Source organism: Gymnodraco acuticeps, unplaced genomic scaffold (genome assembly GCF_902827175.1).
Source record: "Gymnodraco acuticeps unplaced genomic scaffold, fGymAcu1.1, whole genome shotgun sequence".
Lineage (NCBI taxonomy): Eukaryota > Metazoa > Chordata > Actinopteri > Perciformes > Bathydraconidae > Gymnodraco > Gymnodraco acuticeps.
Window position 1 is genome coordinate 3,717,418 of NW_022990966.1, and position 288,358 is coordinate 4,005,775.

At 40.2% G+C, this 288,358-nt stretch overlaps 6 protein-coding genes and 1 non-coding gene across 19 annotated transcripts; 5 read left to right on the plus strand and 2 right to left on the minus strand.

Annotated features, from left to right (window-relative positions):
- Positions 1–21,460: 21,460 nt before the first annotated feature.
- Positions 21,461–40,861, minus strand: bag5 (BCL2 associated athanogene 5). Of its 3 annotated transcripts, none has more exons than XM_034235279.1 (3): positions 40,801–40,861; positions 28,695–29,591; positions 21,461–27,549 (listed from the first exon to the last, which is right to left on the minus strand). In XM_034235279.1, the coding sequence occupies exons 2-3, from the start codon at positions 29,555–29,557 to the stop codon at positions 27,012–27,014; spliced, it is 1,401 nt and encodes a 466-aa protein (XP_034091170.1). In that variant the 5' UTR covers positions 29,558–29,591; positions 40,801–40,861; the 3' UTR covers positions 21,461–27,011. The 3 variants fall into 3 exon arrangements, with proteins under 3 accessions (XP_034091170.1, XP_034091169.1, XP_034091168.1); XM_034235278.1 differs by lacking the exon at positions 40,801–40,861 and adding an exon at positions 36,217–36,500; XM_034235277.1 differs by lacking the exon at positions 40,801–40,861 and adding an exon at positions 35,753–36,111.
- LOC117558845 (cytochrome c oxidase assembly factor 8) lies at positions 38,922–47,258 on the plus strand. Its single transcript, XM_034235280.1, has 5 exons — positions 38,922–39,219; positions 44,783–44,980; positions 45,664–45,727; positions 46,537–46,627; positions 47,110–47,258. The coding sequence occupies exons 1-5, from the start codon at positions 39,085–39,087 to the stop codon at positions 47,225–47,227; spliced, it is 606 nt and encodes a 201-aa protein (XP_034091171.1). The 5' UTR covers positions 38,922–39,084; the 3' UTR covers positions 47,228–47,258.
- Positions 45,825–45,965, plus strand: LOC117558949. The gene has a single exon (XR_004570896.1). It is a non-coding gene; the product is annotated as a small nucleolar RNA SNORA79 (small nucleolar RNA).
- Positions 47,259–48,585: 1,327 nt separating the features above from the next.
- On the plus strand, positions 48,586–97,463 carry klc1a (kinesin light chain 1a). 8 transcript variants are annotated; one of them, XM_034235493.1, is made up of 16 exons: positions 48,586–49,044; positions 55,823–56,090; positions 58,026–58,256; positions 58,758–58,836; positions 67,272–67,500; positions 68,591–68,678; positions 71,303–71,404; positions 75,268–75,441; positions 76,269–76,368; positions 76,668–76,720; positions 77,377–77,444; positions 79,209–79,317; positions 81,476–81,637; positions 89,679–89,812; positions 92,359–92,425; positions 93,520–97,463. In XM_034235493.1, exons 2-16 carry the CDS (start codon positions 55,824–55,826, stop codon positions 93,583–93,585), a joined length of 1,929 nt encoding a protein of 642 aa, XP_034091384.1. In that variant the 5' UTR covers positions 48,586–49,044; position 55,823; the 3' UTR covers positions 93,586–97,463. The 8 variants fall into 8 exon arrangements, 5 of the variants coding, with proteins under 5 accessions (XP_034091384.1, XP_034091385.1, XP_034091386.1 ...); XM_034235494.1 differs by having other exon boundaries at positions 81,476–81,610; XM_034235495.1 differs by lacking the exon at positions 92,359–92,425 and having other exon boundaries at positions 48,587–49,044.
- A 390-nt stretch (positions 97,464–97,853) lies between these two features.
- zfyve21 (zinc finger, FYVE domain containing 21) lies at positions 97,854–115,945 on the plus strand. Of its 4 annotated transcripts, XM_034235322.1 has the most exons (12): positions 97,854–98,056; positions 100,285–100,335; positions 101,487–101,655; positions 103,014–103,089; positions 103,239–103,330; positions 103,654–103,707; positions 105,324–105,454; positions 106,438–111,022; positions 111,097–111,213; positions 111,864–112,013; positions 114,012–114,083; positions 115,148–115,945. In XM_034235322.1, the coding sequence occupies exons 1-8, from the start codon at positions 97,931–97,933 to the stop codon at positions 106,471–106,473; spliced, it is 735 nt and encodes a 244-aa protein (XP_034091213.1). In that variant the 5' UTR covers positions 97,854–97,930; the 3' UTR covers positions 106,474–111,022; positions 111,097–111,213; positions 111,864–112,013; positions 114,012–114,083; positions 115,148–115,945. The 4 variants fall into 4 exon arrangements, with proteins under 4 accessions (XP_034091213.1, XP_034091212.1, XP_034091211.1 ...); XM_034235321.1 differs by having other exon boundaries at positions 106,438–111,213; XM_034235320.1 differs by lacking the exon at positions 111,097–111,213.
- A 731-nt stretch (positions 115,946–116,676) lies between these two features.
- On the plus strand, positions 116,677–230,368 carry brf1a (BRF1 RNA polymerase III transcription initiation factor subunit a). Its single transcript, XM_034235292.1, has 19 exons — positions 116,677–116,938; positions 118,549–118,755; positions 123,368–123,451; positions 132,826–132,999; positions 137,235–137,266; positions 142,921–142,993; positions 151,265–151,414; positions 153,636–153,729; positions 154,025–154,151; positions 155,431–155,470; positions 156,002–156,094; positions 157,057–157,365; positions 179,636–179,697; positions 180,550–180,631; positions 180,799–180,854; positions 182,824–183,089; positions 215,208–215,259; positions 226,975–227,155; positions 228,962–230,368. Exons 2-19 carry the CDS (start codon positions 118,572–118,574, stop codon positions 228,991–228,993), a joined length of 2,091 nt encoding a protein of 696 aa, XP_034091183.1. The 5' UTR covers positions 116,677–116,938; positions 118,549–118,571; the 3' UTR covers positions 228,994–230,368.
- LOC117558852 (BTB/POZ domain-containing protein 6-B-like) lies at positions 143,635–148,037 on the minus strand. Its single transcript, XM_034235293.1, has 4 exons — positions 147,634–148,037; positions 146,712–146,802; positions 146,455–146,573; positions 143,635–145,946 (listed from the first exon to the last, which is right to left on the minus strand). The coding sequence occupies exons 1-4, from the start codon at positions 148,035–148,037 to the stop codon at positions 144,914–144,916; spliced, it is 1,647 nt and encodes a 548-aa protein (XP_034091184.1). The 3' UTR covers positions 143,635–144,913.
- Positions 230,369–288,358: the final 57,990 nt, after the last annotated feature.

Here is a 288,358-nt window from a genome sequence, read left to right on the forward strand (position 1 = left end):
AAAAGATTCACTCTCTTTTTGTCCTGATCCATTTATATAAAAACCTGTCTGAAAATGAGCTGATCAGAATTTGGCCACTTTATGATGTCATAAAGATTGTTTTGGTTTGTGTAACCATTAGCCAATCACCAACCAAGGTAACCCCCCCCCCCCCCCTTATCACCTGAATCTCCTCCTAGAGCACCATTGAGTTCTTTGTAACCAAATATCTCTCAGAGGGGCGTGGGGAGGGGCTCCTTATTTTCATCTGAAGTTACAGACAGAGAATCAGCACTTTTGAAACAGGGCTGAAACAGAGGGGATTATGGGTAATGCTGCAATGATCTGTTTGGTGTTTGGAGCCAAACACTTCAGAGACATGTTTTGTATATATCTGAGACCTATAATATATTGATGAAAAATAGTATAATAGGAGACCTTTAAGTTAAAAGAATCCTCCCGGGGATAAATCTTAATTATTTTTACAAGATTTGTACACCTCACACAGACTCAAACCTGACTGCTACCAACACAATAGTACTTCCCTTCGATCGTTACTGCTTTACATAATGTTTTACTCAAGACAATATATAAAAAGGTGTAATAAATAGCTGTTTACAGTCTGTGAGAAAAGGGAAAATGCAAAAACTGATTTTCTCTGCAGCTCAGCCTTTGAGGATCCACCAGTATAAAATAATAAAATGTGACCCAGTTTCAGTGAGGGACAAGCGTTTCCACATTGAAAGCCAGAGGCCTCCTCTGTGGTCTAATTACTTTATGAAATATTGATGAGCAGCTTGTTTGAATCTGTTCCAGTCCTCTCACAAATGACTATCGATCAGTTTTGGGATGGAAAACAGATGCTGGTTCATGTTTTATAATCATGTTAGTAATTGCAGTTTTTTATTTGGATATTTAAGCGTCCTACTTTTGTATGTAAATTAATAATTTACTTGCTTCCATCTTTCCATATTTTCAGTCTTTCTATAGCAATGAATTATTGATTAATTCATAAATGTACAATGACATTTGCCCTAGAACATGCCCTAGAACATAATGTGACATTAACAAATGGTTTAATTTGTCCAACAGTTCAAAACCCACATATTTATTCAGTTCACAGTGATATAAAACTAATCTTTACATCCAATAAGCAAATATTTCAGATTTGTAGCTAATTAGCAAATGTTAGCATGCTAGCTTAATACCTGCTAAACAGAGGCATGTTGGTATTCTTATTGATGCTCATGTTAGCTCTAAGAATAGCTTCACAGAGCTGTAGACTCTTTATACCGTCTAAAATGGCATTAGGAAGTGGTGACTACTGTCAAAGAGTGGCCGACTGGATGGAACGTTTTTGTACTAGTGCTGCTTTCCCGTTTGTCCGGGTTATGCTCGAAATATCAATGATCCCTAGCTCTTACACAACAGTATCAAGCAAAGGCTTTTGTCCAAGCTGGTGGAGAATACATTTTATAAAATAAAGAGAGAGTTGACAGAGTTCTGGGTTTTCCCAGTAAAAATGTAGCTGTACCTATTTCTGTGGACTTTTCAGAGGTGAAGCAAGTGTGCTTGGTGTGTTCACATCACCATTAACTGGTGTGTTTAGGAAATGTATATTTAGCACCACCATCAGACTAAACTGAGCCGGAACCCACCCGTCATTCAAAGCTACCACGCCCCTCATAATGCATACCTTTAATCTCTAATGTTGTTCAAATGTTTATATAATCATTCCTGTCCGCTACATTTGTTATAAATGGAGAAATCAGATACAGGGAGCACATTATTTGTACCTGGCTGTAAACATGTTTTTTATGGAGATCGACTCCCTTTTGGAGCCGGCCTCATTTAAAGGACTTCTCTTTTTGGCCCTTCTGCATTGGCTTCAGTTACACCTCATTATTATTCAAAGGTTTGGTCCATTTGAAATCAAGTCTGGCTGTGTGTGTCCCAAGAACTAAAGCGAATTGTTGAAAACTAGACTGATGGTTTAGAATTGCTATTAAAGGAGTTTCGATTTTTTTTTTTTTCCTGTACTGATTTTTAGGAGGCAGTCATTATTACCCTGGGAACCAGCCTCATTAAATCACACCACCAGCCTCCCCTCCACCGGCTCAGATTGGACACCAGCCAATCGCCTTCATCCCTGAGGTGTAGGGTCGCCTACTGAGCGGAACAACAATGGAGGGTCAATCAGTGTTCCTCTGCTCGTCTCCACCTAATGGACCAACCGGTTGGCAGGAGTCCACCACTGAAAAATGGGCTCTGAGCAGCGGGTACACTGGGGACCATTATGGGTTCTGGGAAAAGAGAGTTAGTGTGTTTGGGAGTTTGTTCAAGAGGAACACACAAAAGACACAGTGGGACATTTAAAAACAGACTCTCGGAGCTCAAAACACATAGAAACATTAAGACTTTAAGTGGTACATTTTTTAAATCAAATTAATAACAAAATATCCAACATTTGTGAAAATGTTAAAGGGGCCCTATTATGCTTTTTGAGGTTTTCCCTTCCTGTAGAGTGTTGTATAGGTTTGTGTGCATGTAAATGGTCTGCATTGAACTCCTTTGTTTACTTCCAGAACATAATAGCATCATGCTCGTGCTTCTATTGGCTAGCGCTCCGATACATTGTATGTGATGGGTTAAAGGGCGGGACATCTCTAAGCTGTTGACCAATAACAACAGAGCCATCCAGCTAACCAATCAGAGCAGACTGGGCTCTGGTTTCAGACAGAGGGTGAAAAGAGGTGCTGCAGCATGGATTAAGCATGGAGATATGTAACAGTAGAGACACTAAATACAAATATGTTATATTATATATACAGTGGGGCAAAAAAGTATTTAGTCAGCCACCAATTGTACAAGTTCTCCCGCTTAAAAAGATGAGAGGCCTGTAATTTTCATCGTAGGTATACCTCAACTATGAGAGACAGAATGGGGGGGAAAGAATCCAGGAAATCACATTGTAGCAAGGCAAGGCAAGTTTATTTATATAGCACCTTTCAACACAAGGCAATTCAAAGTGCTTTACAAAAAACGAAAGACATTAAGAAAATGGCATTTAAAATCAGTCATTAAAAAGAAAAGATAATAAAATAAACATTAAAAGAAAAAATACATGGATAAAAGTTACAGTGCAGTTTAAGATGTGAATAGTTCAATTAAAAGCAGCGGCAAAAAGAAAAGTCTTCAGCCTGGATTTAAAAGTAGTAAGAGTTGCAGCGGACCTGCAGGTTTCTGGGAGTTTGTTCCAGATATTTGGAGCATAATAACTGAACGCTGCTTCTCCATGTTTAGTTCTGACTCTGGGGACAGAAAGCTGACCAGTCCCTGAAGACCTGAGAGATCTGGATGGTTCATAATTTAGCAGGAGGTCAGAAATGTATTTTGGGCCTAAACCATTCAGTGCTTTATAAACCAGCAGCAGTATTTTGAAATCTATTCTTTGACACACAGGAAGCCAGTGTAAAGACTTCAGAACAGGAGTGATGTGATCCACTTTCTTAGTGTTAGTGAGGACTCGAGCAGCAGCGTTCTGAATCAGCTGCAGCTTCCTAATAGATTTTTTAGTGAGACCTGTGAAGACACCATTGCAGTAGTCGAGTCTACTGAAGATAAAAGCATGGACAAGTCTTTCCAAATCCTGCTGTGACATTAGTCTTTTAATCCTAGATATATTCTTTAGATGATAGTAGGCTGATTTAGTAACTGTTTTAATGTGACTGTTGAAACTCAGGTCAGAGTCCATGACTACATCTGGCTTTATCTGTTGTTTTGAACATTGCAGACTGAAGCTCAGCGCTAACTTTTATACGTTCTGACTTGGCTCCAAAAACCATTACCTCAGAGAAAGTTCTGACACATCCAGTCATTGATTTGTTCAATGCACTTACTCAGTGTTTGAATTGGAGCATAGTCTCCTGGTGAAATTGTTACGTAAATGTGTGTGTCATCTGCATAGCTATGGTAACTTATTTTGTTGTTTTTCATTATCTGAGCCAGTGGTAGCATGTAGATGTTAAAGAGAAGAGGCCCCAAGATGGAGCCTTGAGGTACCCTACATGTCATATTTGTCAACTCAGATTTGTATTTACCTATAGAAACAAAGTTGTTTCTGTCCTTAAAGTAGGATTCAAACCAATTTAGAACTGTTTCCAAAAGTCCCACCCAGTTCTCCAGTCGGTCTAGTAATATGCTGTGGTCAACAGTGTCAAACGCAGCACTGAGATCTAATAATACTAACACTGAAGTTCTGCCACTGTCTGTGTTTAAGTGGATGTCATTGAAGACCTTTACAAGAGCAGTCTCAGTGCTGTGGTTTGGACGAAAGCCTGACTGGAACACATCGAAACAGTTATTTAAATGCAAGAAATTACTCAACTGTTGAAAAACAACTTTTTCAATGATTTTACCTAGAAATGGGAGGTTTGATATGGGCCTGTAATTGTTCATTACTGAAGCATCTAGATTATTCTTTTTTAAGAGCGGTTTAATAACTGCAGTTTTCAGGGCCTGTGGAAAAATACCTGAGTGAAGAGATTTGTTTACTATATGAAGTAGATCTGAGGCCATGCAACGAAAAACATCTTTGAAAAATCCTGTTGGAATAATATCAAGGCAGCAGGAGGAGGATTTCAGAAGTTGAATAATGTCCTCTAGGTTTTTATCATTAATCTGATGGAACTGTGTCATGGTGTTTGAATTGATGTTAAGTGGACACAGAGACAACACATTTGCTGTTCCTGATGCAGAGGCACTGACTGCTTGTCTGATTTGTGTCAGTGAAAAAGGAGGCAAAGTCATTGCACGCCCTGCCCTGGTGGATAGAAATTCAGAGGCTACTGACACTGGGGGGTTTATTAGTCTGTCGACGGTAGCAAACAAGGCACGTGCATTGTTTTTGTTTTTGGTAATGATGTCAGAGAAGAAAGACTGTCGTGCGTTTTTCAATTCCAAATTATAAAGGCCAAGTGTTTTTCGCCACCTACGTTCAGCTTTTCAACACTCTCTTTTTTCTGCTCTCACGGTCATGGCCTTTCTCCATGGAGATATTTTCTTGCCAGACACTTCCTTTACCTTAGTTGGAGCAATGGCATCTATAACATTTTTAATTTTTGAATTAAAATGATCTACTAGCTCATTTACTGAGATGTTAGCAGGGGCAAGTGTGGAAGAAAAATTCTGAGTAAACATTTCCCTAGTATTTTCAGTTAAATATCACTTTGTGGTTACCTCTTTTTGAACATTTTTGTGAACAGAAATAGAGCTCTCAAAGAACACACAGGAATGATCAGAGAGTGCAACATCAGTCATCACAACCTTAGAGATATTCACACCCTTTGAGATAATTAAGTCCAGAGTGTGCCCCTTATTGTGCGTGGGCTCCGTCACATGCTGAGTCAGTCCATAGCTATCAAGAACACAAAACAGTTCTTTAGCCCCTCTGTCCTGGGGGTTGTCAACATGGATGTTAAAATCACCAACAATGACTAGACGATCAAAGTCAATACACACTATAGACAGCAGTTCAGTAAAGTCATCAAAAAAGCTTGCACAGTATTTGGGTGGTCTATAGATATTTAGGAACAGAGCTCGAGAGGAGCATTTCAGCTGATGGGCCACATATTCAAAAGAAGCAAAGTTCCCATAAGATGTTTTCCTGCATTGAATGGAATCATTGAACAGAATAGCAACTCCATCTCCTTTCTTATGCATTCTTTCCTGACTCATAAAACTAAAGTTGGGAGGGGTTGATTCGATAAGAACAGCTGCACTGTTATTTTGTTCAATCCAAGTTTCCGTTAAAAACATAAAATCGAGATTGTGCTCAGTGATAAAATCATTGATTAAAAATGTTTTTCCTGCCAAAGACCTGACATTTAATAAAGCTAGTTTAAGTTTGTTAGATACACTATCAGTAAGATGTTTTGTGACAAGCTGTGGCTGACATGGAATCACTGCTAAATTTGATAAAATCACACGAACGTTTGAGCACTTCTTGTTTCTAAGCTGATTCACCGCTCTTAATCTATTACCTATCAACACAGATATCGGCAAAGCTACTGGCAGGCAGGGCCCCGGCATGTCCTGGAAAGAGTTGAGAGTGCCATACGCCCTTGAGCATGGACCCAGCACATATCAGTAAGAGTTTGTTGCGTTTTGTACACACACATCCTTATCAGGCTTCGGAGACTGCAGATGCTTTCTTGAAGGGAGGGGAGGTGGTTGACGTAGGCACGGTGATGGAGACGGGGGAGATGGTGTGGGGGTAGAGGACATGCTGTAGGATTTTTAATTAATTGGTAAATTCCTCGGTAAAATAAGCATTTGGTCACCTACAAACAAACAAGATTTCTGGCTCTCACAGACCTGTAACTTCTTTAAGAGCCTCCTCTGTCCTCCACTCGTTAACTGTATTAATGGCACTTGTTTGAACTCGTTATCAGTATAAAAGACACCTGTCCACAACCTCAAACAGTCACACTCCAAACTCCACTATGGCCAAGACCAAAGAGCTGTCAAAGGACACCAGAAACACAATTGTAGACCTGCACCAGGCTGGGAAGACTGCATCTGCAATAGGTAAGCAGCTTGGTGTGAAGAAATCAACTGTGGGAGCAATTATTAGAAAATGGAAGACATACAAGACCACTGATAATCTCCCTCGATCTGGGGCTCCACGCAAGATCTCACCCCGTGGGGTCAAAATGATCACAAGAACGGTGAGCAAAAATCCCAGAACCACACGGGGGGACCTAGTCAATGACCTGCAGAGAGCTGGGACCAAAGTAACAAAGGCTACCATCAGTAACACACTACGCCGCCAGGGACTCAAATCCTGCAGTGCCAGACGTGTCCCCCTGCTTAAGCCAGTACATGTCCAGGCCCGTCTGAAGTTTGCTAGAGAGCATTTAGATGATCCAGAAGAGGATTGGGAGAATGTCATATGGTCAGATGAAACCAAAATAGAACTTTTTGGTAAAAACTCAACTAGACGTGTTTGGAGGAGAAAGAATGCTGAGTTGCATCCAAAGAACACCATACCTACTGTGAAACATGGGGGTGGAAACATCGTGCTTTGGGGCTGTTTTTCTGCAAAGGGACCAGGACGACTGATCCGTGTAAAGGAAAGAATGAATGGGGCCATGTATCGTGAGATTTTGAGTGACAACCTCCTTCCATCAGCAAGGGCATTGAAGATGAAACGTGGCTGGGTCTTTCAGCATGACAATGATCCCAAACACACCGCCCGGGCAACGAAGGAGTGACTTCGTAAGAAACATTTCAAGGTCCTGGAGTGGCCTAGCCAGTCTCCAGATCTCAACCCCATAGAAAATCTTTGGAGGGAGTTGAAAGTCTGTGTTGCCCAGCGACAGCCCCAAAACATCACTGCTCTAGAGGAGATCTGCATGGAGGAATGGGCCAAAATACCAGCAACAGTGTGTGAAAACCTTGTGAAGACTTACAGAAAACGTTTGACCTCTGTCATTGCCAACAAAGGGTATATAACAAAGTATTGAGATGAACTTTTGTTATTGACCAAATACTTATTTTCCACCATAATTTGCAAATAAATTCTTTAAAAATCAGACAATGTGATTTTCTGGATTTTTTTTTTTCTTCTCATTTTGTCTCTCATAGTTGAGGTATACCTACGATGAAAATTACAGGCCTCTCATCTTTTTAAGTGGAAGAACTTGCACAATTGGTGGCTGACTAAATACTTTTTTGCCCCACTGTATATAAATATATTAAATTATATTATTTTGAAATGGGACATTCTGCATATTTCTTATGTTTTTTATTCTAATTATTGCATCCCATCACATTTTATTAACATAACTGACGACAATCAGCAGCTATTTAAATCCTGAAATGTAAATCTGCAGACAGGAAGTGTTCACACCCACAGACCAGTGTGCAGCGAGAGTGTGTGAGTCTTTGTGCCTCTGGCTGCTGCTGGGTGTGTGTTATCTGTGTGATTTCTCCGAGGCGTTTGTCTCTGACGTCAGAGACCCGTCAGCTGAGTCTTTGTCACAATTTCTGCAGCTCTGAAAAATGGATCCAGTGTTCTGCAAAAACCACAGACAGATTATAAGAAGGGCATGAGATTAAATGTTTCTGATACATTTTTTGTAACATGTTTTATAAACTCTTCTCACATAAATCATGCATATCTTTTTCCACTGTAGACATTTAATGTAATCCTGTTTTTCTGAGAAATTCAGTGCTCACTTGGCATTTTGAAATTCATCCAGGCCTGTGGGAAGACATTGTAGGGGTTTATCTGACAGACATACCGTTTTAACTTGTACTACATGTACATGAAAAATAGTCATTTAAATGCTGCTAAAGCCAAACTTAACCTGGTTTTTTCAACTTCCTCATTGGCAAGATATTTGCAACATTACACTTTACAACAGTAATAAAACCATTAGAGTTTGTAAAATGTTCAATTGTTCTAATAGTCCTGTTATACCGTTATTTGCTTCTCCATACAAATGATGCCATTTTTCAACAAACAAGATAAACACCTTTTAAAGTATTATCAATTAAATGACTCCAAGTCAGAGTAAAACATCACAAATATAACATACAATGGTTATTTTAGATATGGTATAACTATATGATAATCTTTCAAGTTTACAATACGATGCACATATTTGACCAAAAATTGTGATGGTAACCAAACTTTTTATTAACATTCAAAGATAGTTGCTAAATGTCAGCTTTGAAATGTCTCATCTCCCAATCCCATGACCCAAATAAACCTGCAAATTAAAACGTACTGAATCTCTCCTTATGTAATACTAATGTTAAATTCCAGTTATGCAATCACTGCTACACTATCAATCTAGATTCTAGACCACCACGACAGACAAATTCCCAGATACCGAGTCTTTCTATCTCCTCTGCTCCATCACAAACAAGAACGATAGAAAGAGTTTATTTTAACCACAAAACCATCAGTGCAGATTATGTGTGATCTCACTGAACATTTAGGAGCTGAAGGAGAAGTAGTGCAGCCGCCTGTATCTAATCTGAACACAGAGTAAATGTGAAGCTGCAGAGAGATATGCTGCATGAACGCAGGCTCTAATCTTTAATCACACTCCTGCAGAGGCGACTGTGTGAAGGTGATTACAAAACCATTGATTTAAAGAAACAACAGTAAAACACTCGAGTTAATCTGACATTAGTTCAATGTCCAAATGTTTATTAAAAGTTTTCCTGTCTTCTGTAAAATGTGAGAAATTAACCATCTCTACGAAACGATTCCATTAAAAACCTGTGTGATGTTTTACAATGAAGGTGTGTTTCATCCCAGGTGTAAACACTTCCTCGAATGGAAATTTTTTCTGCCCATTTTTATCAGCATAAAGTATCTATTTAAAGCATAGACACATGGTGGGAATGATAATGACCTCTATATGCTCAGCACCTTTTACCACATGTGCCATTTAACTAATGTCAGTTTTATCAGGAAGATATAAAAACCTGTAAGAGGCTTCAGGCTTTCTGATTGGCTGCAGGTGATGTCGCATGTTTGTCATTGAGGGAGTTAGACGTCATAAAAGTGCGATATGAGGCGAGGACCCGGTGACCTCAGATAATCGCTGCCTGCAGAGCTTTACATACTGACAGTAACCTTGTGATAACAAAACAGTGCAACACTGTTTATAAAGGGCAACAGACTCAAGTATAAGAACTGCAACTGTAGCTTTATTAATGGGTACTAAAGTAAATCCTCGCACACTGACCTTAAACACTTCCAACACTTTTATGGATAAAACAATATCTGACTAGTGTAGCTTGAAAGCTGCTCAGGAAGTAGTTAAAGAGGACATAGTATGCTCATTTTCAGGTTCATATTGGATTTTTGGGCCTCTACTGTGACATGTCCCTGTGCTTTAATGTTGCTGCAGCACCTCTTTTCACCCTCTGTCTGAAACCAGAGCCCAGTCTGCTCTGATGTGATTGGTCAACTGCTTAGCCTTAGATATGTCCCGCCCCTTACACTGTCACGTACAATGTGTTTGAGCGCTAGCCAATATAAGTGCAGGTATTACATAGTGATGTCACTATGTTACAAAGGAAACCAATGGGTTTCAGGCTATTTTATCTAAAAATGTTTCCTGTATCTCGTATTGTCTTTAAATCAGTCATTCTTAATATTTTTTCAAGCCAAAGACCCCTTTAGTTCAAAGATAGATGGATTAGGGACTCACTGTTTGTTGTTCATAGTAATAGCGTGCTTACCTAGCTACAAGAACCTAAAAAGATTCGAAAATTTGAATTGTAAGTGTAAAAAGGTCATCGGAATGTATAGTGTTTGCAGTGCACAAAACACACAAGAAAGCTCATATCTGAGTGAGGAACAAGCAAGGAAACCAGATCTATATTTTCCTGTGAGTACGTGCAGCCTGTATGACTCAGTCTGTCATGGGATGCATTGAGAACATAGACTGATTGAGAAGCATCCAGGGTATTGAGCTTTTCTCGGAAAATGGGAAACATGGGGACGAGTTCGCTCTGACTGATGAGCTGCAGGCAGAGACAGCTGACACCTGGCTAACAATAGAAACACCAGAAGAAGAACAATTATATTCACCAGCTGGAAAATACTGACACCTACGCTTTACAGAAATAGCAGATTGTACAGTTTTACATTGGTGCTTTATGAAATATTAAAGGCAGCATAATGCATACTCTGTCAGTTTTACAGAACAAGAACTCCACACAATGGTTCTTCTACATTTAATGTTTTAATATCGGTAATGTTTTTGTAAATACCAATCTTCTTAAACTCATAGAAGCTTGACAATTTAGTTTTGACACCCAAGTTTTATACCGATTTTTTAAGATTTTTCAAACTTTTTCTTTAGGTTTAGTTGGCCCAAAATGCATTATTCTGAACTGGTATTTAATGAGGTTTAATAAGGCCCTATTTTGTTCAATATTCCCAGCAGTGGCGAACCGTGGCTATCACAACTGGACCTTCTGTAGACACACACACACACCCCCCGCCGCCCCCCCCCCCCCCCCCCCCCCCCCCGCCCTCCGCGGCATTATAATGTCCTTCTTTTCACTGAATTGTCGTCTTGAAAAGGGTACTCACAACAATTCCGCAACAACTTCCTCTTCACCTGTTGCACTTGTCATTTCAACGTTAAAAACAATAACACGGCATGAATTGCTTCGTCGCATTCATCTAGATCCTCTGTCTCGAGCCAGTTAACTAGCGGGCCTTCTAGAATACCCTGGAACCGAGGGGAACTCTGAAAGAACACGCCCATTGGCTACAAATCAATATATGATTGGTTGATCAAACTGTCAGTCCAAACGTACGCTCTCATTCAGTGCAACGACCAGGGCATTCGATCAAGGATGTAGAATACCTTGGTTGAAGGATATTCTACCCAGAGACCCAGAACAAGATCTGATTGGTTGCATTCTTTTCTAACACAAAACCACTGAAATGCGTAGTGCATGGTCCGAGAAGGACAAACAAATCAACGTAACACTGTAATATTACAGATCAACAACACAGATACCATTCTCATTTATTCATTTTATATACATTTTATTTATATAATTAAATCGATTTTTTGTTTGTTTTATCTGAGTGTTCCAGGGTATTCTCTGAATACCTTGAAGGTACCTTGATGGTTCGCCACTGATTCCCAGTATACGTCAAATATATTCCTTATAAATCCTATGAGGTTATAAGGACTTTCATCATTCAACCCTTTACTTTTCTTTATAGGTTTCTAATCCAGAAATAGTTTATCTTGCTGGCCTAATCCAAATAAAAAAGTGATTTAAAAGAAAACAACCGAGTAAAAATAGATTAAAACAGGACTTTGAGCTGACAGTCATGCTGTATGAGTTATGAGTTTGTATGAGTCTGCAGGGGTGCAGTCTGTGTTTCTCTATGTATGATGAGCACAGAGTAGAGGGTGTGTCTGATTCCTGCTGCAGAGTGTGTGTCCTCTGTGGGAACGTGCAGGAGGACAGACGTGAAGTCGCAGATTGGACTCTGGCCAAACAGGCAACACTGCAGCAGCTCTGCAGCAACAGCCATGATGCAGCACACTCCGTCAGCAACACACAGCCTGATCATGAATAAATACTGACCAAGGTAATGGCTGGAGCTTTTTGTGAGTCGTGCAAAACAAAAAGGAAAGTTGGTTAACAAGTTTGAGGTCTGCTTAAACAGCAAATATCTTCATTTAATGTTGGTATACTTTAGCCAAGAGACACTTAATCTGAACATGGTTAAATCCTCCAGTCAGGTAAAAAAAGTACAACCTATATGTTTTATTTAAAAGCCAGTAATCCTAGCATCACATGAAGTAACCATTTTATATCGTTTTGAATACCTTAAGTGTCCCCCACAATAATTATGAGCTATATGAGAGTTTGCTCCTTGCCACAAATGGCCTTGGATGATGAACTCAATGACCTCAAGGGAAGTTATATAAAGCCGACAAATAAAGGACATTTTACTTGTCGTTTAACGCCCCCTGTTTTTGGTCTCCACCTCCTGAAGGAGGAGTCTATTTATTTGTTAAATTCTCCAATATTTTCACCAACTAGTCTCCAACTGTTTTGGTCTGCTACTTTCTGCTGAACAGTACAGTATGTCTGCCGTAAGAACACATTAAAAGAGCTAACTGAACTGCCTTCCCCATCCCTAATGTAAGTCTTTCATTATCATACTGTCTGATACATTATTTAATTCGACTGGCTCTACCAGTGAAGCTTTTACATCCCCTTACTCTCTGCCTCATACCCTAAAATGCAACACAAATCTGGGATAAAATAGAACCTAATGTATCCAGGTGAAATTTGTTGTGCAGCAGTTTTACACATTAGGTAGGAGTCCAATTAATACAATATGTAACCATCAAAGATCAATAAGGTGCAAAAAACAATTATACACAATGCAGGAAATGTGAACCAGTTAAAGGTAAGGAGTAAATCAGTCATATGCTTTGAGTCATAAGACCTTCACCTGATATCAGAAACATATAAATGTTTGATTCAAGGTGCAGTAGGAGATTGTCTAATTTCTCTATGGGGCTGTAAAGCTGAATTGTATTGGGGGGTTTTTCAGGGCAGTTGTTAGAGCCAAAAAGAGGATGTCTTGCTTCACTTCCTTGTTCATTTTTACATACATCCTAAACATGACTTATAACCTTTTTACCCTTTTAGGATTCCCAATCTTCTCGTTCATACTCATTTGTATGTAAGTATTGTACAAATTAAAGTAGAAAAAGGTCATTTTCCATTTTCCCCCTTGTGTTTCTCTTTTGCTCCAGTAAAGCATTTGTGTCACAGGTTGGGAACAAACTGCACATATTCCCACAGGGGGAGGAGGGAACAACAGATTGTGTTGTCCTAAGTGTCCTAAAATCCCAAACACGGCCCACGTTTTGTTCAAGGTGAGAAAAACCTTGACGTGGCACGATGATCGGCTGCCCCCTGCAGCTCAGGCAGTGGTGCACCAGCCTCGTGACATTCAGTGCTTTGTGTCCTAAAAAAGGGATTTCTGCTCTCAATAAATGAAAGAATTTCCCATCTTTCATTTGCAGAAAATAGCACTCTATGTTACGCTTCATAGATCTGAATTAAACATGACATTCAAGCTCTCACTCATTCATGCACCAATGCTATTCCTGTGTATCTCCACATGCCAAATGCATAGAAAATGCCCTATTTTTCTGCACATATGAAGTCATTTTCTCTAGCAAACAATGCTCTGCGTGTGAAAAATTACTTATTTTTTTGTTAGGTTGAAGGACAAATAGGCACATCTGTTTTTATTCCAGGATAATCCGACTTTAATACCCCACAGCGGCTTCTTTAAAACCGACCTTTTGTGACACTAATGCACAAAGCACAATCACGTTAGGTAACTTCCTTGCTATCTCTGCACTTTGCCTCTCTGGGCTCGGAGAGTGAATTGCAGATGTGATACGTGGGAGTGGAGAGACACATAATAATATCCACCGGCCAAACACAGGGCAGCTGCCTTGGAGGGGTGAGTAATTCCTGCTGTTACCGTGGCAACCGGCCAAATATGGCACAATCCCCATCACTTTCAGGTACCGACCAGTGTTGCAGAGACTAAACCAGTCATCCATTACTGATCGATGGTAACCTGCATGCAATACTGATTGTGTTTGTGTTTAAATCAAGTGTTTTTGGACTGAATCTGATGTTTTGAGGTCAGTTCTTTAGCCACTAAAACCTAAAAAAATGTAAATAAGAAAAGTCTAAAATAAACTTAGATGAAACTCAGGGAGGAATTTCTCCATTTAAATTGAGAATTGTTAGATTAAAAAAAGGATTTTTGCCAACAAAACCAAGAAACATACAGACACTAGATCCCTGAATGTCTATCTATTATTGGTTTCATTGTTTGAATCCAGTGTTTTTTGACTGAATCTGATATTTTAAGCCAATGTTTAATGTCAATAGTGAATAGTAAATTGTATATTTCCATATTCTAGATATGTTTAAAGCTTCATGGGCCACTAAAAAACTCAATTTAAATCAATGTTAATGGAACTCAGGGATAAATATCAAATTAAATTGAGAATATATTGATAGAAAATGTTATATTAATCCCACAAACTGATAAAAGATAGGATAGATAATCAGAGAAGTCAAAACAATACAACTACATGTCTTTAGATAACATTATTAAACTGGAAAAGGTCACTTAGCTCACTGAGTTGTCCCTTTGTGGATCCAAAATAGTGGCGAAGATAACAAAAAAATTAATTTATTCATCTCATATTGACCATGAATTTAGTGATTTAAAGATGAGCCTGCAGCTGTCATCCTGAGCTGGAGCTGAATTGTTATCTGTCAAGGTTTAAAGCAAAATTAGTCACGGTGAACTCACTTACTGCAGACAGATGGACCTCGGACCAGAGCCAGGGTTTTCAGTTCAGTCCACTCGGATACTTCACTTATCCCCAGACCTGCCCGACCCCATCTGTGAAGTACGCAGGAGTTAAAAACCCTCAACAAAAAGGTTTCCCACCTGATGTTTTACTTTTGGTGAGTGAAATTACAGTGGGGATTTCTCAATATTTGTTCCAAAAGAAATCTGAAACGTTAACATTGTTGATTTGTTTATCTGGACAATGTACACTTATGGGTCTTAATAATGAAGGAGGAAGATCATTAAATATTAAGAACAAGGTGAATATTGAGTCTAAATTGAGGAATCTTATTCATTAAAAGATTAATTTTACATTTAAGAAGAGAAAGATCCAGATTGAATTAGGAATAATTTATGATTGAGAAATATGTTTGTACATTTCTTTGGTATGGACATTTTGTACAGCTGTGTTTATTCTACCATGCCAAGAGGGTTACACAGACAAGACAGTTACATTAAACATTTAACATACAACATTTAACCGCATCTTACTGTGGTAGAGAGTTGAGAAAAGGTCAGAGGACAGATTTAACTGGGTTGTATGCTATTGGATTATTATAATTGTATATTTTACAACCTGTTTTCTCTATTTTAGAGCAGGAAATCCACTCGAGAACACAAACATTTTCTTGTCTGTATTTTGTACACGGATGACCAATTGGTTGGCTTTGCTGCTTAACTCCGAAAGGTTTAGAACAATAACACAGAACATGGGAAGCCACGTTGTCACCTCATCTGCAGAAATGTAGTTCACTGAGTGCCAATCGCTACTGAATAATCAATTAGTCAATGATGTGAAAACAGGCTTGTGTTTCATATAGACAGACACAACTAAAACATCTCAAATTAATGTCAATCCCACTGAATCACTGCTGCTGCTCCTAGTATCTGCCACAAGGGTCAAACACATTATACACCATTTCACTTCAACCCCTCAGTCCTGCTGTCATGGCGGCTTACGCTAATCGATGCAGGCTCTTTCTCACCCGGTAAAGAAGCTCTGGGAATATTACATAACACGCCTCCTCATCTGTTTCTGCACCACTGCACAGCTGACCGTGTCGGGGACTATGCTGCATACTGCGTGACATAACCATCCACACACTGTCCTCCCTTCATCTGTTTTACCCCCCCAGCACTCTCTGCATCTATGACTATTTTTACACGCAAAGAACAGACATGCACTCAGATTATTTATAGTATTCATCTTCAGGCTCTGTACCACATTCCTGCGTTGCTCAGAGATTCATGCATCTTGTGTTTCATCAAATGTTTTCTCGGTCCATTCTTGATGTTATGTTCCTCTTGACATAACACTCAACGCTCAGTAAACACACATTTCTCTCTCTATCTCTGCATGTTTATCCCCCTGTTTCCTCCTCTCTTTAGCCCAGCTGCCTGCTCATGAAGAGGTTTTGTTTGGACATATGGCGGATGTAAATATAAATAAAATGTTGTGTTTGATTTTGCTGTGTTTTGATTTGATTTCTGCCTTATTGGATCAAAGATGAAGCAAATGGAATAAAAACATCTCTTCTTTTAGGCCCAACGGCCATTAAAAAATAATTATTAACGAAGATATAATTAACACTAATTGGTGTACACTGTAAGCTAATGATGGCTACAAAAATGTTTTGGTATTTTATATAATTTACGCCAAACACAGAATTTACAGGAGGTCATTTGTCGAAGAAGGCCTTAAGCTTACAGAAAGCTATCTTTGGCAATAAAGCTATAGCTAAAGAATTAAGCTAAAGCTAAAGCATAAAGCTAAGCTAACTGGTGGCTCATGTTAGCTAACACACTCTTTCACACACAGTGACGTCACGAGCTACCCACAATGCAACGCGCGCCATATATATATATATAAATACGCCATTTTCCTGGAGGTGCAAATATCCTGGAGGTGCAAATATAAACGGCTAGCTAACGTAGCCAGGCAGAGCGCACTAGGTTTTTTTTCTGAATTAACGACCGAAGAAATCGCTGCATGACTTCGGATTACATCTCTGGACTTGAGGGGTGTGCTCTAGGTCGTTACCAGCGTAAACTAGAGCTGTGTGGGTTGTCCGATTGCCCTTACAGACTGCCTGCAGATGTATGGAAAAACGACCCTCGATAGTGGCCTTCGTCGATTTTGGCTGCATCTACGTCTAATTTCTGAAAACACCAGGTTAATACCCCACTTGTCACAATAATATTATCATTCCAATGCATATATGTGGTATTTTAGAGTTGACTAGATATTGATTAAGGCAATAGACTATGATATTCTGCTTGCACCTCGTGTGAAATGGTGGATACCGGAAGTACGGTTTCGCCCTCGGCCCAATACAGTATGTGTGTGTGAAAGAATCTGTAGCCGATGTTGAGGCTTGAAGCTAACAACTATAGCAAAAGATTGAAAAGCTTATTGTGGGCTATTGTTAGATAAAGCTAGCTACCATCTTTTTTTTTAGGTTGTTTTATGTCTAACACCTAATGCCTAATGTATTTTCAGGATTGCATCTGTAATCATTTACGGCCCAGAGATAATCAAAATACCACTATCAGGGAAACAAAAACATGCTAAACTAGGCAAAGCTATATTAGCTTAAAAATGAAGCTAAAGCTAACTTTTGCCTCTTGTGAGCTACCTTTAGATATTGCTATCTACCTGAAGTTTCTCAACATATATAGAATCTATGGTCAAAATGTAAGAGTTAAAAGAAAAAGAAAAGAAAAATGTATTGTTGGAAATAACCAATTTTGCAGGCTAATTTTCGTCATATGTTTTTATTTCTGCAGTTTCTTGTGCATGATCTTGGGAACTACAATGAATAGCCTACAAACTACATTTCCCTTGTGTCACTGTGACAGAGCACAGGACAGGTATGTGATCGGGTCAGACATTTGTCCGGATGAGGATTTAGCATGGGATTTAGAGGCCGTTTCTCAATCTCGAGGATACTGGCTTCCAAGCCAATATTTCAAGGATACTACGTCATCGATTGCCGCAAGGACTGTTCCAATCTCCAGCATACTTGGGAGGCCGCGTCCTTGGTTGCAAATGAAGCCTCCAATAATGTTATTACTTTAAGATGTTTTAATTAATACTCACATTCTACAACAGTGTTTATAAAATGTACATTTACCAGTACAGTATCTTCGACATTCCCCCACTGTAGAGGTTTTAGTAATGCCCTTCCTGCTGCCTGTAGGTCATCACATCCTAAATGGTGTTGCCGGTGACGCAGAGAAATGTTCACAGCGTTGATCACTTCCATCATGTTACTGATTATATAACCACTCCAGCCTCACAGACACGCACGCCACTGTCTGCTGTCATCTCTCTCTCTCTCTCTCTCTCTCTCTCTCTCTCTCTCTCTCTCTCTCTCTCTCTCTCTCTCTCTCTCTCTCTCTCTCTCTCTCTCTCTCTCTCTCTCTCTCTCTCTCTCTCTCTCTCTCTCTCTCTCTCTCTCTCTCTCTCTGTGCGTGTGTGCGCGCGCGACTGGAGCCTCGCCATGGATGTAAAATAAGAACCTCGCCCATATCATCTCACTCCTCACTTACGCCCCCTGCTGTTGCCTGCAGATCTGAGCATGTGGCGCCCCCTGGTGGCTGCATGTGAAACAGAGATGTCCCATGTCATGCTGATCCAGAATAATGTCTACTGTAGGTTTTGCCTACATTTAGTTAATAGTGCTGTAGTGTATATAATACACCATGCCCAAGCAATAATCACACTCTGCTTTTAGAGTAAATACAATTAAATAATTACAATGCAATGCCTTTATTGTAATTGAATAGTCATGTTAGACCAAATATAATTGCAAAGTGATGAAAAAGTCATAAGCATATATCTTCAATAGAAAATTACAACGAATATATGAAAAATATGTAATAAAAAGAGTACATATGTAAGTTTCGTGCAGGTGGCAAACATATATAGATAGGACATTTGCAAACTTCACTGTAATGAAAGTATTTCTGATTATTTTTTCTTTCTGCAGCTATTTCAGAGGTCTCTTCAACAACACTCACAAGCTGGCAGAGATTCAGTAGGTGTGTCTTCTTTACTTTTTGTTATCAGTTTTTTGCGTCTTTGAAAAACACATCAGAATACTTTATTTATCCCGGGGGGAAATGGGTTTTGTGTGACAGTGGCTCATTTAATAATGAAACATAAATCAAACAAATATTTATATAAACATAAGAAATAAAAGCTTTTTATTTTATTATTTAAACATGTGCAGTTTAAAAAATAAAATAAAAATCTAGAAAAATCATTTTTCTGTAACAGTCATATCTGATAAGAAGCCAATGCTGTCCGGATTATACTTACTGTTTAGTAAAGGGTCTAAATCCCTCCTCCACCACCATGCACATGTACGTCAGAGAGATGGAGGACGTGAGCTGCAGCTGAGAGAGACTCCATGCTGGTGAAAGGTCGTCTAATCCCACACATGGAGAGCCTCTCTGTGGAGGCGGCCGGCGGTCAGAGACCTCGTCCCAGTGGTGTTTTTCTCCCTGGTGTTATCATCACTGGGAAAACCCCACAACCCACATGTGGTGGAGGAATATTTCACATCCTTTACTGAAGTATAAGTACTGTACATTTATATAATTTCAGTTTCATATTTAATATTCCATCTGTCACATACTTATATATAATACCTTGCTTTATTGTTCATTTGTACATTTCTACTTTCTTGTTTATTTCTTGACTTGTAATTTGTATTGTACAATGCCATGTCTTTTTATGCTGCTGCAACACAAAAAATGCCCAAACTGGGATCATTAAAGTACTATCTTATCTCTTATCTTAATACCACAGTAAAAGTCCTGCGGTCAAAACCTTACTTAAGAGTATGTATTTAGCTAAATTAAATAAATGTGTATAATGTGAAATGGTTTCCTATTACATATTTGATGTTTTTGATATATTATTGCTGCATTAATGTGTATGTCACATTTTACTGCTGTACATGTTTAAGGTTGTGCTGATTTGAAACCCTTCATATAGTTGCTGTTGTTTAATTAACAGCAATGCATCATGTTCTATAGGACCCTCAAATTATGTATGCCCTCTTTCAAGCAACCATATGCCATTGACTAAACAAGTAAATAGATAATATGTTGATTTTTGTATTGCTGCCTTGATCAGTTAAAGGTGGGGTAGGTCATTCACTTCAGAAACACTTTTTGCTATATTCCATGGAATGCTCTTAACATCCCGATAGCAATGAATACTTTAAATGCTTTGGCAATAAATACATTTAAAAAATGTCATCTGTGGAAGCCGTGGCGCTGTAAAAAGCACGACCAATCATTTGAGCCGGCTAAAGTAACTGGATGGCCTACCTGCCTGTCAGCCTTCCATCTGTGCACAAACTTATCTCGTGCCCTCATTGGTCATGTGCACGTTCGTGTGTGTTGGAGGAGGGGCTCTGTAAGGAAGTCTGAAGGAAGGGGCAGATTTTTTCCGGCTGCGTACTTTCACATTCTAGCGCACTCGAGCTGGTTTCTCCATTCTTACCTACCCTACCTTTAATTAATGTGTTTATGTTGTGCATCTAACCAAATCCTTTAGAACATGAAGTCCCCTATGATGAATTGGAAATGGGGGACCCTGATGTAAACAAGACGAAAGTCTTTCTCTGGTCTGCATCCCCTTAACAATTGTATGTTTTGAGCTGTACTGTACTGTACCCAATATACAAGCTGTTAATAAACTTTTCAATCAATCCATCAATCAATCCACAACAACTCAAACAAATGAACCAATCAAAGCAGCGATAGACCAACAAATCCTGTAGTGGATATAACAGCTTCAGATCTGTAAGTTAGGGGAAGTGGTGAACATTTTCTAAATATAGCATACTCTTAAACCAATATTGTTGTTTTTAAAATAATGTTGAAACTTCCACTGTCCACAGAAGTATCATCTTCACTTCTATCTTCTATCATCTGTCTCTTTTTTTTCTAAATTGGGAGTGCAGACCTCTACTAATACCCTGACCATGAATAAATACCTCATACAATTACATTTAAAAACGTCCAAAGTGTCCCTTTAACATTCTGCAATTTTCCTTTTACTGATTGTATTGATTAAAGCCTCTTAAATTAATCAAAGTAAAAAATGACTGGAAGCTTATTTTGCACTAATAAATGTTCATTTTCTCAATAGACTCTTACGAAACAAATGCTAATCTCTCTAAATCTTCATAAGCCCTTGCTTGAAGCGCATAACTAACATTCAGAGCACTTCGAGTAGATGCTTCATGGTTACACTGACTAAAATCACTGCGTCACAGATCAAATAAAGTGCCCTTTATCGAGAGACACTACCCCCCCCCCCCTTTTACTCTGAATGAGAGCATCAGCTAAAAGTTGAATGCCCAACCTCCAGCAGAGTGACTTTATGTTGCATGAAATGTCTTTTATCCTGCTGTATGCTTCCTTAAAATGACCATGAGTCTGCATTTTAATAAGTTTGTGATCTAAAGGAACGGCCAGGGAAAGAAACACATAATATAACACTGATCAAGACACGCCGTCTTTATTTTGCAGAGGGAATACAAATTCCAAACACAACCATCCAGGGAGCATTCACACAAAGTCTCAGTGTGCTTTTTGTACAAGCGCATATCTCGAAAGGGAGTAACAGCAAAAGCCTGTCACAATCAATGCAGTTAAAGGCGACTTAAGAGAACAGATTTTGGAAAAATAAATGAAATATAATACCCTTTTTTTCATCACAGAACACATTCCTGTCATTTTGCAGAAAGAAAGGCAGAGCAGTTATAACAGACAGTAACTAAGGAACATGAAAAATGTGCTTAAATAAAATAAATATTTTTTCTTAAGCTTAATAAGCAAGATGTTCTACCTCCTGGTGGATTTCTACCATCATACATCCTCATTTCCCCATCATATTGGTCACATATTTTCATATATTTCCATAACCAAGCAATTGACCTTTGACCTGTGTGGTACGATCGAGCGGGATGTTGCACCAGTAAGTGAAAAGTCTGATCTAAGAAGAATTATCGCTATAAATTGTTAGTAAAAACAGGTTTTCACAAATACGCTTAATATGAAATTATCATTACATGGGATGGATTAACATTTTTTTGGGGAACATTTTCTGTTTAATTTTCTTTGTTGAAAGTTACAAAGATATCACTTTCAAGTTAAATTAGCATCGAGCTAACTTAGCTTAGCACAAAGACTGGAAACGAGTGGAAACAGCTAGCCTATTTTGTCAATAACAAAAGGATGTGTGAGGAATCCTGACAAATATAAGAGAGGTTTTGAAAGAGAATACATACATGTTGCAGTAGTATTCATATTTGTTGCATAAGTATACAGCACTGGTGGAAGAAATATTCAAATCCTTTACTTGAGTAAAATATCACAGTGTAGAAATACTCTGTTACAGGTAAAGGTCTTGCATTCAGAATATCAATTAAAAGTACAGAAGTATTAGCAACTGCACTGCCAAGCTCCAGCACAATTAAAACCATGTAACATGTATACATTTGGTGCATAATTGGCTACTTTATATGCAAATGAGCCTCAGTGCTCCAATGAACAAACATCAGCTGATACAAATACAGTTACAGTGAAAGTATTAGTGTCATCAAAGAGCTGGCAGCACATTTAGAAATTGGTGTCTGCTCAAACTCAATTTGTCATGGGATGCAGTGACAGGATGAAATGACATTTGTGTTAAAAATAGGTTCTTTCTGGAAAAATACATGAAAAAAAAGGAATGAAAAAATAAAGTTATTATATGAAAGAATGAACAAATGATTACGTCGATCTCCTTTTGCAAAAAAAAGGGCTGATTGTACTCAGCTGCAAGACTTTATGGGTGTATTTGGGTTGTTAAATCTTTAGTGCATACATGTTTTATGAATCAGGGTCATATAGCAGCTGCAAATTCATGCGTGTCGACTAATATTATAATACTGGATCATTATTAACGCATTGATATGCAAACTGTACTTTAATGTTGCTGTTGGTGAAGGGGGAGTTCATTTGAACTATTTAGCATATGTTGGTCAGTTTAATCTGTTTGAATGGATCATATTTGACTTAGTTAGGTTAGCGCTCAAATACATTTAGTGGAGTACAAATCACAATATGCCTCTGTTATGTAGTGTAGTATATAGTAGCCTACCATAATATGGAATGGTTATGTTCAGTTACTTTCCTGCACTAAAGGACAGATTAAATTACTGCAAATGAACATTTTGTAGCATTTAGTGTTTACCTTAGACTCAAACTTACAATCAACTGGTGTAACTTGCTGCTGATCTTCAAAATGCAACTTAACAACAAGCTCAAAAGTGTTTTTTGCACTCAGCACTCACAGCACGCATCATTTTTGGGTGGTGTTAAGTTGCTCTTTAAACTCCAATTCTGTCAAAATGCTTTTCAGATACTACAACTCCCCAGCTTCTCCTTCATCACCATAATCCTCCATATTGTCCCGGGAACATTAAAAGGTTTCTGAAACAACTTTGGTACTTTGAAATCCAGAGAACAAAACATTCCTTAATGACTACATTCAATCCAGGATCAGGCAAATGAAATATTTAAATCTGTAAGTCACCCACTTTATTCTCTGTGCGTACATGCATCGTCCTGTAAAGGGATTGACGTCAGAAGCCACCTCGAAAAACCTCCAGGGATGAATCTCTGAAACTCTTTGACTAATGGACTCATGCCACCAAGTTTAGACAGTCTGCACGACCCCGAGCGGCTTTTAGTGGCCATCGTGTGTGTATGAGCATATACAAGATGTCTGGGTGGAGAAGGCTGTCAAGACCAAGTAACTTCTTTTGTGGGATATTTTTAAATGTAATAATAATCCCCAGTTTTATTGACCCTATTAATTGACATATTTTTTCCCTTTCCAAAAAATAAATAGGTAGTTAAACACTGTGTATTTTTTATATAAGCAGTTTTAGGACTATCTTTTTATAAGAGTTTTTATAAGGAGAAACCGGTAATATTTTACATTTTTCATCTTCAAACAAACGTCAAACAATCCCAAGAAAATCCCCAAACCGTCAATGGCTGTGTCTATTAATGATTTGTACAAAAGATGTTGCATTTTTGCGAATAAAACAGACCGTATTCATACTAAAGTGTTTACATAACCTACGCAATGGATAACACTTGACAATTGAAAGTCCTTTCTGCATACAGCCACACAAATGCATCATATTACTGTTATCAAATCCAATTTCTAACACTTTAGAAGTTCAATTGTTTAGTAAATCTTCAAACTACAGTCTGTATATTTACTGAAGAAAATAACAGGAGTAGTGGCGATATTTGGGATTTTCTCTGACGCCTTCTTGCTTCCTCACAAAACCTTTATAAAATGGTGCTTTACCTCACGGCCATCCTCCTTTCTACATTTGTACTTTTCAACCACTGAATATACATTGGTTTCCAGAACGCCCACTCATCACTAACACGGAGTAAAAAAGAAAAGAAAGAAGAGGCATCGAGACACTGACTAGACAAAAACAAAATATCTAGTTCCTTTATACAGTGTAAAACGTTTGATAAATCCTTCAAATGAATGCTTAAAAACAATTTACAGAAATGCAGTAACTAAATGTACATTATTTATATATATAATACTGCATACAAAAAAGAGCAGGTGAACTTAAGGTGTGTCCGGGTTGGTTTGGTCGGAGAAAGCATCTGTTGCAGCTGGCTGACGATGTTTAATGAACTTTGTTTAATTTAATTTCCTCCCGTATGAGTCAGCTCATTACCCAGGAGGCCGTGCGGCAGGCTTTGTGCCAGAAAATGCAGCTCAATGCACATAAAACTGGTCTGTGGGTCTTCACTGGGACATGTTTTTGTGGGGGTTTTTGTATAAAAAGTAGTAATACACAGATTGTCTTTCTAGGCAGCTGGGATTTCAATAAGCTTTGTTGCTTTAATCATATTTTACGAGTTATTGCAGGGATTTATTTGATGCTTTGTGTTCACACTGCTCGCAGCCATCAATCAGAAATGTCCATACGGAGGGGTTTTTCATTCATAAGCAAGTTGGCAAACTGAGAAGAAATCTGATTCGAGCCAATACAACTCAAGGTCTACTTTAAGTACTAAAAGTAAAAGTACCAATCATGCAGAATGGCCCACTTTAGATGTATACGTATTACATTAATGGAATATAATTATTAAGTCATTATTTTTTTTATATTAACTCATTATTTTGTGATACCAAGTCCTTTTCTTTAAGAGTTTCTCATTATAATGACTGAATCTTTTAATATTTCATCACATTGGCAGTAAAGGGCTTCCTAAATACTTTCTCAGAAACAACAACATGTTCAGAGGTCAGCAGGAAGCTGTAAAGAAATGAACTAATGATTTAGTTTTGTCCTCTTGTATTCAGGCTCATGTTGCCAAATAGCTTTCAGAGCCAGAGATCTGCCCGTGGCTGCTTGCAGTGTGAAATCACACCGTGACTCACGGGCTGCAGAAGAGGTGTTGTCATCCTGTGTTACAGAAGATTATTGACCAGAACAACTTCACCCTTTAGTCGTTTATCATCGGGGAACAAATGCTGAATCTAAAGGGCCACACTTTCTGACGAGTAGTGCACACTTCTTGTTGTGATGACAGCCAAGGTGCTCTCCACAAACACATTCGGTGCTTTAGCGTTAAATATCAAAATGAGCAAAGGCTGCTTTTTCTATACACAAACCTACCGGTACACAGGGAAGGGTGAAAATAAAGGCACGAAGATTTTTGGGACTTTCTCTCCCCCTCCCACCGTCTCGAGAAGTTTCTAGAAGGATGTGTCGACTGCGATCACCATCAACTCTCTCGTCCCGACCGCTGCGTGAGATTCAGCCTTGATGTGTCAGTCCAGAGTAGATCACCGCCTCACACTTTCTCCCTCCCTCTCCCTGGGGGACGTCTCACAGTCACTCAGGAGAAAGCAGTGGTGGGTAGAAACAAAAAGCAGCAGCAAAGAAAACAATTCTGCCTCTTCTGTCTCTGAATTTCTAAAAAACCTGATCCATTTATAGCCTCACACAAAGTCACAACAAACATTTCTAGACAGACGACACGAGCAGCGAGGGGAAACTTTTCCAACATCCTCTCACACAAGATGACTAGCTTTATCTGTGTCTCAGCGTGTCGTTTGACCGCTTGCCAACGACAGCTGGGGTGATAAATACGGAGAAGGTTAACCAACAGTAAACCACTCAGTGGGGAGCGACCGTAATGCAAACGATTTCCAACTGTTTGAACACAGATTACCTGGCTTCGATACCAGTGTGTGGAAACACCTCCGCTCCACATCTATGCCTTTTCATGCTGCTTCTCAAAAATACCCCAAATAAATCTCAGTTTCTTTGAAGTTTAAGTTTGCTCACGTCTTCTGCTTTTCTGAATAGACCAAACTTGATTTCAAAACAAAACTGCAGAAAGAAATTAACAACAAATTCTCCAAAATGTGACTATTTTCTATACTTTTGATGCCTAAAATTGGCATCCAACCATCAGGATACGAGCCACAATTAGGTCACTGTGTTTAACACATGCTCCATTAGCAACTTAAATTAAAACCAGACCAGACAGGGAAGCTACTGCGAAGCAATCCATCACACTTTATCAATATCAAGTGCAGTCTGGAGGACACAACCACTAGAACAGGCATTATTCAAGAGCTTTGGCAGCAGGCTTTAACACACACAAACACACCAAGTACGACGGACGGTAACTCGCACACACACCCTCACACACACACACACACACACACACACACACACACACACACACACACACACACGTGTACAGGGAGATTTTAAAAAGAAAACCTTCAGAGAGCACTGAAGTGTGTGTTTCATAAAATGTGTTCTTCTTGGATCGGCCACGACTACCACAAAGAGATGAAAGAAAAGCGCTGCTGCAATGCATTCTGGGGGTTGGAGTCAATATTTACAGCCCGTGGAATGATACATTTTTTTTTTTTTTAAATTTACACACAGATCCTTTCGTTCCTGCAGCGAAGTCCCATCCGGTGTTTCCGCCTTTATCAATACTCCCACCCGTCCGTCTTCATGTCCAGGTAGTTGAGAATGTTTTGGGCGAACTTCACCGCCTGTTTCCGCGCCATCTTGGTGGTCTCGTCGCCCTGCGGGTCCACGGCGTCCAGCGCCAGCAGCTGTTTGGTCAGCAGCTCCTCCAGCATCATGTAGCTCTTTTCGACGCGCTTGCCATCGAAGCCCAGTGCCTGAGCCTGGAGGTCCGAGAGGCTACCGAGCACCAGCCACACGGCCCGGTGCGCAGGGTGCTCGGTGCCCGGCTGGCGGCGCGCTAAAGCCTCGCGGAGGTCCAGGAAGGTGATGATGGCCTGGACCTCCACCACGGCGCGGCGGCGGGCCTCTCGGATGCACGGGTTCTTGGCCGTGTCCACCTGGTCCAGGTGAGTGAGGAGGCTCTGCAGCTCCGCTTTGGGCCTGAAGCTCAGATCTCCCATCATGCAGTGCCGCAGGACGCCCTCTCGCAGGTGGAACACGTGAGCACGCACTGCCTCGATCTCACGGATAGAGTTGTTCTGCCCCAGGTCGTATCTGAAAGAGGCAAACACTGAATCACTGCAATGAAAACTCCTGATCTTCAATGACTCACTGTAGTTTCTGATTCAATACGGTTTGAACACCTAAGTATTTTTAGGGGGTACTTAGGGTACATATTATATATTTAGGAATATTATAGAACATATGTCTTTTAAATACCTTAAGTGTTAAGGGTGCTTTTGAGGACATTCTGCAGCCAAAACTTATTTAAATGTATATTACCTCATTTATTTATTGTTTTGCTTTACTATGATTGAGTCCAAAAATGGAATGGAGTGGTTCTTGAATCAGTGCTGCAGTCTGTGTTTCTGCATTATAACGTAGTCAGTAGGCGTTTTATTACCATCAGCGCTTCTCTGGTGTTGTGAGTCTAATTTACACCTCTCAGTGTAGAGTAATTTAAATCAGTCCCTCCTCTAGTCCACCACCCAGGCTCCATGTGCGGAGACATCAGCCCATCATCACGGCACAATGTAAACTTTATGTATTTAAAGCTAGAAAATGTACAAGTTGTACTTTCTGCTGAGAAAGTTGTTGATGAACAGATGCACCAAAATGGTTCTCAAATGTTATTTTTAGTCTTGTATGACATTAATTTAAATATATTAGGGTTTTGGACAGTTTTTACAACCAAAACAAGGTACTTGAAGTAGAGCTGCATAATATTTTGATAATTGAATACACATTTTTTTATACAAAACTGACAAGAGACAGCATCTCAAATATATAGTTGTCCTGTGTTTCTCTGTTTTACATCAAATTAAACTTGTATTTGAAGACTTCATCTTGGACTAGCGGTCAAATAGTCAAAAATAGTTTGTCCAGTACTTTTTCCATCAGGTCAAGTAAGGATGTGAAGGAGAATTAGTACTTAAGAGAAAACAAACACGCAGCTAAGCAGATTGCACTATGCTAATGCAGCTAAGAAAGAAAGCATTGAAGCTCCTTTCCTTAGCATTACAATTATTTGAGCCAATGTTATCAGGGATACCACTGAGATGCTTCCGGGTCATTTTAGTCAGTTAGGAAACTGTTGGGAAGTCTATCTGACTGCAGGCAGAGAAATTGTATGTGGTTATTTTCTTATAAGTTAGTTAGTATTAGTTATTGCCCTGATCCGTCCTTTGAGTGGAGCCTACCTGCGGGTGTCCTCTCCCTCCCCCTCCAGGTCCAGATGTTTCAGCAGCCCGTTTATCTCCTCCACCACCTGCTTCCTGTAGTTTCTGATCGCCGCGTTCCCGGAAACATCCAGAGCATCCAGCTCCACCTGCATCTCCGTCAGGATGCGGGACAGGTGAGCGCAGCTGTCCCTGCCGCTCAGCCCCATCAGCAGAGCCACCAGCTGACTGCGCGCCACGCTCACCTTCACCATCACCTGGTTGATGAGGTTCACCGCCTCGTGGGTCTCCCCGGACAGCGGCAGGGAGAGGGTCTGCTGTTGGGTGCGCCCCTCCACCACATCCTGCACCGCGCACATTCGAGTCAGCGCCCGGTATCGCGCCTTTCGGAGCGGCACCCTCCCCTCCGTCTTCACCTGGGTGAGCCTCAGGATTATCTCCTGCAGGGCCTCCACCAGCTCGTCGTTTATTTCAGCCACGCCTCCCGAGCGCTGAGGCGCCACCACGCGGTCGTCCACCAGCTGCCGCGCCTCGTTGCTCAGATCTTCTATGGCGATGCGGGACGGGTGCGTGGCGTTCTCCTCCAGGTATCGCAGAAGGCCTTCCACTTCCTGTGCGGCTCTTTTCCGTGCCCCCTGCAGCTCTGGTTTGCCCTCCGTGTCGACCTTGTCCACCTCCAGCAGCAGGCGCGTCAGCTCGCGCTCGATTCGCTTGTAGTCGCGGTCGTGCTGCAGGCCGCTGAAGGTGCAGACCGCCGACCCCAGGGACTGAACCTCCTTCTGGACCTCGTACAGCCGCATCATGGCCGGGTGCTGCTGGTGGTACGACTGCTGCTGCTGCTCCATGGGGTGATGCTGCTGATGCTGCTGGGCGCCATGGTCCATCCTCTTCCCTCCATCAAAGGGCTTCCCAAACAGGCTGCAGAGGAGGGAAAGTCAGAACAATGAGAAACACTTCAGAGCAGAGCCTCAGCAGAGATGACATTGTTGCCCAGAATGGGCGGATTACTTCAAAACTTCCTTTTCAGATATTCACAGCCAACACTGGAACAACGAGACCTCCAACTATTGTCTGGATCCCTGCCACTGCAGCTGGCATGAAGACAGACTGTGCAACCTCAAGCAAACATTCAAATACCCACCAACTCCAGAGGAAATGACAACAATGTGGTCAATTGCAAATGCTATGAGCATTTATCGTGATCATCTTGCACATTTTACACATCCTTCGAAACTGCGACATTGCAGTAAATACTTGCAATATATACATTTTGTATTTGTGCCTTGCAAATGGTAAAGGCAAGTTTAATTTATATTGCAGTTCAACAAGTCAATTTAAAGTGCTTTACAAGAGACATAAAGAACATTAAGACAGTGATAAAGAACTATTCAATGATCATTTTGTTCACTACAAGAATGTGGGAATTCTTTAAAAATAATTATACAAGCAATTTGTTGTAGTTCAGCAGTAAAGTGAAAGCAGCAGAAAGGCAGAACCGAGTACAATTTAATATACATGGTTGAATTAACGCAAGTAATATTGATATTGTGCAGCCCTATTTTAGCCCTGTTCTTACATTCTACTAAATATTAGGGATGCACGATAATTATCGGCCCGATATTAGGAATTATGACGTCATCCCGATAAACCCGATAACAGTATTAATAGCCCCGATAATATACAATATATTTTTTGGGTAAAAAAAAAAGAAAAAAATACTGCGGTGTGGGTGGATTGGGATGAGGGGCGCTTGTTTTTCACTCGGCTCCTCCCGTTTTGCCAGTACTGTGGTATTAGTGGTTTAGGAAGAGGGGAGTTTTTCACAAATCCAGCGCTCCCTAACTCGTGAAGCCAGGACAGTAAACAAACATGTCGTCGGTGGTATGGGCGTTGGAGCTATGTGCAACTCAAGGCATATGCTCGAACCGGAGCTGCCTGGACGCTGCAATCATGTTGCGCACTATCCGTGCTGAGTGTGCTGACTTTTCGTACAATGTCCCACTGTCTGGCTTCCTGCATAAAGTCAAGTGCTCGGCGCAGTTGTGGCGAAATGTCGCTCCTCTGTTTTCATTTAAACAGCTCCGTATATCCGTTAGCGCAGCTAGCTAGCACCAGATGCTAACAACAACAATGCATGTAAGGTCTCTCTCTCGCTCGCTCGGGCCACACATACACACACCCTCCCGGTCCTCCAGATGGCCAGTCGGTGCCTGCCGGTGAGCGTGGAAGTGTGGTCTGCCACAAGCGGGCGACAGGAGCGGGGCTGTCAGCATCAGCTTGTAGATGGTATTTTAAACTCGATGCGCTCTGAAACTACGGGGCGGCCGAGGAAAAAAAATACACATGCGTTAATCGCATTAAAATAATTAGTGGCGTAAAAAACGTTTTGTTATCGGTATCGGTCTTGAGAAGCAGGAAGTTATCGGTATCGGTATCGGTTTCCAATATCGTGCATCCCTACTAAATATGTAAATAATGTTGCATTTCTGCATTGGAAACAAAGGTGAAAATATTTCTCTGCATCTCCAGTGGGAACAAAAGCATATCTGCATTACAGTTATAACCTTCTGATTTAAACACAATGGATGTTGTGTTGCACCAGAGAGCACCGCCCACTCTGGCACCAAATAAAATGTATATATCATAGGACGAAAAATAAACCACAGGTAAAGTGTTGTATCTCCACTCTGCAGGCAGTTCTGTCACCCCCAACATGTCAGAAATGCCTGGAGGCTGAGTCATTAAACATGAGAATAATCCATTTTATGTGAGAGAAGTCCCAATACTCCACCATTGAGCTGTCACTTTCCAACTTGCTGCCAGTTTCGTGATAAGTTAACCAGCCTTATCTATCTGAAAATGTCCCTTCACTAAACCTGAAATATTCAATTTATTGCAGCTTCATCTTCTGAAAAATGACATTTGCTCCTCGAACTGTAACTGATTTTTTTAAAGCTAGTTTTTGTGTATATTTCCGATACCAATATATCAGTAAAGATTAATCTTTTTACATATATATGACTAACCTGCATGTGATGCATTACAGTTAAAACATATACTTTAAATGCTCTCTGATTGATGGACTACAGGTAATGCCTTTTCAGAATTACTCCTAAAACTGTGCTGATACTGATATATCTGCCAAAGGCTAATATCCAAATAGATATCTGCCAAGAACAAACGTAGTCTAGCAACAACCACAGTTGCAAAATCAAAAAAGTTAGAGTAACAGCTAAAAAACCTCCAGCTATTTCACCCTGCTGCAGTGAGGTAGGAGTGTACACTGTGATAATAACTTTATTTAACCAGGAAATGTTTAAACGGATATTAAAAAAGGGATTTTTTTCCCGCTGGTTACTTATTTCAACAGACCTATTTACTTGAAAAGCTCAATATAATTGTGTGCTTCTAAACTTTGTGATGAGATTCTACTTAAATATGCATGAACGGGGTTTATTTGCCTCGTTAGGGCCAATAAATCTTTGAAACCAAGAAGACCCCAAAATAAACGGTGCTACAAACAGCCTTTAAAGGTCACCTATCATGCTATTTTTAGGCAATAGCATAGGTCTCAGATATATAAAAAACATGTCTATGAAGTGTTTTGCTCAAAATACCAAACAGATCACCCATTCTAGCCATGCCTCATCCCTCTATTTCACTTCCTGTTTCAAAAGTGCTGATTTTGGGTATAAAGCTTCTTTTTTTTTTTTTTTAAAGATAAAAAGAGGGGCGGAGCTTATGCCTGCTCATGCGGGAGATTCTACCGGCAGATACTGCCGTGATGAAACGCCATATCATGGATTATCAAGGATTATTTCTGAAACAGTATGGAGCTCAAAGGCTTTCTCTCTTGCCGGTTATACCACAAGGTGAGTTCCTTTTTATTTCCTGCTTCTTCACACACATGCTCTCCAGTACAGGTTAGCTCTGAGTGTTAGCGATGCTAATGTAAACACCGACCATATTACGCCCAAAACAGTCAGGCATTGTTTCTGATAGTGCTGTGGGTCTGCATTGCTGATATTACGTCATATCGGACGCAAATCTGGATCAGCTCCGTTGTACCCCCGTTTTTAGAGATTTGGGTACGGAGGAAAAGAGAGAGGGTTTTATTTTCTGACGCTGCGTGAGTTCTGACACATACATATTTATGTATAAAAGACATCAAAAAGTGAATTTTGCATGATAGGTCCCCTTTAACATAAACGTATCCCTCTACATCAGGGATGGGCAACTTTGATGGTGGTGGGGGCCACATAATTGATGTACTGGCCACCAGGGGGCCGCAGATTCACTTGGAACACACACACACACAAATTCCATGTGTTGTATGTAATTATTAACAAATATACTAAGTCTGACATCTTCATTGACATTTTACAATCAAAGGGAACATCCCCAAAAAATGGGAACATCCTCTAATAAGCTCACTAAACAAATATCAGTTCACAGAAATATTATTTCATTTTTACAAGTGGCATGTTTGTATTGAACAGGTTATTAAACAGTGGAATAAAACTATTTTAAACTATTGGAAAGCACGGAAAATGTGTGTGTATTGAGATTAACCATTAGATGACATAAACATGAAGTCATGAACACTAACCAGACATTAGTTGTCTAACTTGAACCTAAAACACTTGTAGCCAGTCTCTGCATTCCCCTTATTCCACAATAAGGGTCAACACAGACACCTGTCAGCCCGCACTCTGCTGTTCCTCAGCACCACTCCCCCTCCCTCCCGCTGAAATTATGAATGAAAAGCGTAGTAATCATAGATAACACGGCAGGGTCCGTGACAGTTTGTTTTCATCTGGTTTCAAATAAACAAAGTCTTGGTTTTAAGAATACTAAACTTGTTTCGCCAAATTCAGATGATAAAAACAACTTTGAAGCTTGTAAAGGCATAATTACAAGAGGCAACTTAACGTCACAGCAGGCATAACAACAGCCTGTGTTTCTTGTGAGGGTTTCCCCGGGAAACAAACACAATACACACAAATGCGTCACAGATTATTTTGCGGTATTTGAAATCATCTACGCAGCTCGCGACGTAACTAGGAGTCTAGTGGACGGTATCAGTACTACAAGTAAAACAAATGTAAAACAATTTTTTTTTTCTTTTTTATTAATTACGTTTGTTTATAAATTAATCTGAGGGCCGCAAAAAGAGGAGGTGGGGGCCGCATGCAGCCCGCGGGCCGCCATTTGCCCATCCCTGCTCTACATGAATGAGAAGTAGTCTAAGGACTTTTCCTGACCTCTTTCATTGCATTTCTCACTTAACTCACATGACATACCAGCTTCAGATTAAACAAGAACAAATGCTCATATAATACATTCATAAGAAATTCTTACCCCTTACAAATCATGCAGGAAAACGAATTAGGTTAACCTACATTTCGTCTCGACAAGAGGAACACCCACATGACAACCATTTATATTCATTTCTATCTGGCTGGTTGGCTGACATGATGGTGAAATATCTTTAATCCACATGAACAGAATCCATCCTGTCTATCAGGCTTTAAATACTGAGGAGGAAATAAACTGAATAACACCCAAAATATGAAAAACAGATTAGTTTCCACACTCGTGCAGGAAGTGTGCGAGGAAAAAGGAAATACCCAAATCCCAATTCAACAACATTTATAAAAACTAAATGTTAGTCTGATTTTTAACAGGTTTACTCGTTTAGGCTGTTAAACTATCTTTTGACACACAATAATGGGTTTATTTCTACATTTTTAAACAATTCAATATTTAGTTATAAGGATGTTTACATCCAGGTAAAGACTGTTATTCCTCTGGTGTCACACCAATTTCATTTTTCTTATTAAGCTTCAGTATATACAGATTATTCTCTGTGGTTTTGTGTCTGTTTGTATTGGTTGAGTTCATGTTGTTGTAGTCTTTTAATCATTTGTCTGTCAGCGTTTGTGCCTCATGTATTTTGTATGTCTTTGTAGTTATTTTGCATCTAATCTGTGTTGTTTTTGCAACCCAGTGTAGATCTGTCTCATTTCTCTCTGTTTTTTGTCTGATTTTTCTGGTTTAAATCCCTTTTCTAATGTTACTCTATTTTAAATAATTGTTTACTCTATCCTCGGTATGCTGTGCAGCTTTATTTGGTGGGCAGGATAGATTTTTAAATACTTTTATTTGGAGCAAAAACTGCAATCAAGTCATTCCTACTCTAAACTGTGACTTTAAAAACATCAATGTGAATAACAGTCAGCTCTCACACAGGCCCTGACCCTTGAACCCTGGATCAGTAATCCATCCATGTTAAATCTACTGAGATAAAGAACCAGCTCCAGCATAACAATAAATCCAGCTAAAGGCTTTAAAAACAGGCAAAGAAAAGGTCAAAGTGAAGGAAATGGTTCCCAATAATCCAGAAATGCCTATATCAAGTGCAGTTTCCATATCTGCAGGATCACGATAACATTTAGTCGTTTTTCGCAGCAGAACATGGCTCAGGGGAGGGAAGTCATTATCAGTCTGAAAGCATGATGTGCATGTTACATATCAACACAAAGCCCACACAATATGAAGGTTTGTTATTCACAGCATCAACAACACTTAGTGGAATAGACAGCATTGTGTTTGCAGCATTCCCTAAATTACTTTTATGTAATCTGGGCGATGGGCTGGTTCACAAATCTGAGTATTTATTAGGATAATCTCAGCGAAATCCACTGCACTCCTGGCAAACACCTCGTGCCTTAATTTGATCCAAGAGAGACAAGCAAAAAAGGGGAGGCTGATGTGATCAAGTAATACGTTTGCTAGTAGGAATCTTCCCACCCATGAGTCACACACATTATTAATTGAGCTGGAGGTAACATGCAATCAATCGAGACCACCACCCAACATGCTTTTTGCTATGAAACCTTCCAAAACACACCCTCCTGCATGCACCGGTCCTGCACGGCTTTGCGCATTATGTCGCCATATGAAATACCAATATTTGGCTGCGAAGGTATATGCAAAATACACACCGTGCACGAAAACACATCGAAGCATCTCCTGTCACAGGATTTTGCACATACACAGATCGATCTATTTCTCACCTTTTCAAAACGCCGAACATATTCGCGCACATTTCTACGGATGTCTGTTTCCATCAGCCACAGAAGGGCGGGGTGTGGAGCAAAGTGGCCCCCAGATTTACCCCCCGAAATACGGGAGAGAGAGTCCGTGATGCTCCGGTCAGCTTCAGCACCTAAAGACTGACTGCGGTCGGGCTGGTGTGTGTGTGTGTCGCCCCTCCCACAGACTACCAGAGGGTAATCCTACACCGACTATCGCTTTAAAACAACTTCATATACAAATATATATCTTACTGAAACATAAAGATGATTTTAAAAGCAGTTTTGAGTCAAATAAACCTTCTTGTTTTCACTGTCTGAACCCCATTGTCCTCGCTACCGTTGATCACCTGACTCAGCCCCACCTTTACCGAATAACTCCAGTTTTATTTGGTGGTGTTAACACATTAAACACCACCTCGTCACTTTAATAGGTTCACCCTTACCTGCATAGCCAGCGTACAGCCATCTGAAACGTTGTGGAAAAGTGCGCACCTCCCCGGCATGAAAGCTAAACATTAGCCTACCTAGCTACCTTCTAGTAGTTACTTTCCGGCTCACCAACTAGCGCGGAGTTTCTCTTTGCTTCATATACGGGGAATAAAACCATTAAACGGACGTTTAATTCACGTGATAACTCAAAAATGGAAATCAGTGTTTAGATAATGGTTAATAAATTCACATTAACGTAGAATAAATACAAAATAAGTCTTATTTTCCCGTATTTCTATTATAAGTTTTTGTAGCGCATGGTAAGTTTTGGTTGTCCAACATTAGGTGCGCTCCATTGGAATAAATGATCGTGCCGTTTGATGCGTGGCGGCAAGGGCGGGGATACTAAAGGAAGGGCCTTTTTTGAGATTTGTTGTTGTTTATTCTTTTACTCCACTAGAATTCCGAGGCATATATTGTCCTTTTTAAATCTATTACATTTATATCTACATGCATATCCATTCCTTATTTTACTGATACATACGATGGATTTGGTTTTATTGCCTGTTTTTATTTCATTTTAATTATAATAAAATAATAATACAAAAATGTGAAAATGGAGAGTGCTGCGATATATGTCGTTGTTCAAATGCTGTGTTGTAAACGTACAATCAAGCTGAACATTGAACCATGATATGACATCCAAAAGTGACAGATAATCCTAATACAATCCTTATTAGAGTCAAGAGTAAAGATTTCTGGGACTCCACTGAAGTAGAATTTCTAGTTTTAACAAATCCTTATGTGTTATTATAAAATAGATAAATATATAGATATATTTGTAATCTAAAATAAAATAAATATTATAGATATAAGTATTATAAAAGTTAAGGTACCTAGATGTATAGAAAATAAATGATACCATACCACCATCACATTTGCCAGCTGCAACTCTAAAGTGATGATTCAATAGGCCATTCTGCATATTCAGTACGTTTTGGCACAAGGTGAATACTTTGACAGGTGGTAACTTGTACTTACATTATATAACACAACCACTGGCCATCTGGCTGCATAGTGACTAAGTATATGTAGTCTAACTAAGTACATTTAGGCCTACTCATAATACTGTACTTGGAATACTATTTTGAAAAAAGGTGTAGGGGAGACCAGGGACAGTTGTAACACGGGTCGGTTGTAACGATGGTTGTAACACCTTCAATATCTCCAATCACAAACAAGCTAGAGTGATGAAACTCACTCTGCACATGCGCAGTTAGATGGTAAGATCGCTGAGAAAAAAAGGAGCCATGTTTGAATTTCTCGCGTAAGATATCAGTAAAAGTTTGTTTCTGAGGTAAAATATTAACACAAATTATATGATGTATTTTTTGGATATTGTCTTGAGTTCAAATGTCAAGGAATCCAAACTAGTATTATTATAATCACTGTTTTGTAAGCTACAAATATAACTAGCTAAATATGGGTCAAGCTAGCAACCAGGCAGGTTCACAGGGGGTGGAAGCAAGACTGGTGGTCCTGGGACGGTTGTAACATGGCACATTTACAATGATAGCTCATTTGCTTGAATGATCAATTGTTCATTCAAGCATACAGTTGTATTGTTGGTTGGTGTGCATTGTCCCTGTAAAAATAAACAGAATAAAATACTGTACATTAGGCCTAAAGTGTGTGCGTGTGTTTACAGTATGCCAAATGTCAGAAAGAGGAAGACAGACGGGAGTGCCACTTGCTCTGCTGCAGAGGGCCTCAAATGAAGTTGAGAAGGGCAAATCCTTCAGGGAAGTGGCAAAGTCCCTGGATATATGCCATGTCACCCTGTACCGGTTCCATAAAAAGAGGCTGAGGTTGGAGAGTCAGGGATCACAAACACCCCCAAGAGTATGGACACCAAAGAAAGAAGGTGTTCTCAACAGAGCAGGAGATGCTTTTGAGAGACTACCTGATGGAGGCAGCTGATTTATATTATGGTCTCAGCTCAAAGGAGGTAGGTCTACATAATTAAGGTAGAAGCACCTCTCAGAAAACAGTTTAATCCTTCACAGAGGATGATGCTGTGTGTTATCTGTTATCCTGTTCATTGTTCATTGTTTGTTGGAGGATGTGTGAAACCCCATTCAAATCTTGTTGCCTTAGAATTTGACAGCTTTCCCTATTTGTTGTCATGTAGTGTGAAAAAGGTAACCGTTATTAACATGTTACAACCGTGCCTGGCATGTGTTACAACTGTCCCTGTACACAAGGACAGTTGTAACAGTTGAGTTTAAAAAAAATATATATACATTTTCCAACCTGTAGGCCTACTTATTTCATAAAAACATCTTAAATACATTGTTTCAGTAGCTGACATATTGATAATGTATAATATAGCAAAATGGCTATCCTATTGTAAATGTTTTTTTACTTATTGGGGAAAAACCCCAAAAGTGTTGCAACTGTCCCTGGTCTCCCCTACTTGATTTGAGAAAGTGTCTTTGATGCCACATATAACTTCAATACGTGTCCATAATATAATACTGTTGAAAACTGTACTTCTACTTAAGTTACATTTCATTTCAGGACTATTACTTTAAATGGAGGATTTTAAGATTATATTGGTAGTTTTATATTTCTTCTACCACTGCGAAGCAACAAGAATGGTTTGGGAGAAACCCCGCCCGGGGCTGCGCCGGTGAATTTTTGAAGCCCCTCTTTTCTGTAGTGGTAGTCATGTGACCAGGCGGAGGGTTGTTCTCACAGAAGGACATCGATATGAACTCCCCTAACAAAACACTGTAGGTTTATATAAATATCCGGACACTCTGCCATGTAAGGGAAACAAATCCCTCTTAAGACAGCTGTTTAGTGTCGGTTAGTTAAAAATGGCGTCCAAAACAACAGCAGCAGCATGGAGGATTTTCAGCCCTTTTACACTCCACTCTCCTTGCAGTATATCAGCACTGAATATACGGCAATGTAGCTCCAAACTGGCAACCAAGCAGGACATAACACCAAAGGTTCGTACAGTAAATCATCATAATTTGTTAAATAAACAATCTCTAAGTACTGCCATGTTGAATATCTGACTTACATGAATTGTTGTATGTCCCCCACGGCTTGTTGTGCAGCATGTGTGTGTTGCCATGATACTGTTGCTGGTATGGGCCAATGTTAACATTCATTCAAACTATGGTTTCGTAATAGAGATATCATAATGTAAAAATACTCCATTACAAGTAAGAGGTAAATACATTTAAATGATGCAGTTGTGATAAGTACAATTAGTTGTACCACAGTTTATAAGTACAACAAAATGAAAGTTTTATATATAGGCCTACTTGTTGCTTAACAAAATATAAAACATTTTGTATTAAAATCTAAATCTACGGAGTAACTAAGTATTTCAATAAATGTAGTGAAGTAGATGTATAAAGTAGCATACAATTAAAATACTACTACAAATACCCAGGGGTGAAAGTGGTTTGAATTTCTTGCAGGTACTATAATGCTACCCCGACCTTCATTGGTTCATATTGTTCTCCTCCCGCCCCCAGCTTCATGCATCCCTGAACACAAACTTCACATTTTTAATGCCTTTATGGGGTAGAAATTAGAAACACTTGACAAGATGTGACCCGCTCTATCGAAATCAGTCGGAAGTCGCAACGGCTCATTTAAAAATAAACGTGGATTTACGTAAAAAACTATTTTTTCGGGGTTCGGGTGTTTTGTTTGATTTTAAACAAACAAAGTCTTGGCTTTCAGAATATGAAACTTTTATTTCCAAAATCACACGATAAATACATTTTTGAAGCTTGTAAAGGGACGAAGACAGGCACCTCTCCCTCGCAATCTGCTCTTCCGCAGCGCCGCCCCCCTCCCTCCGGCTGAAATTATGAAAGAGTATAGTAATCATAGATAACACCAGGGTCCGTTACAGTTTGTTTTCATCTGATTTCAATTAAACAAAGTCTTGGCTTTCAGAATATTAAACTTGTTTCGGTAAATTCAGGTGATAAATACAAATTTGAAGCTTGTAACGGCATAATTACAAGCGGATAACGGAGTAATTTAACGTCACTGCAGGCATAACAACAGCCGGTGTTTCTAGTGAGTGTTTTCCCCGGGAAACAAACACAATACGCACAAACGCAAAAAAAAAACACACACACACACACACACACACACACACACACACACACACACACACACACACACACACACACACACTCGCGAGCTTCCCCCATGACCAGTAATCCAAAACAAAATATCTTCCCTTAGTATACATTCCACGGGTGGAGCTGTCAATTCTTCCTGGTCCTCCGGACCGCCTGGAAATCTCTTACCGGTACTAAGGACCGGGTAGGACCGGCACACTTTCAACACTGCAAATACCTGAAATGTGTACTACTTGAGTATTATGTACTTAATAACATCTCAGTACTAGACTACTTCAGGATAGTATCAACATATTGAGCCTTTAAGAACTCCATGTTATGCTAAAACTTTAACAATATTGCAAATTGGTATGCAAGACATTTTAATAATTGCATTTACATGTAGGTTAAGATGTCTTTGTTACAGGAAGTTGTTTCTACCTGTTTTCAGTCTCTTGAGTGCATCAGGGTTTCTGCCTTGCTGCTCGTCGTCACCCTGCAGTCTGGTTTGAAATGATAAGCTTGTCTGTGTTGGTCTGCTATTTATTCAAACCATGTGACCACTTTGTATCTGCGTGCCAAACCTCTGTTGACTCAGTCAGTTCATTCAAATTAAATCACCTGCAGGGCGGCACCCTGATCTCACTCCTACCTGTTTTAACATGTGTAGTTCAAGAGTAATGGAAACATTTTGGTTTGCAATAGGATTCCTTAATAAGAATCCAAAAGGGATTTTATCCACCCAGATTATTTAAATAGTTTACGATGGTGACAAAAAATATATAGTAAATAATCTGAAAATAACTGGTCTAAAGCCAGGGGGGGATCTACCGGGGTGACATGGGGTGGCAACTGAAAATAGGCCTTGCCACCCCAGCTGCCACCCCAGTTGGCAGCTTTGTTTTGAAAGAAAAGTTGTGGCTCATCGGACATTTATGAGAGAAAATCTCTAATGTGCAAGTGAATGCAGCACAAGACGCAAGCCTTGTAACCCCTGCCCCGGCCCTGGCGCGAGCGTGGAAATAAGATTGGCGGCGATTTCATTTGAACGGGACGGCGCTAAACGAGAAGCTTTCGGACCCAAGTAGACGGAAGGAATTAGGTATTTGCGGTGTACAATGACAGAGAAGAGACTGTCAAGTTTGGCTGTACTCAGCATTGAATCAAAATGCACTAAAGCTTTGGACCTTAATAAGTTTGTGAGGCGTTTTGCTGAACAAGATGGTAATCGCCGCATTCAGCTGTTATAGGCATGCCAACTTGATGCTCTGCTCACGGATGATCATTAAAAAACTGTTAAGATGATGACCTTGTATGTGTTTATATATTTTTTTTCTTGGTGGGGGTCTGCCCCAAAAAAACAGTTTTAAGTCCTGAGAAAGTCAAATAAGACGGTGTGTAAAACTATACTTTGATTATAGGCCACTAGGTAAGGACTTTCCACTGGATAATAACTGCAGCGATGTATATGTTTTAGCTGAATACACGTTTTTGTACCCTAACTGATGCATTTAGTCACTTCTTTAATGTTCTTTCTGATGTAAAGTCGAGGTTGTAACTGTTTGCAGTAAAGTTGTGGGGCGCTGAACTGTTCTTTTGAATTTTGATATATGATCGTAATTACTTGTCTTTCAAATTTGAAGGAGGGTGAGCAAGCATCTTGAGGAACATTCATCATTAACTCCTCAAAAAATATAGTTTATTTAATAATAACACTGAATATGTGAATCATAAAAGTGATTGACAGCTGATAGGAATAATATGATTGTTAATATTATCATATTAATTCAGACAAACATCGATGAGACAGTTAATTCATGTACTTATTGCAGCAGTCTGCATATATTTGGTACCCCTGCTGGTCTAAGAGTGAAACAAACTCATTCAGTTATTGTTCATTTAAAATTCATTAAATAGAGTGCCACAGTGACGCGTCCTAAAACCCGGAAGTAAGTTAGCATTTTACCACTTCCTGTTCCTTCGACAAAAACCAATGCAATTTCTCCATAGGATTTTGGGAAATAGCTCGGAATAAGGTCTGTGGTTGACACAAATTGAAGAGACAGATCTAATATCTAATCGATTGATTGATTTATGATTAGAAAATTATAAAAGTAGGGTAGACATGTGGATATTATCCGGCTGAACAAAACGTGATCTGTCTCTTCAATTTCCTTATTTCGAGCTATTTTCCAAAATCCTATGGAGAAATTGCATTGGTTTTTGTCGAAGGATCCGGAAGGAGTTTACTTCCGGATTTTAGGACGCGTCACTGTAGCACTCTATTATGTCTGCCACCTTATATATTTATATTTAAGGATTTACTGTTGTGCCACAATAATGTCACCTAATGTTATTGAGTTAAAATATCAATATTGTGGCTTTCCAAGTTAACATTGATTGATATGACTGCGATTAAATCAGCATATACTTCTGCCAGGGGTTGCCACCCCTCAAAATCTCCTGCCACCCCATGAATATTTTTCTAGATCCGCCCCTGTCTAAAGCGTAGGCGATCTGGCCTTATATCACTGTAACAGTATGAAAATTCAATTTATAAATACTTTGAAATAGCCATACATCACATTTGATTATTTTCTTGAGGTAGAAAAAACCTGTACTGATGGACACTTTTGATGTTACGTATTGCGCCGAGGCTTCGGAGCGTGTGTCGAGTAATCCCCGAAGCTTTTTGTGAAGCATGTACCGAGGCTTGTATCGTTTTGGGCCAGTGACGTCATCGATGACAAACGAAGCCTCGCTGCCTGTCGATACCACGTGACTGCTTCACGAAGCGATTCAGATCGGTTGAACCGTTGAACCACAACGCTCATAATACCCATGGATGTATACTAATAATCATATTACCCCTCCTGTACCAGGGCCCGGTGACACGATGGAATCAAGAGAGCTCAGACCCTCACTTATATAGAGGTCGGAACATGTCATAAGTATAAATAGATACAAGCATAAATAAAAGTAGGAATAAAAACATGAATAAATAAATACAGCAATAAATATGTTGCAGTGTTTTCAGGGAGCTTTAGTGTGTGTGCTGTGGCTCAGCTGGAAAGCAGTTGACTCATGACCGCAGGGTCCCTGGTTCAACGACTGAACAATACGTATTTTTTGTTGTTTATAAAAGCTACAGCTAAATGAGATAATGTAGTTAATAAATGTATTCTTTGATATGGTTCAGGCTACAACATGGTTAAGTTTATGAATATTATTAAGGAATACAAATCCCTCTTTGCAATGTTTACCAGCCTCCTTAGGCTTTTCAATCACAATCAATAAACTGGAATAAAAACAATATTGTTAACATGAAAATATGATTTTATGCTCGTTGTTTAGAGTTATTCTAAGGCTTTACTCAAAGGGAACTCGGTATGAGATAGAGCACACTGTTGAGATGTCCAATCTGCCTGTTTCACACACTTGGACCAACAGAGGGGTTTGTGTTCAGATGAAGCCCATGAAGCCTCATGAGATGAACCCTTTTGCGAACCAATTGGCTGGAAAGCTTCATAAGGCTTCATCTCATCATTACTACTACTCTGACCAGAGACATGCTCAACTGCAGGATTATATACACCTGCAAGTCAGTCCATAGTTAATTGCAGGGGAGAGAAAAATGTCCACTCTTTAAAAGCTGTTGTTTGCATGGAGTGGCTCCTGAGAACACCCCTCTGGTTTTGGCAGGATGGTACAGTCCAATCAACCAGGCCCATCTCCTTAAGAAGGTTTTATTCAGTAGCTCAGTCGTTTCCAGGAGGAGGTAAGCTGCAGGACACTGACAGGAAAGTCGTAAGTGCTTCAAATGTAACAACTAACTTGCATGTCAGGATTGTGTGCACTAAATCTAGTAAAAAATGTAGGTTAGTTTAAAAAGTGTCTTTTTGTAACAGACTTAAAAAGTGTTTTGCCTTTCTGTTGCAAGGTGTGAGACCACTGTGGTTATTGCAAACACCTGAACAAGAAGGCAATTAACTGATTTGTGGCAAATGTGACAAATAGATGGCTCCTCCAGCATGTATACAAGGAAGGAAAAATATGGTTATTGTGAATGACAACAAGAAAAAAATGAACATTCAAGTAACAAGAGTCAAAAATAAATGGTCAGAGTATATATTTTTTCAGCAACAGTACCAGACTACATGTATCAAACCCACTACAAAAATGAACCAGGGACAATTTCTTTGACTCCTGGATAACATGTGCATTGTGTGTCAAACGTTTCTCACACTTGAATGTATGGGTTTAAAAAGGTTATGGGTATATAAAGTAATCTAAAGCTGAATACTTTACTTTAACCTACACTTAATTATGGTTCCTTCACCATCAAAGGGCTGTTTGGATTTCTATTGTGCTTTTCTTAATGTATACTAATTCTTAGATTTTATATTTCTTTCATACTATGTAGAGATCTCCCTTCAGACCGGCTGTCAGCTCCACTCACGATTGGATCGGTCCTCCGAACCCTCTCTCTAACCTCCGTCCGATCGTTTACCACATCCCTGAGAACGAGTCAGATCTGCAGAAACGTCTGAGACACCTGAGGCAGGAAACCGAGGACTGGAACCACGACTTCTGGACCAAACAGAACTTCAGCTTCACAAAGGTGGGAAATGTTTTTTATTTATTTTAAATCAAGACAGAGGTGATGCATTTAATGTTTAAGAAATAAAACTTCTGGTTATTGGGGATGTATACAACAAGATAACATGCAAGCCAGAGAAGTCACAGATCAGATTAGTTGAAAACGATTGCCTTGAAACTGCAACATTCTTTTGGCACCCTGGGATGCCTTTTTTAAAGGTGAAGTAATGTCAATATATATATATATATATATAGTTCTGCACCTAAAGAATAATCCTTTTTTTTTTTTTTTTATCAATGGATTCATTCATTTGAACTAATCTTCCATGACATAAGCTACTTGCCATGTTAGCTGTTTTACAGCTTTCGTACTGCCCTATTTTTCTAGAAGTGCAGTATTTGGGTTTCCAAGACCGATACTTTGAATTGGTATAATGTTATTTTGGCAATGTACTTGAAATGAAGCTCGGAGGACCGCAGTGCTTCCACATTAAACATTTATTTTTTGTCATTGACTACATTTGTAGTATTGGTGCACTGTCTACATGCAGAGCTCTTTTGTACAACATGAAACTATTGATTTTGACCAGCAGAGGGCGGCATCACACAACTAAACTGTGATGGTTTATTTTGTATTTAAAGGACACAAGCCAATTTAAACTTCTAAGTGAGGATTTATAGCTGTAATTGTTATGCTTTTTGCAGGAAAAAGAAGAATTTATCATTTCACAACTGAAGGCAGAAGGCTTGACTCCGCGTGATGAGGAAGGTAAGGATGCAGTTATCAACATGTAAATCTGAGTGTAAAAACATCCTGCATGCTTTTGCATAGAGATAACCCTCAGTCTGAAAGACTGTTGTTGAGGTGACGTCGGTACCTTCTCCTGTGAGCAGTGTTTCATGAGGATTTTACGATGTCGCAGAGAAATTCGGGTCTTTTTCACCCAGGAAGCTTCAGGCTTCAGCCGACAATCCAAAGCTTCCTGGTTTTGCAAGAGCCAACAAATAAAACTGATGCTGAAGTCTGCAATATTTGTTTTGGTCTCCTTTTCTCTATACAGCTCCCTTTTCATATCCATTCTTCTTCACTTGTGTCTGTCTTCTCTCCATACTACATCTCATTTACTACTCATGTCCCTCCTTGCTCCCTTTCCGTTATCCACTTCATCATTTTACTTTCCTCTCCTTCTAAATCTCCTTTCCTTACCCCTCATTTCCTTCCCTCTGTCCACCCTTTTCCTCTTGTTCCCTTTTCTATCTTTTTCCTGTCTCCTTTCCCCATCCCATTTTCTCCCTCTTTGCCTTCTCTTCATCAATCTTCTTTCCATAAATCTGTGTCTTCTTAATCTCCTTCCACCTGTCCTTACTTGCTTCCTCCCTTACTCCCTTCATTGCGTGCTCACCTTTATTACCTCCTCCTTGTCTCCTCCCTATTTCTCCCCCAACTCCCCTCTGTGTTTCTTGATAATTAAAAGCACATTGAACACTGAGTATGTATGTAACATCTGGTGCTTTCTTTTATAAATGCATTGCATCTTACAAAGAATATAACCTTCTCCTCGGTCTCCTTCCCCTCAGGTCGGCGGCGCTCCCTGGACAGTGAAGTGATGGCTGTGTTTTACAAAGGCTTCTTGGACACAAACAGAGTACGACATTGGAGTTATAACAAGTGAGTTGTTTTGCAGCTGGGTATCTCCCATGGTGCCGCTGGGTGGGCGGGTAAATCTCCCTGCAGAGGAGCTGTGGGCTTTAAAGACATTTATATACAGTTATATTCTGTACCGTGTGTGTAGCACAACAAACATCGCAGGCTTTTGAAGAGTGTGTGAATTAGCATTGCAAAGTGACTGCCTTGTTTAAAGTTTGTTGCATTCTCCATGAATATGTTTTCTGCCCACACATCACCTCTGCTGCTGCACTTATTTTTCTTCTGTGTTGGCTTATTTCTTTGATTTAAACCACCTGACACAAACATTTACATTTCTGCCCTCTGGTATTATTGCACCCTTGGCTCAGTCTATTGAAAAGCTTTATCCAAATGTAATTTTAGTAAAATAAACCTTTATTTTATTGTACAGACACTAGATAATTTAAAGTCTTACTCTATCACTGAATTTACATTGAAAGCTCCCCCCCCCTTGTTGTTTACAGTGAATGGTACCGACGTAACTTCACCATCACCATGCTCATGGCCCGCGTCGCTCTGAGGAACATCTGGAGGACTGTTACTAAAAGAAACAACAAGAATAACAGCACATCTACCACCTGATACACAAATAAAATATCTACCCACCCTCCTATCTTTGTTTTTACTGCATTTTTTTTTTTTTTTTTTTATGTACGGCGGCTTCATTTTTTGCTTCAAATTTCACGAGATATTCCTTTATTGGTTCCACAACAGGGAAATGTGCAGTGTTGCAGCACCAAATGGAAAGTGTAATGAGTACATGGTAAAGAATTGACTAAAAATGATTGCTCTTGATATCAAATAGATTTAGCTTGCATGATTAAGCTACCCCTCAATTACCATGGCTTAGTTCCATCTACTTTTCATTGTAATATTGTGAAACATCATTTTCAAATATCAAAACCTTTTTTCCAAAATGCCTTCAATTAATATTTTTATAATAACAAAGGAAAAAAGATTAAATAATACTATTGTGTAACATGTATTCTGAATGTATAACATGTTATACTAAATTGCTTTTCAGTGTGAGTCAGACATACAAATATTTCACATTCTGAAATGTTAACCATTGACACAAATATTATCAGTTTATTCAAATCCCACTAAAAAGAACAAGTTAAGAACCCCCTATTGAAAATGTAATAGTGCAGAGGAATGGTTGTGTAAAACTTTGAAGAGGAATACTAAACATTTTAACAGTTGTGGACAGACAGTCATAACATTTGATACACATTTATGATTTGTAGATTTATTCCATTAATACAAAATATAAATCGACATGAGTTGTTTAAATTAGCTCCGCCTTTACCAGTTGTAATATTAAAATGATGAACACTTTACTGCACCAATAATTATAATGCAATTACATAATACAAGTTATATTATTGGGAAATACGACTTTCTGCATTATGTGCGGAGGTCGAAGAAGTACTCAGATCTTGTACTTAAAAAAAGTAGAACTAACAGTGTAGGAATACTGTAACAAGTAAAAGTCCTGCATTCAAAATGTTACTCAAGAAAAAATACAAAATGTTAGCATCATTATACTATACTAATATCAAAAGTAAAATAACTAATGCAAATTGGCTAATATAATACATATTCTAATAATTTATTCATTGAGTAGCAATACTTGAATTACTCACGTAAAGTACAAATCACTCAAAGTTGTACTCTCAAGTTTGAGGGACTTGAACATTAGTTATTTTATGCCACTGATAATTAGTATTTTTAGAATAAATCAAAGCCTATAGTTTTGTTGGTAAGATTTTGACACTCGTATTTCTTCACTGTGGTACCGCTTCCTCTACCAGTATTTATTGGTTTACTAAAGTATATTGCATTTAATAAATCTGGCAGCTGAGTTTGCACCACAGCTTCCCCTTTAATCCTGGCAGCAGGGATGACATCATTAGTAACCGAGGAAAGTGAGGGGGGCGCCGGGTAACGCCATTTTCACGCACCGCGCAGTCAGTCAGTCATCCAGCCAGTGGACCAGCGAGCTGTCAGCTTCACCGGCGACTCGTCAACTTTTAATTCAACCCCATGAAGCCGCCATCAACTTAGTTTTACGGACTGCCATGGAACTTAAGGACAACATGGTTTTCTGTATTTATGGTTCCGACTAAAGCCAGTGTTTTGACAGTTAGCCGGTTAGCTATGTAGCTAGCTGGTCATTATTAACGGCGGTTGATGCAGTGAAACCCAGAGGAACATATCCCATTCAAAGACACTTTGGATATTGTGTTTTAAAAGTGACATACTCTATTTATCGGCTAGAGTTGTACCTTTAAAGCAACACCAGTTTCATTTAAAAAAGACGTGATTTGGACGTCAAAAAGGCGAGATAAATTGACGTTACATTGAAACTACTTTGGAAACGGATGTCCCAGAGAACGGTAAGAATGGCTCCGTGTATTTCTTGGAACGGTCATAAACTAATTAACCACTTTCACTGAAATGTTCATATCGTTTTGAGATGTCATCTTGTGAAACCACAATACTATGAATTATTATATATTTTAATAGGTTTTAGAGATGGTTTTTCCTTTCATTTGTGGTCAGTGTTTACGTTCATTGCAGGAATTAGACGCTATAAGCACATCAACTGTCACTGGGTGCTAACCCAGAGTTAGCCCTGCAGTGCTTGTGTGACAGGGAGGTATTTTTGCTAACTGGTTCTTCAGGTTAATCCATTTGCTAGTGAAATATCTGAGGACAAAAGCAGCAGGAACAACAGGGGCATTGACTGAAAACATGCCTGGGAAGGATGCACTGGTTGGGCCACTGCAGCAACCCAAATAGTCTTGATGTTTGTCATGTGATAGTTATGTTGGATGTCCCTTTCATTGATATTCAAAGCGGGGTTGATGGCACTGAAAGCTGCCTGTGTTGAGGAGAAGGCAGGGACACTGGATCTCAGTGTGGGAATCACAGCTGGGAAACACTGAAAGGTGTTTTATGAATATCTGAGATTTAAGTCACAATGTCTGAGTCTACACTGTATGACTGAAAACCGGGCTATATGAACTATTATTGGGCTACACAACCTTGGCAATTATTCATGTGTGCAATACTCTGCAATAACTATTCAATTGTGCAATATTCTACATCAATTATTAAACTGCAGTACTTTCATCACTGTTTTGCACTGTGAACAATAATCTGTTTAAGCAGTAACATTCTTTTATAATATTAATACACTACTGAATATGATTTAACATATTTTGTAGTACAGTGTGCAAATGTTTACTCTTACTTCTATGTTTGCACACATATCTTTTTGGTTTATTCAAGAGTATATGAAAATGGAGCAACTGTCACAAAATCCATTTTCACCTCAGATTTCTAAAGTATTCTGACGATAGAAATCTGAGGAGTACATATAAGGTTTTCCTTCTGAGCGTGTGTACCCTGCCCTGCAGTCATTACTATCTAATCCATCCACAAAGGAGTAACTCTTGACAACCTGCAGCAGGGCTCCTCCTGCAGGATCCCACCCCTCCACTCTCCTGGGACAGTTTGTTGTTTGGCTGAATCCCAGATTGTGTGTGTTGCTGGTTGAAAATGATAATCATGTGTGGTCGCTGCAGATTTTCTTGTAATGCTGCAGGTCGGCTTGAGAAGCAGAGAGCTCTTCTGCAGGTGCAGCATTTAAAGCAGCATCACATTTTAAGGTATTGCTAAAACATTGCAGATGCAGTACCTTTTTTATTTTACTGTTGTGTACTTTTACACATTGCACTTGCAGACTTAGTACTTGAGTTCAAGTCCAACCAGTACTGTTTTGTACATGAAAAAAACGTTATTGTAACAGATATTTTTTTATAAGGATTCCTTCACTTTGTGTCTGTAATGAGGAGACATGGTCTTAAGTACCAGGCTTCTATTGGCATTTCTGTACTCTTATTTCTTTTAACTTATTGGCCTGTACAGATATATAAATCTGCTGTAACCAAATGTCAGCCGATCTATACTAGACTAGTCTGGCTGATTTATGGCTTCAGATTCAATTAGATTTAACATAAAGGCACAGGGTTTTAAACCTACATCATGCAGACATTAAAAAGAAAATGCTTTGCCTCAAAATAGTTTTTTTCTTGTGTCTTTGCAGCAGAAATACTTATTAAGAAAATACACTTAGTTGCCAGTCTATTCGGAACAACTAGCTCAAACGTATGGTCTTTTAAACAACAGTCCGGCAGTAAATACTTTTTTAAAGGTTATAATGTTTGGTTTATTCAGTTTTTAATGAACTGTTTTGAAAATGTGTTGATCAAACTTTGCGGTCACTTTGAAGGCTGCCGTTTGCTTTTCAGTTGTTCTCAGACGCGGAGGGATACTGACTTGTTGTGAAAAGTAACTTACAATTCTCCCCGTGGTATACGCTCAGTATATCACGGCTAAGAACCAATCAGATTGCTTGATTTGACTTGTCCGTTTTATAATATGATATTTGATAAATTGTCTTAAATGTTCCAGTTTCAGATCCTCTCGTTAGATGACTGACTTATTTTAGAGTTTTAACACATCTCTATTGATCAATCAGCTCTTTCATAATGGCTCTGACGTAATCTGAATAATGAGAAATGAGGCTCTCAGCTTTGATGAATGTCTGGTGAAAGGTCACAGAAATGAATTACCTAATGAGAAAATAAGATAAGACTTTAATTGATTCTTCAAGGAGAAACTTAGGTCAGAAGAACTCACTCTTTTGGTAACACAGTCCTAAACACTGACATGTAATCTCTGCATAGGCATACCAGATATCAGAAATACATTCACTATATTATCTCTGTATATCTCAGGCTTGGTAGTGCTGCAGCGATGAGCCACTATGTCTCTGTACATCAGAGCATCTTCAACTACTTCACTGACAAATGATACATTAGTCTCTCACCCAAAACAAAGTCATCGGTGCTCTTCATCTCAAGTGAGGGGTTTACCAGACGTGAGCCTGCGACTCCTTTTTAAGAGATGACCCATAGTTCAAGTCAGCAGCAGATGATTTCATCAGGCAGAAGTTCCTGTGTTGGATACATTTGAATCAGATGTTTTCACAGTTTTAATTGTGTTGCCTGTAGGTCCTCCTGAGACACTGAACATCAGTTCATTATTGATATGAATGCTTGTACTTTGCTCTGTTTCAGCCCTGCAGTGTCTCCTCTCCACTGCCTGATTTGTTAACCCCTTACTGGGTGTCTGAAGCTAATGTGTCGTCACATGATACACTTGTAACGGCTTCATAGTTGAGTCAAACTGAGGGAGAAGTGACATTGAGAACGGCCTCATATGAAATCTGTAGTACAAAAGCAACAGCACAAGATGTATGTGAGCAACTTTGATCCATTTGAAGAGGCTTTAATCGTTTTGATATCCTCAAAGTATCACTTACTACTGCTTCTTGCATTTGCAGATTTTATTGTGTCTGTCAGTTTTTGTTTTGAAGGACACCATCATTACTGTTTGGTCTTCACTCTCACAGCTCTCATCAGGGCTGTTGTCAGCTGATGAACCCATGTAACACCACTGGTCTTAAACTAAACAGTAAACGGACACAGCTGGAAAGTAGCTAGTTAAGAAAGTGGATTAAATAGCAGTGAACTAGAAAACACACCCTTAAAGGAAAGTGAGTACTGGACTTTAATTAGTTAAGTGGATAAAAACACGTCTCTGAATGAATGCTGATGAGGCTCCAGGTCAATTGGGAACTGTTTATAAATGCAAACAATCACGATATCAAATCAAAAGATCATGAAGTGTCAGTGTGTGCAGTTTGATTGGGAACCTGAGCGGACAACACATGTCTTTAATCACGTTTAAAGTGTCAGTCATTGAGAACGTTGTCTTATAGTTTTGTAAATGTTCTATTAACACATTTGTCTTTACTTCTGTATGCTGCACTCTTTTTTGTTTTCAACTGTGGTAATCACAGCTAGGGTAGTTAACTACTCTGCCACGTTTTTAAAGCTATTTTTACCAAACTAAGACCGTAAAAAGCAAATGCAACAAATGTTGTCATTGGTACAGGTAGAACAACTGTTGCATTCTTGAATCATGGATAGAAAGCATGTAAACAAACGCCAATATATGTTATACTCCGAAAGATAGAGAACATTTGACTTTGAGAGGCTCTTTCAGACTCTTCTAGTTCTTTATCGACATCACAGTTCCTATCTGCCCACACATCGCTGACTAAGATTATTGCCACGCAGATCTGCTCTTCCTGCTGCTCCTCAGGCATAAAGCCTAGAGCAAGCACTCAATGCTCCTCTTCTTCCTTGGTCCCAAACACAACCCACCCCTCCTCATTCATACCCTACAATTCTCCCCATCGCCATGCGTTAACCTGCTTACTGTACACGAGGAGCTGCAGCGTCCCCGGGCTCTCGCCTTCAAGCCAGCTATCTACATTTCAAAAGTAGTTTCTGTGCCTTCCCCCTGTGGCGCTTTGTGCTCCGAGACTCATCTGATGCCAAAAATAAAAGACTGTTGGGTCGGAGCAGGAAAAAAGAAATAGCTTGTGCTGTCACTTTCACTTCTGTATTACACAGCCTGCAGTGCTGGTTATCTTTAATGGTTTTTGCAGTTAAGGATAGTTGACCTTCCTCTGTGTTTATAATGTATAACACAGTGATTTCCAATTCCTATAGTGCGTGTGCCTTTCAATAATCCAGTCCAATAGGTTTCAAAGTGTAAGAACAACTTTTATTTTGATAGCTACATCTGAAAGAATAGTCTTTCCCCCGTTGTGAGCCGTGCAACAATGTCTACTTACTTGTAGCTATATTAATTAGAATTGGCATGTTCTCAATGAACTAATAGAGTATTACTAGTGACCCAGCAGACCTTCTGTTCTCTGCAACATCATTGGAAACTTGTAATGAATGCTCATGACCGGCCTACATTGTAATGTTGTTGGGTGGTGAAAATTCAAATCTGACAGACATTGCTGTTGTTATTAGCAGATAATATTGCTCGTTGTATTTCACATAGATCCCCTGTTAGTTATTTCCTAAAGACTTATCAATAAAGATATCCTCCAAGCTAGTTCGTATGAGAATGTAAAAGGGGGTTTGTCACTGTTTTTGACATTTTATTAATCACATAATGACTGAATCAATAAAACAATCAACAGATTAATATATACTGAAAATAGTAGTTGCAGCATTTATTTGAAACTGATTCAGAGCGACAACAGGATAATCACTCTAATCTGTTTGCCTACGATATCAGTCAGGCCTCTGAAAATGCATCGGGGCTGATCAGCCGCAGTTTGCTATCTATCTTCCACTGAACGTCCCCTCACGCTGCTCACCTGGAGCTGCTGTTTCTCCATCTTCTCCTGCACACAGTTTCCTGCCCTCTGTCAGCTGATAGGCTGCAGGCGTGTTGCTGAGTCACGTGGAGCGATAGGAGCTAAGGCTCTTCCTAATTCTGCTCGCTCCTTACATATTGTTATTCACACTTGAACTGTAATGGTAACCTAAGGCAGTTCAGGACACGTCTATCACCGCAGCTTTTATACTCTGTGTGTGTGTGTGTGTGTGTGTGTGTGTGTGTGTGTGTGTGTGTGTGTGTGTGTGTGTGTGTGTGTGTGTGTGTGTGTGTGTGTGTGGTGTGTGTGTGTGTGTGTGTGTGTGTGTGTGTGTGTCCGCAGCTTTTATACTCAGGTTGGGCAAGCTCTTTTTAGTATTGCAAAATGAGTGTGTCTGCCACACCAAAGATTACTGTGTGTGTGTGTGTGTGTGTGTGTGTGTGTGTGTGTGTGTGTGTGTGTGTGTGTGTGTGTGTGTGTGTGTGTGTGTGTGTGTGTGTGTGTGTGTGTGTGTGTGTGTGTGTGTGTGTGTGTGTGTGTGGAGTCAATGTCTGAAAAAATATGTATTAACATGCAGTCTTTCAGTAACTGTAAAAGGATACCAGACGAAAACTGTATATTATGTGATATTTCGAACATTTAAGTAGTTTTTAGGCAATAAATGCAATGACTTCATAACAAAGATGAAGCAGTATAACATAACAAACCATAAAACACATTTAAAGACTGGTGGCATCATGTTTTTTAAGTTTTCTACTTTTTGTGAGCGTTTCCCTTTCTAAAAATCCTCACCTCATATCAGTCGTTATCTGCTCACCACACACATCCCACAGCCCTCAGATCCTGATTTGAGCTGTCAGCAGGCGGCAGGTTTATCGTCTGCGGTCATCATCACAGCTGCACCAAAGTCGCTCTTTTTCTTAAAGCATCTTCAGTGATGACGCCTCAGTTTTCAGAGCTCTTCCTACAGTATTTATCTGCGACCTCGTGTGTATCCTCTTGTTTATGCAGCTTTTTCAGTTGCTGCAACACCCTGCTGCTGTCAGTGCCTCACACACAGACACCTTGGGTGGAGTCTGAGTGAGAAACATTTCTTATTAAGGATCTCAACCTGAAGCAAGTAGTGACACACACAGTCTGACCTTTGGTCTAAGACAATGTTGTTTCTCACCCGGAGCCGAGTATTGATCGTAAGCGGAGATGCATCAGGGTGTGTTGCAGCAATGAGACAAGAAAAGGTCAGGAGGAGGCCACTTGGAATGAAACATCTGAAGGTTGTCCAATGTGTGGCTTTGTGAAGATTCCTATACCTCATGGTTCTGTTGTTTCTGAATGTCTTTCAGAAGTTAACGCTGATCAAACCTTTTAATGCGTTAAATTAAATGTTCTTTTTCTGTCAGGACTTAATCAATCAATGTTTATTTATATAGCCAATATCACAAATGTTACATTTGTCTCAGTGGTCTTCACAGTTTGTACAGAATATCAGTATGACAATACAACACCCTCTGTCCTTAGACCCTCACATCGTACAAGTATATAAATCATGAGACAAGTTGTTTCTAATGTGGAAGTCTTTAGATGACAACAAGCTGCTTTTAGTTTCCTTGTTTCTATCAGATTTAGAAAATGTGTTTCCCTCTGGCCTCAGAGCGTGATGTTTGAACTTCTAAATGAATGGGCATCCCTATCTGTTAAATAATAAACTGCACATTTATACGTGTTTCTTTTATCATTGATCTTGGTTTAATTTGTCTGATCTCCAGGAACGTTCTGGTAAAAACAACTTTATCCACTTTAAATTGGATTCATACATCATTTAGAAAATCTTTTTCCTTCCCCTGATGTTGAATCTGTAGAATGCGTGAGGACATGTCCACCATGGTGTGCGTGAAGGAGGAGGAGGACCCTGGGGAGAAGCTTTCCCAGGAAGAGATCATCTCCCGGACCAAGCAGGTGATCCAGGGGCTGGAGGCCCTGAAGCAGGAGCACCACTCCATCCTGGACGGCCTGCTGGGCACGCTGCGCTGCCTGAAGCAGGAGGAGGAGGGCGTCCTGGTGGAGGAGAAGTCCCACATGATCCACAAGTCCATGGAGATGCTGGAGCTGGGGCTGAGCGAGGCACAGGTGTGTAACCAATCATTATCATGAGTTATTATCGTTATGCTCTGTGCTCAATATCCAACAGGTCACAAGCCATGCTATTTCTGTGAATAATATGCAATTTATCTTTTCTTAAATAACTCTCACAAAAGAAGGTAAATATATTTTTCGAAAATAAATATTAATTAATAGTTAATAGACATATAGAAAAGAGAAATGAAATCATATCAACAACTTGTAACTAAGTGAAATGTACAGCTTAAAGGGACCATTAGCGCTCACAAAGGGGGACGTGCTGCTTTGAAGGCACACCACATTCATAATAATCAATAATTGATGTTGCAATCACTTGTCAACCAAATGATCTGAACATGAAATGCTGAATAGCTTTGTCGTCATCTGCCGTTAACATTTAATAGCTCCAATCTTTTTAAATTCTTAAAATATAAACAGTTATAGCATGTCGTGTTTTTCCTTGTGATACCATTTGAAAAAAATATTATGAGGGCAGGAAGAGTGCAGGACTTTTTTTTTTTCGTCATGGGTTGTGTACCAGCCGCCAGGTATCTTTTTATCTCTAGTCCCATGAAACTGCAGAATTGTCTCATGTTATAAACATACATTATTTTTGTTTCCACTAAGACTAATGAACCTGTAGACAGAATCACTTATTTAAAGTCTTTTTGAAGAAACTTTTTTAAATGCAGAAAACTTTGGTTATGCCTCTGCTCAGTTGGCCCATGAATCACTGATGAGTCACTGTTTGTGATTTAGCCTCTCTACGTCTCCCAGCACGCTTTGCCTATTAACAGTACATTACACTGCACCATGCAGAGTCTTATATCTACCTTCAGTCTTTTGGGTAGCTTGCAGTTATTGTAAAACGGAGTGTGATTCATATTTTCTGCATAATCTTTCTGCCTCTAACAACCCCAGATGCCACGATGCTTGAAACTCCTTGTCTAATTACACACCTCCCAGCCTTGCACTCACACCACATGCTATTAAGTGGATCCTTTTACCCAAAGTGGCTGACAATAACATTAGTATACACATATTTAGGTCTGGTGGGAAGTCTACTATTTTTCACTGGTTTTAGTACCCTAATATACAAAAGATGCTGCCACTGAAAGGGCTACTATTTTCTTAGAATTAAAATATGTAATGTTTTTTGTAATTAGTCCCTGGTAAGTTATAAGGTTTGGTATACGTTTGGCCTCTTTTGAAAGATTCTGGTGTAATGATATTTAAACATTTTAACATATTAAGATATTCTTGAATTTCATCGGATTTGCAGGGGTTTTTCAGATCAAAGAGGTTGTTCCACATGTGTCAAACTCAAGGCCCGGGGCCCAAATCAGGCCCTTGGTGGATTTAATTTCGGCCCGCAGGATAATTTTTAATTACTATTAGATCTAACCCGCACACCTTCACTCCATCCTGAGGATTTCCTCAGCTCAGAGCCCAAACATTGATGAACTTGCACCCAAGATGAGATGCCAAGTATCTGGCTTAGTGTGCATCACAGAGCAGCACACTGAGTTTCAATGGATGTTTCCTTCTGTACTTGTTTTCTTGAGACAACAGGGCATGTTTGGTGTTTTCTTTGAGGGAAATAGTTTTGTTGAAGCTCTTGTTGTCCTGTGGAAAAATGTAATCATAAGAAATGACGCTTTGTTAGTTCCAGGTTTAATATGTGCAAAAAGTTCATTTCAATAAGTTTTGCAATAAACATTGAACTAGTCCGGCCCTCGACTAGTACCGACTGTGTATCTGAGTTTGACACCCCTGCTCTAAGCCAACTCATACAAATGAGATCATGTTCAAGGACCGTAGCTCAGGGATACAGGGAATATATCACCCCCAAAGACTCCAAACATCCAAATGATGTGATGAGATTATTAGTGACCTTTGAAGCAGCTCTGGTGTGATAACAACCCTCCCTTTGCCTTGTTCCAGGTTATGATGGCGCTGTCGAGCCACCTGAGCTCAGTGGAGTCGGAGAAGCAGAAGCTGCGGGCTCAGGTGCGCCGGCTCTGCCAGGAGAACCAGTGGCTGAGGGACGAGCTGGCCGGGACGCAGCAGAAACTGCAGAAGAGCGAGCAGAGCGTCGCACAGCTGGAGGAGGAGAAGAAGCACCTGGAGTTCATGAACCAGCTGAAGAAGTACGACGAGGACTTGTCCCCATCTGTAAGTCTTCTTCAAAGTTAGCATGCTTAAGATGTTCTTAAGAAATATGGCAGAAAAGTTTAGTTCAATCCTGGATTTCAAGTCAATCCAAAAAGGAAACAAGGTATCAAGCTATCCTTAAGTGGTTCGGTAACACTTGATACAAGTTTCTGAAGAGGCTCCACACTTAATAGATGTTCTGCTTCTTTATTAGTAAAGTTTATATCTTCCTTTCAAAGTTTCCTATTCCCTTCTGTACCTTCTCTCCCAGTGAATACGTCCTGTTTTGGGGCTTTAAAGTCACCTTCTTGAACTCCTTTTCTGCAGCGGAGTCGATTAAATGTTATCAATATATACAATCTCAGATATCTTAACACTTTGAAATGTGCTTGCCTGGACCCAGACTACAGAACGACTGCATCAGCACATAAATAAGACGTTTGTGATGCTCTTCTATGAATTCAGAGTCAGTTTGTTAATTGACTTCCTCATCTTTCTCTCCCTCCACGACTCCCCTCTCAGGATGAGAAGGACTCTGACTCCAGTAAAGAGAATCTGGATGATCTCTTCCCAGATGACCACGACGACCAAGCTCCAGGCAGTAAGTGTTGCTCCCTCCTCTTTCTCCATCTACTCATGGCCAAGAAATGAAATTTAGTCCCTGGCCTTGGGAACGTAGATTGAATTGAAAGGGTTTCAAAGATAGTCAAGTGGAAAGATAGCTGTGATATAGAAAAGTTGAAAGACATAGTTAACTTCAGCTTGAACAAAGTGAAAAGGATAGTTCCAAGTGGGGTTTTATGAGGTTCTCTATACCAGGGGTGGCCAACCAGTCAGAGGTTAAGAGCCACATTTTTTCTATGTTACTGCAAAGAGCCACATCAAACACACAGTCACTGATACCGCTTGTTTCTGTTTTTTGTTTTCTGGAGACAAGATTTCAACCACGTCACTGATGCATTTTTGTGGCATTGGGATATATATTTTTTAAATCCTCTGGAGCAGAGAGAAGAGCTGTGGATTATTGTTATTGATTATTGCATAAGTGTTTCTTAGGGTCAAAAACACTAAACTCACAACTTCAAATGAAAGCGTTTAGTTTATTTAATAAAAGAGCACATGTTCAATGTGAAAAGTGACAGTAGTTATAGATTATTTGAAATTTGGTGCTATATATATATTTAAAAAAAAATTATATATATTTTTTAAACACCTTGAATTTCAGGGGGGGGCGCGGGGCTCCGTTGGCGGGGTGCAAGACAATGGTATGGGAAACACTGGATAGTAGTGTTTAATCAACGATAGGTTTTCCCCCCCTCAAAAGGTGATTGGTTCACTGCATCGCAGGTATTATTGTGATTGGCTCTTGGGCCACATCAAAATTAGACGCGCTGTCATCCTCTCATACTGACACCTGACACCACACATACACACGTAGGGAGAGCCCGGACGAAAGTAACACGGGACGAAAGTAACACGGAACGAAAGTAACGGAGCAATTTTATCCGAGCCCAAACAACTTTGACCGGCCAAATTACGTCAGAATGATCAGCATTCAATACTTAACAGACCTACTAAATATCAGGTTTAACTGTCAGGAGTAGCTGGTGTTGTCACGATACCAACATTTTGGTTTCGATACCAAGTCAAGAATTGCGATTCCGATTATTTTTCGATACTTTTCTTAAAAAAAGGGAAACAGTCTTAAATGTAATTATTGTGCTTTATTTCACACCAGAACCAGAACCATAACACAAACTTTTAAACAATGAGAACAATAAATAAAATAAATGACAAGAATTCGTATTAAATACAATTAATACATCTCTTACAGACAGGCCTCGTGGTGTCCGTAGGCTTGCCCTCACTGTCAGAGATATAGCTCAAATACATCAAAAATGTCGCTTCTGGCGTCTTTTTTGTCAACAAGCCGAGGCGCAGCGGCAGCTGCACTCCCACTTGCAGCCATGCTTCTAGTTTTCTCACATGCTCTGGCAGCTAGCGCGTGCACGAGAGCGGGGAGGCACTTGAGCGTGCTTGAGAGGGGCGGGACTGCAGGCACGGCTGCAGTGCAGGGAGTGGAAGCAGAGCGCTGAACACACACAGCTCTTATTTAAACGGCGCTTTCTCACCGTCATTCTTAAACGGAGGAATCGTAACTTTTTTAACGGCAGGGTATCGCGGTATACCTTTCAAGTATCGGTACACCTTGCACCACTAGTCAGGAGTCAGTGTCTCTCCCCCAAACTCACACATATAAAATTCAATATGAACTGAAGAGCCGCATGAAACTAGGCAAAGAGCCGCATGCGGCTCGAGAGCCGCAGGTTGGCCACCCCTGCTCTATACAGTCTATAGTCACTGTATTACCTACAGTAGATGGCTAGAGAATATGTACTGCTGTGGATGGGGTGACCAAGCAAAAAACACATACACGCCATCTTTGTTTTTCTGTGTTTTGCAAGGTACAATTACTGTTCTTGTCAAGGGGGTCTGGTGGCTTAAAAGAGAAAAAAGATAACATCTTTGGCTCCCCGTTAAAAAGGGCAGCAAGAAAAAGCAGTGACAAAGGTTCTTAATATGGTGATCACTATTAGGTGGCTAATTACGTTTTGCTTCCCTTTACAGTAGTACACCGCTATCAAAATCAGAAAAATTCCTTTAATACTTGGTAGTTTATCTATGTTGTGAATGTGCAGGTTTTTTTCTGAAAAGGATAATTTTTCTGAAGGTTGCAGTCATTTTGAAAATGTCACTGCTGTAAGATACATTAATTCTCTTTTGTACCGGCAACACTCATATAATACTAAAGTCCAGTCAGTGAATGCCACCAGTCAGAATATATATCACAGAATATATAGTAGCATGTTTCTCCTGCTTTTCTGAACTTTTCTGAAGCCTCATTAATCTTTGATTCTTCAACTCTGTCTACTTTATGGTTTTCTGCCCCGATCTGACTCTCTTTTCTCCCACTTCTCATGTCCACCCCTTCCCTCTGTGTTTGAAGGGCTGGTCTTTCAGAAGCTCAGTAGCCGAGACAGTAAAGCTGTGTTGACTGTAAAGGCCCATTAGTCAGGACCTGGTTTAACCTGGAGGAAGGCCAAATGGGGTGAAAAGCTCCCATACAGATTGCTGTAATATACTGTAGTTCCGGGTATATAAAGTGTCCTTTTTAGTGTGGCTGTATCTAGGGTAAATAATCTTAGGCAAAATACTCCAATAGTGAATAAAATGGCAATCATTTAAATATTTGCGACCATGTAAAGAATGTTCTTCTTTGTAAAACCCAATAAAAAAAAGCAGCATTTGACAGGTATTATAACTTCATGTTAAAGGGGAAAGGAAACACCATTACAGCTATAATATTCCGGTAGTTTATTCATTTTACAATGGATATTGATCGTAATATTTATTGTATATGATATTACTCGCCAAAAGAAAATTAATTATCCGCCGGCCGGGTGGGGAATTCCGGGACCAGGCCGCCGCCATTAGGGGAGTCCCAAATGGTGACGTCACTGTGTGGGTCCTCGTTCCGGGTATCCATACCGGAAGTCAACACAACGTGGCAGATATTGCAGCGATGGAGGAATTTTGCAATGAGATCGACGTTTTGAACGATGAATTTGACTATTCGTCGGGAGATGACATTGATGTGGAGGCTGCAAGGCTACATGTTTTGCTCATGTGTTTCATGTGTCTGTGTTGCATGCTCTCTAATCATAACATCATCATCCCTGTAGTGAGTAGCATTGGATGGAGTCCAAAGGCATTTCTACACTCTAGGAAGCAAATCATAGTGAACAAACTGAACTCAACTGACTTTATATTACACCATGCTCATGATAAATAGTTTTAGCATATAGGCCAAAAAGCAACATTACAATGAAAGAAACCAAATTCTAAAATAGGCCGGTTAGGCCTTTTGTTTATGTTTGTCATTTGAAAAACCCATAGGACATTTAGTCACAGTCATAGTTGACACTTAGTCGAATATATTGGACTTACCTTGAGGTAATCATTCTCAGATCTCAGTTCTTCTATTTCCCGTACAAACTCCTCATGCATGCCGTCCATAAACTCCTCTGTGAGGTCTGAGAAAGCCAGGGATGCGCTGGGGGGCACCCTGCTGTCAAACGAGGTGACCGAGCGCTCCTCGCCTGGGGATTCTTTCACACACAGTGATGTCACGAGCTACCCACAATGCAACGCGCGCCATATATATATATATATATATATATAAATACGCCATTTTCCTGGAGGTGCTAATATCGTGGAGGTGCTAATATAAACAGCTAGGTAACGTAGCCAGGCAGAGCGCACTCGTTTTTTTTTCTGAATTAACGACCTAAGAAATCGCTGCATGTCTTCGGATTATATCTCTGGACTTGAGGGGTGTGCTCTAGGTCGTTACCAGCGTAAACTAGAGCTGTGTGGGTTGTCCGATTGCCCTTACAGACTGCCTGCAGATGTATGGAAAAACTACTCTCGAAAGTGGCCTTCGGTCGATTTTGGCAGCATCTACGTCTATCTTCTGGAAACACCAGGTGAATAACCCACTTGTCACAATAATATTATCATGCCATTGCATATATGTGGTATTTTAGAGTTGACTAGATATTGATTAAGGCAATAGACTATGATATTCTGGTTGCACCTCGTGTGAAATGGCGGATACCGGAAGTACGGTGTCGCCCTCGGCCCAAAACCCGTATGTGTGTGTGAAAGAATATGCTCCCTTCCCCTGTCTCCACGGCCAGGGAGAGCCGGTCCTTGTAGTCCCTCTCCGAGGAGAAGCAAGTGGTCCTGGCGGTGGCATGTTGGCTAGCTCTTTCTGCCAACACGCCATCCCTGAGCGGCTTGTCTCCGTCTAGCCCCCCGCCTCGGCTGCTTCTCGACTCGGCGTCGCTACTCACAGCGTCCGCTGAGAGCTTGTTTTCCTCGGAGGCGCAGTCCGAGAGCTCGGAGCTACTGTCGGTCGGGGAGAGCTTCCCGGTGGCACAGCCGGAGTCCTTAGATAAATCGTCGGAGCCTGTGCTGGCGTCCGAAACCTTACGCCGACCTCCGGTGCTTTTCACTGCGTTGGCCGTTTTAGACGAGGCTGAGGATGATTTGCCCGCCGGTTTGCTTTTATCCGCTTTACCTTCCTTTCCAGCGAGACTTCCCACGGGGCTGCACCGGGAAATGCGGCTGCCCAGGTGAATGCCTCCCGGCTTGACCCTCAGAGTCGGGGTCCCAATCCCTCCGCGAATCTTGGTGAGCGACCAACCGGGTACATCCTTCGGTCTGGCCGGGGAGGGTACAATACGCTCCTGACGACGACCGTTTTCTTTTGTTGGAAACCACTGGTGCATTGCACGCCATGTTGTTTGCAGCTGTATTGAGCTTTGGCCCAGGAAGCCGTACCCACACAGTGACGTCACTGGGAAAGTCCCGGATCGATGGAAGCGCCCAAGGTCATTAGGCACGTATTTCAAAAAATAAATTTGCGTATCTCGATCGTTTACATTGGAAATAGACTAGATAAATACATTTCCTAATGGGAATATTGTCGCATGGAAAGCAGTTTGAAAAGTGTTTCAATTTCCCTTTAAACCAAAACCCCACCAGAAGAGCTATGGCACTCGTCTGGCTGAATTTAAAGAAGTAAATCGTTGTTTTTGAAGGTTGTTTGGGACAACTGACAGAGCCACCCACAAGCCTCTGGTCCCCACAAACAACTGCAAACACTTTGTTCCCAAACTTGGCACTCGAGTTTTAAACCCTTTGTTGCACCAAGTTGATTCCCATTTGGCTCCTGGCACCAGTTTGTCAGCCAGTTTCAATTGGTGACAAAATGGATAGCAGACTGCTTCACACTCTTTAACTTCTGCAGTTCAGTCTATGAGTCAGACTCCGGTTTGTTCACTTTACCCCTTTGTCAAACTGTTGAATACATTGCTCAAGTAGGAGGTTTGAATTAGAATGAGATTAAAGTATATCTAGCAGAACATTTTAAAAGAGAGTAATGCATGTTTTACCTTTTTTTTAAAATGTAATTCAGTCTTGATAACCATATCAAAGTTTCATATATTTTAGAAAGAAATGATGAGAAAGGGGAAGTTGGCTTTGACAATAACTCCAATATAGAATAACGCCAGCTGTGTCCTTTTGTGAGTCAGAAAGATCAAGAAACGAAAATGTCAGCCCCACATTTGCATCTGATGCTCTTCCTCAACTGAAGATATTAAGTTTCACTTCTTTTTTTACAATGAACAGCTTGTTCTCCAGCTTTTCCACCGTTGATGTGCCCGTCAGAATATGCTCAGTGGTAATTCCCTTCTCTTATGGTTATTCGTTGGTGTGATTTTAGGTTTTGACCCAGACTTCTTGATGTTATGGCTCACATTCTGACTGGAGTGCAGGTGTTAGAGCTGAGGAAGCAGGCTGATTTCAGTATATTGTGTCTAATTTGAAGACTACATGGAAAACTGGCTTCATTTTACCATTTTCAGAATTTTCTCTAGCAGTGTGAATAAATCCTTTGCTGTGTTGAGCAGCACGGACTGAATATGAGTTATGACTCAACAGGGGAGACAGAATGTAATAGTGTAGCTGTGAGTTACGTCGGGGACTATGGGGAACATAGGATTTACATTATACAGCATAAATCTCAATAGAAGGTGTGTCACTGACTGTAGAGGTCAATACTGCATATTGATTTAAAGTTTAACATATGGCGTTTCTCTCTGAGTTATTAAGATAGAGACATCAGCGTAAATGCTATAGATCAAAAAGCCATAGAAAAGGACGGGCAGGAGATTTGTTTAGAAATATTTGTTTTAATTTATTTGTTCCATGCTTTAATGATCAAAAATGTATTTTTCTCATACTGCCTGTGCTGCAGCACCTCTTTACCCTCTGTCTGAAACAGTCAAGTCTGCTCTGATTGGTTAGCTGGCCAGCTCTGCTGTGATTGGTCAACTGCTTAGAGATGTCCCGTCCGTCCCTTAGCCACGTACAATGTGTTTGAGTGTTACAAAGTGATGTCATTATGTTACGGAAGCAAACAAAGGAGTCCAATGGAGGCGTTTCGGGCAGGGGGGGGGTGGTGTGTGGGAGAGAAATCCCTCTGGAGAGAACACAGGGATTTGCAGACCAAGCCCCCAAAAGCATAAAAGGGCCTCTTTAAAATAGTTGTTGTGGAAATGTTATATATGTATATACTTTCCTGAATGTATCTGATCCCCGGTTTTTCCAGTAATGAAAGATGAATTTCAAACTAAGGAATTGTTTTCAGGCACTCAATAAACGGTTGGTAATTACAAGTGAGGTTTTAAAAAGTAGGACTGTTGTCATGCAATAATTATGCGCCCACACCCATTTACACATAAACATGTTTCATTGTTGCACACACCCGCATATTCCTGCTCACACCTACATCAGCGCTGACAGTAAATACTATGTAGACGCTACATTGTGGATGGAATATACAAGCAAAGGACTATAAATAACAAGCAGGTGGGAGGTAGCCTGGAGGGTAGGGAAGCAGTAGTGTATTGGTTTCAAACTTCAATTTTCCTCCTTTTTATGAGATTAAATCAAAGTAAAAAATCGAATTAGCATTTTAGCAGACTCGAGGAAATGTGTGTGTTCTTTTATTCAAATGAGGAAATTGAAGGGGGGGGGCTGGTAGGTGCATGTTGAAGAAATGCAGTATCGGATGGCATTAATCTTCTGTGTGAAAGAGAGCTGCCTGAGACTCAATGTGGGTGTGTGCGTATTGTGGATCAGGTTGGATGTCTTTCATCCGCAAGCTTATTCCTACGCTTTTGAGGTTTTGTTGAATTGCTGTCAGCAGGAAATAAGATGATTATGATGACAGCTCTGCCTCTATTTAAATTGTCCTCAGGCTTATGCACTGTTTTTGTGTCCAAATATTTACATTTCAGTCATTTAGCTTTCAGTCATTTAGCTTACTGTCAAACATACATAGTTACTGAATGAGCTTGTGGAGATTTGGTGTCTTGCTCCCATAGCAGCGTTTGTTAAACGGGCGATCCAAGGATTGAGTGTTGCACCTCCATCAAAATGTTTAAAAGAATTGTAGAAAGCAGAGCATGAGATCCAGCTTCTTAATTGAGATGATTTTGCTTTCTAACTTCTTAGCATAAAGACTTTCGCATTTAAAAACAATTTCACTAACCCCAGAATTGGAATCAGAATCAGGTTCATTACCAAGTAAGTTTTCACATACGCTACAATGAATTAGCCTGTGCATTTTGGTGCATAAAAATAACCACCGTAAAAGAAAACGCATCAAAGGTCAAGAATCGTAAATATAAAAAAATATATATAAACACATTTTTACTATAAAAATATGCAATACTTTATGTCTCAAACATTTAAAACTGTATAATTCAAATTTCTTAGAAAATAATTGGCAAATGAATCAATGCAAAGTGATTATCTGCACTTCACACACTTTGTATTTGCAGATTATAATAAGAACTGATGTAGACACTGAGTATCACATGATGTTGATTGTTGTTATTTCTGCCGTTGGCGTTCCCACTCCAATCGCCAGCAGCTCTCCTTGAGAGTAGATTTAGCGCTGCCTGCTATTTTTTCATTAGAAACCCAATGAGGGGGTTTCCTGACCTCTTGCACACACACTTGCTTACACACTCACTCACACACTCCTACAGAGACAGAAATACTGCATGTCATGAGAGAGATTCTTCATCACGTCCTCCTGACACTGCAGAATGTTCTGTGCATCGTAGCAGAATGAGGACATTGTTTATGTGTGAGTAATCTTATTTGTTGGACATATGTTTACAGCCAGCCTTATGTTTGTTTGTTGAGGTTTTAACTTTGACCCACAAAATAGAATCAAAATTATCTGTATTTTATACATAACTAGTCCTTTTATGGATTTTTATAAATGAGTCTAATATAATCCTTTGCTTTCTGGATTATTCCTCAAGTGCATGCAAATCCCTGAGGTGCGTGTCCTGACGTAATCTTTTTCTTCCTCCCTCCGTGTGTCCACAGTCCAGCCGTCTCATGGCAGTGCTGCAGCAGCGGCTGCTCAGCAGGGGGGCTACGAGATCCCGGCCCGCCTGAGGACCCTGCACAACCTGGTGATCCAGTACGCCTCGCAGGGCCGCTACGAGGTGGCCGTGCCGCTCTGCAAACAGGCCCTGGAAGACCTGGAGAAGACCTCTGGACACGACCACCCAGACGTGGCCACCATGCTCAACATCCTCGCCCTTGTTTACAGGTCGGTCTACCAAATCATTTATCTCGGGGCCCGGATTGCAGTTGTGGTTTTGGAAATGGGGTCCTGGACATACAGCAATGCAGGAGTTTATCTGCAAAATATAACTGAGAATGCATATAAAGCCAGAATGCTTCACCTTGGTTTTTGTTTCATTTTTGATTGTTTAATCAGTTTATTTTTAACACATGGCAAGTTTAAGATAATATATTTGTTCTCTGTCAAGTCCCTTTGATGATAAATCAAACGACTGCAGTCAGTGCTAGGACTAGTTTTTAATTGCTCCTCTGTTTCTTACATCACCTTGTTTGCACCATGAAAACAAGTCTTTACTAGCTTGTAAATCTTTAAAGTACCGGGCTACTCTGACTATTTTACAAGCAGCTCCAGGACTTCTTATTTGAGTAGAAGCCTGTTAGTGAAAATGGCGATAATGTTTTGGTAGTTTTCAATGAAAGGAGTGTTTTCAACCCTGCTGCTCTCCTAGCAACATTTGAAAACCCTTAAAATCCTCTAAAATGTGGCTTTTTACCACAGAGTAAGATGTGATAATGGTAACAGCATGTTGTCTGTTTGTCACCATCACAACACAGTGGCATGTCCCTTGAAACCTATTGCTAACAACCCCCAAAGCATTGTGGGACAGGCTTCTAATATAGGACCTCCCCAACGGTCGTTGGATGCCTTTCTACGTCAGAAGTGGAACAAAGCAAACATAGCAGACACAGCCAAAAGATTTACAGTACTGTAATAGAATCGGGGAAGTGTTGATTTCCCAGCTCAAGAAGAAAGGAAGAAAAGACTCAAGTGTTTTACAGGAGTTGGATCCCTTGGTTTCTTACTATCACAAATCTTATCCATTGAATAGTGAGTGCAGTGACTAGTCAGGAGAGAGAGAGGGTCGCCTTGTTGTCAGCTGTTTGTTGCATTGACTGTGGGAACTGCTGCAAAGCTATTTGGACCTTGTTGCCTGAAAATAATGGGCTGTTAGTGGAAGTTGTTAGCATAGTTTAAGTTTCTTTTCTTTGTGTGCTTGTCTGTCCATCTCTGTCTGTTTTTCCTGTCTCACTCTGTCTGCTTCTGTCTGTTTCAGGGATCAGAACAAATACAAGGAGGCAGCCAACCTGCTGAATGATGCTCTGGCCATCAGAGAGAAGACCCTCGGCCGGGACCATCCAGCTGTAAGTGCATCTGTCTCTACATAACACCCAGAGATGTATCTGAATTATAGTCATCTAGATTTGTTATCCTGTATTTTAAATTAACATTTTCCTTACATTAAGGTACAGAATAGTACATAAAATAGCAAATACTATTAAATAAATACTCATAGAAACTAACAAAAAAAGTAATACTTTAGCAACGTGACCCATGTGTACGACAATAAAGAAATAATTATTTCTGAACAGCATTTACATTTTTTTTTAGCTAGAGCCAGGCTAGCTATGTCCAGTTGTTTTTATGCTAAGCTAACTGGTCGCTGTGTTGCTGTTGCTTTATTATAACTGTACTAACAATAAATTGGTATTGATCTTCTCGTCTCACTCTCATAAAGAAAGCAAATAAGCCTATTCCCAAAATGTCAAACTATTCCTTGAAAATAAAGAGCTCTAAAAAGGTATTTCTTAACCCTTTAAACTGAGTTAGTACGTTAATGTAAAAGAAAACAAGACATCTTTATCTTGTTAGACACTGACACTGTTATTACCCCTACCCATTTTTATTCACCTATTTTTGTCTGCTGCAGTGTCTTGGTTCCCCCCCCCCCCGGAAATTAATACCATTAATTTAAAAACATTTCCCCTGTTCCCCCTCAGGTAACGCATATAACAACTCTGACAGCCAAAATAACAGTGCAGCCAAAATAGTGTTTGAATTAGTGTTTTGAGGCATTTATCATTATTAGAGAGCCCATGAAGCTAGAGTAAGTTTCAGAGTTGCTCGGTGGTGCTCAAGGATCCAATGTACTTGTTGGAAAATAAGTTTTTATAAAAGTGTATTTCTGAACATGGTAAGCATCTTATCTAAACAACAGCTTTAACTTGTTTACAGTCAGAATTTCCATTAATCGACCATTTGCATTTTACATAATTTTAATACCTTACCTAATACCTAAGATTTCTCCATTTTAGACTATCAATAACAACAATGTTGTTCTCCAGAAGTACACCTCGTACAGTTTTAATGTTTAATGCTCCTCAGACAATCTAAATGATGTATTTGTAATCACACTTTTCTCTTCCAAACACCATTTCATATATTTTTCCAGGGTTGTGACTGCAGTCCAGGACTGGACACGGCAGATCCCATACATATTTAACACACTGTTTTCCTCAGAGCCCATTACCTTTTGTTTGTCAGTGCAAAGTGTAAACATGCAGCAGGTCGACTAACTGTGTTAACCCCAGCAGGCCTGTGTCTCTGTCTGGACCTCCATCCCTCTCTACTTTGTGAAACTGAGGTTAGCCCTCCCCACCCCCGCTCTCCCACCTCCACCCTGCCATCCAGGCCTTGATCTTTTCTCTTCGAATTTGTTGTATTTTTTTAGTGATTTCATCATCAAGAAATCTTAGTTTTGGCAACAATATAGCCAGTTATTTGAAACAAATTCCTCACACCTTTCACATTTCTAATCTTCTTTATATCTCGTTTTTTCCCTTTGCGCTATTTTAAAAGTTAGATATTTAGAAGATCCCATCCAGGTGATCATTAACAAACCTAATGTTGCATTCCGCCTATTAATGCCTGAATCAGGTTCAAACCTCACAATCTTTCCACCAACACACATACCTTATGTTTACATAGGAACTAGTTGGGTGGTCTGTAGCTTTGCCAGTTGGGCGGCAGGTCGAGGTTCACTCTTGGCATGGTGAACACTGAATCCTAAGAATGTGCATTGTCACCTTCCTGGTGAGGGAGGTTTGAAAGGTGGAGGTTAGTGAACCGATATCCTCGGACAGACTGTAGTCTTTCCAGGGGAACGTATGGAAATAGTTAAGAGCCCCCAGCTGAGTGCTGCTGTGCCCCAAAGAGCAAGAAGGTCAGAGACAAGAAGCTTCTTATTGTTTCCTACGTGTTGAACAGCCCTTTCAAGCATCCGGCTCTTAAGTTTTCTGCATGGAAAAAAAAACGTTTCAGCCGCATTCAAGTCAAGAAAACTAGGGTTTTTTGTTGCTTTTTATTGTCTTCCAGGAAAAGGATAGATTGACTGATCTGCTACAGTATGTCATGGAACACTAGATCTTTATCTTCTCTTATATTGTTGTATTTGAGGAACAGTTTTCACCTTTTTTAGAGAGCATTCTTATAGATTGTGAAGAAAAATGAGAATCATCATAAATGATACTGAACAAAAATCTAATTTTAGGAATACATTTTCTTTAGGGAACCTTTTTATTCTCTTACGCTGCTCGTCTTGTTACTCTCCTTTCCCTCTATCACTGCTTCACTCCGTAATAAACTCCATCTCCCCCCTCCACCCTCACCCCTTCCTTCCTCCCACTCTGCCCACATGGCCCCCAGAGCCCGTCTGAATCAGAGATCAGAGGTGTCCTCCCGGCACCGCTGCAGTCTCCCTCCCGCTGACTGCTCCAAATTCGTCATACATCTGATTTGGATCAAATTACAGCCCACCATAATCACTTCCTGTTTCCGCACGTCTTCTTCCTCCTTGTTAATTACTCTCTCACCAGATCAATGGCCCTCTGCCGCTGTGGTGGAGTCTCGCGGTTGCACATGGGGGGATGATGATTAAGACCAGGATTGAAAAACAACATATAATAAATAATGTTTGTGTTCCTGTCAGGTCGCTGCCACACTTAATAACCTGGCTGTCCTGTATGGGAAGAGGGGGAAGTACAAGGAAGCAGAGCCCCTGTGCAAGAGGGCGCTGGAGATCAGAGAAAAGGTAGGTCAAAGGTCATCTAACACCATGAAAAAACTGATTCAGAAGCTGTTAAACACATGATAGGAAGCCATGACGAAGCAGATGTTTTATACTTGTTCTCCACAGCCAACACATGGTCAGTTTGTTCTTCACCAGGCGTTAAGCTTTCACTTTGAAACTAAAGTTTACTTTCGCTTCGCTTTCAGACAAACTGTGTGTCCTATTTAGGCAAACAGTAGTGAAACACTAAGCACTGGATATATCACTCAAGATGGTACCCTTGAGCTGTAAGGCTACAGAATGGAGGAATAACGCTTAATGTTTCTACTGATTTCACACAAAAGTATACAAAAGCATCTTCTCGTCTCTACCCAATGATGCATATTTTGCCTGAAATGACGTCGTTTGATTTGATCAGTTGTAGATGGCAAGCAAAATCAATTATATTTATATGGCCCAAAATTACATATCACAAATTACCTGCATGGACTTGGGGTTAGTTAGTTAAAAAAAACATCCGTCTTTTTTTACCCCAGTTCCATATAAGGAAACTTTTAATAGGGAGGAAAATGGAAGAAACCTTAGAAAGGGTAACTGCAATAGATGCGCTGTGTTCATACTCTGCAACCCAGCAAATCTAAGCTGGATGAAAACAGGCTCCATTCTCTCTGCTGTGTGATGAAAGTCACTAGTCCCATTAAGACCAAACATCTCTTACATGACATAATATAAGCACCCAATTAAATCCCTTGCTTTGACTTTGTTATTGGTAGAGACACCATAATCCAACTTCCAAATGTCACTTTTAAATACCCATGCAAACCACTTCCCTTCCCCTCTATACTCTCCTAATTGGTCTTGTGTCTTGACTAAATGCATAAGAAATGTAACTGCTTTGCTTCTTCACCCATGTTCTTAGTATTTCATTGTAATGTCCGCTTATTAGACTGTTGTTCTTTCTTGACTCAAGAAAGTGGATCATAGGCCAGCCTGTAAATAGATCAGTGGAGATACTCATCTTTATTGTGTCTGACCTCTAGTTTGGTGCTTACAGAGATGCTGCTCAGCAATCCTGAAAGTGCAGACAACATTTCTCACTCACTACTCTCTCCATCCTCGGCTCCTGCCTCTGACTGTTTCTCCTTCGCTCTCTTTTTCACTCCTCTGAGTATGAGACGTCAGCTTTGGTTAAGCTGAGCGGTTTCATTTTTTTTCTTTTGCTACTTAAACTCAAATGATAATGCTTTCGCTTAAGCTTAAGGATTTGCTGCTGAGTTTGCCCTGCACAGGCGAGGTGGCTGCTGCAGAGCTGCTGAATCAGAAAGCTTCTACTGACAGTTTGCCTTTTTTAAAGAAGCTCAGGTAAACTCGGCTTACCAGCGAGTTTGCTTGGCATCAGGGAGATGGGGATGAGCTATAAACTGAAAACATTTTGACTACTATAGTCAGACACTCAAACATTTTGTTGCTGAATCCAGGAGGATTCTGCGCTTTGTTTCACGTTAGGAATCCAGATCTGATACTGATCCAAGTGGTTGTGTGAAGTATTCATAATGAATATCCATATTTTCTATAGAAGTATGATTTTGTTCCAAATGCAATCTAATAAGTGTTTGGATAAGTTGTCACCTAATGACTGACTGAAGAATATACAAAACGTTCCAAACTATATTGCCACTAAACATTCTATTAAAGGAATAATATAGAATTTGTATTCGACTCAATCCCACTTAAAACACCAATTACCCACTAGGGTACCATATAGTGAAAATGGTCTCTAGGAAATGCAACAGTTTGTTTGATTTATTGTTACAGTGACCTGCTCTAATTGAGCCTTTATAAAAAATGAAAATATCGACTAGTTTTGAAAGATTTATGTTTTCAGAAGGAGTTAAACACAGGCAGGCTGTGGAACTTATATGAAGCCTGGTAGGAACAGTGTAACATATTGCCAGCCTTTTCCTTCTTGAATGGAAAAGAATAATTAAATTCTGTCCCAAAATGAGGACGGAATACGCATAAACTTCTCTCACAAAATTGTTTGAAGTTTAAAGCTAAAACTTTGGATCTCAAAGCCTGTAACAACGATTTAATCTGACTGTATTTTGACTAGAACAGCAGTATTCTTGTCTGCTCAAATGTCCTTGAGCTGGAAACTGAAGCCCTACCTGCTGCTAGCTGTCTCTTTATACTGACTTCTTTGTTGAAATATGTTAGTCTGTCACAGAGGGATAGAAACTAAATCCTGAATTTCTCAGAAATCCCCATATCCAGTAAATATTTGGATAAAACACAGATTCAGTCGATGCCCTGTAAGTAGAGGCTCTTCGGCTTGATTTAAGATGAAAGTAGTGTTTCCAAAAGCTTCTCAGAAACCACTTCACACTGCAGCACTTTTGGTATTTCAAGACATGACGGCCATCAATAAACACAATCAATTCCTCGGTGACCCAGACCTCACCGTCCAGCATGGCTTATGGCAATCCTTTTCTAGCTAACGATGTTTACAGGAGAGCTGTCAGATGTGTGATGCAAAGGAGGAGACTGAGTAAATACTGTAGGTAGATATCTGCACCATCCTGTGGATCAGAGATCTTCCAAACTGAGGGGGAGGATCCTGTAAGGGTTTGATTTCAGACCCTCCAGACATATTCTTTAATAATCTAAAGCCAAATCTCCCCAAAGGTCTTGACTTATGTCTCTGATACTCTTTCATTTTTCACATCAAGTGCTTTCTTTCTCAGATTTTCCTCGGCACTCCCTCCCATCGTGTTTTTTCTGAAGTGGTTTCTCAATGCTGCAGAGAGAACTCTTTCTCTGACCTAATGTCATTTTCTCTTTTGCATTCTCTACTCGTTCATCCTCTTTCAAAAGGGAGGAAATGAGATTTGAGGTCTAAGCCTGTCTCCTCTTCTTTCCCTCTCTATTCTGCATGTCATTGATAAAGCGCTATAATAAATGTAAGGAATTATTATTAATTATTAATTATTATTATTATGTTCATTTCCCTCTTACTCTCCCTGGTCTCCTTTTCTTTGATGGTCAGTCAGTCTCAGTGAAAACCCTGTCTACAGTTTTCTAGGTCTGGCCACCTATTCCCTGGAGATAATTCTGCATCTCTTTCAAGTTTACTGCACTTGCCACTAATGGCTACTCAGTCAGCACATATTGACAAAATCACATCCACTTAAAAAAAAAAAATCCTGGTGCTTCTTTTGGCTGTGTGTGAGATGGGGGGGAATATCGTTATTCAAAAAAAGAATGCTGTTTGTTCTTCCATTGATGCGTTTGTCCACTGGACTCCGCTTTTATTTATTCAAGCGCGTCAATAGTCCACAGGTCGAAATCCATCAGAAGACACCTCTGTATGTTAGATAGAATTGTGAACAACAGTTACAAGATTAAATTCCCAATTTTGCAACCAGGTTTTATGGGGCTAAAATAGCAAGTATTAAGGAGGTTATGTGTTCACTGTTTGTTATTGGGAGATTTTCTCATGTCTTATATTAGATTCAACCTGAACTGCAGGAACATCACAAACAAACCGTAAAAAGCCGAGCAAAAGTCAATGCAACCTGGCAAGAGATGTAACAAATATTCCCAATAGTCAACATATCGGCAAGCCACTTTGTATTCCAAGAACATTTGGACCTAAACGTGGACCCAGAGGGATTTTCAGAAATGAAAGAACTGAATGATTTCCAAAGTTTTCTAGCCAATTTTACACACCACAGGTCTAGGCATCAGGTGGTTTCAGGCTGTTGGTATTCCCACCCCCTGTTGACCAAATGGCCCAATGTCAGACACAAGTTGTCGTCTAAAGCTTGTTATGTTTTAAGTACTGAGTGTTGTTTTAACCGCCTCTCGTCTTGCTTCCGTCCCAGGTGCTGGGGAAGGACCACCCGGATGTGGCCAAGCAGCTGAACAACCTGGCCCTGCTGTGTCAGAACCAGGGCAAGTACGAGGAGGTAGAGTACTACTACATGAGAGCGCTGGAGATCTACCAGACCAAGCTGGGCCATGACGACCCCAACGTGGCCAAGACCAAGAACAACCTGGTGAGGGGTGGAGTCTAGGATGAGGAAAAACGGTTTAATAGTAGATATTTTATATATTAATAACAATAAGTAAAGGGGTTTAAATGGATTTTAAGGATTCTGTTAGATGCTAAATGAATGCTAAAGTGTTTCCCAGTTAAACTTGTGTTTCATTCTAAGTTTTGTGTATAGATTTCAAATGAGAATTTATTAACTACCTAAAATCAACATTGCAGTACTGAAGCCCAGTAACACCTGACAAAAGGCATGTCAAATGTGTTTATGTGCCTCTAGAAGATTGGTAATATTAGCCATCCTCGTGCTTTGTAGGTGGCAAGAAGAGCTACACATGGGCCAAAATCTGAATCGGCAAGAGCCTCTATAATTTTCTGTCCAAGAGCAACCTGAGCCTAAACCTCAACACCTGTCTTGGGCCATAGCTAGAATAAAAACCAAGATTTCTACTGCTAAAAAAATAGAAATGAGTTTATGAGAGCTACATTTTTACTTTAGGTATTTTAATTGTGATAACAAACATTTTGAGACACATTTTACAACATGCTACTTCTCTTACTGAACATTCAAAACATCCCAAACACTTTTATTGAGCTGAAATGCTACTCTTTATAATTTAACCCCATGATTTAATCACAATTATTATGTCCAAGTAAAAATTATACAACACGTTTAACAACTTAGATGCCACAATTGTCACTTAATAGTACTTGCAAAAAAGAAACGTAAAATACTTGATAAATATTTTAAATATTGATCTCCTCAGGGCAACTGCCTTTGTCTCATGTACAGTGTCCTGCTGACTCTTAATGTCTAGTTTCTTTGTTCCTCAGGCGTCATGTTACCTGAAGCAGGGCAAGTTCAAGCAAGCTGAGACTCTGTACAAAGAAATCCTGACCCGCGCTCACGAGAGGGAGTTCGGCTCTGTTGATGGTACGACATGTGACTGGATTATACACACAAGTACACACACATTTCAGCCAGTATCATCTCACCCAGACTGACTTCAAATACCACAAACAAACCGATCTGATATATCTGACAACCCCTGCTGTTTTATTCTTCTAATATAAAGATTAATAAATTCAGGCTGCTGTTCTTTTTTTGTAGCTGTAAACAAAAATGACCTTTCAGCTGAAAAAAGGTTTACTAGTTCAGAATCAGTGACTGCTGTTTATCTGAGTGGATGTTTGTCAGTACTGATGAACTTCTTCCCATGTGTTTCTCTGCAGATGAGAACAAACCAATATGGATGCATGCTGAGGAGAGAGAGGAACAAAGCAAGGTGAGCAATATCTGTTCATACCTCGCAGATTGTCAAACAGACTTCAATGGAATTGGAAATGTAATGTGAACCGATATATTCTCAATTTGATGTTTTAATGTGGGCCCACAAGATTGTATAATACTTTCAAAAGACATATTCTGACACATTTACCACTGTAGTTAAACACATTTTAATTTCAATGAACGGCAATCCAGAAGGAACATACGACCAGATAAGAAAATGCTAAGTAACACTGAGAGCAGCATTTAAACTGCTCCGCCAGATTCATGATCGTATTAAAGATGAAATAGGAAGGATTGACTTTACAAAGAGTTGGATTAGCAGATTAAGTCTTGGTAATAACCATCCATGCGTGAGGATTTGACATTTCCCAACCAGGAGTTCATTTTAGTCGAGGTTTTAGGGGAGGAATCCTGACTCCAGTATAATCCCATCATTTAACATCACTTCATGATACCTTTGATGGTATTAATACAAAAAAGCGTCTATTTCTGAAATGGGTTAATTTTCATCCTTTAAATGTTCAATCCCCTTCATGTTTTAGTTCACAAGGCTGTGGTTCTTTTCCTGATGTTAAATGTTCGGGTTAGTAGATGTCGATTCCCTTAAAACAGTTTTGTAGAAAGCTTATGAACATGGTTTTTCTGTCTTAGGGCAAGCAGAAGGACGGCTCACCTTTTGGGGAGTACGGAGGCTGGTACAAAGCCTGCAAAGTGGACAGGTCAGTGTTTCTGATTAATTCAGTGTCTGAGTGAAGATGGGTGGGAAACAAAACAAAATGTTTTCTAATGTTGCCTTAGAAAAAGATAGAAATAAAGGATTAAAGCTTTAATTCTCATACTGTAATGGCCACAAAATGAATTTACATGTCATGAGAAATGCTTGTTCAGCCGGTTTATATAAAATGAAACCGGTTTCAGCTCATTCACCAGACAGGACCAGCAAAACCAGAAAATCCTCCCAACTGTAATAAAATCATCCAGGAATTAGATATAGAAATAGCAAAGTAAACACAATATTTTTTCGAGATGGGTATTTTTCAGCCCTTTTTGTTCTGATCGATTCTGCTGATCTGGGATCCAACTCTGATATAAAATCATATTAAGCTGATTTTTATTACAAAACAGACTTATTTTAGTTAATTTAGAGAAAGACCTTACCCTGTGTGTCATTGTATTGCCCTTCTATCCAAATAAATTACAGCTTAATTAGCTATTAATTGGGTTTTTTTTGTCGAGTTAAAGTGGACCTATTATGCTATATTGGAAACATATATTGTAGGGCCATACCTATACAAAACATGTCTGTGAAGTCTTTTGCTTAAAATACCAAACAGATCACCCATTGTAGCCATGCCTCATACTGCTCAAACCTCCCCTGTTAGAAAAACGCGGATTTTGGGTCCTTAGGCGGAGCTAATGCCTGATCAGAATTCTACCGGAGATAAAGAGTTACATTCTGCTGTGATAAAACGCCATCCTGTAATAAACCACATCAAGGATTATTTCTCAAATAGTATGGAGCTCAAATGCTTTTTGTCTTGCGGGTTTACCACAAGGTGAGTTCCTCTTTTGATTTCCTGCTTTTTAAACACATGTGCTCTACACAGTACAGGTTAGCTCTGAGTGTTAGCGAGGCTTGCTAATCTAAACAAAGACGACATTTGTTATGGAAATCTTTTACCTAGTCAATACTGTGGAGATATACAATTAGAATGATCAATCAATAAACTGGTGAAACAAACAGAGTTGTCTTTCTGGTTCTTTATTCGAGGCGCCTCGAAGGCACAGGTCTCACAGAGTATAGGATAGTCTGTAGGAGTGTGCGCAATAGTCACAGAATAGCAACGTTTATATACAAGATAGGGCGGGCAGACAGAGTTTTTGTGTAGCTGGGCGGAACGCCTCAGAAATCTGCTTTCACACGGATGTCTCATATTGTTATTGGACACCTGTGTTCTTGAGCTGTAGAAAGTATAACGGTTATCAGCATATGTAAGTTCAAACTTTGTGTGAAGAGGAGTAGTTTCAACATAGTCTGCCAAATCAGCTCTGTGGCCTTGAAGCGCTAGAGAATAATAACCCTCATTAGAGTATGCACAGAAAAAAGCACATATGAAGAAATTGTACAGTAGTGTTAGACAATGCTTTTAGAAGCATTTGGTTTTACCATATAAGGTAACATAAGAAATTGCCACTACACATTACGTCCAAAACACGTCAGGCATTGTTTCTGTGGGTCCACCATCCGAAATTACGTAATATCGGCAGCAAATCTGTATCCGCTCGTTGTACCCCCGAGGAAAAGAGAGAGGGTTTTATTTTCTGACGCGGCGTGAGTTCCCTGACGCACCGGGGACACATATTTATGTATAAAAGACATCAAAAGGTGCATTTTGCATGATAGGTCCCCTTTAATATGAAAAAAAGCCTGCTTTACCTTTTATATTCTCTCTGCTATGATGTTCCTCCTCCTTGTTTTGCAGCCCCACAGTGACGACCACCCTGAAGAACCTGGGCGCCCTCTACAGGCGGCAGGGCAAGTTCGAGGCGGCCGAGACCCTGGAGGAAGCTGCCATGCGCTCCAGAAAGCAGGTGTGGTCTCCATGACTAATAACGCAGGACTCCTGGCTGCAGTTACAACACGTCACTGTCAGTATTAAAGCTGCAGGGATTAAATAAAAAGGGTCGGCTCAGAATTAATAGCAGATAAAAAAGGTAGATAATCTTTAATAAAGTGAAAAATAGGGATGAGATAATAAACTGAGACGCTGAGAAGCCGGCAGTTTTTCACCTCCTCTCATGGTGGGCTACTTATGAGCCTTTATTGGGTTTCATGTGGAGATAAAAAGTGTTTTTATCCTGAATTAAGATTTTATCTGAGAATGTAATTATCCTCATCTCTCAGTTGGGCAGTAGTACATGATAGTTACATTAAACTGGATTCATTTAGTGCCTCTCTAGCTGGAGAGAGTTATGCTTTGCTAATACGATTATTTATACCTGTTTACAATCCGATTACATTAATTTAAATCAATATTTTGATTTGACAATATCTCTAAAATGTCATTTAGTTAACAGGAAAGATGTTAACCATGTAATAGAGAACGGCGATCATGGTGTTGAATCAGCTTTTCAAATATTCATGCACTTTGTGAGAGGAAGACGCCTGAAGTAATGTTTACATTTTAAATATTGTCCAACAAATGTATTGCATTTTAAATATTCAGTACAGATTCAAAGTTTGCATTAGGTAAATGTAAATAAGGTAAAGTAACAAGCAATTACATTCAGACACCGTCACTGCTCTGGTGTTTTTCCACCATGAATCTTGATGTCTTTGCATTCATCCGCACTCTGGGGAAACACGTTCATTGTTTAGCTTTAACTATTTAAAAAAAAGCTAATTCCCTTACAGAAATGGTTTCTTGGGAGAAATCATACTGAATTAGCTATTAAATGCACATTCTTCAAATGAAAACTTTACGCCCCCCTCTACTTGTTTTTATTGTTTCCCTTCATCTGATTGTTAAAGCTTGACTCTGCAGAGTTTAACACTAGGAAGCAGTTTTCTCATGAATCTGCTGAAGAGGGAAAGTGTACTCTGTAAACAGGACATAGTGAAATTACAACACGTCTTCGACAAATATTAAGAAGCATAATGACTTCTATCGAGTACTCCTGTTTGCTCTTAATGGTGTAATCAAATTCCTCGTACGTGTAAACCTACCTGGTAATAAACCTGTTTCTGATTTAGAATACAGATCAGTGGTGGCAGCTCTGATTCTCAGGAAGAGGAGACAACAGCTTTCTGTTTGCTGCTTAACAGTTTCCTTTTGAGAAACCAGTTGTGCTTTTGTAACTGACTGCTGAATTAGTTCGTACAGCTGGTGTTTTAATATACTGTGGTGGTGTGTTGTGTGTGTGTGTGTGTGTGTGTGTTGTGTGGTGTGGTGTGTGTGATGTGTGTGTGTGATGTGTGTGTGTGTGGTGTGTGTGTGTGTTGTGTGTGTGTGTGTGTGTGTGTGTGTGTGTGTGTGTGTGTGTGTGTGTGTGTGTGTGTGTGTGTGTGTGTGTGTGTGTGTGTGTGTGTGTGTGTGTGTGTGTGTGTGTGTGTGTGTGTGTGTGCTGTGTGTGTGTGTGTGTGTGTGGTGTGTGTGGTGTGTGTGTGTGTGTGTGTGTGTGTGTGTGTGTGTGTGTGTGTGGTGTGTGTGTGTGTGTGTGTGTGTGTGTGTGTGTGTGTGTTGTGTGTGTGTGTGGGTGGCATTACTATACTTGTGGGGACCTAAATCTGTCTACACAGTCACGTGTGGGGACTCGCCTCCCTTATGGTGACAAAATGGAGGTCCCCATGAGGGGAATCATTCATTTTAGGGTGAAGACTTGGTTAGGTTTAGGCATGTGTTGGTTATGGTTAAGGTTAGGATAAGTCTCCAGGAAATGCATGTAAGTCAATGTAATGTAAAATGCAGGTGCAGAGGTGTTGAGCTTCTGCTTAGCTGCAATAATTACATAGACATTAATTGCTGTTTTTTGTGTGTGTGTGTGTGTGTGGTGTGTGTGTGTGTGTGTGTGTGTGTGTGTGTGTGTGTGTGTGTGTGTGTGTGTGTGTGTGTGTGTGTGTGTGTGTGTGTGTGTGTGTGTGTGTGTGTGTGTGTGTGTGTGTGTGTGTGTGTGTGTGTGTGTGTGTGTGTGTGTGTGTGTGTGTGTGTGTGTGTGTGTGTGTGTGTGTGTGTGTGTGTGTGTGTGTCAGGGTCTGGACACCATGCATAAGCAGCGCGTGGCGGAGGTCCTGAGCGAGCCTGAGGCCCGCGAGAAGCAGCGGAGCCGCGAGAGCTTGACCTCCGACACGGTGAAGTACGAGAGCGGGCCGGACGGTGGCGAGGAAGTGAGTATGAGCGTGGAGTGGAACGGGGTAAGTACAGTACACAGCCCTACACACACATCTGAGAGTCTGCACACATACACCGTTCCTTTCTGGACAGAAGCCACATGCTAACTGATCACGCTGGATAAACATCCTGTTGAAATAGATGTATGAGACACACAGTGTATATACTGTTGCTACAGAGAGATGTCCATTATTTTTAAATCTGGAGCATCAACGGCTGTACTTATATACTACTATGTACCAGTGCTGGGGTGTGTACAGTAGACGTGTTGTCGTCATTATAAGATAAAAAATCTAAATGATAATCAGGTTTCCAGTGGTTTCTGTCAAGAAAGATACTATGAGGTTACTTAACTCAACTGATGATCACAGTTATTTAAATGAGAAACATGTCAAAGGGAGAGTAGAGATATTACTCTGCTTCACGTAGTTTGCTGATTGACTGTCAGAATCCTCTCCTGCAGTAGCTGTTGCTTGAGCTTCACTGTTACACTTTGATTAATAAAAGAAAAGCTTTTCTTGGCTGGATGTTGAGTCTCTCACAGTAGGTGCTTCAGTTGTAGTGTGTTACATTTACATAGTGCTTTGATCATAGTAAACCACTAAACTCTCTCTTTCTAAAGCTAACTAACTCTCTGTAAAAGCTGCTCTCCCAGCCGCTGTGGTTTCCCATGGTAACTCCTCTGCTGCTGCAGAGCCACTCCTAACGTTTCTCTGCAGTATTTTCTCAGCTTCTAGTGACTGCAATAAGAACATGTAGATGTAGAATCTCTGCAGGCTGCTCTCCATCTTTCTTCTGCGGCTGCTCACTTAGCAACAGTAGTCATAGCGCCCTGAACAACCAATCAGCTAGTTATTATCCTCCAGCCTCCTGCAGACAATCTCACATCAGCAGCTGATCTCTGGACCTATTTATATCAGGAAGCTGCCTGTCGGACCTGGAAGAGCTGCAGCTGGAAGTTTAATAATAAGTTAGTAAATAATGTACAAAAAAATACAATACTAACCTTTTTGAAAACTCTTAATGTATAACTTCTCATACATTTGGTCAATATTACATGACCAAAAAATAATGGGCAAAATGATTGACAATTCTACAACTTCTCCACAACTCACACTACATTTAATTTAAGGGCTGCATTTGATGGTTTAGGAAAAAGCCTAATCACATATTGTTCCTCTGCAGTTGTAATGATTCGGACTGTTATAAGTGACATAAGACTGGCAAGAACAGTTATTATGATCTACCTGAGATGGATATAAACATAGTGTTATGTTATTTTAACCCTCCATTGCTTCACTGTAGCTGTCAAACCACATGTTTTTCTTCCATGCTGTCGAATATATTTTCACTTCCGCTCCAGCTCTCTCCACAGGCGTTTCCTTTCACTTTATTATAAATAATTCCTCTGAGAAGCAGCGTGACTCTTCAGTGTGTTCACCTAACTCAACACGGGCTCTGTACTGTACTCTTTCTGTGATATCTGTGTCCACTGTGATGTTTGTACCTGTGTGTTTATGTGTTGATGAACCTCTCCTTTGCATCTGTGTGACGACCCGCTGCCTGAGAATGAGAAGTGTGATTTATTTTGTTAGCTTTGTGTCTTTCCTTTGCTTGCTTTGTCAGCATGTTGGCAGCCAGAGAGGAATACATGTGTATTTAATCAAATGCACAATGCTGCAACAATTGAATAAACTTAAATCTAGAGCTAAAAATAGTTAATTCATTCATTTGTAGATACAAAATAAATCAAATGTATAAATATTATTCAATTTTTAGCTTTACAAGTGTGTATACTTAGCATTTTCCTTTACATGTCTATGTACAATTGTGTTGGATATATTAGGATTTTAGGAAACTCTGAAATAGTACTTGATATTTTAAGTGTAAATGGTCAGTATAGTACTTAGTTCCGATGTAGCCCCATAAAAAAGCAAGAAACAGATCATATATCAAAGAATATCATATAGAGAGTATTCGTCTGGCTGCTCTCATCCTTCTCCTCCCGGCATCCCCTCTGTGTTTTGTTTTGTGGTGCTCTTACAGAGTGTAATCTGTTCTTGTTGATGTAAGTGTGCTCAACAATGTTTCAGATACAGACACAGTATCCCTCCACCATAGTACACTGTGCTAGAGCTCCACCTGGTGGAAACTCTGTGAATCACAACACAGTAACTCTAGCCAGGGGTGTCAAACTCAATTTCATTGGACCACATTAGCATTATGGTTGCACTCAAAGGGCCGGTTGTAACTTTAAGACGATATAAATATATATACATATATAAAATAATGTATTATATACGGTGGCCCTGAAGTGCAAGACACTACAGCATTTCAGAAAACACCACAGCATTTCACGAAACACAACAGCATTTCACAAAACACTACAGCATTTCACAAAACGCCACAGCATTTCAGAAAACGCCACAGCATTTCAGAAAACACAACAGCATTTCAGAAAACACCACAGCATTTCACAAAACACCACAGCATTTCACAAAACACCACAGCATTTCACAAAACACTACAGCATTTCACAAAACGCCACAGCATTTCAGAAAACACAACAGCATTTCAGAAAACACCACAGCATTTCACAAACACAACAGCATTTCAGAAAAACACCACAGCATTTCACATTGGACGGAAAGGGTATTCCTTTAGTGATGTTTGTGATTGGACAGAGCCAGCCAGAGAAGCACTGCTGTGATTGGTTGTTTTTGCTGCCAGTCAAGAAATGACGCTTCGTGATTGGTCAACACCCGACAGCGAAATATGTCCCAACACATCAGCCGTTAGCACACACTCAGAGCTCACAGCTCCTCATATCTGTTCTGAAACTGGACAAAATTTAAACATGTACAAACCACAGACTGTCTGTGTCATGGCGAATACAGTCGCTGCTTTATTTATGTCTGTATGACGTTGTTGTGAGTGTGGACGGAGCAGCTACAGGTTAGTTTAGCCTGAATGATCAGATTCCATTCAGAAAACACGCATTTTAAAAGCTTTTCACTTGCCGTCTTGTCTGCAGACTTGTCAAAGCGTTAATTCATGGTTTTTACTAACCGGTATCAGTATGTTGTTACTTCGGCATCACTTTGAAACGTGTATTACAATTAAATCACGGTCAAATATGTTCATTTTGTTGTAGTTGGTATCTCCCATATAATTTACATGGAGATACGCCCCGCCCCCTCTCAGCGCCTCTTGTTTGAATGACAGGAGCAAACACAGCTGACAGCCGCGGTGAAACTCGAGCGATTAGAGCGATGCGAATATTGGGTGGTCTACCATAGTATTTAAATGGAGATAAGCCCCTTAAAAACCATGAATTAATAAAGCATTAATTATGTGTTTACTCCTGTCATTCAAACAAGACGCTGGAGAGGGGGCGGGGCGTATCTCCATGTAAATCCTATCGGAATCGGATCGATCAGGCTAAACTAACCTGTAGCTGCTCCGTCCACACTCACAACAACGTCATACAGACATAAATAAAGCAGCGACTGTATTCACCATGACATAGACAGTCTGTGTTTTGTATATGTTGAACTTTTGTCCAGTTTCTGAACAGATATGAGGAGCTGTGAGCCAGCTAACGGCTGATGTGTTGGGCCAATCACGAAGCGTTATTTCTTGACTGGCAGCAAAACAACCAATCACAGCAGTGCTTCTATGGCTGGCTCTGTCCAATCACAAACAAGAAGTGTTCTCCCTAAGGAATACCCTTTCCGTCCAATGTGAAATGCTGTGGTGTTTTCTGAAATGCTGTTGTGCTTTGTGAAATGCTGTGGTGTTTTCTGAAATGCTGTGGTGTTTTCTGAAATGCTGTGGTGTTTTCTGAAATGCTGTGGTGTTTTCTGAAATGCTGTTGTGTTTTGTGAAATGCTGTGGTGTTTTCTGAAATGCTGTTGTGTTTTGTGAATTGCTGTGGCGTTTTGTGAAATGCTGTGGTGTCTTGCACTTCAGGGCCACCGTAATTATATGACATTATTGCCTCTGCATTGGATTATTATCGGATAGGGTAATAACTTCAGAATGAACTACATCTGAATGCAGAAGTCTAGGGCAAATAATTTCAAGTCTCTTCAGGGCGCATGTCACACAATGAGATGCATTGTGGGACATGTAGTTTATGGGCAACGTGCTTCTGTAAAGCGGCATGTAATCGTATAATAAATGTATTATATTCTTTGCAAGCTCTTGCGGGCCACAAAAAATAAGGTTGCGTGCCGGAAATGGTCCTGGCCTTGCGTTTGACACCCCTGCTCTAAGCAGAATGAACAACAGAAAAACGTTTTATAGTATTATATTGTATTACATTATTATAATTGTGTTGTATAAACCAGCCTAATGACAAGAACCAGAGTAGATGGGCATGGTCGATAACTGAAAACCCATCTGCTTCGATTGTACCTTGGCAAGTCAATTATTGGGGAAAAATAAAAATGGTTTGTTTTGTTTTTCTGAGTTAACGAGTTAGTGGGTGAGGCAGTTTGGACCGGACTGTGGAAAATGGCCTCAGAGAAACTAAATACTGAAATCTGCTCGTTCGCACACGCTGGTGGAGAAACACTGTGTCTGATCTGTGACCTCGATAACTTTATCAGTCTCTCTAATCTGTTTCTCTTCCTCTTCTCTTCCTCCTTCTCACTCACTAAATTCCTCCTTTACAAATGTTCTCTCATCTCTTTTATTTCTCTCTGTGTTTCTCTCTTCCTGCTCCGTGTGACCGGCAGGCATAACTCCAGATGCCTTGTAATGGTTCTAAATAAACTTGTCTTCTGCATGACGGACGCCTCGCCTCCACGCTTCAGCTTTGCCGTTTTCTTCAGCTCTGACTCCCCCCCCCTCTCTATGTTATTCTCCTCCCCCACCTCTGGGTGTCTTGATGGGGATCCTTCACTAACCGAAGCTATAATGTTAATAACAACCCCTCTCTGTGCTGGGTTTTGTGGGAAATGTGGAGGCAGCTTGTGTGTCTAAATCCAACGTTGTGCTTCGGTATCTGTCTTGAAGCGTTGTATTGGACTGTGTGCTTCTGCTGTGGGGGGGAGAGACCGGGGGGATGTTTCTTTATATCAACACTAAACTCTTCTCATGTTGTTCCTGCTGTCCTTTATCTCTGCTTCCTCTCTTTCTGTCCCTCTCTGCTGTCTTTAACCGTTCACATTGGCACTGTAGACTCATAGATAGGCTGTTTGGGGTGGATGTGTAGAGGAGATCAACAGCACGCCCTTAAACCAAATCTCTGCCTGCTACCTTGTTCTTTTAAAGCCTAACCCTCTCCATTTTTCACCTGAACACCCAAACAACACACACACTGTGCTATGTTATTTGATTACTTGGAGCTTTAAACAACATCTGATATCAAATGTACCACAAGTGTGTATATATTTCAACATATAATATAGTAACCTTTTATTTGTATTTACTGTGTCTTAGCCATTGCTTCATCATATCATTAGTGACCTCCTGAGCATCTGCTAGAGTAATGTGAAAAATGAAAGTAATATAAAACTTCATTAGTCAATGGACACAGAAGTGAAGAATCATATCAGTCAGTTGTCAACAAAATGTGTTTAATCTCTGAAATGTGAGGATTTGCCTCTGAAATCTATCACTTGTTTCTGTCTTTATTAAGATACAAACAATACATTGATTAATACAACAACAACAAAAGGGGAAAACATTTCACTAAAATAAGGAATGGATAAACTTCACACCATGTTAACGGCAACATCCTCTTTATGTCAAATACAACCTTTATTCCAGGTTTGAAATAGAGTTATGCTTTGAACACTAACCTCTCTCTCTCTCTCTTTCTATCTGTGAAGTCTCTCAGTTTAACTCGGCATCCAACCTAACCTTCATTAGTGGTGACTCACGGCTCATTGTGACGTGCTGTAAATAACATCAGCGTTTCTCGTCAGCATGATCGAGAAGAAGCACCGTGGATTGTGGCTCTGTTAGAGTTTAGTCTTTAGTCTCTGCTGCGTGTCATCTGTTCACAATGAAATCAGAATAAACTAACGTTGAAAACTTAACAAGAGGACACGTTAAAGGTGATAGGATTCATGCACGATCTGATTAACTTCAATAGAATAGAGTTTATCTGATAAATGTGACATTTCCCACTTAATGTCAGTTTGTAGGGAAATGAAGCTTTTGTCCTGAACATAGTGCATCCTGTTACCTTCTGTATATCTCTGTAAATACATATCAGCGTGGGCGCACTAACATTGCATTTGTTTGAAATCTGGGAAATAAAATAGTCTTCTTGTCTCTGTTTCTTTGCTCTGGCTAATAACCTTTCTGCGTGTCCTTCCTGTCCTGTGTGCATCTTACAGTGTGTCTTTCTTAACTTCTAATAAAAGCTAAACTCTTTGCTCACCTGAAACCTGTGCCTGTCGCCTCTTTGTGTGTCCCCTCTCTTTTCTGTGTGTGTGCCTTCATATCTAATAATAATAATAACCTCAGCTGCAGATCTGGAAACTTGACTCAAAGCATTTTGTAAACACTTCACAATAACACACCTAACTTTGGCTATTAAACACTGTGTGATCTCTACATCACCACTTCCTTTTTAATCTTCAAAACCTGTTCTGAAATGTGGTCATAGACACATATTTGTCCTAAAGGAGTGTCATGGTTGATTCCAGATGTCATTACCTTCATTCAGTGCCGCTAAATGATCCTATTGGTTACTAAGAGGAATTAGGTTGATGACATGACATAAAACAGGATATGATTATTAAGTAACATAAACTAGCTCTGTTTAACTTCGCTCTTTGATCAAAAGAGCCAAAGTTTCTGATTTACAGTTAATTATTTACCAATATTGATACTATCAGCCAATATTAGCTTTTTTTTACAGTATTTAGTCAGTACCCAGCATGCTCAGCTTCATTATCGGCCTCACCTTCTTTCACTCAAACTAACATTACTCTGCCAGAAACACTGGTGCTTTGATACATCCATGGAGGCTGGAATTGACTTTAATGGATCATGTCCCAGGTCATTTTACATGAACTAAAGAATCCTGTTAAACCCAGTTCTGAGGGTTAAAGATGCAGTTGCCATGCAGCCTAAATAAGTCATCAATCCTGGTTTTGTTGAATTCATAAGGGGCAACACTTTTTCAAAAGACTGATCCAGGTACTTAAAAGTATGTAAAGGTGGTAGTGAGCTTAACTTCACCCGTCAAGAAGGACTCCATGTACCGTTAGCTGAAGGTGAAACACTAACAAATAGCAGCGCAATAAATAGTTTATCTGTGTGCAGTAGGGCTGCTCAATTAATCGTATTTTAATCGCGATTACGATTATGGCTTGCAACGATTACGAAAACAACGTAATTGAAATAAAACGATTTTTTTTTTCTTACTTTTTTTCTATCATTTTTTGGTTTTTCAGTTGAGTTATACTTAAAGTTCAAGGTAATCAACTGTTAAAAACATACTGTTCACATTTTTTTTCTCCAATAAATGGATGTTTTCAAAGTCAATGAATAATCGCATTTAATAATCGCAATTACAATTATTGACCCAAATAATCGAGATTATGATTTTTGCCATAATCGAGCAGTGTGCAGCATTAGTGTGCAGTTTGGAAGGACAATGCACATGGCAACTTCACAGGTTTAATGAATGTGCATCAATCTGCGTCACTGCATCGTGAAGGCACAGGTGTTTTGCATTGGAAAGATCGTGCCCCTTTAATGATCAATATTAGCGTTTGACCCATAAACCCTTTTGTTTAAATCTGCAAGTAAAACCTCAAACTTGAAAGAGACATTCAAATGTAAATGTTATGGCCCAAGGAAACCTTATATTAACACTCAATGTGCTTTGCTGTTTTAGCCTACATTTAGCATTTTAAATTATATAGACTAAAAGATACCCTTTTTTAAATCTTTTTTTTTTGTGGGTCACATGGGTCTGACACTAATGTCCACACAGGACGAACACTCTATGACTGTGTGTGTGTGCAAAAGCACTCTTTTTAAAAATAAAGAATGTGTGACTGTGACTGAGTGTAACGCTGCGCCCTCTCCCCTCAGGACGGCTCCGGCTCTCTGAAGAGGAGCGGCTCCTTCAGTAAACTGCGAGCGTCGATCCGCCGCAGCAGCGAGAAACTCGTCCGCAAGCTGAAAGGCGGCGGCTCGTCCCGAGACAGCGAGCCCAAAAACCCCGGGTAACTATCCCCATCATGCACCTGGTGACTCTCACTTTATGCACTGGAGGAAGGAGCCGGCACTAACCAAAAAAAGAAAGAAAGAAGGGATTCGCTGTGCTTTGCTGGCGGTGAAGTCACTTTTAAGCTGTTTGCACATGAAAGGATGGAGGGAGCTTTCACTGACACTCACTCTGGGCCTTTCCCCTCACATCGGTTCACTCTGTTCTCCACTGCCTCTGGACAGTGATTTTATTCTGCATGGTTTGGTCTAGCTGTTATTAAATATAAGGACCACTGTTAAAAAAACGTTCAGAAAAACTGTAAAAAGTAGTGTTGCTTTCGGAATAAACAGACAAAATATAACAATGTCATTTACTGTAAAGAAAAGACTCATAAGTGCAATATTTAGAGAAGTTCCTATAATATTACATGAAAACACTTTGAGACAAAATACATAACATTTTTTTAAAGTATTTTTTTTAGTATTTAATCAAAGTTGAGCGTACACAGATTAGAGTTGCAAAACTTTAAGGTCAAAGTTTGTAAGAATTCAAGAAGAAGAAGTCATTATATTTTTAGATATGAGTTGCTATAAATTCTATATAAATAGTTGTTATATTTTTAACAAAAAAATTATATTTAGAAAAAAGTTGTTAAATAGTTGTAATTTTTTAAGAAAAAGTGGTAAAATGTTTATATTTCAAGAAAACGGTGTCTTTGCTACAATTAAAAATATTACAGCTTTTTTTCTGATAAAAAGAAATCGACCTATTCTTGTAAATTGTTGACTTTTTTTCCAAAAACAATATTTTCATTTATTATCATAGTTTTTCTTTAAATTATTACTTAATCCTTTAAGTCATTTTGAAACTGTTCCTTACAGTGGTCCTAATATTCCTCCGAGTGATCAAACCTGAGCATGATTAAAGTGACCAAAGGAAACTGTAACTGAGCGGTGTGCAGAAGTACCGATGAAATGGGAAAATTATGCAACTGTTTCAAACTCTCTTTCTGTGACGGGCGACGTGTAGAAACTGCAACGGAAACAAACTAAAGTCTGCTTGTGAAACGCCTTAATGCTCGTTATGCCTGTGGAACTCTTTTATTTTGTTTTAACCACTAATAGTTACACCTATTTATTGCATTGTTTGGCTTTGGGACTATTTATTTCAATTTGTTTTTGAAATATAGTTCCGTTTTACTCTTTGGATTTTATTATTTTCTCTGTGAATTCCTGGAAAACCAACCTGTCTGCATGGCTGTTTATTTTTGTTATTGAATTTTTATTTATGAATAAATGTGTTCATTTGACTGTTTGGACTTGCATGCCTCGTCTGTATGCTCCCTGGTCTCTGTTTCCTCTCTGCTCTTCTCTGTGGCTCTAAAGATGGTGGACATGGTGATGTGGCTGCAATTATCATCATCATCATCATCGACCGATTTGTGATGTTCAATCACTGCAGAAACTTTCATTTTAACAAGTCGACAAGAAACCACCTCCTAAACTACCTAAAACACTTTCTTGAGCGCTTTTTATTTGTATTTGACAGTTAGGGAGAAAAATCCAAAGGGATGATGAACAACCTACAAAGTGCTTCAGTTACCTGGTTGTGACTTACAGCACAAGGCTTTAGGTATTCCTAAGAGCTTTCCATAAAATTGGGAAGAGTTGCGGCTTCCTGCCAAGAAAATGGGGCCAGTTTTAGATGCAAAAAATGTAAAATACATCCAATCAGGCGTGTCTTGCACAAAACCATAAGCTATCCTCCAAGGGAGGGTTATAACTTGCAAAACATCAGAAACATGTATTTAATCTTGAATTTGAGTCAAAAAAATAATACACATATTATTATTATTATTATTAATAATTTCTTGTCAGGATGGTTGCGTTTCTGCAGTGATTTTATTCACATCATTTTTTGGGGCATGTTGGTGTGCATGATCTTCACTGACATAAATATGAGTTAACTGCTTATCAATAAAAACACCTCTCGCAGATAACTTAAATAAAAGCCACCTTCTGATAAGAAACCTTACATAATGGTTTACTTTTGACTTACAATGCATTAAATTCAAGCCATTACGTCAATAGGGTCACTTTCTTCTCACTTCTTAATATACCACTAATCTTTAGTTTATCCACAGAGGAAACAACAACACAGTTTTTCATGTGAAGAAAGAGAGCTGTTCAGCCTCTCAAATCTGAACATGTACTATTTGCATCTGTTTAATAAATCATAAAAATAAAGTAGTCTAATTCAGAGTGTCTCTGTAACTCAAACCAAGATCAGTTAGCTGTCATGTGTTGTGGAGGCACACAGTGAGAAGCATTTCTCTGTGATACTAACATTTATGTGGAAATATCATGTATGTTATTAACCAACACAAACATCCTCACCTCCACATCCCCCTCTCACCCCTCAACCTTCACTCTCCACCTCCTCACCTCCACATCACCCCTCAACCTTCACTCTCCACCTCCTCACCCTTTCACCTCCTCACCTCCACATCACCCCTCAACCATCACTCTCTTCCACCCCTGGTGCATGTCCCTGCTGGTGCAGCATGAAGCGGGCGAGCTCTCTGGGCGTTCTTAACGTGGCGGACAGAGCTGCCATCGACCACTACCAAGTAAGGAGACGAGGGTCCCAAGTATCTGAGTTTGTTTATAACCTGCTGTTGACCGATAAGGAAAGGTCAAAGTTCAGTTTCTATAAAGGTCCCACTGTTCTTATATTTAAGGGGAAACAACTCCTTGAAGATAAGATGGACCTTTTTTGACTCCCGTAGGGAGATTCAGGTTTTACAGCAACAACAGAATAAGAGAGAAACACAGATAGTACACATGGGATGATAAGAATTAAAATAAATGAGAAAATGAGAATGAACATGTAGTAATAGTATAATAATTTTGTAAGTGTCTTCAATTAAAACTAATATAATTAGATTAGATACTTAATTATTATTATTTTTGAACGTTCTGCTCACCTGGTTTACCAAGAAGTTTAAATCTAACTTTTTACAGATGCTTTCTGACCTGATCTTTTCCTTCATCTCATTCTGTTATTATATATAAACACACAGGCCTGTAAAGTCACCAGAATCTGTTTGGTGGGGAAATCACGTAATAAATAACCACCTGAGTGAGACTCACACACTAACTTCACACCATTTTGATGTTCACTAATCAACACAAATTAATAACAGGGTTTTTATTTTTGTTATCTTGAAGAAAGCGACAGTGTGATTTTATGGGATACTGAGGCACATCAAAATCATGATCTATAATTCACCCTCATACTGTTGTTTAAAGAAGAAAATGACAACCTTTTTTTTTTACATTAAGTAAACATTTCCTTTATCCAAGACATCTTTGAGTCATATTTCTGTCTAAAGCTTTGAATAGTTTGTCTATAATTAGTAAACAAATAAAGCCATGTTCGTTGAGTGTTTTCGTCTAAATAAATATGAGTTAGAATTCAACATCAAGATCTTTTATATCACACTATATGTGGTCTTTTGGTACATGGGAATACTGCTTTGATCTCGATTGTAATGGAATATCTAGAACTGTAGTCCCATAGTGTGATAAGAAAACCTTTTTTAGCTAAATACTTTGACAGATTTTGGGATTTAAATAATTTAAAAAAAGAGTAGGAAATGTTTTTTGAATTTTCTGAATAAGAGCACACATGGTTTAATCAAACTTTTCCTTTTTTCTCCAGGAACGAAATAATCGTCTGAGTAAAAGTCGTGACCTGAGTGCCAGCCACACGGACCTGGCGCATTGAAGGTCTGTGTCGACCCACGAGGAGCCTGTGAGGTCACTTCCTGTCCGGCCCCTCCTCACTGTAAACCCCCCTCCCCCCTTCATTATCCTTCAGCATCACAAGTTCACAACATGTGCTCACTGTACAGGCTGCTTTGCACTTTCTGAAGGTGTGTGGGGTTTTACACATCGAGGAAGAAGATGAAGATACAGTTGTGTGTGTGTGTGTGTGTGTGTGTGTGTGTGTGTGTGTGTGTGTGTGTGTGTGTGTGTGTGTGTGTGTGTGTGTGTGTGTGTGTGTGTGTGTGTGTGTGTCTTATGTGTGTTAGTGTGTTAGTGTGAGTGATTGTCCTTTTTCAATATGTAATGCTTTTGCTTACATGAAAGCAGATGCAGAGTGGAGCTTTAGTGTTAAACATTTCTCTGACAGCCCATTGCTAAATGGCACGAGTTAAATCAAAGTGGGTGAACTAGCTTTGCGACCTCTGAAGCCTAAATCCTAAACAAACCATGCTATAAAGGGTCAAATTCACTTGATATTTTGTTGAATTTTCATTATGTTGTTATCTCAAGATGGTTACACGTGTGTCTTCCACATGCTGTTGTTTTTGTGCTTTTTTAATTTCCCCCTAGTGGATATGCTGAAAACTCAGAAAGAATTTGAAATATTGAAAAAAGAACTCTAACATCCTGTAGTTCACTGTAGCTCATTCATTGACGAGGTTTCAGTCTGTAAACCTTCATCAAGTTGAATGAATTTTGTTAAGCACAGCTTTAGAGTTTATCACAGTTTTCAGAAAGTGATATCACTAATGAGCTCATGAGGGAATCAGGAAGTACATAACTTAAGGAAACTTTGTTATTAACTTTGACATATTAAATACTTTATATAACTTCACCCATTGAGATTTAACTCAAGCAATGAGATACAGAACAATGTTTTTAATTGGTAAAGCTGCAGCCACTGCAGAGAAAGTCCAGCAATGACGTCTCTCTAGGCTGAACCGGACGTTAGCTTAGCTCTGCGTTAGCTTAGCGCTAAACTACAATCTGCAGATTTCTAAATGAAGTTCTGAACTGGGTTAATTAAAGAGGCCCTATTGAGCCTTTTGAGGTTTTCCTTTTCCTGTAGTGTGTTATATACTGTAGGTTCTTGTGCATGTCAATGGTCTGCAAAGGCTAAAATCTCATGTGTTCTCTTAAATATGTTTCTCTCCCTCAACACAAATGTTGGAGTCCTGTGGAGGAAAAACTCAACTCTTTAGAAAAGTGACTCTCCTAAAATGTTCCGTCCTGCGCTGATAGAAGATTTTGCTTTTGCTGTATGAAGGTCTACGTTTACATTTGGGTTTATTTTTGTAAATGATGTTTTATGTTATTCTGTCCTCGCGCTGCTCTGAAGAGTTTATCTTTCTATCTTCCTGTATAAAAAACGCTCTCAGGATCTCTCACTGTGGAAGCATCTCCACTTTTACACTTTAACGGAGAAAAAGTTACAACATTTATGTTTACTTCCTGGTATATTCGTATTAAATCAAGACAACACTTTAAAAAGAGTGGGAAAAAAACAACCAAAAAGTAGAAATTGTGTAATTTAGTTAAATAGAGATTTAAGATGCAAATTAAAAACATGTATATTTGCTTTTACCAAAATAAGAGGGAGTATTTCTCCTGTAAATAGTTATAAATATAGATATGGTTTAATGATAAATATCATTGTATGTTAGGGATTCACTTTTGAAATAATTTAATAATCTAATAATATACATGACAACAAATAACAAAGTTTATTCTGCATCACATAAATGAAGTTGTAAACTGCAGAACTGCAGAAGTTATTTGATATATTTTCCTATAAGACAATGAAACGCTGAAAACCCTAACACCAGAAAAGCTGTTGGAATAATTAAAGAAAATATATAATCTGCCAGCTTTTGATACTTATTTTTGATATCTGCAAGACACACTTTTCTGTCTTTAACCAAACAATGTGGACCCTGAACAGATTTAGACTTTGTACATCTTTTAAAAAGGACTCATGTTTCCAAAAAAACACCATCAGGCTGAATTGACTAAATTCTTCTTCAAGTTCAGATTTTTGTAAACAAAACAAACTGCAATCACTGTTAAGGGATTTTAACTGGGGACATTGGGACACACAATTGAAATAAATCAAACATAATAATTGTACCGACTAAATCAAATCAAATGTTGAACCTGTGCATAGTATGGGGATTTGTTTTATAATATTGAAGATAACATTAACTTTAATTGTTGTATGAAGCTTTGGTTTTATTGTTGGAAAAACTGTCATTTGTCATTTATTTAATTAAATATATTACATTCTTTAATACAAATGTAAAGAATTTAAATGAAGGCTTTCAGTAAAAATATTATATATAAATCTATTTTTTCCTTATTAAAAGAACAAAAATGAAGCCCTGAAATGTAAATAAAAAACTAAGAAATGGATTTGATCAAATGAATAATATTTGTGGTAATTTTTCCTTCTGTGCCTGCAATAATTAAATCTAAGTCGCGGTGATTTTTATAAAATGCTAAAAATTAAATGTTCTGAATGAAGTGTATTTTTATTTTCTTTGTAGCGGTGATTTTATCTGTTTGACGTCGCAGAGTCAGGTGTGTTGAAGCTTCTAGTCGACTGTTGATCAGTCTTCTTATTGTCAGAGGATCCACAAAGTAACGAGGCACATAACCTAAACATGTTGGATGGTTTTGAGGAACTGGGCCACATTTTGGGCAAATCCAGACAGGCAACACTTATAGCAACTTGAGTTTCTCCTGAAAACTACAAGAAGAAAACTTTATATTACATTATAGTTTTATTTTATCATTACTAATTGTGTCTTTCTAGTGTCTAATAATGATATGATGAATGACAAACTGAAACTGGACACATGTTAAAATCTGATTGGAAGTGATTTTGAAGTTGTGTTTTACAATTACACATAACAATTACGAAATAAAAAAGAAATGTTCCTTTTAATATTTGTTTGTATGTATTTGTATATATATTGTATATATACTGTAATATATATATATATATATAATACATGCTAATAATATTGCTCTGTTTGAGTAAAGCTGAGGCTGTTGCTTAGTGTTTTGTCAGAGAGGTTGCTCAAACTGTTGCCCCGTGAAAGAAACTATGAATCAAAACACAAGACTATTTCTGATGACGTGAATGTAAATGTATGGATTTATGGAAGTGCAGCCAACAAAGAAAAGTTTTGTGTTTCTTGTGTCCTTTTTTTATTTCTTCTTCTTATAGTTTTATTTGTGTTATTTCATCTCCCTGTCTGTGGACCGTGTTGTTGTGTGGAGCGGTGACGTGAACGGTTAAGATAACAGTAAGGTCTCAGGTTTTATATACGTTTTATTAACAAAAAAACAATTGAATGAATAAGGTTCATATCATAAGATATTTTGTTATGTGTCTGCAGAAAAATAAACAAACCCTTTTTTCTGCATCTTCCTCATGCATCGCTTCACACAGTGACATCAGGGCTCCTAAATCTGCATTTAACTGGGCACAATGATTAAATCAATACAAGATTTAATGTTAAGTTGTCCTGCAGAAAGTTTTTTTTGTGTGTAAAAGGAAATTATTTTGCAGCCCTTCATGTTAAATATGAAACAAAAGTGTCCCCTCTGTATATGTTGCATGTACAGAAAAGGTTCCTGGATGAAATTGACAGACGTGTAAGCTTTTATTGTTTTAGACAGAACTGTATTCCTTTTATGGTGTCTAGAGATTAATAACAACAACATATTCAACTGTGAGTTGTTTTTACTTTCAAATGTCTCTGTAATTGTGGAAAGGTTTGTCTGCAAACTGATTCTACACTCTGCATTTGAATAAACAGTCAAATTCCTCAAATGGTGGAGGATTTTTTCGGGATATATTATATAAAAACGTCTATAATTATAACAATGTAGTTACATACGGTCATTGAACAAAAAAACAAACATATAAGGACTTTAATAAAATAACATTAGCCAAGAAAACTGTTTCAGGTCTACAAAATGATTATAAATAATAATAAATGTATTATATTCAGTTTGCTAATTTAATTGTATTATTTGAAAGTATGTTTTGGGTGTTTTTTTTAATTGAATTTATAATTGTTATCATTTATTTTTAAATTCCTTTGATTATTTTTATTATTTATTCCTGGTTGACTTTTGGGTGGCGTTGTAAAAACCATAACACTCCACTGAACCCAACGCACCACGTGATATCAGCTCTGTGCTGTCATTGGTCAACCCCCCTATCAGTCATTCACAGAGGGTGTGTACCAGACAGGAGTTTGTGGCAGAAGGAGAAACAGCTGCTAGCAGGAAAAATGTCTGCGCTGCCTGATGGAAAGAAACTGGTCCGGAGCCCCAGCGGTCTGCGCATGGTGCCCGAAAACGGAGCCTTTCACAGCCCCTTCTCCCTAAACGAGCCGCAGTGGGTCCCCGATAAAGAGGTGAGGCAAGGCGGGGAGGATTTGTTTGACAGCGATAAGCTATCGGAACTGCGAGAAGCTAGCTTGATGTTAAACACTGCTCTTCCTGTTGAGATTTTCAAAATAAACGCTCTGTTTGCAAACCTAACCACCGAGAACACGATGAAGCAAGATTAAAATGAGAGGGATTACTTATATAAAAACATATAAATGGTTCATTATTATGTTATGCGTTGTAGCATAGCTTTCTAAACCTCAGAATTGTAGTTCAATAATGTTTGTTAATGTTTTTATCCAACTTATTTGTGTATGCCTTGGTAAATCGTCCAATTATCTGGTGTCCTGTATGCTAACTGCGGCTAACTTAGCACGGCTGCTGGACATCGCAGTTGGCCCCGAGACTGGGCTTTAACACGGCCATCCTGGCAGCACCCAGTTAGATCACCATATGGTTACATGTCATAAAAGCTTTCACCCCCAGTTATGAAGTTATATCATCACTGGAAATGGTTAAAGTTAGAAATCACATGTGTTTCGATTGTTAGCTAACGGGTGTGTTCCCACCATGGACTGTATAGGTTCCCACTAGTCAAAGTGTAACTCCTGCTAAGCTAGTAGCTTTCTATCAGTGAAAGCTCCTGCAAAAGGTTAAGAGAGACAAACAACTGTCTGTTACCCCTGGTACTTTGACCGGATTTACACTGAACCACAGCCAATAAAGTTAATGATCTCTCTGCTGTTGATTGTTGTGCCAAACATGAATCTATTAACTGTTTAAAATTCAGGGATGGGCAAATGGCGGCCCCCACCTCCTCTTTTTGCAGCCCTCAGATTAATTTATAAACAACGTAATGAATACATTTTTTTTTTTACTGATACCGTCCACTAGACTCCTAGTTACGTCGCGAGCTGCGTAGATGATTTCAAATACCGCGAAATAATCTGTGACGCATTTGTGTGTATTGTGTTTGTTTCCCGGGGAAACCCTCACAAGAAACACCGGCTGTTGTTATGCCTGCTGTGACGTTAAGTTGCCTCTTGTAATTATGCCTTTACAAGCTTCAAAGTTGTTTTTATCATCTGAATTTGGCGAAACAAGTTTAATATTCTTAAAACCAAGACTTTGTTTATTTGAAATCAGATGAAAACAAACTGTCACGGACCCTGCCGTGTTATCTATGATTACTACGCTTTTCATTCATAATGTCAGCGGGAGGGAGGGGGAGTGGTGCTGAGGAACAGCAGAGTGGGCTGACAGGTGTCTGTGTTGACCCTTATTGTGGAATAAGGGGAATGCAGAGACTGGCTACAAGTGTTTTAGGTTCAAGTTAGACAACTAATGTCTGGTTAGTGTTCATGACTTCATGTGTATGTCATCTAATGGTTAATCTCAATGCACACACATTTCCCGTGCTTTCCAATAGTTTAAAATAGTTTTATTCCACTGTTTAATAACCTGTTCAATACAAACATGCCACTTGTAAAAATGAAATAAAATGTCTGTGAACTGATATTTGGTTAGTGAGCTTATTAGAGGATGTTCCCTTTGATTGTAAAATGTCAATGAAGATGTCAGACTTAGTATATTTGTTAATAATTACATACAACACATGGCATTTTTGTGTGTGTGTGTTCCAAGTGAATGATGTGGCCCCCACCACCATCAAAGTTGCCCATCCCTGATAGATAGATACATCATTGTGTTAGAGCAGCAATGTGTTCAGGTATTCAAATCTTTAAAAAAACAAAACAATAAACAAAAGAGGCAATGCATGGTTATAATTGATTTAGAATAAGAATTGTAATTCTTTATTGACCTTAAAGTATTAATGCAAAATAATAACAAAACTATGCGAGTGACAGTCCTGCATTTTGATTATTTTTTAAGTCTTAAAGGTGTTTTTAAATCTGTAAATTGAGTTATAATCGCTCAAGGCTTATTCGGCGAACTTGTCGACTGGAGAAAGAAGCATGGGTTTATTGAAGTCAATAAGTAAATGAAAAATACAGACTTGAAACATTATTTGATTCATAAGTAAATCGACAGAAAGTTAATCGGCAACTATCTATTGGTTTAGGTAAAGATATTAAATATCTCACAGCAACATTACCAACATGTCTGTAGAATACTTTTTTGTTTTGCTGAAGACTAAATGGTAAGACATCTTTTAAAAAAAAAAAACAGTTGATTCTGCATGGCTCAGCATGTTGTGCAACATCCTGTTTTTTTCCTCTTTCCTGTCTTCCAGTGTGCGAGATGTATGCAGTGTGACACCAAGTTCGACTTCATCAGAAGAAAGGTCTGTTTTGTTTTCGTAAACACAGCCATGTTAACAAATCACAGCTTAATCTGATACACATGAAGTAGAAAATAAGAACATGAGGCTTGTGACGTGCTGTGAAGCCTGAGGTTTTTATTCCCCCACTTGGCTTCTGTTCATTTATTTTGGCACACTGAGGGCTCTGTGGTGACTGTTTTTCCTGTAACTACTGACATAATAACACTCTATCTGTGCCTCTGCTTTTTCCACATCTCCATTACCATATTTTCCATAAAAAACGTTCTGTTTACAGCAAAATCAGTTCAGTAAGTCTTTTGCTGATACTTTTTAAACCTTTGTAGCAACCTTTATTACTGTCTGCATTTGAACTAAACCATAAAAAAAGAAGTCTAAATTACATTTATAGTTCTCTTGGTGTCTTTCAACAGCTGAAGAGGTTTAACTTCCTGTGTCCTTTGGTAAAAAGTGCTGCACTAAACATTTTCTAGTTTGCGTTCACTATCATCAGATGACCTCAGTTTCTTATAAATGTCAGTGATTCACATTTTCTCAGCAAAGCGTCAGTTATTTAGATATTTCTTCACTTTCTGCTCACAGAAGTCCTGTGTCTGCGTCAGTCCCACAGAAAGGAACATATTTGTTTTTTTGTACTTCATTTGTTCTTATAACTCTTTCATTATATAGGTCAATATACTTTAGGACAATTAAAAGGTGATTTAATTTGAATCTTTAATTTTTCCTTTTCCATTCCTGTATAAGACAACTTTATAAAGTCCAAAATCTGATCTGATTGAACCTTCAGTTCCCCCCTGAAATAGGTGTTGTGATGCAGATACAAGCATTAATTAATGCATTTATTAGTGAACTGATTAACCAAATTAAAATAAGGATACTTAAGGAACTTATTTCAAGTCTCTCTGGATAATAGCTTCATCCAAATGTAATGTGAAGTCAGCACAGGGAGTTATTGTATACACTTGATCCTAGTCAAAAGGCAGACACGATGTAGTTATTTTGTTAAACCTGCTACTTATCAGAACTATAATATGTTGTTTTAACACACTTTGTTATGTTTTTGTGTCAAGTTTAATGTGACTTGCACAGTATGTTAGACATTCTCTTAACATTTAAACCCAATGTCTGAGTAAATGCTCCTCGTGTCCCTGCAGCACCACTGCCGGCGGTGCGGCCGGTGTTTCTGTGATAAGTGCTGCAGTAAGAAGGTGGCGCTGCCCCGGATGTGCTTCGTGGATCCGGTGCGGCAGTGCGCTCAGTGCAGCCTCGCCTCGCAGAAAGAGATGGAGTTCTACGACAAGCAGCTCAAAGTGCTTCTGGGAGGTGAGAAGACCAGCCTTAGATTATGAATTGTTATCTGTGTCCTTCAGTCAGGGTTTGAAAGGTAGAAACTTTACCATTTTAATATGGTATGCAGACTCAGAAGAAAACTTATTTTTTAGGTGTTGATACAAATCAAGAAAACACGTGCTATTTACCAGAATTAAATCAATTAATTAATATCTGTATTAATCCAAAATAATTGCAGGAAAATAGTATATTATACTTTCAATACAACGTTTCATATTTTAAATGCTTCTTTGCTGTAAAAAAAACAACAACCTCAAAGCATCCAGTTATAACTGTCATACAAGTCAAAGTAAAACACTAAAACAGCTTCTTTGAATTTAAACCAACATTTTATTTTTAGGTTGCAATCAATTGTCAAAATATTCCCCATGTCATTGATCAATCCACTAAAATGTTCAGCTGTTATTTATGCTGAAAAAATGAGACTGAAAAGTCTGACCTGAACGTCTGTCAGCAGCTTATTATTGTTAAAATGTGGATATAAGTTTCAGTTACTGTTTCAAATGTGCGTATAAATAAAAAAAAATCTAAATTTGAAGTTTATGTTTTTTTGTGAACTCGAATAAAAGTAACTTAAAAACAGCATTAGAGAAGAGCTCAGTGATTTAGTCTTTTGTTTTTTTCCACCGCTTGCTTTCTCACTTTATGACCCATTGACCTGAAACATGTCACATGACACACACTGTTACCGTTTAACCATACAGGAAGCAGAAATACTACAAAAACCCTCTCTGAAATATGTTGCTGAGTGCCCTCCACTCTCCTGCCGTGCTAATGCACTGTGTTGTTGTGGGTCATTGAGAGGCTATAAATACACAGCAGCAGCTCGTGATAAAAAATCCATCAGCCGCCCGGAGCTGCAGCATGTCAGCCTCATGCCTTATTGATCATGGAGTTATCAATAGATCAGCACAGAGGGACACTTTAGTTATTTATGTGGTGGATTTTGTGCAAAACTGCCGAACAATTCAATGAAAATACAACATAATGAACAGTAAAGAGGTCAGATAAAAGATCTAAATATGGAGGCGTGGGTTGTCCGTAGCTGTTGGGATCAGGGGGTCACGGGTTCAAACCCCACTGCAGTCAGCATGTCGTTGTGTCCCTGAAGACACTTCACCCCAAATTGCTCCTGTGGGGATTGTCCACAGTATTGGGTATGTAAGTCGCTTTGGATCAAAGCGTCTAACAAGTAATGTAAAATATGTTAGTGGTTTAAAGATAAATATATCAAATTTAAACAGATTTCTTCATTTTACTGCAGTGTTGCAGAAGCTACATGTTCCCGTCTTTAAAGTTTACCACATGTGAACTTGTTCCTCTGACTTCAGGCGGCTCCTTTGTCGCCACTTTGGGAACGTCGGAGAAATCTGAAACCATGATGTGTCGCCTCTCCAACAACCACAGGTCAGCTTTTTTAAATCCTTATTTTATGTGCGATATTCAAAGAGCCAAAGATAACCACATCTTGCGTAAACAGATATTTCTCTTGAAGTATACAAAACAAGAATCACATGTGGATTTCAAGTTTAAATATATTTATTAACAAACTCCAGGTATTTGTTCATGGACGGCGAGAGTCACTTTGAGGTGGAGCTGTCTCGGATCTCCAGCATGCAGATTCTGACAGACGGGTCGAGTCCAGGAGGTGAGACAAATACAAATCGGATACATATAAATGTTCCATGTTTGTTAATATGTTGTACTGCTGTTGGACTTGCCATGAGAAAAAGTTAAAAGGTTTCTGCTTTTTCTATATAAATTACTGAAAACCATTGTGTCTCCGTCATGTTTTTTTATTTTTCTTGATTGTTTTTCTTGAACTTAACTGAAAAATCTAATTAACACTTTTTTTCTCCCAAACTAACCCGAACGAACTGGTTTTTCTTCTTCTTCTTCTTCCTCTTCTTCTTCCTCTTCCTCTTCCTCTTCTTCTTCTTCTTCTTCTTCCTCTTCTTCCTCCTGGCTCAGAGAGCGACATTCACACGTACACCAGCCTGCCGGACACTCAGTATCTCTCTGAAGGTTAGCGTTAGCTTCACTCCGGTGTCATCGTCGTCACTCCATGCTTCCTTTTTGTTTTTTCAGATCTAATTTCTCTTGGCTTTTCATTTATATCTGCATGAAGCTGCATGACATTGAAATAAAAGATACTAGGACTGTACTTTCCTTCTTTTTATTTGTATTTAAAGCTGTTCTTGAGGTCTGTCTTTCCTGTATCATCACCTCTGAAAAAAGAAACTAAAATTACTTGAACAAAATCCTCAATTTGAATAAAAGGATTTATTGGTTTCAAAGAGTAATTTTTTCAATTAAATCGACTTTCTTTTATAAATATGATTAGTTTTTTTTATTGGAGTTGTATTTTGCTTATCAAAGTTTTCATTGCAGCCTTTAAAAAAACGATACTACTATTTTTACGCCTCAAAAATGTACTTGGTGGAAAATAACACGCCAGTTATTCCCAAGGAGTGTGCATTGTTTGCCCAATAGCACGTGTGTCTCAGAGACGCATCATTCTTTGTTTTCGGCTTCATTTGATCTTTGATTTTTAATCCTTCATTTCATTTGTACTTGGTTTTGAATCCCCTGACCTCTCTTTGTTTTTGCATCTGTTTGTTTGGCATGCAGTAATCACATTTAAAGGTGGGGTAGGTAAGTTTGAGAAACCGGCTCGAGATACACTTTGTGTTATATTCCATGGAATGCTCTTAACATCCCGATAGCAATGAATATCTGAAGTGCTTTGACAAAAAATCCATAAAAAATGTCATCTCTGGAAGCCGTGGCTCTGTAAAAAGCACGACCAATCATCTGAGCCGGCCCGGCTAAAGTAACTGGATGGCCTACCTGCCTGTCAGCCTTCCATCGGGGCACAAACTTATCTCGTGCCCTCATTGGTCATGTGCGAGTTCGTGTGTGTTGGAGGAGGGGCTCTGTACGGAAGTGGCAGATTTTTTTCCAGCTGTGTATTTTCAAATTCTAGCGCACTCGAGCTGGTTTCTCCAAAATGACCTACCCTACCTTCAAAGGTTATATGTTATTGAAGTGTTTAAGCTCATATCTTGACATTTTTTATAATTTGATTGTGTTTTTTTAAACTAAACTTGTGTGTTTTTGAAATGACACTAAAAGCTAGACAAAAGCTAGACACAGCTTTTTTGTACAGTTGTTAGAAAATGTCAAACCTCTTTCCCAAAGTATGATTGAAGCAAGAAAAAAACCAGACTTGAAAATGGCAAGATAACTTTCTTTAAAATGTCATCCTGTCTGAAGAAATGTCATTGGTGTCTGATAGTTTTGAAAGACAAAAGAATCTCAAGATTTTTCTTTTTTTGACAAATAGATGTATTTAGTTTATCCCATCAACCGTGTGTGTGTGTGTGTGTGTGTGTGTGTGTGTGTGTGTGTGTGTGTGTGTGTGTGTGTGTGTGTGTGTGTGTGTGTGTGTGTGTGTGTGTGTGTGTGTGTGTGTGTGTGTGTGTGTGTGGTGTGTGTGTGTGTGTGTGTGTGTGTGTGTGTGTGTGTGTGTGTGTGTGTGTGTGTGTGTGTGTGTGTGTGTGTGTGGTGTGTGTGTGTGTGTGTGTGTGTGTGTGTGTGTGTGTGTGTGTGTGTGTGTGTGTGTGTGTGTGTGTTTGCAGGATGGACGTCGCGGGCCAGTGGCATGCTGCTCCACTACAAGCCGATGGGCGCCCAGGATGCACAGCAGCTGAAGGTGGAGGCTGCGGACGACAGGAAGGCGGCCGCGTTGTGGCTCGCTGCCATGCACAAGGTAACACACACACGGGACACACACTCACACTGTCGATGCAAAAACTATTTATTTGTTTAATACAGTCCTATATTCCTGCTGCCTTTGTGATTAGACTCATCACGTTATCAAATACGTAATTACTACTAGGGCTGGACAATATTGCTTCCTTTCTTTATATGTTTGATTTTAAATAATATAATATTGTTATACGGCATAAATGGTTTATTTTCGGGGTTTGGAAGACTGCATTACAATAAAGTGACATTTCTTTACTTTACAAATTCATACTCAAAGGCATTACTGTCATATGCACAATAGCTACAGCGTAATAATACAAATCCACATACAAAAACATACTTAAAGGTGGGGTATGTAATTCACTTCCGAAACACTTTGTTATATTCCATGGAATGCTCTTAACATCCCGATAGCAATGAATACTTTAAATGCTTTGACAATAAATCCATAAATAAATGTCATCTGTGTAAGCCGTGGCGCTGTAAAAAGCACGACCAATCACCTGAGCCGGCCCGGCTAAAATAACTGGATGGCCTACCTGCCTGTCAGCCTTCCATCTGTGCACAGACTTATCTCGTGCCCTCATTGGTCATGTGCGCGTTCGTGTGTGTTGGAGGAGGGGCTCTGTAAGGAAGTCTGAAGGAAGTGGGAGATTTTTTTCGGCTGCGTACTTTCAAATTCTAGCGCACTCGAGCTGGTTTCTCCATTCTTACCTACCCTACCTTTAAGACATAAAATAGTGCTGAAAAAAGCTTTATTTTATATTGGCTAGTGTTTGTGGTAGCATGGCTCAGCTGTTCCTAATGCAAACACATTGAGACTAAAACAAAGGGTAACAACTTTCCTCTGGTGCCCTCTTCAGGTCAAACTGTAAAGAAAGTGAGACTGAGATTGTTTGCCTGTGTTGAGTCAAACTGCAGCTGTGGAGGTTTTCTCTATTATCATCCTGCAATAACATGTTCTTTATTATGTATCCCTCTCAGGCGGCCAAACTGCTGTATGAAGCTCGGGATCAGTGACCTTCAGACTGACCTTCAGACTGACCCTTCACACCCAACTGTTTGCCCCCGGCTCCCTGGGCTTTGGTATCGTTTGGATTTTTGCTAACGCCATTTCTGATTCTGCCCTTTCCGTCTGATTCCTCATCGGTTCCTGATGCCAGTTCTTATCGTGGTGAATCTGCAAGAAATGTTTGTATGAAAAAAGAAAAACACTTTATTACCTCTATAACCAGAACTTTGTATATCATGTTTACCACAAACACGAGGATTGTTACTCTTATTTCTTCGATGCATTCTCAGAGTTGGATTTAATACATACATCAGGGCATACTGTTTGTACTTAAAAAAAGGAACAAACTGATGCAGGAAATACGTTCCCCAGTTTAAGTTGGCAACTGTTTCTTTTGGGTTTCTTTTCTTCCTGTGTTTTGACTTTCTCAGATTTAAGTTATTTTGTTTAGCCACCTGATCCTTAAATACTGACAGTTAAGCTTTCACATTATAACACACATGAATACCTTTCATAAAGTCAGAGATGCAGTAAAACTTCCGAGGCACAGTGTTTGTTTCAATAATAACTTTTTATGCTGCAGTTCATTTTACTTTTGGGTTTTAATTCCTGGAAGAAATGAAGATACATTTTATAGATTCTTGAAGGGATCATTTTCTTTATTATTTGATTTTGCTGACCCTTCTTCCACAGAGGTCAGATAAACGGCAACAAGTAGGGACCGAGTGTCTCAAAGGACCTTTAGCAGCTTGAAGACTTAAACAGATCTTCCAGACAAAGCATTGTCCGCGGCAGGTAAAGGACAAATCCACCTTTTTCAAACTCTTTAACGAAGATAGAAAAGCACCCATGTGTGATGTGGGTTGCATTTCAGAGCCCAAAGTTTCCCATTTCCCCCAAAAAAGACCAGATAGAATGAGTTATGAGAGTGAGTTATGGGAAATGCAGGATTGTCTTACTGACGCAGAAACATGAAGAAGCGTATTGAGGACACTTTAAGGATAAAACTTCCTGAAAAGCAAAGAACATCAGAGATTTATCCACACTTTAAAGAGGGCTCTTTGGGGTTTCCCTGTAATGTGATACTGTAGGTTTTGGCATGTAAATGGTTCTGCGAAGGCTAAAACCTCAACGTTTTACACATTGTACGTGATTGGCTAAGGGGCGAGACAACCGAGCGGTGAAAAGAGGTGCTGCAGCACAGTGATATGAGAAGAAGAAAGAGCTCTTTAACATTAAAGCATGGAGACATGTCGCAGTCGAGACACTAAATATGAACCTGAAAATGAGCGTAACATGAACCCGTTAATGAAAATGTTGGATTTTTCCTTTACGAGACCTGCTTCCATTTAAATTGATGTATAAGTTCATGTTTCTTTTTGTAATGTATATTATTACGTTTCTCTATGCTACATATATTTACAGATTAAAATCTTTAGGCATCGCTGTCTAGGAGAGACTATTCACGGATTCTAGTGAAGCATAAACACATTATAGTTTCATGTATTGGAGTTTTGTATGAGCTATTTTGTTAACTATTCCTACTTTAACACGAGGTGTGTACGTACTCGCATCATTTCAGAAATAGTAATCCCCTTTGACCTTGCTCTAAACCAAGTCTGATTTTATTTTTATTTTTTTTATCGCTGTCAAAGCCACAACCTCGGGATGTGTGATCAACCAAAAGCTTCTTAGTCCTGGTTGAGTTTGTTTGTTTGCTTCCAAGGACCTATTTTAAAAAACAATGTAGTTGAAAGTGGTGAGAGGATTTCGGCCAGTGCAAAACAAAATGCCCTAATCAACTTTTACTATGTTAATCTTTCTAGAACTTGGCCTATTTTGGGCCTCTTGTGTGTTATCACCACATTTGACTACACCCCTATTTCTGAACTATGAATACAGAGACATTTTTGAAGATATTATTCTTAGATTTTTCACGAAATGAAACCCTGTATTTGTTCCTGTTTTCTTATCTGCGGCCACTCAGTTTATTCAAATGATGTAATTAACTCTGTAAAGTTGCCATCAGTTGGTTTGTGTTGAAGCCCCAGAATGCAGCAGGTTTATCTCAGTGTTCAAAATGTTAAGAGGACTTTTCATAATGCTGCTGCTTCAACATAAAAGCGTACAATGAGGGAAACGTGGCCCTGTTGGGAGAATAAAACGGTAACACATGAGAGACACAAACTACGGCTTCCTAAGTTAGATTTCACCTCCTAACAAAACAAAGAAATTCTGAATGGACATTTTAAATTGACATTTCCTAACCCTAATTGTCCCTGATGCCAATATGTGATATGTTAGGTTTCAAAAACGATAAACATTGTTGGAGTTATGACAAAATCAAGAAGTGTAACTTTAACGTATGTGAAAGATTACCTTAGCTCGTGTTTGTGCATTTAAGAGTGTGTTCTTTATTGTAACTGAGTGTTATGACACAAAGCTAAAAACTGGACCTTGAAATAAGTATTTTTTTGTCAAAACACTTCAATTCACAAACACTTTAAATCTGTCTAAACACCCGAATAAACCCTTGTATTATAAATATACGACTGCACATCAGTTTCTAACACTGTGCTTTATTAATCTGAGATTAAATCATATATAAATATTTAAAATGTGCTGGTGTCTTCCCGGTTTTTATCTAATCATAAATCAACAAGTTAAAAGTTGTTTAACGGAGCACATCATTGGCTTTGTTGGCCTTTTCCCTTCATGTCATTGATACCAAATGACAACAACATGCTCCACCACCACGACTTTGTAACATAACATTTATTTTTATACGCTGCTCACCTAAGAAATTACATCACTAGTTGTTGCTTAGTTTGAGGCTTTTTTTAGAGCAGAGATTGAGGAACGTTTTGTGTGTTTGTTGTTGTTTGTGTCTTCCATGGTAGAGCTGTTTGTTGTGAAGTACATGAGGGCTGCACAGCCACCAACTAAAATGATCATATATTATTTCCCATCATTGTTTAGCCTCTTTGATTGAAGACTTAAATCATTTCCTTATTTAATTTCCTCTGCACCCAGCACTAATAAGATGCATGATCCCTTTGTTAATTATAAACATCTAAATCACAATGGAAACCATGTTGTGCTCATTGGAAACTGATTATCTGGTAATTCTGCATGTTTTTTTACAACAGTTATAAGATGTAAAATCCCTTTCCTTCCAAGTTTGATCAGAAATACACAAACTTGCAATGACTTCCTGGATTTCTGCAGATACATTTAAAATAAAGTATTGTTTTGCCCTTTATTTAAAGCACAGTTGCCCGAAGAAGATTGAGATATCTCATGATTGCTGAAATGCAGACATTTTATAGTTTATAAGTAAAATCAAATAGAGTTATCTGATGAAAGTCATATGATCATCTTGTGCTTCTCTCTGTGCAGCCCTCATTGGTTAAACATGAATGAAGTATATTTGTTTGAATGCACTTTGTGTAACGTCACTACTTCATACTCCTCCGCCAGTGTTTGTTCCTGCACTTTAAAGCCCTCCCTGATTATTGCAGCCCTTTTTTATCCCAGCGCTTCATTTTATTACGCTGAAAACGCTTCTACACCTTTTGTTGGATTATTCTGTTGAGAATAAAATCAAGTGTTTATACATTTCTGGTGTCTGTTGTGTCATTTGGAAAACGGGATTCCTCTATAAACAAACGGACAGACTGAAGGGCGACACGTGGAAAAACGTATTGAATTCAGAACAATTATTCATGTGCATTTTTCATATTAGTAATCCTCATACTTTTACTGTAGGACATTTTGCACCAATGTAAAACTGTATTTTTTGACGACTGTCTTGAAAATAATGTCTTATAAACCACCCAACCTTGATAGCCTATTTTAAAATATACACAATATATTTTGTATGATTAAAATATCAAATGGTCTAAATTCAAAAAGAGATTTAAATGACACCAGAGGCCTCTCCAGCTCTTTGTCCTTTTGACAGATTCATGTGAATGTATTCTAGGCAAAGCGGGTTTTAACGTTCATAAACAAAATAATTATGGAAATGTACGAGCTTTGTATCAGAAGGACACTTTAAACAAACTACGTAACTTGCACAGTGTAGTGTTGATTCTAGAATGTACATATTTCATATTAACTTTTAATTGAATACATATACAGAAAAACAAAATCTCTATTATTACTATTTTGATGTAATACATAGTTTGTATGTTTTACACAACAGTGACAAGATGATACAAGACACTACACACACAGGGTTGAGCAACGTAGAAAAACCACAAAATAAAAACTGACACACAAAATACAACTTTTAATAATCATTTTGAATAACTATTTTTAGCTGCTGACAAATATGACTTTCTTGAATCAACGTTTGAGATGCAACAACAGTTTTATTTCTCTCTTCATATCACATACACAAATATAACCACGTTTACATTTAACTCGTGCTTTTATTTTGAAGGAAAGAGTATAGATTGCTCCTCCTAAGGACTTCGTTCACAAGACTTTCACTTTCATTTGTCGATCTTTAATATGTCCTAGTGACGCAGTTTTCTTTTCACCGTCTAAAAGGTAATGTAATGTATTATAATTTACTATATTAATCTTACTGTCAGTGTAATAGATGTGTTTTCATTATCTTTAAGTCCAACCATAAGAAACTTCAAAACGGGTCAGAATTGCGTTTTTGAAAGTCGTCAAAACACGGAACAGGTGAACAGGTGAACAGGAGCTTCAGGCCTACTTCCTTGATCTTGAAATAGGTATGCTAATTAACAAGCAAAACAAATGCCGTTTTCATCATGAAACATGTCATGCTTTTCGTTGTTTTATGTATTATAAAAAGTGAATATCTGAGGTTCGTACTGACAATACAAGCAATTGAATGAAATCGCCGGACTGAGAAACTGGGATTGAATTTTCTGACATTTGATTAACTTTTACTTGATAATGAAATCTTTAGTTGGTTGCAGCCAGATAAATGTGCTTTGCAAGTTTTAAAAAGGTGTCTAGCTTTGATTTCAGAATACAGACAGGAATAAAAACCAATAACAACTTTTATTTATTATTTTTTACTTCAGAATAAAATGTTTAAATGTTAAAAATGCACACTGCACTGTAAATTACGAAAGACATACAGGCGTGTTTTTATCTCTACAATATTACTTGGTTGAAACAAAAGTTAAAGAAACTTGTTCCTTCCTCTGGATGTTGAGGACTTTAGTTGGACATTGATCACGACAGAGACAAAAGTACCGAAGACCCAAGAAAATGACCCAAAATGATTAAACAGAGTTAAATAAAATAACCCATCATTTTTTTTAGGGTGAAGTAACTTTAATGTGACATGCACAAACTGTGAGTATTGTTGTTACTGCGTCCCTATTTACACTAACTTCTCTTTGTCATGCAGGTACAGGTAGAGGCTTGCAATGAGTCAGCTTGGGCAGATAGAGAGGTGGCTTCTTCCTCCTGAAACCTCTCTGGTTTGGATCCTGACAGCCAATGGACGCCCACAGGAGAAAGGCCTGAAGAAAGCATCTCCCGACCCCTTCTTTACAGGGTCAGAAAAACACTATCTTTGATTCAACCTCTGTTTTGGTTTTGTGAGCTCAAAGCTTCAGAAGAGCCAGAGTACCTGTAGACATTTTTTGTAGACATTTTTGAAGCTTAAATGCAATCCCCATAAGTAAACAGCTAACCATAGCTATATACAAACTACTTAAACCATGGGCGTAGAAAGCATCCTGAATGTGGGGGGGACCTTCCTGTATTCTGGTGCATTTTAACAGGTGGTTTGATACTTTTATGTGGCTATACTAGCATGAGGAAAATGATGGGTACATTTTGTAATTTCATCCAGTAGTAAAGAAAGGAAACATATTTGATTATTAATTCAGAGCCGTCTTTGAATGAATAAAAAGCAGTTTAAATGCCCATTTTTTGTACATTTATATACAACAATAAATATTTGTGAGTGCATTGAGAGATATTGTTGTGGAGAGTCGTTTATATATACATCGCAAAATACATTTGTGAATCCTTCTGTGAGCATTTATTAATATTGAGACTGATCTGACTCCATACCGATGTTAAGTTCACCTAGGAATGGTATCATTGACTTGTTTAAATAAATGTTGCTCTTCTGTCTATATTGGTCATATAATGCCCCTTGACTGAAATGCTTCCTGTGCAATATCCCCACTGATTTCCTTAACACTCTGGGATGAGAGTCCACATCACAATTGACTCTAAACTGTCATTTCCCTTTCATCACTCACCTCAGCAACGGACCTCTTTCCACTGTCCCTGTGTTCTGCCTCTGACTCACTCTCAAGCGCCTAGATGTCAAGAGAGGTGGTGAAGTGATCATTATTGATTGAGCAGTAGGCCTATACTCTTTCACATTGAACCATAACAAGTCATACTGAATGTAAATACAACTGACTCTAAAGTAAGTCTCAGTCTGTGACATTGGACATTTTGAAGACTCAAAGTCCCAAGCCGTAGGTAGAATATTAGCTAGTCTATGTAATGTGCACAGAAAATAAATAGTTAACTGAATACTGGGATGAAAATTGCCTATAAGCACTCAGTAAAACATAAACACACACAACAAGCTTCTGAATGATAAGAAGTATAATTAAAACATAATGCACATTATCATTTTGAGAGAGAGTACCTAAGTTAAAGAACTCAGAAAATAATCTCTTATCGAACTGAGGCTCCAGTAAAACACACTGACTGCGTCTCTACATGACATGTAGAGAGATCGGGTTATTCATGTTCCCTGTTTACATGATAAATACTAGTAACCTGGCATTTCGATGCCTTTTCTCATCTAAACTATTCAGTATTTGTATCTCTCTATCATGACATAAAGACGAAACTCCTCTCCAGAAGTGAGACGCCGCCGCTGCCATCACTGTTAACTGATTAACTGCTACCAGCTGATGACTTACTTTCCTCTTCTTTGAAAATGTTTTTCTCATGTCCATGTTGTCTGGGGGAGAAAACATATCAAACCAAGAGATCGTCAGCTTTGATTTTCGCTGTATTAACAATGTCCTGAACACTTGGTGTGTGTGCCTTACCTCCGCTACCGGCATCGCTTCATACAACAGGTCTGAGCTGTCCAACTATGACAACACACCTTGAATATGCGCGCGCTATGTGAGAATCTGCCTTGGTACAAAGTAGCAGTGAAAACATGGTACGGAGTTTCATTGATTTGGGCATTCTCTCAATAAGCAAGTGGAATGGATTTGATAGTGAAGCACTGACACAGCGCTCTACAAAGTGCGGCGAGTGGATAGACCGATTCACGGACTTTCCACGTGGTAAAAGTGGGGGGGTCTAAACTAATCATTTAAAAAATTGGGGGGGACTTGTCCCACCCTGATATAATGGCTGCGACGCCCATGACTTAAACAGTATACTAGGAACAGAACTCTGACTGAACTTCAACGTCAATTAGAGTCTCTGTTTAACCAGCACTTGCTGCAGCCCGATGGTTTATAATCTAATGTTTTCTCTCTCTCTTGTCTACCTGAATCATTAGGCAAGTTCCCTTTCGGCAGAAGATACATTCCAACCCTATCCGCTATGATTTCTGAGAAGCACCCTCTGACATGTAAGATTTTTAATGAAACTAGAATGTATTTTCAATAAGTGCAAGGCCACAAATATATGTTTTGCCGCACTTCATGCCAATTATTCTGAAATAATGTGATACAATAAAAAAATGTTGTCTTTATCTCCCACCACTAAAAAAAAAAAGTGTTTAATTTAGATTGATTAATCACAGATTATTATTGGGATTAATGCAATTCAATTTATTCAATAAATTGACAGCACTATTATTTATTTATTAAAGATTATAATAGCGATAAGAATATCATAATATTTGATATACCATATCACTTCAGGGGACATTACATTGACTTACATGCATTTCCTGGAGACTTATCCTAACCTTAACCATAACCAACACATGCCTAACCCTAACCCTAACCCTTACCTTAATCCTAAACCTAACCAAGTCTTCACCCTAAAATTAATGATTCCCCTCATGGGGACCTCCAATTTGTCCCCATAAGGGAGGCGAGTCCCCACACGTGACTATGTAAACAGATTTAGGTCCCCACAAGTATAGTAATGCTAGACCACACACACACACACACACACACACACACACACACACACACACACACACACACACACACACACACACACACACACACACACACACACACACACACACACACACACACACACACACACACACAATGATCACTGTATTGCCCTGTTTCTACTCATTGTACAATAATGTCCTGATCATATGCACACAATCTAAACTAGAGCATAGTTTTTGGCAATGGAAATCTTAAATCCCAGTGATTTACAACAGTGCATACATACTACTATACTAAAGACATACACATAAATAAAATAGTGCAATTAAAGAGACATAATGGTATAGTAAAATGCAGGAACACGAAATTAATATATACCAAAAGTAGAATAAGATGAACCCGAATTGAACATTAAATATTGTAGAGTAGAATAACTACATTTATTATCTTGGTATACAATTATATAATAGGAATGTTTGTCCATATTGCCCTATACCACTTACAGCTTCAATTTAAGCACCTAATGTATACACTTTAAATACTGTACTGTGTTTTTTATCAGGAGAAAAATGGAGGTGCTCCTGCTGCTTCGCTGCATAATGTATTTTGCTGTTTCAAATCGGAGGGTCAGCGATTCGATCCCCACGTATATGCGTCAAAGTTTCTGTGGGCCAAATAATGAACCCTTAATAGCTCCCAATGTGTGATTGTTTACCTCAGGGGTGTCCAAACTTTTTTCACTGAAAGATATTCGAAGGGCTGGGCCCCTCAGTAGAGGTGGGATATATTGCCTCATAAGTTAAGTTATAAACCTCAGATTGCTTATTATTATAAAGGGAAATAGGAAGGGTATATTTCAAGCTTGTTATGCAAATAAGTATTGGGCTTTTTTTTTATCAACTAAGGTATTTTAGAGAATGTTTTCAACTTTAATTGACGCAATTTATCTGAAAAGTGGGTATACTAACACATGAATACTACTACTTGTTTTATTTGTTTACACATATATTTAAGAAGTACAATATAAGAAGAGAGCAAGTTTCAGGTGTGGGCCATATTCCAATATACTTTTTGTATTTGCTCAGGGCTAATTCAAAATGGACCGCAGTTGGCCCCTGGGCCGTAGTTTGGACACCCCTGGTTTACCTCCTTCTTTACAACCAGTACAAGAATGATTGTGAGTAATTGCTGACTTGTGTGTTTTTTTAAGAGTGCCTTATGGGTTGCAAAGCTATATTAATGGGATGAATTTGTTTAACCCACATTGTATTCCAGCCTCGACTCGACTAAAGAAATATGCCATAACACTAACATATCTTTTTTTGTAATCTGAAAAAATTAAAGGAAATGTAACTTTAAACTTTGTTCATGTTGGAGCAATTTTTTGTGTCTATTTCTACGTTTCTGTCTAATAAGTGGTATGTGTTGGATTGCAATTTGTGAGCAAGATTAGGTCCATAAACTATTTTGTGCTCTAGTAAACATTTGAATAAAAAACAGCTTAATATAAAGAGGGGAGCCATACTTGTCCAGTGTAGTTATACAATGTTGCACTGGATTTGAGTCATTGGGTCTCATCCATAGACTGTCTCATCACATGGAAGTTATTGAAACAATCCAATAATTTGCTACATTTTTCAATGGAAATTTTAATTTATAAAATGCATTACATTTTTCAGAAATTGTGTCACATAAGTCAAATTAATCAGATTTGTTTTAACTATTATTTTAACTAACATGAGACAGTTATCCTGCTGTATCCTGTGCAAACGCGACAATTTAAATACTTTCACATTTAATAATTTAAAATAGATTGTATTTTAGTGTAACTTTATGATTTGATTAGAATTAAAATGCCGGGACGTAAGAAGTGCCATTACCTAATAAATACCATTACCCAAGTAAGGGTCGCTGTTACCGGTATTTATACTTTAAATCAAGACACTTTTCTTGATTATATATTTTCCCAACACCTGACATAACACTTTATTCTCAATTCTCCCTCACGTCTTAAAAAAATTACCCACTTTATTTTGATATGAATTAATCAACATATTGACAACCTGCCACCCCTCTGGCCCGAGTTGGTATCGCCCGTGTCTCCACAGGATCAGGCGCACATGTTGGGTGTGTTGTGTTGAGGATTGCAGCGATATTACAGCATTTAGCAAACCTCTGAGCACTGTCACGTTGCTGTTTGCTCTCTAACCACCACAGATACAATGCGATAAGCTTCACAGTCAATGAGAAGTCATTAAAAAATCGGTTTCATTGTAGAAAAACACTTGCGGCGAGGAGGCTGACACGTTTCCAAAAGCGTGGCAGGAAACATCTACTGTTCCCCGGACTGAAGGTATGCACACCTACACCCTCATTATGTGTCTCTTTAACCCCCTGTGAAGCTGCTCCTTTTATTAAACGCGCTTTAAATCATGTACATGTTTGTTAAAGTTTGTATTGAAGTCTGTGTTGCCGGCTAGCAGAGCCTCGTTAGCTTCCTCAGCTGTCAACATGCGAGAGGTTCATAGCCTATAGTAACTATCCACTCAATGACAAACTATACCAATTAAACGTGATGTAGCAAAGCGAAGTGACTCTATTCACGACTGGTTGTCAACTTTACCCCGTGAAATGACTCGTATTTCGGCTGGATGAGAAGAAAACGCTGAGCTAGCCTCCCAGTTGCCACGTAGCTAGCCGGCTAATGGGAGCAGAGCAGCGGCTGGAGCTCTGCAGAATCACTGCCTCTGGTTCATGCCATAAACAGAGTACTATGGTACTGTACTCAAGTTTAAATACAAGTACAACACTGTAAAGATACTCTGCTACAAGTGAAAGTCATGCATTTTAAATTCTACAGAGGTATGAAAGTGTCAGCATCAACTTAAAAGTGTTAAAGGTACACGTACTCATTATTCAGAATGCACGTTTATAGAATGATCAGTGAAGGAATAAGTAGTATGAATTGAGTAAAAGTACTAATACAACATTCTAAAAGTACTTTATTACAAGTTCAAATCATGCATTTAAAACATTACTGAAGTTGTAAATTGCCAGTTAAACTAATGCATTATCTCTTTTAGACTACAAGTGAGTTCAAAATGATAAAAAATAAAAGTACAGAAGTATTATCAGCAGCATGTACTCAAGTATCACAAGTAAAGTACACATTATGCAGAATGGCCCATTTTAGAATAATCAGTGGTGTGATAAGTACTTTTGCCTAAATAAAAGTAGTAATAAGTTTAAAAGTACTTACCTAAAGTAAAATACTTATTTTCTTTTTACATAAGGGCTTATCTAAGTAATCAGATAATTAACTAAATTACATTTTTATTGTATTTGACTTTTTCTTATATAATGGTATTTTATTGCATGTATCAGGTGGATTTAATTTAAAATAAATGTTATCAGATAAGTAATCCGAACTTTTACTCAAGTACTATAATAAAGTACAGTACTTTATTTGTTGTTAATTAATGCAACTCCACTATAATTTTGCGATCTGAAAAGAAAGCAGAAACTACAAACGCCCAATAAATGTAGTCGACATGCACTATTTTCCTGTAAATGTACTGTAGGAGTACTGTATGCAGGTCTTTAAAATAAAATACTTAAGTAAACAAGAAGTATGTCATCATAAGAACATGTACTTGTGTTAATTGCATTCTCTGTCAAACTGAAATGGTTTTATTGATGAAAAAGTGTCAAACATGCAGAAAAACTTGAATTTCAAGAGGACCTACGAACCTGAACACATTTCTGATTCTTGTCTTTCCTCTCTGCATTTTGAAGCTGAAGTTGAAACTTGCTTCAATAAAGAGTTATAACAGAGAAAAACATTTGTCCAATGGAAATGATTGTACAACTCCATTAGAGACAAATATTAAAAAAGATATGATTTATTAATTTTGTTGCGGATTCTTTGTTTTAAAATGTCTCTCTTTCGTCTTTTCCCATCAGGCTTTGCGGCTCACTGCGCCACCATGAGTTCGAAGGTGTGCAGGAACTGCGGCAGCACGGACATCGACGTGGACCAGGCCCGCGGAGATGCCGTCTGCATGACCTGCGGCTCCGTGCTGGAGGACAACATCATCGTCTCCGAGGTGGAGTTCGTGGAGACGGGGGGCGGAGGCTCGTCGGCCGTCGGACAGTTTGTCTCCTCTGAGGGTGAGAGTCACTGACTAGAGCTGCACAATTAATCAAAGTTTTATTGCAATATAAACTAGTGCAGTATGAAATGAAGTATTGTGGAGCAGCAGACATATCGCAGCCTGCAAAACTTGTTGAACAGTTTTAACAATACAAATGTGTTTGGTACAGATCCACTAAAGAAACACAGACCATAATAATTGGATATATTTTTCAATAATAACGTGAATAATGTTTAAAAAATGATTATTCCCTCCAATATCGTGCAATTGCAATATCAGTCAAAAATAATCGCAATTAGTTATTTTTCCAAATCGTGTCGAAGGGGATATCCAACATATTTAATGCAAGATTTTTATAGTTAAACTGGTATATTTACAGTGTTGCATTAGTGTTTTTAGGATAGGAAAATTATAAGGAATCTGTTTTTTCTATGTTGTTTTGTAAATGTAGCACTTTGCTAACTTATTTAATGCAGAGGACAGAAGAAATAGCTATCGGCTTATCATTTCATGTGATTTCATTTATAAGAAGAGAGAATGATGGCCAGCAAAGAAAACATGTAAGAAACGTGTGACCTTCCAGTGTTACCTTTTTAAAAAAAATGGATTTATTGATTATTTCCTAAATATATCTTTACTGGAATTCTTCTCTCTGGGTTGTTGTTTGTTTTTATTTGTAAATTATATAATTGTTTATGTAGATAGTGAAAAATTCCTTGAGTTTTCCTTTTTCCTAACAGTTTTAATGTAAATTCAGATTTCTAATAGGAAGTTAAGGAATATAAACATGAATCATTCTTAAACTATCAGCACATATTTGTCCTCCTACTTGTCAGATGTGTGTGTATCTAACACACTCGCTCCGTGAGGTAATGTTAATGTGTGTGTTGTTCCACAGCTGCTTATCAGTGTGTGACATTTACCTCCAGATTATGTTTGACCTTCAGCCTGCAGGATGTCTCCCTCCTGCTGAGCCTGCTCCAGACGCACGTTACATGTTCTGTAGTTCCTCTGAGTGACCACTAGAGCGCGCTGTCAGATTACAATGCAGTACTTCATGCTGATTTCTGCAGGTTGTGTTTCGTTTTTGCATCATGCATCATGCATCACTTGGGTTCAAAGCTGAAACAGTTAGTTAGGGTTATCACAAAAATGTAATAATATCAAAGTATTTTTTATTCTCTTTGAATGTAAATTAAACATGTTTTGGTTATGGCAGATTAAACAAGACAATTTTGACCTAAGGGAACTTTTCTTTTAACACTTTCAAAACATTTTATCAACTAAACCAGGATTTCCCGTTCTTTTTATTTACAGGACCCCTTCTCTATCATTGTGCTTAGTGGCATATTTGATGGATATTTCATGTTATATTTACTGCATAACAAGAATAGAGCAGAACAACTAACAAATTGTACAGTAATCCAAATAGTGAACACAATTACTGTAGGAGGTAATGCAAAACATGCAATTTGGATAAGCTGATTATTCCCTGTGAATATGCAAATTAGCTTTCCTGTTATTTCTAGGACATTTTTATACATTTCTCCCCGTATTATGATTTTTTGTTTACATTCATACATACTAAATAGTCTTCCTTTTTGTCAAATGGATCACAGGGGTCGTAACTTGGTCTTGACTAGTAACCCTGCATGCAGCAAATCTGTGTCGTGTTACAGTTACATGTTGCAATGTTTAATGTGTTTTCCCTGACAAATAAACGGGCTGCTCGGGACAGTTATGGCGCATTTCCACTACACGGCCTCGCTCGGTATGGCTAGGCCTCGTTAGGACTGGCTCATTTTATAGCACATTTCCATTACAGTTTAGGAACTGGGGTAGTATCTATAGTAACGCAGTGTAGGCGGAGCCGTGACGTCATCTTCAATGAGAACCCCAGAAAAACAACATCAGCCGTTCGCTCTTATCACTCAGAGCTCACAGCTCCTCATATCTGTTCAGATATAGACAAAAGTTAAACAAGTACAAACCACAGACTGTCTGTGTCATGGCCAGTGGCGGCGCCAGGGTATGGCTGTAGATGGCTGGTGTAGATTCTGGGGGGTTTTGAAGTCCTAAAAATATTGGACGGCCGTTCACCGGAGTCTTATCAGCACCGGAGTTCGGTATCGGAGACGGCCTAGGTATTAACATTTGTTGTATCAAAGTTATATTCCTTTTCAATATGAATGAACAACAAAAATAAAATAAGTTACATTTATTTGTTATTGGCTGTGGTATGTTATTGGCTATGTTCACATACTTATTTGGTAATTAAAATGTAAACCGATCTTTTTCATATGGGTGTTTAGAGTTGTACCCCCTAGATCTAGTCTCTAGTAATGTGTGCTTAAAGTGCACCAGATTGAAGCATTTTACCTTAAATGTTCAAACATTTCTTCCCGGGGGGGCATACCCCCGGACCCCCCCAGAGGATGTGACGTACACACCACAATTCAAACATGTTCATACAATACTGAATACATTTGAAGCCTTTTTGATGTATATTACCTATGTCAATACGTTTTTGTAGTGTATTGGTCTTTTGTAGAGATTTTTCATTTATTTTTTATATATTCTATTGTGTATTCCTTGGATACTTTTATCTTTTAACGATTTTCTGGCAAGAGGGGGGGCACCAGCTAAAATCTTGCAGAGGGCAGCAAATTGGTTAGAACCGGCCCTGATGGTGTAGGAAACGGGCTCCGTGTTACAAGACGGGTCGGGGGTTTGGCGGTACCGCTGCAGACACACACACACACACACACACACACACACACACACACACACACACACACACCGCTGCAGACTCTGCACGAAGGAGCAGAGACACCCGTTTACTAAGCGGAAAAACTATATCCTGTCACAGAGATCTGCTATTTTAAAGTAAAATCAACACATATCGACCCGAAATAAAGTCTATATTAAGAACGAGAGATGTTTTAAAATATGGCTTAAACAAATGACAAATGAGCGAGGGTGATGACGTCAGAGCATCGTCCTATGTGCCGGCGCTAAGCCCCGGACAGCCCCGGCCCAATTTAACCCCTGGTTGTAGCCAGGGGCGGACTGGGACTAAAATTCAGCCCTGGAAACTGACCCAGTCCGGCCACATGAAATGTCAAATGTTAGAAATCCGCTGTTTATTATTTAAAGTTTTACGTCCGATTCGCTCCTTTTTTCCTCTCTGTACACAGCTCCAGTTTGGGCATTGGCCTGTCATCAGATTTCATTTTTAGTTGCTGCTGTAGCAGAAGTTTAGTACAATTATTTTTTGATGAAATACTCCAAATCTCCACCCTCCATAATTGCTAAATAAAGCTAATTGTTACGGTACGAACTGAAGTTGATGCGATTTGATTGGATTGTGAGGCATGAGTGAGCCTCATCTGATTGGTCAATCCCTCAATTTCTTTTCAACAAGGGAAGCCAATTTTGGCTAGCCTCCTCTCGCAACAGAGAGTGCAATACTGTTTCATCATAACATCTAGAGGGGCGCTGTTTCACTCTTTGTAAAATACTCAATGAGAATGGGGGAGAGATGGGCCGGCAGAATAATTACCGAAACTAAACAAAGTGTTTTTATTTATTTATTATAACTACAAAACAAAAAAACAGGGGAAGCCTGGCTTCCCTTGGCCTCCAGGAGAAAACGCCACTGAGTTCAAGGGATCAATCTCACCCACCTCTTGCTCTTGCCCTGCACGTGTGCCAGTTGAGCTGGTTCTTCCACCAGCTCAACTCTCTGTCCCTCATCATGAACGCAGGAGGCTGGCTGTATATCTGAACTCGCGCCCTCATCATTCTCTTCATCATCTTGCACTTGTTCTAAGCTGCTGATGATAGTGCTTGTAGCAGCGCTGCTGCCAAAAAGGTCTGTCAATTTGCGACATTGATATGCTTCACCTGCGAGTGACTTCACCTTTTTCTCTCTTGCCTTCTCGGCCCCACCTTTTTCTTTTTGTTTTCTTTGATTTGTATCCATGTTTTTTCATTCGCCCTGTCTGCCGCGGCGTCTAATCCCTTCGCTTCGTGTGGCCGGTCTTTTTTCTTCTTCGTGTGTGATTATTTGACAGATAAGAACCACACAACTACATTAGCGCCCTCTGTCGCCCTCTGTCGGCCGTCAGTGCAATTTAAATGATGACGTTAAACAATTTTTTTTTTTAAAGGGCCGGCCGGCCGTCAACGGACCTTGACGACCGGCCGTTCTGTGGTTCTCCAGATTCTACAGATGGCCAGTCCGCCCCTGGTTGTAGCTCCCTTGCCAGCGATTCTCTCTTTAGTTTAGCATACTCAGCCCGACTCAGCCTGGTTGTTGGCCCGGAAAGAACCTCGATTTTATGGGGCTAGAAAATCTGGAAATAGTACACGCTAGCCGGTACTACGCTAAGTGGAAACGCAACCAAAAACGGGCCCTGCACGGCTCGGCACGCTTAAAGCGAGCTCCGCGCTGTAGTGGAAATGCGCCATTAAATGCCCATTAGGAAGAAAAAATGAACTTTTTATAGTCGTAAAAGTGATTAAATGACAAGAAGAATCTGCTTTTGTTTTCCATTAAAAATATCCAAGAAAAATAGTTGTTGTTGTTCTGATCCTTATCTGTCTGTATTTTTTTTTGTCTTCAGGAGGAAATATCAACCCGAGTTTTGGAGAGAATAACCACTACCAGGGCATGGGCAGGGAGTCCAGAGCTCAGACGGTGCAGAGAGGTGAGTGACCTGCAGGGGGCGACACGTCACTTTATCATCACTGTCTGCACGAGGTTCAGCTGTGCATAAAACTGCTGTTTCATCAGTCAAGTCTAAAACCTTCATAATGTAGCTCATGTTAGTCAATGATACTTTGGTATCTTCCTGTTTTCACGAGTACAAGTTAGGGAGTTATATCTTTATATCCACATATGTCAAGATTATCGAAATATACAGTATTTGATTTTGCTTTCTGTTTTATCTCATTATGTCTTCTTTACTTTACGTCTAGTTTACTTATTTCTGTGTTGCACCTCGCTTTAAGTATATTGTTTGTTGAAGTGTTGGAGGTGCATAGAGGACATATTATGCACATTTTAAGGTTCAAAAGTCATTATTCATACACATTGAATGCACTTGTATTTGTTTGTATACACTTCAAACATCTACTTCAACATTTATTACAAAGGAGGATGACTTCAGAGGTTAAACATTTCACAGAAGAGGCTGAGACTAAGTAGTTTCAGGAAAACATCCCTAACAGGTTTCTCATTATCAGTTCTTTTCAGCTTTAGTTCATGTGCTTTAATATATATTTTATGATCTTCACTTGTAGTGTTGTGTGCAAATGTTCTTCAGAAAGCAGCAGTGTTGCAACATGCTGGATTTTATAACCTCGTCTGACACAACTGCGAGTAATTAAAGGCTTTTTCGGAGGCGATTTACCTTAAATCTTTTTATCCTGCTTGTTCAAAGAGCTCCTACAGTGAGCGCACCTTTAAGTCACAGCACCAGTGTTTTTCCTCTTTGCTGCATAAGAGAACTGTTATATCATTCAAGTGTTTCTGGGTTACATTTCAGCTTTTTAAAAGGTGATGATAAAGCATTATTTGGTTTAGATTAGCCCTCATGATTCTGCTCTGATGCGCGGTTGTCAGACAGACACTTATATAATATATCGCCGGTTGTTAGGCTGAAGCTAGAAAAAGTTAAAGAGGCCGTAAATAGTGACAGTTGCAGCTTTCCCCCTTTTGTTATCTTTTTTGTGTCAGCTGATAACTTTGGCCTTGTTGATGTATATCTCTCAGGGTCTAAACTGACCCCTTCCTCGTTCTTCTGTGGCCCCTGAAGAGCCTTGTCTGTGTCGCTGGAGCTTTATCTCAACATCGTTTATCTGTAAACACATCAACAACAACTTGTAGAAAGAGACAAGGAATAAGACAAGATGGCTGGCTGCCGGCGGAGAGTCTGAGCAGCCGGTTACTGCAGCGTCTGATGTTCAGCAACGCAGAGTCACAGAGCTGTCACTGCAGTAATGAGTGTGTGTGTCTGTGTGTATGTCTCTGTGTGTGTGTGTGTGTGTGTGACAGGGAGGATAGCAGATTAGTTTAGTCCCGGTGTGAGAGAAATATGAGGATGAAGATTGGGGAATACTTCAGTTTTATTGTTAGTGTGGTTCTTTGAATGAAGAACGAGTTTTGGTTATTAGAGGCTTTCTTAAAGGATTCATACAGACTTGAACGTTTGAAAAATGCTTATTTTTACCAGGAATATGCTTGAAATGGAGTACATAATCTAACCCTTAGAGGACCACCACGATCATTTTCAGTTTTTTAAGTTGGAGACAGATGATCTTTAGGGGGAGGTAGCAGGTCAACCATAAATGTCACATAGTAGTGGTCAACACTATCGGAAAGCTGCGACTCGGAGTAATAATTTATTTAATACAAAATGTCATTGTCAAAAGAAGTCAGAAATTTTTCTTGCATCACAGCAACATTTGACTCTGCTATGTCAAGTTCTTCTTGTCATAAATCTGTTATGAACATTGTGTTGTGGTCAGGCGTCTAGTCAAATTTAAAGAGTGCGTAAAGGGCTTAAAACATTATGATGGAAGGATATAATGCCATCTCCATGCTCTATTATGTCTCATACATTTTTGAAAGACATTTTCGTGTTGATAGCATTTGTTACGCAGTTTTGGTAAACAGTTTTAACCAACTTTGACCGTTCAAAAGTTGATAGAAATGGGCAAAAATCCCTTACTACTAATGCTGGGATTTGGTATGAAAAACGTTTTGGCAAGCGATCACTTCTGCCCTGGTAAACGTCCAAAACCCTGTTATTGTCAATATACCTACATAAGCCATACATTATTTGAAAGCCCTCTGTCTGTTGTTGTACAGTTTCATGAGGCTAGGATCATCCTAGAAACAGTCATTTATGTTCCTGTGATTCCACGTTATTCACAGCTGTAAGAGCCCTCTGATCTCTTACAAGTCAAAATGTCTGCTGTGAAAAAGGTCTGGTATCATGTTGTATCTCCTTTCTTTAATATGAATTGGGACAAAACAGGGAGTGTTTAGAGGTGCTTGTAGGTGGATATTGGTTTCCTTTGCTAGCCGTTTCCAGTGTTTATGCTAAGCTAAGCTAACCGGCTGCTGGCTGTATCTTCATATTTACTGCTCAGGCATGAGAGCGTTATTGATTTTTCTCAAAGAATTCCCAAAGTGCATCACTTTTAAGTGTGTGTAAAAAGTGTGCCTTCTGTCTTCGTGTGCAAGTGTGTTTGTAGATTTATGTCCGAGTCTGCAGGCATCTATAGGAGAGAACATCTCTTGTTGTTCTTTCTGTCTACCCTAAACTTTCCCCAGTGGCCGTCTCCCCCTCCTCCCCCACCTCACCCTCTAACTGATTCATATCTGGGAGCACCTCCCCACCTCTTCCTGTGTTTATGTTGGACATTAATGTATCGCCAGTCCCTCATGTACTGGTGCTCTGCTGTGTGTGGACGCTATGACTGGAATTTAAATGTAGCTTTAAAAGGAGAGATTTACAGTATATGAGAAAACACACAAACTGGAGCTGCAGCAAAAAGTGAGTTGGCTGGAAGGTGTACGAATATATTGATAAGGGGCCACATATCTTCTGTGAGTATAGTTATTTTAATCCTAACTATTGCGGCAGTAATCTTAAACAAAGTGCCGTGAGGGACTAAACAAGAGAAAAAACAACAACAAAACAACAAAAACTCGGTCTTTCCAACACAGTATGCGTTTGACCTTTTATTTCCAAATCAAAGGTGCAATATTCCATATCCATATACGTATGTATGCGTGCGTTCAACAAAAATGGTCCTTCTCTAGCTCACTCCCCCATCTATTACCAAGTGCGCAGGTAAAAGCAACCGGATATAAGCACAAACGTCACCACACAAATTCAATGACACGCCCACCACCTATAGTGACTCAAAAACATGTATAGTAACAAACACAGAAATGGCTTCATATGTGGCTCCTACACTAACAATAGATCACTCTGAAGACAATAGCTTGCAGAAAAAAACATTGGTTACCTCTGCATCTTGGCTGAGCTTTTTGGCCTCTTTCAGCTCAGTGTTGCTTCAGTAGCACATTTACGAGCTCTGATAAACCCACTGTACACTTTACCTGCTCAGCAGCAAGACGAGAAGGTGGAGGAAATAATGAGTATTTAGCAGCAAAAGAGCCAGATATCACCCTCTGGAGTTGAAGTACAGACTGCTTTCACACCAAATGTATTACTAGCACTAGCACATGTTGCTTTATTTCTGCAATTGTAAAAGCAGGATATGCTTTGCTTGGTATTTTGAACCACCAACATGTCTAAATGGGAAGAGTGATTCCACTCAGCAAGTCAGGCTAGCTGTTTCAGAGGTAGAGCTGCACGACTCATCAAAATGTTATCACGAATATAAATTATAGTAAGCGCAACATTTGTGAAAAAAATCCTGTAATTTGTTGTATTCAAGCTGTAAACAGAAAAAGCAACAGAAGTGAGTACACTTTAATATGTACTATTTAGATTGTAGTATTCTTTTATTATTTATATTGGTGTTTGTATGAAAAGCTCACCAGATTTTCATCAGATCCTGTGTGGATGTTTCAGTAGCGTTCTGCTTCAGGGTGTCCTAGTTTTTGTTCATGTAAATGTTATGAGGTGTTGTTGTTGTTTTCTTATTCAAAAGGCCCTATTAAAGATTCAGTCGTTCTGAGATGAAGAGTTGCATAAAGGGTAATGTTTTTATTATTTGTTTAAATGTCCATACAAAAACAAAAGGCTTAGAGCACAGGATGAGGATAAAGTGTGTGAGAGTTCGCCTGTAACTCTGCGTGTTGTTGTTTCACCTTCTGGAAAACCGCCTATAATAAAGGGTGTGGATTGGAAACAGGATTCTTTGTGAACCTGTGTGCCAAAAACAACATCAACAAGCTCACATGCAAACACGTGATTTTCAGTGTCAGCTTTCATGTGTGTTTCATGATAATACGTAGTCATACTCGTCGGGGATTCCTCACGGTGAACGATCATGCAGTCAGTCGAGTGCCGCTCAGTCATTTTGTGTAAAAACCACAAGACTCTCCATTACAAAATAGCAAGTTGTGTCAACTTGGCTTGAAATGCAGTTTTATCGTCTTTTATGTCTCAACTGACGAGACACAGACTCAGAGCAGAGAACTGAGCTCCAGACGTGGTCGGGATGAGGGTGTGTGTATGATGTGGTGGGGGTGTGTGTCATGCTGATGATGAAATCTGCTGGTTTAAGATCTAAAAGTTAAACTGAAACAACGTGGTGAGTTCAGAGCCCCTCACATTCCCAGACAAACGCACACACATCATTCTGTATACGAGGATTTTCTTTTGCTCATCTGAGGGTCATGAACCACACACACACACACACACACACACACACACACACACACACACACACACACACACACACACACACACACACACACACACACACACACACACACACACACACACACACACACACACACACACACACACACACACACACACACACACACACACACACACACACACACACACACACATTTGAATACTTTATTTGGTTCCACAAATTATATTACATAAGACAGGGAATCAAATATATCGGGGCTAAGCAGCACAGAACACTTAGGGGAACACATAGCATCTCCTTCTCCACACGGCTAAGCTGCCAATAATAGCTGAAACAGAGCAATATTTGGCAATTTGTTTGGCTTTTCTCTTTGACATTCCAGCAATTCTCAGACCAATCATGGTGCATTTATATACATGGCCAAGACTTCCGAATATAAGTATGCTGTATCTACACTTGTACCCAAAGCTGGTTATCACATCGAGCAGTGGTTGGTATTTGATATACTTGTCCTGGAAAGCCTGGTCCATGTACAGGTCAAAGGCACAGCCTACTTCTAATATTAGCACCTCCCTGTGGTTGGTGTCAACAAAAACAACATCAGGTGTATTTGGGATGTTAGCAAAGACATCATTGGTAAAACCAAACCATTCTGGTAGCACTCTAGCGTGCTTGTACATTGCTGCGCTAGATGGTAAGATGTTTCGTACCGCATCAGACACAATGTCCACAATACAGTCATGACGGGCTATGTACAGGCGTTTGTAAGCATTACATCCATTTGTTATGTGTGCAATGGATTCTAGGTGTTGTTGTGAATCCTGATGGTTTAAACAGAATGGAGTGTGAATGCGAGGGTACCAGGTGGACAGATTGTACTTAGTGGGTAATACCTGCAGTCTTACTTTGATGGTAAATGTCAGAACATCCTCACCAACAGCGGCGTTCTTAAACACTGAGTGTGAGACTGAGTGGTTAGCAAACCCCAAACAGGCTAGCTTTCCCTGTAGTCTGAGTCCACACCAGTGCTGCCTGATCTCAGACTGCTTCATGCTGAGCAGAACCCTCCTTGCAGAGTCTCTGTGCAGTTCCACAGTCTCTTCCTGAGGTGTTGTGATGTCGGCCTTCACAACCACACTGGGGTCAGTGATCAGTTCATCAGAGACAGGGACTTCAGTCTGTGTGTTGAGTCTTGTCCATTTCAGCTGGACTCCAGTCCGATTGCAGAGGTCATTGAGATCTGGCCAGTCAGACCAGACCCCGAAGCCCCTGGCCTGAGAGTCCAGTTTCCCAGAGTATTTCCTCCTGAAGCCGAGGAAGTTGTTCTGGTCTGCGCTGGCTAGGGGGATCTTCCTTCTGTGTAGATCCAGCAGGAGAGAGGCCCTGGCCATTTCTCTTACGGTGACATCATCATTGTTAAGCATGTGGATCAGGTGGGCTAGCCTGGTGGCTATGTAGGTCCACTCGACATTGGGGACTCCCAGCCCCCCCTCTCCACATGGGAGAAAGATGATGCCCCGTGTGGAGTGTGTGTTGAGGCCCACCCACTTTCTGACCAGCTGGACAGTTTTGTTTGTCATTTCTCTCAGTGCCTTGAGAGGGATGTGTACATTGGCAAAGAGATGTTGAATTTGAGCCAAAGCCACCTCTCTCACAGCCTGGAGCTTCATGAGGACGGGGAGGGGGGACAAGTCAATCAGGTGGAGACGATGGAGAAACTCTGTAGCGAGCTCCTCGACCTGCTCCCCCCACTCGCCAGCGATGTTAAACCTGTGGCCAAGGTATGGGTAGGTCTCATTACGGGAATACACCTTAATGGGTTGGCCCATTACAAGAAAGGAGGGGGGCTTGTCGTTCTTGGCCTTATACCAGCGGTTGCCTCCACTGCGGCGCTCATGGAGTACGGCACACTTAGCTTGCTTCACCTCCAGCCCTGACCATTGGAGGAACTCATCAGTGCGCGCCAGCATGTTAATGATGACATCCTCTTGTCGTGATGACACCTGCACGTCGTCAGCGTATCCCTGAACAGGATTTGGGGATTTGACATGCAAAGGAGCGCACTGGTAAATCCACTTCATCCATTGGTTGAGTGCTAGGATGAAGTTCACGGCACTCCAGGGACAGCCAGTTTTTATTCCCACCTTCAGTGCAATCGGCTCTGTGAGCTGCTGCCCACAGATAACCTGGAGAAATGAACCTTGGTACACATTGGATACAATATTCACCAAAGGCTGAGGCAGGTGTATTTCCTCTAATGCTTGTAGCATCACCTCATGGGAGAGTGTACCAAACGCGTCTCTAAAGTCCAAAAACACTGTGTAGAATTTAGATGATCCATGTTTGAAATCATCTATTCCGGTTTTTAAGCAAAACACATGTTCGTTCATTCCCTGTCTGTTGATATATGCTTTCTGATGGGGGGGAGAGAATCCCTGTGTCCACCAGCCAGGGTAAGATGCGGGTGAGTAGGCACTTCATAAAGACTTTGTATACAGTAGGCAATAGTGAAATGTCACGCCAAGTGGAAGGATCACCTGGGACATTTTCCTTTTTTGGTATCCTGTGAATGAGGGCCCCTTTCCATGAAGCAGGCACCTTCTCATTGATCAGGCAGGCATTGAAGATGTGTGTGAGTGTCTGTGTTGACGTGGGCCTGGTAGCTCTCAGCGTCTCATAGATGACCCCGTCAGATCCACTAGCCTTGTTATTAGGAAGAGAAGCCAGAACTGCATCCACCTCCTCTGTTGTAAAATCCTGGGTATCTGGGAAATAGCCTGGCTCTATTCTGTCAATGAAATTGTACCAAGGGGGCGTGGCCAGGGGAGTAGCCCTCGGCACAGTTTGACATTTGGCTTTATAGTACATACACATTGGCTGTATCACTAACAGTGGGTGTGGTTTCCGGAAAACAGCTGTTATTTAAAATGATATCGATTGCCTTTGATTTGCGGTGTTGCCAGAGATATGCCAGCTTGTTCCTGGAAACTTTCCTTTGCTGCCGTTGTGTCTCTGTCCCGGCGGCCTGCAGCGCTGGTTGTATTCTCTCACGGATGAAGCGAAGCTGCATTTCTATCCAAGGTGTCAGCGAGTCAGCTGTAAGGTCCACCGGGAAGTTGTCAGAAAGAGGGAATTTCTTCAGGATTCTGGCGACATATTTCAGAAGCTGGAATCCGTAGGGACGCGAGTTTCGTTGCGTCGCGGAGAATATTCCATTAATGAAAAAAGCGCTGGTCAGGATTGTCACCAGCCTGCCCCACTTCTCTGCGCCTCCGGGAGTAACAGCAAAGTTAGATATACGAGGATTTTCTTTTGCTCATCTGAGGGTCATGAACCACACACACACACACACACACACACACACACACACACACACACACACACACACACACACACACACACACACACACACACACACACACACACACACACACACACACACACACACACACACACACACACACACACACACACACACACACACACACACACACACACACTCACTCGCTGCTACACCTGAACTGGTCTGAACAGCGTGTTGGTGTGTGTGTAAAGATGTAGTGCACGGGCTTTTGTGTGTGATGACACAGTTATGCAATCTTGTGCGTGCACATCTCAACTCGCACAATAGTGTGTGACACTCTGATTTATGGCATGCTTTCCATTCAAATCTTAAATGTAACTTAATGATTAACCGCCCTACGGAAGACCGGAGTGTCTGGATTTGAAAATGTTTGCTTCAACACCGAACATGTCTTTACGACCTTCCTTCCTCCTTCATCTAGCAACCTATCCACAAATGTATTATACATCTGTGTGAGTTTGAACAAATGTGTGTAACGGCTTTGTGCTCGTCTGCAGCGTGTGTGTCCCGATGTGTATGAAGAGCTTTGTTTGCAACCCGGTTATGTTTACCTGCGTGTGTAATGACGTAGGTGTGTGTGTCTGCACCAATAACAGATTTAGTCTTGGATAAAAAGATTACCAACAAGGTCAAATAAGATGATTATCATGCAATTATGACATCTTGTTCTGTACGGAAGAAATTGTAAATCAAAGTTGCCGAGCGTGGTCATACTCCTAGAGGACAAGCCTTTTACTAAATCAGTCAAGACTTCTGTATTATTTGTTGCTGGTATTTCTCCTACTTTTTCATTAAGCTCTGATTATTGGAGTCTCAAATGACATGTCAGTTTTTCCATTGTATATATTTCCTCTACTATCTCTATCTCTTGAGAAAGAAGTTCCACTTTAGTCCATTTCCAGCTTTTAACAGTATTTTGATGAAATGCTAGCCCTCATTTGTACCTTTTTATAGAAGATGAGCCTTACACTTTCAATTAGCTTTTTGTAACGCATAAATTATAAAAAGCTGTTAAAATATAAATAACATAAGAAATGTCTAGGAAAAACGTATATTCTCTGAAAGCACTAGTTTTTAGTTTAAAAAAAGAAGTAATTTAAGGTGACTGTCCTAGAAATAATAAATTATTCTCATGTTTACTTACTGGATTATTCCTCTGTTGATGTATTACTCTTACAACTCAAAATGTCTGCTTTGAAACAGTCTATAAAGACGTATCTCATATGTTAAATCTACATAAAAAACAAAGTTTAAAATTTGCAGTTTTGGGGGTATTGTGTAATGTCTAAAATTGTTGTATTGTTTCTGTAAACTGACTTGCTTTTTGTTATACGTGTGTCCCTGCAGCGAGACACAGCATCAACACTCTGGGTCACCAGCTGCAGATGAACAAACACTGTCTGGACACGGCGCTCAACTTCTACAAGATGGCGCTCACCAAACACCTGACCCGCGGCCGCAAGTCGGCCCACGTCATCGCTGCGTGTCTCTACCTCGTCTGCCGCACAGAGGGAACGCCACGTATCCTTTGTGTTACCTAAAAAAAAAAATGAACTAAAGTAAGCTTTTAGTACAGCTACCAAGTTAACCCGATCAAAGGCTTTAACAGATCAAGAGCTGCGTTTCCTGCATGCATGAGTTCTTCTAATAGCTGAGCAAAACTGCGGCGTCAGCTGAGACAAAGTTGTGTGTTAAAATTGCAAACCTAAGACTAAAACACATCAAAGTCTGCAGGTTACTTTTGATGTGAGCCAACAGAGGCCTTTCTTAACGTCTCATAATGTGCTAACGGCAGCTTATTGAAGTTGGGAGCGATGTGTCATCGTTGGGATAATGGGACTTTTAGATTCATGCTGTTTTAATCAGCAGGGCAGCTCGTTGTGTGTTGTCAGTTTACTCCTGACTCATATCGCCTCCGAGGATGGGCGTGTTACGTAAGATCAGTGCGGACGGGATGGAAGCTAATGAAAGCAGGGCGAGGAGGGTGTAATGCCTTCCTCCTGCTGCATTGTTTACTGTGTGTGTGTGTCAGTGCAGGCCTGTCTGTTTGTGCATGTTTTGGTGCAGTGAGGACGGGGTAAAAATAGCTCCGCTCACTTCCTTTTCCACAGCTGGGTGAGTCTGTAATGTTGTCGCAGGGGAGAATCGGGACAAAGATTTAGGCAGAAGGAGAGTGCAAAATCAAAACATCCGACTGAGCCTTGAGTTTTACTTTAATCCACTGCACGGAAAACCGGACTGTCTGGATTTGATATCTTTGCTTCCTTCCACTTTTTTTGTCTTGACGACCTTCTTCCCACCTTCATCATACCAACATTTCCTTCCTTCCTCTCCCTCTGATTTCTGCTTCTTTATCCCCCACTTCCTCTTTGCGGAAAGACAAAAGTAAAGTAAAATATCCCCAAAACTGACACAACCGTGCATGCAGCCATTAAAACTAATCAAAACAAATGTCATGTAATACTCGATCAGTTCCTGTCGAGCTGGAGCAAGCTCGATGAATGATGGTACATGTTTCAAACTGCATTTGTTGATGCAGAAAAACAATTTGCCTGCATTTCCATAAACCACAGCAGCTGTAATACCTTTATATTGTACTCATTTATGCAGAGATCTGTGAACACAGCAACTTCACCAGAGGAAAGTCAGACAAGGAAATAAAACCGGCTTAGTCAGACTTCACTGATATCAAAGTAAAAACGGCAAAATAAGATATAATATACAAGTTCAAAGAACATGTCCCCTCCTACAGTCAGCTGTTAGGAGGACCAAAAGCAAGATTATTTGTGGTAGTGTGGATGATCCTCTTGATGTTGATTTATAGTTATAATAGATTTGTAGAACCTTATCAGTGGGAAGCATAAAGTTAACCTTGTGACCTGTGCGGTGGTCGAATCTATAATGTCCACCAGGGAATAAACGAAAAGCCTTTCAAAGGACGCGAAAATGAATACAAAAAAAATCAGAGAAGGAAGGTAGACCTTCCCATGGTTGTCTCAAATACAACTGTCTTTCAACCGTAACAAAGATTTAACTGATGTTTTAATAAAGCCATTGCGTCACTTTGCGTGGTTAAAATGATGTTATTATAAATGAGACGCAGTATTTACTTTGGTACAGTTAGTATTTTGCAACAGTTTGTGACGGTGGTGAAAACATAGGTTGTTCGATTAATTTATGAAAAACTGAGAAAGGCCTAATAATTGCCAGGCTGTCAAGAAGATGCTGTGATGTCTAGCATCTCCATAAGACGAGGAGTATGCATTCTTTTGCAGTCTGAATCAGAAGATCGTTATTGTCAATATACTCGAGTACAACCAGATTTGTCAGGCGTCTCTTAGTGCAGTTAAAAATAGAAATAAATAAAAGCAATAATGAAAGCAGTGAGTTCATAAACTGAAAACCAAACATTGACGCAGATACCTTTTCAGCTCTAAGTGCAGCTGCTTCACTTTAATCATCCAGTTCTCTGGATATTGAAATAGGCGAGTCGTAGCGATGGTGCTTTCCTTTGTATTTCCTTACCTGTTTATGAACATGCGTCCCTCTCTGAGTGGACCCAGATGTGTTGAAGGACCTGCTGCTGTTTGTTTTCCTGATTCAGGGAGTCGCCTGTAATCTCCAGACGGCGTGCGCTGGGATTATCTTTTCCATTTCATCTGAGCTGCTGCCGCTAATTCCATTGTGAGGCCTTTTTCATTCAGAGCAGCTAATCCGCCCTGCAGCCGGACAGGTGCAGCGTCGCCACGGAGACGGGTCCAAGTGGGGGCCGGTCATTGGGAGAGGGGGGGGGGGGGGGGCTGTCCAGAGGCTGATGGGGGTTTGTGTGTGTGTGTGTGTGTGTGTGTGTTTGAGTGTTTGTCTCAGGTGTGTTTTGGTTTTCATGTGTGTGGACTTACTGTTTGTTTGTTTGTGTCTGTGTGTGTGTCTCTAATGTGTGTATTCATGTTTCTCCATGTATTTGTCTCAGTGTGTGTGTTTCCGTATGCAAGTGGATCTGTGTGTGTGTCTCTGTATGTGTGTGTCTCTTTTGTGTGTCTCACTCTATCTGTGTTTGTGTGTGTCTCTCAGTGTGTCTACATTTGTTTTCATGTGTGCGACTGTATGTTTGTGTCTCCGTGTCCAGGGGGTTATACTACGAAGCAGGATTTTCGCTTAGCCGGCTAAATTCAGGGAAAACTCCGGCTTTCCGGTCCTACGAAGCTGGTTCTCTTTTTAGCAGGCTAGATCTCCATGGTAACTTATGCTTAGCGGCTAACCTGGTCGGGACCAGGTTAGGTTGCAGGCTAAGAGCTCAACTCAGTGAAAGCACTGCCTGCTGACCAATCAGAGCTCAGTGTGCGGAGTTTAAAGCGATCAAGTCATATTACAGGAGAAAGGAAATACAGAAAAGCTGCCGTCGCAGGAAAGACGGCCGGCAAAAATCACCGACTGTGTGAACGTGAACATGAATAGAATATCACCTCCATTTTCAGAGCAATCTGACTATTATAACATTAGCGTTAAGAAAGCTTACTTAAATATCTGCCACAACATAAGTAACCGGATCAGAGTAACATTAAGTACAGTCCGCGGCATATCACTTCATAATGTATCATATATTCTTATCCGAGTCAGCTCAGCCGTATCTGGCCGTGCAACACTCAGTGTCACATACTGTATGCAGAAGTATTATTTTAAGCAACACATTAAGTTGACGAAACACTCGAGTCAAATGTAATTAAAGTCAAATCGTGTTTTAGACGGGGCAGTGATATCATAAACCTGTTAATGTACGCATTCAAACACTTTTTCTTTTGCCAGCTGTATTCACCTTGCAGGTGCAGCTATGTGGCTTTTATCCTGGATAAAATGTTTAAGTCATGGATGTTTAAAGTTGAACTTCTTCATTTTTGACTAGTAGGCTATTAAAGTTCACTTTTCATTCAGGAAGTATGACGCTGCGCTGTCAGTACGCTTCTCCATGTTTGTGATTGGTCGAATGCTCCAAATACCACCCCTCTCATGTGAACGCGCACCTAACTAGATAGGAAACGGCTGGCTTGAGCGATCCACTTGATAACCAGCGTCGTAGTACAGTTTAGCGAGAGCGCGTATGTTTTGGATTAGGCCAACCGGCTAACTCAAACATATCCAGGTTAGGTTGAACCAGCTTCGTAGTATAGGCCCCTGGTGTGTTTCTCTGTTTGTGCGTGTGCAGGAGTGACCCTTGTGTGTCTCCATGTGTATCTCAGTTTGTGTGTCACTGTCTGTCCCAATGTGTCTCTGTGTGTGTGTGTGTGTCCGTGTCCACGTCGGTATGTTTCTCTGCAAGTGTGTGTCCTTATGTGTGTGTGTCCGTCAGTATATTTAGCAGTGTGGTCTGGTCAAAGGTTGTGTTCAGTGTCTCGTTAGATTTACTGTCTCAGCTGCTCACTTCATCATCGTCACACCGGTGTCCACTGTGCAGGTGGAGAGTCAGAAAATACACTTTTGAAAGTAAAAATAAAGAAACACTATTTTATACAGACAGAAAGAGAAAGAGAGAGGATGTTGTGAGCAAAGGTCAGATGAGACTTGTTATGTTGTCCATGTTTTAATGTGAGATTGCAGGCTTCAGATCAACTGTTAAACTATTAGTCTGATTCAGGGTCGGTCACAGAACAAATAAATGGACTTGATATGTCATCTGATACTGTATGTGATTGTTCAACTATCTATAATAGTTTTTTACCTGTGATTCTTAATGTTTATTTGCCTTAACCTGTTTCTCTCAGACATGTTGCTGGACCTCAGTGATCTCCTGCAGGTACGTTCAAAAATCCAGTCAAATGTAACATTATATTCATTTATTTGTTGATAAATCTGCAGATTATTTCCTTGATTAATAAAAGAAAAAATGGGAAAACCACCCTCCTTTTTTTCTAGAAGGCGGTGCCTTTTACATGTCTTTTTTTGTCCAATAGAAAGTCCAAAACCCCTATTCGATTAAAAAATGTAAGACCAGAAGAAGCTAATTTACACAAATAAACCATAAAATATGTGCTTGAAAACAGGCTCAAAGTTAGTGAAATAAATAGTTTAGTAGTTGCAGATTTATTTTAATTCTTAGATTCATCACCTGTCGTTGCAACTCTGAATTTAAACAGGGCTATTTTTGATTGAATGACCATTTATTTTCATTGATTCATTCCACCAATCTGTGAATATATGGTTATAAAGCCATTTAGAGTAAAGGAACTCCTAAACTTAAAATAACTTTTCCATACTTTGAACTCTTTAATGTCTACTGATGCCCACCCTGTTACAGCAGCCACTTAAATACACACTGCTACCACAACTCCCATCATGCATCTCTGCCCAACCACTCAGTCCTGCAGTCATCTTGCATTCAGACTTTCACCCATGTAATTAAACCTGAGTCGTATGTGTGTGTGTGTGTGTGTGTGTTTGTGTGTGTGTGTGCGTGTGTGTGTGTTGCTGTTCGTGTGTACATTTAGAAAGCCCTCCATTTGTCTGCATATTTAATGGCAGCAGATTCACGGTGAGTCAGGGGTGTGGTGGAGCTGGTGGGGGGGGGGGGGGAACATTTCTCAGAGTCACAGCTGGTCAGGGGCTTTTATTTTTATGCACCCAGCTGTCCTGCAGGAGCTGCCCCCACACACACACACACACCTCCCCTCCCCCGCGGTCCACACCCCGGCATGAGGAGGCTGGGAGTGGATTAGGAGTGGATTTTGGGTGGGTGGGGTTATTAATGTGCAGCATTTAGGCGGCTGCGGGGTGGAAATACCACCAATCACTCCTTTTTTTTTTTTTAACACATCCACACCCAGGGTCTGCTTTGCATTGTTTGGATGAATGAGGCGTTAAAGTGAATCGCGTAGAATAACCATATGGGATCAATACAGGCGGTGAATATCAGCTGTTCTCTGGCGCTAATGTGATGAGCTCTGCAAGATCTTATTCATCCAACCACATGCTCTGAATGTGTTTCACATAAGATGCATTTCTCCACTGCACACATGCAGGGTTCGGAGTAACAGGTGCAACACACAGATGATCCTGCACACTGTTCATTGCACATTCTCTCTTATTAATAGGACGCAATGCAACACGTTGTTTTTTCATGTTGAGATGTGGTTGTAAGGTTTATTTTATAGGAACAATCCTCATTTATGCTCATACAATGTTGTGTCCGGCTAGATGCTAACATATCTTTAGGGTGTATTTGATCTGTTGGGGTGTGAAGCTCTTGCAAACTCTGTCTCATTCTTTATTGGAGATGCAGAGTTGAAAGGGAGGGATTGAGGGGTGACATGTCCGGGAAGCCAGCTCTAACCACTGAGCTATCCGGCCGCCCAGTTTTATTTTTTAAAAGACTCATTTATTGTTGAATACCTTTTTAAACATTATTCGCACTGAGTGTTGCTTCTGAAAGGTGGAAGAAATGGTTTCAAAGAGGACACATGTTGAGCTTTTCTCCCATGTACTGGGTTGGAATTGGACTCTTCTTACTGGTTTGGGTTCAGTATGTCACCATGGAAGACGCCTGGACCAATTAGCTTCAGTGTTTTCTTTTTAAACAATATATTTGCTCACATTTACAAGAGGCCTTTTCATCCTTAACCATCCAGAGTAGCTGCAATTGGAAGAAAGCCTCTATTTTGTTCTTAATTAGAGATTTGGAAAAATTCAACTTTGAAACTAGATTCTAGATTTAAACTCTACTAACGTTTTAAACCACTGAACACAAACAAACCCACATTAAATACTTCAATTTAAGTCTTTTTTGAGAGGCATGATTATTGTTTTCCAACGGAGTAATTTAGACTGAGCACTTGTTGCTATGATTACATTTGAATTTGAAGTGTATTGGCAGCATTTGCCACAGAAAGCTTGTTGTGTGAACATCCAGTCCTATATTTCTGCGAGGGGGAAAAAAGCACACTGATTTCAGCTCCCAAACTTGCATATAATTAGGCAGGAAAGAGCTTTTTATCTGGCAATAATTAGCTTTATATTTTCTGCTTGATTTGACTTGTTTCCTCTGGTAACAGTCAGCTGAAGATGTGCAGACTTGTTTCCAGCAGCAGTGGTTTCTGTAGTTTGCGTCTTTAGGAGAAAGTTGTTGACGCTCACAGATCGAACCGGAGCTTCTCGTCTAATTGAAAGTTTTCCCCCTCCACCTGTTGAGCCTCTGCTCTGAGGTATCGAGTGACCGCACTGTGTTTTTAATGGACGAGCGCTTTGAGTTTTGACCCCTCGACCCGGAAAGTTTCACTTAGCGCCGCATTGGAGACGAGGGATTATACTCTTCTCAGGTTCACCACAAGCAGCTCAAAGGGATGATTTTAAATTAAATGTAAACAATTTAGCTGTCTCACTGGAAACGTTATTTCTTTGCCATTAGATTAATAATCAGATGTCAAATGTAGCAATGTTTGCAGGATTAGCAACATTATTTTGCATGAATGCACTAAGATATTAGACTTGTGTGTTTGATATACACAATATCTAAAGTTATAGAAATGTAAGTACTAAATACAAATGCATGGAAGTAGGCTTCATATTTGAAGAAAAAAAAAATGCAATAAATCACCTAGAACTTTAACAATTATTAAAAGGTGAATGGGTTAAGCAGTTTAGTTCTCATAGGTCTTATTTCACATTAGTTTCCGATCCAGTATTCCTTTCCTTTTTATAATCCATGCATTTTTGCACATTGGTTTTGCAATCATTTGAGACAGGGTAGTAGTGTTTGTGGTTCTATACATTTGGTTCAGTATCACTTTGACTACATCTGACTTTGTTCAGAGCTTTCTTTCAGCAGAGACTGGTATCATGTCTGTGCCCATAAGGAGTCCCGTACTGGAAGCATTTAGATTTTTGGTCATTTCCAGGCTTGTACACCAAAAAAACCATTGCTTTATATGGCCAGTTGAGCTGAAAGACGCTAAATCGATCCATACATTACACCCATCATTGAATCCCCAGTTAAAATGAAACTATGGATTTTTGCAGCTTGCTGTAAAGATGTTGATTTTGCTCCTGAGCTCCTTGAGAATAACCATCATGAGTGTTAATCAACATTTGTGTTTTAGCTGTAATCATGACATCCTTTTATTGAAAGCGCCGGCACTTGTTCCACTTCCTTCTTCCTCTTCCTTCTTCCTCACCACCGTTTCTGCCTTTGTGTATAAATTCCTTGCTGGAATCCACTTCCCAGAATAGCGGAGGAGCATCTGCGTCTCTGTGCGACTCCAGAGGGGGCTGAGAGCGAGAGTCCGTCTGTTTGCTCCTCACCCCTTCCTCATAGGTCTGGAGAGAGGGTCTGAAGGAATGAGGGAGATCTAACCCGAGTTCACGACCCGGTCCTGCAGCTTTCACCGCCCGTCTGCTGCAGCTCTCGGCACCAGAAACCTAATTCTGAGCTTATAATTTGTGAGGGAAATGATAGATGTGCAGCCCTGTGGCTTTGTTATTCATCATCAGATCCTTTCAGATAGTGTGTGGGGGTCGGGGGGGAGACAGAATTTACTGCCGAGCCTTCTGGAGGTGATGTGGGTTAAACACAATGAAACATCTGTGAGGGGAGGTGCTGGAGTGATAACCCTGGTGACACACTCGCCCTCATCCTCCACCAACATCCTGCTACAAACCAGGTTTCTAGTTTAACTGCACAAGGGACATACTCATCTGATCCTTTGAAATGTTGTTTGAAGCTAACACACTTGCAAGATTCTTAGCTTGTGTCGTCATGGTTGATTGCGCTTATTGCAAGTTTCTTTGGATAAAAGATAAATGAAATGTAAAAGTGTTTTATTTCCCAAATCTTCAAGTTTAATACTCGACGTAGGAGCCATGTGCAAGGTCTCCCTGTTTTTATATATTATGTGGCACTTAATATTAGTGGATGTGAACTGGAGCTTTGGGTGGAGATAGTGGTGTTTTAACCTGACTGCATTCACCTGCTTATTGGGGTTTTGGATGGCATAGATAGAGGGGGGGTGAATAGGGAGGCGAAGTTTCCAGTTTACCCCAATTTCTTCGCACTTTCCACCACAATCTCACTTCCTCGCTGGTAGGATTGGAGTGCTTTTGTTGGAGTGCTTCAAAACGTATTTTGTTAGAAAATGTGCTCTCCTATTTAAAGGAATATAGGCATGTTTTTCTCCCTCAACCCCTTATTGTTAATACAAATCGAATTTGCAACAACAGCAGTGGTGGAAGAATAGATTGTGTTTTTTTCGAATGTCAATCTAACAATGTATGTAACAACCTGCGTTAGAAGGTATAACACATATTTGTTTTCTTGCTTGCTATAGTCAGTAATGCTAGTTTTAAAAGGTTTGTACCCGAATGCAGGTAGGGGCCATACGGAGAAAATCTGATGATTTTTATGATCAAATACTGCAATCTAAATATCGTGACTATATTGTTAGGTTGACTTTTGTTGCTTTTGAAACATGGAATCAAAGAAATGATATATGAATAACATATATTATCCAGACCTAATTGCAGGCTGTCCAATGATACACACTTCTTAACCCAGAGGTGATTTCAGCAGTGGATTGTGCATCAGGTGGTTAAATACTCCTCTCTCTGGAGGTTCAGTCACCGTAACACCTGCAGCTAACGGCAACTAGGAAACTTTAATGACCTTAATGAATAGATAAATGCTTGTTAGTTAATCCTACCATCCATGTCCTGCTGCTTCTCTGGCATACATTTACTAACGTGTATCATTAGGAATTATTGCTTATATAATGCTGGAAAGTACTGGAAAATGTGAGTGAATAAGTAATTCTATGCTATAACGTCCCTACTGGTTTAACATCATACCCTGGCAGAAATGTGGCTTACATTGCTGAGTTCAAATTAAGACTTTTTATGATCGTGACAGTTTAAAGAAGTGCATACAGTCCAAACACTGATGTGGTCAGAAATGTGAGTTAGTTACAGGAAATCAATCTGAAGAAATATAATGCAGGAAGGGAGAGTGCAGAGGGGAATTGAGTGGAACATATTTTGATTAGAATTGAATAAAAAGAGCAACGAGGGAGGAAAACCCTTTCCAATGGCCCCCAGCTCAGGTTTTAATCACACATATTGAAATGAAATCATTATATAACCACAACCCTTAACCTGGCGATGACGCAACAACCTTATTTAAAATCCTGACGGTATGTTTTTCTCTCTCAAACACACCAGTCCTGGTCAATCATACCCAGACATTGGTGAGGTCTTAATGTCACGCCGATGCTCGGGCTCCAATTGTATAAGTGGCTCTGAATGGATCTAATGGCTCCTGGAGTCACTTACAGAATCACGTAAACATCCAAATCCAGTTAGAAAATCCGACTTAACGGGCAGCACAAGGTTTTGTTTTGACACTCTTTGCTTTTCAGTGTTATCTTTGCTGTTTATCATTTAAAAAAAAAAGATTTCTCTCCTTCACAGGTGAACGTCTTCATCTTGGGAAGAACGTTCCTCGCACTGTCAAGAGAGCTCTGCATCAACGCCCCGGCTATAGGTACACATTGTATTTATCTTCACAACGTGTGACTGGATTCACTACAAGACTTGCAGTTAAGCTCTTTAAAATCAGCTGTAGTCAAGCCAATTTGGTAAATGCTTTTAGGTAGATAAGTCATTGTTATAAATATGGCTTTAACTAGGCCTACTGATTATTATTAATTAATCTATCTTTTTCTACCCATTTTTAGTAAGTGTAAATATCACCAGAAAAAATATTGCTAGTTTCCCAGATTTCAAAATGACGTCCTAAATTCCAATACCCAAGAATGCTGAAATGACAATGTCTTAACTCTTAAAAACAGTGAAAATCACTTTTACTAGCTGGAAATTGTGAATGTTAATAATGTTAATGAAGGTAAATAACTTGTAAGTACTCCAGGGATTGAATTTGTCAACTATATAATGTTGGCTGTAAGCACAGCTACTCTGCTGACTAAGACTCACCCTGTCTGTTCAACTAAGACTCGTACCATTTTGTCGACTTATCGATTAGCTGACTGAATCAGAAGACATGTAAAACTGATTTTCTCCAGGAACCATTCAAAAGCACCACTTTAAATATTATGTTGACCAGATATGTGCCCGTACGTTTGTTCTAAATGGTTCAATCGGTATGAAAAAAAGCACACAAAATGATCCATCGTCCAAAATCTTTATCCACTGAGATCATAAAAGTCAGTTTAACTCTTTGACCAAGAGCAGGCAGTCCTACTGTGGTCAAACACATTTGAAATCCTTTACTAATATTAATGTTGGTTTTCTGTAGGTTAAGTCAGCAAGTTCTACTGTCTGTAAGCAGCTGCTAAACATATTCAAGTGACTTTACTTAAATAGTGTCAAAGTTAAAAGGAGCATAAGGCTATAATAAAACTTTGTTAAATTGCTTCATCCCCATCAAATATCGATAAGCATATATCAAGTGCTTATGTAGGTTTACTGTAGGTTAAGTATGTGCAGCTCTTGGGTTACATTGGACAAAACGTTCATGAATAAATCTGAATTTGACCCACAGTTGCTCAATGTTAAAGGATCTGGGTAAAAACACCACAGGAGCATGTCTACTTTAACTGAGCCCTCTGACTTCCCAACTAGATGATTATAACAGTGACTTTAAAAAGATGCTCTTGCTGAGGGGCCCAAACGACTCCTCTGGCCCCTGTACTGTACCGACTCCTGGTGACTAATCCATCCATTGCTGCAAGAACTTTATGTTCTCGTTAAAAACCCAGGTGTAGCTCCCACTGCAGTACCCAGGGGGCGCTGCAGTCCCTCGAATCCCCTCACCCACAATGATGTGACATCTGAAGCCTCAATCACATTATAACCGTTATGTTTTATCATCAGGTGTATAAGCATTTTTATACAGAACACATCTGTCATCTCTAACAGCATCAAGCTGTTCACATTTAAATCGTATTTTACAAAAGACACAATGTTTCTGAGGCCGTCCTCTGAAGTGCAAAACAACTCTGTTCTCGACAAGATTTCTACTTTTTTTTTGCATTTGAATCATAACACTACATAAAGTTGCTCCTGGTGAAACATTGCTGCGTAGACTATAGTAACAACATGGTGTAGACTTGCAAGTTCACAATTTGAAGCAGTCCCAACTTGTTCCAGTTGTGGCGCTCAGCTTGATTACATAACAACAAATCACTGTTTTAATGTTGTTTCGACAGCAGCCGCAGCCTTTCAACACAGCCATCAGAGCAAATAACGTTAACCCAGTATTTAAATAAAAAAATAAGATTAAATTAAATAAGATAAAACAACAGCTCCTTGACTCTTAAAATAGTCTCTCTGAGAACTAACCAGGCCATTTAGTGTGACATCAGTCAAGTGTCTTTTATGCTACATTACTTTAAAGGCTGGGAGGCAGGATAAACCTAATTTTCCATCTGCAGTCCAGACCAGCTTACGCATAGAACACCAGCTCTGGGATCTGTCCTCCCTGTACTCCGGTCCCGTTGGTGCTGTCGGAGGAGCACTGGAATTGAAATGTCACCTTCCCGCACTGCACTTCCGTCATGCCCTCCTGGCCAAAATAGCTCAGTTCGTTCCCGTCCAGCACGGCGCTCACCGTGTAGAAGGCGTCCTGCTCCACCTGAACAGGATGCTCGAACCACACGGGGAACGTGCTGCTCGACCCATCCGACAAAAACTTTGTCATGTTCTGCGCCAGGGTCACCCCTTGTCTCTTAAGTTCGATTTTGACGATGTATTCCGCTTTACCGCCGCTTGACCCGTACAGCCCCAGACCCGCGATAAACATCCTCTTGTCCACCGCGAACTGAATGCTGTCGCAGCGGCCGCGGTAGCGCCACTGGTTGCTCCGGTAGGCCGAGGACTGGAAGCGGTGGCACCTCTGAGGTGCCAAGCCCTCCCTCTCCGTCAGAGGGAATTCCAAATCTGGCTTTTTCGCTGCAGTGTACCACAGGAACACATTGTGCGTCTCCTCCAGTGTCAGGATATCACATTGCGCCGCCCCGTCAGCAAACTCCTCCAGGCTCATGGAGGGGATGTGCACTAAGAACAGCGCCTTGCCCAGGACTTCTCTTTTGTTGCGGGTTGTGGGCCCCAAACCTTGTCTCTTGCACTGTGCTGTGGCCCAGTTCATGACCGCCTCAAACACCACCACCTCCTTGGTGTTGAGCGTCTCCCTCCGCAGGATGATCTCAAGCGTCTGCTGGTCGATCTCGCAGAAGCCCTCCGAACAGAGCGCAAGTTCAGCCTGAGCGTCAATCACCTCCCAGCAGCGCTGCGTCAGCTCGGGCTCCTCGAACAGGCGGCTCTGGGAGAGCAGCACGCAGGCGTTCTTGGCCTCCAGGCTCGTTTCCAGGAAAGTGACGCAGGCCTTGGCCAGTGCAGGAACTATGTACTTCTTGGCGGCATACAGGGTGGCCAGCACCGTGTCTGCTTCCAGGTCGATCTCATCGCTGTACATGTACCTGGAGAAGCAAAATAACCTTTTAATCACATGTGCATGAAAAGAACTTCAACTTACTGGCATTGCTGGAGAGACAACTTTATTTTAATATCACTTATAAGATGCATTATAGAACCAACTTTTTACATAATCGGGACTCTGTGATGACTAAACTCATCCTGGGTCTTTCATGAAAGCCCTGACATGCTACAATCTATGGTGCTGGATTAGCCAATGCTGCTGGAAGAGCAACAAAGGCAGGATATTTATAACTACCAGACCCTTCAATGAAAATTGCCAGGCTGTAGATGAGTAAAAAGAGGGGGAAATGTTCTAGTTGGACCAAGAGCATTGAGAAAACCAGCAATTACAGAGCAGTGTGCTGCTACCCCTGCTCTCAGGCGCTCCCAGCATTTTGGCACTCGCTTCTGCTTAGCTTTGGATGAGTAATAATATGCTTTGAAGTGACACTGACTGAGCTTGTCATCTCTCCTTCTGGTTGGCTGTGTGAGGGATGGTGAGTGGCTTACTTCAGCAGAATTAGAAAAGCAGCAGGTTCCACATCTGGGATATGGATCTCAGAATCCTCCTCTGCCAGATCGCCGTAAAACATGGCACAGAAGACGGAGCTTCCCACGGCCAGCACATACTGGGAGAGGGAGGAGCAGACAGATGCGTCAGAGACACGCAACCAGAATCACTCTCAAGTTCAATAAAGGAGCAGCAGTAGCTCCCTTTCAGTAGCACTGCTGTAAACACAACTTCTTAACATGTTAAAACTCCATACCTTGTGTGCTGGAACCTTCTCAGACCCCCCCAAGGGGCCAACAATGAAGTGGACATCAGCCATCAGCTCATTGTTAAACATCAAGGCATTCCTAAAAAAAACAAGCGTTGCAGTTTTCAGGAATAAGCCTCAGTGAATGATCTCTTTCCCTAACAATTCGCTTTCTCAGTTTGCCAATGTTTTCTGCAACCATCAGTCCAAACCCAAAAGAAACTACTTTCACAAAATACATCAAAACAGACTGTTTTTGGTCCTTAAATGGTTAATTGATTATCCAAATTGGATACATGTAAATCTGTAAATCGACCTTCTGATATAGCTCTGCACAGTATGTGGCTAGTACGGAATGCTAACTGTAATCAATGCTTTTAGGCACATTTGGAAAACATATATGTAAAAATAGATGCTGCAGGAATGGTTTTCAAAATAAAACCCCACTATCCCAAAGTGTGAGTATAGCCACGGTGCTGTACTTTTACTATCATATTAGCAAAGCGTTGTAAATGTGGTCTGTCGTTACTTCAAATAGGTTTTAATGAACTTTATGGTCTTTTTTAATCCCCTTGACACATCCCTGCAGGAGAAGAGATATTATCTGCTTACTTGAAGCGTGAAAATGACTGGTGGAAAGTTAATATGTACATTTACTCAAGTATTGTGTGTATATAAGTATATGAATCTTTTTTACTCCTACTACTTTAAAGTATATTTTCCCAATCATACTTAAATACGTAGATGTAGTACTTTTACTTGAAATTGAGTATTTTCAGTGTGGTTTTGGTACTTTTACTTGAAAGTTAGTATTTGTACAGGTGTGGTATTATTACAGTATAGTAAAGAATACTTTTTCCACCACTGGAAATGTCCTCCAGCTTTCCTGGAGATTTTGACAAAAAGATGATTATTTAGTGTAGTATTTTACCTCTCTCGGAGTGTGGGGTGGCTGCACGGCCAGCTCGGGGGGTCTACGTTGTTGTTGTTGATGTTTTGCTGGGTGGTCGGGGTGGTCGCCGCGCTGCTCCCCGCCTGGCTCACCGGAACCTCCTTGAGCTTCTCGGTGTCCGCCACCGTGGTGCCGCTGGAGGACAGGTTGGTGTTGGCGGCGGGGTACAACTCCGCAGCCATCTTCTCCTGCTCCTCTTCCTGCTGCTGCTTCTTCTTCTTGCTGGTCAGGGACAGTGTCAGGATCTCATAACATAACGGCAGCCTGCCCGGGAGCTTGCTGACCTTCTTTGACTTCTTCAGTGTTTCTGGAAGTAGCAGTAGATAAGTCAAACACCTCATGATCCGGCCATGATGGAGCAACCTGCAGTCTACCGTTGGCATCGACACAACCAACCGATAGTGTTAAATATCCCGTGAATTCGGTCGGAAATGAACTAACTGATGCGGGGTTTGCTCGGTGTCAAATTTAATTATGGGTGAAATTCGACTAATCCGAACGCCGATTTAAAACTGCATTGACGGCGAAGTTTCCACGACAACCATTGAAATATACGCGAAGAACCGTTGGTGTCCTTTACTTCGACCACTTTTCCTCCGTTTCCTGGCGGTCACCTCATCCCTGTTTTCCCTTTTTCAGCGAGTGGGTAATCCGGAGCTGGTATTCAAATCCCTTTTTATTTATTTTTACGCCTCTGCGTTAATCCTCACCGTTATTTCTCCCCTCTTTATCTGCACCGACTGTCGAGCGAAACGAAGCCAGCTATGATGTTTTGTTGCGGCCGTTCGTATCGGAGGTAAATAGTCATTTGTAGGGAGTTTTTAAGGTCTGCTCTATTTTTCCAGCTTTTTTTCTCTCTCGTCGTGATCTACACGGACGCCCAGGGCTCGCTGAGAACCAATCAGATTCACGCACGGTCGTGACGTAAAAAGAGCCGGAGCACCTCCCCCGGCAGCTCCGCAGAGTGCGTCACCGGGATCAAACCGCTCCGCCTCTGTCCCGCTGATTAGACCCGGTGGAAACATACAAATAAAATGTAAAAAAGATGACCTTGCAGTCCAGAACATTAATGAGGAGAAATAAGACAAGTACTTAAAGGAAATAAATGTATGTCAATGTTGTAGGAAGTGTTCCACAAAATAAAAATAGTCCATTATGGTACAAGAATCATGCATTGAAATGTTAGATAAGTAAAATTATGTGAGTATAATCAGGAAAATGGGCTAAAGAAGTAATACATAGAACATCACAAACCTCTTAGTTATTTCTACTGACATAAATTACATATTACATAAGAATAAACAACTCACACTACTATTGCACCTTGTTGTTAATACACAGTAATAACAATACACTTTACCCAACCCTCAGAATGTGACTTTTCACTAGACAAAGAAAATCTGAAAATAATGTATTAATGCTGTCTCTGAAAAACAATGCCCATGTAAAGCTTATGTCATTTTGATAATATAATTACAATTTAAAGACATCTACATTTTAAATGCCAAAGGGTGCAAACAAATATATCATCTAAAATTACAGAAAAATAAAAACAATAGAAAGATATATAATCTCTGCAATCCACCCCTGTATATTGGTAAACACACATAAACCCACCCTTCATTCTGTGATCTCTACAAGAAAAATGTATGCAAACAATCAATACATTTCTGCTTTTTACCATGTAAAAACTAAGGCAAGGCACATTTATTTTTAAAACACAACTGCAATTCAAAGTGCTTTACGTAAAGCATAACAAAAGTAGAAGCAAACATAAAGGTATACAAATAAAATTAATTGAACAAAGTGCCCTTAGGAAAGGGTGTAGAAAAACAGTAAAGTTATAAGACTTAAATTAAAGACGTTTTCTTGTCCGAACTGATGACCGTATTTATGTTATTTATATTGATCACAAACCAAAGAAATGCAATATCATATTCAAAAATGTCTAGCCATTTTTTGGTGTTTGATCTCATTGTGTGATCTAAAATGTTGGTTTCAGGTGTTCTGCAGCTTCTCTTTGTTTGATGTTGAACGTCAGATCAACGTCAGCTATAGGAAGAAGTCCATCAGAGAAAAAGCAAACTCGGGGAACAATTTATTTCACCCACAGTACAATTTTTTTTAAAAGACCAGAATGCATTGCAGCTCCAAGTTCATTTCGGCTTTTCTTCAGGGTAGGGCGAAGCTTCCCCACAGCTGAAGGATGACACTTTAATGGTATTCATGCATCCCTGCTCCCACATTTGATTGAATGGAGAGAGTTCACAGCCTTTCTCTGGGGGTGGTCGGAGTAATTTTGGGTAATGTGGGGAACAGAAGTAGAAGCAGGTTGAGGGGAAAGTGGGGACACGGAACAAAATAAACTACAGCTCTCCATCACAGAATGACTCCTGGGCTGTTTCAGCATCACAGATTGATTATACTCAACAGTGAAAGCGGATTGGGGGTAGATTCGTCTGCCTAAACAGCCACTTCTCTCTTTATAAATGTAGATATTGCTTGGGCCAGCGTTTATAGACACTCAGTAAAAGTTGGAGCAGTGATGGCGAGCGCTGCAGACGTATCATTACATGGTGCGGAGGGGGGAGGAGGGATCGGCCTGGATCTTATTACCAGCCGGCTCTACCAGCTTTTCACTGGACCGCTCTTCAAACGCAGCTACTGACTTCTAAGATATTTGACTCCACTGTCATTGCCGGGGCACGAACCTCTAGTTTTTTTGTCTCCCGGTTGCAGCAGAAAGATGATTCCTCCTAATTGAAACATTCGATTCGATTAGCATGGTAAAATCATTTTTTAGAGGTCAAACGGCCACCTGCCAAGCCGGTTTCATGGCAAACGCAGGTGGTTCTCATAATTTTCTTCTTCATACGCTGTAGTATTTTCCATAAAGTTTGATATGACACACTGTACAACTTTCTCAGAGACATTCGAGAAGGAAAAGGCTTGTGATTGGAAGATTGCCCGTTCAAATCCTTTCGCCAGCTGCGAAAATCTGGACAGAGATGCTGAATGAGAAACAGGCTGCTTCAGGGTGCACTTCAGCTAAATGCTAATCCTCAAGTTTCTCCAGTGGAGCTAATTAGCAGCCAGCAATGGGATACTGGTTATACTGGGAAGATCACAGGTGCCAGTTGGTTTAAATCAGTATGAATTCAAAGCAGACGCTAAGCATTTCATTTGGGCTGAAGATAACTTTTTTTGATTACTTGATTAGTAAGGTTTCCATTTTTGCTTTTGGTTTGTTTACTTCTCAGACGCCAACTGGGGCTTGTAAACAGAAGTCACATGGACTCACACGCAGGTTCTTTATTGGATAGTTTCAGTTAAAGTGTCATCTTAAGAGAATTTGCCCACAGAGCCAAACAATCTGATTGATACTAACAACATGAAATTACCATGACCTCTTCTTGTCCATTACCTATCTTTCTAGCTATACTATGAGATGCAGACAAAGAGAAAAGGTCTTATCACAGAATCCACTTGGCAGCTGTACCTCAATCAACAAGTGCACCAGATTTTGAAGGAACGACTAAAAAGATCACACACACCTGGCATGTCTTCTTTCTGCTTGTTTAAAACTGAAAGCCCTTCCTGTCTCCATCAGACCCGTGCCTGTACATCCCTCGCTTCGCACAGCTGCTGGAGTTTGGGGAGAAGAACCACGACGTGTCCATGACGGCGATGAGGCTGGTGCAGAGGATGAAGAGGGACTGGATGCACACGGGACGAAGGCCGTCGGGACTCTGTGGAGCAGGTAACCATTAGATGATGACCTAGACCAGCGTCTTCCAACCTTTTCAAGCCGAGGTACACTTTTTTATGAAGTTTATACTGTTACTTACATTAAATAAATGTCCGGAATTGACTAATGCTGCCGTATTGTAATTTAGGACCCACTTACAGTTTATTGTCATTAGCTGCAAGAGCGGTTTGTGTTATTAATGCTAATTGCACAAATTCCTGTGTTAGCTAGCCCGAGTCGACATATGTCTTTCAATGTAAGGGAGACAAAAGCTAGTGTCGCACACACATGGACCTTTTAAATGAAGTTTTTCCATTTGTAAATATAAAATAGTTTCCATATCTAAGATATTATAATGTTGTGACATATTTCTGTCCCTGACTGCGAAGGAATCCCTGATGGTTGGCACTTGTGAAATCTATTTAAGCTTTTCAAGGACACATTTCCTCAAGTCCTGAAATAGATCTGAAGAGAGAATTGTTGTCGTTTCATGTACTCTTCTTCTGGTGAGACACTGTTTTTGGACAGATCACATAAGCCTTGTTTCTACTCTAATTGCCTTTTTTTTATGTTGTGCAAGTTCATCAGTTAGTATATCCCATGATCAATAATATGTAGGTAACATTAAAACCGTTGTTTGCTGCAGTGTTCTCCCTCTATATCTGAAGCTGCCCTCTGACCTCTTCCTGTGGAAGGCAAGTGAAATGAGAATTTCCTCCAACAGATCAATAATGTAACACAGGTGCATTGACTCGAGGGCAAGCCTGCTCCGTAACACTGTGAGAGGCGCAAGTGAATGACAGGATTTATCTGCTCCTGTTCACGGTTGTTGCTGCCAACTGGGTTAACAAATGTATCTTGGCTTTTTCACTACCATGCCAAAAAGATGAGTGTTTGAGGCTACCCTGATAGAAACTTACGGCAGTTGTTGATTTTCCTTCCTGCTCATCATCGTCTTTGTTTGAGTTTATGTGAAATAGCTGAGCTCAAAGCTTCTTGTGTCCCGCCGGTGTCGACCCGACTTCCCTCGTCTTTGATGCATTAGCAGCTAAGACGTCCTGAAATCGAATCACGGGGCTTCATGTTTACGCTCACAATTTCAATATTCTCTGTTCTTCTGCTGCATTGCCTGAATAATTAATTCCCCATCATAAATCATTGAAAAGGGTACAGTCAAATGGAAAAGGGAAACTTCCTAAATATTGCTGTTGATGGAGTTGAAACATGCATCTGCAAGAAAATATTGAAGGTCATGAGTCAAACTAAATAAAAGTTAACTACAAATTGAGAAGAAGCAGCAACTTTGAAGTTCTGTGGTTTTAAGGTAAGGGCAGTCAAATGTTTGAGAGTTGTCAGCGGAGCGAAAAGCTATCGCTTCAGTCCTAAAGGCTGTTGGAAGTGTGCATGTAGAAGTGGAAGCATCTATCTTTTAACAGGCTCTTGAGCGAGGCAACTCTAATGACGGTTATGTAACTGTTCCCCTTCAAGGCTCGCACTGCAACTCATTGCATAATATTAGTGTTCTCGTTACTCCTTTTAGAAAGTGTTTCTGTGTGTGGGGGGGGGACCCGGTCGTCTTTTTCCTTCAGTCTTTAAGGTGAACACGCAGAGAACCAACCAAAGTCAATATACAGTCATATGTGTATTAGTTTTTGTTGTCAACAAGTTTTCCTCATATTTAGTCAACTTCATCCTGGTATTGGTCGAGCTGCAGTTACTAAAAGTCATCAAATTGTTGTCTTGTCTTAGTCAATAAAACTGTGACTACTTTATCTTTGTCAATGAAAGTGGTTGACATTTTAGTATTTTTTCAAGTAATCAGATTTAACATTTCCGTCTAGTCTGTCAAAATATAATCTCTTTTTCTTTTCACCAAAGCACAGTCTCTATTACATCTCTTTTTTAATTGAAGATAATAAAGACATTTTTAGTAACGTTTTTACTTTTTAAACTACATTTTAGGCTCGTCTTTTTCAGATTGCATGTTGATATAGTCAGTGTTTGATAAAGTCGTTGCCATCTCGCCATTGTCTCGTCTTATCCTTAGAAAAATGTGGATGCCGACATATGTAAGTTCAATAAAAGACAAACCGAAACCTCTACTTTCTGGGTTTTTGTGTAAGGATGACACATGTTGATTTATAAGTGATGTGTTAAGACGGAGCTGGTGTGGTGCGGACTAACCAATACGTTGCATTTAATCCATTTGTATTTGTATTTTTTCTGTTTTTAGCTCTTCTTGTAGCCGCTCGTATGCACGACTTTCGCCGCACCATCAAAGAAATCGTCGGCGTTGTAAAAGTGTGTGAATCCACGCTAAGAAAACGGTGGGTGGTTCAAGTTCTTGATGTTATTCACTTGAACCTTTCTCATTTAAAAGTTCACTTTTTTGGTAATGGATAACATTTGATAGTTGTACAATTTACAAATAACCTTTTGCCTGTAAAAGTATTGAAGATGATGGTTTTTCTCACATCTGTTTCACAAGATTCATTATGTTTAGCTTTTTCATGCTGATGTACCAAACTATCCTACAGTGAACACATTAGTGGATTTATTTTTATTTTTTGGTTCTTTTCATTGGCACATTTTAACCTAACATTTACTGTTTTCCGGCATCAGACTGATAGAGTTTGAGGACACGCCCACCAGTCAGCTGACCATCGAGGAGTTCATGAAGATGGATCTGGAGCAGGAGTGTGACCCGCCCTGCTTCACAGAGGGTCTGATCAAGAAGAAAGTCAAAAATGTATGAATGAACAGATCCACACTTTTTCATCTATGTTTTTATAGATTTTCACAATTGCTTATGAGATTTTCCCCTTAGGGAATATTCACATTTCATCTTATGATTACCTACAGCCTGCAGCCTTTTTTCAATAATTAAAGGAGAACATTAACCTCAAAAGTAAACCTGTCAAGGATCAATGTTCTTGACATCCCCACACTTAACAGAGAGTTAGCAAAGAAGTGGGCAGGCTAGTGGTTACCTTTACTCTTTACTTGATATTTACAGCACAGACATGAGACTTTTATGCAAGAAAGTTAATGGGTATATATTCTAATAAAAAACAACTGCTAATTTAAAGGTTTTAGCCAATAAGCTTCAGGAAATACATTTTGGGCTTCATGAAACGTTGTAAACAAATGGTCGAGGCTAAAATCAAATAAGGTTTGTATTTTTCAAAGGTACACATTCAGGTACAAAAAAACAGCTATTTTAATCCACGCTTAAACTGAGATTTTCAAGTCCAAAAGTGCAACTTTAAGGCTATGCTAGATAAACTTTAGAGAAACAAAGTCTCAACACGAGGTCAGCTCTCATTGTGATGGTTCAGTAAAGTTTGACGTTTCTGCCAAGTGATCACTATAAAGTGTTGATGCGACACTCTCAATCCTCTGAGTCCTAAACATATTATTGAATGCTTTAGAAACTTAGCTTTCTTTTTAAAAATATTTTTATGCTAAAAACCTTTTTTGTAACAAGAGCAAGAACAAAATGATCTTCTGTAAGAGTCTCATTATCACTTTAAGCAGTACAGTAACGGGACGGGTGGCGCAGTGGTCTGTGCGTTTGATCATCAGATCAAGGGGGCGTTGGGGAACTCCAGTTCGAAACCCGCTCCCGCCCCACTGCGTCAGGCCGTTGTGTCCTTGGGCAAGACACTTCACCCGAATTTGCTCCTGTGGGTATTGTCCACAGTAGATGACCATTACATGTATGATCTGTATGTGTAATGTGTATTTGTAAAGCGCTTTGAGAGTCTTTGATAAAGCGCTATAATAAATATAAGAATTATTGTTATTATTATTACAGGGAAATATATGCTATTGTCTCACGCCAACAGCAGCAAATGAAACTCATACCTTGTGTTCTGTACGTTAATGAAGGAAAAGTACTTCTGGAAATTGCCGTCAACCATGCACGGTCCTTGTGTTATGATGTTGTTCTTTTCTGAGATGTTTTATCGGTAATTCCCTCACCCTGAAGTCACTAATAAAAATGTTTGTTGTGTGCCTCCCTGCAGCTGGAGATCGAGCTGAGAAAGAAGATGGATGAAGTGGAAGGTATGAATGCGATATTCTTGTCTGTTTGCTATCACATCAAAGGCAACTAGACTCTCAGACTACTTGCTTTTTATCCTTTTATAAAAATGAATTATGTTCAGGGCAGCCAGACTTATTCAATCCTCTGACAAAGACAGGTTTGGTAACACTTTCTCAGTGTGTCTGCCACTTGGCTGACCTCGACTAAATGCACATCAGTGTTGGATGTGGTAAAAGCGAGAGAAGAAACCGAAACGCTCTGCACATAGAGAGGAAACGGCTCCCTGTTTTTTTTTACAAGATTTCATTTCAGCACGACGTGTAATTAACCCTACATTATGTAGCATTGCTCACATATTATATCCTTATTATAGGAGATGTAATTTAAAGGGTTGGCACACAAGAGAAGTATCATTTCCTTTCCTTGCGTGTTTCATGCACAATCATTTCAGGGAAATGGGGAGATTTACTGCATCTGACTTTCTTCTTTTTAATGTTGCATGTAAAGTTTTTGATTCAGGAATAATTTAACTTTCTTATCGTCTTCAACAGATGAGATCAGTGGCTACCAAGATGAAATAGACGCAGAGCTCGAGTGCGCACGACCCAAACTGAGAGGAGTGTACGCTGCATACGCTAAAGAAGGTACGGAGAAGAAAACGTTTTAAAGTTCATGTTTTGTGAATTGTTTTGTCTCCATTGCCATGAGTGAAACAATAAAACAAAAAAAACATGATTCCAATTATAAGGAGGGTAAGCTAAACATCTAATAATAAAAAGAACAACGAATATGAGGTCATGCAATAATAAGTATCAAGGACACACACACACACACACACACACACACACACACACACACACACACACACACACACCCTTGTTTCCACACAGTAGGGGGGGGTCGCAGGCTGTCAGTGATTTCAGGCATGTTGCTCCTCCAGCTGCTGCAGTGCTTTCAGATCCGCCGGCATCTCGTTTCTTCTCCAGCTGATTATCCACTTGCTTTTCTGTGACTTGTGGTCTGAAGTCTGTGTGAGGACATTTTAATTGAGGCTGATTAAAGGACACTTTTTAATTAGACACCAGGGCCGCGAGAGGATGGCCAGAATTATGATCCCAATTATTTTGTCTGCATGTGATTTATTTATCAGCATTTGGATTCTCAGAGATTTGGGAAACAAACTTATCTCACTGCTTTTGAGGCATTTTCATCAATATCTTTTTAACAACAGTGGTTCTAAGTGTAATAAAACTGTTTTTATTTAGTTTTTAATTGGGAAACTGAAATGTAGATTTATAATTATACCTAGCAAATTACACATTACAACATACTCTGCTTTTTTAATCCCAAGGGACTAGTGAAAAGAAAATGAGTGTATAATAAGAGATGGCATTGTAAATACTTTATTGTAATTTTTAGAAAACATGCAGTTTTGTACAAGGACACATTTCTCATGAAACATGACCATGTTTCTGAAAATATTGGTTGTTCATATTTCTCACTATACCAACCTTTTTATAAACAAAACAACAAAAATAATTGATTTAGTGAAACCCGTAGCATACATCACACTTTGATTCCATAATGATCTCTGTCCTTCTCCCAGTCGTTGTAAATGAGGAACCCAACTCCACTCCTAAGACTGAAGAGTGTGAGGACACCGAAGAAGAGGACGTTCTTAAGGCCGTGGCCAAGCACTTTGGCAAAGACATGGAAGAGCTCACACTGGAGGCTCTGCTGAAACTGGAGCAGAGGAAGCTGGGGCAGGAAGAGCAGAACGACCAGGAGCTTGAGGGGGACATCCCAAAGAGAAAAGCCCCATCGCTAGAGTCCATCCTGGGCCCGATGCCCACGGCCGCCACGCTCGGCCTCCCCGAGTCCATCAGCAGCTGCATCAAAGACGGGAAGGAGAACGGTGGGTGCAGCTTTGTTTTTTTCATCTTGTTTCATCCAGCCAGGGGTGGGAGAAGTACTCGGATCTAAAAGTAAAGTACTTGAGTAATCTACTTTACCACTGTATCTTTCATACGAGATACCCCCCTTTTCAGGCTGAACAATCACATTTGGTATCACTTCACTAGAAATTAGATTTACTAGATCAGAGTTTTTCTCCATTTTGTCACAGATGGCTGATTTCTGGGGCATAACAATCTCATTTGTTGGGGAAAAAATAGCTCGAGTTTCTCTCTGCTCTGTTTTTAGATGAGTTTTTCTGAGACGTCATCTGTTCATGCTTTGTTATACTTTTCCCTTTTGCATTTTTGATGTGTCATGAATATGATCCAAGCAGAAGGGGAGGAAAGATGGCGGGTTTATTTATTAAATCTTTACTGAACACACAGTACCAAGAGAATCTGGTGTTTATTTTAGGAAACATATTGTTTTTTTGGTTGAGCAAACCTCTTTCTGGAAGCAGCAGAAGCCTCTGAGGATGATCTGATTATGAATGCTGCTGAGATACCGTTCATTCTTGACTGTGTCTGGTACCTACTGTAACACCATAATAACCCATAATCAAGTTAAAGAATGCTCTCCCAGGTTTAATTGTCATTATTAACTCTGCTCCAGGATGAAATTGGCTGAGCGGTGTGTGAAATTTGCCATCCCCTATTATGTTTCACCCTTTTTTTAGAACACCGCAGAGCAGGGAATGTGTCGGCAAAGGTAGTCGAATTTCTTAACCCTTGAGGTGGTTAGCGTGTGGATTGGTGCCAAAATACTGCGAGTTGGGTTTTTCTTGTTGGCACAATCGTGTATCTCTGGAGGGTTGTTTGTGTTTAGTGCAGGAGCAAAAGAAGGCATGGTACACTTGATTTAGACTCAGATCATGAATCGTAAGACTATTAGAATTTGAGAAAAAGTTTGCCAAAGTTTTAACAAGTAGCACTATATTTTCCTTAATAAATAAATGTACTTTTAATCTGTCGTTTTGGCAAGGCAAGTTTATTTATGTAGCACCTTTCAAGGCAATTCAAAGTGCTTTACAAAAATGAAAGACATTAAGAGCATTAAGAAACATATTATAAAATGGCATTTAAAAACAGGTACATGAATTAAAGTTCCAGTGCAGTGTGAGATACACACATCTGGAATGTTTAGGTCTGACTCTCAATCATTGCTAACTTTTTAGCAGAAATAGATTTCTCTGACGTCACTTTCTTTCTACTTTCTTTTTTAACTTATCCTTTAGTTATTTCAAGTGTTTCATGCTAAACGAACCCCCCTTTGGAGAGATCCTGCCCGACTATGAGGTATAGGTATGTTTAAGACTTGAAATACAAATGACATATTCTAACCCTTAACTATGGCTTTAATCTCATAGCAAAGAATAATCACAGTTACTGCCTTTAACAGCTGGTCAGTGTAGTTACACTGTAACAAACAGGAGGGAAAAGTATATTTGTTGAGGACTATTTTCAGTGGCGGATTAATCCACATTTGATTCTTTAGCGAGTGTTAGGGCTACAGGACCGTGTTTATGTTTTCGAGTAAAAATACACTAGCTTGTGTCTTAATGATACTGGTGGAACAAGCCAACAATTGCAACAGCGTGGCTCATTGATGTGTTTTAATAGTTCTTGGACAACCGTGGGGCTCTGTCATGGAGCAAGAAGATGTCAGGCTTTGATACCCAAGCTTTAAAGTGCTTTTCAAGAAATATAATTGAGCAAAGACATGAATAATTAAATTCCTGCATAAAAGCACAATAAACAAACCATCATACGTAGAAAGCAAACAAAGTCAAAAATCATTTCAATGGTGTCCTTAACATCCTCTAAAATAGAGTCAAACGTTGTAGCTCTTATATTTTCAGAGAGACTTTTCCAAAATCCTGGTGCAGCCTAATTAGAGAACCCCCTGTCTCCAGAAAGTTTTGGGGGCGAGATCGTGGGATGGTTACCAGCCCTTGATCAGCAGATCTGAGAGGTGCGGCTGTACTGTATGAGGGCAGCAGTTCTGTAGTATCGCTGGGGGCCAGAACATGCAGGGCTTTAAACACAAACAGAAGACTCTTGTAGGGAATTTGATACCGAACAAGAGCCAGCGCACAGAGGCGTGCAGGAAGAATATGTTTTACGTTTGCATTACAGCATTACCATACCAGCTGCAAGTGGTGAAGAGAGGCCTGGAGATTACACAAGTATAAGGAGTTACAATATTTGAGTCTTGATGACTTTTTCTGAATATTTAAGCAATGACAAGTTTCTGATCTTGGATGTAAACACACAATAGTTTTAGGTAGGATGCTTTCGTTGTTGATTTTCATTGATGTGTTGGGACTTAGACGGTAAAATACAAACAAATTGACAGCTTTATCTTTTAAAGGGGTCCTATTATGCTTTTTGGGGCTTTCCCTTTCCAGTTCCCCCCCTTTAAGTCAGTGTGAATGTTGTTCACATGCAGCCAGGTACCTAAAGGATTCAGACTGAGCTTTTCCGCTGTGGTTAGAATGGTAAATCAAAACAAAAAATCAAGCGTAGGAGTGATCACAGCCTCTGTCAATGTGACTTATTAACATTTGCAAAAATATAACAACTACGGGGATCCATCATGCGTTTCCTATAATTACTTAATTATAGGATTTTCGGCGCCCCCCCAGCCCCTGCCTTTATCTGGGTGTGCAGAGACGGTGATGGATGTGAGGTAATGGTGCCGTGCAGCTACATCAGGGCTGATGAGGAAACCTGTGTTTTTATGGTGGTTGGGGGGGATAAGGGGGAGGTGAAGTGTGTTTTGATGGATGGATGTTGTGAGTGAAGAGGCGGTGAGGTGATCTAATGTTTGGACAACATCCTGAAACTTAAAGGTCACAGGATTGAAGCCTCTCTGTGACCATAAATATTGATCTGGGACTCATTTCAGATTACATCACATGTTACTATACACGCATGGCTATATTCAACCCTAACTAATGGGGTATCTCTCGTGGTTGACAGATCAGAGCAGACTGGGCTCTGGTTTCAGACAGAGGGTGAAAAGAGGTGCTGCAGCACAGGCAGTTTGAGAAAAATAAAGAGCTTTTTGAACATTAAAGCGTGGAGACATGTCACAGTAGAGACACAACTTACATGAACCCGAAAATGAGCAGAATAGATATGGAAATTAGACGCTTTACTTTACTGCTTTAAGGTTTACTTTCTTATTACCTTGACTTTAAGCCAGAAAAGGAAGACAAGGATTATGATGATAAAACAATTATTTTATTATATAATTTTACATGAAATGTCTCTTTTTACTGAGAGTATCAGTGTTCATGATGATATATATATTGATTTAAAAATAACCCAAACAATAACGACTTGTAAATCTATGATCATTTCTAAGAGATGACATCAGAAAACGCATCCCTAGCTTGGAAACGTTCATATAAATGGATTTTTATGACAATCCGAAATGATTAACAATAAAGATGCTTTTGAAAACAAGTCCTCTCTACAGTACATGTTCCTTTTTAGAAAGACCCTGAACCCTTTCAAAATGCTAACGACACTTGCCTTTTACATAAAGGATGGCCTCTGTTACAAACCTGCCACCGTAAAACATCCATCACTCAGGTCAGAGCACCCATTAACCCGATGAAAATGTCCCCCAATAATGCCGCTGACCTCATCTCATCAGGGGAATACACAACGGGGACGAGAGGTTAAGAGGGAGAGGAGAATGAATCACAACTCTCTGAATCGCACGCTCTTAACTTGATTGTAAATGTGTCTCTTTTTCAAAAATAGTTCTTCTGTTATGGAGTGATGTGAGCTTGAGTCATCCTCTTCAAGTCCGAGCTTCATGAGGGTCATTGTACTGCATGTGGCCATGAATGACAGAACGGGCATTTAAAGATGAGGCATGGCTGTTATTACAGGGTTTAGTTGTTGGACAGTGGGACTCGAGGCTGATCTCACCGAGGATATTTGCGATCAGAGGGGAGATACTCATTTTTTGAATTTACAGTATGCAACTGGTTCACCATAAACAACCCTCTCTGAATGATTACTGGCAACACAGTGTGAATATCTAGGATTCTATTCATTTTGTTCCCTGTTGCAGAAAGTGTAAATGACAATTTGACATAATTTCTAGATCTGCAGCGGAGGAAACATAACTGCTATCAACTACTCAAATACAGAGGTTTCCTACTTTTCTCTCTTTTATATTAGTACACTGATATTTAACGCATATCTTTTATGTTTTCTTACTGACAAGACAATTAAAGACATTACCTTGGCCTTTACCAAAGTTAAATGGAGATTTGATGGACAAAACACAGATTAATATATAATCAAGTTAGCCGTTGTCATCTCATTTGCTGAGAATAATCGGAACCACTGCAGAGCACCGAGACACTTTATCATCTACTCGCACATCAGACAGGAATGAATGTGCCTGCATATGGGTCTGCACAAGAGGACGATTTAGAAAAGCTAATTGCAACACTCAGGCCGTGTTGCTTCATTTCACTAATCTCTGCCCCACCCATGAGCCCACATTAGCCATTTTGAAACGGGCAGCTAATTGTAACATGAAAAAAACATGGTTACATCACCCTTAATCTCTGACATGAGAGCTGTTGTTGAAATGTTTCATAGTCAAGGAGCACAAACATAAATGAGTGTCATTTCCTGAAGTTCCTGCATCTTATGGGTATCAGGGAAATCTGTTTTTCCTCCCACTTTGTAGCTGTCGGCGCAGAGATACAATAATTTGAGGCACAAACATATTCCAATATACCAGCTGCTATCTTATATTAAAATCTGCCTCCTAGCTGTGGAAGTTTAACCTTATTTGTTTACATTTGCAAGCTTGGAAATCTTAATTTCTAGAAGCATGTTTCTGTTTGAAAACATCTCAAAGGCAAATTATGGTTACAAATGAATTCAGTCACCTTTTTTACCTTCAACCTCCCTTTTCTAACAAGGATTCAACTATTTAAAGACGTCCTTTTCTGCTTTTTGGGGTTTTCCCTTTCTTCTAGTATGTTATATAGGTTTTCATGCATGTTAATGGTCCGTAAAGGCTAAAGTCCCTGTGTTCCCTCCCATACCTCCCCCCCCCCCCTGCCTGAAATGCCTCCATTGGACTGCTTTGTGTACTTCCTGAACATAGTGACATCACTATGCGACACATTGTTCGTGATAGGCTAAGGGCGGGACATCTCTAAGAGGTTGTCCTTTCACAACAAAGCCGTCTAGCTAACCAATCAGAGCAGACTGGGCTCTGGTTTCAGACAGAGGGTGAAAAGAGGTGCTGCAGCACAGGCAGTATGAGACAAATAAAGAGCTTTTTGAACATTAAAGCATGGAGACACGTCACAGCAGAGACACTAGATACTAATGTGAACATGTGGAAAGTCTGGAAACAACCTGTTGTTTTTCTGGTCTGTTTGAAACAGTGAAAAGACAAACCAAATGTCCTTAAATAACTCACTTTGGTTTAATTCCAGGACTGTTTATTTGAACAATTGATGTTAATTAGTGTGTGTTTACCATGTGTGCTACTCTGTTTATTTGTCTGTCATTTCATCATGTGTGTTTGGAAATGAGCACATGTGTCTGATTACACTTGATGTATTGTGTGTGTGTCTCTGCAGTGAGTGTTTTCCTGCCTCTGTGTTTCTGTTTGGAGATGCAGACGGAGGCTCAGGCTGCTCCTGGTCTGCTTCAGTTATTTCGGCTAATTGTGGTGGGTGAGGGAAGGGCACGAGGGGGGTTATCATGGCCCCCCTCCGAGCTCAATCTTTGAAGTATTAAGTGGACAGGGTACCTTGTCATTAGGGCAGAGTCTTTCATCTGCACGCTTCAGAGAGTGTGTGTGTGTGTGTGTGTGTGTGTGTGTGTGTGTGTGTGTGTGTGTGTGTGTGTGTGTGTGTGTGTGTGTGTGTGTGTGTGTGTGTGTGTGTGTGTGTGTGTGTGTGTGTGTGTGTGTGTGTGGTGTGTGTGTGTGTGTGTGTGTGTGTGTGTGTGTGTGTGTGTGTGTGTGTGTGTGTGTGTGTGTGTGTGTGTGTGTGTGTGTGTGTGTGTGTGTGTGTGTGTGTGTGTGTGTGTGTGTGTGTGTGTGTGTGTGTGTGTGTGTGTGTGTGTGTGTGTGTGGTGTGTGTGTGTGTGTGTGTGTGTGTGTGTGTGTGTGTGTGTGTGTGTGTGTGTGTGTGTGTGTGTGTGTGTGTGTGTGTGTGTGTGTGTGTGTGTGTGTAGTTTTTGCGGACATTGTTAGTAGAGGGCAGGGCACTGGAGGAAGAGAGAGGGTGTAATTTTGGACCAAGAAAGGAAACAAAGTATAAAGAAAACATAATAGTTAGGAAAAATGCAGTGGTAGTTTTAATGATGATGGATTTACAGACGACCCCATGAGAGCTGTTTGATTATGATTGAGTATTTATTAGCCTAGATAAGAAGCAGATCATTTGCACTGATTTTCAACAAAAAAATACCCAGATTTGTGTAAGGTAGTCGAGATTTTGTCCCAATCACCTAACCAGAGATTCACAAGAAAATCACAGTTGTTAAATAAAAAAACAAGGAACTTTGATAATGTAGTCGTGATTGTTTTGATCAGATGTGTTTTTTAACTCATTGTTTGGTCGATAAAATGTCAGAAAATATAGAAAAATAGAAATCCCCAGTACAATCTAATGTCTTTAAATCTCTTATTTTGCCTGTCCGAAACCCCAAATAATCAGTTTAATGTGATATAAATCATAAAACAGGACCTAGGGCTTCTCGATTATGGCAAAAATTATAATCTTGATTATTTGGGTCAATAATTGTAATTGCGATTATTCATTGACTTTTTTAAATATCCATTTATTGGATACAAATTTGAACAGTATGTTTTTAACAGTTGATTACCCTGAACTTTAAGTATAATTCAACTGAAAAACCTGAAAAAAAAAATAATTTTGAATTTTTTTTTTAATTTCGATTACGTTGTTTTCGTAATCGTTGCAAGCCGTAATCGCGATTAATTGAGCAGCCCTAACAGGACCTCTATATGTAAGAGGCTGAAATCAGAATTGTATGCCATTTTTGCATGAAAAACAATTTTGTTTTATGATTAATCAATTATATAAGCATTTAGTGATTATTTTTCTGTCCATCGACTCACCGTTGTAACTCTGATGTTGACATTCAAAAAATGACATTGGTATCTTTGATCTTCTTCTCGTGACATTTAAGGGAATGACGTTTATTTGCGTCACTATAAATATTCTTTTAATAAAAGAGAAACACAGACTGAGCCTGTAAAATCAAACTGTAGCTTCAAATGTCATCTGAATTCACAGGAGAAAGTAAACATCCATAAAAATGATCCTCAATTTTTACCCACTCAGCAAGAGTTATACATAATATTAGCACTTGGCAGACTGCTTAAGCTGTCAGCCTTCGTTTCTTAATTATCAATTAATGAATTAATAATGTTGTTTCTAATCAGTAAAAGTAATTAACGATGTTAGCAGTGAGTCCCAGCGGACGATTAAATAGATGAACTTTAAGAGAGATTATGAGCTGTTGTCATCAAACAGCTGTTCATCCGCAGTTAAACTCTTTCTCTCCGTCACCCCGTTCCCCTCCTTCAGTTCCCTCATCGATGGCCTGTCTGTGAGTAATGGCATTTTCATTAACTTGCGCCATGAGAGGAGGGCGCATAGCTGGCAAAAAAGATGTGACTCCAACACCTCCAGATGACTTTGTCACATCGGACTAAAGCCCGGGTCTTGGGGGAGCCGTGCCCCGCACCATTAGAGTCGGCATTGATTGAGGTCCACAGTTTTCAGCGCAGCACTTAGTTCAATCAATGGCGTTCGCCCTGACCTTAACTACCTCAGTGAGCACGGCTCCTCAGCTCTTGTCAAACCACTCTGCCAGCTTTTTATTGCCCCAAAACGTCTCGGGTAAAGTGCCGATTGAAGTGTGTGGGTCTTTAGATTCCAGCCAGGCCTTTTTTTTTTGTTGCACTTTGAAGAATCATTTTTAAAGATCTAACTTGATCTCACACCCCATTTTTGTAGCTCTTTTATAGTTTTGTTTAAGGAAACAGTCATTGCTCCCCAGACAGGATTTTGTTGACTTAGAAACATTTATATACCATCCATCCTCCTCGCTTACGGCAATTACCCGGCAGTGAATCGTAGCTCTCAGCATTTCAGGGCGTGGTACAAAGCTTTCTGACAGATCTACGTCCTGACAGCAGCTCTGCTGAGTCAATTATAGTCTTTTAAATGAGCAGCATCCGTCTCATCTCTCCGTCCACACAGGAGTCGTTCAGGGATGAAAGAAAATGCAAAGTCTCATCCTGTGCTTCAGTGGCAGCACACTTTACCTCCTCAGCAGTCACATCTGTAGAAAAAGCACTTCCTTTGTGTCTTCTTTTTTGGCATGCTCATGAGGAGAGATGCAACCTGGAAAACCATGAGGTCACTGGTTTGATACTAACAGCGTCTCAAACTCTGACTGTTTTTCTTGATACAAGTGCATCAATCTGATTTGTTCCATCTCTTTTACTTCAGCTATGAGATTGATTTCAAGGAATTCCTAAATCAAAGGAACTAACACTGAGAAAAAATGAATTATCTCCCCAAATGTTATGATTTTTTATTTATTGTTCTGGTTGAAAGTAAGTGTTAAAGTCTGTAACAAAATGACGTGTGAAGGACAGCCATAGTGAGCTGTGAGGAAGTGAAGCCGTGAGGTGTTGCGTTACTACACATCCATTTTTCCTACTTTAGTTTAAGATTAAATAATCCGCGACCCCCTTAAACCAAGTAAGAGCTTTCACTGTACTGTATGTCACCAAATTGTAGTTTTTATTGCTTTGTCGATATGCAATGACATTCATTTTGGCCAATAAATAGTCTGACACCTAACATCTAAGCCATCTAAGCTAAGCCACAACGTGTCCTTTTTACACCTTCAGTTTTGTACCGATTGATCCATCTATATATATATATATATATATATATATATATATATATTGTTTTAGGTTAACATGTTAATCTGTGAGATAGAGGTGCTAGTATGTTTCCACCTGTTTCTAGTCTTTATGCTAAGCTAACGGGCTGCTGGCTGTAGCTTCGGACTTCTTAATCTTTTTATTCCCCCCAAAATGTCTACCTTTTTACTTTAACATGAGTTAAGAGGTGAGTTGGGATGTTAAAGGGTTAGTGGTTGTTCTCATTAAGATAGTACAAAGTGTGTGTGTTGTGGGGGAGGGGTGTTCAAAGACATGAATCTCAGCACCTGTCAGATAAATAATTGATCTAGTCAGTGGTATTGTAACCTGTGGCCTATATTCTGTAAAAAATAAAGTGTATTGCCCCTTTAATTAATAATGACTTATTACATATTTATGCAGCAAATGCATTGACAAATGTATTAATTTCCTCTCTGGTGCTGGGACAGCTGGGCAGGCCTGAGAGAGAGAGAGTGTGTGTGTGTGTGTGTGTGTGTGAGGAGGGGGGGGGTGGTGTTTTACATGGCCCGGGGCGGTACAGTAGAGCTTGATGGACATATGGCCGGATGGACACTTCCTCCCAGAGGAGGGGAGTGTCAGTATGGCAGACAGACAGACACACAGATTGACAGCCAGACAGAATTACAATAAATAGGCTGCGATATGTGCAGTATGTGCACATTGTACATGCTTATAGAGAGGGAGAACCTGGACAAACTATGAAGCAGCAAAAAACACCAGAAGAAGAACAAAAGTCTGATGTTTATGTCAAGCTCAGGCAGCCCTCTGTGGACGTCCAATCATACGCTCTCAGTTAGTCAGTACAAGCCAAGCTGCCTCCTCAGAAGCAGTGTGGTGTGGAATATGAAATCAGTGTGTGTGTGTGTGAGAGCAGCAGTTGGCAGTCAGTCTCTCTGGTGAGATGGCTGCAGCGGCCCGTCACTGTGATTGGAGATGATGTGCGTCGTCTGGCCCGTGGAGGCAGAGCGAAGCTGTCTGCCGCCGCCAGCCTGACGGGAGATGACAGCGAGCGTTTAGCAGGCAGGCAGAGGCAGGAAACGCTCGCCCCTGGCTGTTACGTCACAGCACATTTCACTGTCTCACAACCGCCGCTCTCCCCTCTTACGCAGCAGACTGGGGATTTTACCAGGGGTCCCACTCAGGTCAGGGATTGACGGCAAATGTACAGGAAAGGATTTTTGTGGTAAAAGGAATTTGTTAATCCATGTCTGAATATCAGAACAGCTAAAGATGAATATCCTCCTACAGACATATAATGCTTGGTTTATTATTTTGAGTTAAAGTCACTAAGAAAAACTACCATTAATGTCATTTTTCTAGTGAAATCCATCAGTCTGAAATCGGCTAGGTTTATGCCTGACTGATATTCCTATACCACTGAAAAAGGTATTCGGCAGGAGGTTGAAACAAACTTAAAGAGGTCATATTCTCTTTTAATTTTTGCTTTACCTTTATGAATGCACCACAACACCAAGTCAAATTCTTCGTACGTGTCAACCTACCTGGTAATAAACCTGTTTCTGATTCAAAAGTACAAGTCCAATGGAAGACGAATTGAGAATGAAGTGCTATAAACTAAAATGAGTGACGATTAGTCTAAGCCATAGTGACCAGATGATAAATATCTCTTGTTTAATGTTAATATGAGACATAGGGAAGTTTTATTTAGAGAAAACTAAGCCAGGGAGGATGAGTTCATTTAGCAGGCTGCAGGAAGGATGCTCACAAGAGATTTACAGATAGAGACTCTGAGACCTGGAATCTCCATATCAAGATTTGAAATTCATATAATTTACAGCGAGTCTTAAAAGCAACAGACTTCTGCACAGTTGCATCAATTCAAATCACATTTAAGTCTTTAGACAAAGTGGACTCTGGCTCGGAGCTGAAATAAGAGCGCAGCGGCGTCTCTGCTTTCGAGCTACATCAAAGTTAATGTGATGAGACAAAGTGTTTTTGCTTCCTCTTTAGGAGGCAGTGGCAGGGAGACTGAGGCAGACTCAGTTTGATGTCGCACACACTGCTTCTTCAGGGTGTCAACAAAACCTTTGTTTCAAAGAGGCAACAATTGGTAGAATTAGTTTTTGACCTTGGGAATAGCCGCTCTCCACATTTAGTAGCGTTTCAACTTCACGATTTTTCAGCATTTCAAGGGCTTCTTGTTCATCTTGGCTCTAAGGTTGAAATTGGGTGATACGATTGAAAGCTCCCGACCCTCTAATAAATCTTGTTATGAGATTGTTTTTCCAGCTGTTAAAGTTTGAAACCTTTGAAAGATTTAAAGCATTAACAATAAGTCACTTAGAAAAAATCCATCTTGCATGCACCCACGTCCCTCCATCGAACAGACAGAAATCCATTAATGAAGAGGCGTAGAGCCTGATTTCTACACCCACAGTTGCTTAGGATATAAACCAGAATGCCTTGCAGATACAAGACATGTTCTGCTTTGAGGCAGAGATGTGACTCCTGCTGATTCTTTACTGAAAAACAAATATAGAAAATCAATATTGAAAGCAGAAACACATGTAGAAGCTGGAAGAAAAGTGGGTCTGCCAGACTAAGCACAACATCATTGCTGGAGCTCTTTGAACATCAGACCGATGATGCGGAACAGCAGAAGGAGATCCGAGGGCGGATTTACATCCATAAGACAGTTTGTAAATATTTTCATGCAGATGAGCGAGTGGTTTTGATGCGTGTGGGTCACAAAGCGCTGATTCATTGCCGCAAAAGAAACATTTGGCAAAAAATGCCTGTGGCGGTTGTCTGGCATTTTCCAATGATTGATTTCCCTGCAAAACAAAGCACACATTAAATAGCTTTTATTTTCATGACGGCATTCACAAATTCTTCCTCTGGACTGCTGACAGACTAGACTCTAGTCTGTCAGCAGTCACTAGAGTGTCCTCCTTATACATCAAACAGTCATGCAGTCCCTCTTGTAATGGGAAAATAAATATTGTTTTGGAAGTAAGCCGAATATTGACGCAGGGCAAAGTGACCTCTCATTTATCAAAGACATTTATGAAAAAAAGGAAACTTTATCACACACTGTAATAAAGATCTGTCATCGATAATACAAACATTTGACTAAGAGGACGTACGGTTCTGGTGAAAGAGTGGGACAGAGAAAAGTGAAAAACAATATGGCTGCTCATAACAATGGAAACAAAAGTGATGTAATGTTGAGTAGTCCGGTCTTAAGTCTAGTTTGTGTCCTTCTGTTTGGGACAGTTTCCATTTTACTTGGAAGTGTGTGTGCACATGCAACATCAGGGCTACATTTAGACACATCTGATGTTTCTTCTTTTAATGCTCCATATGGACTGCGAGTTATCGGCCATTAACCAAAAGGTGTGTTCAGACTGAGCCCTATTAAAGCAAACTTCTGTCCCTTTGTTATTCATGGAAATCTGACCCCCTTACACTGCATGCCAGGCCGTCAACTCATCAACAATAGAAAATGTACTGTGTACACAACCATCTTACTTCTAGATCACTCTCCTCTTTAACTGTCTCCGTATGAATTCTAGTCAAAACGTACCTTAATATGCGTGGATGGAAAAGTTGGTGTAGTGATGAAGGTAGATGGAATCTGATTGTGCTGCTATATGTTATACAATCACTTTTTTCCTCCACAAAGATCAAAAAGTAAATGAAAAAACTAGATGTGTGTCCAGGTGACCCTGTGGCCGGTGACATTTGTTGCATGTGCGCACAAATTAATTGATTCAAAAATCCTAAATGCCATCTTATATAAAACGATAATGAAATGTCATTGATGCTCGTTTAATAATCTAACATTGTCACATCCTCCTGACTACGTTCACATAGTATAAGCTAATGAAAACAACACATCCAGTTTGCATTTTAATTGACCACGTCTTTAGATTTTCACTTGAAACTATTCTCATTTAGATGGAAACACAAAAGTGAACTCGTCTCAAAAGGTTAGCACCTCTGCCCTGAGGTTATGTTTACTGTTCTCTGTGTTAAAGAAGATATTTATTTTTCCGAAAAGATGGTGTACATTTATTTTTGCAGCTCTTTATCATGCACAGTAGTTGTTTTATTCTTTACTCAGACGGAAGGAAATATTGTATTTGTCTGAGACGATTTTCATTAGCGGATTAATCCAAATGTGATTCTCTTGTGAGTATTTGGGGCAGTAGGACAGTGCATGAGGATTGTGTGTTTATGGTAATGAAGATGAACAGGTCATTCAGTGCAACTGTGTGCTTCATTGAAGTGTTTTTAATTGTTGTACAACAGAAGAGGATTTGATACACAGACAACACTTGTTACTGGATACAGTCATTATTTGTTTTGGGCTTTTCTTGTGATTTCCCGACAAGATAAATAATAATAAAAACATGCATATTTTCCCAAATGCACCACAGTTTGCCTCCAGGACTCTTATCGTCCAGCAGCTCCTATATGCACACATCTCCCCGCTCCCCATTCTGCTACTAGGGGGGGAGGAGGAGGAGCAGGTGGTGGAGTGGGCGTACTCTCTGTCTTCTTCAAGGTCGGGGAGGTCACGTTTTAATGGGCTAGCCCGGGCCCGCCCATGTCAGCGAGAATCTAGCACTCTATTTATTGCCTCGCCTGGCTGGTTATTTCTCCGGGCAGAGCTGGCACCGAGCCCTTGACCTCACAGGACTGCAGAGAGGACTTCCACACCGAGAGCTGGAGGCTTTCTGTGCATTTTGAGGAACTTTACTGATAATCTGATCCGTAGATGTCTAAGCATGAGTGCAACAATAGAACAGGAGGGAACGTGAGCGCTGCAATATCCTGCCGCCAGATAAAATATGGCTTCAGTGTGAAGGTCTTTTTTTCTTTAATCTGTAAAATAAAGAGTTGAGGGAACTTGGGGGTTTTGCTATATGCAGGCTTATATCGGGTAATTAAAAGACTCAAATGTGTAGATATAACGGTACTACTTTTTGGCTTGTGATTTGGCATACATTCAATCAGCCATATTTTAAAGGCGACCTATCATGCAAAATGCACTTTGTGATGTCTTTTATACATCACTATGTGTCCCCGGTGCGTCGTGGAACTCACGCAGCGTCAGAAAAGAAAACCCTCTCTCTTTTCCTCCGTACCCAAATCTTTTAAAAACAGGGGTACAACGAGCGGATACAGATTCGCTGCCGATCTGACGTCAAATTGGCAGCCGACCCACAGAACATTGCTATCGGAAACAATGCCTGACGTGTTTTGGACGTCTTTGTTTACATTAGCAAGCCTCGTAAACACTCAGAGCTAACCTTTACTGGAGAGCACATGTGTTTTTAAAAAGCAGGAAATGAAAAAAGAACTCACCTTGTGATAAACCTGCAAGAGAAAAAGCATTTGAGCTCCATACTGTTTCAGAAATAATCCTTGATGTGGTTTAGAACAGGATGGCGTTTTATCACAGCAGAATTTAACTTTATCTCCAGTATAATTCTGATCAGGCATTAGCTCCGCCTCTTCTTTCTTTTCTTTTTCAAGCTAAGGACCCAAAATCCGCGTTTCTCTAACAGGGCTGCAAAAGAGGGGTATGCGCAGTATGAGGCATGGCTACAATGGGTGAACTGTTTGGTATTTTAAGCAGAAAACGTCACCGACATGTTTTGTATACAATATATCTTTCCAATATAGCATAATAGGTCCACTTTAATTGATTGTTTTCCAATTACAAATGTGACGTCTTCCTGTCTTTTTTTTGTAGCATCTTTAACAAAGTCTAGCTTACCTCAAAATCCTCTCTAGTGCTGAAATGTAACGGATGGATAATTGACAGGTCAACAAAATGACAGTTGTGATCTTAATTATTTGATATAGTAAAGCAACAATTTGCATCTTTTTGATAAGGTTTCTAGATTTGCCACATTCTGATTTGTTACTAAATAGTTCCAACTCCCTCTAAATCCACACTTTGTTGTTTAGTGTGCAGATTAAACAGACGAGATTAGTGTTTGTTACTCAGCTTGAAAGATGTTTAGAAGTGCCAGGCTAGCTGATTCCCTTTGTTTCCATTCTTAATGCTAAGCTAAGCTAAACACCACCACTCTCAGCTCCTCACTTAGATGATAAGATTATAATTAGTGTCACATCTAACGATCGTAACAAAAGCAAATTGTCATGTTTTCTGAAATGTTGACTACACCTTAAACTCGGATAACCTGAGACAAATATTTGTTGTGTTTTTTTACTTGTTATAGACAGATTCATCCTAAATGAGGCATGATTAAAATAATAATTTCTCAGCTCTGCTTTCATGTCACTTTCATAGCCATGTTTGTAGAACACGAGTGAGTTTTACAGAGGACATATGCTCATTTTCAGGTTCATGTTTGTATTTTGTGCCTCTTCAGGGGGTCCGCGGGGTCTTAAAAAGTATTAAAAGTTGATAAATCAATTTAGCGAAAATGAAGGCTATTAAAAAGTATTAAACGGCATTCTCCAAGGTATTACATTCTGTAGCTTGTTTTCAATAAGTATATAAATTGTCCAAAGAGGTTGTATTCTACAGTGTGCCTGAATGTAATCACTGTGTAGTTTATTGATGGCATCCCGTTGGATTTGACGTCTTCTGAACAGGACATCGCACGCTCACTGCTTGATAGCGCGAAGCTCCGTTTACGCCGGTTGTTAAACAACATCGTTATTGGGAAATGCAAGTCTGCGTCCAAATGGTTGGAAGATAAGGAGGAAGGACAATCAATACTGTATATAGTCAATGTGAGGTAAAGTGTGTCGCCAAGGTAACCGGTTAAAACTCAAAGTGACGATGAGGTCTTAAAATGTTTGGAAAGGGTCTTAAAAAAGGTCTTAAAAGGTATTACATCTGACTTCAAGATTCCTGCATATTTGCTCTACTGCAAACCGGTCTGAAATCCCCAGAAAGCATAATAGGGCCTTTTTTAGACATTTGTCATCTATACTCCTTTCCCAAAGGTGTGTGTTGGAAAGCCAGCATTTTGTAGAGTGCCAGCCAGGCAATACCTCTACACACTATCCATCATTATATCTTCTCGCAGCAGTTGATTTCACTTCACCTTCAGCCGTCACCGTCCCATCTGAAAGCCTGAATCCTGACAAATTGAAATGTCTCCCTTCATGTCTCCCTCTCCTCCCTGTGGCAGAGCTCCCTGCAGGTGGAGGGGAGAGTGGGGGGTGGGGATGGTTTCAGGTTTGTAGGAGAGGATCAGGATTGTTGCTGACATCAAGAGCTGTGAGTCTGGATAATGTGGGCTCCCCTTTGAAGTGTGGATGACGGGTGATCCTGCTACACAGCCTCATTCATCCTGCAGATCGCACACACACACACACACACACACACACACACACACACACACACACACACACACACACACACACACACACACACACACACACACACACACACACACACACACACACACACACACTTTGTTTTTCTGGAAAGGGGATTGAGTGTGGAGGAGTCAGCAGACTGATGCTTCCTTTTCATTTAGCCAGCATGACTTTTCTCCATTTTTTTTTTTTCTTTTTTCTTCCTCCTCTCTCGGTTCCCCCGTTCTGTCTGTCTTCTCGTTGGATCCCCAAATGAAACACAGGATTAGAAGGAGATCAGAGAGCCTCCTCTTTTCTCCCTCTTCCATCTTTTTGTCTTCTGTTATTAGCTTCTTTCTCTCAAAGTCTTACCTCTCCTTTGTCTCTCAGCTGCACTCCGCTCGTTCCTCCATGTCTCACCTCCTGCTGGGTTTCTCCATCAGTCTCTTTGTCTCTCAATCTCCTACATCATTCTTTCTCCGTTAATCTTTCCCCGCTCAGCCTCTCTTTGTCTTCCTCTGCCTACTTTTCTCATTCTTTCACCCCTACTCTGCTGCCGTTTCTGGCGCGTTCTCTTTGGCCTTTTTATTTGTGCAGTTTCTCCATTTTTCTTCCTGTCTCTTAAAGGACACGCTGGCCATATTGTGTTTTTGTCATCGTCAACAAGTCTCATGAAAAGAGCAAAAGCTGTCGTCTTGTTAGCCTGACAAAGTGATTTAGACTTACAACCTTCAAACTTCTCCCAAAAGTCACCTTCATCGAAAGAGTGCGACATTATTGAGAGAAATTAAGCAGAGTCCAGAAGCCACTTTTCAGATGTCCCACAAAAAGACCAAAACTATTAATGTATCTACTGAACGGCGTGTTGTATGTTTCCAAAGTCTGATACAGTGTATGTTATTCCTAAATGCCTTATAGCTCAATTTCTGTCTGAAAACTATTTTAAAAAACACACCCATTAGCCGCACAAAGCTCCAACAAAAGCTGGCAAATCTCTTATCTAACCTTTTTATCTTAAGCTTTCAGTCTTTCTACTAAGAAGTGACAGTTATCTTCTAACAATCGTAAAGGAAGCAAATGAAGTGTTTACTATACCTTAAACTCTGATAAACTGATGAACATTAGTTTTTTTTGTACTTGTTATAGACAGATTTATCAAAAATGTGATATCATTGAAATACAAATGTACTTTCATTTCACTTGTCGCTGACGTTGGATAACAAAACCACGGTCATATTTAAAGAAATAAAACAATATATTTGTGGGATTTACATCTTCATTAGGAACCATCGAGCTTAGAAACAAAGAGCTACAGACAGGAAGTCAGGAAGTATTGAGAGTTGAACACATTGTTAGTTTTGGTCTTTACCTTGGATTTCCCGACACCAAGGAAAATAAAAAGCACCAGCGGCCTTATCCTTTAATATCTCTGTATCTCTTTCTCTGTTGGGCTCAATCTCTCACCTGTCAGCTCTCCCTCCCTCCCTCCCCTCTCCCTTATATATCTTGTTCTCCCCCCCTCCTCGCCCCCTTCAAAAAGCCGTCTCCTTCACCTGTTAGCCACTATTCCTGCGGGGCACATTTTCTCTGTTTCTTTGTGTTTTCTTCTTTGGTATCAGAGACTGCAGTGAAGCATCTGATTCTCCTGACCACATCAGACAGGCCTGCGATGTGTGGGAGACAGGAGGGGATTTTTAAGGGTATTTCTGCAGCGCTAGGTGAGGGGTAGGGAGGTAAATCTGGGGTCAGGTTACTTGTCTCTGAGGAGCAGGAGACAGCAGGGTGATAGAGTTAACACCTTCAGGGTACGCCAGCTATGCTTTCCTTACAGATGGATCAAAACGCTGCTACGCTGTCGGCCTGAAGATAGATCCAGGAAGAGACCATGGTCTCTTCCTGGATCTATCTTCAGGCCGACAGTACTCGCCAAAAGAAATTGAACTTTGCATGTTTTTAGACTGCGGGGGCTGAATCGGCCAATGTGAACAAATGACGGCAGATGCTAAAACTGTTGTTACTCTGTGAAATTGCAGTAAATTATAAGACATATGCACGTCTTATTTCTAAACTGTTTTACATTGGCGAATGTATTACTTCCTATACTCCTTATATGTATTGCTCTGTTGTGTGTTTTTATTCTTAAAAAGTTGCCATTTTGTAGATTAATACTGTTTCTATCTCTTCAATCTTTATCTTAAGATGTTGATCAAATGCTGGCAGAGGTGGACTGACAAACAGCGATGAGTAAACACGGCGGAGATTTGTTTTTAGGACAGAAAATGTTCATCTTATGGTCATTTCACCACGTTTTGAAGGTTTTTAAAGGGGCCCTATTATGCTTATTTTTTTAATGTTTCATATTTGCATTTAGTGCCTCTACTGTGACATGTCTCCATGCTTTAATGTTCAACAAGCTATTTGTCTCATACTTCCTGTGCTGCTGCACCTCTTTTCACCCTCTGTCTGAAACCAGAGTCCATCTTCTCCTTTTGCTAAATGTTGCTAGGTGCAGATTACATATATTAACTGCCATTACTAGTGTGATAAACTTAATGACAGGCTTCAACTGTGGTCCTAAATGAACCAAAACTAAACTGCATTAAAAGACACCGCGAATGAGAATGACTCATTTCAGATGTTCAAATTCAGTACGATGGATGAATATTCATGATTCAAACTCCAGATCTCGGAATGATAATTTAAGCTCACAACCGTTCCCATTTGTCCTCCATCTTTCCTCTCTCCTTCTTTTGAAATATTTAACTCCCATAGTGCCTTTTTTCCCATCACTCTTCTCTTCCCTCGGTCATGGGGTTGGAGGTTTGTCCCAGAGAGAGTTGCTGTTGGAAAGCAGAAGCACCTCAGACAAGAAAAAAAAAAAGAAAACATTCTGTATTGATATGCAGTCAGAGCTGGAGTTGTGAATTCCTGAGTTGCAGCCGAAATACCTCGCGCTGCTGTCAGTGTGGACAGAAAGAGGAAAAGTAGTTTCTCTGCAAACACAAGGTCATCAGGGAGCTTCGGTTTGGGTTTCACAGGTTTCTTTGCACTTTATATCCTGCTAATGAGATGTTGTAATCCACTTCTTCTTATTCAGAGTGATGCCAAGTGTGATAAACCTGTAGTTGTTTCTATTGATGAATTTACAAAGAAATCTCTCGACAGGCCTTCAGATGGAATTGAAATATATTTCATTTTCCATCTCATCTCTTCAAATATTGTTTCATTAGGGAGAGAAACTGGTCATGAACAAGAACAATGAATGACAAGAAAACGGCAAGTTTAGTTATTTCATAAAAACATTGAGAATTAAATCACATTTGAAAGTCCTTCATTATTATTAGTTTAAAGAGGCCCTATTATACTTTTGGGGGATTTTACCTTTCCTATAGTGTCTTTGAATAGTTTTTTATGTAAATGATCTGCAGAGGCTAACATCCCTGAGTTTCTCTCCAAAATTAGCATAATAGGGCCCCTTTTTAAGTGAAAATGTGTTCAGTTTAGAGCAGGGGTGTCAAAACGTTGTTCACCGAGGGCCACATACAAAAAAATATTCGAAGGTCTGGGCCACTCACTAGAGGTTAGGTTTATTTTCTCATAAGTGAAGTTATAAGTTAGCTAAATCAATCAAATGTAAGTAAATAATGCTTGATGCAACAGCCTACATCACAGCTTTCCATAGGGTTTCATTTATTTTGTTAGCAGCTCATTCCTTAGAACAGAAGCCTTAGATTGCTTATCATGAGGAAATAGGAAGGGTATATTTCAAGGTTGTTATTTAAATAAGTTATTGGGCTTTTTTCTTATCATTATACTTTTTGAATTTGCTGAGGGCCGATTCAAAATGGCTTCCGGGCCGTAGTTTGGACACCCCTGGTTTCGAGACATTTAGTTGAACAAGTGGAACAGTATGATTGAAATGATGGCTTGCTAAAACCAGTTGAAAACATACTTGCACAGATTCCATGTTTTTTTCTCCTCTGTCCTCAATAAGCAAAGCCAACTTGCATCTTACAAGAAATGGAACTTTTCCAAATCTATTTTATACGCTCCAAAGTGCAGAATGCAAAAAACACCAACAAATAATTAGATAACTCCTCCAACTCTACCTTCCTGCCTACCTCCACCTTTGACTGCCAATATAAGACTCTGATCCTCAGGTCTGCAGTCTGCACATTCTTCTGCACGCTCACCAAGAACAATTTGTATGCATTTGATCAAATTAGCCCGAGTAGATATATCAAAGCCGGGCTGAATAATAACTCGGTAATTGCTCCCTCCCTCCTCCCTCTCTGGGGTTGGACGGGTGTTATCAGCTCTTAGTCTCGCTGCCTCTCTGCCTCCCGCAGCTGCCAATCTCTCCCGGGGCTTGTCTCCATCTTATCTCCCCCCCACACTTCACGCAGAGGAAGCTCTTAGAGGGCTGCGCTCGACAGATAGCGGCTGACCTGTCTCTTCCCTCTGCGGTGGCTTCTTCTTTAAGGAAGCTGCAATCTGCTAACTTAACCCTGACTAGATTATCCCCCCCCTCCTCCTCCTTCCTCACCTTCTCCTCTTTCTCTGCTGTAGAAGCACACCCTTTACTGTCTGCAGAGGTGGGAGAAGAACTCAGATCTTGTACTTAAGAAAAAGTAGATGTGTAGGAATACTCTCTTACTAGTAAAAGTCCTGCATTCAAAATGTTACTCAGGTAAAAGTACAAAAGAATTGGCAACATCAAAGTACCAAAAGTAAAAGTACTATTACGCAGATTGGCCCATTTCAGAATAATATATCATATGCTCTGATAATAATGATTAATGTGTTCAAAGATGGTAAAGGTGCAGCTAGTTTTAATGACTTTGTATACCGCAGGTGAATTTACTACAGGTGTAACTAAAGTCTTATTTAAGTATTGATTATGTTTCACATTATTAATGTAATTCTGTAAAGTAACTAAAGGTAGTCAATAAATGTAGAGGAGTAAAAGTACACGATTTACCTCTGAATTTTAGTTGGGTAGCAAAAAATGTAAATACTCAAGTAAAGTACAAGTAAAAAAGTAAAGTCCCCCCCCCCCCGGTGCACCTGTATCTTAATGAAACGGGGAAAGCTGCTCTCAGGTGCCGCGTCTTTGAAGCTTTTGGGAGTTTGAACTGGAGGAAGGAGGCCCCTGTGAACGAGTCAAAGGCAGAAAGCTGACAGAAGTTAAACGAGTCCTGTAAACCTGCGTCTCTTTAAAACATGTTTCTCCATCTGATGTCTGCAGGCAGCCGGGAAAGAGTTGCACTTTGTTCCAAAACTGCTAATCAAAGTGTAGGATCTTTTGGAGTGAAAGCTGATAAATGTCTACTGATGGTTTTTCTGCTACAGTCAAAGCTCCCTTCATTTTTGTTTCCTTTATCAAAGTCAATCACATTTTCTTTGAACATTTCTCTTCCAAAATTGAACTGTGTGCACACATGGGGATTTCAAATAGCTCTTTCTTTTATCAACACATTAGAAAAGCTGTTGTTCCTCTCTTACAATCAGCGCCATCGCAAAGAGGCGCAGGTAGAAGCGGCAGTCGGGGCGTCGCAGCGTGACAAATGCAAATTGCCATTTCAGCATCCCCCTGTTTCCAAATAAAGCGCGCTGCAATCTAGGGAGCTTATCGTAATTGAAAAGAAAGTGTGTTGAAGGTAGATCGGCTTTAACGCGAGTTAAGCCTATTAACGTCTTATCAGAAGTCACAATGCGTTTTTATTTGCTGATTAACCCTCGATGGAAGATGCTCCACGAGGAAGAGATGCAGCAGGATGTTGGAGTTGCATGTTTTTCTCTAACCAGCTGCTGTTTCCTGTTTCTCCCCCTCTGGGACGGGGAAGCTGCCGTGAAAATGTGCATTACAGCAAATGTCCTAAGTGTGTCCGTTCTGATTTTGTCTGTGACAGATGGCGATGCTGAAAGCGGGGAACTGGACCTGAGTGGGATAGATGACACGGAGATAGAGCTGGTGAGAAGCTCCTGCTTAATGAGAGAGCAACACAGAAGGAAACACAAGTTCCTCAAATGCAACATCCAGGAATCCCCCTTCCACTGTTTAACTAAACTCCCTTTCAAGATGATTTAAAAGTATTAATACAAACCCCATTTGTCAGTGTGTGGAACTCTTAGTGTGCTGAATTCATAATGTTAGTCTGTTTATTAGCAGGTTATTACGTTGGTTATAAATGTGATCACAGTGCAAAGACGAATCTTTTGGAGTACCTTGAGAAGAATGTATTATTTATTACTTTTAGAAGGGACATTTCCAAAATCTGATAGTTATTTCAAAAGAAAGATTCCTCTTGTTAAAACACACATTTCCAAAGCCATGTGAGAAAGTGATTCACAAAATGGAGCAAAGTGAAATCAGTTAATGATAAAAATCGAAATCTAATCTAATAAAAATGTAGTGGGACAAACCTACAAAAAGGAAAAATAAATATCAACCTGTGTGTTACTGTGCATTTTTTTGTAGATACAAAATCTGTAGATATCTAACCTAGCTGATGTTACAGCTCAGTCGAGTACGCCGTTCATGTTCATCTCCAGCTGTGAGAAGCCTCTCCTCCAGGAGTACATGCATCCTAATCCTAATGCATGGAGTTTGATAGAAACTGTCTGAAACTCCTTGCAACAACATGAGTATATTATCTTTAGTATTCTGGTCTTGATTTCTGGACATTGCTGTTGAGCTGCCTTTTAGCACTATGTCCCTCAGGCTAATATCTCCAACTCAGATTAGGAGATAAAGCATTTGACCTAATACACAACAACAAATGTCCCACTTTAACTCTTCTGACGCTCCCTCTCCTCTCTGCAGTACCTGCTGAGTGACACTGAAATTAAAGTGAAGACGGCGCTCTGGATGGCGGACAACTCGGACTACCTCAAAGAGCAGAAAGGTATTTTTTTTTCTTGTCCAAAGCACCACAATCGTCCCAAAATGTCCCGTCCTCTCAGTATTTCATTCTAAATCTGCAGCTGAACTCACGGCGTTTCCCTCTGTGTCGTGTTGATGTTGTTATCTCTGAGTTTGTGTATTCAGACTGTTTCTTACTTCTGCTTTCAGAGAAGGAGGCAAAGATAGCGAAGGAGAAGGCGCTGGGGATCTACAAAGAAAGGAAGGTAACAGCATTTAGACTTTTAAAAACTTTGAGATAAGGAAGGAAGTTTGTCGGAGTGCGACACAGACAGGAAGCTGATTCGAGGCAGAGCGATGGTGTGTCGTGATGAACAGCCAAATGTTTTAGTGTCCAGTATGTATTGGCTGAGCCTGTCCACCTTCAGGTGTCGATCCCCGACTATTTCAGACTACAGTTTGTGAGATGTTAGTCATTATATGGAAAAAACATGGACACCACAGAGGATTTGTGCAGTGTTTATTGCTTGGAGCTTTGAGACCCCCCATTGCTAGCTGTATGTGGGGATTATCCTGCTGAACAAAACGTGTAGGTATCATAAATGTGTGCTTGCCACAGATATTATTTTCCGCAATATTCGAAAATCCAATGTGCATCTGCTTTTTGTGGCAAGAACCAGTGCAATGCTAATAACACAAATAAATCATCCCTTATTCAAACAATGAAAAACGGTCAATAAACGTTTGAAAAACCAGAAAAACTTAAACAGAAAATGACTTGAAAAAAGGGTAAAGAAAAGTCAAACTAATCAACAGAAAATACCTGAAAACAGATGTAAACAATAAAAAAAATCTGTAAACACAAATTCATGTTAATCATGAAACTGCACCGCTCTAAAATCTGATGTTAGGAGGTGGTCTCTCCAGAAGTTCAAATGGACACCTGTACTGTCAGGTAAACAGATAGACAGCGGGACAGATGCAGAGTGGGACAGACGGAGCGTCAGACAGACTAAACACAGACAGACTGGCAGTCCGTCTCATCAAGCTGGCTCCCTCTCATATCCCATTACTGGTTTTTGGCACAGGCCCTTTGTTAGACCCAACATCTGTTCGCTGGTTTTAACTAGCAGAGATCTAATGAGACATGCAGCCTCCTGACAGCGCCGATCCAACCAGCAGCACGCTGTCATTTCTCTGACAAATGAGTGAATAAATGAATAAAATGAAGTACATTCTCGTTTTTGTTCACGTGTGACAAAGTGAGCTTCCTTTCGTGGGTTCCAACACTTAACAACCTGAGCTGATTAACTGCTGTTGTGGGGGTCGAATGCCTGAAGGAAGACACTGTGTCATTGTTGCGTGAAATGTGTTTAAAAGTTTATGTTTCCAGTAAAGAGAGCTGATCTGTAGGCAGAGTTTGCAGCGAGGTGAAGGTGGATGAGGAATAACTGAAGCAGGGTGATAACCCCAATCTGCGGCCCTAATTGAGATAAATGGCTGATTACTGAAATGTGTTCGGCTGCCTGCAGATGATGTTGCTCTGTTGAGCCTTTTCCCATCTGCGACCTAATTGGTCTAATAAAAAGACAATATATTTCGAGATAACCTTTGACCCGGGTCTGCAGAGTGGAATTGGAGTGAATAAGTTGAAGTTGGATCAACTGCAAGGCCTTTCTCTTGACTTTACAATGTTGGGTTAACTGTGGATAGAGTGGGAGATTGTTTAGAAGTAGTATCCATCTTTTAGCTGGGGAGGAAAAGGACTTTTTAAACAGATTAAATTATTATATATATAAGATTTTTATTCTGCTTGAAAAATGTTGTCATAATATATGAATTATCTTTTTTTCTCCATCCAATGTATTTTATATATCCAGTTGCCTTGAAATCAGAATGAGAATACTTGATATGTCCCGGAGGAAAATTAAATGTTGTGTCAGTTGCTCGTTTTTGGAATTAAATAAAAATATTAAATAATAAATAAATATGTATCTAAATATATAAAGTCAAACTAAAAATAATACAAATAAAACAATATATTTCTATAAACTTAAAACGTGAAGCAGTACAGCACACCTCCCCTCCAGGTTTGTCCAGAAGACTGTTACTCAATCAAAATGAAATTTGGCTTCTAATCTCCAATTAGATCTCCGATGTTTTGCTCATTATGATAACGCTTCTTCATTCACAGCAGCTGATGTGTTCTTTGGTTTTTTCTTCAAATCCCGACAGCCCAAAGGACCAAAGAGAAAGTACCCTCCGATCTCAGCCAGCACCGCAGACGAGGCCATCGGGAAGATGCTGGAGCAGAAGAAGATCTCCTCCAAGATCAACTACGACGTCCTGAAGGACCTGAACATCAAGCCCTGCCCCAGCCCCGCCCGCGTGCCCCTGACCCCGAAGAAGGAACCGTCCGCCACCAAACTCACCGGGCGAAACCGCAATCCTGTGAGAGCTCCACTCAGCCTCAGCACGCCGCTCAGCACCCTGGGAAAAAGGTAGGTGGACGCCATGTTTTTGTACTAAAGTGGATGCATCAGTCAGGTTTGATCCAGTGTTTTTACTAGGCAATCTAAACTTTTAATCGCGTTGCATACAAAAATAATATGAGCGATAAAACAAATACAGGGGTGGTATTGAAATAAAGAAATGCATAACAAACTGGTGACAGAAATCAGAGGGTTTTTTACTTTCTAATACCATCTCATCTTAGTTTTGATGATTTCTTAATTATTGGTATGAAGTCTGACAGTTTTCTGACATTCATGGTAAAAATCCGCAGTGCAATTATTGAAGGCAGTTGTGGTCAAACTTCGAAATGTAATTCATTTGCGTTTTTAAGATTTACTGATTAATGTCGAGCATAAACGATGACCCTAGTTTTTACATGTTTATTTAGATGAATCCACCAAGTATTTTCACGTATCATCACAACTGTTTATTCAGGTGTGTGTTAGCAAAACATCCTGGCCTTAAATGACCAAGAGATGCATCTACAGCAGTGGTTCCCAAACGTGTTGTGCCCAAGGCACACCAAAGGACAAGTAAAAATCTCAAGGCACACCTATTGTGCAAAATAGCCCTTATAACACGTGTTATCACTCATATCATGTAAAATATCTGTAAATGTGCATAATTATTTACTAATGCCAAATCAAATGTGACAAAGACAACTATATTACTCATGAAATATTTATTAACGAAATATTTCAGAAATTAATTTGAAACTGTATCAAATTAGGCTTCATCAAAGCAGCAACACACTCATTTAAACCAGACAGGTCACAAAATAAAAAATGAGGCAAAGGAAACACAGCAGAAATTCAGCAAAGAGAACTGTCAATGCAAGGAAGCTGCATTGTCCATGGTCCTGAATTACAAATTATAAATGTAACATTTCAGCAATCAGCATTGAAACATGTGCTATTGTAAATATTTTGCCGACTTACAAATTAGTGAGATACATGTGCCTGTCGGGGCGCGCAGAATTTTTTAATCCTTGGTGGCACTGAGGAGAGGGCCACTCGCAAGTCCTGTTCAACAGAGAGCCGTGACCTCCTGTTGTTCTTCATGTAAATCAGAGTAGAGAACGCCAACTCCAGAGATGGGGTCGTTACTAAAATGTTTTAATATATTACACATTATTTAAAAAAAGTTATATATTACACTACTTCGTTACTATCTACATAAAGTAACTCGTTACTTTACTCGTTACTTTACTCGCCGAGCACGTACGAACTGCGCATGCGTGAGTGGCAATAACTTTCCTTACCAGCAGGCGGCGGTAGTGTGTATTTGTCATTCAAAACAGGCAACAACCGGAAGACAGAGAAGAAGAACAGACGACGTGATATAAACAAACAACAAATAGCGTGTGCGGTAGCTTCACCTTAGCATGTGTTCTTTGCAGGTGTGTGTTGAGGTTTGACCACGTGGTGTTTCCAGCAGTGGATAACAGCTTCTGGCCTGGACACAGTTTGCACCTCACCGTCACATTCCTGTCTATTCTTCGGACAAACTCAAAATAATGGGCATACCTCCACCCCTCAAAGTTATCGCTGACTCAGCCATGTTTATGTAGCACTGCACGTGGAGATGTGGACGCACAAGTCGCGCAGATTACGTACATATAAACCTACAAAGTACTGATATAGTAAATAAAAAAATAATTATTTTTGTGTAGTTGTATATTGCAATAATAACGTATGGTTGTCACAAAATCCCACGGCACACCCGGACTTGCCTCACGGCACACCAGTGTGCCGCGGCACACCGTTTGGGAACCACTGATCTACAGGTCTCAACTTTCTCACTTTTCCTCGACTGGAAAAGCTCTTCAATCCGTATTTGATGATATAATCACTGTCTATGTACAGGAAAAAAGCTTCACGTTGTTTCTTAGAGGTGCTGAAGTCACTCTTTGAAACATCAAGACTCGGGTCAAAGAGGAGAAGTTTGTGGAAGTGGTGAGGCTGAAAGGAAATCACAGCACTTAGTGTTATTGACTGGTGACCTTTTAACAGTGTGAATGTGTGTGTGTGGTTTTAATGTTGAAGGCAATATCAGCCTCTTTTTGGTGCACAATAATTTATTATGTAACATAATTTAATGCTGAAAAGATTTGTGCAATAGTTGATTAGGTGAGGACGGAAGGTTTACAGGGTTTAGATTATCAATAACAAATGTCATAAATTCTGTGGTTCCGGTTTCTCCAATGTGAAGTTTTTATGTCGTTGTAAATTGAAAATCGTTGGCTTTCTGACTATTTTGGCTCGGAAGTCTTGTTTTAGCCTGTTCTTGCAATCGTTTTTGACATTTATAGACCAATTGATGGATTAAACGAATGCAGTTTTACCATAATCTGCTGCTGCAATAGAAAAGAAAGATTGTCCGCTCGTTGTTTTTGACTTTGACTTAAAACCATCTAATCAATCTATAATAGGAAGTCCTTATTAAAGGGGCCCTATTATGACACCTCTCTGTGCTTTAATGTTGAAAAAGCTCTCATACTGCCTGTGCTGCTGCACCTCTTTTCACCCTCTGTCTGAAACCAGAGCCCAGTCTGCTCTGATTGGTTAGCTGGCCGGCTCTGTTGTGATTGGTCAACCGCTTAGAGATGTCCCGCCCCTTAGTCTATCAAGTACAATTTGTCAGAGCGCTAGCCAATAGTAGCACCAATGTTACATAGTGATGTCACTACATCTCAAACTTATATAAAAACAGACAATAAAACAAGAAGCATTAAAACAGCCATCACATCCTATAAAATAATCTTGTATATTAAACATTGTAGACACAAATCTGATAAACACTTTGTGTCACTTTATTAGGTACACTTGTACAATCTAATGCACTTGTAAACAGTCTTTAATGTGTTTTATTAATAGAGTTCCCTTTGATGAACAAATCCCCTTTTTAAAACACTTATTTTCTCATTACATCTCCTTGTGTTTTTCCCTTTAGCATCAGATCTGATATCAAGCATATTAAACAGCTCTGATGTTTGTTGAGTAAACAGAACCTCGTAGAGATTACAGCTCTTAGCATTACGAGGTATTTTCCTGCCTATCAACACTTCTGAATTTCATCAGATATTTACTATGTACTCTTGTTAACACTCTTACCTGTAATGTCAACCATCGGCGCCCCCCTGATAAACAACCCCTAAAGTACATAAATCCATATTTAATTGAGTTTGCTCAGCCCCTCAAACCGGTGAATAATCCTGAATGTAAACAGCAGATGCTCGATTGAACGAAAGTGAGATGGATGCAGAGTGTTTGCTCGTGTCTGAAGCAACACCAACCGTTCTCCTCCGCAACCCGGGTCAAATGCACCCGATTTTTTTGTCTTGTTTTTCTGGCACGTGGCGGTGGATTCGCTCCATAATGATGAGGCGGCACTTCTCCTGTCGCCCAGAATAATCACCTGCGACAGGAGGACAGATGCTCAGTTTTGTGGGTTTTTTTCTCAACTCTCGTGGGATTTTCCTCCACTTTCTCTGCCAGGATTTGTGTCTCTATCCCCCCTCATGACATGCATTCACACCAAGTCTTTCAGATGGATTTAATGGGTTTTCTGCAGACTGGAAGAAAAGCTTAGTGTTTTTTTTCATTGGTGTAGTTGGGAATTGGTTTCCTATGGTTTTAAAGTCCTTTCAGTTATTTTTTTAGGTACCATCTTAAAGCTTAGTTTAAGTCCTATAGAGCCGTTAGTGCAGGAATGAGTCGTAAAACCCATACGAATCAGCATTTCACCCTACATGGTTCCTTCATTTGGAAGTAAACTGTTTTTTTAACGTGTTTTTGGTAAGATGCCTGAAAAAAGGTCTGTGTCAAACTTGTATTGTCTATGTGTCTTAAAAACAGCAGTTGCTAACAGGTGACCAAATTGGACTTCTGAACGTCATCACACCAAACAATAGCCGTCTTTAGCTTAGCGGTGGTGACTTGAAGTCAGATGAACGTGCTGTAGTTTTTTTTAGCAGCGTAATTCTGTGCAGATTAATAGTTAATATATAGAAATTATCCTGCTAAATAAAACATGTAAGTATCATAAACGTGTTTGCCACAAAGATTATTTTCTGCAACCCATTGCTTTTTGTCGAGGGAGCCCTTGCAACGCTCACTTCTGGGCCGACAACAGGACGTCCCGACTGCACCACTCATGCATCTGTTCAGTCTTTAGGAGACCCAGACCCCAGTTCCTCCCTTGTTTTGGTTACATTTCTTGTTGCAGTTTGCCAGGCCTTCCTAAACTCTGCCCAGAAATCTGCGATAACTCACTTCGTTTGATTTTATCAGAATTTCTCATTGAGTTTATTCGGTAGTCTCTTCAGTGCCAGTTTTTATTCATTTCACATCAAATGTATTATTAAATGTTTTTTATTTGAATGAGTTTGTCACTTGGCTCGCCATAGAGTGATGGGAATAAAAACATGAGAACAAACGCATGGCATATTTAAGGAATTGAGGCCAACGCCTGTTTGTGTGCAAAAGAGTGGAAAACAGGTCATGGAAACAAATAAGCAACATGGAATTCACTTTGTTGGAAACCCTTCAAGCATTTGATCTGACAAAGAATTTGAAAAATATGTTCTGATGATATTTAAGGTTGTATTTGGAGCGCTGTGACTCAATATTGCGTCAGTATTTAATCAAAGGATTGATTGTATGATCATCAGCTCCTACTGTCCACGTGTCCTAGAGCAAGACGCTGAGCCCCAAACAAACCGAGACGCCATGGGTTTGTTTTGCATTATTTACCTTTCAAGCGGCCGACTACTCAATGGAACATTTTATTATAGACTGGCACACAGAAAGAAAAACAGAAGGACACAAAAGAGAGAAACAAAAAAACATAGAAGATTGACGTAGAAGACATTTGAAGAAGAAACAAATTTTAGAAAACGGAAAGACAAAAACCTATAAACAGAGATGTCAAACCAATAAAGCATTTTTAAAAGGAGATGCCTCATAAGACTTAGAGATACAAAAAAAACTACTAATATACAAAAAAAATAAAGTCTAAATCAATAAATGAAGAAATACAAATAATAAAATTATCCTTAAACAGAATACAAAAAGAGTTGAGAGAGAGATTAAGAAATACCACAAAACAAAGAAACTTAAATTGAAAATAAAGTACAATAACAGAGAAAAGTGACGCTGAAAATAACCCTGAAAACTCAGAATCAATACAGATTCAGGGTCTCGCGGGATAATAAAAAGCGCACACTCTTCCTCCAACAGAATGATTGATGACACAAATGATGACACATTACAGCATTTCCCATTTAGAGGGTGGTAATGTGATGCTTTATTGATCGTCGTGGGGAAATTGTCTTTTGTGCTCACGCCCTTCCACAGGGAGGTCAGAGGTCGCGTCAGCACGGTGAGGCTAGCAGTCTGATACAGTGGCCGGTTCTCAATCTCGAGGATGCTGGCTTGGTAGTCGCATACTTCCAAGTCACTTCCTTCAGAAACAAAGCAAGTATACTTCCAAGCCACGGCTTCCGAAAACGAAGAAGAATGGAACAGGCTATCAAGTGTGCCACTCTCTCTAACGGTTTCAACATAAACTGTACCGAAAATACCTCACGATGTCTATCTAATTATGAACTTGCTTTACTTTCACGGAACACATTTTTGGTGATAACAAACAAATGTAACAAAGTAACACATTTACCAACACATGTTCTACGCCACTACATACTTACATTTAAATGTGTGCTGTGTCGGTTCAGCCATTCTCTGCAAGGGTTTTTGAAATTGGTCCGTGCGCAAAGCATTGTGGGGATTTTAAGGACGCGAAGTCTACCCATGTGCAGCCTCGAAATTTCCCCCAAACCAAGGACGCGGCCTCGGTGGAATTCCGAGTATGCTGGAGATTGGAACAGTACTTCGGCGGCACTCGATGACGTAGCATCCTTGAAATATTGGCTTGGAAGCCAGTATCCTCGAGATTGAGAAACGGCCAGTGTCGGGCTGGAAGACTCTCCATCACAGAGTGTTCGAGATGAGGCTTTAATCTGCATCCTGCCGCTCAAGTGTCCATTCATTCCTCCATACAATGCTCAAGAACGGAAAATAACTTGAGAGCTTTTATGACGGAAACCCCTTTTTACGAGTGGATTCTCAACGTCTCAAATACAATGGGTCGTTATGGAGATGTTCTAGTAATCATCTGAAGATTGCAATCCAAACTTAAGTGATGATTTGTCCCTTTTGTTTAAGTGAAGAGATCTATTGCATCAAACTAGCAGTTTTTTCCAAGTTCCCCCATCTGTAGGGCGTTGGTCACAACTCGTACTGTTGGTCACCATATAATTTGTAAGGACATTTTGTAGAACAATTTACCAATCGAAACCTAGATGTAATCAGCTGTTATATTGTTGTTCTTCCCTTCATTAATGGTTATTCAAAAAGATGTATATAAATGAGTACTTTTGGATTTTAAACTTTTAATTGTTTTAGTCCAGAAAAGTGTCAGTGACCCTGGATCATTATTGAACCACAATGGTGCTATTTGGCTCCAAACATTGAGGTTGTTCGGTTTTGTTTTGTTTTTCCAGCATGTGCTAACCCTAAACTAACCTTCTATAGCTACATTATTGTGGGGTCAGCCATCCCTGAGCCACAGGGTTTAGGAGGTAGGGGGTCTTCCAACAATCAGAAGGTCAGAGGTTTGAACCTCGGCCCCTGCAGTCAACATGTCGAGGTTTCTTTGGGAAAGATATTAAACCCCTAATTACTTGCTGTGGCGAAGCAAACACATTTTAGTGTGTCTACCATAATTATCTATTTAAAATTACAACATTTTCTATTTTAATCTGCACATATTTTGGTGCTAAGCTTTCGGTTCCTTTACCAACGACTGATTTCTTCTATTCTTCTTGAACTCTTGCTTTAGGTATCGTTGGCTAAACCATTGTGGTGTTTTGGTGTTAAACCCCTTCAAAACATAGCATCTATTTTTAAAGGCAAATTTCTACAACCTAAGAACATTAAGACCACTCAGAAATATAGAATATTCCTCCTAGATATCAGAATGTACACAATTAAGCCTTGAAGAAGATTCCAAACTTTTGATCATTGTTGCATCTTGATGCATACTTTGATCCCGGTATTTATCAAAGTTTGCAAGCGGAAGCCAGGATTACCCCAGATCAACAACAACAACAAGATCAACAACAAGAACAGAGGACTACGACATGGCTAAGAGGCTGCTGGATTTGAGCCGCTCCAGTTGGCTAATGGCTGCTGCCAGAATATCAAATCTCTTCCTTGGAAAGCCGACATGCTCCATGAATGAAGGAACATCTCCAGTTTCATGTTTTGGCTTTGATCGGTCTGAAGAGCTGCTTCACACAAGACCTGTCTGGTTGTTTTTTAAGAATGGACTCTCTCTTCTGACCTGTTTTGAAATGTTAAAGCGCATTCCTTTCTCGTCAATGAATCATTCATTGCCATCACCGTTGTGAATCATTCATTCTTTTCCTGAATGGAAATGCGTTCCATCCATTTATCCGGAAATCGCTGAACTCTGCACTTTGTCGCGTTGAATGCACAACAATGTTTTCAACCCCTGCGGTTTTTCAGTTTTCAGAAGCTCTACCCACAAGCCATTAGTAGCAGCAAAATGCCCCGCGGCCTTACGCGCAACAAGATGGTGATAATCCCCCATTCTCTCGTAGCATGTCAGCGTAGCACTACAATGAAAAAAAATCTGAAGAAACTAGACAAAACACCATCTGAAACAGCGACGGTTGAGCACAGAATGGTCTCTTTCAGGCCGCAGTGGAGGAGCAGACCGTTGCTCCGGCCTCTGAAAAGGTTGTTGTGCTGGTTATTGAAAAAGAGGAGAGGCCTGGTGTCAGGGAGACCTATGAAAGTGCGGGAGAAGGCTTGCTGACAGTGCAGCCATTGTGCCTTGTTTGGAGGCTCGCTGAGGGGCTACACTGAGGCATTGTGCAGCGCCGGCCTCCCCTCTCTCTCTGGTTCCTCCTCCGGGCTCTGGCTGCTCCCAGTGCTCCACTCAAGGGTTTCGCTCTTGTAGATGCTCAGCGTTGAGCTCTGAAGATCAGCCTGGATTTAGTCTTCTTCTTCTCTTCCAATTTTCCCTTTGTCTGTTGCTCTTAATACTTTTGTCTTCTTCTGTCTCACCATTCAAGGCCCTCAGTCGGACACTCCTTGACTGATCTTGTTCAGCACTTGAACTACTCAAAGTTGAGTACAAGTGGAGCATTAAAGAGGATTATAATATTCAAATCAAAAGATAGGTGTGGTCTCTCCATTGTTTGAAGCTACTTTGTAAGATTTGCTGTCGCTTGAGCCAACACAAATAGCCCAGTCATCATAATGAGAAAATGTAGGTATCTTTTGAATAACAGATATAATAGCTTCACGTGCAGAGATCAAATATATTCTAGTTATGTGGGGGAAACTTTTGAAGCAATTGGAAACAGGACTCAGAGAGGCATGAGGAGAGCTGGAGCTTTGATGGCAAACACTGGTGGTTTATTTGGAGTTTCGGCCGGAGAGTTGACGAGACAGGTGGTGTGTCACGAGTTGACACAGCGGTTGCCAAACCGATTCTGAAGAACTCTTCTGCAGCTCGAGGTTTTAACTAGTTCGGAGTGTAATAATCAACATTGTTCATCAGTGAGACTAAACAATTGTGGACCCTGAATCTAACTAGAGCTCTCGTCCATAGAAAAGAATGTGCGCCAGGGAACCTTCGTCCCTGAACAGTAAACTACCTCATGGCGGCTTGTGCTCTGTCATAGACTGGCAACAACAATGCGCCCAAGCTGCTCCTCCTTAAGAGAGATAGCAGCAATACCCAAGGCCGTAGAACTATGCCATGGGAAAAGAGACAGTAAAGAGAGAAAACGATGAACTGGGTCGAAGGTTGAATACCTAAGCATATTATTCCCTAACAAGTTACATTTTAGATAAAATACAACACATATCTCAACTTCAAGGCATTCAAATTAGGTGTCCATCTCATTTTTTGTTTGAAGAAAGGTTCAAAGTTATGGTCTTGACCTAACTACAGGCCCTCAAATTAGCCAGCCAGTGTTGCTTTATTAGCACATTAAACCATTTTAAATCTGACTTTTTTATTTTACTGTTTTTTGTATTGCACCTCTAAAGGTTCTGACCTTTGAAAGAATAAAACCTTTATGAGAAATGTTTATTTCAACTTTCTCCAAATGAACTAAATTAATAAATTGTCAATTATTAAGTGTACATGACCTGCTGAACAGCACTTGCAAGAACAGAAGTCTTTGAGGGGTCTTGACTTTCCCAATTCTTGAATGACAGATGCAATCAAGCAGACGGTAAGCTATTGGATACAGCCATGTTCTTCTTTAAAAACTGCCCCCTTAATTTAAAAGTTGACACTTTTTTTTAAAAGGATGTCAGCTTCTGATTTGGTAATTATACACAAGAAATCGTGATAGAGCGTTGCAACGTTCCCATAGCCTTCATAGTTTAAACCCGTCAAAACAACAAATCTGTGCACATGTTGACGTCTTCAAGCATTGGGCATCTCGTCTGCTTTCAGTGAACATGTTCCCAGCTTCAGATGATCACTGTTTGTCTTCTGTGCTTAAAATACAATCCACTTTTCTTGTTCCTGCTCCCATCTTGGCCTCTACTCTAAAAAAGGTGCCCCCACTCTCTATCTCTACCTTTTCCACCCATTTACCTCTGACTATCTTTCCTCACTTTCCTCTTTCAGTCTCCTTATTGCTTTCTTGTACTTTCCACTCCATTTCCTCTCACTTTATCTCCCATCTTCTTTCTCACCCCAAGTTTGTCTCATCTCACTTTCATCTGTTTTCTTTGCTTCCCGACCTCCTTCTCTCTCCTCAGCCTGGCTCTACCATCGCATCTAATCCTCCCTTCGCCTCTCTGTTAAAAGCCTTCAGCAGCAGCTACAGGCCTCTTGTATCACTCTGCACCATCAGGCCTTTTCTTGCTTTGGGCTGTTGCAACCCGCTAACGAGTTCTTCACTTTTCTTTTCTTCTTCTTCTGTTGTTTTATCTCCTCCTCCCAGTCTTTTCTCTTTCATCTCTTGTCTTGATCTCTCTACTGAAGTGTTTGCAAAAAAACAAGGGGCAGATTTGTCTCACTTCACTTGGACAAGTTTGATCGCAGGACTTCAAAATGAGCCGGAGAATTGATGTGACGGCCGACTGGCGAGTTTGATGAGGGCGCTTCGAGTAAACACAAACGGTGCAATTGTTTGCCGTTACAGCTTGGTGGTTTTGGCTAATATCTTACTTTGCTTGCTGTTGTTTGAAAAGGTCAGAGGGAATTTATCTTTCCATTAATTTAGTAGCTAACAAGAACCCTAAGCTTGATGAACTTTCTTCTTTAGAGATACAGAGTTGTCAAATATTCTCTTAGGGGATTTATAAGCACTGCTCAGTACTGTAGGTTGGAATCTGTTAAGTGAGATGTCTGGATGTAACACTCCACTTTATTCAACAGTAATAAAGTTACATTAGCGTTTAAAGTCGCTTTCCTTTTAAGTTTTGATTTGGCTCTTTGAACCCTAAGGGAGATATTCGTCTCTTTAGCTGCTAAATGCTCCACTTTTCTCACCACTACTGGGTTTATTAGAGCTTGAGAATAAGAACAGTGAGAGTGAATCAAAACAATAAGCTCATAGAAGCTAAAACGATCCATTGAGTTGAAGGGAAGTCCAAACTAGGTAATGATTCTCTGTTAATTCAACACAATGAGAAATGCCTTTATCAGAGGTCATTTGGTTAAAATGCATATACTGTACATACTCTATATGAAGTTTTAAAGGTTTAAGATTTCCTACATGGACTTAGTCATTACATGACCTTGTGCTTTAGAGGTCCAGTTAAGAATTTCCACAGTAAATCTTGAACATTCCTTTTTTTTTTTACAATAGTTTCTCCACTTTATCAGATTTATATTTCGACCTGTTGAAGGTCAGGTTATCTCCTTTTCTGTTTGTCTTCTTTTTCACGTATTTCCTCTCAGTCAGGGGTTATGGATCACCTTTATCCTATTGTAAACTAATATATAAAGACCTTTTTGATTACCCTCTGTTTCTCTGTATCAACCCTTTATTAGTTTTCCCAACAGTCTTGAAAACAAAACTACTTGCTGATGAACACACTTCAATAGAGGCAGCACTTTTCTCTTGGCTTCTGTCCCATTGTTATCTGGTCTTTGTCTATTTACGTCACTCCATTTCACCTCCGCCCATCCATCCCTTCCTCACACTGCTTATGTTTTATCTTTCACTCTGTACTCCTACTAACCCTAACCCTTCAGAGCCCTGCTGTACTCACTGTACTGGACAGTTTTTTTCAGACGTCCCGTTGCACTCATTCACTTCTCCCTTTTTCTTTTTATACCCCCCTCTCTTTCTGTCTTCACCCTCCACCTCCTCCAGCCAGCTGCCAAACAGACCCTCCCTGTTCCCTCCATCCCTACTGGAGGATGGAAAACAGTCTTCCAGAAATAGCCCAGATAATTGCCCTCCAGTGATATTTTTTCCTCCTCTGCTCCTTTCCCCCCCCATTCAAAGCTTTCTGTTTTAGTGAACTTGTTCTTTTAGGACAAAGAAAAGCAAATTCCTGACTGCATTTTTTTCCTCAGAAAGGGGGGGAGTCAAGGCAACCACTTTGGTCTGTGTTGGTTTTTCCAGAAATGTAAATCGGGTCTCCGAGGACAAACTGGTGTAGTCAGCAGTTTTTCTGTCCAGATGTTGCCGCTGCCACCACTTTTCTGCCAGAGCTAAAAAAAAAAAAAGGAAAATACTTCCCATTTTGGTTTTTCAGCCTGTCAGAGCAGGTGTCATGAGAAAGTCATAATAAAAAAAAAAACTTTACAGGAACATCTGAGAGCAGTTAAATCTACACCTGCAGTGAAGCGGGAAAAGGAGGGTTGGACTTTGTATCACATTTTCCTGCCTGGCACACTCGATGGAGGAGGATGTTTTTCCTTGTTATGCCACCAGCTGTGTGAGGGGAGGGTTCATGATTTGACTGTGGTTTGCAGCTCCTCCCTATCAGCCTCTGATCTCCCATCCTCCCCCCCTGCAAAAAGTGACCAATGAGCCATTGGATGCTGGTGGAGGTTATCAGACAGACAGACAAACAGACACACAGGGGTTCATGGGGATGCCAGGCCCAACCCACCCCACACACACACACACAATCCGCACACACACAGGAAATCTCCACCAGCCATGTGACGTGCAACAGAGATTAAAAGCTATGAAATGTAAGCTTTTTAGGAATCAAGGGTTCAACAGTTGTTCATTTTAAAAGCTGATAGTAGTAGCAAAAGGAAATAAATGTTACTGTTTTTAAAAAAAATGTAATTCCCAAAAAGTTTCCTTGAACGAATAATGGATCATTTTTAGATTTTCTGAGACCGTTTGAGTTACAGATAGTTGTTTTGAGTTTATTTTTGGTAGAACTGCCTAAACACTGTCAAGATTTTTTTACATATTTGCATGTTCTGCTAACCTTGTCCTTACTGTTACACAAACAAGGATGTTAAAATCAAACAACTTAAAGACTTGCAAATGAAATCGCATCCATTTTCCTCATTAGTACCAAATGACATCACTATTAAGATGTCCATGTTCCTTTTGTTCGTTGGAGGAAACAACTTGACCCTTAAATCAAACGGTAATAGAGCATTTTGGTATCCTGTACATATAGAGGATAATCCACATTTAAAATTCAAGGAAGAAAGCCACCTAAATGAGGAATTATAAATCTGTTCCTTACTGTAGCGGCAGTCATGCATGATGTTATGGCTTGATGAGATAAAATGTTAATATGAGCTCCCAAACTGAGATTTCGAGTGTCTTGCCTCCCAATTTTTCCAAATGACACACATAACGGTACATGCCAGAGGCTAACAAGCCTGTGGAGTTATCTCACTGCTGGTTGCATTTTAAATGATGTACATTTCACATACATTTAGCTTTAGCTTCATCCAAAGAGATGATATTTAAATCTCACCCCCACCCCCCTCAGAACGAGCCCATTCCTCGTGAAGCTCTGAGAAATGAGAGCATCTCTTTGATTCTGGCCATCCGGCTCTGCAGCTTTCTCCCTTTTTCCATCCAAACAGCTTTCAACGGCCAAACCTTTGTTCTGCAGCGCGCCTCGCACTGTAACTAATGGGACAGCCAGGGCTGGAATTTCGAGGGGGAAACTCTAAAACTGGGCCATTTGGAGAACATCCCGGTTTTATCCACGGCTTAGCCACGGAGAGAAAGGAAAAAACAGCCCAGCCAGCAACCGAAAATGTTGACACTAAAAGAGTTGATACTATTGTGGTAGTTCATGGTCTCTCGGAGCCGCACCGTAGCTTAACAGCTCAAGACTCCCCCCCCCCCCCAGAGCCACAGGAAGGGACGCTTTAACACTTCACTTTTGTCCCGCTTTATCTTCACTTTCAAGTCTCCACTCTCTTAAAAACCCAAGATGATATATAAGTTTAATTTTTATATTTTATTCCTCTTCCCAGCTAAGTTTTATTGACACCATCCCCCAGCTATTGCCAGTTGTCAGCCAGTGGCTAAACTGCCTTCCTCAATCGCCTTTTCAGCTCAGGCTTAGTCTCATTGGCAGTAAGCTGATTAGCAACGAGTCGCTAAGCTCGGCAGAGACTGATAGCCTAACAGAGAGAGTCGCGGCGGAGTGGATGAGTGAGAGACTGAGGGTGTGAGAGACTGAGGGTGAGGCAGACGAGGGGGAGAAAGGATAGAAAGTGAGGCAGACAGACAGAAAGGGGGAGGCTGTGATTAATAGATGGGAGAGGGTCATGAAGTTTGCCGGTTTGACGTCTCTGTAAGGTGGAAATACTCGGGAGGAAAGTGGAGGTTATGCTTAGGATAAGCGGGGGAGAGGGTGTCCTCGTTTGACTCCCGCGCCGAAGAGGAGGAGAAGTCTGGACTGGCCAACAGAGTCGTGAAGCGTTACTGAGGCGATAGTGGCTGAAGGGCAGCAGAGGTGAAGAGATAGTGAATGCATGTTTTTTAGTTGTCATAAAGTACGTCGACAGAAAGAAAAAGATGAAAGATAATGGAGTAAATGGCATGCTCTAAAATGTCAATCAATCAATGTTTATTTAGCCCAATATCACAAATGTTACATTTGTCTCAGTGGACTTCACAGTTCGTACAGAATATCAGTATGACAATACGACACCCTCTGTCCTTGGACACTCACATCGTACAAGGAAAAACTTCCAGAGAAAACCCACAGTTTAAAGGGGAACATGGGAGAAACCTCAGGGAGAGCAACAGAGGAGGGATCCCTCTCCCAGGACGGACAGACATGCAATAGATGCTGTGTGTAAATAAAATGTTGAAGGTAAAAGAGGCTGAATAGAAGAGAAAGTAGTAAAAATGTACCAGGAATACAAACGAAGAAGCACCTTTAGTAGTGAGGTAATTTCATTTCATTTCAAACCTTTATTTATCCAGATTGGTCCCATTGAGATCATAGATCTCTTTTTCAAGGGAGACCTCCAGAAGAGGCAGGAATAAAAGCCCTACTGACACTTTGGTCTACTATCCATGCAATTCACTTAAAAGGATCATTTTGATGGTTTAAATTGTATGAGGTACTCCATGGTCAGTGTATTTCTTGCAGTAGATGGCGGTCTGCACGCCCCCACGTAGGCCAGATTTAGAATCATGTCACTGCTTCATCTTGCTCTGACAGCCTTTTCCAACAGGAACTGAAGACCATGCTTTAACCTCACAAGAAAAGGAAGTTGCTTGTTCACGGCTGCATCAATTAGTTGTTGTTTGAGTTATTGTGAGACTTTAATGCAAGTTAGATTTACTGTTTATTAACAGGATATTGGTTGTTTTGGCAAGAGCATTGACTGATATGAACTGCTTTAAATCCTACATTGAAACATCCAAACCGTCCTGTTAAGTGGGATTGGTCCGTTTGAGCTGCTCCTCTATTTCTACATGTTTCTGATGTTGGTAAAGGTTCTTGATAGGGAGGTTTTCAAGGAAAATGTTTTCGAAGAGAAAGTCCATAGTGAAGCAAGATAGTTTTTGGGATATTTAATAAACAAAATCATAACATAGTAACTATGGACAAAACGGTCAACAGAAAAAATGACAGCACAAGCTCACCCTCTGTCATCCGCCCTCGACATGAAACAGGTGACTTAAATAGACAAACCACATCCATGTGACAATCACCGGAAGCGCTCCACAAACAAATAAAAGTGACGTAAACAAATAATAATACAAATAATGAACCCGGGCTAAGCAGCATTATGGCACCTACAGTGTTTTTCGAACATATTGAAGGTCCAGTGCTATTACCAATGGGTTTATTTCATTTACTACAAATAACTTAAACTACATCACAGGTAACCATTGATTGTCTTGTTTTTTATCATCCTAGACAGCCAATTATTTATATTTACTCAACATGATGATAATTGATAATAATGAGCAGAACTTTTGATACTTCATTATGGGATACTACAGGTTGAAAGTGGAAAGAATAACATTCTATAACTAATCATAACTACAATAAAACATCCAGAGTAGATGGCCTGCACTAAGCCAATATTTGTTCTTATTATACTTGATTCTAAAATATGCAGATGAGGCATTATGTTAATGAGTATGTGCTTAAGTGTTTACATTTCCAGCACAGTAACGCATCAGCAACATCTTCAGAGCTACAAGTCAAAAGGTCTTTATTAAAGCTGATTAAACACTTAAATACTTTGAGGAGGTGAAGGAGGTAAAAGCGAGAGCTGAGGAGCTTTTTATAGGAAGTTAAGAGGGCACAGAATGAACACGCAAAGAGAAGATGTGACCTCCTCGTAGATGTGAGGGAGGCAGGAAGAGAAGGTGCAGTCTAACAGGAACACTGCGACCTTTGAAGAGATTGAGAAGCGAGGAGGGAAAACAGAGAGAGGGCTTTCAGAGAAACCAAACGAAAAAACGACCGTAAACACTTGAAAACTGGTTATGGATATCTTGGCTCGTACTACTCCATCTGTAGACAGTGGATGACTGACCTGACCTCAGCAGCAGAGAAATTACAACATTTAAAAGAAAACAAATAGACAGGTAAATATACACTATAATGTGTATTCTCAACAAGTCACTAATTTGATGTATACAGTCAAAGTAGAGCCACGTAGTCTAATATCTACAGCCACCTTTTGTACATTATTTAGCCTTTTCTTAACCAGGTTAGTCCCATTGAAATAAAAAATCTCTTTATAACGGGGGCCTGAAAATAGACCGCAATTCAGTGCAGCCACAGTACATGTCGACATGACATTCATCCTGTTGGCAGGTGTAGTTTGGATGAAAGAAAACTGTTTCTCCATGGACCTTGCAACAAGGTTTGTGAATGCTAAGTGACTACCTGAGTCGTGATTCCTGGAAAAGGACATGGCTGTTGAGTTCTCTCATGTTTTTTTGGTACTTTGACTAACCTTTCTACAACCAATACATGGAGAACTTGGCAACTCTCATATAATCAATCTAGATTGATAAATAGTACCATTAGCAGATTTGATTTAGTAGTGAACCTTACCTTTAAACCGAATCCAAGAAGACTTAGTGAAGGTCGTCTTGGAGGAGGAGTGTGTTGTTCCACTTTCTTTGTTGGTTAACTGCTCATGCTGCATTGTTTTCCAGCAATATATGAGAATGCAGTGTTTGTCTGAACACTGTTGGTGTCCCTGCAGGATAAAAACATGCAGACAGATCAGCTGATTGATCTCTGACACAGGTTAACGCTGCAGTGTCAGGGTAATATCTGAATGATGGATTGAGGGACAAAGACAATGTTTCCCTTGTTTCAGGAGCTGAGCAGAACATCTGTAATGCTTTAACACATTGATAATGCAAAGGTCAGAGCTGCAGCATGTCATCACTATAAAGTAGAATAATGATAGATTTCAGGAGGAAGTAGGAGCAGAGGAGGCTGTGGAGGGATTCTTCCTGTGTGACTTAGGAGGAGGAGGAAGAGATGTGATTCAGCAGAAAGAGGAGGATGTTCAGTACACGAAGTTCCTTTCTGAAGAGACGAGCTTCACGCCTACAGTGAAACAAATTCCCTTCTTATCAAGTCGCTGTTATTGAGTCTGTGAAAGTCTGAAAGTAAAAATCAATCAGTCCTTGAGAGTATTATTATGTTTTTCAGAGCAACTTCTTTTGAGCTTTTTCTCAAATTTGAAGTTTGAAATGTTTCCTGCCACCGTTGGTCTTGTATGTATATGGCAATGTTTTTGTTGCCTTTGTATTGTTTGTGTTGTGCACATGTGAGCTATTCACTTCACAGGCTTTTCCAAGTGGGGGTAGAACATCTTAGACTGACGTTTTTTTAAAGGATGGCGATGCATTCAGCTTTTTTGTCATGCATCAAGGAATCTTACAATACAATACATGTTGTTGAGAAACTCAGATTTATCAGAGAATCTCCACAGAGCCTCTTGGTTTGTTATATCCTTCCATGAGTGTGTTGGAGGATGTGATTCTACCAAATGGTTTTATTGAGTCATCCATGGCCTGAAACATGCATTTGGTTTTGTTTTGTAGCTTTTTTAAGGCGTTTGTTTCTGCCAACAGTTAGCTGTGCAGATATGATTGTAAACATGGCTGTAAGAGACAGGTACCACGTGTAACAATTGTAACTGGCAGATAGTTGCAGTTATATGTATGCATCTTATCGAAAACGTCTTATGGGCATTTTGTGTCATAGCACAAGGTACAAATTCTGTAAGATTAAAAACAACAAACAAAAATGAGTTGTCCCATAAAACTCAAACAAAGATGATTTTTCTTTTTCTGGCTGCAGGAGAAGGACACAGTGAGAGGATCAGCTTCATATCTCTCCACGTGTTGCAAGAGGTGGCTTTGCAGCAAAGTGTGTGTGTGTTGTCCTTTATTAGAGTGCTACGTATAGCCCCATTGTTGTCCTCGGGGAGTGATTTATTTGCGGCCGCTGTGTCGCACAGGGAGCCCTCACTGGGCGTTGGGAGCCACTCCCTGCTGCTGTAAATGGTCGCCATGGAGACGGGGGTCTGCCGAGAAGTCTGCCGCCGCGGGCCACCGGCGGCGCTGTTGACGGCCGTTTGACCTCTGACCTCCACAAGTGACTCGGTGTCTCTCAGTGGGCTCAGATTAATCGCTGCTGTCAGGGAGAAAGCTGGTTCCTGCAGCGTGTAAACCGAGCAGCTCCCGAACGCCAGGCGCTGCGATCACTTGAATCCCACCGGAGCCACATGGGGTACAATAAACGCTGCCGTAATGATTTACTAAAATATTTGTTCTGTCTTTCTGTGTAAGGAAAACCAAACAACTCATATTATTGATTTATAGGTTTTTATTTTATGGTGAAATGCTTGAGGTGACCTGAGGAAAGTTGCTTACCTCATGAAACATTATTATTACAAAAAAAGATTGTGCAAGGGGAAGGGTGACAATATATCAGAATCAAATGTATTATATACGTAGTAAATGTATTTAATATAACCAAAGCACCTCGTGAAGATGACAATGTCCTTTAAATAGTAAGAAAAGTATATATTTAGAAAGATATAATGGATGAATACAAATAATCATAACATTTGCAAATATTCCTTCTACAATTTTGCGGTTCTTCTAAATCTACTGTGATTATTTTTGGGATATTTGGGGGTTTTAACCAACATTTAAAGACCTCTTGGACCCCTAATGGCCGTTTTTCAAAGCTAACAATTAAAAGACGAATCAAGAAAATAACTGGCAGATTAATTAGTTGTGAGAATTATCACTATTTGCAGTCCTAAAAACAGTGTCAGACTTCATGTGATGACTGGCCATGTTTTCAGACACTTTTGACCTTTTATTCCAGTTCTAAGATAAGATATTCTAAGAGTATAAGTTAATTTGAACAAAAAAATCTTGGCAAAGACTTTGTCGCTTTTGGATTAACTTTTTATGGTTCACATAAAACCATATAGTTATATCACAAGGTTACAAGAATAAAACGACTTATCACAGCGTGTTCCAGAGATAAAGAGGAGTCATTAACTTCATTAAATGCAACAAAAGCCTCCACTGAGTTAAAAAGCAAAGTACTTCTTTGTTTCTGTACTTCTGGTACAGGCAATGAAAGTCAAATCAAACTGTATTTAGAGTTAAAGTCAAAGAGGTGACCTGAATGACGGTGAATAGGAGACCATTTGCTTTTCCTCGAAAATCATTAACACATTCAGCATGTTAACAAAAGCCTCTAAAGAAACACAGTGAGATGCTTCAGAGGACACACACGTGATCAGGCAGTAACCTGGGTCACTCGGCAACGCTGCAGGAATAAAAGACTGCAAGGAAGTGAAAGAAGGAGAACATGTGACGAAGTGGGAGAGGACTGAGCTGAGTAAAGTCTGCAGCGTGGGCTTGAATACTAAGATGATGTGATTTCCTGCTGAAGGTGGGCAGCTCGTCCCACAGGGAGGGATTACTACTTTAAATGCTCTTTCTTTTTGATAAAGTTCTCAGAATTTCTGCATACTAATTAAGGAAAGTTTCCTTCACTGAAATGTCAATAAATCCCAAACTACGCAGGAGAGAGACGTGTTCCGTGAAGGACTTTTGCTGCTGTTATTTCCGCCATTTCTCTAATGATCTTAAAAAAGGTTAAGCTCTAATTATATAATAAATTAAATGGGAAAACAGTGAAAGGGGTCGCTCTCAGTGATGAATCTACAGGGAACTATAAGCTGCAAGTGAAATTTCTCTCTGCTTTTTGGAGATTTTTCCTTTTTGTTCATTGTTTATCTTTCTATACAGGGGTTCTTACGGTCATTACAAATCTGAAAAAGTCATGGAAATTCAAAATGCAAATTCCAGGCCCTGGAAAAGTTATGGAAAACAATATTTTCCCCAAAGTTTTGGAAAAGTCATGGAAATGTAACTAAAGTTGCATCAAGTATAATTTATATTTTATCTTATCGCCGAAATAGTAATACTATAATGATAATAAATACTGCATCGTATAGTAATGAAACGTAAAGTGGCATTTAACTGACGAGGTATTTTGCTGGTGAGAGATTTGAGTTGCTTTAGCGTGTAGAAGCTAGTAAGCCTATTGGATTTGTTTTAGATAGGCACAACATGTTTCATATGCAGACCTTTTTTCCTGTTCCATGTTAAAATAAACCATTTTCAGTGGTATCACTGAGAGTAATTTTTTTGGAAAAGTCATTGAAAATCATTGGTGAAAAAGTGTATGAACCCTGTCTATGGCTTCACTTTCACCGTTTTTGTTCCCTTTACCACTCTAATAGAGATACATTTGGCTGCTTCAGGCCACTGTTTTACAAAAGAAAAAGCTCTTAATAACGGTAAAATGACTTTGTAACGTTAACGCAGTATTTCTTCTATTCACGTGTCAATTTTCTTGACAAAATATGGCGGTGTTTAGCTTGTGTTAGCTTTATAGAGTTCTCTCTCATAGCATTATAAATCTTGTTGCAGTATCTTTTCACGTCTACTTTCACACTCAATTACAACAAAATAGACCCCCAATCATTTATTGTCTTATTGTACATGAAAAAAGCACGACCTCAGCTGCTTTTTTTGTGGACGTCTCACCAATTTGAAGATGCCCTATTATGCCTATTTGGTGTTTTCCCTTTCCTGCATTGTGTTATATAGGATTTGTGCTTGTACATGGTCCTGAAGTCAATTATTTGTTGACTTCTGTACCATGGTGACATCACTATGTAACACCCACACTAGTGTTCCAACACATTATACATGATAGGCTAAGGGGTGGGACATCTCAAAGCTGTTGACCAATCCGAACAGAGCCAGCTAACCACTCAGAGCAGACTGGGCTCTGGTTTCAGACAGAGGGTGAAAAAAGGTGCTGCAGCACAGGCAGTATGAGAAAAATCAAGAGCTTTTTAAACATTAAAGCGTGGAGACATGTCACATTATAGACACAAAATACAAATATGAACCTGAAAATTAGCACAATGTGTCCTCTTTAAATGCTGTGTAACAATTAAATGTATGTATTTGCTACCTCAAATGTGAAGTGTGAATCTCCTATAACGCTTTACTAATGACCTATGACCTCTTAATGATGGATATAAATAGGGACATTTAAAACGGAACTGTTTTATAATAATGTAGCCCCATTGTCACCTCATGCACAGCCTGCAGTGTGGATACTCTCGAGCAGAGAATTGTTGTTGAGCAGAATTCAGTTCCTCAGTTGGGACCAATGAACAATAAGGATGAAGCAGATTATATAACAACTGTAGAAGAGCTTTTATGGCTCTAGCTTCCTCGATGGACCATTTTGTTTCCATGGTACCTGGAAAGATGGAGGTGTTTAGTGTGTTTCTCACTCGGTACCCACCAGGACCCTCATTTATAACGGCAGCACTTAACAGATGCTTGTGGGAAGTGGCTAGTCATGGTAACGGCTGTTGCTATGCCACCATGGAGCGCCAGTTTGAAGCTAGTTAGAGAAAAAATGAGTTCCTCAGTAATCTCTGGATACACACTGTGTGTACTTTGACACACAAGAGCATTAGTATGTTTCAATATTATTTTTATGGACCCACTTTTATTCATAATATTGTGCGCATGGTGGAATGTGAATGGTAAGTTTGTTTATAATTGAACTATTCATATCTTAGACTGCACTGTAACTTTTATCCATGTATTTTTTCTTTTAATGTTTCTTTTATTATCTTTTCTTTTTAATGATTGATTTTAAATGCCATTTTCTTAATGTCTTTCATTTTTTGTAAAGCACTTTGAATTGGCTTGTGTTGAAAAGTGCTATATAAATAAACTTGCCTTGCCTTGCCTATATAGCTCATTTCAACAAGGCACTTCAAAGCTAAGACCCTACAAAATAACAAGCTAACATTGAATAATACAGGTATTAAATACAAGAAAGGCATGGACAAACTGTTGCACAGTCGGAACAAAAGTGTTTAATTATGCTTTGTAGAATTAAGATTTTCCTTAATTGGAATAAATGGTTTCAACCAACCCAAAACCCATAAAACACAGGAGGTTCAACGTATACTTTTGACTAAAAATAAAACGTGTATTTGAGAACTCAAAACAATATAAATGATAAAAAAAACATGTTAATGAAGGTACAACTGTCAAAAGGTTTTCATAGTTTAACTATAAATAAAAACTGGTTTGATTTTCTTTTTTCTTGCCTTTATTTAAATGTATATCTTTTTATTCTTTTTATTTATTTAATTGTTTCAAATCATATATATATATATATTTTAAGGTATTTGTTGGGCTATAGAATGTCGGTTTTCTGAGCTATCCGCCGTCCCAAATATCATTATTATATAATTTGTTGTTCATATTTTAGTGTATTTTCCCGAATGTGGTCCTTTCATGTCCTTTTGTTCCTAGTTCCCGTCCTGTGAAGAAACCTCATTTTGTATTAAGTTTTGTGACGGTCATTATAGTATGAATACAGAACAGAGATATCATGTCGCATATTGAACTTCAAAGAAGAGAACAGAAAAGGGTCCAGGAAACGTTCTCCTAATTTACGGCTCATGAAGTTGGAAACATCAAAGCTGCAATTAGTTCTATTACACGCTTCTTGTTTTTACTTTAAAACCCTTCTATTTGAGACCTTAGTTCACTTCAAGGTCCACTCAATGAAACATGTTCAGTGTTCTTTGTTTCGTTTTCCTTTATGCTAAATGAAAGTAGAGATTAACGCATTTTTTTCAGGTTTAAAGGGCGATTTCACGTCAGAGCGGTGGCGGTTACATTTAAGGCAAAGCGTGTATGTCTGTAATTTAAGCATCATGTCAAATTGTGTCATTTAAGAACTGAAGTGCAGCCCAGATCACATTTTTCAAAGAGTTTATTTTGGAAAATCAAGTGTGACTTTGTCGCCACGAGGTCTGGCTTTGGAGTGACGTGTGTGTGTGTGTAAGATCATACCCCTGTTAACCCTTTGATCTCTCTGACTCAGAGTGTGTGTGTAGATCTGTGTTAATAGCGCGTGATCCTCCCTATTTGTGTGATTAGTGGTGTGTAACACTGTGATCCTCCCCTCTGGTCACGCCACCGGCCTCTGATGACACAAACACACACACCGCTTTATAACACATTACGATACTTTCTAAAAAACAAATACACATTTTTTTCTATATTAAGCACACATTACCCCCCATCAGAAAGCTGCTTTACACGCCTCTTTTGTCACACTATCTCTGATTAATTACTGTGTGTGTGAGAGTGTTTAGCCCACAGCCGTTAAGAGCCACCCGTCTCAATAAATGCCTAATCTCTGTTCACAAGACCAGTCACGGTCCCCAAAATATCTGCGGAGGATGAACCCAGCGTCCCAGAGCGCAGCCGGGCGCTAAATGACCCAGAAACCCCTCCATGTGGAGAACTGTCAGCGCTCCCATCAAACAAACACGCATGGGTTAGCGGGTTATTAAATATGGCCCTGTGTGTGTAATTGAGAGAGTCATGCATAAAGAAAGTGATGGAAATCCCCTCAGAATTAGGGTGACATTGTAAGGGCGTGGAGTTCAACTGAAAATCCCTGATTTCCTTAATCAGCCTCTTTGGCACTACAAATAAAAGCACACTGGTTATTGAGCAGATCTGTGACTGAGAGCATGTGATTACACTTGATGAGGCACAGCTACATTTAGCTGTTTTTTTAAAATACGCTCATTTGCTGAGTTCAGAAAATTGTAAAAATGTATTCCACTTTCAAGTCTGTGCTTTGGTTATAAACTAGGAGCATGGAAGCGGTTAGCTAAGCGTAAAGACACACGATTTTATAACAGTTGTTGGATTAAGGTTTTCGACTCTCACATGTTTAAAGTCTTTGGCGGGAACCGATTTATATATCTGGCTTTCTGTAAACTTGGTTTTTGCACCTTTTTATTGATAATATATAAAAACAACATATTTTTCACACGGTTTGAACTCTTTCTCTCTTTATACTGAACTGGATAAATGAAGTTCTTGCTAATCTTATTTCTTGAGGAAAAGCTTCTGTGCAGCATCTACAGCTGTAGTGCAGGGCGCCAGATATGTTTGTTGAGAACAGATTTGGTTTTGGTCTGTGGAATACCAAATGAATCACTTTTTGCAAATTGAGGATTTTGTTTGACAATTTGTACTGTTGGTGACCTGATGATGCATGAAATATTTAAAATCGACTAGAAAAAGACATTCCTAGCAGGTTTGGCTTTGTATTGAACATACTTCAACGACTAATAGAAAGTCGCACCCTGTTTTATTCTATATAAGCACACACACCAATGATGGAAAGCAGACGTCACCGGGGCCGCTGTGGTGGTCCAGCAGTAATCGCAGGGTTGGTGGTACTCCCACTACTTCTTCTTCCTGTAATGATCAATGACGCAACACGGTGTGTTCTGTGCTTTTAAAGGTGATTAGTTCAGTAGAGGTTAATGAAAGGGTCTATAGAGAGTCGATAGTATATACATTTTAAGTAGCAGAAACTAAGCATGGCATGGCACTGTGTGCGTTACGTTTAGCATACATTGTCATCTATATAATCCTGTCCTTTGTAAATCTGCAGTAGTAGGTACTGTGTGTGTGTTTCTGGGGTGAATGGGGTCAGTGCTGGATGGACTGGCCAGAGGAGAAGAAAACACAATCAGTCCTTTTGGCTGAATCTGCGTCCCCTCCTGCCAAGCTGCACACCGGCCCACAATGCACTGCAGCCTGAATGGACACAACTCTTTTAATTGTGAGAGAGTTCTGTGTGTGAGTGTGCATTGTGTGTGTGTGTGTGTGTGTGTATCTCTGTATACGTGTGTGCATTGTGTGTGTCAGGTCTGGGAAAGTATGAGTGGGCACCACAGTTGTGTGTGTGGGTTTTTGTGATTATGCATGATTTAATTATGCTAAAGAACGATCTGTGTGTGTTTGAGGCACACACACACACACACACACACACACACACACACACACACACACACACACACACACAGACACAGAGGATCCACTCCCCAGCTGGATAACCGAGTTGGAAGCTGAGATTATTATCATCATTTATTTACATCCGAGCACATCGCAGAACTAATTTCATTCAACCCCCAGTTTGCAGATTATTCCTCCTCTCCATCCCATCTTTCCGGTTCCTCATGTTATTGATTGGATTATTCTATGCATAATGAAATTATTCACTTTACATCAGTTTATCCATGCACAGCTGAAAACACAAACAGTGATGGGAAGAAGAAGTGGATTCAAAAGACAAACACATAAAGTCACCGAGGAGCAAAAACAATGAGAGGCTTGTAGAGTGTCTTACCGCGACGCTAACGAGCTAAGCTACAACAAATGTAAAGAAAATACACAAACACAGCACTGTAAACAACAAGACGTTTATAAGATCTATAATATAATGTGTGGTTGTTTTATGAATATGGAAAGGGCTCTATTGCAGGAAATGAGATCATGGGGGAAGTGAATGTGGTAATGAGCGAGGGAGAGAGTGTCTTGACTTAATACACAGCAGCAGCAGCTACTGGTTTTATAATGAAATCTCCCAGAGACTCAGAATTAGAAATATTAATTAATATTTGTAATACTAATAAAAAAGGGTAGTTTTATTTGAAGCTCAGTTTGGTTCAGCTTGTTTGTGATTGCTGATTTGGATCATTTGTAATCAGATTATAGTGTTTATTTATTCCTGATAAAGATGATTCCCATCGAAAAGTGTTAATGTAAAGATGTGGATTTTCCTGAGTAACCAGCACATTGTTTTTCGAGAATAATGTTTCGAGGTAACATTTTGATAATAGCTAAGACGAAAAAATACGGAAGAAAGGAAAAGTCAGACTGGAGTTGTCATTATTTAATGTTAAGGCTGTTAAGGCTAATGTTGCTAATGTCCATAGCCTTTATGTGCCTTGTATTTATTCTTATGTGTGCTTTTTTATCTTTTCTTATGTGTGCTTTTTATCTATTCGCGTAATATTATATTTTATTATAATGTTATGTTCATTGTGAAGCACTTTGGCAAACCCTCTGTTTTTAAACTGTGCTATATAAATAAAGTGGATTGGATTGGATTAAGGAAAACTGAATGAATGACAAATGTCTCATCAAAACGTCAGACTGGTAGAATAGATTTAATTTAACCAGATATCAAACACACTACTGTAGGTGATGAACAATCATAACTGGTCGCAAAAAAAAAACGAAACTAAGAGTTGGTTAACTGGAAGCTAAATGCTAACGTCAGCATGCTAACATGATCACATTAACAATGCTATAGCATAATGAGGATGCTATTGAACTCCAAATCAAATACAAGTGGAGAAATTACAATATCCCCCAAATTAGAAAGCGTCACTCTAGGAAACATGAACATTTGTCCCAAAATGCAAGTCAACCTTTCCAAAATTAAACAAGATAAATCAGCCTGAACCAGCATAGTAAAATACGCTTACAAATATTCTTATCTAACCCATTTAAACCAAATGTTTCTTCTTAATGATGATTAAAACCCCACTTATGTTCACCCTGACCTTTGACCCCTCCTCACTATTGACCGATGGTTATAGAGAGGCGAAGTCCCTCCCCTTCCGGTGGACCTCCATGGGACCTTATTTTGGAAAAAGTATGTATTGAAGTCAATGGAGAGAGAAAGATTATCTTTTGATCCCGTTTGAATTGTGCATGAATTACACATATGATGTTTGTCAATTTAAAAGATAATTTTGCAAGTAAAAAAAATAAAAATGTGCCGTAAAATTGAAGTAACACATTTTTTTGTGTGAAGCGCTCAATGAACTACATCTCTGGTTTTGCACACGTCACCAACACCAAGATGGCCGTCACGTTAGCACATTTCACCTCTTTCTTTCAGAATGAAGCGAAAAGTATTAAAAGAGGTGAAAATCACTACAAGTCCGGTCATGTTGAGAACTACATACACAAAAGGGGAGTTAGTCGGTTCCAGCATGCGGGACCGGCTTTACAAGGTTTCGGTGAGTAACACGAGTGTAATGTGTAACGTTAATGTCAGCTAGCTAAATTCACTTACGCGACTCTGGGATTTGTAGTCTTTCTAGTTGCGTATTTTTCATAGTCTTATATTTCAACAGTTTTAAGACAAACTGACTTTTTTGACAAGAAAATGATTTTTTAAGATTGATAAACATCATCTGTGTAATTCGTGGCACAATTCAAACGGGATCAAAAGGCAAGGCAAGGCAAGGCAAGTTTATTTATATAGCACTTTTCAACACAAGGCAATTCAAAGTGCTTTACAAAAAATGAAAGAGATTAAGAAAATGGCATTTAAAATCAGTCATTAAAAAGAAAAGCTAATAAAATAAACATTAAAAGAAAAAATACATGGATAAAAGTTACAGTGCTGTCAATTAAACATTAAAAGAAAAAAGTACATGGATAAAAGTTACAGTGCAGTCTAAGATATGAATAGTTCAATTAAAAGCAGCGACAAAAAGAAAAGTCTTCAGCCTGGATTTAAAAGTAGTCAGAGTTGCAGCGGACCTGCAGGTTTCTGGGAGTTTGTTCCAGATATTTGGAGCATAATAACTGAACGCTGCTTTACCATGTTTAGTTCTGACTCTGGGGACAGAAAGCTGACCAGTCCCTGAAGACCTGAGAGATCTGGATGGTTCATAATTTAGCAGGAGGTCAGAAATGTATTTTGGGCCTAAACCATTCAGTGCTTTATAAACCAGCAGCAGTATTTTGAAATCTATTCTTTGACACACAGGAAGCCAGTGTAAAGACTTCAGAACTGGAGTGATGTGATCCACTTTCTTAGTGTTAGTGAGGACTCGAGCAGCGGCGTTCTGAATCAGCTGCAGCTTCCTAATAGATTTTTTAGTGAGACCTGTGAAGACACCATTGCAGTAGTCGAGTCTACTGGACAAGTTTTTCCAAATCCTGCTGTGACATTAGTCTTTTAATCCTAGATGTATTCTTTAGGTGATAGTAGGCTGATTTAGTAACAGTTTTAATGTGACTGTTGAAACTCAGGTCAGAGTCCATGACTACACCTAGATTTCTGGCTTTATCTGTTGTTTTGAACATTGCAGACTGAAGCTCAGCGCTAACTTTTATACGTTCTGCCTTGGCTCCAAAAACCATTACCTCAGTTTTATCTTTGTTTAATTGGAGAAAGTTCTGACACAAAAGATAATCATTCTCTCCCCATTGACTTCAATACATACTTTTTCAGAAATAAGGTCCCATGGGGCGCAAGTAGATGGGCGTGACTTCGCCACTCTATTCTGATGACCAAAAATGTATTCTTCTAGTGCAGTTAATGAAGTAGCATTATCTGCCTGAACCCCATTTAACAATACTTTCAAAAATCCATTCCAACCATATAACAGAGGGGAAAGCATTTAACTTGATGAATGACTATAATGATGAAATGCATTTAAATTTTGCCGGTTGATGGACGGATCGAGGAATTGACATTAATTATTTTCCCCTCTGTAAATATTAAATGTTTGGGGGTTTAGCTTGTGGGATAACATCACCTGGGTCCTGAGTAGTTTATCTGACAATAAATGAAGGTGAATTATTGTGTTGTATTGATTACATTACATTATTACATTACATGTTACTTGATAGACGCTTTTATCCAAAGGGACTTACTCAGTACAGTGGACAATCCCCACAGGAGCAATTTGGGGTGAAGTGTCTTGCCCAGGGACACAACGACATGCTGACTGCAGTGGGGTTTGAACCTGTGCCCCCCTGATCCGAACACCAACGCACTAGGCCACTGCGCCACACGCCTCCCAGTGACTATTGATCTACATGTCATTGGAGTCACATGTAGGTCAACTCTTATAAATGAGCGGTTGGATTTACCCTCTTTTTCGACTTCCATTTTTTCTTCCATGACACTTCCTTTCTCCTCTCTCAATCCCTTTCTTTTTATTTACAATATCAGAATCTGGTTTATGGCCAAGTATGTTTACACGTGTTGCAGGGAGTCTTAAAACAATAGTGGGCATTTACCATTTCCGGTTCCCTCGTAGTTTTGAAATAAGGTCTGTGGTTAACACAAGCTTAATAGATTTTTAAAACATTTTCTACGACATAAAATAAGTCAGTAAATACACCTTATGTCTGGAGCCTCTATGTGTTGTTAAAACGGTTCGCTAATGAGTGACTAAATGGGACTACTAAACTTCATCACTCCGGACATTAGCCTTTATCTTAGCGGTGGTGACGTGAAGTCATGTGACTGTGTTGTAGTTCCTTTACAGGTCAACGTTACCATTTCCCTTGAGTTTATCCTTATATTTGGGTATAATAGGGGTATGTTTGCCTCCAATCTTATTTTGTGCAGTGTTTTAAAATCCAATAGAAAAATGATATTGCTTTCGTGGGATGCTAACTTCTGGGTCAGCCAAAAGCGTCATCAATGCTTCTCAGTATATAAAACATTTAAAAGTGGTAGAGCATTTAAAAGTGGTATCATAGTACAGAAACCTGCTAAATATACTCCTCATAACCTCCCTCCTTACCTCCTTTTGTGCTGCTATTTATGATTAAACCCTCCATCTCTCTTTTCTGGTGCCATATTTCTCTCCCTGTGCCCCGAGTCCATCTTATTATTCCCTCACTTGCTCTTTTGTACCCTGAATCCCTGAGCCCTCCTTCTCTTCTTCACCCTTTCCTCCACCTCTCTGCCTGTTTGTTCACCTCCCTCCCTCCTTCCTCCCCCTTTCTTTCTCACCGGTGTCCGGGTCAGGGCCCAAGGGAGCTCGGTCGGATAGTCTCTCACATGAACGTGGACCCTGAATAGTTTTTTCTCAGCGGGGAGCGATTCGCCCTCCTGGCTGGGATTTTTTTCTTCTAATGAGCTCTGAGGAAGGAGGGGCTAGTGTTGGGGTCGGAAAGATGCCACATTCTCTGTTACCCATCCCCCCTGGTTAAAGCAGATTAATTAAAAGCTCACTCGCGTTTTCTCTCTTATCAGTGCGAGTTGAGCGTTTACTGTAAGCCTCGGGGGAGGGCTCAGCGCGGGGCCGGGACGGTGGGGGGTGTGGGGGGCTAATTCCAGCCGGTGGGACGCAGGGAAGACTGCTTAGGAATTACCGCCGGTGGATCGTTCATCGCTGATTATCTCTGCGACTGTCTAGAAAGAGATGGTGCTCACAGACAGTCTGTTGGCCTGTCAGTCACAGTTTTGGGTGTAATTTAACATTCACAGTGTTAATTTTATCCTCCAGCGGGTCGCCTGAAGCCAAAAGGACTCAAAGAGCAGCCGTAGTAATCGAAATGAAATCCTCAACCTTTATTGTGTCAACAGTAAATCCTGTAATAAAGAGTGTAATGAATATATATGTGAATGTAATGTAATGCAGGTTACAAAGAGCCCTCCTGAATGTTAATTACATCCAGCTAAGCCTTCCATGCAGATGGCTAGTCAGCAATAACTGTTGTACTCAATGATCATTAATAGTACAAGGGTTATAAATTATTATGTTTTCAAATGTTCTTGCCCTGAAGCCTGCTGTGATACCCACTTTGCCGTTCATTTTTGGAACTATGTCATTCATAACCAGCCTATAACCCTCATTACTTTTTTTGATATTCTGAATTTTCATGTGATGCCAACAGAAAGTCGACATGTTTTTTAGACCATCAGTAATTTGTCGTTCATTTATTGTTAAATAACTGCAAAACAAAAAGCCTTCCCTTCAGCTGTAGTTTCATGTTTAATGAGCGCCTATTGTTATACTAAAATGCTAGACTAACAGGGTAAACATTACACCTGCAGCATGTTAGCATTGTCATGTTGAGCGTGTTCAATTTAGCCTTTGGCATAAAGCACTTCTGTGCCTGAGTGACGCCTCACACAGCTGTTAGCATGACAACACTGCTAGTCGGGTTATTATAAAGAGAAATTAGTGAATCTGTGAGGACACATCTTCGGTTGCAGACTGATTCTGTTATGACAGCGCTTTGTCTCCTTAAATCTATGTAAAATATAATGTCCCATTTCTCTGTGTGGTACTTATTTGAAGCTAATGTAATGTCGCAGGATTCTTGCTTTTATGATTTGTATACTCATCATCGAATGAACTTATTATGAATAGCTTTTGTTTTAAGTGTCAGATTTCTCGTGCTGCAGTACCTCTTTTCACCCTCTGTCTGAAACCAGAGCCTAGTCTGCTCTGATTGGTTAGCTGACCACCTCTGTTACGATTGGTCATGCCCAAAAACCTATATAACAAACTACAGGAAAGGCAAAACCCCTAAAAGCACTCTGTTGTTAATGATATATTTAACAATAAAGTGAAATCTGAACTGTCTGCACATTCAAATCTTCTCCTAACGTCTGTAAAAGATTATGTGTGGAAATGTATACACTCTGAGAGGTTCATAAAACCTACACATTTATTGAGTTGTTGACTAGTATTTCAGACTGATCTTCAATGTTATTAATGGTTTTCATTTGCTACAGCAACATGACTCCAAGGTCATGAAGCCCGGCCGTTAGTTTTAGTGTGCGGTGTTTCTACCACTGCTTAAACATCCACACCTCCCTCTGTTCACAGTAGAGTTGGAGGGATTAACACCTTAAGTACATGCACTACATTGCCTCTCTGCTGCTGCTCCGTGCAGGCATCACAGTGATGGTGGATTCAGAATAATTACCCATGTTTTACCCATGTGTGATTTACTCATTAAAGTAAGAAGAGAAGCAAAAGTAGAGCCAACTCATAGTTCTCTCCTACATGCTAGTACATTTGCAAATGTTAATGTTCAAACTATCAGTGTTGATGGTAATTTTAGCACTAGAATGACTTAGTATCTGATGGAGACTGCATCAGCTAGTGTTACCCCACACCTAGTTGATGGCAAGAAGTGTTTCTAAAAGCATGAAACACATTTGTATCCCTTGCGGCATTTATACATGAATGACGCATGAATGTTTTTGAAAGAATGTGAAGATGTAATGGAGATTGAGTAAGCTTTTGGAGAAACTTTGTAATTTAAATGTGTAGTTTGGGACTGTGTTGATGTTGTGTTGTCGTTTGTGTTGCAGGTTGCAGCCTTTTATCACCGGACAGCCCAACAAGAAGATCGCTCTGGAGCAGGTGAGCCGCCGTCCGTCTGCACCACATCTGCTTCATGTCTCCGACACTTGCTCACACTCTGCTTCGCCACAAATACACACACTCACTCACCCAGTCTATCACTTGGACAGATAAGTTCCCCCTTCGCTATTTCCTATCTGAAACACTTATTCACTCGCTGTGTTATCATCTTCTCTGCTTCACTCTCTCACTGTCTTCTTAAAATTCTTCCGAAAATAGGTACAATTTCTTATATAATCAGAAAATAGGCACACTTTTTTACTAAATGTAAAATACACTTATTTCCTTGCCAATGACGACCCATATTATCAAAGAAATGTGTCATTAGTCTTTGTTATAAATACCTTTGTTAGCCATACAAGGATGCTTATCTACTAATAATGGGTCAAGCGGTTCAACTTAAATAAATTAAAACTATTATTTAACTGGTTAAGCTATTTAACTATTTTCTGTTTATCTTCGTCCAAGTCACATTCATTGATACATGATAATACTAAGATTTTACATTATATAATGCTAGGATACATTACATTACATTACATTACATTACATTACATTACATTACATTGCATTTAGCTGACGCTTTTATCCAAAGCGACTTACAATAAGTACATTCGACCAGGAAGACACAACCTTGAAGAAAACAGAATCATATAAGTACATCAGGTTTCATAGAGCCAAACATTTCAAGTGCTACTCAACTGGCTTTAGATAAGCCAGTCCTTTATTAGTATAAAAGTGCTTCGTTAATAGTTCTAACGCTCGAAGTGGAGTCGAAAGAGATGAGTTTTCAGTTTGCGCCGGAAGATGTGCAAGCTATCTGCTGTCCTGATGTCAATGGGGAGCTCATTCCACCATCCTGGAGCCAGGACAGCAAACCCACGTGTTTTCGCCGATGGGAACTTGGGTCCCCCTCGCAGCGAGGGTGCAGCGAGTCGTTTGGCTGATGCAGAGCGTAGTGCACGCGCTGGGGTGTACGGTTTAACCATGTCCTGGATGTAGGAAGGGCCAGATCCATTCGCAGCATGGTAAGCAAGTACCAGTGTCTTGAAGTGGATTCTAGCAGTTACTGGAAGCCAGTGAAGGGAGCGGAGGAGCGGAGTGGTGTGGGAGAATTTAGGAAGGTTGAAGACCAGACGAGGATAAAATGCAATACAAATTAATGTAGTGTCAATAAAGTATTTTAGGCTTTATTGACTCTACTAGCTTCTTTACATGTTTTGAGAAGTATGAAAATAGCCTTTTTTTGTGCTATTAAAATCTTCTTAATTTGTATTAAACACTGCAGAAAACCTGGAGGTCTGTGGCACAAAGGAATAAGAGATATATTCAACTTTGGATACACACTCTAGATAAAGATATTGTTGGTTTTTGTCTTGGTTGACAATGAAAAAAAGTTCATCAGTCTTTAAACTACAGTATTTTAAAGGTCACCTATTATGCAAAATCTACTTTTTCATGTCTCTTCTACATAAACATGTGTCCCCTCTGTGTAAAGAGATTCTGAAAGTTTCAGGAAAAAATATTCTCTCACTTTTTGTCCTGATCCATTTCTATAAAAACCTGTCTGAAAATGAGCTGATCAGATTTTGGCCACTTTATGATGTCATCACGTTTTTTGGCTTGTGTAACCATTAGCCAATCACCAACCAAGGTATCCCCCCCCCCCCCTTATCACCTGAATCTCCTCCTAGAGCACCATTGTGTTCTTTTTAACCAAATCTCTCTCAGAGGGGCGTGGGGAGGGGCTCCTTATTTTCATCTAAAGTAACAGACAGAGAATCAGCACTTTTGAAACAGGCCTGAAACAGAGGGGATTATGGGTAATGCTGCAATTATCTGTTTAGTGTTTGGAGCCAAACACTTCAGAGACATGTTTGTATATATCTGAGACCTATCATATATTGATGAAAAACAGTATAATAGGAGACCTTTTTAAAGGAGAATTGAACCCAGAGGCTTCCTGTCTCCTCATAATGAAGCAGTGCGTGTTACAGGCTGTAACTCCCCGTCAGTCGCCCATTAAATTATAATTGCTGATTGCTCAGACCCCCTGCAGAGCAGACGGGGGATAAATCTCGCGCGGGCCGTGTGAGAGGTGAACCTCACTTCGTTTTGTTTGCCCTTCCATTATTACTCCTCGCCTTCTCTGCTCTTGTACCCACTCCAGGGCGTTCACTGCTCCTAAAAATCTCTGACAGGGTCTTAAAATAACTACAGCTCTAAACTTGGATGTAAAAATGTCTTTAACAGCACTTTTGGAGGACTTTTTTTTACCGCCCTGCAGTGATGGGCTTGGCCCCGCCCTCTGCTTTTATGAACACAGGGAAAATACAATATGTTCGCTATCTGCTTTACTTTTAAACGTCATGTCTTTGAACAGCACGTCCTCATTCTGCTCGTGTATAGCTTCTTCAGCGAGATACAGGCAAGTCCCTCCAACTTTGTCGCCTAATGTGATTTTAAATTGTACCCGGATTCAATCACAGGTAGCTTTACATCATCTTCAAAGTCTAAAATTGTGGCTTTCTGGACTTCATATACTCACTACTGTTCTTTTTTATTCCCCCATATCTCATTTTACACATTTCTCACTGTCCTTTCTTCCCAACCGGCTTCACACTCCTGCTGATCAGTCTCTTTTCTTATGATTTACTTCACTGCCATGCTCCTCTTCATCTCTCCCTAAAGAAGCAAAATGGCAGGAGTTTTTTCCGGCGGCTGATGTTTGGGAATTTAAAGTCCTGTTCAGTTTGAGCACAGGCTGCAATAGGTGACTGACAGTTGTACTTAAATGCTCGGATTCACATAAAACTCTTTATAAAGATACCCTGATCTTGGAGGATAAAGCCAAAGTTACAAGCTACGATGCTGAGCTGGAGCTTATTATTACTTTGACGAGAACATCCAGCAAGTTCAAATCAGTTCACATTAGGGTTTTCCATAATAACAGCCACTGAAGCTCATGGGTAATGTAGTTATGGGGCCATTGGTTCTTTATTAGCATGCCACTAAGGATGCTAGTACTATTTTTGACAGTATCCAAAGATTTTATAGAGCTTGAGATAAGATTTTGGATTAAGACTCAAGCTCATTTTTTCAGAAAGTTTAAGTTTTTTAAATGTACAACTTGGATTTCAACAGTGTTTTAGTTACTATATGTTTAATAGGAAATGTAGGATATCATGGATATTTCAGTGTTACATTTGTTTCTCCTTTGCATGCCTTGCACTGATATCGTCTTGGTTTACAAGTCAGGTCCCAGAGCAGTTATGCTGACTCATTCTGTAATGTTTTCTTAACTCTAAATCACTTACTTAAAACAGAAATCCTGGAGTAGAAGTATAAAGATATAACATTGTTGAGCAACAGTATAAGATATAGTGTACAACATTGGTCTAAATAATTGTTTTCTCCCAAGTTAAACTCTCACTTGACAGCGTGGCGCTGTACATATGTCGGTTACATTTCATCCTTATGTAAGTGACCCTGAACTAGTTACATAAGATTTAACAGGCTCTCAACAGAACATGTACTTTCAACAAAGAAATCTGCCACGGTACAAAGGTTGCTCCATATGAACTAATGATCAACCTCAACAGTGAAGCATGCTTTGGACATGTTATTACATTATCCAGAAGACTCAAGTTTGTCTTTATGGAAGAAATGAGTGATCACAAAATAAAAACGTGATAGTGGGGAAAACATATTTTTACTACCAATTATGTTCATCTACTTCTCCCACGTTACTCCATCTACTTCCTGCTGTTTCTCTCTCTATTTTCCCTTCCTTCCTCATCATTTTACTTGCTTTATTCCCTTGTGTCTCTTCCCGTTAATGCTTCACTCTGCTGCTGTCCTCTCTTTCTCGTCATTCTCAATCAATCAAATGGACACATTTTATTGAGATAGCCCAATATCACAAATTGCAATTTGTCTCAGGGGATGTACAGACTGTACTGCATACAACATCACTTTGTAAAACTCCCCAAAAGTAACCCTACAATCAACAGGGGAAAACATTTGTAGAAACCTTAGAAGGAGCAGGAATGAGAGCTAAAGTCAGGAAATAAGTTAGCATTTATGATAGTCTCGAGTTAATGGTTTAGCTCAATATGTATTAGGTTAGATGACTTATATAATGTCCGGCAGTGGCTCAGTCAGTAGGGACTGGGAGCTGTAGGGTCGCCGGTTCAAGTCCCCGACCAGACCTAAAAAATATGGAGTGTGGACTGCTACTTGGAGAGGTCCCAGTTCACATCCTGCCCTGCCGTGGTGCCCTTGAGCAAGGCACCGGACATCCCCCTTCCCCCCCTCACTCCCATTGCTCCCCGGGCGCTGTACAATAGCTGCCCACTGCTCCTAGTACTAGACTCCTGGTACTAGGATGGGTTAAAAGCAGAGAACACATTTCACTGTGTGCTCTGCATGTGTGACCATTAAAGAGGGTTTCATCCCTCCCAATTCTATCTATCTATAAAGTCTGTGGTTTACACAAGCTTAAGAAATGTGCACATTTGGTTCTCCGACCAAAGAGGAAGTCGGTATACCCACTCCCACCTCACTGGTGAATGTCTGAAGCTTCTTTGAGTCTTATAAAGTGTCTAAATGAGAATACTGAATGTCATTGCACCAAAAGTTAGCAGCCTTTAGCTTAGCGGTGGTGACGTGAAGTCAAGTTACCTTGATGCAGTTCCTTTATAGCTTTTTGCTTCTGGAGATTGCATTGACGCTACAAAAATCATAAAAGTGGAGTTAATATGTGGAGACTATGCTGCTGAGCAACATGTAAAACAATCATAAAAGTGTGTTTGCCACATATCTTTTTTACTGCAATAGGCTTTTGTTCAAAGAAACTATTGCAATGCTAACTTACGGGTCGACCTTCAAGAAATACGTCATCGCTGCACCTCTCTATACAATCCTCCTTTATACATTTCCTCCTCTTCTCCACATTCCTCTCCCCCCCCCCCTCTCTCACCCTTTGTCCGGCCCTCCATCATGTGCTGCTGGCAGCTCTGAATGGAGGGGCTCAGGGTTGGGGGGGGGGAACTCAGGCTCTGTCAACCAGGAAGAAAACATTGCCACGAGGGGCCGGGTCAACAAGGCTTGTTACTTAGCAACCCCCTCAACCCCCTCCCCCTGGGAACTGCAAGCAAACGGCCGTCGCTATTGGCTGAGGCTGCTCCTCACTCGCGGCTCCTCTTATGTAACGCTGCAGCGACGGTGCACAGATTTTAAAAGGAGATAGCCAAACTTTTTCAAAAAAAACGGATTCCCCTCAGCCTCTCCAGTGACCCAGAAATTAGTCTGTACATTTTACAAACAAGCAACGGGAGGAAACAATCACTTTGCAAGACGGAGAAAGAGGAACAAGTAGATTCCTGCCAATTGAAAGTGGCCCAGCTGTTCTGCGCTGCCCTCTCTCTTCTTCTCCTCCTTCTCCACTCTGGCACCACATCAAGACTAAAAACTAAGCACAGTGTGAGACGTGGGGATTGATGAGGTCCAATGTTTCCAATGTCGTAAGAAATACGAGCAGTCAGAAGATAAGACAGAAACTCGGTATAATATCAATATTGTGATGTGAGATCAGAAAGCGCGTTTCATTTTTGATATCTTAATATCACATTATCGGCATGGAACAGGAAATAGATGTCCTCTAATTAACATGCTGGACTGTTCTTATCTTTACCCACTTAGCCATTATCTCCACATCACTGATGATCATTTATCAGCATGAATCATTTTGAAAGCCCCCATCATCAACCCTACAGTATTGATATTGAGGTATTGGATCAGAAATAACGAGAATGAGGAACAAGTTGATTTCTGCCAATTGAAAGTGACCCCAGCTGTTCTGTCCTGCCCTCTCCCTTTTTCTTCTCCTTCGGTCCGCATTTAGACTAAAACCTCAGCACAGTGTGAGACGTGGGGATTTTCAGAGAGGCTTCAAAAATGTGAAAGGGTTGATGAGGTCACAGGAGAGGGGCTTTGAACTGCAGACAGTCGCTCTGGCGTTGCAGCTGTAGTCTACTTATGCAAGCAATAGTCTTGGCAATTGACGGCTGAGTCTATTTGAAGTCGGGTTCTCGGAGAAGCTGTCAGGCCGGGGCCGGCGGTAAAACCACACGATGTGCAGCGTCTTCAGCTCGCCCTGCAGGAACGCACTGACCCCCTCGTTCACCCTTAAAACCAAAGACGCTGAGGGCCAAAAAGATGTGATTGTTCAGCGCTTTCTCTCTTGAAACGGACGACATGTGAATACATTAAGTGAGAGTTACTTGGTTCACAACAGGGTGAGAATTAACGAGCAGAATTAGAGCTGTTGAAGTATCAGAGGTCTGGCTTTTACACAGGATGACGTCTCTTAAGGAGTCGAGATTCATTTAATGACGGGGCAAGAGTGTTTTTCATAATACAATAAAGGCATTAAGATAAGATATACAAGGATCCACAAATGATGCCCATAAGCTTACATAGCAGGTCACATCTTGCTTTTGTTGATTGCAGGTTGAGGCAGTAAGTGATTTTGTATTGCCACTCTGTGCTGCATCATAGAAATAGTTTTAATAATGATTGTTCCATCTTGGACGGCACAATTATTTAAATGCAGGGTGTCCGCGGGGTCTTAAAAAGTATTAAAAGTTGATAAATCAATTTAGCGAAAATGAAGGCTATTAAAAAGTATTAAAGGGCATTCTCCAAGGTATTACATTTTGTAGCTTGTTTTCAATAAGTATATAACTTGTCCAAAGAGGTTGTATTCTACAGTGTGCCTGAATGTAATCACTGCGTAGGTGTGATTCTGTGTAGTTTATTTATGGCATCCCGTTGGATTTGACGTCATCTGAACAGGACATCGCACGCTCACTGCTTGATAGCACGCAAAGGTCCGTTTATGCCGGTTGTTACAACATCGTTTTGGGGAAATGCAAGTTTGCGTCCAAATGGTTGGAAGATAAGGAGGAAGGACAATCAATACTGTATATAGTCAATGTGAGGTAAAGTGTGTCGCCAATGTAACCGGTTAGAACTCCAAGTGGCGATGAGGTCTTAAAATGTATGGAAAGGGTCTTAAAAAAGGTCTTAAAAGGTTTTGCATCTGACTTCAGGATTCCTGCATATACCCTGATATAGCATCTTCCTACATTAATGCAATGCAATGTGCTTTACGTAAAAAAACAGGACAAAGACGGGATGTAAAAGAAACAAATGACATACATAAAATAGAATTCAACCGTAGATTAAAATGTTGATACAAAATGAGTATGAATTAATAATCCCATATCCAATTTAAAGGCTCCTCAAGCTTTTAACCATCTTAACATTTTCCCATTGTGTTTTGATATGCTACAAGACATATTAATTAAATAAGTAGTCAAAGCTATATCACACTGTTTAAGCAGTGTGACAAAGACCATCTAAGAAACAAAAGCCATCATATTGCTGAAAGGGGCTTCCCATATCGTTTGCGTCAAGCTACAGCCAAACAAGGCATATCAGAGGAGAAGAAAATAACATAATATCCCAGCCAAACTTCCAGAGAAAACTATGGTTTTCCGTAGCTATTTTCCAGAGCGCTGTCTTGGAAATTATACTCAAGAACAGATTGGTTTTGCCACAGAAACTATATAGAAACCTGATGCTGTTTCACCCCGGGAACACAGTTCCAACATGTTGGCCGAACAGTAAGTCTCAGTCAGAATAATTTGCATATTCATAGATACTCGCATATTTATGGGGCAGATGTGAATAGTTGAATCTACGGAAGAGGATTAGAGCAGCATGATTTTTTTTTGGAGGATATATATTTTTTTTTTCAGAATTCTGACTTTAAGCTCAGAATTCTGACTTTAAAGTCAGAAATACCGGTAACTGTAGAGAACAGGCTTCAGTGAGAGACTTACACATTGCAGTAGGCAACAATGGAGGACGTGAGTGAATTTCTGCACACCAGAGGGGTCCAAGAGGAAACTGGTTACTTTGCAGCCCGGACATTTCCCCCAAAACACATTTAGACGCGATCGCAACACAGAAGTACCTTTCAAATCCGATCATTTTTAAGATCTTCTAAATCTTATTTAAGACCTTTCTTATTTTTCTGATCATATTTAAGACTTTTTAAGGCCTTAAATTCTGATTATCAAATTTAAGACTTTTTAAGACCCCGCGGGAACCCTGTTTTACACTCAGTAACGTTAACGTTAGAGACTGACATGATACGCAGCAACACATACTAGATAAAATTAGCAACATTGTCCTGCTGTTTTAATCCCCTTCAGACAGTACAGCAGGATTCATATTCATATGCTGATTATTCTGTGATTATGGAGTAAAAGGACAATGGCCCAAACCCCTGCGGTAACACTGCTACAGTACAGAGAGGGGTTATACTGGGCACATTTTGGATATATATAATTAGCAACTGCCTCCTTGCGTTGTACTTTGACCACTGACCTCTAAACTGTTACAGGCAAAATAATCTGAAGTATTGACGGCAAAAAAAAAGAAGGTTGGGCGATTTGTTTTTCCCCGCCAGGGAGCTGAGCGGTAGCTGTCAGGCTCTCAGCTAGCTGCTAGCTTAATTACATCTCTACAGAAACATGAAAACCACCAGGCTGTTGCTCTTGGTTAGTCACTGTTCCAACAAGCACAAACTTGCGTGTCAACAAACTAAACCATTATTTACTGAATTAGATGGGGGGAGGGGGGAGAGCATATCAACTAATGCACTTGCTGCTAGCTCATCATTGTCTGCATTTCACATTCTTATGGTTTCCTCTTGGACCCCTCTGGCGCGCAGACATTCACTCACGTCCTCCATTGTTGCCTACTGCAATGTGTAAGTCTCTCACTGAAGCCCGTTCTCTACAGTTACCGGTAGTTCTGACTTTTTTCTCCCAATTTCTTTTTTCCCCCTGAGATTAAAGTCAGAAATCTGAGATTAAACTCAGAACCAAAAAAAAATCCTTTTCAAATCCTCAAAAAGAAAAATCATGTGGCCCTAATCCTCTTCCATATGAATCCAAGACAAATGTATCAGACATTTTTTTCAATATTAATAAAAAAAAATATGGGTCTATTGTTTTAATCATGCCAGGGGAGGTGCTTGTTTACTGCTATATTGTAGCGTGCTCCCATCATCCCTTGTTGGTTTTGTATTAAGGCAGTAAATGCTTTATTATTACCACTCTGCTCTGCATAGTAGAAATAATTATAATGCTGATTAATCCAATGTGGCCGATGATGATGCTAATTATGCCCAGAACCTCTCAACTGCTGGACAAATGTGCTGCTTCTGAGTTATATTCGGAAAATTCCTCATTATGTTCAACAGGGATGTGATTAACAAAGCTTAACTTACCGGTTTCTGTTATGTATACTTCCTGTTTGTCATGCCATGCTTTAATGCAGCCTGCGGTTTGCTCTCAGTTAAGGTTTCTCTGCCAGTTGTTGCATGCATGAGTGACTACTGGCGATCCAATGTCAACATCCTCACACGTAAAACCCTGGGTTTCCTCATGTTTCCTGTTGTTGGTTGGGGTTTTTCTTCTCACTCCTAACGAGCAGTTTCCTCATTAAAGCACCGAGACCCTTAGTCTATAACACTTCAGTTTGACTCATTGCTCTACAGGCAACTCAGTGTTTGAAGTGTTACATTATCTTTGTGTAAATGGAATAATGTCTAACAGCAACACAAAAACATCTGTATCTCCTCTCACAGACCGTTCCTCCTGACCCATTTAACGGCTCTCACCTCCTAATTAGTCTGGAGCAGCGTGTTTATGCTGTTATGATTTCTTTTTTAATTATTTGTCTTAATGTTCTTGCATTGTTGCCTGTGTTTACTTGTAGTTAATGAGGCGTCCAGCTCCTCAGATGAGGAAACTGGTGAGGTTAAAGTCAGCAGGGATCTACTTAAGGCGAAAGGAAAGGAAATCACTGGGATATTTTATGGTTGTGGCGTGGGAGAAAAAACTCCCTCTGGAGGGAACACAGGGATTTTAGCCTTTGCAGACCATTTACATGCACAAATATAATATAGATAACACACAACAGGAAAGAGAAAACCCCAAGAAGCATAATAGAGCCTCTTTAAAATCAAAAAGCATAAGAATAGTAGAAAAATGGAAAAGGACAAGGGAGAGTTTGAGCCAAAACGAAAATCAATGTGCAGAGGAACAAAGGAAGGAGAGAAGGACAAAGAGAGGAAAGATGTGGGAAGAATAAGAGAGCAAGCATGACATAAAGGAAAGGAAGGAGGCAAATTGGAAGGAGAGATGGCAGAGGAAGATCCCCAGCAGGGATTTCAACAGGCTGTTCCTGAGGAGAACAGAAATATCTGCGCATCACGCTGTGGACCCTCCACCTGCTGCTCCTCCAGCTTTATAATTAGCCCCGGTTGGAGGGAAAGCGATAACATGCAGGTTTCCTTTTAGGCCACAGGAAAAACTGAAGATGATGGCTGTCCTCTGCAAAAATGTAGATTTGTTTCATTTCAAAGTCGAATAAAAGTCTGGTTTTAGATATATTTTATTAGTTTCTCTAGCTTAAGGCAGGTATAAATGAAGTGCTCCGTGGTGTGGAGTGTGTCAGCCTTCTGATATTTGTACAGTTTATCACTAAGCAACATAAACACAGCTCAGATTGAAGTGGTTCTTCAGATGAGTCGTTCCGAGGGGAAATCTTCTTTGCTGAAGCAGTTCTAAAAACAGATTGTACTGAATCAGACGACATAAAGAACAATGAGTGGGAATAGATATTATTGCTATAAAGGAAGGTCACAGAGAAACTGGGGCCATATTTTGCAAATATATATATATATAGTTTGTTATATTGTTAAAACAGGTGCAATGTGAGGACAAATACAATCAATGCCTCCCTTAAAATAATGTTTTTGCATTAATTTGGTTTAAATTCTGTTCTTTTTAGGTGGAACATGTGCTAGAAATATGAAATGGAACATCCAGACTCTTTGTGTTATCATCGTTTCCACGGCTGGAAAATGTCCCCTCTCTCTCCTCTCCTGACTTTTTATCATACCAGCTGTTTATTTTCTCTGCTAGCATTTCATCCTGTTCCCGTGCGGCTTGTTTTCTGATCAAAAACGGCCACATTTGTGCCTCCCAGCATGCAACTGGAAACGCTCCTCCTGATCATACACTCATTTTTTCCCAAAGGGCGAAAAGTCGTAATATTCACGCATGAACATTAGACAGCTCCACTAACACAATGTGAACGGGGTGAAATGCAAAAAAGGGCACTCTAATTACATTTTCGCCCCCACGCTCACACTCAACTCCTTCATTTTTTATTTCCTATCTTCTTTATAACCTCTGAAGGGTACTTACCCCCTGAGGCTGGTTCATGCTGACCCTTCTGTAGCATATCATTACTGTTGACTATGCACATTTTTTAAGAAGATAATAATGAAATGTAAGATTGGAAAGGTTGTGGTCACGCTCTGATGCTGTTGTTAGTCACATGTGGAGGATGCTGCAGGAGATGAAACGTTTCCACCTGCCCTGCAGCTCTCACCGTCACCACTACACCGCTGTTTATTATTTTTCATCATTTTAAAGGAAGTGGGGCATATGAGATCAGATCCAGCCTAGATTTCCCCGGAGGAAAGTCGTGTGTCACGCAGAGGAAAATATAAAAAATACTCAACGCCCGCCCGCTCACAAAAAACAATATTTCCTGTTTGTGCAGATCGGCAACTCCAACCCCCTGCCGGTGCCCGTGGGAAACCCCGCCGGCGGAAGAGCAGTGTTGGTGGAGAGCGGGCCGGTGGTGTACGATGATGCTGCCGCCGCTGCTGCTGCTGCTGAGGAGGAGGAGGAGGATGAAGAGGAGGCGTGTGTCAGCGCCTTCGATCTGCTGGGCAGCAACGGTCAGTTTACACACACACACGCACGCACGCACGCACACACACACACGCACAAACACACACACACACACAAACACAAACACAGAGAAAAACACATACACACAAATCTCAGTTGGTCTATCACTTGCACGGAAAACTTCCCCCCTTGCTTTTTCCTCCTTCTAAATACACTTACTTATCTTCTCCTCTTACTCTCTTGAAACAGTCTTTTAAGAAATGTACATTGTTACAGCAAAAGTGAAGATGGAGACAAAAAATAAAACACGATTAGATAAAGAGCAGGCACAAAATATACACTTATTACAAAGTAATTCCAATTTACAAGATACATTCTTATAGAAAATTGCAGATGGTTTGCAATCATTACGTATTAATGATCTATTCATGAGCTTTTGATTCATTTCTACTTCTGTCAATTCACAAATCTATGTATTGTTTAGTTTCTTTGCCTTGAAACTAGGCCGAAGAATGTTCCCAACAGTTAAGGAGTAATATACATTTTGACTTTAGAGTCTTTTATTCAAATCAATTCTTCACCTACTGAGATTGTTTCATTATTTTCACATTTGAATCTCGTTGACACTCGCAGTGGCAGACTGCTCTGTCACCTCTCAGTCCGACTCAGTGTCTGGACTGTGAAATAGTTTGAATGACTTTTGTTTAATGAATCTTCCTCTGAGGGTCACGGCTCTGTTTGGCTCCTGGCAGGTTTTAATGAGACCTCGGTAAGATTGAATTTCTTCTGCTTTACGTTTCTGGCTGTTAAAATGTAAGGTCCCTGACTCCGCCGCAATAAAAAAAGTCCTGAGCTGCTTAATTGATTCCTGTAGGGAAGCTCTTTGTTTGTACTCCTGCCCACCTCCACGGGGGGGGGGGGGGGGGGGGGGGGTCAGAGGTCATGGTCACGCTCAGAGCTGCACCTCTGGAGCCAGCAGAGACTGAGGACAGTTAAATTACATGATGGATTACTCCTCCTGCAGAGACCCAGGCTACACCTCTCACATTGTGCTAGTAGAAGTCACGCAACACGTGCAGAACGTCTTTGTGGACTTTACTTAAAGTGGTCCTAATATGCATTATTCTCCCACAAACCCCCTGCATGAATCCCCTCCTTTGGACTCCTTTGTTTACTTCTGGAACATGGTGATATCACTATATTACACTCGCGCTTATATTGGATAGTGCTCCAACACATTGTACTTGATAGGCTAAGGGAAGGGACATCTCTAAGCGGTTGACCAATCACAACAGAGAGAGCCAGCTGAGCAATCAGAGCAGACTGGGCTCTGGTTTCAGACAGAGGGTGTTTCTCAATCTCGAGTAAAGCTGCTCCAGAGCCACTATTTCAAGCATACTACGTCATCGAGTCCCGCCGAAGGACTGTTCCAATGTCCAGCATACTTGGAATTCTACCGAGCCCGGCGTACTTCGTTTGGAGAAATGTCGAGGCTGCACATGTGTAGACTCTGCGGTCTTAAAATCCCCACAATGCTTTGCGCACGGACCAATTTCCCTAAATCTGTGGCAGTAGAGGCACAAAATACCAATTCGAAAAAATAAGTAGTCAAATATAACAAAATACTAAAAAATAAAATATTGGGATATAAAGTTGAGAGCAGTGAAGATATTAAAAGAGGTAGCTTGGGACACAAATGTGCAAAATATACAGTTATGTTCGTGGTTCACATTTTTAAAATGATTTCTTCAGATAATGAACATTAAAGTAATGCATAATGTTAATGAAGGGGGGGGGGAGAGTCAGTGTCATCATATATAATAGTTAACCATGTTTTCTCTCTCACTTTACAGAATACGGCAGTGATGGAGATTATGATGATTGATGCAGGCGGAGGTCTTCCCTGGGTTTTACTCCACTGAACGTACAGACAATTTAGGTGTATCAGATGTTTACTACAGGGACACAGAGTGGCTACATCTACAGAGAGGAGCTGTGTGGCCGGGAGGAATGAGAATCAGGAGACAATTGTACGTGTGCACATAAAATCAAAAGCTGGGGAAAATCCCACTGCACAGTGCATGGATGCTGACGAAGATGGTAAAGTAGAAATTGAGGGATACAAGTGTATTCATTATTCTGGGTCGCAGGCTGCCTGTTATGGTAGTTCTGCTAAATCAAATGGTGGAAATATTCCACGTTTGTTGAGTCGCAGGACATTCAGGGTAAAGCTTGGATACTGGATTCCCTCAAATTGTTGTTTCAACAATGGCTATTTAAATGTAGTGAAGACATACTTGACACTGCATTATAGTCATTTAAACAATAGTAATGTACTGAAGACGTCTGAGACAACATCACTATAAACTGAATTAAGCCTGGTATTAAACTCGATGTCTTTTGTCCCGCTAAATATCAGAACAGTGTGTGTATGAGACTCATTCAGGATGATTTCTGTATCTGAACAACGGTGTGTCCTCGGGTTTAAAACTTTTCCACTTTGGTTGGTTGAGGTAAAATGTAGCAAAAACTAAATGTGGAAATGATAAAAACATGTTATCCTCAAACTCGCACTTTGCATTCATAACACTTGAATACTTCCTTATTAACTTATTCCGTCTCAACGCTAATAACCTATATCGTCTTTCAGCAATGAATTAAAAACATCTGATCAGGTAGCATGAGATCAATATTAATGCCTTAGCTAGTATTACAAAGATGTTGCCTTGAAACAATTGAAGGTTATGTGCCAATCTTTGCTGAGTGTTATCAAATCCCAAAATAATGACATTTAAATGTCAGATCAAGTTAGTTTTTTGGAATTTCATGGTTTGGTTATTTTTAAAGTTGGAAGTAATTTCATTTTGGGCTTTCCTTAATTGTTTTTGGAATATATTGAATTGTCTATGATAAATTACGAGATTGTGTCATTTGATTTATGTTAAATATTGTTCACAATTTCCTGCCATAGAAGCGTTTAGAGCCAGGCTGTTAATGCTTTCTCTGCTATATTATATTTTCCAAATAAGTGAGGGATCCCAATAAGAGAATAGATCTATTTTTCATTTTAGATTTTAAGATTTTTCTGTTGGAAAATGATAGTTGATAGGTGATATAGACCGTGGCCTTTTCACTTTGTCCACACAACAGTATTTACAGTAATGAGGTGTCTCCGTTACCTCGACTGCCTCTGTGTTGCTGCTACAAATCATTGTGTTACATCTGCTGCTATAGTAAAGAATTCACTACATTGAAAGAAATGGTTTGTTGTTCATTTTTTGTCAAAAAAACATTTGTAATCTTCTTTATATGCGCTTATATACGCTAAAATGTTAGGTTTTCCAAAAATACCCCGTCTATAAACATGTCTTCTCTTAAAAAACATAAATCCTCACTTTCAAAAGCTGTTGAGGCTTTTTTTTTTTTTTTTTTTTAAATGTCCTGACTTTTTCTCTTTTTGATTTATAGAGGTGCGAACTATTCAAAATGGCCTCATACCCCATTGCTAGGAGACCAGTGTGCTAGCCAGCTAATTAGCCTCTATATGATTTATTTAACTACCATCACCATCCATCCATCCATCCATCTTCTCCCGCTTATCCGTGGTCGGGTCGCGGGGGTAGCAGTTCCAGCAGAGAGCCCCAAACTTTCTTTTCCCTGGCGACATCAACCAGCTCTGACTGGGGGATCCCAAGGCGCTCCCAGGCCAGCGAAGAGATATAATCCCTCCACCTCGTCCTAGGTCTACCCCTTGGTCTCTTCCCAGCTGGACGTGCCTGGAACACCTCCCTAGGGAGGCGCCCAGGTGGCATCCTAACTAGGTGCCCGAACCACCTCAACTGGCTCCTTTCGACTACCATCACATTGTAGGAAATTACATTGTCCTGAAACTAGTCCCCTAACACTCTGAACATTCAAATATAGCACAATAGGAATACAGACACAAGGTTTATTGAAGTTAAAGTGTGATATTGTTGTTAAACACTAAAAGACACTGAATACAAGTGTCTGAAGAATGACAGAATCTTAGAGCTTTTATACTCTCTTTCAGAATATAAACATTCTCTGGACATTTGAATCTTATGTCACAAGCTTACATCCTTCACTTAGTTTTCCACATTTTTAAACTGTAACATTCTTTGGCCGGAAACACTGCTAGCAGAAAGAGATAATCATAATACCAAGGTTATCCTCTAGAAAAACCAAATGATAAAATCAAACACTTACAAGTATTGATTATATGGTCAGCAACAATTACTTCTACAGAAATGTCTAGCCAACTATTGAGTCATCCAAGGAGAAAACTGTGGGACAAATAATTCAATCAATCAATCAATGTTTATTTATATAGCCCAATATCACAAATGTTACATTTGTCTCAGTGGTCTTCACAGTGTGTACAGAATATCAGTATGACAATACGACACCCTCTATCCTTAGACCCTCACATCGTACAAGGAAAAACTTCCGGAGAAAACCCACAGTTTAAAGGGAAAAATGGGAGAAACCTCAGGGAGAGCAACAGAGGAGGGATCCCTCTCCCAGGACGGACAGACGTGCAATAGATGCCGTGTATAAATTGACAAGATAATACATTTACAACATAGGTAGTCCAAATGTTTGGAAATGCATGTGTGTATAATGGGAAGATGAATCCACGAGGATATCCATCCAGGACCTATGATCCAGGACCACAGCCACGACTCAAGATCCAGGACACAGGAGCGCAGGATCATCCATGACTCCGGATCCCGGCGTATATAGACACCAAAAAGAAAGAAATGTGGGGAAGCTGGGTTTATCGGAACATGAGAGTACACAGGTATAGACAGAGAGAAGGAAGAAGTAAGATGTCCGTTTCCACAATTGAACGTTTCCACAACATGACATACAATTTAGGAACTGTTTGAGGTTAACCTTTGTCAAACCAACATTTGAATATTTAAACAATGTATCAATGTACACCTAAAGGTCTGTTTCCAAACTCAAAACAATGCAAGGATGTTGCATTGTTTTGATTTTGGAAACAGACCTTTAGGTGTGAACCCGTCTAATAGGACTTTAATACAGAGGGAAACGTATGTCAAGGTATAGTTTAACTTTGTGTTTCTCTTTTTTGTTGATTTGATCACGTAAATACTATCTTTTGCTCACTCTTTGCTTTCATCTCAGTCCTTTAGTGTGGAGTTTTCCGAAATCCCGTTTGAATTAGGTTTTGTTGTCTTATTTTCTTCATGTCAGTGTAGAATGAACTTGGCATGAACTGTATTTATGATAAAAAATCAGCATCAGGTCTAATCATGACTTCACACCATCATCAGGGCTGCTTTTGATCAGACGAGAGGCTTCACTGGTGATGCGGGATCATTTATCGCCTGCTGAGTATTAGCAGCACAGTACAGTTTTCTGCTGGTATTGTTGTTTCCAGACATATTAGGTGTCTCTGGGTGTGTGTGAAGAGGTTCTTTAGAAATATGACTCACTGCTCGAAGTTGAAGGGAATCTAAGGAGGCGCTTACGTCAGATGATGTATGCCGAGCCTTTACACGCCATGATTTCTCTTGTTGGGGCGAAATTGTGTTTCCAAAAGGGGATTTTGTTTCAGCATCAGATAAGAGATGCAATCTGATGTTTATTTGGAAATGCTTTGGGACTTTCAGAGCTGAAAGCCAAACGTATGGGATATATATCGGACTATAGTATTTCTCTAAATAATGAGACAACCTGACAAAAAGCTGTTGTAGTCTAAGTGTCGTTTTCTTCCTCTAAGATATGATATTATGTTCTATTTTCAATAGGTTTGTTTTCACAATATGAAATGAGTAATGATAGAAATGTGAACATCATCGGACTGTGTAAATCTGATGGGAATAAGTTTGACAATATTTAATGATTAACTTCAGCATAGATATTTAGTTTTCTAGATTTAAACTTTATGAAAATGAACAGGCACTAAATACTGTATCAGGATGTCTTTGGGCTGGACTATGGTATACTTAGTGAGAGCAGTAATACAGTTTTATGGAGAGATTGTCAGTCATTTCGGAGGCTGCATCTTCCTCAAGTTGAATTAAACACATTAAAGCTGCAATACTTTTAAAACTACGAATACATTTACTTCATAGCTGACAATGTTCTAAATGTTGCAGTATATATTGGTTTTGGAGAACATATTAGACATCTGATTAAAGTTAAATGACGCAAGTCGATAATTAATGGGTAAAATCTTTAAAGACAACCTCCTTCATTTGTTTTAATCTCATCCAACTCCTTTCAGCTGTGACGCTGAACTAAATGAGTAAACATAACTGAGGCTCTTCTTTGAATATGTCCTAACCTTTAACTGTCCCTTTCATTCACACACAGCGAAGGACCTTGTTTTAAAAAAAGAAAAAAAAGAAATCCCAAGATTCAATAAGCATGACCGGTTCATTTGAAGTGCGGCTAAATTCGTTTTAACAGATTATTGTAGCGTGAAAATGTCAAGAGCTGTCTCAGGGAATGATCGTCCGTTCATACAGCCCAACATCTGAACCAGTTGAAACACGTTGTCGCTTCTGGCCTTTTGGAAAATAAAGATTTGGGGAAACTATTCAATTACACTTCCTATGACCCTCCGTCGTGTCCCGTTTCAGGACGACTTTTCTCCTAACGACCAGGGAAACAATTTCATGCTTTATGATGCTCTGTAATTGTGCTGTCAGGTCATCCTCTCATGCCTCTCTTGCAGTTTTCCACCCACCCCGAGGCTCGACTGTACCCACGCAGCTTTTCTTTCCGGTGCAAACTCCCGCCCTACACTTAGAAGTTCAACACAGCTCCATCTTCCTCCGACACCAAACTTTTACAGTAACCCTTACATTGAGCAGTTGGAAAGCAACTGTTAGTTACTCAAGTAGTGCTATTAAAGAACCCTACTGTGCTAATTTCCATATAAGTATTGTGTGTCTCTACTGTGACATGTCTCCATGCTTTAATGTACAAATAGTTCTTTATTATTCTCATCGTGCCTGTGCTGCAGCCCCTCTTTTCACCCTCCGTCTGAAACCAGAGCCCAGTCTGCTCTGATTGGTTAGCTGGCCGGCTCTGTTGTGATTGGTCAACAGCTTAGAGATGTCCCGGCCCTTAGCCTATCACGTACATTAGGCTACATGTCACACGTCTTTGTTAGACGCTTTTATCCGAAGCGATTTACATACATTCAGTACTGTGAGCAATCCCCGCAGGAGAAATTTGGGGTGAAGTGTCTTGCCCAGGGACACAACGACATGCTGACTGCAGTGGGACTCAAACTTGCTACCCCCTCCTGATTCGAAGTCCATCACACTAACCACTGAGCCACAGCCTCCCACTTACAATGTGTTGGAGCGCTAGCCAATAGAAAAGCGAGTGTTATAGTGTTCCAGAGTTCCAGAGTTCAATGGAGGCGTTTCAGGCAGGAGGGGGGGGGGGGGGAGTTTATTAAAATGATAAAGATATAAATGGATTTCAGATTATATAATTTTCCTTTAATATATTATCCTGAAATGAAATCCTTATCAAGGAGTTATTTTAGTTTTGGAGCTTTAAGTATAGAATGATGCTACTTTTGTAATTGTATTTCAGTAGAATAATGAATGCAGGAATCTTACTTATACCAAAGAATTTCTACACTGTGGTATTACTACTTTGACTTCCTACGGATCCGAGTGCTTCTTCCACCTCTTACAGTGAGGGAGGAGGTATAACAAGCTGAAGTGGGCTGTTTTCAGTGTTTGTGACCTTGCTGCCCTTCCTCAGCGAGAGAGCCACCGGCCAAAAAGGTTCCCTGCGCCTGTGAAAAATGTCCTCTATGCAAGTTGATGAAATGGGAAGTCACAGGGTGTTGAGCTGAGCCAGATTTTCTTCTTTTTTTCCTTTTTTGCTCCAAACGTGACTGCAAGGAGACATTAAAAAGAGAAGCGAGTCCATCTCCTCTTCCTCCTTCCCTTTAGCCTCGCCTCCTGTTTCCGTCACTACAAAGACACTTTTTTCCTGAGGTGTTTTTTCCTGTCTCTCTCTTTTTCCCTCCTTCCTCCTCTCCTCTATAACTTTCACCTTTGTCACGCTTTGTCGCCCTCTTCCCACCCAACTGTCCTCCCTCCATTTTCAGTCCCTTCCTCCCATGAGCTTCTTTCTTTTCCCCCTCCAATAAATGAACCTCTCTTCGATTCCTTTCACTCTTCCCTTCCTTGTCCTTCATTCAAACTACTTTGGTCCCTCTCTTTATTTCCGCACACCCCTCCATCTTTGTTCACCCTCCAATAATCTTCTTCTTTCTCCCCTGAACGTTTGTCCTTCATCATCTTCCCTTTTTACGTTTCTTTCTTCATTTCTTTTGTCACATGTTCCTCGTCTGCCATCTTCACCCTATTTACGCTCATGTACCTCTTGTCAATTATCTCATGAAATAATGTAATACTCCCAATTTTTCCTATCGCATGCTTCCTCTCTCTTTTCCTCCCTCCATCTCTTTTTTCTCCCCCACCAATGTTTTATTTCCAGCTGTAGTTTAGCCACTATGCTAACTTCTCCCCGGAGGGTGGGTGTGTGTGTGTGTGTGTGTGTGTGTGTGTGTGTGGTGTGTGTGTGTGTGTGTGTGTGTGTGTGTGTGTGTGTGTGTGTGTGTGTGTGTGTGTGTGTGTGTGTGTGTGTGTGTGTGTGTGTGTGTGTGTGTGTGTGTGTGTGTGTGTGTGTGTGTGTGTGTGTGTGTGTGTGTGTGTGTGTTGACTCAAAGGCACCTTTGCTGTGTAAACCGACTACCTCACACACACTTGTACTTCTATACTTGTGGGGACCCATCATTTACATAGTGCTCTCCCCGAACCTTTAACCCTTAATTATCCTAACAACACTTCTGACCTCCAAACCAAAATCCTTAATGGAGTGAGAACTGACAAATTGTCCTCATCTTCTAAAAGTGCCCTTGCATTTACAAACATGGTCAACTTCCAAGTATGTCACCTGTCTTCAGACATGTCTTAAAGGGCCCATGTCATGCTTTTTCGGTTATTACCCGTCCCCTTGTGTGTTATGAATGTTTGTATGCATGTAAACGGTCTGCAGAGTCACAAACCCTCAAAGTACACCCTGTAGCGAGTAAAACTCTAAAATACCTGTCTATGCTGCCCCAAAGCGCCTCATTTTCCATTGTTTTCTTCCTGGGTACTGTGACGTGCCCATACCCAAGGTAGGGGGGGGGGGGCAGGAGCTCCAACAAGCCGTTTAGGACAGAGTGAATACACATACTATACAGAGATGCTGTATGAGAAACCAATGTGATTTTGGAAAATTGCACAATATAAATATTTTAGTATACCTCAACAATGGAATTATGATCAGTAGAAATGGCCATGACATGGGACTTTTAAGACAAATGTCCTAACTTAGAAAAACTATTCTGAATTTTCAGTTTTTAACTATAAATTGGCCTCACTTTTATTAAAACAATGTAACGTCCACATTCTCCCAAATTGTGCCCACATTTCAAAATATCCTCATCAACAATTATCCTGTTTCTAAAACTATCCTTGGTTATAAAAAAAAAGAAAGATATATCCTCATCCATATCTTTATTGATCACGTTTCTGCTTTTCATAGATGTTCTGGTTTGGGTTTACCTTCTATAAAGTGTAATCACTTTCTAAAAATATCCTTATGTGCTCAATTTCCATATTAGTCCTCACTTTTGTAAATGTCTTTGCTTTCTAAAATGTTCCTCATTCTCAAGGTCTAAAACAGAAAGTGGTCCTCACAGACAGGACAAACACACACACGCGCACACACACACACACACACACACACACACACACACACACACACACACACACACACACACACACCTTTCTTTTCCCAGACCTGCCTCACTTCTTGCCAGTCATTTTACTAATAATCCCACCCGCCTGTCCTCAACAACCCACCCCCCACCCCCCCTTCCTTCTCCGCACTGCGTTTTCCTGCCATCAGCATATCAACCCCCCCCCCCCCCCCCCCCCCCCCCCCCCCATCCCGATCTGCATCCCTTCCCCAAACACCACAGCCTCCCTCCCTGGTTGCCTTCCTCACCCCAATTATTTCCCGGGACCTTAGCATAGAGGGACGCCCCCCCCCCCCCCCCCCCCACCACCACTACCCCCCACCCTCTGTTTTGTAGTCTGCTCGCTAACCTTCCTCCTCTGCAGACATGGGCGGCCATTGTGTAAAAGATATCCGCAGGTGTTCATGTTCCCTCAATGTGTGTTTTCTGTGCCGTCAGCAGGGTGAATGCTCCTCACAGGTAGATAAGGGTGGTTGAGGTGTTCCCACACAGTAACAAGGGACACTGGGAGCTTCTGAAGGACAGAACAGCATCAGGGTTAAAGTGTTTTGGAGCCAATCTTTTCCATCATACTGAAGTATTTGTGTCTTTCTCAACCCTGCGTCCTTACCAATCCAGTATTTTTATCTTCTGAAAATTGACCTTTTAAAAATTGCCTCCAGAATAAGTACATTTGGAAATGGAAGCAGGCATTTAGTGTGAACAAGAAAACGTTTTTGTGGAATCCCATATTCTCTGGTTGTCTTGATTTAAATACTGATAATTGGTATCACGCATTTCTCATAGTGAAGCTTTTCTTAAAAAGTTCAGTTCAAAATCATAATGGGGACTTTATAGATGTTTAGTGCAGCAGCACTGTTTGATAGACATAACCTCATGGTTTGTGATAAAACAAGTTAAGTTATAGTAAGTTAAACATTTTATGTATCGGACATAAGTTAAGTAGGCCTAGCGATCGACCCCGACCATCTTCATACTTTGACAGACTGTTGCCTAAGTTATTTTGCATCAGGGTTAGAGTTTAAAGCCTGGTGTTTATCATACAGCTGGCTTGTGATTTATATCAGACACCGAGGGTGATGCAAAGCATTGCTATTTGACAACCTGGGAATTAGAATGGTTTTGCAACTCTTGAAAGTTATTACGCCGTTAACTATTTTATTTTAGGTCACTGTGGTCATTCAATAACATAAGTATTGAACATTACAAAACCATGAACAAATGTAGCTGATAAAGCAGTTTTAAATATGGTGCTGAGGTCAAACAGGCCAATTATGGTTTCTGTGCTTTGATGGTGCTTTAGAAAATAAACGAGGATCTGTTCAAATCGAGGATCCGGCTTAAATCCAAGTCTGAGGCAGGGTTGGATTTGCTTCTTCTATCCAGTTTTCCTCTCATCTGTATTAAAGTGCAATCACACAGTCCAGATGTTTCCGTCTTCACTGAGGGCAACGGTGAGTTACTGCTGCTCAGAGAAGCTGTTTGCAAAGTTACAGTTTGGTCATTTGGTGTGACAATAACTCAGATCGGTATTAGTAGTTCGGCGAGAAGAGTCCACTAACACATCATGTGGAACCAGCCCTGGCCACTGCAGACAATGCTTGGCCACCGTGTGACACTGAAAAACCCTCTTCTGCCACCAAATCACTCTGAACGGCGTACAAAATGTAGAAAATTAGTCCTGGCTGTGGAGCCGAAATTAGTCCTGGCTGTGGAGCTGGGTTCTTGGAGCTCAATCCACCACCACAGAGCTCCTGTCGTCCCCCGGCTGTAAAAACATAAATTCTGGACGTTATTTGGCTCGGTGCGTGACTCCGTAAACAGGAGGAGGAAGAGGAGGAGGCTTCAAATTGTTTCTCTGCGGCCACAGACAGTTTGGTGCTCAGCTCGGAGCTCTGTCTTGATGTATGGTCCCATCTCTGTAATTGAATTCATTAAGGAATAACTGATCCCCCATCTGTGGAGACAACTCCCATGACAGCCATCACACACACACACACACACACACACACACACAACACACACACACACACACATACACACACACACACACACACACACACACACACACACACACACACACACACACACACACACACACACACACACACACACACACAGCTGACACGTGAACACATTTGCATATACAGACACTTAAGTGATAATCTTACAGCCTGGCTCACACACACATGGATTTACTCATGTATTTGCATGACTCTAACACAATGTACACTCATTCAGAGTCATGTTAACCAGTATACAATAAATAGCATGAATGAGCCGAAATGAAAACAGCATGCACTAAATTCGGTGTAACTCTCTAATTTGTGTATAACCAGTCCACATCGATTTGGTTAATTTGCAGGCGAAAATAAGTCTACAAATCGTGTTGAACTGGAGTGATTTGGGTTTTAAAGTAAAAACAGAAATAAGAAAGTATACACAGCAGGGAAAATGTACAGCATTACAGCGGCAAAGATACAGTACAGTGAAGATAAAAGGCAAACCTGACTAAATGCAGTGGTAAACTGTTAACGTCTTTTACATCTGTAACTCAATAGAATACAGTTCCTTTGTATCCCAATTATGTTCCACCTTTCCAAATATTGCATTATTGCAGATGTCATAAATAATGATGGACAGCCAAAAATGGAGAGAATAGAGACATCTTATATTATGGGGCAAAAAAGTATTTAGTCAGCCACCAATTGTGCAAGTTCTCCCACTTAAAAAGATGAGAGGCCTGTAATTTTCATCCTAGGTATACCTCAAATATAAGAGACAAAATGAGAAAAATAAATCCAGAAAATCACATTGTCTGATTTTTAAAGAATTTATTTGCAAATTATGGTGGAAAATAAGTATTTGGTCAATAACAAAAGTTCATCTCAATACTTTGTTATATACCCTTTGTTGGCAATGACAGAGGTCCAACGTTTTCTGTAAGTCTTCACAAGGTTTTCACACACTGTTGCTGGTATTTTGGCCCATTCCTCCATGCAGATCTCCTCTAGAGTAGTGATGTTTTGGGGCTGTCGCTGGGCAACACAGACTTTCAACTCCCTCCAAAGATTTTCTATGGGGTTGAGATCTGGAGACTGGCTAGGCCACTCCAGGACCTTGAAATGCTTCTTACGAAGCCACTCCTTCGTTGCCCGGGCGGTGTGTTTGGGATCATTGTCATGCTGAAAGACCCAGCCACGTTTCATCTTCAATGCCCTTGCTGATGGAAGGAGGTTGTCACTCAAAATCTCACGATACATGGCCCCATTCATTCTTTCCTTTACACGGATCAGTCGTGCTGGTCCCTTTGCAGAAAAACAGCCCCAAAGCATGATGTTTCCACCCCCATGTTTCACAGTAGGTATGGTGTTCTTTGGATGCAACTCAGCATTCTTTCTCCTCCAAACCCGTCTAGTTGAGTTTTTACCAAAAAGTTCTATTTTGGTTTCATCTGACCATATGACATTCTCCCAATCCTCTTCTGGATCATCTAAATGCTCTCTAGCAAACTTCAGACGGGCCTGGACATGTACTGGCTTAAGCAGGGGGACACGTCTGGCACTGCAGGATTTGAGTCCCTGGCGGCGTAGTGTGTTACTGATGGTAGCCTTTGTTACTTTGGTCCCAGCTCTCTGCAGGTCATTGACTAGGGCCCCCCGTGTGGTTCTGGGATTTTTGCTCACCGTTCTTGTGATCATTTTGACCCCACGGGGTGAGATCTTGCGTGGAGCCCCAGATCGAGGGAGATTATCAGTGGTCTTGTATGTCTTCCATTTTCTAATAATTGCTCCCACAGTTGATGTCTTCACACCAAGCTGCTTACCTATTGCAGATTCAGTCTTCCCAGCCTGGTGCAGGTCTACAATTTTGTTTCTGGTGTCCTTTGACAGCTCTTTGGTCTTGGCCATAGTGAAGTTTGGAGTGTGACTGTTTGAGGTTGTGGACAGGTGTCTTTTATACTGATAACGAGTTCAAACAGGTGCCATTAATACAGTTAACAAGTGGAGGACAGAGGAGGCTCTTAAAGAAGAAGTTACAGGTCTGTGAGAGCCAGAAATCTTGTTTGTTTGTAGGTGACCAAATACTTATTTTACCGAGGAATTTACCAATTAATTCATTAAAAATCCTACAATGTGATTTCCTGGATTCTTTCCCCCCATTCTGTCTCTCATAGTTGAAGTGTACCTAGGATGAAAATTACAGGCCTCTCTCGTCTTTTTAAGTGGGAGAACTTGCACAATTGGTGGCTGACTAAATACTTTTTTGCCCCACTGTATATATATTCTGTATGTTCAGAAAGGTTTTTCTTTAGAAGCCAAAATCCACTTTTAATTCAACTTTTCAAGAAGTCTCAAAATAGAAACTGTATTCCACAGGTTTTAATCAGCAGCTTTCACACAAGCTAGATCAATGTACCTGCTTTCGTTTGAAAATATCTGGTGTAAAAGCACATTGAGAGACATTTTGGGAAGTTAGGGTTCGAGTCCTTCTCTCTGTATTTTAACTTTAAAACTCAAGCTCAGTTACAGTACATGTAGTGTGTTGAAGTAGTGACTCTGTGGTGAAGCACACCTTCTTATTGTTCGTCCCAAAGTTAGGAACGTTGTCGGTTGCTACGTAGCTGCACTTACGCACAACTTGAATCAGTAAAGCATTGCTCCGATTGTTCCTTTATATCTCTTATTTTCATTTCAATACTTCTCTCTTTCCTTGTCTTTCTTATAATTTTGTTGTTTTTGGAACTTGGCAAATAGTCTGAGTTCTCCACAGATCTGAATCAGGCAGGGCAACCAAATTACAAGCAATCAGGCTTTTGATTGGGTTAATTGTAGATGAAGATAAGATATGTGGTGCACAAATAAAAGCATTTAAATTGAATCTGGATTCAATTTAGAAATGATAAACTGAGTATTAAGGCATTCAGAATGTGATTCAGGAATAACAGGAGCTCACATGGAAAGAGCAGCGGGACGTTGAAAAATATGACGGGCAGCAGATTTACAGTGAAACCCTGGAAACACAGAGCAGTGTGACGCAAATCCCCCAGTGTGTGTGTGTGTGTGTGTGTGTGTGTGTGTGTGTGTGTGTGTGTGTGTGTGTGTGTGTGTGTGTGTGTACGTACCCCCTCTGTTGTTTTGTTCCATTGCAGCCCTGTAATTACCTGGAGTCAGATCTGTTTCTGTAACACAGGTGGGAGACACAGAATTTAATTACAGGGTTGGAGCTGAGCTGCAGCCCACCTAAGTATGTGTGTGTGTGTGTGTGTGTGTGTGTGTGTGTGTGTGTGTGTGTGTGTGTGTGTGTGTGTGTATTTGTCCTCAGTGTGTATGCTTTATTGTACAAATGAGTGTTTGCACGTGCTTCTGTTTTACAAACTATGATTAAGTTGTAGTGTGTGTGTGTGTGTGTGTGTGTGTGTGTGTGTGTGTGTGTGTGTGTGTGAGAAATAGAGAGAGACACACAATGATATGGTGTGGGCGAACGAGCCAGAGTGAGATTTAAAGCGACAGAAGAAGAGAAAGGGAGGGAGAGAGAGGGAGGGTCTGACGGCAGCAGGTTGAACACCTGGCACATGATCTGACATGATGGAGATTAAAAACTCTTCTTCTTTCTCTTTTCTTCTTTTCCTCTCCTTTCTTTTTATTTATTTTCTCCTCTATTGCTGTAAATGTTTTATCTGTTATACTAATACTTTTCCTTTCTGTTTAACTACAAGAAGTGTGATGCCTGTTAGTGGCAGCTGTTGAACTTTTTAAACAGGGAAAGCTTAATATACAGGAACAGGTAAACCAAAATAGAGAAGGGACAGGGCGGGAAAAATGTTGGATTGATTTTAGAGCTCTAAAGAAATGGGAAGCTTGGACACAGCTTCCCATTTTGAAGTGATGTTTTGAGGATGCATTGTGCTCTTTAGCAGAATGTATTTTATGTGTATTTGTGTACAGAGTCTAGACAAACGGTTCTAAGGCTGTTTTGATGTCATCTGGATTTTACCAAATTACAGGTTGTGTAATTGACAATGCTTTTGGTTTGTAAGTTATTTTAAATAAAGTTTAAATCACACGTTCCTCTCCTTTCCCGTTTTCTCTTCTTCTTCACTTCCCTTTCCTCTTCTCCTCTTCTTCTCTTCTCTCCTTCTCTCTTTGTTCTTCTTCTTCTTCTCTTTCCTCTTCTCTCCTTCTCTCTGTGTTCTTCTTCTCCAGCACAAGTTGAGCCGCTCAAGGTGTGCTTCTTCCTCCTTGTTGCTAGGCAACCCAAAGTTTGACGTGTGAAGTTGTAATCTTGGGAGCTTTCTAATTAGCTTTGATGGGGCTCAGAGATGTGCTCTGCATGAGATGTTGGACAGGTCTGTGTGCAGCAGCTTCCAGCAGGATCCAACCAGCAGCTGCTTCAGGTGTCTGACTCCGCTCCGCTGACCTGACGCCAGATGCTGAGAGTGATGTGACGTGATACACTAAGTGAAGTTTTCTGTGTTGCATTGTTGACTGTGTTGCTATGAGACAAACCCTCCGGCGTTACACAAAACGGTTTAATTGGCTCACAAATGGAAGTGATTCAGTAGCTTGTGTCGGTGTGAAAGCCTCCTTAGTGAAGTAGTCACTGTAATTTGAAAATTCACCTGAAGTTAATGTTACTTATTAGCAAAAACTCCTGCTACAAGTGAAGACAGCCACTGAATGTGAAACAAGGCTTTGCCAAACATGATCATCGCCGCAAAATGCCTTTTTTATTCTATGTTATGATACCTGTTAGGGAAACTTCTATGTAGCAGCAATGCAGTGGGAGTCACCGACTCAGGAAAGAGACACGGGAAGAGCAGGAGCTTTGATGTCAAACACTGATGGTTTATTTGGAGCTTCGGCCGGAGAATTCACATCACAAGTCACAGCAGCCACGATCTGACTGCACGGGAGATCAATTCTGAAGAACTCTATCCCGGACCCATGTGTTTAGCTAGTTCAGAGAGCATCATCAACATGCTGCATAACAAGATAAAATCATAACACCTCTATCAGCTGACGCCAACAGGCAAGAACAGGGAGACAGAACACCGAGAGTGCTCTCAGTGTTCTGTCTCCCTGTTCCCGCCAAGGTGACGAGGTGCGTGTGCTCAGTCAGGACAGTTTCAACTGATAAACTGGGTCAAAGTTATGGGCCTTGGAAAATATTCCCCAACAATACCTTATTGTATCAAATCTCATCTTATTGTATCTTAACGACTTCCCTTCTTATTTTATCGTATCTCATCTTATCGTATCTTATGATATATTATTGTATGTATCTTATGGTAAATTATTGCATCATATCATCGTATCTTATCTTAGCGTATTGTATCCCATCTTATCGCGTCTTTGTATCGTATCATATCTTGTCTTATCTTACTGTATATCGGATTGTATTGTATGTTATCGTATCATGTATTTTCGTATCTTATTTTATCTTATCGTATTGTTTCGTATCTGATCTTATTGTATCTTGTCATATTGTCTCGTATTGGTCTTATTATTTTGGCCTGTTTTAAGCTACAAAATCTGGTATCTGTTCATGTAAATGTATTTGATGTTAAACCAACTTTCCTTCATTCAGTGCCCATTTATTTCCTATTGACAAAACATCAGCTTTTCTACCTATTCCTCAGAGACTAAAGCACTTCTGAGCTATAACTAACACACATGAGCTACTGAAATGTAAATGGACCATTTTACAAACTTAGAGGCAAACGTTCCACTTTATTATAACTTAAATATTCATTCTGGGGAATCTTTTGATTTCCTCAACGAAGAATTCACTCAGAAAGAATTACCTTTATCATCCGTGTCTAAATTTGTACTATAAATCGTTCTCATTTTGGAACACACTGTTCATTTTTTAATCATAACTTACTTTGTTTTACCTCTCAAAGTCCACTCTGTTAGCCAAACTCACTGTGAGCTTCAGTCAGCAGCCTGCTGCATGACTGCCAACCTCATGGCCCGGAAACTCTGCCAGTACACCGCGGCCCATTATCTCTCCACCGGTCAGAGTGTGTCCAATGCAGGGAGGATTCAGTGGGATATGAACAACCACCCTCAGCACTAAGCAATGGAGCTGAATACCGAATATAACATTTTTATATTTCAGAGATACAAGGGGCACAGGATAGTTTTACTTCATTTATTCTCCTCACCTGCTGTTTGAACCCGTCACCTTTACTGCAGGAGAGGAAGATAAACTGGCTGCTAAAGGATTTACAAATGGACACGTTTTCAATACAGAAACAAATAAACAGATTGACTGCAGCAAAAGCAAACTGACTTCCATGTTTTTGGAGATGCTGGCAGTGCGAACAGTGTAGTCGTATTTATGGGATTAGTTGTCTCAGACGACAGATCACTGTTATCAGCACTCGTAATACCACTGAAGCTTCTCCAACTTATCAGATCTGTAAACATGTAACACAGGCGCTGTAATGAACCCAGTGATGACAATAAACTTAAACTGATTTATCACCTCTGCCAAGGAGGTTATTTGTTCTCGTGTTATGTTTTATTGGTGTTTCTGTCCGTCTGTCGGCAGGATTATGGAATAACTACCGGTCAGACATTCATGAAATTGGTAAAATGGGGTAAGATGAACCGAGGAAGAACCCGTTAAATGTTTGAGCGTATCTGACTCACAGGGCAGGTCTATGCATCATTTTCCCCTTGTGCACACAGCCTTGGTGGAGGTCTGAACTCTCCAAGTGCCCTTATGCTTTACATTGTGGCAGCAAACAGCATTTGGTAAACACTGGTTCTATTTCCAGTTCAATTTAACCTTGTAATAGCCAGAAAGCCCTATTGATAATAAAAAGCTCTAATTCAAGAGGGATTTATTGTTGATAGGTTACAGGAAAAAGACTCTTTCAGCATTTAAGGAACAAACAGGTGAAGAGTGTATTTTTTGACGTAAAGAATTCCTTCTAATCCTTATTTAAAAAGTTTAAATATGTATACAACCCTCAATACTGTTCAGTTAAGTTCTCATTTGATGTATGTGTGCATTAAGGACATAAGCATGTACTAATTTCCCCTTTTTAATTGTCAACAACTCAATATTGTCCTCATACTCATTCTGGATGTATTGCATGCTGTATGTAAATCTGTTCCATCCTGCAGTTGAGTGTATGATCCTGGGTGACAGAGTGGAGAGCAGATGGAAGTTCATCCAAGAATCTCTGGCTCATCGAGCCTCAGTGTGACGGCCCCGAGTCGGGCGGGGCGGCCTGGCTGCCTCCCTCCATCCATCCTCCCTTCATCCCTCCTCCCCCCCTCCCCCTCCCTCCTCCATCTCCCTGCTGCCCTGTTCTCTCCTCCATCACTCCTGGCCAACACTGTCAGTGGCGTCCTTGAGAACAAAGGTTAGAAAACCTCAGCACCGCACAGCTCTGGTTATCCAAAAGTATTGTTTTGTTATTTGATGAACAGCGTTGTTGCTAAGTGCTAACGGCTGTTTCTGCTCTGCATTTCCATGACTTCACAGTCAGTCAAACAGTGTGGTTTAAACATGTGCTATGTGTTTTTGCTTGCATATATCCGTTGCTTCTGACATTAACTACACAGTTCAGAGCCCAAAGCTCCTGCTGTAGAGACCCAGGTGATTCACAAGATGAAGGTAATGTGATCGACAAAAGCCGCTAAACATGACCAGCAAATTAAACCCTGCAACGTTTTTGGGAAGTTAAGGAATCGCATGATGTTTGAAAGTCTAGTAGCTTGCTCCCTACAAATCAATTGAATAGACTGCAGTAGGAATAAGTTCTAAAACCAAAGATACGAGTTAGCATCTTAACTCTTCTAGTTACTCTTTAGCATACAATGGTTTTGCTAAGATCCATAAGGGTCCGTTGTGCAATACACAAGTGTATTGTGTCCAGTGTAGGTGGGTTTGACAGTGGATAAACACACACACACACACACACACACACACACACACACACACACACACACACACACACACACACACACACACACACACACACCAAAACTAACATCTCAGCTGTCTGTCTGGTCTGTTTGCCACACAAAAAAGGAAGAAGAAGTGAGAGTCTTCTTCAGTTTCAGCTTCCTGTCTCTCTCCCTCCGTCTTTCCTTCCTCCCTCCTCCTCCTCCCCTCCTCTCTCCTCTGCAGCTGTACATCCAGCTCCATTAGCTGCCTGTATGGCTCCCTCTCAGCAGATAAATCATTCATCCCCGGGCGGCCGAGCGCTCTGCTGCTCCGCACGCTGCTGCACACTCCTCTGTTTGCGTGGGAACTCTGCGTTATGAGCTACATCCACATGACCTTGTTTTGACACTGCGGTGAGCGGCTGGGTGTTTGGAATCTGCGGCGAGCCTCATCACTCCTTCTCCTCCTCTTTCTTTTTGCATGAATTGTTTTTCCAGACAATGACCACAGAGGCTCACAGACACAAACAGGATGCAGGGCCGCTCTGTCATCAATTAATGATCACAGCTGTCCTACCTGAGCGCCTGGAGCAGATGTTATCAGGGGGGTCAGAACAAGGGGCTTTTCAGCGCTCAGGCAAATCAAATTGTGAATGAGACAACAGTGAAAGTGTCAGCTGCTTATTGGAGAGTCAAGGTGGTAATTTATCTCCTCTGACAGAAGAGTAACAGAAATGTGTTGAAGTGGATGTCTTACCTTTGTACAGAGAAAGGTTGCATGCTGTCTTTTTACTAGTCAGTGTTACAGTCAAACCCTTTGATGGCAGACCTTTGGCTGTTGTTGCTGGTTCAAAACCCCAGGTGGTTGGGAAAGTCTGGCTGAGGGAAGTCAAGATGGAAACAACTGTGACCGGACGTCTCCATCAAGATGTAGTGGCTTTGCTCAAAACCCATGTCCTATAAGTGGAAACAGATAACTTTTTCCCACCTATTTTTCCCAAGTGGTAATATTTTTGGAATTGTGTCGAAAAGAAAATGGATCGTTTTCCATTTTCTGTTATGGTTACAAATGTGTTGACACACTTTTGTGCCATAAATCAAGCCTCTGTTTTTCGGGAGATAGTATGACAACATTACATAGTGACAGCGAGGCTCATTGCGAACAAATCTAAATGCCAATGGTTTAATTTTCTACAACAATTACAAGTAAAAAAACAAGTGCACTTTAATATTGCGTCCAATTGGATACTTATGTTGTCATTAATACTATATGTGTCTATATGTGTCTTTCAAAATTCAGCACACGTTTTTAGCCAATACGTGATCCAACTGCTGAAAGTCCTGAGTTAATTACTTAAATTATTGATATGCTAATTATGATCTTCTGATAATGCACAAATGTTCTCTATGATAAAATCTAATCTTAATAAATAGTAGTAAATAAACCCACTTACTCATACACATTTTTTCATTGATTATTATTTTATATCAGATTGTTACCTTTCCAAATAAAATATATAAACACGGATGCAATCTGAGATTTAAAATATGCTGGTACAGCAATTAAACAGTAGAAAGTGCCCCGATCCTTCAGATTTACTCTTAACTAGAAATAACTTGTGTTGACTATTCCCACACCCTTGGTATAAACAGCCCTGCAGTGTGGCTCCCCCCCCCCCCCCCCCCCCCCCCTCCTGCTACGGGGTGCTGTTCATCCTGTGATCCTCTGGGAGACCCAGCGCCAGCTCAGAGGCAGAGAGATGACACCTGACATCGGGGAGCGATGGAGCCTTAGGCCCGATCCTGTCTGCATGGCAGTTCTGACGGGTCCATTAGAGCAGCTGAACGACTGTGTTAAAGTCCTGCCACTGGAGCTGCTTCAGCCTCCACTCAGGGCTTCGTATTATCAACAGTGAAGGTCATGATACTAAAACCTGCATAAATCAATATGTTTTAAATTGACATTAAACATATTTCATAGAGTAATGTTACAGATTACTTATACTGCCAAAATTTAACAGAAATCTTACCACTTCTGCAGCTTTATTGAGCTTTTTAACGTTTTTAGATCCTGGTTTTAGTTTTTTTGGCACATTTATTGTATGTTTCAATCTTAATGCATTCATATATTTTCATTAGAAATCTGACAATCATTTCTTAAACTGTACCATCGATTGGTTTGTGTAAAATCACAAGTTCCTTAAGTATGTCATCGATGGTACATCAATGTAATATTGCAGAACATACAAATAGTCCTGATATAATGACACAAGACAGATATAAGCATCAAATCCTCACATTGGAGAAGCTCAAGCCAGGGAATGTTGGATGTTTTTTTTCTTGTAAAGTAATAGAATAGTTTAAATAGATTTTTTTGTTTAAAGACTAATCAATTATCTGCTTTTTTTATTTGGCTGTTTTCTCAATTTCCAGCAAACAAGCTCTGAATAATCCCGATGAATAAAGTGAAGCATTTGGCAGCTATGAGACATATTTTGGAGTTGGTAAAGATCAAAAGAACGTATTATAGAATGAATATGAGTTTTATATTCACCAAGTGGACAGAAATACAACTCCAAATGAATGATAAAGCTGCTCCATGATTGGGATTCTACTGTGTTTTCTCCTAAAGCCACATTATGCCATCATTTCAAAGAACATATTGAAAGACAAAACCTAATTTCTGCAGTATTAACTTCCAACTACACAGAAATCTGGAGGTAAACAATGTAAATTACTTTTGCATCGATTTGACTGTAAGCAATAAAGGTGTGAAAAAACAAAGACCACTGATATGAAAAGAACAAATCTTCTATTGACAGAGGAGCTTTGCAAAATGGAGTCGGAACCAAAAATAACACAACGAGATGAGATGAAATTTGCCCCCCCCACCCTGCAAGTACCCAGCAGGCCTCGCTGTAGGGAGCAACATATTTCCCCTATGCACTATTTCAAACCTTCCATATCCTACCCCCCACCATAAAAAAAGAATGTTTCCTCCCTCAGTGTGAAGCGATTCATGGAGCTCGGGAGGCGTGCTGGATTTATTGTGTTTGTGGAGTTTGCTCTGAAGAAGGTTTATTATGCTGCCTCCCTGCAGAGATCAGCAGATGAAGATGCTCAAAGATCCTGCACGTGAGAGGAGGAGGAAGAGGTGATGAGGAGGAGAGGAAGATTTACAGGTGGTGAAGTGTGAGCTTGATTGAGATGTTTATATATATCCTGCTTACTTGAAGTAAACGGTTATTTTGTGTTTTTTTTGTAATTATTGAGTGTTCTTGTATTTTAATGTGGGACTGTGGGAAACAGTATTTCGATCTTTCTGTGAGTACAAACATATTTTGAGATTGACAATATAGTTGACTTTGACTGACTTTGATGTAAGTGCCCAAAGAAATTGAATATAAATGAAAAAATAGTCTCCTGTGTTTCTTATAAAAAAAAACATCTAATTTGGTAAAAATCTCTAGATCAAGCAATTATTTTAGATTTATGGTGAGATTGGTTTTTCAACTACGGTCAAAAAGTATTTGGACAGTCCAGTTAATTTTTGACCTAGGAAATAATCTGCCAAAAATAAATCTTAACTAAACGTCCACCTTGAAGCGTCTTCCTAGGATTTCAACTGCATCTAACAGCCTTCATCAACAATTGAAGGTATTTTCTGTATATTCTGAATAGCTTGCTTTTAAGCCACCACCCGTGGACAAGAAGTTATTAAAATGCTCAGAGTAATGGAACGTTGAACATATTTAATTCCACAATGATATATACTGTCAAAAGCCCAAGGAAATGGGAGTAAGTGGACTTTGTGTGGGGATTTCGAACATGTGCTATTCAAAAGCAAAAATGAACCTTAACACTCAAAGTCCTTTTGTTGTTGTTGTATTTTATGACTTTTCCTTTGCAGAAGGGACTGTAGCATCTCTCTTCTTGTGTGACTTGGTAGTTGTTTGCCTTCAGAATAGTCTTCAGCTGGTGAAACGCATCCTTGGTCTAAGGTCATGTGACTGACTTGGCCAGTCTAGAGAATTTCTGTTTGATCATTAAAATACCTTGGAAATGTGTTCTGTATGCTCAGGATCATTGGCCCACTGATTGCCCTATAAAATAGAGACACAGTATGTATACAAAAGGCGTTGCTTCTACACTATTTACCCATCAGGGAGGTAAAGATTTGTATTGTAAATGGACAGACAGACATGATTAAACAGTGCAACAATACCATCTAAACTGTGTATCTATTTATTTGTTCTGTATGATGGGAGATGGGAGGTTGAGAGCTGAGCTGCATGAGTTCTAGGTCACTTCCTTTCTTCTGTTTGTGATGTGGAGCTTTAAACCTTTAACAAGCTGTAGGGGAAACAGTATCTATCAAAGGGTCATATGGGACCTGCAGAACCCAGAACAGGCCATAAACTGACAAAAAAAAAGTTCATAGTGTTTTTGATGACACAGCTTGGATAGACTTCAGTTGTGACCGCATGCAGTAAACCAGTGTTAGGAAATAAAAACATTTTTAATCCAGAAGTTGTTTTTTTCATTGTATCTAAAACATTGTGGCCCAAATGAAGCCTGGTGCCTGGTGTGGATATATTTAGCTGAATGGTAAGGATCAACAATAGTCTGAAACTGCCCTGTTTCTCTTGCACTTACTTTTATGATATTTTATACATTCACAATGTATATAATCTAAAAAAAATGAATACTTTATAGCCTAATTTATAGCATTTCTGGAATTCAAAGAAACAAATAACAGCAGGGACTTATCTTTACACTTTTGTAATACTGCTACTGTAGTACACACTTTTGATAAAGATAATATCTAAAATTACATGAGTGTTTTATTTACATTCATTTAAATTACAGCCAAAAAGTCTTCTGCTATATTGTGTGTTTCCTACCTGAAACATAGGCATTTTTTTCTTGTCTCTGATTCGTCTTTGCATATTGTGAGAAGTTCCTTTTTAGAAGGAAAAACAACAAGTATTCCTATTGTAAGAGCATATATGAATAACATTAAACAGTGGGGTTTTAGGCGATAAATACCCAGCAGCAATGAAAGACTCCATGTATAAATGTGTAAGCTTTCAGTGTAGGTAAGAAAAACAAATGGGAAAAAGACAACGGTGTGTGAATGTTTTTGCTTATTTGCAGGGATATGTTACTCTGCAGCCACACACACACACACACAACACACACACAACACACACACACACACACCACACACACACACACACACACACACACACACCTCACACACACACACACACACACACACACACACACACACACACACACACACACACACACACACACACTACACAACACACACACACACACACACACACACACACACACACACACACTGCTTCTCTGGGGGAGATCCAGTAGGTTCAGTGCACATTTCCATGATAAGAGTTTGAGGTTGAGATGACAGCCTTGGGCCACGTAAAAACGGCTCCTGTTTGCAGGGAAACATCACTCACACACAATACCGGCCTCCCAGGTGGCATGACCTCTGGTGACCTCTCAGCTCTTTCACACTTCCTGCTGGATACTTCTGTGTGTGAGGTTTGTACATGCAGTATTTACAGCGAAAAAGCATAAGCCTGCTCTCATACACACTCAGGTCCTGTTGTTTTTATAGTTTTTATCTGCATGGCCAGATTTAACTCCTGGCATTAAAATACAGGCACTAATGAAACATACGTCTATAATAGAAATCCAAGAGCATAAAATGACTTCCAGCCACAAGCCAAACGCTGTTAATCCTCTCAGTGACTTTGGCAGGTAATCAAGTAGTCTCTATTTATTTGGTGAAGCTTTTTTATTATGGAGCCATGCTTGTTGATGGCCCCAAATTGCAGCAAGAGCATCTGTTGAAAATAAAAGTTATTTCTAAACTGTAGACACTCTGAGGCTCGTAAAGAAGGTCATTTGAGGTAAAGCAGTTAATGTTAGAAGTATAAACAATAAAAGACAGTAAACTCTAACTGAGGGGCTTATATTTTGCCTTATAGCTAGGAACTTTTCAGGGGGACAATGAAGACATTACTCTGCTTATGACTTCCCTGTAAACACAGGTCCCATAAACTAAGGTGTAAAAACACAGCAATTCAAACAACAACAGTGAGGTATTCAAGTGGAATATGTGGGTGTTTAAAGGGAGAGTAGGCTTCATGCATACTCTTAAAATTCATTGGTATTATTGGTATTAGTTGGTGAAAAAAGCAATTTAAAACCGACAGCTTGTGTTGTGGAAGAAGTTGGCATATCCAGATGCAAAAACATTCCATTACAGTGAAGGTAAGATCCATCATTCAAAGTAACTTGAAATATCAAACAAATGGAGAGGTGTACACATGTGTAATGTTTAGTATGAGAATACAGAGTTATGATTGGTTTATAATCACTATGGGGCGTCGGCTAAAACAAACAACAGGTCCGAAACAATAGGCTAATTTGATTTAGAAAGCTACCAACAAGGTGATACTTTGCTACACAGGAGACCATAACAGAAGAAAACCTTGAGAAAAAATAACAGGAGAATATGTTTTTAAGTGGGCTGAAGAAGTATATTGTGTACATTTAAGTAACTGCAGTTGGAAAAGTGAAAAAAGCGAGCTAGCAAGCTACAGCTAATGTTAGCTCAAAGTTAGTGCAACGTTTACATAGCTAACGTTATCCGTTAATGTAGCAGTGCTAATGCTATCAAAGTTAAACAACAATAAAATGATTACAGAGCTGGATTTTGAGGAGTTGATGACCACGTGTGCCATAAAGCAGGAAGACAGGACTTCTAAAGGTAAGAGTCATCATCATTTATCTGGTGCAGCTGATGGTGTTCTATGGATTTTAAGATATAAAGGCGAGCTAATTAATACCAGGTGTTTGGATACAGGTGCAATTGAGAAACCAACATTCACTCAATACTAGCAAAATTCAAAGGTATTTGTTTTTAACATCAACAGTTGTTGCAGTTCCTTCTCCACTGTTAACAGGGACGTGCACAGACATTTTGGGGGGCGGGTGCTCAAGTGAGAAAAAGGGCACTTCCCATAATCATTTATAAAAAAATGTTTTAAAACAAAAAGTTAAATATAGTTGCACATCTCGGACTTACTGACCAATTTATTTTAATACCCTCACACTCACTTAATTGTTTAATACTCAACAGAATTCTACAAAAATAATCAGCTAACACAGAGACAATGGTCTTCTTTAGTATTCACTAAGCACAAGAGCAGACAACAAACTAGTCAAATGAATAGTTATTAAATGAGCAGCCAACAAATCAAAATTATGAAGTTACTGTTTAAGGACATTACAGGCACACATATCCTTTTTTCATGTACTTGTTATTTTGGTCTATTTTGCTTCAATGTTTTCTTTCACTCTAATGGAAATACAACTTCCAAGAAACACATACAAATGGTGTTCGTTTTACTACCATGTCTGAATTCATCTATAGATTTAAATCTAATCTGCATTTAAACATAACATTTCAGGGGAAAATACTGACTTGACGTAACTATCTGGGGAAGTTGTGAGGTGATGTGTTTTTTTTGTTTTATCCTTTTCACCTGCAATGCCTTGGTATAACTTATCCATTAGCTAGTAGCCTACCTTAGTTAACTATATTTGTTTTTGTCTTTTGGCTAATTAGCTGCAAACTCGAGGCACTGGCAGTTTAGTAATGTGTTCATCACCACTCACCTTCAAACAAGCAAAGAAAAGCTGGCATAACATGGGACAGTAAAGTGGGAGGTGCTGATACCTGTCAGTCTGAAGTGACTGCCGATGACTGTCCGCACCGCTGTGCAGGAGACCTGGAGGGAGGGAGAGCTACGGAACTTCAGTCTAATCTCCCGACCTGATATTTTGTATTCAATCAATATATTTTTGGAAAGGGAAACTGTGCGCAAACAGCAGTAGATATATATTCATTTATAAAAATTAAAAAAGGGGGGAAAAAGGGCACTTTCTCTGGAGGAAGAAAAAGGGCAGGGGCTCAAGCCCACTTTGATGTCTATGTGTGCACGTGCCTGACTGTTAAGATGTAAAGATCACTATTTCTTGTGAATTTCTTGGATGTCCCCTAAGCAGATTCATACAGTCTGCTGGATTGTAATATGATTGTAATGCAATTTCTTTAGTTTTGTAATAATGTGCTACAGTGGTGTTGATGGTGTTTGTGGGTTTTTTTCTTCACCTGAGTTTGAGCTGTGCAGATGTGTTGGTCACCACACGGCAAAGCTGCAGTTTACTTCAAATTCAAATAGCTTTATTTTCTTCTCTCTCTGTTTCAGTTTTTCTCTATTACATGTCTAGTGTGTGTGTGGTGGTGTTGTTGACATCATGTGTGTTTTCTCATAGTTTGTGGTGTGATGTACTGTAGTATAATATAGGTGGGTGGTGGGGGTCCTTGTGCCCCTAATCACCCATTAGTTTTCAGTTTTAGTCCAGACATGGGTTCATGAAAGCCAAAGTTACTTTCCGATAACACGGGTAACATCTGAGTGCTTTTTACACTACCTCTTTCTTGCAGACCAATGAATGTAATTCATAAAACTTCAGTAGGTTATGTGAGAATAATAACAAAAACAGTCCAAAAATATAATACAATATACTACTGAAAAGGCTGTAAAAGACCTTTTGTTACTTGTCAAGTCTTTAGCTAAATACGATTTCACTAGTCACATGTTTACACCCTGCAGGACACAGTCATGCTCGGGTGTAAATCTGTGAGTTTGTAGCTTTGTCATTTCACTTGTCAGTTTGTGAGCATCTGCTGTCAAAACATTTGATCACCATCGACTTTGCATCACAGTTGGCCAGAACAATCTGGAAGGTTTGCCCAGTCAGGGCTGTTAACGTGTCTTCGCTCTTACAGTAAGTGCTGTCTATTCCTCCAACATCCTGTGTTACAGTAATGAACAGTCTTAAGAAGTAGGAAACAGAACATCAACTACGATCAGGTGTACATCTGCAGCAGCTACAGTAGGAAAGAATCCAATACCTTTAAGATAATAGAGGAGTACAAAAAGGTCAATATGGATTTTAGTTTTTCTCTCAGTTGAGAATTTGAGCAAAAAAAGCGTGTATCATATGGGATTGTAATGCTGTCTTCACAAGGATCTTATCTTGTTGTTATTGTCTAAACTATAAAAGGAAACCTGCAGGAATTGGATTTTCCCCATCATGCCATCGTCAGGTAAAATACCAGCTCTGTTGTTGCAGGAGTAAAGGAAGCTGGATGAGGATTTTAGATGAGAAAAGGTGTTAAAACATCCAGAGATTAGCACAGACTCAGACAGGGCTTCATCTCTTAATCCCTGTCTTCCCCTGGAACTCTGCGAGACAATGTCAGGGCTTTGGGAAGTAGCTTTACCTGCTGTGTTGTACGGAGAGCCTGACAGGGTGCAGATAATCATCACTTCCCCTGCTGACAGGAAGTCATTCCCGTCCTTAGGAAGTTCCCGCATTAGATTGTCTTTTTTTAGGCCATTTTAACTGCTGATGTTCGCAGGAATTGTGACATCCTCAGGAAAAGTCTTGAGAAACACTCAGTCCTCGGCTTCCCGTCATCAAGACTGTAGAGGAGAGAGGGGAGCAATTAATGAGGGTGATACACATACAAAAACTGAAAGGAAGTGAACGTTTCGCCTCTTCTTTATTCCTCACATGTTCTGGTGTGAACTTCACGGTTGTTGATCAGGCAGCAGAGAAATTGTTCACTGGTGTCGTTTCCAACCCTCTGGGGATCTCCACAGAGGAACCAATCAGATGTGCAAACAAAACTGCAACAAATACAATTATCATAAAAAGATATGGTAGCAGACTTCATTTATTAAACTACCTAATTGATTTTAGGGGAGAAATCAAGTGTTAGAGCAGCAAAAGAAACATACTTAAGGTGATTGAAATATACAAAAGAGAGAGATTTATAAACTAATGGAAGTGTAATCCAATCAATTAAATGCTTGACACCTCAAGGCTTGATCACATTTGTAAATACAAATTATAATCCAATAAAGATCTCAGGCAAAAAAGATTATAAAGGGACAGCTGCCATAAATGTATATAAACTGTTTTGCAAAATCTGATGCCTCTTGAGATTTATTCTTCATTTTATAACAATTAAATTAGACTAGATTTATTCATTATCACCAAAGAAACAGTCAATAAAAAGTTCAAGAGTAAAGCTATATAAAGTAGGAAATTCTGTTTACAAAAATGTAATGTATAAGCTTTAGTTAAAATATCTTATGAATATATTGAAAAGAGCAATTTAATAATACAAAAACATATTCATTATACTTTATTGCTTTGAAAAGGTTTCAAATATAATAGTTGTGCTTGTTAACAGCAGGTACAAAAGCGATGTAACCTCCAATGTCCACAGAACCGTGAAATGGAAGAAATATATCATAGTACAAGAACTAAATATATAAATATTTCTCTGAGTATAACCTGAAACTCAAATACAGTGAAATGAGCTTGATGAATTTGGACAGGAAATCAAATCTGGTGTTTAAGCTTGCCATTTGTTGCAACACACACACACACACACACACACACACACACACACACACACACACACACACACACACACACACACACACACACACACACACACACACACACACACACACACACACACACACACACACCACACACACACACATCACACACACACACACACACACACACACACCACACACACACACACACACACACACACACACACACACACACACACACACACACACACACACCACACACACACACACACACACACACACACACACCACACACACACACACACACACACACACTCTCTAATTCAACAGGACAGACTGACGAGTGAGAAATCTTCCTGTGAGGCGTGTGAGCCGGCAGGGTTAGTGACAAATGAATCTGTCATCTCTAGCAATGCTGAGGTGTGGAGAAAGAAAATCCCTAAAGATTGTTTTTCTGCCACCTGTATTAAAAGAAGGCAGCGCGTAGAGTCCAACTCCATCGCGGTATTCATGGAGGCAACACATGAGGGAGAGAGTCGGGGTTTAAGGAGATACAACGTGAACCCTTAATGTCGTGTTTGACAAAAATCAGCAGGAGACAAACGCTGAATAAAGTGTGGGGTTTATCTGTGACCAGAGGGGGTCCGATGAGCTTTGTTTTTCCTGCCTGTAATGAAGGAGGATCTACAACAGAGCCTTTCAAAGCTTTCCTTCCAAAATATGCATGAGATGAATATTTCATGTTTCACCAGGGTGGCAGGCGAGGGAGACGGCAGGCTTTATGTAGCTGCAAATGGCCTAATGAGCTTTTTTCTTCTTCTTCCTGTGCGATCATCTTAAACACATCCACACACCTCCACACTCCTGCTGCGGGCCACAAGTTGTCCGAGTAGATAGGAGCTGTCACTTCACCAACACCTGTCGAATCAGCCTGTCATCCTGTACTTAGTGTCACAGTCAGCTGGAAAGAGGGAGGGGGAGGTCAAAGGCCATCACAGTCATTTCTGTCCTACATTCATCGAAAGGAGACATGAAACAGGAGGGAGAACATAAATGGAATAAGTGTCACAGTAAGCTGAAATGTTCTGGGCAAAAGTCTAAGGTCATCAGCCGTTTAATTTGAAGAAGAATAGGTTGTCTTGTCAGCTTTTTTTGCAGATATAGAAGGAGAAAAGGAGACATTTTAGTGTTGCTGACAGTTGTTAACATCATTTGAAGTTGCAAGATGAGGTCGAAGGTCATTTGGATGTGAGCAGTGCAGTATTTTCTTTTATCTCCAGCGAGGACAGAGACATCTGTGAAAGCTCAGGGAACGACGAGGCGTTTCACTGGACTGCACCAAAGGTTGTTTTCTGTAAAGGAACAAAAGGTGACCGTTTGAAGAAAATGTATTTTGTTGTAGATTGTGGAAGTGTGAAAGACTGGCTGAGAGAGATGTAGCAGCAGACCCAGAGTGGACTGTGTTTATGATATAATATGAAGTTGTGTCCAATAACTAAATGCTTCTGTGTCCAACACAAATGTTCCGAGTCACTTTAAGTAGATGGAAACATTCCTAATTCTCTTGATACTTGGTACTTTGTTTTACTTTGACCTTTATCTACATACATCAAATTCTTCATGGTGAGGTTAGGGACTGAAATATTTATCACCTGAATATATATTCCCGGGTTTAAAAGATTTACATACAGTCCGAATATGAGACATATTTCTTTTGTATCTAAGGAAACAGGATGTCTCATTTGCATTTTTACCAGACTAATGAGTCTCGCACCTCTTTCCTCCTCACTCGTTCTGCAAGAGACATTTCCCAGCAAAATGATCAACTGTAAGGAAACTAGTACCCATAATGCCACAGTACCAGGCTGGTGGTTGTGTGCAGAGGAGGCAGGCTTGACCCAGATGTCCCAAAGTGCCATTTACCAGCCGATCGCGCTGACAGACGGCCCGCATGCTACAGCTAACTCTCCGCCATTAGTCACCCACACATCCACACAGGCCAGAGCGCTCGATTGGCACCGAGCGATGTTTTATTTACAGAGCATTGTAACCAGTAATTTGGCTTCCAAGCATCGCTTAATCCTTTGAGCCGCCATCTGGGCAATCATCTTTTACTATGGAAAATGGTGGCGGCGAAGTCGATTGGGACTTGGCTTGGCAACTGGAAGGTCACCATTTCAAGGTGTCCCTGAGCAAGGCACCGTTCCCTACACTGCTCCCCGGGCGCCGTTCAAAATGGCAGCACACTGCTCCTAACACTAGGATGGGTCAAATGCAGAGAAACAATTTCCCCACGAGGGATTAATAAAAGTCCATCTTATCTTATATCACTTGGCATACAGTCGGCTTGCTTCCTGTGAGTTTCTGAATTCAAGTGAAAGACATGATGCAAGAATATTTATGCAAAGTAAAACAAAGTTTGCCCTTTTTTCTTAAGTATTAATGGACGGATTACTGGATACTCCCAAGGCTTCCTAAAATCCTTGAAATTACACAATTGGTTTTGGAAAATGTACTTTTTGGTTGACCTGCTCATAATTTATGTCCACACTAAGGCTGTAATTTAGATAAGGGCCTCACTGTGTCATTTAAAGTGATCACAGGCCACGAAGGTTGGGAGCCACGGTTTTATTAGCCCCACTTAACTAAACAAATTCCATGTGCTGATGAAGGCCAGGAGGTGTGAATGAAAGCTCTGGAAAATGTCCATTTAGTCTGCCTTTTGCCAAGAGATTTTGGTGAAACTGTTTTTCCAAGGTCATTAACTTAAATTCAGGTTCAGCCTTTTCATTATTTTTTAGCTTTTCAAGCGTAAGAAATGTATAAACTACATTATGTATGTGAAGAATACAGCCTTTATACTTATGTACACTTTAGTCTGTGGCTTTTATTTCTGATGTATCTTTGATAAAGGTCATGATTAAGGATGAAACCAATTTTGATATATTCTAAATTGAAATTGCATATTCATTCATTTTTTATAGCTTGCTCTTTCATTCAGTTGGAAGGACTGAGTAGAGGCTGTTATAACTGCAGATGTATACTCGTGTTTATGGAAGGATTACATGGGTGTTATATTTGATTGTCCCTATAGTCAGGTCGTCATTCCTTTGGCTATATAATGTAATTCTCTTTACATTTCCTGACTTATGTGAAATCCCTCCGGCATTTTTGCGAGCTGAAAGTCTTGCTTTTAAATTGCTGTTTTATTCTGCTAAGGATTTGAGGGCCACAGTTATTTTTTCATGATACATGATTCAAACCTCTCTAACTAGAGAAACACATTTTCTGGGGAAACTCTGTCGCAGTGAAGCGAGTTTCCTCACTTCTCTCTCACCCAGGAGGTTATCTCATTGGAGCGGCTTAAAATAGAGCAAAGTTAAACTTGGCACCGTGACGCTTCAGGGAGCCAGGCGCTGTTTCCAAACGCTGAATTTACACCGCCGGCTCAAGTCTGCCTTTTTACTGCATCCGTGACACAGTTTAAATCTTTGAAATGTTGTCCAAACAAATTGAAAAATCCGACTCCATGTGGGTTTTCAAATTTAGACGGCATATTTTACAAGTACAGGGATACACTTAGACTTTAGTGGTTGCTGCCTGATAAGGTAACCGCAAACGTTATCAGGTCGTTGGAGCAGCACAACTTATTCTAGAAAACTCTTCTGATTATTTGTATTAATTCTTAAAGCTTGTTTTGGTATACAGACAAGTACATACCATGAACCTGAACTTATTTTGCGAGTAAATATAGTTAAGTGTAAAGAATGAGTTTTTACCAATCTGTTATTACCTCATTTGTACACCGTGCACGATATGTTGTTACATTGGTTTAAAATCAAATGAAAGCAAAGATTGAAAGCTTTCGATTTTGGGGGTTTTATCGTCTTCTCTGTAAAGTCAACAACTCCTCGTCACATGATACACAATTTGACCCCATGGTTTTAAAAAGCAGTAAAAGTGTGATTTGTGGATTTTATCCTGCGGGTTAAATCTGTCAGCAGGGGCTCTCAGCCCGTTGAGCCGCTACGCTGTCAAAAATCACCCCTAATTACCGGCAAGGTAAATCCCCCCGTAGAAACGGCTTAAATCAATTAGCCCACACTCTGGACGGATGGGCTCAATCCTCGCCGCCTTTCTCACGATCCTGCAGAACTGTGGGAAGCCGGTTTGATCGGCTCACCCTCCTGAGGCCTCTTTCCCCCCCCCCCCCTCCCTTCCTCCTTCCCTCCTTTTTCTCATCCTTCTGTCCTCGCTGCCACTGGCAGATCGAACGCTAAACAAACAGTCGAGCTTCTGTTGAAGTCTTAGCACAGTTTCCTCTTTATGGAGATGATAAAAAGATAATTTCACCGCTCTCACAAATCAGGAGGAAATATGTCTTTTCATTAACATCACCTCTTCTTTAACTGCTGCCAACTTGGCAACTTTACCTCAGGATTTAATGACTTTTCACACTCCACCAACTTCATTTCTCTAAAAGGGAACAATGACAAATAGGGGCCGAGCATAATATTAGTTTGCTAATATATCAGGTAGATATTATCCTGATGGCAAACACTGGACTCTGGCCAAGTCCTGCACGGCTGCTAATGATGGACTATGTTCCCCGACAACAGCTACATATAACGGAGTTTGTAAAACCTTTAATGAGAATTAATATTCATTATGCATTTCTCTCTCTGAATTTATGTGTCTAGTTATTTCTCTTGCCAAGTGATTCAAGTTAAAACTAAGGTGAAGTCACTCTATCTAGGGGAGCTTTTGCAGAGATCTGTATTCCGATAGTTTTGATGCTTCTATTCTTACTTATTAGCAAACTGGCACTATTGCATTGAAATGGGAAATGAAGTATTTATCAATGTGCACTGTGTGGAAAATGGGTTATCAAGAAAACAAACATAACATTTAGTTTAACACTGATTTGTTTATTATAAATATTAGAATCAATGTTTTGCTGCCACTGCTCATTTGACGGAATAGTGATTCAATGTAAATACTTAGCATTATCTAATATTGTCATATTTCATCTTTTAGTTATATCATGAGGATGTATTGGCCCTTGGTTTACAGAACTGTTGTTCAATTGAATGACTCCACACCTTTCTTTGGGCCAGTTAAGGTTTTATTAAAACATTTGATAGATTTGAAAAGTTTTGAAGAGTTTTGCCTGTTGAAATGATAAACAGTGTATCATCAAGCCCTGGGAAGCTTTTCTTTTTAATGACTGTTTTTAAATGCCTTTGTCTGAATGTCTTTCATTTTTGTAAAGCACCTTGAATTGCCTTGTGTTGAAAGGTGCTATATAAATAGCCTTGCCTCGCCTCGCCTCGCCACGCCACGCCACGCCACGCCGACAGCCTCAACACCTAATGGAGGTTATATAAGTCTGCTTATGCTAAAGTGGGGTCATTTAACAGAATAAAGACCCCACTGGTGTAACTACTGTACTGTATCCCATGTTGACTGTTCATTTGTGCTGCTTCTTATTCCAAGCCCGAGAAGTCTTATCACACTTTTCTCATGCGGAGCGTTGAGAAGTAATTACAGTGCAGTGTGTAAGTAGCCTATTTGGACAGTGACGTGCAGTATTATGTATTGTATTGGCTCTCTGCTTTGGCTAAGTGGAATCTGAATGAAAAAATGACTGAAGTGCTGACTTACATTGAGGGTGTTAAGATCCTCACTTGGTAAATATCTAGAATTATTGCCATATTTGTTGCCTCTGCCCTCTATATTCAGGGCTACAGGGCTAGGGTTCGTACACTGTGAACCCAATATACTGCATGTAATCATCCTACAATTAAACCTTATGCTATCTAACTTAAGCAACAACACATGATCAAACACTTAAGAATGCAAATTAGCATCTGAAACCGGCTGCTTTGACAATATTCATATTATAGGGAGTCCATACTTCCTAAGCTTCTATGCAAAGCTTTGCAGTAGCTTGTAGCAGGACTCCATGTCAGGGTCAGTTAAAGGTTTACTTGTACCTCCAGATTTAGTGCCAGCACTCTCCACTCAGCAGCTTAAACTGCCAGCAGTTATTAAATTAGAGATTAAACTTTGCTGATCCATGTGGAGAAAAGGGTTGTTGCAGAAGCAGCAAAAAAAGAAAAACAGGATTCAACAGGGAAAAGCAACTGGAATAGGAGCACACAAATAGAATGTAGAATAAGCAGGAAAACAGAATACAAACGATTGGAGGCTTATGTAAACATATTCTGCTGAGACTTTCGATATGCTAAGAAGGCTGCAAGAGTGGGAAAGAATATCTACGACCAGCATTTACGGATTTATCTACAGACTTTTCTACTCAGTTCTACCTGGCCTGAGCAAATGAACAGAAAAGGACAACAATAAAGCTAGAGGGTGTGTTTGCAGGAATAGTGAGCGCTTGTGTTTTGTTATTAGCCCGCTTCTCTACCTGCAGGCCAAACTAAATCCTAAAACCCCTGGAATGGCTCTGTCCGTTTAGCAAAGATTCTAAGATGTAAGCCCTTGTTAACCATCAATTGTAGAAGTGAAAATGAAAGTAAAAATGCACCCATCACCCCCGTCGCCCTACTGGCTTTAAAAAAGTCCAACAGTGACCAGATAAGAGCTGGAAGAGACAACAAAAAACATACAAACAAAAGCTGCATAAAGTATTTCAAGCTGTTTTTAAAGGTTTACATGAATATGCATCTGACCTCTCCACCCCATTAGGAATGTAGCATACTACTGTAGAGGAATTTTAATTGAGTTTTTAGTCATTGTCTACTAGATGATGCATCTTCTGTGCTGCACAAAAAATATCTGAGAGATCTCTTGCAGCAGGATTTCTCTGGGGGAAAATTATTGAATCTGTCAGAGTTTCAGAAGACCTTTTCTCTACAGTCAGAAGTAATACATGCCCAGACAGAAAAACAATAACACATCAACTAGAGCAGCTTTGAGAAGTGTTCCTTGTTTAACAAGAGGTAAACCATGCAAACCTTCATGTACATTTTCAAATCAAAATGCTCATGTTGTCATGTCTAGCATTAGTTAATTGGTTATATATAAGCATTCATCTACGTACCGTGGTGTGCGAGGGGCTACGTGCAGCATATAATACGATATTACTTTTATTGTCAGATCTGAATGTGTTCTGCATCACAGCACCTCCAAATATACAAGACTAGAAATGAGGGAACAGACGTTTGACGTAACAATACAATCCCGGAAGACAATATAGTCGAGACCCTTTTCGATCAATTGAACTGTCATTCAATTCCAAATTTGGTTTCGGGCTTTATTGGTGCTTCAGTCTAACCGTATTAAATCATGTAACCATGTGTCTCCAATTTGATGGCTCTTCAGGACATGATTGTGTCTTCGTAATCCTTGAGCAGATTTTCATTTGGTGGAGCAGTTTTGAGTTGAAAGCGGTGGACACTTGCGTTATGTAGTATTTCAATACTGTAAAACATTCATTACAGATGTGAAAAAGAGAATACTTTGTCTGCTCACACCAGAAGACCAAAGGCTGTGAATGAAACACATTCTTTGTTTTGTGCTCTGAACAACAGTAACTGTCCAATTCAGCAGAAATACACAAACAATAGAGTTGTTGTAGACTGTGTGAAAACGATGACCACGTGAGCATCAGTTATCTGATCATGAAGTTTCCACTCTCTAAACATGTTTGTTGGGGTTGGTGGGATGTTCCTCCCAGGCATGGCTGCCTCTGAGCGAACTCTGCTGTACGGGACCTACTGCTTCACACACAAGAGACACACACACTTGGCACAGAGGATGTTTACAGACATCCTGCCTGGGAGCTCATTTCATCTCTTGTTAAAAATAAAAAGCAGACATGTTTCTGCTATTCTCGTATTTTACTACACGTCTTGCCAGTGTGTATTTTCACCGCCCGGGGGTACAAACAGTGAAGCTTCCCCTCCGTCCAGACAGACAGCGTGGGAGGGGAGGAGAGCATGGGGGGGGGACTTGTGGGCGTTGGGCTTACCAGTCTGGGGGTCCCGTCAGCGGGGAGATAAATAGTTAGCTATCTACCCGTCAGAGCCGCTGGCATGTTCTATGGCAACTCAACAGATACTTCAGAAATCCAGGTTGATCCTCTCACTGCGCCCCAGAGGGCTCCTGGTGTGGGAGGAGGAAGAGGAGGAAGAGGAGGAGACCTTCATCCCGGCTCTCTGAAGCTATACATATCAAATATGTGGGCAGCTCGGAGGGAAATATCCAAACTCAATTTAAGAAAATAATATCTATTTCCTAGACTTCCTCCCGTCTGAGTTCCTCTCAGACTGGTTGTTGCTCACTCTGTTGTTTCTCCATCCTGTCATTTGACAGTAACCAACCATTCAACTTTTTTGAACCTCTTGTTCCAAGTGTTGTGAACACACTCTCCAGCATCCTCTAGTCACTAGTTCATTTGTTTGGCCTTCAGGTCTGTTGAAAAGCAGATTGTAAGAAATACCGTTAACCGAGTTAGCGGAAGCCATCTCTCTATATTGTGGTACCAAATGCTTTTGTTTATTTATTGAGAGCAAATATACAGACCCTTGAGACTAAAGTGAGCTCTCAGTCTCTCGGCCCCCCATCTTCCCTCCACCCTGTCCAGCCTGAGCAGCTGTGCACAGAAACATTCAGCAGCTGAATCCATTCTGCTCCAATTATTGAGGGAATCAGGCAGTACCTGAATGTTTGCCTGCAAACAGCTGCCGGTTCCACACAGCTCAATTGTTAACTTAATATTCATAATATAAAATCAACATATTTAATATCCATTTTAAATGTTGTCTATGCAACTGTGAACATATATCATTACCTTACCGTCTTACAGTCTCATACCAGTCTTTTATGATAACATTGCATTCAAAATGGTAATAAATTCTAATGTTATAATGATGTGTTCAAATGTAGTCTTGAACCAATATTTTTGTATTTATAAATCCAGTTGTTAGAAGATGTTTCTACATTAGTATATGTTATTATGCAAATGGTAATAAAGGAGTGTATGTTTCAGTACTGTACCAGGGATTAGTTGTTTAAAAAAATAGTTATAAATACATTGTGGCATTTCACTGGTACTGCATATCCCGTATTGTGACCTTCGTACGGACTACTTACTGTAGAGTGCATTGCCAAGACCTTAATTTGACCTAGGTTAAAAAACAGTGACTGATATACAAATCCTTCCATTTCCTGAAAAAAGTTTTGAATCATTAAAATAATCTGGGCTAGAATCAGGCTAGTTTCACAACTTATTTTAAAGAAATACTGGTTTTCTGTTTTAGCAAAATGCTTTTTTCTAACTTTATTTACGTCATATTGCAGTCTTTTAATGTAATATATATGAATGAAATGATCTGCGTTGTCAGTTGTACTCTCTGTTAGGGATGCTCCGATCGATCGGCCGCCGATCAATATCGGCCGATATTCACTCTCTGCCGATCGATCGGTGCTCTCTAAAAATGCCGATCGGGAGAGCCGATCATATGACGCAAAATACATGACACTTTTCTCTGTGTGCGGCAAAACAAGCTCGCCAAAATGGCTTCACCAGTCTGGCAGTATTTCAAGGTGTCTGAAAAAGCTGTATGCAACGTGTGTGTGAAGCAGAAATCCTGCAGCTCCACCCGCTGTGACGGACCGGTGAGCGGAGCGAAACACACAAGAAGAGTTAGACCTAACACACTTAGCTATTTTATCTACCTCTGGAACAAGCTAAACTAGTTATACATATGTTTATTCTTCACTGTCGGGTCAGTCATTACTGGATCAGTGAGCTGCATGAGATACTGACGGGCTGTCAGGGAAAAGAGAGCGCTTCCGCTCATTTCTCCCGTGTTATTATCCAAAGTGAATGTAAACTTGAATAATGTACTTAATTTGAATGTAATAATTATGTTGATTGTTGTTTGTGGAAGTGCCAGTGAATGAGCCCCATTAACTAAGTTTTAAACATCACTTTAAATGGAAGATCCCCATAGCCCCCACCCAATCCATCGGATCGGTGATACTGATTTTGGCGATTTATCGATCGGCCCCAAAATTGGCGATCGGAGCATCCCTACTATCTGTGAATGCATGTTGTCCAGTAAAGGTGTCAACATGCTCCAGCCTCGAGCTCCTCTGTATTCATTGCGTGTAGTGACAGAAGAAAACAAGTGATTGTGATTCTGATAGGCAGACGGACATAAAAAGTGACGGACTGACTGAAGGATGGAGGGACAGAATAAGGTCAGGGCACACAGAGCCAGCATCATTCAGATCACATCAGCAGCTCACAGGATAAAGAGGCAAACAGGTGCACAGTGATGGAGTGATTTCTTAAAGACATAAAGAAAAAGGACGGTTATATTGAGGTGAAGAAGTTGACAGGATGACCTGCTGAGAGAGAACGTCCTCCAGCCGGATCATAATGTGTAAATAAACCTCCAAGTTTATCTATCAAAGTCAGACACAGAGACCTGGGACTGGGAGGCTGCGTCCATGTAGACTCCTAATGCAAAAACAATTATTGTGCTTATTTAAAGCGGTGTAAAAACGAGTGCATACTGTAGCTGGCGAGGTTTAGAATATGTAACAATTTGCACACGGGTGGTCCTAAACACCAGCAAGAATATCGTGTTAATTCTGGACGCCTCATTCCCCAGCAATTAGCAGTGATTATAGAAAAAAACACTCCCAAACTCACAAGTTTTCCTCAGGGTTGGGTGACATTTCTTTGTTCCATGGATTTCTCCGGGTTCTTTGCTGCATTGGATTTCAAGTTTCTTTTAGCTTTTTCTGATATGTTTCTCAAACACCAGATATAAGGGGCACCGGATAGCTCACTTTCTGAATCCGATGAAATAAATGTTGTTTTGAACTGGAAAAGTAACTTTTTTTTACATTCTGATGAGGAGCTTAACAAATGTTTTGATATGTTCTTGTCACGGTAGAGCGAAGGAAGCAGGACCCAAATGCAGATTAACCTGATATACCTTTATTTCAAGGATAATGAAAAATAGAACTAGGACAGACAGAACACTCACCGGTGAACACAGTCAACAACTAAAGACGAACCGACAAAGACAGACAGAAAAACCAGAACTTAAATACACACAAGACTAATCACACAAACAAGACACAGGTGAGGAGGGAGGAGAAAACACAGGGGCCACAGGTGAACACAATCGGGTAATCAGACACACCAGGGAAACTAACGACAGGGAACCACAGACAAAACACAACGCAGACAGAAAACCAAAAACAGATCTAGACAAGACAAAACACCACAAAGACAGATTGTGACAGTTCTATCACCTGAGGCTGTCAGTGTTTCCCACATCAAACACAGGATTTCCTTCTCTCCATCGCAACCTTTATTCCAGAAATCTCCTATCAGTCATTGAAACATGAACATCTTTCCAATAACAATTTGAGTGGTGATTTCCAATGCCATTCCCTTTTCATAACTACTGATAGTTAAATCAGCCACACATAAGTAGAAAGAACAGGGAACTAGCTGGTATTGCTCTAATGCAGGGGTGTCCAAACTTTTTTCACCGAGGGCCACATACAGAAAATATACAAAGGGCTGGGCCGCTCCCTAGAGACAAGGTATATTGCCTCATAAGTTAAGTTGGCAAAATCAATCAAATGTAGGTCGATTATGCTTAATACTTGAATATGCTTTAAAAAAACAACAGCCTACATTATAGCTCTCCAGAGGGTTTCATTTATTGTGTTAGCAGCTCATTCCTTAAAACAGATGCCTCAGATTGCTTATAATAAGAGGAAATATAAAGAGTTTATTTCAAGCTTGTTATGTAAATAAGTTATTGAGCTTTTTTTGTATCAACTAACATTTGTATTCAGCTTTAACTGACTGAATGTATTTGAAGTGGGCTTCGTAACACATGAATACTACTGTGTAATATGTGTTTTCATCTATATTTAAGAAGTACAAGACGAGCTCAAGTTTCATTCGTGGGCCATATTTCATTATACCTTTTGAATTAGCTGAGGGCCGATTCAAAATGGCTCGCGGGCCGTAGTTTGGACACCCCTGCTCTAATGTCTTAGAGGAATTCTTCCTATTTCCCCGACAGTTAACGGTGAAGTTAGCTGATTATGTTAAAGTCAACAATGTCTGGATCGTGCCAGGCTGACAAAACTGAAAGACCAATGTTTAGATTTGATTTAATTAGCGATTACATATAAACACAGTTTTGGATGGAAGGCTCTAGATGTGCTCTCCATCAACATGTTTCTATTTCCTCCCATTTGTTCTGTGTATCTGAGGGCTGGATAAACAGACAGACTGACAGACCGATAGCACCCGTTATAAAGACAAGCAGATGGAGTCAGACATAAATACACAGACTGCAGCTCTCATGCTTTTATTTGGCTAATTGCCTTTCATGTAATTCAGAATTGCCTTCTCCTTTTGGACGCTTGACTTTGTTTGACTTTCTATCTCTTCTCTCTTGAACTTCGTTGATCTGGAATGACTGAACATTTACAGAGATGTCACATTACCCCACCTGTTCATGCTCACCAGGGACGTTTCCTGGACCTGGAAACATTCGGGGCTTAGCCCACAGTGGCGGCGCCAGAGATTTTCTTTTGGGGGTGCTGTGGGGTAGCTTGACGTTTCATAGAGGGTGCTCAAACATGTGTTTCCCATTAATGTACCGGGCACTACAGTGGAATGTTCTACTGCAACACACACACACACACACACACACACACACACACACACACACCACACACACACACACACACACACACACACACACACACACACACACACACACACACACACACACACACACACACACACACACACACACACACACACACACACACACACACCACACCACACCACACCACACCACACCACACCACACACACACACATAAATAAATGTTGAAGTTAAAAGCATCAATCTGGTGCACTTTGAGAGCAAAATCAAGAGATCTATGGATATATCTCTCAACACCCAGATGAAATAGAACTGTGAACAGATTTACTATTTCTTTATGGATATTTTACAAATCACTCCCCTTTTAAACTGTATTCCTGTTTTACTGTCATAGTATTTCATACCTGTTTTTCATTTATTTATTATTCATTTTTTTATTTTTTTATAACTATAATGATCGTATGAAGGTGTGCCTCGGAAATAATCTTTTACATAATTCCTGACCAAACCGTTTGAGACCCACTGAGATAACTTAGACTTAAGTTAACTATATTCTATGTCTTGAATGGTTGTTAATAAACATCATTGTAGTGCAGATATAAAAGTATATTTTGTCGAGGCATTGAGACCTTTTCCTGTTTTGTTTATCCGCTGCACACATTTCCTCCTGCAGTTCTTCAGTTCTTGGAGGTTTTGTGCCATAAGTCAGGGTTGGCACTAGTGTTTGTTAAGGGGTTTGATTGTTGCAAGACTTTCCTGATTGAACATAAGATAGAAATCTAATTGAAAAAACCCAAACATTTGATCACAAAATGTTCTGTGTTTTCATTCTCTATGAGCACAGAAATCAGTGTTCTCCCTTTCTCTTTTCTCCGTGTCTCTGATTTCCTTTCATCACATTTCCTCCCTTATTTCCCTCCTCTCTATCTCTTCCAGCCAAGTCTGCCAACTCTCATGCAGATCTGAGCTTGGACAGATGGTAGCGAGCAAAAAGTGTTTACTTGCACACAGCTCCTAACAAAACGAGCAGATGCCTGCAGAGCCGCCGCTCCCCTCCAATCACCATGATACCCAAACACGCCCGACAGGAGGAGGAGAGATAGTTCTGTGCTTTAAAAGAGGAAGAGTTTTAGCTTTCCCTTAAAAATACACACACACACTTCATTTACAGTCACAGTCAATACCAAACCTGACTTCATTTGGTTTCTGTGTCTGTTTCTGTGCATCTTGCTATTATTTCCTCTCTGTCTTTGTCTTTTTTTTGAGTGAGATGTTTTTCTGCCTCTGGAGATTTTCTGGGTGTCACAGGCACAATAGTTTGACGCTTTTGTTGTGTGTGCGCAGATGGAATGCCTAAATCAATGTGAGTTTTCTGAGGGAATTAAATGTATTTTTTCTTGTGCATAATCGTTATTCAGATCCACCTTGCATTCAAACCAGCCTCCCAGTAGACACTGAATTGTCGGTAGATCAAAAGATGTCTAGACGTCTAGGTTATACTAAATTTGCTTCAAATAAAAATGATTGCAAATGATGCCTAATTAGTATAAAGGAAATCAAATATCCTGATATTCTTGACCAGCAAGGTTTGATATCATTGTTGTGACGATTTTATAGGCTTCCCATTGATGCTTTCACAAATGGATGCCTTGTGATGAACAGTCATCAGCAATGTTAAGGTAAGGACTAAGTGGGTAATGGTACAGAAATAAGCATCTTGAATAGTATTAAATATATTCAGGAAATTACGCACTTTATTGTATTGTAGCCTTTAAAACAAGAAAGAAAGCCCAACATATTACAATTCCCAAAATCTAGGATAGTAACTGTGTTTATAAATTGACAAATCTATTTCAATTTACCAGACTAAATTATAGCAATATTGAAAATGGTTAGCCTAGAGCGCAGGTTATCATTTTGTTTTTAAATTGAGCAACCGCTTCAAATTCAATCTCCCATTGGGGATAAATAAAGTATTTCTCATTATCCTTCTGAATCTCTGAAATGAAGCCTCTAGTAAGTCCTTTGAATGCAATTAACTGTCATGACAACGGGCCACAGACAACCTGATAATGACCGGAATACTCTTTGCAAAATCTCGTAAGATATTAAATAAACAGTTGGCGTTGCTTTCTCTGGGTTTGAAACCATTCATCTATTATCGTTAATTAATGCCCACCTGTCCCTATCACTTTATCCATCTTGGTCTCTCCAGCTCCCAGCATCCTTTGCAGCGGTGATCCTAATCAGTTCCTCTCTGTAATCATGTTGATTGGCACCCTTGGCGGCACCTTTGATTAACACCACAAATCCTCATTAGCTATTCAGGAGTTGCATGTTCAAAACGCAAACATTCAAATTCAATCGGGAGTGAAACATGACCCCCCCACCCCTCCCCCCCACCTCCCCAATTACTCCATCCTGCATGCTGGTGCAGCGCTCAACATAGAAGTGGCTCTAATGAACCGCTAAAAATAGATTTGAATTTTTTGGTTGGCGTGGAGGGATTAATTTGCTCCTGAGAGCATTGAGTGTAGATCAGACTGTCCTTGAGAAAACGTCCACATCCACAAGTTTATGAAAACGCTTGCGGCGTGAATCGAACTGCTTATAGATTATTGTGTCTGCTCTTTGCCCCGCGATTGATACCACACTAAGAAGCTTTATCACCAATATTAAATCCATTCGGCAACATCTCAGTCATTGATTCTGCACACATTTTTGAAGCATCCACTCGATGTTTTTATGTTAAATGAACCAGATTCTCTCTTCAGCTCTTTTTATTTATTTGCGAATGTAGGCATATAAATTATACTAATAAGAGTCTTTCAAACGCAGAGTAAGTTGATTTTCCTCTCTGTTGTTGCCTTGAGAGAAGCACCTAGCGGCTATCCAATTCCCTCCGCTCGCCTAATTTGCGAAGAAGACTTTGTGCAGAATATTCATTAGCAGCCATAAATATCTTCTTTCTGAATATTCATGACTGCAGGGAAAACATCAGTTGAAAAACACAAGACAAAACATGGAGGACCAAGGTCATTGTCTAAGTCTATTTTCTTCTGGGACAAGAGAGCGATACAGTAGTACTCCCCTGTATGATAATTTCTGCATACATGTGACAGGGGCACGCCATTACTGACTTTCAATAAACACACATGGTCGGTAATATTTAGAAGACCTCAGACTATCCAGGTAGTTGGAATAACCTCTTATTTTTGCTACTTTCAACACAACCATTTCCTGATTCACTTGCCTCCTAGAAATATAGTTAAATGGAAAGGAGATTTGTTGTTAATCTGAATAAACTACATCTACTCTTACATAACTCAGGCTGCATCTACAATTACTTCCATTAGGGATTTATCCATTTGATGTTTTTTACTTTAAAACTCTGAAAATAATGAAACTATTGTGTAATTTTAAAGGCAATTATTTTCCAATCAACACTCAAAACCCTAAATATATGTTATTAACATTCACAGACAGAGAATACGCCTCCCTACATCAGAGAGGCTTGAACAATATTAATGTTTTGCCGCAGAAATGACTGACAATAATTATCTATTAGCAAAACTGTAGTGGTAAAAAGATTTTTTTTTTCAAAGAGTTATTTGATAATAACAGAAAATAAATACCTTGGCTTGGACATTTAAAATGAATTTAAAATAAGCAACTTGACTCCTGGACTGGCAAGTATTTTAACCAATGATGAACATTTCTGTCCCACCTTCACTTACTGCCATTAAAGGTCTCCTATTACGCTATTTGTAGGCATATATTATGGGTCTCAGATGTATACAATATATTATACATATTTATGTATAAAATACATCAAAAAGGGCATTTTGCATGATAGGTCCCGTTTTTTAAAGCAAAAATAAATGATTTTGTCTTAAAACATGATGTTATTCATCATCATAGGAAGTAAGAGTATTGTTTTTGTTGTGTTTTTGTATGGATTCACCAATCACTCATAGTACCATGCAGTACATTTGATGAAACATCAAGTTGGGTGATGTTTTTTCTGTTTGCTATAAACTCTTAAGTGCTCTAATTGATTCCTGGTTTTCATATGCTGAACGAATTCAAAGTGACAGTTTATTTACATTCACTGCCTGAGCAGAGGTACCACTTCTCCAGTATAATCTGTGAATGTACAGTAAGCAGCAGAGTATTTGTTTACAGGCTGAGCAGGTCTCAGTATCATTTCCCTGCAAGCTGTCGTTGTCAATTAGGCGGGCAGAAAGTGCTGAGCACAGGTCTGGAGGAGGGAGATATCAAAACAACAAACTGTAATGAGAAGCCTCTCCACGGGACCGCCAGCCAATCACAGAGCTCCCCAGGCAGATATCAAAATGATGTCAACCAGGGCTCGTCTCCTCCAAGGGGCTGAGCCTCAGCCTGATCATTTACCTGTGTTCCCCTGTTGAAACAGAGCCAGTTATCTGCATCACCAAAAACCTTCAGTCTGGAGAGATTTGTGTTGGAAACATAATAATGCTTTACAAGAGAATATAGTGGGACACAAAACCAGTGCAAGACAAGACTAAACGCTATACAATCAATAATCACTGATAATAGCAATATGTGTATGTTTAGCATACAGTATGTCTTGTCTGTGTGTGGTTGCAAGCAAATCTTAGTATGCTAAGCATCGTAGCTGTGATCATGTTAGCATCATGATGTATTTCAACATAGTACATTGTCATACAAATTCAAAGACATTTATTAATATTGTGCAAGTAAACAATAAATGAGGAAGTGATGGTGTGTATCATTTTTGGGATGTATCAATCAACAATATAAGTCCCAGAATTATATAAAGAAAATGATTATTAAACTCAGTCAAACAGGTATTTGACCATAGGAAGCCACTTTTGCAGCCAAACTTTTTTGACTATGATGCTTTGTTTAAAGTATCTTCAATAGTATCAGTATCTTCTTTTTGGTGTCTATCTACGCCGGGATCCTGAGTCGTGGCTGATCCTGTTGCTGCGGTCCTGTGTCCTGGATCCTCTATCCTGAGTTCTGGATTTGAGTCCAGGACTTCGAGTCGTGGCTGAACCTATCACTGTGGTCCTGCCTCTCATCATACTACTTCCCTGAGGGCTCCCACACACGGCATCTATTGCACGTCTGTCCGTCCTGGGAGAGGGATCCCTCCTCTGTTGCTCTCCCTGAGGTTTCTCCCATGTTCCCTTTAAACTGTGGGTTTTCTCTGGAAGTTTTTCCTTGTACGATGTGAGGGTCTAAGGACAGAGGGTGTCGTATTGTCATACTGATATTCTGTACAAACTGTGATGTCCACTGAGACAAATGTAACATTTGTGATATTGGGCTATATAAATAAACATTGATTGATTGAATACACTTCTCATTTAGTTCAGCTCCAAAGAAAGAAAGAAGATTAAACTAAGCAATTGTCCTTTCTCTTCTCACCTCTATTTTCTTTGACCTTCACTTTTTCTAACTCAACTGCACAGGATAATAAGAGTATTTTATCACGTAAGCCACTGTGGGTCCGTGACTGAAATGTAAACTCTGGTAACTTTGTCATTGAGTAAGTGAGAAATAACTTAGTAACAGAGTTTTCAGGGATCATCGGTGTGTGTTTGACTGAATGTAGATTGTTCTGTAAGTGAGGAGGGAGTTGCTCCATCACTTTGTTCAATCATATTGCACTCATAGCTTGTTCTTCATGACTAATTGCTCAGTAAATAATGTGAACCCAAACAGAGGCAGCTGGGAGTCTAGTGCGCTCATTAGGACGAGAGGCATCGCTGAACGAGGCGAACAAACACAACCTGTGATTACTGGAATCCAACGCCGGTGCTCCAATCAGAACAAAAACATTTACATTTTGATGTTTTTAAGGCGTTTAGTTTACACCCTTATCAAAGGAGAGACTTTCTGTAAAGACCAAGAGAATTGTAGAAACCAACATTTATTAATGAATACTTTATAACGGCCCATTGACCTTAATTACATACATTTTCACAATGACAAACTGGTAAATAATAATTTTCATTCATAGCTCTTTGCTCTTAACAGGAAACGATTGTCAGCATGCAAAACAGTTACAACGTAAACTCTTGTTGCCTCTATTGGTTAGTTATAACATTTGATGAGCTGAGTTTAAGACGAGTTAAAACATGTATTTATTTATTTTTAAGTTAAATGGTAAGAGTAAGAATACACTTTTCATCTGATTCCACCATTCTGTAATGTCCAATGTAATTTCTTAAAAATGTGGTTTACAACAATGTTTAGTTTTTGTTTAGTGCAACATACGACGGTAGAAGAGAGTCTGAAAAATAGGAAGAGGCTTCCATCAGCTAGGGCTGTCCCGAATACCATTTTTCGGATATTCGGTAGTAATCAGCAGCGAATATTCGGTTACTGTTTAAACTGCGGATAAAGCAGCTTCATCATGGCAACTGGACAACAACTAAGCTAAGCTAGAGCATTCAGGTGACTTTTTATAGTTCTGTTAGAATTGTTTTTTGCCGGACTTCCGGACAAAATGAGAAAAGTGCCGGTCAAAGGTCTTCTTTGTTATTTATTGAGCTTTATAACAAATTGATATGATTCGATATTAAACAAACTAATTATAGTAGATTAACTACATTATTCAAAAGTGTACAGTAATTTATAATAACACAGGAATAATAAACGGAGCGCTGTCTCTCTCAGTATCTCATGCAGCTCGCTGATCCAGTAATGAGTGACCCGACAGTAAAACTAAACATATCTATAACTAGTTTAGGTAGTTTGAGAGGTAATTAAAATAGCTACATGTGATATTCTAACCTGAAGTGTGTGTTTTGCTCCGCTCACCGCTGCAGGTGATCATGCATAGCTGCGTGTCGACTCGTCAGCAGCAGCTGATCTCTCTCTCTCCCGTCAGATTAGACTTCACTCGCGTTTATGTCAATATCGATCAGATCTAGCTATTGAAAGCGATGTCAGGCGCCCAAGCTGAGATTGTATATATTTCCGCATTTTAACAATGCAATTAAAAAGTATAAGAATGTGGCAATTCGCCTTTATTGATAGCATACATTTAGGAAAAAACGAATATCCGAATAATGAAATTGAAAACTGAGTAGTAGGCCAACGACCGAATATTCGGATATTCAGGTACAGCCCTACCATCAGCGAAACATCTATAAACCTAAGATTTTTAATGCAAAATGTCTACACTCTTTAGAAACACAGGTAAACCCTGAGTGGGTAAAAATGGTTCACTGCCTAAAACAGAATCAAAAAAAGTTCGTTCTCACAGTTTAACGTTGTCTTCTAAAATGTAGACTAAATAAAAGTCTGCAAAGAACAAATCACTTATTGAATTCTCAAAACTCATGCATATTCAGACTTATGATCAGACACAGAGGTATTGTCATTTTTGTATGTTATTAATTATAAACCAGTGCATGTAGCACCTTTTAGTGTAACTGCCTCGTCCTGCTCCACTCCCTCTTCACCCTCAGTACTTTTATCAAGGTTGAGCTAAGAAGTTCATTCCTGACCTTGATATCAGCCGTTCTCTGAAAGATTACTAAACACATTCTACCTGCTGTAATCAGCTGCTGGTTTAAAGCGAATTATAAATTGGGATATAGATTTATTTTGACAATGGGAAATATCACATTTACTTGAGTGTCTTTTAGCAGCTTTCCACCACATTTATTGGTGCAAAGTTGAAACTTAAATATGCACTAATTGCTGCAAATATTTTTAAGGGCAACCGATGCATTTCGTTTTTTATAAAACAGTGAGTTTGTCTTGCCAGCAAACACTTTCCGATCGTGTGCGTCACTGTGGGGAGAGACTGCTGCCTCCTTCAAAATATGTGTTACGGTGAGTGAAGCAAGCAGGACCCAAATGCAGATAACGCTGAAAAAAGCCTTTATTTCAAGGATAAAATAAAAATAACTTGGACAAAACAGAACTCTCACCGGTGAACTCAGTCACAAACAAAAGACGAACCAACACTGAACACAGGAAAATACAAGACTAAATACAGGGAGGGGTAATCACAAGACGAGAAACAGCCGGGCAGGGGAGGAGAAACACAAGGGCCACAGGTGAACACATTCAGACAATTAGACGCAAAACTAGGGCCACCAGGGTGGGTGGAGGGGTCTGGAGGACGGGTCTTGGGCTGACAGCCCAGGAGCACAGCGGAGGACCCGGAAGGGATCTCGGGCGGACGGCCCGGGGGCAAGGCAGAAGCCAAGAAGGGGGACTCGGGCGGACGGCCCGGGGGCAAGGCAGAGTCCAAGGTGGGGGTCTCGGGCGGACGGCCCGGGGGCAAGGCGGAGTCCAAGGTGGTGGTCTCGGGCGGACGGCCCGGGGGCAAGGCGGAGTCCAAGGTGGGGGTCTCAGGCGGACGGCCCGGGGGCAAGGCAGAGTCCAAGGTGGGGCGAAGGCCACAGCGGGCGAACTCAGGGGGCCGAGCATGAGGGCGAAGGCAGCGGCAGGAAGAATCAGGGGGCCGGGCTCGAGGGCGAAGACCGCGGCTCTCGGGGGGCCGGGCTCAAGGGCGAATACCGCGGCTCTCGGGGGGCCGGGCTCGAGGGCGAAGACCGCGGCTCTCGGGGGGCCGGGTTCGAGGGCGAAGACTGCGGCTCTCGGGGGCCGGGCTCGAGGGCGAAGACCGCGGCTCTCGGGGGGGCCGGGCTCGAGGGCGAAGACCGAGAGGGGACATGAGAGGAGACTCAAGAGGAGACTCGAGAGGAGAACCAAAGGTGAACTCGAGAGGTGACTAGAAAGGGAACTCGAGAGGGGACTAGGGAATTGACTAGAGGAGGGACTTGAGAAGGGACTAGAGAAGGGACCAGAGGAGGGACTAGAGGAGGGAACTCGAGATGGAACTCGAGTGGTGACTCGAGAGGGGACTCGAGAGGTGACTCGAGAGGGAGCTGGAGGGGGGACTCGAGGGGGGACTCGAGAGGGGACTCGAGAGGGGACTCGAGAGGGGTTTTGAGATGTGGCTTGAGAGGTCGGTTTGCCAACAGAACACGGGGGCTAGAGTCGGCCGGAATGCCGACAGGGCACGGGGAGCTGGCGTCGGCCGGTACGCCGACAGGACACGGGGAGCTGGCGTCGGCCGGAGACGAGGGGCTGGAGTCGAAACCATGGCTGCTGGGGCCAGGACTGAGGCTGGAACCATGGCTGCTGGGGCCAGAACTGGGGCCGGAGCCATGGCTGCTGGGGCCAGACTGGGGCCGGAACCATGGCTGCTGGGGCCAGAACTGGGGCCGGAGCCATGGCTGCTGGGGCCGGAACCATGGCTGCTGGGGCCAGAACTGGGGCCGGAGCCATGGCTGCTGGGGCCAGAACTGGGGCCGGAGCCATGGCTGCTGGGGCCAGAACTGGGGCCGGAACCATGGCTGCTGGGGCCGGAACCATGGCTGCTGGGGCCAGAACTGGGGCCGGAACCATGGCTGCTGGGGCCAGAACTGGGGCCGGAATCATGGCTGCTGGGGCCTGTACTGGAGTCGGAACCATGGCTGCTGGGGCCAGAACTGGGGCCGGAACCATGGCTGCTGGGGCTGGAACCATGGCTGCTGGGGCCTGTACTGGAGCCCAAAGCATGGCTTCTGGGGCTAGGTCTGCTAGCCTGGACCTGCGACTCCTTCTCTTAGGAGCCTTTTGGAGGTTCCGTGGACCTCCAAAAGCCAGACGAGTTCCAGAGACCGGCTCCTGGACAGGAGCAGGAACTGGGGAAGAAGCAGAGGTTGACTCCAGACGGAACACACCGAGGCGTATGGTGTCAGGTTGGGAATTGGGAGGCAGGGAGCTAGCATGCCTGGGGCTAGCAGGCCGGGAATCACACACCGAGAGGAAGTCCAAAATCTAGCCAGGTAAGAATTTAAGTAAACCTGGTTTCTCCATAGCCCTCTGGTGCGCCTCAGCCAGAGCAGCCTCTCGCTGCTGAACTCCGGACGCTCCCATCCATCGATCAGAGCAGTAATCCAGAGAAAAGGAAAAATCCAATAATTCCTGCTCAAATGGATCTGGGCCCATCCTTGGTTGGTTCATACTGTTACGGTGAGTGAAGCAAGCAGGACCCAAATGCAGATAACGCTGAAAAAAGCCTTTATTTCAAGGATAAAATAAAAATAACTTGGACAAAACAGAACTCTCACCGGTGAACTCATTCACAAACAAAAGACGAACCAACACTGAACACAGGAAAATACAAGACTAAATACAGGGAGGGGTAATCATTACATTACATTACATTACATTGCATTTAGCTGACGCTTTTATCCAAAGCGACTTACAATAAGTACATTCGACCAGGAAGACACAACCTTGAAGAAAACAGAATCATATAAGTCCATCAGGTTTCATAGAGCCAAACATTTCAAGTGCTACTCAACTGGCTTTAGATAAGCCAGTCCTTTATTAGTATAAAAGTGCTTCGTTAATAGTTCTATCGCTCGAAGTGGAGTCGAAAGAGATGAGTTTTCAGTTTGCGCCGGAAGATGTGCAAGCTATCTGCCACCACAAGACGAGAAACAGCAGGGCAGGGGGAGGAGAAACACAAGGGCCACAGGTGAACACAATCAGACAATTAGACACACCAGGGAAACTAACGACAGGAGGAAAAACACAGAGAGAGGGACCAGACAATAAACAAGGAGGAAAACATGACAGGGAGAACCGAACAGCAAAATAAACCCAAACCTAGAACATACAAAACTAAAAACGTGACATATCATGAGAATCCTGACAATATGAGAGCTCAGCAGAGAGCTTCACTGCCAGCAAGCACAACAAGCGTCAGAAAATAATTTGAAAATGGGTGAAATTCTCAGTTTGGATTTAAACTAATTTTCTCTTTCAACAACGCATTTTTTTTGGAGAAGCATTGACTTGCTAAATTCCCATTCAATACATGCAAATCCCCCCACAATGGCTACTGTTGCAAAGTGTTGCGTACTGTAAGCCAGCTAAAGCGGCGTGCTTGAACCCAAAGCAGCGCTCCCTTCAGGTTTCACAGCGCCGTAGTGGCATGGGTAGCTTGACACCGGGGAGGCAGGATGAATAATAGATGTGTGTTACTTCACCCAAACGGATGAATAATTCAGCAAGGGGCAGGGAGGGTGTGCAGAGAACAGAGACGCTGAGATGACCGAGTTCTACGTGCCGCTGCATGCTTGCTGAGTTTCATCTAAAAATACAGTCCGACATGTACTGTAAAATGCATCAGGCCACATTCACAAAACATACTTACTGCAGGGAGACAATGTACATGCACACAAAGACATGCACATTCATCCACCTACAGTACGCATATGTAGCCTGCAATACAATGCACAGACCCTCAGAAATGTTCCTTGGTGAGGCCTGGATTACACAAGTTGAGAGTGCAGTGTAGGAGTTTTCCTGCACAGAGACCTCAAAATGATAGTGAGCATCTAATCCCATGACCAAACCTCTCAGAGAGTGCATGTCGGGGCCAAAGAGGTTTTAGGCGGCTTAAGAGTTTGGCATTGTGAACGCTAACTCCTGCACTGCAGTGATGATACTCCATTTTAATAAACACGTGAGAGAAATTCCCTTCTTCCTTTCTTTGCACCACACTGTATTCAGTGTTACTCTGAAGTGAATCATTTTGGTAATGCAAGTAAAACACAGTTTTACTATTTCATACTGTTATTCATTTTTAAGATCAATCTAACATCTTTCCAACTGCTTGTCCTTTTGTCTGCATGCGTGTTTTTTGGGCCACTCTGTCTATACAACAGCACAGAGTGTAACAATTGAATTTCCCCAAGGAGATCAGTAAAGTGTATTGTTATGTTCTTTTAAGTTTGGTTTGACTTTCTGCATGTGATGCTTGTGAACAAGATCCTTGTTCAACAATAAAGATATACAACTTTTTATGAATCTTCTTATCTGATGCATGTGATCAGGCCTACAGTAGTAGACTGTGAGCATAGCATATTAAATAATTGATAACATTAAGTTATTGTTCTTTATCTGACCGCTAAGTGTTCCCATAAACAATTAGTGCTATGAAACTGTGTTCCTTATAAAACTCATTATACACCACACGTTACTCTAAGCACTGAGTCATGATGAGCAAAGCAGTATAATGTCATATTAAGACCTTTACTACTGGATTCTTCCGGTGTTACACTGCCCTGTTTAGCATTACAGCACAATGCGATGATGCTGTAGTGTTCTCCCTTGGTCAGATTAATTTGGATGATTGTTTAACTTTTCATAAACATCTGGTGAAGATTTGAATTTACATTTATGCCAGATAACTTCTACTGACAGAACGTTTGACACCTGTGATTTATGAAACATTAGCCACATAATATTTGCATTCAACTCAAAAAACATGTGAGACCTGGATGGTAGCATGATATTGTTAGCTTTGGGGTAAAAAAAAAGAGGCTGTGCTGATGTCCAAGTCTGACAAATTACAGATAAGACTGATATGTCTTTTAAGTGGTCAGTAAAATCAGTGGCTTAGGTGTGATGTAAATTGGTGCTCATTCCAACTAACAAGAATATTTACAGTAACCTATAACACGTTCCTTTCATTAATATTGACATACATGCTTAAAGTTTGCATGTTAATGTGACTGTAGCAATAACCTTAAAGAGCAGACTTGTGAACGTTTTATTCAGTCACCAGTGGCCACCATAGAGAGGATGCTCTCTCAGGACAGTGTTAGAGATTTGGAGGGATAACTGGTCCGCTTTTCAAATCTCCGCGCGTTCCTATGAAGCTGGTTATAATACAGGAAGGAATCCATATCTACAAAGTAACCGTTAACAATAATCTACTTTAATGGCAATATGACAATGCAATACAATCATTACAATACAACATGATATATTACAGTTATATTGCAATGCTTAAGGAGTAATGCCGGCTTACTCCTGCTCTAGTCCGCATACTACAGAGCTACTTTCACCCGAGGGCAGCATGTGAAGAAGAGGCCGAACGCCAGGGATCCACCGGATATATACCAGAGTAAGAAGGAGGGGTTTGGTGTTAGGTCAGCTGGTCATCTTTTCAGGTCATCTCATTGGGAGACGCAACGCAGCAGGAAACGCAGCAGGAAACCAAACAGGCTCACTTTCCAACAAAAGGTCTCAAGGCCTGCATACCTACACCTCCCCCACAGAGCAACAAAACCCTGTTTACTCCAACCAGCCCAGAATGTTTATAGCCATTTGTAGTCCTTACATTTATGAAAGGATAAAACAGAGAAATCAATATAAAACACAAACACAGGTATTGTTTGAACAGTATTCACTTAACTGCTACTATTGATAAGCACCAGAGAAACCCAAGGGACCTCTCTTAACATCACAAACACTGCAGCTAGATCTAAGTTGAATGCAAATCAGGACATGCTCTCACCTTCCCCCATCTTCCTTTGTCCTCAAAAACACATGTCAACAGGCCCCAAATGCAGCTCACAGTTTTACCCAAATTATTCTCATTTTAAGCTTATCCATAGTTTGCTAACATGAATAAATACAAATATAACTCTACAAATCCCCCTTTTTATCTCCTTCTCCAGAGATAAACTTAGACAAGGCATTTTGAAATATACCCACGGTCATTCTTTTCTACTGTGTCCGTAAATCCATCCGAAGCTGGTATTTAGAGTACTTGAAACCTTCATGGAGACCGAACACCACTTTCCATGGCAGTGAAGGAACCATGAGGGGGTAGCTGAGTGCTAGAATCATCACCCCCCCCCCCCCCTCAGAGGAATAGCCCACAAGGACAGCTAATAGGGAGGGGGAGATGCAGCTTGCCCTTCACGGGTAGAACTGATCAGAGCGAAGTAGACTCCTCTGCCGCCTCGACAAGTTCCCTGTGCCGTCCTGGCTTGCCGTGTCTTTGTCTCCCAATCCGCTGACAGCAGCTTCTGGGCTGCCTGCTAGAGAGATGTCTTCCTCGTCCTCGTCCTCCGGCCCGCTGATGGCGGCTTCCGGGTCGATGCTGTAGAGATGTCTCCAGGGTCCTCCTTCTCCGGCCCGCTGATGATGCCTCCCGGGTCGTCTGCTGTAAGGATGTCTCCAGGGTCCTGCTCCTCCAGTCTGCTGCTTCCGAGTAGTCCACGTCTGCCAGGGCCACGTCCGTCCTGATGTCGTCCCCTGGTCCTAGCAGGTGGTTTCCCCGCCGCACACTGGCTCCCGTGGTACGAGCTGTCCCCCTTTTCTCCCAGGCAGACGGCATAAGAGGTCCGCTGGGTCACTCGGTCGGGGTCGGAGAGCCTGGGGTTGAGCCACTTTGTCCTCGTGCTTCTCGGGTCCCCCTTTTGGCGCCGGTGACCTGTGTGGAGAAATCTGATACAACTCCCTCAAGCCTACGCTCAGCTGTTTTGCCCCACTTGGAGCCTGTTGGTGGGGTGTCTTGAAACAACAGCCGTCTGTGAACAGGTTTTCCAAATTAATTGTAGCCCTCCTATCTGCCAGTGCAGCTTCAGAATCTTAATACTTGGATTGTGCCAACTAAATAAGAACCTCAACATCTTTAGGTAAACTAAATAACATATTTCAATAGCTCTGAATTTCTGACAAGCATCTGTGTTTATTTTTAAATGAAATCCTATTTAAAATCCAAATATAATATGAACTGCTAATGTTTCTGGCAAAGAAACCCACTAATGTTATGGATTCAAAAACAACCAAAATCATGTTACTAACAAAGTGAATGATTTCCTGGTGATACTGCTTCTACCTGTCAGTGCTTAGATATTATCACGCTGAAAAAATGAATACAGAATTCCAACAAACTGTCATCAAATGTCTTTCTATTATAAATTTAGATTAAATGTATATCCCTATAATGACCTAAACAATAAAGTATATGGCTTTTACTTCTTTACCAGGCTAGTTACAGGATGTTGTCTAAATTAAATTCTGTCTCATTACATTACTATGTTTTAGCTTTAACTGTAATATGTTCTTTCTACATTTCAAACCTCAGTTACTCTAATGTCTGTTAAAATATTACAAAATTGTTTCATCATCACAGGTCAACTTCTTCGGTTTCACAGTAGCCCCTTGGCCACTGCTTCTTTGTTACCTGTTATAATTCAAATCAATATTTAGAAACATCTCAACCTTCATCAAACAGTATCTTATCCCCAGATATGGAGCAGGTTAATTACATTCAATGCTCAATCCTTAAAAAATGTAAATTGTGAATTTTACAGCCATGTTGACATTTATACATTATACTCACTCCCCCCTTTTTACACATGAAATCATGTGTAACAAAAGCCTGTAATGGGAGGGGAACAAAAACTGTCAGGTAATTGGTTAGGGACATAACGAACATTATTATCATTATTTCCACAGTGAACACTTCAGTGAAAAGAAGTGTTCCTCTCCGTCCTTCAGGCCTAAAAGAAACAGAATCTTCAGATTGTAGTTTTACATTTGCAAACCACCAACTCATGTGAGAGTAAAATATCACATGTGCGGTTTCCCCTTTTTGTGGAATTTTTAGGAAACCTCTCGTTTCCCTTGGAGCTCCAAAATAATATGTTAGTCCAAAAACATGCTTGGTTAGTTATCGTTTTAGAATCATGCAGTTACACTGATCACATGCCGGCATACATTCACACTCACACTGTCTGGTTGTCATGTCAAGTTTGGTCAGGTTCACCCCAGAGTCAGTCATCCACAGTGCCTTGTCAAGTTACACTGTCGGTCAGGGTCAAAGGTCAGTTGGTCTCCGTCTTTTTTGGCCATGTGTCGTGCTCTGCAGAGACTTTGACATTTCAGCATAGGCCAGTATCCTTTGTCTACAAAAATATGTCACGATTTCAACTATAATTTCCAAGATGATTCTCACTTGTCATTGGGACTTCCGCCTCCCACTTTTCCTGAAACTTGGTACAAAACTCACTTCCTTCGAGTACCACTACTAATTAAAATGTCTAATGATCTATTTCAGAAACTTTTGTACAATAACTATTATCTTGAGTCAAAACATTACTAGGATCTGTGTCGCTCTGCATTTCATAGCTCATTATAATTCTGGTCTACTTAAAAAACGATGTTAAACTCTTTAGCAGTGTGTGGAACCTTGGGTGTCCGAACATGCAACAATTACTCCCTCCTTTATCAAGGATTTAAAACCGAAGTCTGGTAATAACTATGCCACAATGGTGAAATCAACACTTTAGATTGGAATTTAATATGTGGCTTGGCACTAGCCATTAATACAAACAAAGATTTGTCCTATAGAGTGGTTCCTAAAGCTATCCTTTTAATGGTGATCAATATTGTAACCAATGAGACCGCTACTTTATTCACACGTGAATAAAAATGTCTTAAAGAATGAATTGTTAACATGATGAAAATATTGAAGAATATGGTTCTACTCTGTCAGTGTGTTTTAGGATGATTATCATTTTACTTTAATAGTTTCCTCTTTACTGCTATTTTTAATTTACCAAATGATTAATAAATCTTTCTGTCTTTACGTATTTATGAAGTTAATTCAAGTTATTTAAATGTGCGTTTTGTGAATAAGTGTGTTTATGTGTAAACTCACTCATTCCCGTTCTCCTTTCCTCCTCCCCTGGTTTTCTCAAGCCGTGACCCCGGCCTCCTCACTTCTAATCGACCATGCCAACTCCTCTGATTCTGTCTTCTCTTCAGTCCATCAGCTGTTGAATCCATCCGCTGTAACTTTTGTAGGCCGCCATTGGCCCAGTCACATCTGCAGCCCCATCATGCCACTGTTGTTGCACTCCTCCTTTACAGTCTCTCTGCTGTTTTTATGGAGGGCGGATTCTGCTCTCATGTCTATTGTGCCAAATCTCGCGGCGCAGTTTGGAACTTCATGTCCTGTTTGAGGGACCGATGAGAGTATCTCTCTGTATGTCAGCATGCTGGTTTGGTTCTGGATGCCACAGGTGGAGATAGTTCTGGCTGCAGTCTTGATGTAGTCTTGTTGTTGTTGTTGGTTCAGCTCTGGTTCTCTGTCTGTACGATGGAGAAGGAGGAGTCTCCTGTTGGGTTAGGTCTCGTTGTCTGCTTGGAGGGTCGGGATCAAAGCCTTTCTAACTCAGAGGGGGAGTCCAGGTCTCGGTACACATTACCTATAAGAAGTCTAGCCCACTGATGTTAAATAAATCCAACCCTTTCCACTCTGTGTCTTTCTAATCATACTATCTGTCTTAGTTGTTAAATGCCATCTAAACAACATAATTAATGTCTACTTATGATATTACAAAAACTCACTCCAAAAATTGTTTCATCCATTGTTACATATTTACCCAACACAACTCTGAAATACTTACATGTTTCCAGCATCACATATTCCACACACTATGAAAGAACATCTCCATATCTTCTCTCATTTTAAATCCCACTGTTACTTCGAACAATAGTAAACCTGCAGGGCACACCAATCGGATCACAGTAATGAAATTTGAATCAAGTGTAGGCCTGTCTTCTTTCTGAACATTTATTTATATTGTCTACATTTGCAAACAGTTCGAGTGTAAAATGTGTTTTGCACAATGTATTTACACTCTACAGATTCTTGAGTTTACTCATCTCCTGGTGCTGTCGTTGTAAAAAATGTTCAATCCCTTATTGTTTTGTACCAGTTTACCAAAATCAGTTATAATTAATATACTGGGAACGTGCTTCCCGTCTTCAATACCGGCCAGCAATGTAATGATTAAACTCTAAGCTCGCATAAGTTTCAAGGGTGTGATACCCCCTTTCAGCCACTAGATGGCAGCAGCAGAAGTTTCAAGGGTGTGATACCCCCTTTCAGCCACTAGATGGCAGCAGCAGAAGTTTCCAGACAAAGGGAAACGCTCTACCTTGGTTTAATATATAACAGACCTCTGGCTTTAAGCTTTTAGCATTGGTCTGTTATTTAAACCCCAGTTTTAAACGGCGACTCGATCTGATATATCGAGTTTTCAGGTTTTGCCGTGCAGGATTCAAACCTCGCATTCACACAAACTGCACCATTTCTACGCCACTCAGGAATAAACACCTGCAGATCCGCGCCAAACTGCTCTATTTACGTCACGCAGGACTTTCGTCTACCTGTCGATCCACGTTTACGTTTTGTATATAACTTTCCTAACATAGTAAAATATGCATTGTATATTCCATTTAAACTATAAAAACACTGTGAAACGCCTACAGACAATCCTAAAGTTTTAGCGTATCCAATTACAGACAGGCGACTTTCATCGTCTGCTTACCTTATTTGCAAAGTTGCAGAGTCCTGCTGATTGTCTGAGATGTTTGAAAGCGTCTGAATT

Bases quoted from the DNA above. Each gene is read 5' to 3' on its own strand.
- zfyve21 (XM_034235321.1), top strand. From the start codon at position 97,931: ATGTCTGCGCTGCCTGATGGAAAGAAACTGGTCCGGAGCCCCAGCGGT. The intron at 103,708-105,323 runs GTTAGCGTTAGC...GTGTGTTTGCAG, and splicing joins CACTCAGTATCTCTCTGAAG to GATGGACGTCGCGGGCCAGT. The intron at 105,455-106,437 runs GTAACACACACA...TATCCCTCTCAG, and splicing joins GGCTCGCTGCCATGCACAAG to GCGGCCAAACTGCTGTATGA.
- klc1a (XM_034235493.1), top strand. From the start codon at position 55,824: ATGCGTGAGGACATGTCCACCATGGTGTGCGTGAAGGAGGAGGAGGAC. The intron at 76,369-76,667 runs GTACGACATGTG...GTTTCTCTGCAG, and splicing joins GGAGTTCGGCTCTGTTGATG to ATGAGAACAAACCAATATGG. The intron at 77,445-79,208 runs GTCAGTGTTTCT...CTTGTTTTGCAG, and splicing joins AAAGCCTGCAAAGTGGACAG to CCCCACAGTGACGACCACCC.
- brf1a (XM_034235292.1), top strand. From the start codon at position 118,572: ATGAGTTCGAAGGTGTGCAGGAACTGCGGCAGCACGGACATCGACGTG. The intron at 151,415-153,635 runs GTAACCATTAGA...TTCTGTTTTTAG, and splicing joins GTCGGGACTCTGTGGAGCAG to CTCTTCTTGTAGCCGCTCGT. The intron at 153,730-154,024 runs GTGGGTGGTTCA...TTCCGGCATCAG, and splicing joins GAATCCACGCTAAGAAAACG to ACTGATAGAGTTTGAGGACA.
- LOC117558845 (XM_034235280.1), top strand. From the start codon at position 39,085: ATGGCGTCCAAAACAACAGCAGCAGCATGGAGGATTTTCAGCCCTTTT. The intron at 45,728-46,536 runs GTAAGGATGCAG...CCTTCCCCTCAG, and splicing joins GACTCCGCGTGATGAGGAAG to GTCGGCGGCGCTCCCTGGAC. The intron at 46,628-47,109 runs GTGAGTTGTTTT...TGTTGTTTACAG, and splicing joins CGACATTGGAGTTATAACAA to TGAATGGTACCGACGTAACT.
- bag5 (XM_034235277.1), bottom strand. From the start codon at position 35,784: ATGTGCGCGAATATGTTCGGCGTTTTGAAAAG. The intron at 29,592-35,752 runs GTGAGAAATAGA...CCTCCTCTGCAG, and splicing joins ATGTTCGGCGTTTTGAAAAG to CCTGTTTGGGAAGCCCTTTG. The intron at 27,550-28,694 runs GTAGGCTCCACT...TGCCTCTTTCAG, and splicing joins GAGGGAGAGGACACCCGCAG to ATACGACCTGGGGCAGAACA.
- LOC117558852 (XM_034235293.1), bottom strand. From the start codon at position 148,037: ATGCCAACGGTAGACTGCAGGTTGCTCCATCATGGCCGGATCATGAGG. The intron at 146,803-147,633 runs GTAAAATACTAC...TGTTTTTTTTAG, and splicing joins CACCCCACACTCCGAGAGAG to GAATGCCTTGATGTTTAACA. The intron at 145,947-146,454 runs GTAAGCCACTCA...TTGCTTCTCCAG, and splicing joins GCTTTTCTAATTCTGCTGAA to GTACATGTACAGCGATGAGA.